Raw genomic sequence first — 288,358 nt, 5'->3', positions numbered from 1 at the left:
TGTCACTCCACATCCGGGAAAGACCTTTGTCCCTCCACGTCTACGAAGGAGACTTCTCCGCTGGTTCCATGTCGCCCGGTTTTCTGGACATACTGCTATTTGCAAAACATCCAAAATCATTTCCAGGGATTACTGGTGGCCAACTCTTCGTTCAGACGTTAAAGATTTTGTGTCCGCTTGTGATACCTGTGTTCGGCGCAAATGCGGTTCTTTGTCCCCAACAGCATAATTCAATTCCGCATCTTCCTGTCAGGCACCTTCGAGCCCCCTGCTGCCTCTTCCTATTCCAGCCAGACCATGGTCACATATTTCCATGGATTTCATCACAGACCTTTCTCCCAGCAAAATGTTCGACACGGTTTGGGTGACAGTTGACCTTTTTTCCCCTGGTTGGCCTACCATTGTCTTCGGTACTGGCTCAGCTCTTTATCAAGGAGATTTTCAGTTTACACGGTTGTCCCCTTGAAATTGTCTCTGACCGCAGGGTCAAGTTTGTTTCCAAATTTTGGCGACCACTTTATAAGCTTCTCAACATTCAATTAAGCTTCTCCTTAGTTTCTCCTCAGTTGAACAGACAAACAGAGAGGGTCAATCAAGAGCTTGAGAATTTTATTAGAATTTACTCCTCCGCTAAACAGGACAACTGATCCAATCTTATGCCATGGGCTGAGTTCACCCATAACAATTTATTCCACAAATCTACCTCAGCTACGCCATTTTCCATTGTTTACGGTCTCCATCTTTCTCTACCCAAATTCTCGGGAGGTACCTGCTGTGGATGCGCTCCACCTTGACTTCAATTCCATCTGGTCCAAGGTACATGGTTGTCTCAAAAAATATCTGATTGCTATAAAGGTTCTGCTGATAACAAGCGCCGAGCAGTTCGTGCATTGAAAGTTCGAGATAAGGTTTGGCTTGCTACAAGAAACATTCCGTTGAAGGTTCCCTGCATGAAATTCGCTCCACGGTTCATCTGTCCTTTTAGGATCCTTCAGTTTATCAACTCTGTTTCTTTTAAATTAAAGTTTCCACCATCTCTCTATATTTCCAACACCTTTCATGTTACGCTATTGAAGCCTCTGGTTATCAATCGTGTCTCCCATTCGTCCTGTCCTCCCACTCCAATTGAGTGTCACCAAAAACAAGAATTTGAAAGCAGCCAAATCCTTGACTCAAAAACTTCTCGGGGGAGGATTAAACTTTTAGTGGATTGGAAGAAGACATCGGTCTGAAGCAAACTCCTGGGTGAATTCCTCAGACATCAACGCTCCCGCTTTACTTAAGAGGTTCCATGCCAAATTCCTTAGGAAGCTCGGTCCTTAGTGTTTAGTGCCGACCTTCAAAGGGGGCGGTACTGTCACACGTCGGACCCGTGGGCCTAACACCCGTGGTCTGGCGCACTTACCTGCCCAGGCTCCCTGAGCCTCCTGCCGGCTTTTATCAGACCTGGCTTTTATCACCTCCTTCTCCCATTCATTGGGACTAATTATCCCACAGGATATTTAAGGCATCTGTTCCACAGGTAAGGTGCCTGTTCTTTGAGTCAGCTCTTCCCAGCACTCAGACGTGGCTCCCTCTGCTCTCCTGCTCCTAAAACCACCGAATATCTCTCTCTGTCTCCAGCAACTCTGCAGTAATCCACAGTGGGCACTATAACTGCTGCAGCCTTTCGATCCGTGTCACCAGCAACTCTACAGCTATCCACAGTGGTCTCTATATCTTTACAGACTGTCGCTCCCATCTCCAGCAACTCTGCAGCAATGCACAGTGGTCTTTATAACTGTCGCAGATTATTGCTCCAGTCTCCAGCAACTGCAGCAATTCACAGTAGTCTCTATATCTGCCGTAGACTATCACTCCTCGTCTCCAACGATTCTATAGCTCTTTTAATCCAACTACTCTGCAGCTGTCCTTGGTGGTTTCCATACATTCTACAGACTATCTTACGAGGCCTTCTCTTCTCTCAGTTGGATAATAACCCAGCCTCTGGGTTCTCTCTACTGGTCTCGTGTGGCACTCACTCAGAGGACTGCGACCTGCGGATCAGAGGCCGCAAAGTCCATACCTAATTGCAGACGTCCCAGACAAAAAGCACCTGCCTCGGTAGACTCTGGAATCTGATCATCAGGGGGGGAGCGCTACAGGTATATTAGCCTAGGACGGCCAGAACTCTTAATAAGGCCCTGCCCGTCCCTCTTCCATCTCTTCCTCTGTTCTGTGGTCTCTGGAATACCAGGTCAGTATGTAACAAATTGGTTTCTCTCCGTGATCTCTTTATCCCTAGCTTCTTCAAGCTGCTTGCTATCACTGAAAACTGGCTATCTCCTGATGACATCACCTCTCCCACTGCTCTCTTTTTCCGTCACCTGTCCTTCTCCCATGCCCTCAGTCCTGGGGGTCCCCGTGCTGCTCTTTCTGGGAAATTCCCCCTGAACTCTCCCTCTATTTCTCCTCCTTTGATGTGTATTCAATCCGCCTCTTCTTCCCAGCCCACCTCCATGTGCCATTATCTACTGTCCTCCTGGGCCCACCTCGCAATTCCTTGATCACTTAGTCACCTGGCTACCTCACATTCGCTCCCTCATCTTGGGGGATTTTAATATCTCCATATACAATCCCTCCAACACAACTGCTTCTTTTCTTAACTCAATATTTCCAAGACTGAAATAACTGTCTACCCCCACTCCAGGGCTCCCTTACATCCTCCTTCTCTCTTCTGTTGCTAATACTTCCATCTTTTCTGTCCCTCAATTCTTCTGCCTCCTCAACTCCTTCCTCTCCTTCAAACCTCACATTCAGACCATCTCTAAATTCTGCCTCCTACACCTGCCACCTACACCTCCTGCCCTTTCACACCATGTAAACCACAAACATTCTTCTACTATTTCATCACACTCTGCACCCTCTGTACCTTTATTTGAACCCAGGCCTAATTCACATAGGACATTACCATCACTCGTAAATAACTTGATCTGCATTACCAAGTTATCTATGTGTAATTTGGTAAATCAGTAAGGTTGGTGTTTGTACTCTCTTGTTTGTAATGTCAAATATATATATATATATATATATATATATATATATATATATATATATATATATATATATTATCACAGAAATGCTGTGCATAGTCCATATATTCAATCTGCATGCCAGAGTACAAAAACACAAAAATAAATAAAGAAATAAAAAAATGCTTTTTTTTTAAATTTTTTTTATTTGATTTCTTTTGAACTTTTTTTGTATTTTCTTATTTCTTTATTAAAATTCCTTTGTATTCTTGTACTCTGTCTTGCTGTTGCTGGTCTATTCATTTTATTTGAACAATTGAGGAAATATATATATGTGTGTGTGTGTGTGTGTGTGTGTGTGTGTGTGTGTGTGTGTGTGTGTGTGTATGTGTGTATCTCTCTCTCTCTCTCTCTCCCTCTCTTTTTTTCTCTCTCTATATACATGTCAACAAAAACAAAACTGGCACTCACAGGTATACTCAGCAGAGACTAATTGTTATGATGCATTATGTGTAGCAACGTTCCAGAGTTTTCATCCAAGCTCCTTTCTCAAGCTTGAAGTTTCAAGTTTTCACAAACTCTTCACTGGGGTCGGCCCTCTCCAAATAGGTACTTGTGTAGCACTCCTATTCATATACCACTTTGCAGACAACCCATTTACTGTGCCTGCTCATTACCTCAATGTCCTATCATTCAGATGAGGCTTCCTTATGATCCTTGCCTTAGCAGTTCAATTTGGTGAATAATTGTCCACTAAACTGCACACATAGAACTCAAGAGCTAATTTCATTTATTAGTATCCTGAACAAAAAATACTGTCATCATTAACAATTAGAAATGATTGGGTTTCAGAAATGAATTTTAGATTACATCTGTTAAAAAGAACGAAAAAAACAAACATATTGACTTGTTCAAATCTGAAAATGCTCAATTTATTGCCAATTGTGTAAAAAAAAACTATACTAAGATGTTGCTATATATTCTCTTAAATATTTGAGGACAATAGAAAAATAAGCAGAAGAAAATGTAGTGGAGTAAAACTATAGTAGATTAAACAATATATGCCAATTGAAAATTTAAATAAAGCTCATTAAAATTAAATACCAACATGTCAGGCTTCTTCCACTAACAACATGTTTACTTCCTTACCACCAAAATATACAGTTTCACTTATTCATTTTTAAAAAAACAATGGCAACTGTTATACTGTAAAACAACCAGTAGGTTGTGCTACTGCTCTCTATTGCTTGAATGTGTCTCATTTTTAGTTCATGTAAACATCACAATAATCATTCAGATTTCCAGGTCTGAAATATTTATATTTTATTAGCCCAATATATCTCTAGAGAAAGTATATAATAAAGTCAGGATATGCACATATTTCTGGAAATTAACGTTGATAGTATTATTATTATTATTATTATTATTATTATTATTTTGTTGAGACTACGAGAATAAGAGAGCAACTGGTACATAATGGATCCTAAATTAGATTAGGATGCAGATTATTAGAAAAAGATTGAAATTGTGTACAAGGAGAGGGTAGAGACTTTATAATAAAGAAGTGATGTAAGTATATGTCTATATGATGTCATCATTATAATGAGACTTCAGTGCACATTAGAAAATTTAGTCTATTCGATGTCACCTGAGAATTAAATTACCTGTATAAAAATTATTTTATAAAATGTATATCTATATAATTTACAGTAGGGACTGCATTATCCCATATATAATAAACAGCATAATATTTGGTCTTGAGGAGGCCATGATAAAAGAAGAATTGTGTATAGTATGTATTAGAATCAGGGCCAATGCTACCACTGGCATAGAAGGGCAGCAGCTTCTTCTTACTTGTGAAGCTGCTGGCTGCTGCTCCTCCATGTTGGTAATGGGCTGCTAGTCTGAGAGGAGCAGAAGATGTCACTCCACCCCCGCTTAAGAAGCGGCTGCCTAGAGTCCCCAGGGCACCTGTGCCGTCCTTGATTACAATGGACGCAGAGAATCATTAAATGAAACTGGTCTGTCAATGATCTCAACTAAACTTGACCCTTTGTAAACAGACAGCCCAGGTAAACAGGTTGCTTTCTTCTCACAAGTAGTTACCTGGGAAACGAAATATTAGTTTAGGATTATTGGCTTTAATTTTATCATCTTCATATCGAACTGCATTTTGTTATGGATATATGGAGTACTTACAGTCTGTGTTTATTTATTGTGTTTAGCCTCGCTGTGAATTTATTATATTTAATTCCTTACACATTAAACAATACAGGTAGCTTGGGGTTGAATAGTTGCTAATTTTGATTTCCTAAATACTTTTTACCCAAGCTCTGCAGCCCAGTAGCCTGGGAGGACCACAGCAGTTTTCAGCACATGTACTGGCTGTTTCTAGAATTTTTTTAGCCTTCTTCTCAGACCCCACTGCTAGAGGCATCCAGCCCTATGCCAACCAGCCAAGGAACTGTCGTTTGCAATAAGAGGGTCCCTACACCAGAGCCAGATTAAGACTTCATAGAGCCATAGGCAAGATATTGGATTGCATCCCTCCTTTCCCTCTGGTCCGTTCATGCCAAAAAGCCTTTCCCATGGCATTCCTCGGGCCAATCTTAACCTTACCACACTACTTATACAGTACTTACCTTATACATGTCCCCAACATTATTTCTCATTTTTCCTCCTTGTAATCCAAGTTATGACACACATATAGCTATATACATATAGTACTCCAGACAGCAAGCCCTATAACACTTATGTCTCCCCATATAAGCCTCAGGATAGCCCACATCCAACACACATTATCATTAACATTTATTTATATATTCATAGTATAACTAACAGAACAGAAATCAATTATTTGCTGACCTCTTTTTCCCACTCAGACCCCATCATCCACTCAAAGAAAACTCCCCTCCCACTCCCAGAATGATAAGTCATTGTCGAACTACAGGCCCCAGCATACCCGACATGCTTGGGCTAGTAGTTGCCCAACGACTGGAGGGCAAGAGTTTGAATAACACTGGCCTGCTTAATCTGACTACAAATGGCTCCCCCATAAAGTGGTAGAGATGGGTTGAAGGCACGCAACTCCATCTTCACGAGCAGAGCTGAGCAGAGCTGTGGACCATACTTCCTATCTACCTGTTCCTGCTGGTGTCTGAAGCTCAGATCCTGAAATGTTCTTTTGAAAATAGTAGGTAATATTCACATCCTGGAAAACCAAGCTATGAGTGAAAACTCTTGGTCATCCTACCCCAACTAGCCCAAACATTAAAACAATCGCACCCACATATTATGATTATTATTTTTTTACCCAAAGTCCCAACATTAAATAAATAGCATTCACAATGACTATATAGGCATCTAAACCAGCCCTGCTATAATACACTTCGGACAGAGGCGGAGCTAGTGAGCTGTGGGCCCTGGTGCAGGAAAGCGGGGAGGAGGGTACCGGGGCCCCTAGCCATGCAGCAGACCCCCATATTATATCTGTGGACCCCGGTGCACAGCACCTGCCGCACCAATGGTAGTTCCGACACTGACTCCGGACAACTCAAGGAATCTGTACCCCGCTCTAAGGCCCTTCATCTTAATGAACAAAAAAAAATCTGTAATTCAGGTAGCTGCGCTTTCTGACTTTTAGTTATATGAAAAATGCTGCAAACATTGGATTAAGGATTGTAATATTGTATTCTGTACAAGAGATCAGTCCTGCAGGGAGTAGGGTCATCTTTTTGCGTCACCATTCGCTACCACCTCTGAGTAACTGGCAACTGAAACAGGCAAGGAAAATGCCCCCATGAAGACTTCTGTAAGTAAAATTATATTTGAAAATAATATATATCTAAGCATATTTCACACCCACCTTCCTCCTGTAACATATCAGTGTGTACCAGGTGATTGATGTCAGTGTGTCCTGTGTATAGTGTTCCGTGTTTAGCAGGTGTGTGATATCGGTGTGACCTGTGTATAGTTTTCCGTGTGCATCAAGTGTGTGTGTTGAAGTGACCGGTGTTAATCAGGTGTGTGATATTGGTGTGTCTTAGTGTTATTGGTCCCAATGTGATCTGTGTATAGTCCTCATTCACATAACGCATATTCTGCAGCGCATTACAGGGAATGTCTTAATAATTCACGTCAGTCTTTGCCCAGGGAAACGTACAAACTAAACTCTTTACCACACAAATAAACACTAGCATTTATTTTGTCGGAAGCCAATTAATCGATAAGTAATTTTTTGGACTGTGCAGAAAACCCATGCAAACACGGGTAGAACATACACAATATTCCACAAAAATAAGGCCTCAGTGCTGGGAGGCAGCCTCTCGGTCCTATGTAGGTTTCAGAAGAGGTTAAATGAGTTTTGAAAGTGTCCTACAGGCCCCAGGGATTGAAAATGTAAAACTAATAATCCCAAAATCCCAGCCATAATTTATCTGTGAGAATCTGCCAGATTATTTTATTTTTTATATATTATTTTTCAAAATGTATAATACCAAGAAACATACACAAACAAAATGTTTGAAACTAATGATACAAAACAAACTTTAACAAAATACTATAAGGTATAAAATTGACTGGTAGGTTAACCATGAATAATGTTAGATTCAAGAATCCCAGATTGGATGAAACCAAGTAGAAAACCTTAATTTAAAGTTAGATGTCATTCAATTAACTGTTCTGCAGGTCATCACTCAGGGCAGATACAGAACACCTTGTGGAACAATATAATTTCATAGCACCAGACTGAAATGTAACAGGTAATATTTACTAGGTGATTATTTACCACTTAAATCCACAATTTAGCAATCACCTCACTCTGTGATATTGTGGCTTGTGATGACCTGATTGTAATCATTTGGATCATTATAAAGAATGCTCATTAACCTGGTCAGAAGATGACCTCTGTTAGCCTGTGTGTCCAAACTGGACAGTAATCATTTTGTTCAGCAATCAGACTGAGGGCCTGATGCTGAGTTGGACATACCTTTGTTTGCATAAGTAAAATCCGCAAGTTTGAACTGCACATGCATACAAATCAAGCCTCATTCATATATGTGTATGTAGAGTTGCATGTACCTTCACTTGCACCAGCTTGTGACTGAAGAGACAGGGAAGGGAAAGAATGGGGCAGTCTAATGTAAGACAAGTACAGTAAGGGCGTATTCGCATAAATGCAAATAAATGCAGACACGAACGGAGAAGCAGATTTGCCTGTTAAAGTCTGAAGGCTAGTGCACATACACGCTGGTGAAGATGACAGCCGCCAACACTAGCTAACTGGTGGGCTGATTGTCAATTAGAAATGGTCACTGACCCCCGTGTTTTGGTTTTGTATTCGGTTTTGGATCTGGATTACCGTCGTGTTTTGGTTTTGGTTTTGGTTTTGTTTGGTTTTGTTTTGCTATTTTGTTGGCAAATCAATGTTTTTGGGCCTAAAATAACCAAATTTAGTGCTCCACCTGTTTCTTGGATAAGTAATGTAATTGTAAAGCTAATAAATTATCAAAAAAAACTGTTTAATTCCTGGTAGGTAGGCCTTCATTAATTCTACACACAAACGAGATTGTCTTCCTCTCCATCTATGCATATTGGCAATGCAGCCATCGTCTTTGGGTGTATATTACACCCTACACTTATAGTTAAATATGTAAATAAATGGACAAAGGCAGTTTGGTTTCTGTCTCTATAGGCCCCTCTACAGTTGTAGAAAACACAAAAAAAATCAGCCGTTATAGACTGTACAATATTATTTGAAATGGACAAAGGCAGTTTGGGGTCAGTGTGTGTATGACACCCTACCCATAATGATAAATTGCCAAAACAGCAAACTTTCAAGATGGTACGTGATATGGAAATGCCCCAAGTCCCTTTCCTCTTTGGGGGTAGATTGAACCCTAGACTTAAATAGAAAGTTTTAAAAAGATGTTATCGTCATCATCTGGATCTTCATCCTCCCCCTTATCAATGTGTACGTCATCATCACAGACTATCAATTCATCGCCGCTTGAATCCGCCATTGAACAGTCAGTGCTTGGATGTCTTTGATGGTGAAGGCCTTCCTCGTGGAAGATGTAGTTCATTTTTATAAACATCATTTTCTCCACATTTTTTGGAAATAACCTTCTACGGTGATCACTGACTAAGTTCCCGGCTGTACTAAATACTCGTTCAGAGTACACACTGGAGGGTGGGCAGCTTAGGTATTGCAAAGCAAGTTTGTACATGGGTTTCCAAATGGCCTGCTTTTCCTCCCAGTAAGGAAAGGGACTGTCTGACATTTCCATATAAATTACCTCTTGAAAATAATCCTCCACTATCCTTTGCATGTTTATACCCGTATTGGATGGAGTTATGGGCAAGGTGACACATTTTTTAGAAAAATCCTTCAAACCAGCCCAGATGTTAAATTGTTCTGGTCTGCCCCCTGCGTCTTCCCTGCTTCTTTTTTGGAAATTTAATTTTTTACGAGCAGCAGCAGCTTGAGAAAGTGAAGGAGGACACGTAGTCAAGCCAAAGCCCAGTTCAGCGGCCAATTTGCTGAGCAATAGCTCCTTGCAACAGTTCACATCTCACTCATTTATAAGTAAAGACTCAATGTAAGTCTTAAACCTTGGATCAAGCACAGTGGCCAAAACGTACTGATCCGAGTTCAAGATCTTATTAACTCGAGGATCATTGTGAAGCGAATTAAGTACTTGATTGACAAGGCCAACATACTTTGCTGAATTGCTTGCTTTCAGCTCCTCCTTCAGTTTCTCAAGCTGATTTTCCAATAGTCTAATTAAAGGAATCACTTGGCTCAAACTAGCAGAGTCTGCACTCACTTCACACGTCACAACTTCAAATGGTTTCAGCACCTTGCACAGCACTGAAAGGATTCCCCACTGTGCAAGACTGAAATACATCCCCCCTCCTTTCCCAATGTCATGGCTTGTGCAATATGCTTGGATGGCTTTGCGCTATTCCTCCATCCTCTGAAGCATGTATAGGGTGGAATTCCACCGAGTTACCACCTCTTGCTTAAGTTGGTGGCAGGGCAAGTTAAACTGCTCTTGGAGCTGCTGTAATCTCCTACATGCTATGGCTGAATGCCTGAAATGGCCTGAAATTTTACAGGCCACCGAAAGCATCTCCTGCACCTCACGGCTATTTCATAGGAAGCTCTGCACCACCAAGTTGATGGTGTGAGCAAATCAGGGAATGTGCGGGAAATCACCCAGCTGTGCTCGCACTATATTGTTGGCGTTATCAGAAATGACATATCCTGGGGGGAGTCCAAGTGGTATAAGCCATGTATCAATCACATCTCTTAGTTTGCGTAACAAATTGTTAGTTGTATGCCTGTTAGTGAAGCCGGTGATACAAAGTGGCCTGCCTGTGACAAATGTTACGTAGTGGTGTACATGCTGCTGCTGTTCCTGCTGGTGAAGGTGAATGACCAACCCAGTGGTCTGTCACAGTCATATAGTCTTTGGTTTGCCCACTTCCACTTGTCCACATATCTGTGGTTAAGTGGACAGTGGGCAGAATGGCATTTTTTAGCGCAATCTCTACATTTTTACACACTTTTTTGTATAATTGTGGAATAGCTTTACAGGAAAAATGGTGTCGCGATGGAATTCTGTAACGCGGACATAAAACCTCAATTAGCTGTGAAAAACCAGATGCGTTTATTGTGGAGATTGGACGCAGATCTAACACTAAAATTGCAGCCATGGAGTCTGTGATTCGCTTGGCGACTGGGTGACTGCTGTCATATTTGCTTCCCCTAGCAAATGATTGTTTCCCAGTTAATTACTGAAATGTAGGACTGCTCATTTTCTTGACCTGCCTCTGGGCTGATGATTCACCCCCAGCAGCAGCAACAGCAGCAGCAGCAGTGGGACTAACGCTTTCTTCAGAGGAATCAATTAGAGTGCAGGAGTCATCCAGCCTTAATAAGTGGGATGCAAGCTAACTCCGAGCGCTACTGAGGATATTGATGAGGATGGTGTGATGGGTGTATTTTATAGCCTTCGGGATGTCGGTGACTGGAGGGTCTTAGCTGATGATGGAGTGCTGGTTTTTTTTTGGGAAGAAGTTTCAGCTTTTCCCAACACTTTGCCATGAACTCTAGTTAAAATGGCGTAACATAGACAAGGTTCCAAGATGGTTAAGGTCCCTCCCTCAACTGACTGTGGCTTGACATACACTACAAATGGCTAGACAATTGTTGTCTGGATTTGGGTAAAAATAATTCCACACATAAGAAGTGGATTTTTTTGTTTTATGCCCAGGTATGACAATGGCCTTTTTCTTGTCACGTGCCAGAACTGCTGCCACTGGTGCAGGACTTACACAAACAACCTCATCCTCATCAACATCCTCATTAGCGCCCTCGTTGCCTACACAAATCTCATCCTCTTCTAATTCCAAAGTGGCATCCTCAATTGGTGTATCACCGGCTACACTCGGGCTGTTCAGGCACACATCAGCAGAACTGCTGAAAGGGCCCTTCTTTATGGGTACACTAACAGAATGCTCACGATTAGACATACCACTGTTGGATGGACTCTCCACAGGGATTGGTGTCATTTCTGATTCAGAGCAAACATTATCCTCTAATGCCTTACTGTTATCTTGCAGCTCGGCTTTGACGCGTAACAGTAGTTGTGCACCACTTGTAGGCTCGGTAACATTTTTGAATCTGCCACTAATAGAGAAAGTTGAAGGCCTCATTCTCTCTTTGCTACTGCGTGTGTAGAATGGCATGTTGGCAAAAAAAAAATTTATCGGCAGTTAACTTTTCCTCAGTTAGACTTTGTTTTCACTTCAACACCGTAAAAAAAAATTTAGTGTGCTTTTTTGGATGATTTCAAAAGACGGTGTAGTTTGACATCGCCTTTCCCAGATGACGTACTGGGAACACTACCATCAGGACTGGTGACAGAACCTGGTTGCTCATTTTGCTCATATGTGGACTGCTTTGAATCCATTCTGAGCCCAAAGCCCTTGTAGTGCTATAAATTGTTTATGACACTGCTGCAATATAGTTCTTTTTTCACAGCCAGATAAATTTCAGCAAAAGAATGGGGGACACCCCAAAAGCAAGTGGAAGTGCTAAATATATACATATATTTATTATTAAAGTGCTGCAATATAGTTCTTTTTTCACAGCCAGATACATTTCAGCAAAAGAATGGGGGACACCCCAAAAGCAAATGGAAGTGCTAAATATATAAATATATTTATTATTAAAGTGCTGCAATATAGTTCTTTTTTCACAGCCAGATAAATTTCTGCAAAATAATGGGGGACACCCCAATAGCACGTGGAGTGCCAGAAACTGAACAAAAAATCCTCCTCTCTTCTCCTCTGTAACAATCTGGTATTAAGCTTTCAATGCTGTTTAATGCAATCACTGTCCCTGCGCTGAGATAGCCAGTGTGACCTATCCCTGCTCTCTCCTTGTCAAATGGCGATGGATTGCTGTGGAGGCTGGTATTTATGCTTTTTGAATCTCGCGAGATCCGAGCTCAAAAAAACAAATACGTCACGATGACGTTTTGCCTCGATTTCGAGACCGAATGGGCAGAAGAGTACCGAGCGTACTCGGCTCGGTACTCGGATACCCTAAATTCGGTTGAATTCGGATCTCAGGGACACCTTTGAAGCGGATACTCTGTTGCATTATTCATTGATCGTGCAAATGTTATAGAATTTTGTTGGTGTATTTTAAAAATATATTTTTTCCTCTTTTGTCAGAATATTATATCGGCTGTATTATTTCTTGTGCTTATAACCTGCTTGTGTGTATGCAGATGCAGAGCTGGATGCATCTTGGATGCCTATGGGCATAAAGACGATATTCTTTCAAGCAGATTTTTTTTTTTTTAACAGAAATAATGTCCATCATGCATCCTACAGAGCATAAGTCTATCTTAGGAAAAACTAATGTCGCACAACACAAAAGAAATAGGTCTGTACTAGGTCAAGACTATCCTCATTTTTATAATATTTAATTTTTATCTCATTAGTCAAAGCGAGGGGGTGCTCTTCCAACAATTTATAGTGGGAAAGAGAGCATCATATAATGTTTCCCAAGCACTCAGATGAAAAATATGAGTACCAGATTCAGAATAATCACCAGCATATCAATAATACATCCTGGATATCTTCTTTAGATTAAAGATGCCTCCCCTTGAATAGTCACTTCCATAGACGGTGGTAGGAAGGAATAATAAAAGGAGAATATAGTGTAATATGAAATGCACAAAAATTTATTGGACAAAAAATGCAAAGATTGCACTCACAATGTTGAAGTATATAAAAAGCTTATCTGTGTAACCAAGGAATTATGTCCATAAGCAGCTCAACGCGTTTCATTTCCGTTCTCAAAGACTTAATCAGGAGCAGATAAGTGAAAGCACTGGCATCCAGCTACTTATAGTCCGCCACGCCATTTTGGCGCATGCGCACTGACCACCACTCAGTGCATATATATATATATATATATATATATATATATATATATATATATATATATATGTGTGTGTATATCCTTCCCATCTTGTATCCTTTGTCTTAATGTTTATTAAAATTTACCAGTTTCCAAATAATAATAGCGTTTCAAAGTTGTACAATTATAAACAGTCTGTTAAACAAGTTGAGGAGTTTCATGAACTAGAGATGGGCGGGCTCGGTTCCCCGAGAACCGAACCTGCCCGAACTTCCGGAATCCGAGCCGACTCGGTACTCTCCCGCCTGTTCGGATTCCAAAACGAGGCAAAACGTCATTGTGACATTGTCGGATCTCGTGATTTCTAGACTGAATAAATAAACGCCTCCACAGTGATGCAGCGCCATTTGAGAGAAGGAGAGAGAAGGGTTAGTTGATGGTCGAAGTAATTAGAGCAGTAATTAGACCAAGAAGAGAGTAGTAGGAGGCATTTGTCCTAATTTACACTACAAGTTTTTGGGATGTCAGATATTCCCCTCTTGTAGAAAAGCTATTTTCTGGTGCTGAAAATTATTATATACCAGCACTATATCTTTCTATATTTGCACTACAAGTGTTTGGGGTGTCAGATATTCCCCTTTTTGAAAAAAGTTATTTTCCGGTGCTGAAATTATTATATACCATCACTATATATTTCTGAATTTGCAATACAAGTGTTTGGGGTGTCAGATATCCCCTCTTTGAAAAAAGCGATTTTGGTTTGCTGAAATTATTAAATACCAGCACTATATCTTTCTGAATTTGCACTACAAGTATTTATGGTACAGTCTTTGCAGACTGCTTCTTTTTCTATTTCAATTTTAATATATGGGAATAATCTAGGCCTAAACAGAAAATCTGCTTTGGGCATTTCTATTGATCGTCCAGTCTTTGCAGGCTGATTTTTTTTTCTATTTAACTATAAGTGTAGGGTGTAAAAACCCAACTGCCTTTTTTGCTATGAATTTCAATAGCTCTTTTTAGTGCATTGTCTGGCACCCTGGATTGGTGTGTGTCTGATAAAAGCACACATCCAGGGGGGAACAGCGCTCTTTGACATTTATTAGCTGTAGAATTAAGGAGGGCCTAGCAGGGATTAAATAGTTTTTTTTTCATAATTTGCACTAATAAGTTTTGGGTGTAATATACACCTAAACACAAAAGCTGCTTTGGGCATTTCGATTGATTGTTCAGACTTTGCAGGCTGATTTTTTTTCTATTTAACTCTAACTCTATTTAACTCTAAGGGCTAGATTTACTAAGCTGCGGGTTTGAAAAAGTGGGGATGTTGCTTATAGCAACCAATCAGATTCTAGCTTTCATTTATTAAGTACCTTCTACAAAATGATAGCTAGAATCTGATTGGTTGCTATAGGCAACATCCCCACTTTTTCAAACCCGCAGCTTAGTAAATCTAGCCCAAAGTGTAGCGTGTAATATACAGATAGACACCCAACTGCCTTTTTTGCTATGGATTTCATTAACTCTTTTTAGTGTGTTGTCTGGCACCCTGGATTGGTGTGTGTCTGATAAAAGCAAACATCCCGGGGGGGTCAGCGCTCGTTGACATTTATTAACTGTAGAATTACCTCACTTATCCAAGAAACAGGTGGAGCACTAAATTATGTTATTTTAGCCCCAAAAAATAGAATTTTGCAAAACAAAACCAACCAAAACCAAAACCAAAACACGCAAGGGCAGTTTTGCCAAAACCAAAACACGAAGGTAATCTAGATCCAAAACCAAAACACGGGGGTCAGTGAGCATCTCTACTATGAACACATTCAGACCTCAATGGACAGCCCCACCTAAGGGAAAGTACTATTGTCTAATCTCTCAACTATTAGCCATAAACTAAACATCTTAGAAAAACAAGATCCAGGGCTGGTTCAAGCTTTCTCAGTGCTCTAGGCAAATCTTCATCCTACCACAACCTCCTCCCTCCCAATCCTCAAGACATATGTAAAATAAAAATAGTAACTTACCTCCTCCTGGCTGACCAGCAAGGCTGCAGTCCAGATGTACTGATGTCTGATACAAAATACTGTCCAGGCTTCATTGCTGCCCAAGAGCAAACGCAGGATTTCTAGTGAAGTGCTGCAAATGTTAGATTTTTGGACAAAGCAAAAACAAAAATTGACATCACTCACCTGTTACATACTGACATTTCCCCTGCTGCCCACAGGTTTTTCTCACACATGTCCCCTGCCCACCAGCTATTCTTACATGACACCCATACCTGTCAGCTTTTGCCATTTCACCAGCTTTTCTCTCATATTCACCCCTGACCTAAGCGCCATAGACAGCTTTTGTCACACATGCCCCCCTCCCCACCAGCTTTTCTCTCAAAAGTCTCCTGTGCCCACCAGCTTTTCTCAAACAGTTTTTTTTCTCACATGCCCTCTTGCCCACAAGATTTTAATAAATAATGTATGTAATTTAGAATGCCTTTGTTTATATGTGAATGTATTTTGCAGGTGTAAAATTAATTATACTAATAGATAGCAACAGACAAGAAATAAATAGTGGGCAAATACTAGAAAAATAAATTGTTGCTCAAACCTGAAGTTTCTTTAAATTAATAGTATGTAATTTGTGGGGATTTCTGAATGTAATCCTCCCCTCCCCTCATTTTCTCCAGCCACCTCTCGTCCCCTCTACTCCATTTTCTCTAGCCCCTTTAACCCATTTCTTCTACCCCCCACTCTCCCCTGTTTTCTCAAGCCACCTGTCCACCCACTTTCTCTAGCCCCCACCCCCTCTGTTTTCTCCAGCCCCCTCTCCCTCCGTTTTCTCCAGCCTCCTCTCCCTCCGTTTTCTCCAGCGATCGCACCACCCACACCACCTTGGCCACCTGCTACTAACAATGTCTCATTCAGAGACATCGTTAGTGTGTGAACCTGGCTACAGTGCCACACCTCCATAGCCTGGCAACCTAGGCAGCTGAGTAATGGTGGTGCTGGCCCTGGCAAGACCACAAGGCATAAAATGACGTTTGAGCTCAGCTACATAACACTTTTTTCAATACTATTATTGGTCATACCTAGTACTGATTTGTGTGTTTGTCAACGTATTGACTTGTATATACCTCAAGTACAGAGAAAAAATGCATATATAATACAGTGCACTAGAAGCAAGTTCGCATGTGAATAGGATCAGGTTGTACACCATTGACATCCTAGCAATAAATGTAGGCTCCTAAATGTAGTCAGGGAGGAAAATAAGTGTCATATTAGCTATACGCCATCTTTTACAAATATAGTGAATGTTTCATTAGATGCCTGTTTGACAGTGATGAATGTGGAAGCTGCTCAGATAAGAATTTTGACTTCCCAACTTAATATAATGTCCAATGACAACCTACAAAAGTAAAGGTCAGGTTTATGTAGCTAGAATACACAATACTGGTGGTATTATCTGCATAAAACCACAGAGAATACTTTTAAATGAACATTATTTGCATCCTAATGTAAAACAAATATGTGAAAGCCAACAAAATGATCTTTGAAGACTGAATCTAAAATCTACAATATATTCTTATGTGTGTGTTTACCAAAAAGCAAGAGATGCCTACTATGCATCTATCAGTGTGTATGTACTTAAAAAAGATTCCAATCATTCACATCACATTTCTGAAAGACCTTTATAATGCAATTCATAACACTGTGTTTGATGTGTCCTTACAATTGGTTAGGTTTTTGGGACATATTTCGTTTTGCAAATGCTTGTATGTTTCAGTAATACAGGTTATAGGTATACAGTTCCTGTCTGTTATATGGTAAGTAAATATTTTGAGCTTGTCGGTGTAACGGTAATCGGTAATGTTTTGTAGTGATGAACTATGTCGACAATTAAAGTGCCGTTTAAATGACTACCACAGAGGTTTACAGGTTTATTGTATAAACCCATGGATATTTTTACATGTCTGTTAACAGATATATTTTACTGTATTGCGGTTCCCACATAAATCCATGCTAGCAAGTGAATGAAATACGGAGGCACACTAGAAGCAAGGTTTATTTTATTTTCTTACTGAAAACAAAAATTCATATACCCATATGGATTCTTTGTGCCAATGCATTGTTGCACACTGAATTGTACCCAACCCCCCTAGTTTCTATAATCTACATATGGTTACAGTGTTTTACAAGTATTTGGTATAGGTCTGATTTTTATTTGACCATGGTCCAACAGTCCACTATATGACGGGACAAAACTTTGAATGCTGAAGACTGATCGACCAAGAAAGTAATGAGAAGAATAAATATATTCATACAAGGGATTAAGGGCACAGGGTCTTCAAGGAATATTATAGAAACGAAAAGGTGGAGAAGTCCGTGCTTCCCAGTAGAATTATTATGTATTGTGCTGCCTATGGGAGGAGAGTGGGTGGAGGAGGGCCCCCTATCCTCAAGGACCATAGTGTGTATAAGTTTGACAGAAATCAATGGAACATTGCAATTTTATATCTTCAACTAGATATTATTAAACATTATTATATATTCCTTGAAGATGCAAAAAGGTATTCTCCCTGGAGCAGTAAATATAGCGGTTGCAGAGGTAAGTGCAAGGTGTAATCATAAGTATGGAAAAAATAATGTTTATTCACAGTATATGATAAAATATTAACAACCCTATTAACAGGTCCAGAAAAAAAATTGTTTCTGAATTTACCATTTTTGTTTTGTTTTGTTTTTTTGCTCCCATTAATCTTCTATAGGTTTTTATGTACACCCATCCACATTGTATATTACTTTTCGCTACATTTTACGTTTTTCCCAGTCCTGGTCTGGTATAAAAAATGTGGTTAGACTGAACAACCTGCTTCCCCCCAGCAGAGTGCAGCATATTCTCTGAGTAGCTGGAGAAGGAGATGGAACCTACAACTTACATGTAGTATTCTTATGCTCAGCAATGGAAACCAGTGACTGATAGTTAAATAATAATACTCAGTGTCCATTATCAGAAAAGTGAGCACTAGTTCTGTACACAAGGGAACCACCTGAGAGCAGTAGCTAATAGCTAGGAGGTGATTGGTAACTAATCAAAGTAAATGTCAGAGATTCTGTATACAGGAGTACCAACAGGGGCAGGCTGGGCTGGGGGGCATCTGGGTCGGTCCCATAGTTAGCTACCTTGAGCTGGGTCACAGGGCCACCTGCATTTCTTCTTCCTTTAAAATGTTCCTAATAGGCTGCTGAATCGAGTCTTGCCCCCCCAGGCTAAAATTTGCCAGCCCTCCTCTGAGTACCAAGGAGTATTCAGCAGTCAGGGTCAAAGTTGATGCCATGAATTCAGCATGCAGCAGAGTCAAGGAGTTATCATATTATATAGATTCCGTGATTAGAGCATATGTACATGCTAGTCTCAGTGTCACAGTATTATTCTCTCTAGGCAACACTGCCCACCCCTGACGGCACAAGAGACCCGTGCAGACAACACCACCTGCTCCTCAACTGGGATGCTAGAGCTATGAAAGTCCATGATAAAGTATTTGCAGGCAAGATTTTTATAAAAACTAGCTCTAATAGCATTGCTACAGTGATTCTGATTGCACACTGCTGGGGATTGTAGTAATATTGCTGTAGTTTCTGACACTTCCCCTTTGCCACTAAGTGTAATTCAATCTTGATTGCTCAGAAACAAATGTCATTCTTTGGCTGATGAGAAGACAGCACACCCCAACCATCATCTTTTGTTGGTTGGGGAGAGCTAACTTCTCATTGCCCAGTGAGTGACATTCAATTCCCAAATTTGAGCTAATTAAAATTGAAAACCATCCATTGGTGAATGAGAACTCAGTGCTCCCCAGTCCATCAGACACCAAAGACCTGGCTTTTCTTGCAAGGCATCATTTTTGGAAGGCCTGCAAGCCTGCTGAGAATACATTTAAACAGAGAAATGTTACTGCAGTCATCAACTTTTTATTTGCCTACTACTGTAATGAACATATATGAAAGTCAATAAAAAAATGCTCTTTGAAGGCTAAAATCTGCAATTTATTTTTATCTTTAGATGTGTTTTACTAAAAAGAACAATCTACTTTACTTGTATTACCCATCTGTCAGTTTGTATGTATGTACATAAAACAGGCCCCGTCCACATATGTCATGTCACATTAATAAAATAAATTCCTGGCGGTATTCATAACAGTCCATGAAATAAAAAAAACAAACATATGAGAATCAAAGTTTATCTACCGTAATTTCCCTATATGTGCATATGTGTAAAATGTGTCCTTAATATATTTAGGTTTTTTGGGACATTTTTAAATTTTAGCCAATATCTGTTTCATTAAGGTTTGAAGTAGGGATTATATAAAAAGGATTATTTTTACATTTCTAAAACCTGTTAGCAGAAATAGTTTACATTTTTACTTTTTGTATACTGTTACGCCATGCTAGAAATTGAATAAAAGATGATGGAGGCAAATTGGAAACAAGGATTAGTTGTTTTTTTTTTATTTTTTTAATGTAGACAAAAATTCTCATCCCCCTATGGACACTTTGTGCTAATGAATGGCTGCACATTCAGTTGTACCCAAAGCCACTGTTTACTACAGTCTACATATGATTAGTGCTTTACCAATATTTGGTATATGTCTGATTTTTATTTAAATGTAGTCCAACGGTCCAATGAACACGACAAAACTTTGAAAGCTGAAGATTTGTGCACTGATCGACCATGAAAATAATGAGAAGAATAAAGATATTCATACCAGGGAATAAGGGCACAGGGTCTTCAATAAATATGTAGTAATGCTTAATAATATCTAGCTGAAGATACAAAATTCAATGTTCCATTGATTTTTGTCAAACTTATATGCACTATGGCCAGAATTGTAGATATTATAATGGTGTGTTTATATTATTGTGAAGGACAATCAATAAACGTCAACCCTTTCAAATGGAAGTGCTCAATATCTCTAGCCACATAAGTAATAAGTCCCCAAAAACAAATGATGAGGAGAATATCATGTTATGTGTTACATGTTTCTCATCCAGAACATGTAATCTCTAAGTCGTTGTTTGTATTCTGTGCACTAAAGTTGTAATACACAGTATGTATGAATGTTACTTCTTATTTTCTATACACTAAACTTATAACATATATGAATGTTAGTTTCTATTTTCTATACAGAAAATGCGTTTGTGGTATGGTGGAAAAGTGGATGCGTAGTGCAAACTATGCTTGACTTCTTGTGCATTGTCAAAGCCTTATTTTGCATGAATGCACCCATTTTTATGATTAAGAGCATGGTTTAGTGTATCAGTATGGAGACAATTAGGATTTATGATGGGGGAGCATCCAAGATGGCTACATTTTAGGTCTGCTCTGGCATCATAGTCCCAAAAATGCAAGCTTTGTAACCAGATTATAGTCCTAATTGCAGACATACCAACATTGTGATAATTTGTGATTGGACTTCTGTCCCTTCTTCTGGGGCCTACATGACTGTTGTCACACCACTGCACAGCATGACACATGGTCAACCTCTGCGGTCCTAATACTGCTTTTGAGACCTTACACATCCTTATTGTACTTAAGTTGCACTTACATACCTCTAACACATCTCTCAAGGCATAGAGGGCCAAAGGTGCAACATACTAAAAAATCTAAATTCTATGTTTACGTGTGTATGTGCAGTAAAACAAAGCAGACTATATGCATCAGAGTCACTAATTTCAGTAAATCAATAGCATTTCTCAGGTTTTATTTAAATAAAGGTTATTTATTGAAAGCAGCAGATAACATTAAGGAAACAATTCAGGCAATGGGCCTGAGTCATTAAGAACAGTAAAACAAAAAAAGGAGTAACTTTGCATCATGTTGCATTGGAGGGGGAGGTAAATTTAAAATGTGGGGACAGATTTTTAGTTGGGATAGGGTCCTAGATCATCTTTAAATTTCAGTGCAAAAATAAAGCTTTCAAGTATTTGTGTGCTACATGAAAAAACAGCCAGTATTTAACTTATGTGCAAAATAATAAACTAATCTGCACCCCTTGTATTGTAACATGGTTTGTCCGAGAGACAATTTACTCCTTTTTTTGCCTTACTTTCCTTAATGACTGGGGCCCAATTTGTTTAAAGTAGTTAAGAAAGAACAAGTTAAACAAGACCAGAAATCTGAAATGAGGGTAAATGGGAACAGGCTGTTGTTCTCAGGGATTATGAGAACAGGGGCAAGACTTAAGGAAAGACGACCATGTGTCCCAGGTGTTGGTAAAAGATTTCAAAGAGTTTTTAATAATGCTGGTCATGTACGCCACCCAATGGGTGTGTCAGGCCCTGTTAATGATGGTATGGTTTGAGGTTTCGTGGCCTTCTTCCAATCAGCTGCTAGCTGGCAGGCAGCAGCTGACACTATATGACAGAGTGTAATGTGATGATGATTTGTGGTAGGGGCACCTAGAGGGCAATTGCTATTTTCCTAAATGCAAAGGGACCGATACAGAGTTGGTTGAAAAATGGGTGTAAATTATTCTTAAAAAAGTTTATTACTGCCCATATGAAGAACCGCTACACATTGCAGCATATGTGTCTGGTCATCATCATCAGCAGCATGATTTTGCACCTACCCTCTAGCTTGTACAAAATATATGCTACCCAACATCAGCCACTTTAATCCTGATGCCTTGCTCAGCTACCTGAGAACTGATCACTTGGCTTGGACATATACGTTCACATCTTTCTACAGAATAATTTTCTTATGGGCACTAACACAGTCTCATTCCTTCACAACACGATGAAGAAATCCCACAACACATTTTAGATAGACCTCTATTCATGTCTACAAGAAATATATACACACAAGGTTATTAAGGAGAGCAAAGCATAAACCATGTTGCATTGGAGGGGAAGGTAAATTTAAAATGTGGGGACAGTTTTATAGTTGGGGTAGGGCATTTCAGTGTAAAAATAAAGCTATCAAGTATTTGTGTGCTGAATGAAAAACAGCCAGTATTTAACTAATGTGCAAAATAATAAACTACTCTGCACCCCTTGCATTGTAACATGGTTTGTCCCGGAGAACATTTACTCTTTTTTTTGCTTTACTTTCCTTAATGACTCAGGCCCACAAACACAAACTTCACTTCTACAAGTCTACTCACATAGCCTTGCTACACAAACCTTCATTTCAGAACAGCATAGCGATCTACTCCTTCATAGCATGGGATAAGGTGGGAATTACTTCTATTAACTGTTATAATTGTTAGATCCCTTAAATATAATGCTCTCTTTATACTACAACTTCGTGATAAAAGTAAATCAGGTGAAGCCCATTAGTATATTCTAGATAATGTATTACATGCTGCATCTTGACATGCAGGGGCGGGGGCAGGGGGGCATCGGTCCCCCAGGCCGCTCCATCTGACCCCGTTCGTGAATGCACTTTTTTTTTTAATACTTACCTGCGGCCGCATCGCAAGACACGCGATGCGGCCGCGTCACATGATAGGCGATGCGGCCGCGTCATTGATGATGCGGCCGCATCGCCTGTCATGTGATGCGGCCGCCTGTGCGCCCCCCCGGGCTGACACTCGCCAGCCCGCCTCTGTTGACATGGCATGAGGTGATCCATTTTGGTGGGCCCCTTGGCATCCCAGTGACCCCAGAAGGTGCTAGGGTAGTAAAAGTCCTAAGTGTACTAATGAGTTTCTGCAAAGTTATGAATAAATGGAGTGTGGTGTGGGTTGGGTCAGTAAGTGTAGTTCTTACCATGTGATATGCTGAAAACATCTCTGTATCTTTCCTTAGTGAATGCAAGAAGGCTAATGCTTTTTTTCCAACAATGTCTCCAGCCAGTCCATTCTAATAATGTGAAAGGGTGGTACCAGATACTGAGATCATGGTCTGTGAAGAAGTATTGTATAATCCTGAACTTGAAACGGTGATTGGGTGATAGTTTATTACACTATCAAAGGGTGGATAGTATTTATATGTTATATCAGAGTTACATGCATATTAGTGAAATACACGGAACCGGTTGAAAGAATAACATCATGAGTGGTATCATAATGAACCTTGTTACATATCCCACTGTTTGGTTCACTCAGCGAGGGAATCGCAGAGTGCATACGCAAGTTATGAATGATAGGGAATTATGATCTACTTAAGACTAAGGAATCTTGGCGGGAAGAGCAGAGCATACCCCCTGGAGAGGTGACCCCCTCCTTTGGATTCCTTAGGATGAACCAGCCAATGATTGACAACCCCTTGGACATTCCTGAGACCTGGACCAATAGATGCAAGCTATACCATCTTCATTGTATTACTGTATTTGATTGTGTATATAAGCAGCAGCTTGTGATCCAGATTGCAGACATCTTGTCCCCAGACTTCAGGATTGAATGACTGCACTGGATCCAGAGCGCCTGCGATAAGTAACGGCTCTATTTACTATTACTTCGCCTAAGCATATATATATTCTATTATTTGCGAATAAATCTCTGTGCTTTGGAAACACAATTCGAGGTTCGACAATCGTTATTGGTTAGCGACAATACGCACATAACAGTTCTATTTACACTCCTGGCCTAACAAGGTATATCATCTGTGCTAAAGTAATATCTTTGGGTTACATTTAAAATGGTATGCAAGTCTATTTGTGGGGCATAAAAATACACATTTCCGTACTGTGCAAGAGTACAAAAATAAGCCAATACGTAGATTTCAATACCTAAGCCTTGTGGCACCTTACATCTGGATCGATGAAAAGGGGGCGGGCAAGAGTGTACATGAAAGGGCAGCACGCTCTCTGAACCTTATTATATTTGAGTGCATGATCAGATAAGCTGTTACTGTTTGCATATTGACCCATCCAGCTGGCATTCCTTAGTGCTGACATTTTGACATTTGATGTCAAGTTGTAGAAATCTATGTTGATTTTATTATTTGTCATTTCCTTTATGGATTTAGAAAGTGGTAAGATTGTGGGGGTGTATTAATTACATTTGCAACTTTCACATTTATTAATACCACTGTCACTATTCACTCTTCTGTATTTGATCTATCAATACACTAGCTGAAGTACCCGCGTTGCTCGTGTTTAAATCTTCAAGTCATTAAGATAACAATGAGTTGGATGTAACTGTCAACATTTTAAAAATAATTAGCAGCTTAGTGTTAGAATATAGGAGCGCTTTCGTTCCGTCTCCCCTGCTGTGGTGCTATGGCAACGCAGTACGACCCCCAGTGGTCTAGTGAGGAAACAGGAAGTGGGGGCACTTCCTGTCTGACCAATAAAAATAATGGATGCAGTACTGTTAGCTGCTCTCTGTATGTATATATATAAGTCCCCCAAATGTACACAGAAGGTGACCGGAGGCTCCCCACTACTTGCATATATAAGGGAGGAGTCTGTATGCCCACAATAACCAGCACGGACATGCAGATAGAGAACCACCTAGTGCATTACCAAACAACTTGCCTGCATCCACATTATATATATCTATATATCTATATATGGGTTTCTTTATATACAGTATTGGACTGTTATTGGGTTTTTTCATCAATATTATTGAATCACACTGCTGAGAACTTACAAAGATTATTTCATAAATCAAACTGAACATTGGTATTATTTATTTTATTTATCACTATAGTCGCTCATTAGTTTGTGAGAGATAGATAGCGCTTAAATATTTCTTCAACTTCATATCACTTTTGTCACTTTTATCACCCTGTGTATAGTTAAGATAAGATTGTTTTGAGCTGCAGTTGATAGTGAAGCACTTTTAGAACCTATATCTTTATTTATTTATTAACATACACTTTACACTATTACAGACTACTGTTCCACACATGGTAGTTTGTCTCCAAGGATGCACTTATGGATGCATGTATACAAGCACAGGAGACACACAGGTATATTTGCACAAAACGTCTGCACTACTTTATTACTGATTGAAATGACCTGATGTATAAAATGTATCTCATATTGTACATCTGTGTGAATGGTGAAGATGCGAACACATAAATAAAAATATTTTTTGTTCTAGTGATTATGTATTCATAACATACACTGTGATTGTTGTAACAGCCCTCCATGGTGGTCTTTAATCTTATTGTTCTTTTATCTGCATTACACTTTCATCTCATTTCACATTAGAATCATTTGATTTGCGAAGCTTTACTCTCAGTCCATCTACTAGATTGTTTGAACAGAATGCATGTATTCTTTATTATTTCACTACATCTTCTATCATTAAACCACTGTCTCACTTGACATGTAATGTACTTACAATAAGAGACTATAAAGCTGTGGTTTGCCATCTTGTAATTTGGTTCAATATATTATCTTTTGTGTAAACACCCTTCAATTATTGGGTTCATAGGAATTCATACATTCAAAATGTTAATCATGGAATTATTGTATTACTTTCATTTTCATAATACATCCTATAGTTTGTAAACAAGACATATGTAAAAAAGAACAAGTCTGCCATCCTATTAATTTAGGACCTGATTCATGTTCAGTCGTACTTCCTTCTGTATAGCGTATCTTGTGTGAAATAGCTCTGTGCATACCCAGAAACTAACCTTATGCCAATGAACGCAATTACATGCAATTCATGTCCGAACGCAAATGCCATTTACAGCTGCCTGTGATTTGAGAGGTGAACAGGGGAGTGATGGGGCATAATAACATAGGCCATGTAAAGTAAGACTGGTCTGCTGCAGATGCGGCTGATTTAAGTCCTGGGTTTCTTGTAAGTGTGCTTGTTTTCAGCCATACAATTTGCACCCACTACAAATGCCGACTGACAGTGATGACTGTCACAGCATAGACTTTGATTTAAAAAATACAGGTATGAGTGGCACTAGCTAGCACAGAACATCTGTATGGAAGTGAAATAGACTAAAAAAACACATTGCAGTGATAGCATCTGTATGTAAATAATGTAAAAAAAAATAAATTCTATTAATGATTATTCTGATAACGGTAGTTATTTTATGTCATGATCAGATATTTTCTGTTGGTTCTGACCTTTTATTGTACATATGCTTGTGAGTATACTGCACTTTGTTATATGTGTCTATGTAACGCCGAGAGCACTTACATACAGATTCAAAAGTATCTTGATATACGCTTAGATTTAAATATGGTCAGAATAACACACAGTTCCGAGCTTTTTTTAAAAATGCAACTTACGTTCAAGTTGCGTTCATACTTGAATTAGGCCCTTAATGCATGTAACTAACAATAGTGTGATTGTCGCTCATATTTCATTGTGGTTGATCTGATACTAGCTCATTTTGGTTTCTTTCAAGAAAGACAAAACAGTTATTGGCACAGGCTTTGGGGGCGCCACTGAAAGCTGGTGCCAGGCATTTGGTGTAGGCCAGAAAGAAGAAGCTCCAGGTTAATCCCTCTGCTTTTCATTTTTCAAGGTAGGGGGCTAAGCAGCCTAATGCGTGGGACCTCTCCCCAGCTCTGGACTACAAGTTTTACTGTGTACAAGTGGAAGTACACAGAGGGGAACTGACATGTGATCAGTCCCCTCTATTACAGGGCTGACAGATCAGTGACAGGTAAGTGGGAATAGATGGAAGAATTAATGTAATTGGTGGGAAGCTAAGGGGTTTAGGCACGATAATTGGAAGTTTAATTTGAAGGTGTTAATGATCTAATGATCTTAATGGGGTACTTTTAATGAGGCTGAGAGAGGTAATTATTAATTGGGTTAATGAATGGGGGTTAATTAATGATATTTAGGGCTAATTAATTAATGTCATTACAGAATTAATTCTTATAAAGGGGTTAGTTATGTTGTAGGGGTTGTTATGATGAGGATAAAGGATTTAATGATTAAGAAGGGGTTAATTAATTATGAAGGGGATGAAGCCTAGGGCACTGAGAGTCCTTGCACCGGCCCTGCATGGGCAGTACAGTGTCTCAGTGGCTAGCATTTTAGCATTGTGGTCTCACAGCACTGGAATCATGGGTTCAGTTCCAACTAGAGCTCTATCCTTGTGGAGTTTGTATGTTCTCCCTGTGTCTGCATTCTTTTTTTTTTACCCTAGCTAATACAGAGTAAAACCTGATGTTTTACATCAGGTTTCACCTGGCCGTTTGCCTAAACCAGCTGTGGTTTGGATTTTCACCCTCCAAACCACACAATGGCGAGGTTTGTGGCGGTTTGAAATGCACCAAAAGTGAGCTTTTTAGTAAAGCTACCCCTTGGTCTTAACAATTTAATTTTCCCTATAAAAATAACTGAGGAAGGGATGTAAGCTTGTGAGAAGGGTCTTCTAACCTCTTTGTCTGTTTTACCCAGTTTGTTTATTAGTTTACTATGTTTGTCCCCAATTGTAAAGCGCTACGGAATATGTTGGCGCTGCATAAATAAATAAGGATGATGATGATGTTTGAATACATGGATATGAGCATGTGGGTACATAGACTAAATGACGCATATTCGCTCACAATGCCTAGGGGGCTATCATTTTAAATAAAGTTCTTGAAATATTTTGCAAATTATAAAATCTTGTACATTGTTATGTTTCAATGCCAACATGCCAAGAGCACAATAAGAGTGAGTGACATTTATCTGCCCTTTGCACAGTGCAAGAAACATGCAGTTCAGAAATGAAAAGTGAGAAGTTTTGCAGGATAGTTAAAATGTTCTAATACAGTTCTATCAGCTGTTAATGTGACAGCTGACAAAATGCATTTTAAATAAGACACAATTTTTCATTATTCATCTAATGTCAATCTGGGACAGGATCCAAATTACTTTGCTTCTGTATAGATTGCATTTTGATGATGTGCCTTAGGTGGAATAAATTGATTGGTTACAAACTTTTTGGCAATGGTTGATAATTCATTCTACAATCCTGACTTGGTACTTGCTCCCAGACATAAACTAAATAAATGATAATGTGTTTACATCCGCCTTACATATGAACATAGGTCATTAGAAATGAGGTAGAGTGTCTTCTACAATTCACCAGTGCTGCAAGCTCAGGGGCCTCGAGGTGTATGGAGATTGCACATTTTAATCAAAGCAGGTTTCTCTTTTATATTACTCATTCTGCAGGATTGCGAACGTAAACTGTAATATAAGAACTTTCAGAATTTATTTGCATCAAGTGGATTTTTCTTATTTGCTAAACATTTCTCATATGAGCATATACAAGATTACATTTATACACTACATGGACAAATGTATGTGGACACCCTTCTAATTAGTATCTATGGCCATTTCAGTCTCACCCATTGCACAGGTACATAAAAGTAAGCATGCAGCAATGCAATGTCCATAGTCACATAATAGCAGCAGAATAGTTCGAACTGAGGAACTCAGTGACCTTCAACCTGGCATAGGATGCCGCTAATACAAGTCAATTTGTCGAATTTCTGCCCTGCTGTATCTGACTCAGTCAACTAAGTGCTGTTATTGTAAAATTGTGAAATGCAAACACAGCTGACACAAGCTCACAGAAGCTGGAAAACGTAGAGCTTAAAAATCATCTGTCCTCGGTTGCAACACTCACTACCAGGAAGGAACGTTAGTTGGGAGTTTCATGGATTGGGATTCCATGGCAGCCAAAGCTCAGATCACTATGCGCAATGCCAAATGTTGACTTGAGTGGTATAAAGCACACCACCAATGGACTCTGGAGCCAGGGCCGCCATCATAAATCATGGGGCCCAGTACAATGAAGCAGGCAGGGCCCCTCCCCGATGACCCACACCTCGCATGACCCCGCCCGATGACCCCCTCCCCAATGAACCAGGGCCATCTTTCCGACTGGGCACGATGGGCAGGTGCCTGGGGGCCCAGGGGGAAAGGGGGCCCAAGGCAATGAAAAAAAAATCCTGTAGAAAAAGCCCCCCCAAAAAAATAATTATCTTTTGTGGTCACGATCCAGCTCCCTCCCTGGTCCTCTCTTCCATTAAGGGGGTCAGGCGATTGAAAGGTAGGTTAAGGGTGGTAAATGTTTGACACCGTACAGATTTCACAGCATTTCTTGGAGACCCTGAACGCTAGCTAGACATAGCTCAACTCTCTCAAGACCAGCCAGCTTCCCCAGCGTTGATCTCAGTGCACAAATGATATAAACAAGCTTTTATACCTGATACTCCTCCCCCAGCCTTAGCTTGATGGACAGGTGACACACCCACCTTCTCTTTAAAAGGAAACACCCATCACTGTCTCTGTAATTCAAACAGACACACCCTGTCTGTTTGCTGAGAGGAAGGATTTGAAGTCATGTAAGTTAAACCAAATTTAAACTATTGCTTTTCATACATAGGTCTTTACATTCAATCTAGGTGCATTACTGCACAAATGTTTTACTCTACTTCCCTGCTTTCTCTGCATATTGCCAGCTAAATGTCTCCTTTTGTTACATATCCCTCCCCCTAGTGTCTCCAAGTAGGGGGACGCGGACTTCGCGAGGAGAGCATATTTTCGTGACAACGCATCTGCATTTTTGTGTAGAATCCCGGGTCTATGTTCTACTGAGAACCTAAAAGGTTGCAGTGCCAATAGCCAGCGGGTTACCTTGGCATTTACCTCCCGGTTGTTCTGCATCCATCTCAATGGTGCATGGTCTGTTAATAAGGTGAACTCTCTGCCTAGAAGATAATAGCGCAGAGCTTCTGTAGCCCATTTTATGGCGAGACATTCTTTCTCCACAGTGGCATATTTTTGTTCCCTTGGAAGCAACTTATGGCTTAAGTACAGGACAGGATTTTCTACTCCATTCTTCTCCTGTGACAGGACTGCACCTAAGCCAACACCAGAAGCATCAGTTTGGAGGAAGAACCTCCGGGTAAAATTTGGTGCTTGTAGAACTGGGGAGGAACAAAGAGCTAACCGAAGATCAGACCAGGCGGTTTCTGCAGAGTCAGACCAGGTTAATCTATCTGGACAACTTTTTTTTTAACATGTCCATTAGTGAAGCAGCTCTAGTGGCGAAGTGGCTTACAAACCGCCTGTAGTAACCTACTAAGCCTAAAAATGTTCTTAACTGTGATTTTTTCTCTGGTCTTGCCCAATTTTTGACTGCCTCCACCTTGTCTAGCTGGGGTTTGACATGCCCTCGACCAACAACGTACCCCAAATATTTGGCTTCTCTCATGGCTATTGCACATTTCTCTAGGTTAGCTGTTAACCCTGCTGACCTTAATGAAGCTAAGGCCGCCTCAACTTTGGCTAAATGTGATCCCCAGTCTGGGGTATAAATCTCTATATCGTCCAGGTAAGCGGCTGCATAAGCTGTGTGAGGTCGTAGCAATTTATTCATGGCCCTTTGGAAGGTGGCAGGTGCCCCATGCAATCCAAAAGGTAGGACTTTATATTGATAGAGACCATCAGGGGTGGAAAATGCAGTCTATGGCTTGGCCGTGGAAGTCAGGGGAACTTGCCAATAACCCTTTGTTAGATCAAGGGTTGTCAAATAATTGCTACCAGCAAGATTTTCCACTAGTTCATCCACATGTGGCATTGGATAGGCATCAAACTGCGACATACTGTTTAGTCGCCTAAAATCATTGCAGAACCTATTTGTCCCATTGGGTTTCGGGAGAAGCACAATGGGACTATTCCACTCACTAGTGGACTCTTCAATCACATCTAACTGGAGCATCTTCTCGACCTCCTTTCTCACGTCCACCCGTCTGACTTCTGGAATACGATAAGGCTTCTGCTTTACAATGACTCCTGGTGCAGTGACAATGTCGTGTTCGATTAAGGTAGTGCGCCCAGGAATGGAAAAGAAGACATTCCTGTTCCAGCGAATCATTTCTTCAGTCTGTTGTCTCTGCTGAATGGACAAAGCTGGCTCTATGGGCACTTCAGACTTTTCAATAGCAGTACTCACTACCTGAGGAGAGGTTTCCTCATCATGCCAAGGTTTAAGGAGGTTAACATGGTATATTTGCTCCTCCCTTCTCCTACCTAACTGGCGGACTCTGTAATTGACAGGACCAACAGCCTCTAGAACTTCATATGGACCCTGCCAATGGGCGAAAAGTTTGCTTACCTGGGTGGGAACCAGGACTAGGACCTTGTCCCCAGGCTTGAAAGACCGGACAACAGCACTTTTATCATAACTTTTCTTCTGTCGTTCCTGAGCCTCTTTTACATGTTGCTGCACAATGGGCCCTATCTTTCCTAGCCTCTCATACATTTGTGACGCAAATTGTACCAGATTTGGCTCCCTGGGACCTTGCTGCTCTCACCCTTCTTTTAACATATCCAAGATACCCCTGGGCTGTCTCCCAAACAATAACTCAAAGGGACTAAAACCTGTTGAAGCTTGAGGTACCTCACGGATGGCAAACATCAAATAGGGAATAAGAGCATCCCAATCTTTTTTCTCTTGAGCCACTGCTTTCCTGAGCATGTGCTTTAATGTGCGGTTAAAGCGTTCCACCAAGCCATCTGTTTGTGGATGGTATACAGAGGTGTAAAGCGCCGTAACCCCTAGCAACTGGCAAATGTCCTTCATCAGATTAGACATGAATGGAGTACCCTGATCTGTGAGAATTTCTTTGGGTATTCCCAAGCGTGTAAACATCAATACAAGTTCCTTAGCTATGGTGCTGGACTTTATGTTTCGTAGGGGGATTGCCTCTGGATACCTGGTTGCATAGTCAAGCACCACTAGTATATATTGGTGCCCATGTGCAGATTTTTCCAGTGGCCCCACAAGGTCCATAGCTATCCGTTCAAAGGGAACTTGTACTATTGGAATTGGAATGATAGGTACCCTGTACATGGGTTTGGGACAGGTTCTCTGACAATTGGGACAGGACCGGCAATACATTTTCACTGCCATGTGTACACCGGGCCAGTAAAACCTAAGCAGAACTCGTTCCCGTGTTTTATCCTCCCCTAGGTGTCCCCCACAGACATGTGTATGTGCTGCTTTTAACACTAGGGTTACATGGACCTGAGGAACCATTAATTGTTCTACTTTATCCCCCTGTACAGTAGCAACTCTATACAGGAAATTATTTTTAACAATAAAATATGGTATACCTTCTGCAGGCTGGGCGGTTTTTGCTACCCCATTTACCTCAGTCACACTTTTGAAGGCATGTTCCAAAGTGTCATCATTAAGTTGGTCTCGAGCAAAGTCCTGCAAAGGAAACAAAATTGGTATTGCGGACCAGTCCGTATCCTCACTGACAGGCGGGGTGGGCTCATCTGCGACATCACCGACCAATGCTAGTTTGGACTGTCCATGTTTCCCCGCAGGTGGATGCTTTTGTGGAACTCCTGCTGTGACTCCCAGGATGGCATTCCGGTTTGGCGGTTCCCAAAGATCGATGCCCAGATGTTGTGGATTCTTAGGCGGTTCCTTTAAGACCGGGCATCCGACCGTTGCATCAATTGCCGGCATGTCCGGCTGGATCCGTTCACCGAGGACATCATTAAATAGTGGGAAGTCTCGCCCCAAAATGAGTGGATATGGGAGTTTAGGTGCTATGGCAGCTACCACCATAACAGTTTTGTCTTTGAGTGTGACTGGTAGTATTGTTCTTTCATACTCTTCTGTCGTGCCATGTACGCAAAGAAACTTCACCTTGGGCAACCGAGAAGTTATGTTTTCGGGTAAGGCAGAGCTGGAAACCAATGAAAGTTTACTCCCCGAGTCAACCAAGGCCAGAACAAGGTTTTGGTTGATTAGCACAGTCACCTGGAACAAACAAGGACTTCCTGATGTGGGACTTATGCTAAAACAGCTTGGAAAAGCAGGCCCAATATATGCCACGGAACAGTCCATGGGTTCCGGTAGTTTAGGACACTCTGCCTTAAAGTGACCTGGCTCACCACAGTTAAAACACTTCAGATTAGACAGCTTTGCACCTGGCCCTCTGTCCATAGCAGTTTTGCCATTGGGCCCTGTAGCAAGGATTGTCAAACCTGGCTTTTGGCGTGGCAGCGGCTTTGGCACAAATTCCGGTTCTTTAGTCATTTGCTTTCTACCACGGTGGCAAGCTCTTCATAAGTTTGTGAGTCTGATTGCAGAACCCACCTTTGCAAATCGCGGTTCAGCCCCCAGATGCAGTGATCTATCGCCAGAACTTCAATAATCAGAGAAGGCAAATTCTCCTCAGGCTGCAGCCATTTCTTTAAAATTTTAGAAAGCTCAGCCACTTGCGGTCTGACCAGTTTTTCTTTATCATAGCACCATTGGTGATAGCGCTGGGCTCGGCCTGGCCCGGAAACTCCAATGTGAGCCAATATCTCAGACTTTAGGCACAGATAGTCAGAGGCCCGTTCCTCATCTAGATCCATATAAGCTCGCTGAGCTTCACCAGTCAGATATGGCGCCAGCCTCTCAGCCCAGTCTCTAGGAGGCCATTTTGCAAGTCTCTCAAAGGACACCAGATATGCTTCTATGTCATCACCTGGCGACATTTTCTGGAGAACAGGACCAAGTGGTTCATTTCTGTCATGCCTCACCTGGCATAACTCTTCTCTTAAGAGCCTTGTGTTTTCCACCTGTGCCTCGGCAACTCGTAGCATCTGAGCTTGCTGTTCTTGCTGCGCAACGGCCACATTCACGAGGGTTCTCAGTACTTCCTCCATGTTGACGTCTGCGCGGGGTTGGGTAGCGGAAACTTGCTTCCCAGAGTATCCCACTCCTGACACCACTTGTGGCAAAGCCCGCTACTGCAGAAGCACACGCAAACAACTTCTTCCTTTTTTACGTAGTTTTATTGTCAGGATGGTAAATGTTTGACACTGTACAGATTTCACAGCATTTCTTGGAGACCCTAAATGCTAGCTAGACATAGCTTAGCTCTCTCAAGACCAGCCAGCTTCCCCAGCGTTGATCTCAGTGCATAAATGATATAAACAAGCTTTTATACCTGATACTCCTCCCCCAGCCTTAGCTTGATGGACAGGTTACACACCCACCTTCTCTTTAAAAGGAAACGCCCATCACTGGCTCTGTAATTCAAACAGACACACCCTGTCTGTTTGCTGAGAGGAAGGATTTGAAGTCATGTAAGTTAAACCAAATTTAAACTATTGCTTTTCATACATAGGTCTTTACATTCAATCTAGGTGCATTACTGCACAAATGTTTTACTCTACTTCCCTGCTTTCTCTGCATATTGCCAGCTAAATGCCTCCTTTTGTTACAATACATATATATATCTACTATATAAAAGCCTAGTGGCGTGTGCCTGTGTGTGGAAAAAAAAAACCAAGCTGCAGCGCCACCTGCTGGGCGAAGTTATACACTGACCTAATAAATTCTTAGTGTGTGTGGAAAAAAAACCTCAGAAACGGCTGAAATTTGCTGCAGCGCCACCTGCTGGGCGGAGTTAAACACTGACCTACTAAATTCTTAGTGTGTGTGGAAAAAAAACTCAGAAAGGGCTGAAATTTGGTATACTAAGATGTTTTTAATTTGCTAATTTAATTTGTTAATTGTTAAAAGTGTTTATAAAGATTTTAAAAATATATATATTTCTTGAAGGAGAAGTGACAGTTGGGAGTGGTTGGTGGTTGCCGGGGGTGACAGTGGGGAGTGGTTGGTGGTTGCCGGGGGTGACAGAGCGAGAGGAGTGTGATACTCAGGACCGCTGAGAGAGATCCCTGTGTCTGGATAGACATCTGGATAGATGTGGCGATAAAGATGAAGGATGAGGTGATGGAGAAAAATGATGAGGTGGTGACATGTGGACAAAACCACGTTAAAAAAGGGCGCTTGCATCGGGAAGTAACGCTCTTCCCCTGAGGAGACCTGGGCAATGGCCCACATGCATGACAAGAACCTTTTTAACACCTTAAGTAGGTTAAGTAGCTTGATTTGACTAGAATGCATGAGTATCATGCACGGGTTAACTTGTATATATATATATATATATATATATATATATATATATATATACATATATACACATATAATCACTTTTTTTTAACATAAAATATATATTATATATAATATATATATAATATATATTTTATGTAAAAGTGATTATATGTATGATGTATGTGTGAGTGTATATATATATATATATATATATATATATATATATTAGTATTGGGGGAGAGGGAGGGAGAGAGATATTTCTGACCTTAACTCCCGCAGCGGAACACATATGTGTTCCACCAACAGGAAGTCCAGCATTTGGAACTTCCTGTTGGTGGAACGCATATGCGTTCCACCAACCGGAAGTACGGCATTTGGAACTTCCTGTTGGTGGATACGTTCCACTGCTGAAGCGTCTTCGCTGCTGTCTTCAGTCTGGCTGTCACAGTGACAGCCAGGCAGAAGATAGCGGGCCCCCTGGTTAGAGTGTGCCGCTGGGCCCCCTGGTGAGCCCGGGCCCGGTACACGGGTACCCCCTGTACCCCCCTGATGGCGGCCCTGTCTGGAGCAGTAGAAATGCGTTCTCTGGAGAGACGAACCACACTTCACCATCTGGCAGTCTGACTAATGAATTTGGGTTTGGCAGATGGCAAGAGAACTCTTCTTACCCGAATGTGTACTGCAAACTATAAAGTTTGGTGGAGGGCGGAATAATGGTCTTGGCTGTTTGCTATGGTTTTGCCTGGGGCTCCTTAGTCGCAGTGAAGGGAATCTTAATGCTACAGCATACAATGACATTCTAGAGAGATGTGTGCTTCCAACTTTGTGGCAACAGTTTGGGGAGGCCCTTTCCTGCTTCAGCATAACATTACCCCTGTGCACAAAGTGAAGTCCATCAAAACATCTTTCCCATGTTTGGTGAGGAACAATTTGACTGGATTGCATACAACCCTGACCTAACCCCATTGAAACCTTACGGATGAATTGGAATGCAGACAGAGAGCTAGGCCTTATTGCCCCAACATTTGTGCCCGACTTCACTAATGCTTTTGTGACTGAATGAATGCCAATCCATGCAGCAATGTTGCAAAGTCTAGTGGAAAGCCATCTCAGAAGAGTAGAGGCTATTATAGCAGCAAATGGGGAACCAAATCCATATCAATGCCCATGGCTTTAGAATGAGATGTTCAACAAACACATATGGGTGTGATCTTCAGGTATCCACATACTTATGGCCAGTGTATGTTTGAGAGCAGACAACGTCTGTCTTTTTTGGTATTATTGAAGAACAATCATACACTCTGATGCTGCCTGGTCACATGAATGACATGCAGAGATGGACATAGAGAGACACTGCATAAGCCAACATTATGTGACCTTTGGACATGATCTGCTATTATTAGAGAACATAGAGCACTACAGTATATATCAACACATTAAGTTTTTCAAAGTAAGAATACATTCTAGGAATAACAGTTGATGAAAAATCATTGAAGTAGTTCCGTGCAGTTAATCAAAATAAGGCTCGGATTATCTTATATGAGATTACCCACCAAATGGCCTCAAATGGCCTTTTGTTTTCTGACAGAAAGAAACAAACCATTCACCAGGCTCTGGTAAAAAAAAATAAGAAAACAAACTCCAAGGGGTCTGTAATGGCACAACCCCATTGCTGGCCAAAGGAACCATTTACCATTGTCCAAAGATCTACCAAGACATGTTGTAGTTGTCTATGAAGGAAAAACAGGAAGTCACGTCAGGGGGTAACCAACTATCCATCACCCCCAATTTGCAGACCAATGCATGAGGCCTAATTTATATTGTAAATTACACAACCTTCACATTGGCAGAAGGCCCAGACATATAACATCCTTAAATTAGTAGTAGACCAAGTATCCACTCCAAATTTTAGAGCTCTATACCAACTAACCCTTAGTAAATTAATCTTTAAATAGTAAGCCTGTCTATACCATAGTAAAACTCCTCCTAGGCTTGATGCAGAAATAATTTTCTTATTTGATGGCATCAATGCTTTGATAGCAGTTGTACCTTGATACGGTAATATAGTAGGACACAAGATACAGGAGATTGACATGGGTTAAATCTTCATATAACTAAGGAAAGTGTAGATGGGCAGAAATTAGTCCTGTAGTAAGGGTCAGGCACAGAAATATTTCCCTAAATTTATAACACTTCAATATAATACCCAAGTTAAATTTGAATACCTATCAATTTGGTCCCTAGTGTAGACCTCAGTGTAATACAATGAAGGGTACCTACTTGCACTGAGAAGAGCTAGGACTAAGCATTCCTTGTTTGTGTATGTAGTGAGATAAGAACATTAGATACAGTGAAGTTCTGGCTGAAGTTATTGACTGCACTAGTGAGTTGCCAGGAATGATAGACAGACCATTAGGATTATATTTGCTAAGCGGCTGCTCAGTAGAACTGCCAATTCCCGGCACTTTGCAGTGTAAGCTTTGCAGTGTAAGCTCCAACTTACTTTGTAAACCTGACCTCTGCACTACTTGTTTGCCAGATTATTGTGCCCCTAGCCTTTGATTTAGCTTTTTTGGAGCTGTATATACAGGGCCGGCGTTCCCATTAGGTGAAACTAGGTGGTTACCTATGGTGCCTAAAACAATGAGTCACATAATGCCACCCATTCAGTGTTTTAATATCTCTGCTGCGCACCCAAACGGAGCTCTGGCTGCTGACACGGAACGGTGGCAGCTTCTTACTTGTTGAGCTTTCAGTTGCAGATCCTTCATGTTTCTGATGCGCTGGGAGTCAGCCCTCCAGTCCCACTCTGAGAAGCAGTGGATGCTTGCCTCACCTCCAGCCTGCTAATGTATGACGTCCAAGACCTGAAGAGGTGTGTCCTCTAGTGCGTTCCCTAAGCTAGTGCTGGTCCAGGTTATATACTTCCATAAATTACTTATATTATATATTAAGAGCAGGGCCGGACTAAGGGAATGGAGGCCCCTGGGCTAAGGGGGCCTCCATTCCCCCGTGAGGCCCCCCTGTGATCCGAGCCGCCCCCAAGGCACTTACCTCCTTCTCCTGGCATTGCAGTCCTTCCCCGGCGCGCTGTACGCTCTTTATTAGTCTCAGTAAGGAGACTACAGCGTGCCGGGGAAGGACCGCAGTGAAAGTGCTCAGCAGCAGTGATCGGGCCGGGGTTGCTCCCGCCCCCGACCGATCAATACTGCTGCTGAGCACTTTCAAGGGCCCCCTGGATGCCCGGGGCCCCTGGGCTGTAGCCCAGTTAGCCCTAGGGTTAATCCGGCCCTGATTAAGAGTGAGAGCTACTCCAGTTTTGTGCCCAACTCTGCATCAGGTCTATGCTGATTTATTAGGTATGCCATTCCTATTTCTATTTACCTGAGATTATAATTTTATTTGTTGTATTAATGTTATGTAACAACCTTCATAACATAATTGATCTCGTCCTTATTCTCAGCTATTGTTCTGCATTCACTGTCCTGCATTCAAAGGCTTGGAATTGTTTTTTTCTTGAGCTACATGAATCGGTAGAGACTGTTCATTGTAATGCCATTTATTTGTTCTGATATAAAGAGACTTTGGCAATCAATTGGCTATTCTAATGTAAATGTGTGGACATTTGATCACCTATTAGGCTAATTGAGTTCACATTTGTACTTGCATATGATCCATAATTCACATTTATTAATATTACATTTGAACCTTAATTTACTATCCCTCTTCAGTTCAATATGCACCAAATATTCAACATTCCTTTTCAATATAACTTTTTAGATTTTGTGGTATACATATTTGAGTCCCATCGGAATATTACTGGCCAGTCTGTTATTTTGTGTCAGTATTATTTTCCAAGAAATATAAAGCTTTCTGTGTTCTGCTAACTGAAGTCAACTCAATTAGGTTCCCTGCTGTGTTGTCCACAAGTATAAAAACATATTTCAGGCTACATAAAAAAACAAACAACTATAGATGTAGAAAGGAACAAGAAAAATATGATTAAAAATGAAGTAATATGTAGATGCCAGATGAGTCCAGACTGAAAAAGTCATATATACGTAGATTAATTAAGAAAGCTAAGCTTAAATAAAAAGTGAAAACAATAATAAACATTACATATGTAGGTTGTATATATTTAACTGTGAGTTATTTACAAGGACTTTATAGAGCTCTACTCAAGAGAATAGCATGAATTGTAATATGCACTGTTAGTAGCGGTGTTGCTTCAGAGAAAATGAACAGGACAATGTGTAATCATAGGAAGACTATTTACCACATCTGGGAGAAGGCTGTATTAAGGGGGAACCGTTTTAAATGTTGACCCAGTTGATAATATCAGTTCTAGTGATGGCGTGATGGGGAGTGTTGGACCTTATGTATCATACCCTTCAGTCCACTCCTGAGTGGGATGTTGCAGATATGCTGTGTTCACATTACTTACTCCCATTATGGTTAGTGCAGTGTCTCCACTCCCTCCACCAAAGTATTTTAGTCTACACACTGTGGGGATGTGGTAGCTTGTCTTACCAGGGGATGTCTGTGGAGACCCCCTTGAATCCACATAGCCCTCTCAGGTATAACAACACAGCATGTATATAAAAAAACACCTTGGTATGTTGATTAAAGGGAATGGGTCATAATAATAAGGATTTAAATTAACAGTGTGCACAGTTGGAACAAGCTAAAACATACAAGATGCAAATAAACCGTTTAATCTCCAATACAACTCTCATTCACGTTTAGAGTGCTCTTGTCTACCTCCACTTCTAGAAGATGCGTTTCTCCAAACACAATGTAAATACCTACAGCTTTGCCACACTGATAGAAAAATAAACACTCAAACTAAACCTGGTTACCTGTCAGAACTGACTCAAATAGGCAAAGAGCAATATTCAAATAAAGCAGAAATGAATTGACAGTATAGAAATAGACTTGAATAGAAATGAATTGACTTAGAACCATGCTTAAGGACGAGTATATATTAAGTTGCTTAAATAACTCAAGGGCTGAGTGGCTATTACAGCTCAGTATCTAAAAGCTGGAATACAAATCCCACCTGCACATGTATAGGCTTAAATAAAGAATCTCAAAAGCACCTCAATCACAGTTGCAACATTTCTCTCATTTTGGCCGGCTAAGCAGATAATACATTTACATTTATAACATTGAGTACTTTTGGTACACTTCTTTCATAACCCGAGTTATGTGAATGCCTCTATTGTATATCTTCCACACGTCTCCATAAATGAGAACACTTATTAAACTTGTCAGTGTCTTTAACTGATGTAGATAGGTAAGGCTGCACTAGCATAGCTCAGTGTTAGGAACCCCTCCAGCCGGCACAACACAACCCGGAATCTACTCTGCCAGTCAGGTGTTCACTGGAGCCCCTGATGGTGGGGACAGACTGGGCAGCAGACTGACAGAGGGTCGTGAAGTGCGTACCAGCTGGGGAGAACCCAGGCAAGAGGAGTCAGGTCCACGCAGAGGTCAAGGGCCGGCAGCAGACAACGGTATCGATGAACAAGCTGAGGTCAGGGGTCACAGGCAAATAGCAGAACGGGTAAACAGGCCAAAGATCAGGGTCACAGGAAACACGAGCAAGGTCCAAATCAAAGCCAAGGGTCATACACGGGGAGTCAAATAGAGATATCAGGATACAGGACAGGAACTAGCAGGTCAGCAGACTGGAACACAGAAGCTATAACCGGCAATGAGGCAGCAGACCTCATTGCCTTAAATACCAGTGGCCACCAATCAGAGCCTAGCTCTGAATTAGACACAGCCCCCAGCATAATTAATAGGCTGCATTAATTAGCTCACAGGCTAGAACATATGTTGAGCGCTGCGCCCGGCTTCCTCTCATTGCCGGGACGCAGCGCCGAAGCGTCTTCTCATTGCCCCGGCAATGGCCGGGTCAGGGCCGGAAGTGACGTCCCGGTCGCCATAGCGACGGCCGGGAAGCAGGTGAGTGAGTCGCGGCGGCTGGGCACCGCCGCGGCTCGTAACAGTACCCCCCCCTTGAGGAGGGGTCGAGGGACCCCGACATCCAGGTTTTCTTGGGAACCTCCTGAAGAATTCCTTCAATTGTTTAGGGGCATGGAGTTGTCTTCGCGGAACCCAAGATCGCTCTTCTAACCCGCGATTCCTCCACTGCACCAGGAAGTGCACCTGTCCTTGCACTTTTTTGGAATCTAAAATCCTTTGAACCACATATCTTAGTGGCTTCCTCGAACTTCCCCCAGGCACAGTTGAGGATTGGCTAGGATACAATACCGGCTTCAACAATGAACAATGAAATGTGTTCGGAATTTTTAGTGAGCTAGGAATCTTCAATCTAAAAGCTACCGGATTGATCTGTTTGGTAATCATGAACGGCGAAATAAATTTAGGCCCTAGTTTTTTACAAGGCTGTCTGAGCCTGAGATTTCTAGTTGATAGCCATACTTTGTGGCCCACTTTGAATGGGCAGGTGGTACGGTGGCGATCCGAAAAATTTTTGGCCGACAATGAGGATTTTTTCAAGGAGGACTGAACTTTCCCCCAAATTACTTTCAGATCAGCAGCTGTGGAATGAATCTCCGGAATACCAGCAGATTTGAGAGAGTACAGAGAATTAGACCTGGGATGGAAACCGAAGTTACAGTAGAACGGGGAAGTTTGAGTAGATGAGTGAGATGAGTTATTGTAGGCAAACTCTGCCCAAGGCAGCAAAGATGACCAGTTGTCATGGAATTCTGAGGAATAACATCGGAGGAACTGTTCAAGTGCTTGGTTAACCCTTTCAGTTTGCCCGTTAGACTGAGGGTGGTATGCAGATGACAGACTGATTCGGATTCCGAGGAGGGTGCAGAAGGATTTCCAGAATTGTGCTATGAATTGTGAACCACGATCAGAAACAATATCGGAAGGAAGGCCATGGAGCCGGAAAACATGTTGTATGAAGAGAATGGCCAGATCTCGAGCTGTAGGAAGCCTGGTTAATGGGATGAAATGTGCCATTTTACTGAAACGGTCCACCACAACCCAAATAGTATTATGTCCTGCAGAAGGTGGCAAATCAACAATAAAATCCATGGACAAATGTGTCCAAGGTTTTGCAGGAATGGGCAATGGAAGCAATTGACCCACCGGGCGAGTCCTGGGGACTTTGTTCCTGGCACAAATTTCACATGAGACGACATGACTTTTGACGTCAGCGGACAAGGATGGCCACCAGACCGTACGGGAAAGGATCTCCAGCGTCTTATAAACTCCAGGGTGTCCAGCAGACCTACTATTATGCGCCTCTGCAAGAACCGCCTTCCTTAGATGGACTGGAACAAAAAGACGTTGTTCCGGAGTAGTATCAGGGGCTAATTTCTGGAATCTCTGAAGTGTGATACTCAGATCTTGGGTTAATCCAACATGGATTATGGAAGGAGGAATAATAGGCTCTGGGTTCGAAACTGGAACATGGTGTGCCAAGAAACTTCTGGACAGAGCATCTGCCCGGACATTTTTGGAACCCGGTCGATAGGTAATCAGGAAATTGAACCGGGTAAAGAACAACGACCAACGGGCCTGTCTGGGATTTAGACGTTTGGCCGATTGTATATATTGCAAGTTCTTGTGGTCGGTAATGACAGAGATCTGATGTGGAGCACCCTCCAGCCAATGTCGCCACTCCTCGAAGGCCCATTTGATTGCCAACAGTTCCCTATTCCCGACATCATAGTTGGCTTCTGCTGAAGAGAACTGACGGGAGAAATAGGCACACGGGTGTAGACGATTAGTATGAGGGTCCTTCTGTGATAGTATAGCCCCAGCACCGACGTCAGAGGCGTCGACCTCAAGAACAAATGGTTTAGCTGGATCCGGGTGTCTAAGGACCTGAGCGGAGACAAAGGCTTTTTTCAGGCTTTCGAATGAGGCTACTGCTTGAGGCGACCAATTAGTTGGATCCATCCCTTTACGGGTTAGGGCGACAATGGGAGCCACGATGTCCGCAAAACCTGGAATGAACCTTCTATAATAATTGGAGAAGCCCAGAAACCTCTGCACCGCCTTAAGGTTGTTTGGTTGCACTCAATCTAGAATAGCCTGAACCTTAGTTGGATCCATGGAGAATCCCTCAGAAGAGATTATGTAACCTAAAAAGGATACTTTCTGCACCTCGAACTCACACTTTTCTAGTTTGGCGTAAAGGTGGTTCTCTCGCAGTCTTCGTAGAACTTGTTTAACGTGATTCTGATGTACAGACAGCAATCTGGAATAGATGAGGATATCATCTAAATAGACGACCACGAAACTACCAAGAAAGTCCCGAAGAACCTCATTGATTAAGTCCTGGAATACTGCAGGTGCATTGCTAAGACCGAACGGCATAACCAAGTATTCATAATGGCCAGAGTGCGTATTGAATGCCGTCTTCCACTCGTCTCCCTCCTTGATACGGATGAGGTTATACGCTCCATGAAGATCGATTTTTGAGAAGACAGTAGCACCTCTCAGCTGATCAAATAATACGGAGATGAGCGGAAGGGGATAGGTATTCTTGATTGTAATAAGATTCAATCCCCGGTAATCAATACAGGGTCTTAGTCCTCCGTCCTTTTTGGATACAAAGAAGCATCCTGCTCCTACGGGAGATTTAGATGGCCTGATGAAGCCCTTCTCCAGATTTTCTTCAATGTATTCCTGCATGGACTTGGTCTCCGGACCAGAGAGAGAGTACAGGCGACCCTTAGGCAACTTGGAACCAGGAATAAGCTTGATGGCACAGTCAAAGTCACGGTGAGGTGGTAAGGTGTCAGCAGCTTTCTTGGAGAACACATCCCAGAACTCATGATATTGTGAGGGAAGCTGCTCCGGAATAGACTGAATCACCCGCAGGGGCAGTGACAAGCAGGACTGTGTACAGTAAGAGCTCCACTGGACAATTTCTCCTTTTACCCAGTCCATGACAGGGTTATGACGGGAAAGCCATGGGTGACCCAAGATCAAGGGAACTGATGAACAATCGATAAGAAGGAAGGTTATTGACTCTGAATGGAGAGCTCCGATTTTTAATTGTAGTGGCGAGGTCTCCCAGGAAATCTTGCCACCAGGCAACGGACCTCCATCTAAGTCACAGACAGTAATAGCGGACTTGAGTTTTACCATCGGAATTTTAGCAGCGCGGGTGAACCCGATGTCCAGGAAGTTGCCTGCAGCTCCACTATCAACGAAGGCAGACAGGTCCATTGAACGAGCACTAAACATGAGCTGTGCAGGGATCAATACGGCGTTTTTCGGGGAGACAATCTGCAGACCAAGGTGAACTTTCCCCTCGTTCCCTAGGCATGCTCTTTTCCCGGCTTATTCGGGCAGGAACTGGAGAAGTGGCCTTTTGTGCCGCAATAGAGACATAGGCCCTGTGATCTTCTCTTGTCTCTTTCCTCAGGGGAGAGACGATACGCCCCCAATTGCATGGGTTCCTCACCATCCGTGGGAACAGGAATGAAGCCGGATAGAGGTGATGATGTCTCCTTTTCGATTTTCCGCTCTTTAAATCTCCTGTCGATTTTAATGGAGAGGTGCATCAGATCCTCCAGAGAGGTAGGAGATGGGTACTGCACCAAAGAGTCTTTGACCTGTTCCGACAGGCCAAGACGGAACTGACTCCGCAAGGCAGGATCATTCCATCCACTATCAGGCGACCATCTACGGAATTCAGCGCAGTATTCCTCTGCCGAGCGCCGGCCTTGTTTCAAGGCCCGTAGATGAGTTTCAGCGGAGGCAGTGCGGTCCGGGTCGTCATATAGTAGACCTAACGCCTCGAAGAAAGCGTCTACTGACTGCATGGCAGGACTGGTCTGCGGCAAGGAAAACGCCCAGGACTGGGGGTCACCCTGTAGAAGGGAAATGATAATCCCGACTCTTTGATGCTCTGACCCGGAGGAGCGGGGTCTCAATCGGAAATAGAGCTTGCAGCTCTCCCTGAAATTCCGAAACAGGGACCTATTTCCAGAGAAGCGATCCGGCAAGTTCATCTTAGGTTCACAGACGGAACTTGGAGTGGGTTGTGACACTTTTGCGGCTTCTTCTTGAACAGACAGACGCTCAGCCAATCCCTGGATCATCTGATATAAGGACTCAACATGAGCTGCTAGGGCTTGTGCCGGAGACGGTGAGGATCCACTTGCATCCATTCCAACCTCGTCTCCGTGAGTGGGCCGGTTATAATGTTAGGAACCCCTCCAGCCGGCACAACACAACCCGGAATCTACTCTGCCAGTCAGGTGTTCACTGGAGCCCCTGATGGTGGGGACAGACTGGGCCGCAGACTGACAGAGGGTCGTGAAGTGCGTACCAGCTGGGGAGAACCCAGGCAAGAGGAGTCAGGTCCACGCAGAGGTCAAGGGCCGGCAGCAGACAACGGTATCGATGAACATGCTGAGGTCAGGGGTCACAGGCAAATAGCAGAACGGGTAAACAGGCCAAAGATCAGGGTCACAGGAAACACAAGCAAGGTCCAAATCAAAGCCAAGGGTCATACACGGGGAGTCAAATAGAGATATCAGGATACAGGACAGGAACTAGCAGGTCAGCAGACTGGAACACAGAAGCTATAACCGGCAATGAGGCAGCAGACCTCATTGCCTTAAATACCAGTGGCCACCAATCAGAGCCTAGCTCTGAATTAGACACAGCCCCCAGCATAATTAATAGGCTGCATTAATTAGCCCACAGGCTAGAACATATGGTGAGCGCTGCGCCCAGCTTCCTCTCTTTGCCGGGACGCAGCGCCGAAGCGTCTTCTCGTTGCCCCGGCAACGGCCGGGTCAGGGCCGGAAGTGACGTCCCGGTTGCCATAGCGACGGCCGGGATGCAGGTGAGTGAGTCGCGGCGGCTGGGCACCGCCGCGGCTCGTAATACTCAGAAGCAGTAAAAAATTACACTATGTCACACTTTGCAGTAAGTTCATATGTGTTTAAATAGTTTGTACACCTATCTATCACCATGGAAAGCAGGACTCTGGGCAGGCAGCAGCAATCCATTGAGACCAAACCTCTCTACTGACCTGCAATTCACCCTGACCAGGAGTCTCCTTCTCTGACCAGGGACTAAATTTGTATGCCCACAATAGCAACTCCTTACAGGGCTCATCTGGAGGTCCCTTGTAAAATGTGTCTCTCATGCTCAGCACTCTCTGCACCTGTGGATGACCTCTGACTCGCCAAATTTCCCCAACCTTCCTCACTGCCTGGACTCAGACTAGCCTGTCTGCTCTGCTCAAAGTCTTTTGTAACACACAGCCTTTCCTGCACCTGCTCCACTTTCTCACAAAATGGCACCTTCTCTTTGTGCCAGCGGACATCCTGGTCTCTCCACACCGTCCTCCTCATTTCCTCCTCCCTCCTAGCAGCCTAGTCTGCAGACATATCATTGATGATTGGCATTTTGTAGAAGCCATTGGCCAGTGCAATTTTATTGTAGCCCCACGGGTGTGGTAGTGACTCCTATGTTTTCCTAGAGTGCATTATGAACAGTGTATCCCTGGAACATGTACAAATATGTGTCCAACACTGCAAATCTTTCCTGTGTAGACATGGGGATAATGACAATATTTGGTAGATGCAGCACATGTACAGCAACATAAAATGATAATTTACCCTATGCATTAATCTAAGTAAGATATTTCAGATGATAAAATACATAGACTTGTATTCAAGCAGAGACTTGTATTTGCAACCATTGTAATATATGTTAGGCTGACTGACTAATGCCATAGTCATCTACAAGAAGACCATATCTTACATAAGTGAACAATCTGACACATCTCACCTGCACGTGCAAGGTCAAAAAAGACAGAGCCAAGAAGGAAGTGTTGGGATGGCTACTTTTGTCTTTGGTGTTTATTGACTCATACAGACCTATAGTAAGATACTCATTTCTGTGTGTAAACCTGCCTTTTGCTTGCAATCATGGACATGCGCAGCACATTTAATTAGGGTGTTCACCTACATAAATCTAGCAAGGGATTATCTGCGCCACGAAGGAGGTGCTCCTAACACCACTTAGGAGGGTGATGAAAATATTGCACATTGCCAAAATGTTCACAATAATAATCAAATAAGCACAGCTCTTAGCTTGCTGCTGTGTCCTGTGGAGGAGGGACTATTAATAGTCAGACTGCTACCGAATCCGCAGTTGCTGACCAACTTTCCCCTTATACCTTTTCACATGCCCCTTACACACCCATCAGACCTCCCCGTGTGGCCATCAGCTCTCCCCACGTGGCCATCAGATCTCTCCACATTCAATCAGTCCTCCTCACGTGACCATCAGCCTTCCCCACATGCCAACAGATCTCCCCACATGCACATCAGCGGGTAAATGTATCAATCTCCGGTATCAATCTTCCCTTTACAAGGCAGTGCCGCTTTAAATTTTAGCTGTCATCTTGCCGAACTCCCGCGAGTTGACAAAACCGGAAATTGATACATTTACCCCCAAATCTCTCCACATTCAATCAGCCCTCCCCACGTGGCCATCAGATCTCTCCACATTCAATCAGCCCTCCCCACATGCCGATCAGATCTCTCCACATTCAACCAGCCCTCCCCACGTGCCCATCAGACTTTCCCATGTGCCACAAAACCTCTCCACATGCTATCAGATCTCCCCACATGCCATCAGACTTCAACTCATGCCCCTTACACCTCTTCATATGCCCACATACTCTTCAGGGCCAGGGAGGGAAAGCACATTACTCTTTCCATCCCTTCCTCCCCTGATTGGATGAGCTGTTACTCTGTGACCTTCCTGCATTGTGCAGAGAAGGTCACATGATCTGAAAGTTGGCTGCTTCTGGTCAGTTTTCATTGAAATTGAGAGCAGCTGACTTGGGTCCCTACCACACTAAAATGTCTCTCAAGGATGGGAGCAGACTAAATCGCAAAGAGCTGCTTGCGGCTTGGCCATCTCTGCATTAGGCATACTGTGAAGATACCGGGTTTATCTGGCCCAATGCTACCCACTTCACGCTGGCTGGCCACCCACGGGTGCCTTCCTATGCCAGGGAAGTCTACCCAGTACCTTCTAGGATTTGTATAGTCACTCAGGCAAATGCAGTTATAAAAATACAACAGTATATTTATTGTCATACAAACAACACTAGAATATTATGTACACACAGTAAATAAATGCCAGGCAGGTTTACCACATCATCTGTCCTTTACCCCACTAGCTTAAGAAGTTATAGTCACCTGGCTGTCCAGACTTCACGACCCATGGATCTCTCTCAGCTGCATATATAGACTCTAGTAGAGAACGACAACTCAAAAACCACTTGCACTCTTCATCAAAGAAATCCCAGAATGATGTGGCTCCTTATATCTCAGGTCTAATTTCCACAGTATTTCCCCTCCCTGGGCAAACCCCTGGGTATATTCTTTTTAATCATTGGTCAGTACTGGAATAGGGGGGGTTGGACAGGGGATGTGAAGATGAGCTGTCCTTCTACAGAACCTCCTCCCCTGTTAGATGGCCTGTGTGGACTAGCCTGGTGAGAACAATGGACACTAATTAGTTCTCCCACTCCAGCATCTTGCAACCAGATCTCTACCCATAACCCCCCTGGCTTCACTTTAAAGACAATTAATAACCTTACTGCAAGCCATCAATATACAATACACAATATACATATTTACACTGAGCTAGAGTGTCCCTGTAGCCACATGTAATTGGACAATGCAGTTGTAGTCTGGTGAGCTGGGGAACAAAACCAAGGGCAATAAAAAGTACTTGCTATAATCCACATTATGTGAGAAACAAGAACCAGAATGGTCACAGGGCTATCATACTCGTTTCGTCACACATAAGTCCCAACAGTTAAAATCATGAAATTGGGACAAAACAAGCCCTGTCCCTATTTCAACCAATTTCTACCCACAAATACCCAAGTTTTGTCAGAACTCCATATACTTTTGGTTTAGCCCCAACCTTTTTGCAGAATGCGAATCAGGATGTAATGCCAAACCAGGAAAGTTGGGAGGTATAGCATTAGCCCGTCCCTGGGCACATCTATGCTTGTAGTCCCAAAGGCTATATACACAATGTCATACCTTATAGCAAATTTAGATTATATATGCATAGTAGCTCATTGCAGATAAAGGGTATATATAATCTCAACATTACAGATAGTGCCGAATGGAAGTAGGCAAGTGTGTGGGAACCTTATAGTATTAGATGTCACTATTGCTTTAAGTGTTGTATTATTCTTTTGTGAGCTGTATGTTTATCAATTTCTCCTAAAGGTTCCTTAAAGATACTACACATGCACTGTACAGTACTCACAATCCATTAAATAATATATTTTGATAAAAAAAAGTTTCCCAATGCCCTATGTTAGTAGTATGAATTCTATGTGGAACCTGATGTGATAATAATATACATATTTATATTGAGTCATAAGGTGATGAGTATGGATTGCAAGTAGTATGCATGACATGACCTATATTTGCTTTGATGATAAATTAATCTGAACTCCTGGTCAGGTGTTAGAATTTCTTTTGTAATTAATGAATATAAATCTCTCTTCTGAAGAATACGGTATGCTTTAGAGAAGAAGTGTAGTGAAGAGTGAAATACATAATTGTTTAGATATTATGCTATGGGTCAGTGTACACTTTGTGATTTTCACCTGGATATCATATTTTTTAAATGCATAAAAATACAACTGGTGTACATTTGTCACATAATGTAATGTGGGTGCGAGTGTGAGCTATTATTTTAATGGTGGGGCGAGAGTAGGGACTAATCACTTAATAGTGAGTGGGAGCTATTAATTTATAGGTGGTAGTGATGGCTATTTAATAGAAATGTCATAACGGGGTGATGAGGCTATTAATTTAATGCTGGGATGGTTTGAGGGCTGTTAATTGAATGTGGGGCTGAATTTGTTTAGAAGAAAGGCTATTTATTAAATATGAACTAATTATTTAATATCGGGCATGTTTGGGGATGGGGAACTATGTTTATTAAATGAACGCTATCAACGCTATTAATTTAATGTCAGGGCTGGTTGCAAGAAGGGAGGCCTAACACCCCGCTCAGGTGCCTTACTATGCCAGGGAAGCCTACCCAGTACCAACTAGAGTTCTTAAAGTCACTCAGGCAAATGCAAATAGTACAACAGTGCATTTATTGTAATTATTATCGTAGATTTGTAAGGCACCACAGGGCATACATGAAACAAGGACATACAGTGCAAAATAAATGCAGACACGAGTAGAGGACCCAGCTCATTAGAGAGCTTACATTCAAAGTGGAAGAGGGCACAGCTGAAACAAGAGGATCGAGTGTGGCTTAGAGTGGAGATTTGGACAACTGTGAGGGTGTATTAGTGTGAATAGTATCATCAGGGACAAGGTAAGCTTTAAAAAAGAAATGGGGTTTTAGAGAATGCCTAAAGATTTGAAGGCTGTGGGAAAGCCTGATTGGGCGTGGTAGGGAATTCCATAAGTGGGGAGCAGCACGGGAGAAGGCTTGTAGGCGCGAGAGGTGGTTACCAGAGATGAGACAAAGTGCAGGTCAGAAATAGATCTAAGAGTGCGAGAGGGAGAGTATTTGATATGAGATTTGAGATATATGAAGGGGTGGTGTTGTTGAGGTCTTTATAGGTATGGGTAATTTTGAATTGGATTCTGGATTACAAAGGTAACCAGTGTAGGAATTTGCAAAGTGGTGTAGCAGATGTGGAGTGGTAGGAGAGGAAAAGCAGTCTTGCAGCAGCATTTAGGGTGGATTGAAGTGTGGATATATGGATGTCAGGAATGCCAGATAACAGGAGGTTGCAGTAATTAAGATGGGATGTGAGAGAATGAATAAGAGTTTTGGTAGCATGTTGAATAAGAAAAGGGCATATTCTGGCAATGTTTTTAAGGTGGAAGCGAAAATGACTGGGAGTCTGGATGTGAGGAATAAAGCAGAGGGCGGAGTTCTTGTAGGATGCAGCAAAGTCTTTTATTTGAGCTTCGTAAAACCCCCAAGACAACGGAGACTGAGGAAATTGTGGTGTTATTAACAATGAGGGAGATTTGATGGTAGGTAGTGATTCTGGAAGGAGGGAAAATAATAAACTATGTTTTGGATACGTTGAGCTTTAGGTAGCGTTAGGATATCCATATGGAGATAGATGAATGACAATTGGTTACACGAGATAGTACAGAAGAGAACAGGTCAGGGGAAGAAAGATTTCAGCATAAAGGTGATACTGGAGACCGAATAAGCGAATTAAGGAGCAAGGGCAAGATGATTAAATAACACTCTCAGTGTTAACCCCTTACAAGCTTTTGCAGCCAGAACTAGCTTTCAGCTGACCAGGAATTCCTGTAAAAAAAGGCGGGGGAGAATGAACGCAGCTATTGCCCCCTCACCTGTATCTTGGAACCAGATCCCACCCAATCCTTACCCATAACCCACCTGGCTTCAATTTGAGAACAATGCATAACAGCATCACTGCAATAACAACACATTTTTTACAATGAATAACATAGAAAAAGTATCTTATATAGATATGGCTACAATGTCCCCTTATCCACATGTAATTAATTAGACACTGCATTTGCAGTCTGGTGAGCTGGGAACATTAACAGGGCTTTAAAAAGTACATTTTGTTACGATTCACATTTTGTGAGAAACTAGGGACAGGCTGGTTAAGGTGATATCAAATTCATAGTAACAACTTTATTGTAAAAGTAAAAAAATGGTGAGTGGCCATAACGCCCCCTCTTAGTTCAACAGTTGCTTTGTAATGTAGTTTATGGGTATATTATATTTGTGAAGTAACTAACCCAGGTATTAAAGAGTATAAAATAATGAAATCACCAACAACATTAGTCAATACTTGGGATATCCAAGCATCAAAGTGGTTAGTGATATTAAGCTGAGATATGGGCATACCTCCCAACGGACCCAATATGAGGCTACAATAAAAGGTATCCAAATTTACACTCTGCAGTCCTCAAATGCAGCATCGGGTTATCTGAAATCAGTTATTCCATGGAAATATATACATATCTGTCAATTTAGCAAAAAGCCCTTGTAGGACAGGCTGTAGATACCCTGCACAAGGACCAGGCATTAGAACTGGGCAAGACCATGGATATCCTTCATTTTGGCAGGCAGCCCAGATACCAAACCTACCTTTCTGTTAGTGCTTTTCTTTTTCTTCATTAAATACAATGGGACACCGTATTGGGGATATTTTGACTAAATCTTGAATTAAACATGCATTAAATTGAATTGAACATTGAATTAAACTGGCTCAAACCTGAACAAGGTTTTTATAAGCGGTTACTAAAATTAAGTAAAGCAAACTAAGTAAAGCTGGGTGCATACTATTGAAAATCACTTCGGATGCGATTTCTGTAATGATTTTACCAACGACTGAAAGTCCTGATGAGCATGCCAATTTATGTGTATACACCTACACAATTTACCATCAGATCTGTGATCTTCATCTCTCATAACTATCTGCTGAAAACATGACTCTGTACATTCTACAGATATCTGCCTACGATGCTGGTCGTGAGTTCATACACACTTCCACATTTGCCCAACATCGCTCGATCATTAATCGTTATTTTTAGGAAATTTCTAAAATCAAATCAAACAATATGATGTGTTTTGGTATGATAAAACATGATCGTGGGAGTGTACACTCTTACAATATCTGACCAATCGGTCGTTTATCGTGTGATCTGCACAATAATTGAATAAGTGTCTACCCAGCTTTAGACAACCATGGTTGTGAGACAGCCGAGTAGGAAGACAATGCTTCATTGTTTCCAGGCCATTTCCCTTCTAGTGCAGCACCGAGTAAAAACCCAATCTGTCATATAAGCTACTATACATACTGATACCTATACATAGATAAATGCAAATAACCTGATGAGATTTTACATGCTCTAGAATAGTGACTACAGCTGACTAGAAATGAAAGTAGGAATGCAAATTGTCCCTTTCTATACACAAAGGAAGCAGCTGCAGCTTGCGCCTGATTAAAGCTAGGCAATAAATAGGAATCCTTAATTACTTTTATTGAACTAAAAATAGCAGCTCCTGTCTAAATCTCTTTGGGTTTTTCTTCTGTGCTGTCATGGTGAAGTAGAGCACTCTCACATGCTCAATATATTCTGTTTCACAGATCCAGGCTGAAATCAATTTTTTACCATTATGCTGCAATTCCTTTTCTGTCACAAAAAAATATATTATAGCTTAACTTAAAAAAGTGTGTCAGTGATAGGCAGAAAAATGTCATCATCATATCAATTAGCATATTACACTTAGTGAACAGGGGCAGTGATTAACATTAAAGTAATTAAAAGCATCCGATGTGAGGTCAGGATTTCTCATGACACATACTGAATTATTAAATACCCGTCATGATAATTCCAGGCCCCACACTGTTAAATTCTTTGATATTAATCCCTGCCTCAATGTGGAAAGTGTAATGTCATTAGCTTCTAAGTGTGACGCTTAAATTGATAAAGCACTGATACCTAATAATGAATGAAAACACAAAACTTGCATTTACAGAGAATATAAATGTTAATTCCGAGTTTCCATTGGCATTATGTTTTTGACATCTCATCCACCAATCACAGAGAAGCTGCAGGAAAGGTGCTAGATACTGTTAGGAATAGCAGGTAATTGCTGTTTTTTGTTTTGGCACATTCAGTTAGTATGTTAGAATGTGTACGATCACATAATCTCCATTCACCTGGATCTCAACCGGACGGCTGTACTGATTGGTGACTGCTGCTTTTCAAAACCTGCCAGTTTCACTGAACAGTTCCCAATTATAGCTAGGTTCTTCATGCTCCTGCTTTTGTTTGATGCTCGATTTCGAATTGTGCCTTGACAACTCTTGATCTCTGCCTGGATTAACTATTTGCTTATGATCCTGACAGTGTATATTGCTGCCTGGACTGACTTTTTTTTGCAAGGTGCTTGTCTCTGACTTTTTGGTCTGTGATGCCACTACTGAGCCGCAAGATCGTGATGCCTGCCATCCGTTGTGAAACGCATTCCGGAAATATAGTGCAACCTTGCCTCTGCACTGTCAGTTGTTCTCCAGAGCAATGCCCACACAGACCACTAGTTGCATTACATTTAATCCTTTCATCTGATTAGGTGTTACAGCTCTACTCTATAGTGCCAAGCTGTTATACTGGCAGATGTAGGAACTATACCCTATTGCATCTCAGTGTATCTACCTGATCCAGCTGCATCCCTGTTGCCATAGAGATCTCTGCATCTCTTACCAAGTTATTTGTGATGTCTACATACCTCAGTTAGGTTAATCTCAAATAGTGGTAAGTCCTGGGGACAGCCGGTGAACTTATCTAGTTCTATGGGAACAGGTGTTGCTAAAGGTGAAGCTCTCGTCTATAACAGGTTCTGCTAACTTAACTAGTAGAGTGATTCGTAAGTGATATATTCTGCTAGTATCTATTAGGAGTAGTGCATGCTAGCTGATTGTACAGAAAATATTGACACCCTTGCAGTTTTTATAATACACCATTTCTTCCTGAAAACTGTTGAACTAAAATTTTTTTCAAAAAATAGTATTCACATATGTATTTATTGGGTTTGCAGTCGAATAATACGCAAAAAAACAGAAACATTTACTATCGTAGCTTATTCCAAACGCATCAGGCAAAATTGGTGGCCAGCAGTGAGCCCAGGTCTACATCACAGAGATCTGAAAATTGCAGTTGGGAGAAGGCACCATTCAGTTATTTTCCACGCTCCAAGTGCAGTCCATCTGCCGCTAACATCGGAAGTCTGCACCGGACAAGAAGGAGGAAAGACGGTCCAGCAACAACCAGTGTTAGGGTAAAAATAGGGATATTTGCTATACTGCCCAGACTGGATGTTGTTGTTACTCCACTATGACTCACAAACACAAAAGGGCCTAACATTGATTTTTGTTTTTATGCTTTGTCAAAACTTTACAATGTGCCGTTGATTCAGGGTGTTGCAAACAATAATTTGAGAAAGCAACCCAATTAATTATTTATTTTATCCAGGTTACATTCTCAATACTTAACAGTTAATAAGACAGTTCATTAAGCCAGTGTGATCCTTGACATTTGCTGCTGATTCAATTAATTCCAACATATGGTTAGAGGAAATTGTGAGTTATTTGAAAAAAGTGCAAAAGTGATAATATTTCTGGCCACGACTGTATGTCTGCATACTGCACCAACAAGGGTATTGAGGAAACCAGACAGGTACTAATTGACAGCGAGTACTATGGGCCACACAGTTGAATTTTTACTAGGGATGTGCACCGGCGACTTTTGAGGTCTCGTGTTTTGTGTTTTGGATCCGGATTTTCGTTATTTTTGAGGTTCGGATTTGTCTCGCAAAACACTTGACGAAAGGTCTCGGTTCGGATTTAAGGTATTGGATTCGGATTTTTTTTGAAAAAAACATAAAAAGTTTAAAAATCAAGTTTTTGGGCTTATTTTCACTCCTAGGCTATTATTAACCTCAATAACATTCAATAACAAGCATTTCCACTAATTTACAGTGTATTCTGAACACCTCACAATATAGTTATTAGTCCAAAACGTTGCAAAAAGGTATCTTTCTGGACTGCGTAGAGGAGTGGGTCACCACAATATCTTAAAAACCCTGAACTTTTATGATTCGCACCAATAATTGTACCTGGACTGCGTAGAGGAGTGGGTCACCACAATATATTAAAAACCCTGAACTTTTATGAATCGCACCAATAAATGTACCTGGACTGCGTAGAGGAGTGGGTCACCACAATATATATAATAAGAAAACCATCAACTTGTTTGATTCGCACCAATAAATGTACCTGGACTGCGTAGAGGAGTGGGCACTGGGCACCACAATAAAATATATAAAAAACCTTCAACAGGTCTGCATTACACTACACATACGGCTGCTCCTCCATCCTCTCCATCATATACATGTTGGAGTTTTAGCGTGTGACAACCTCTTGTTTTTGATAATGTCAGTGCATTTTGAATATTTTTCAATTTGCCCCACACCACTGAATGTACTTTATCTATGATACGCATCTATCTATCTTGACTGCGTAGTGTGGTGGCCCCGGTACACAATTTGGTACCGGGGCCACAATAAAATAAATACACCCTCCACGTGTCAGAATTCCACCAAACAAGTATCTGGACTGCGTAGTGGGGTGGCCCCGGTACCCAACTTGATACCGGGGCCACAATAAAATAAATACACCCTCCACGTGTCAGAATTCCACCAAACAAGTATCTGGACTGCGTAGTGGGGTGGCCCCGGTACCCAACTTGATACCGGGGCCACAATAAAATAAATACACCCTCCACGTGTCAGAATTCCACCAAACAAGTATCTGGACTGCGTAGTGGGGTGGCCCCGGTACCCAACTTGATACCGGGGCCACAATAAAATAAATACACCCTCCACGTGTCAGAATTCCACCAAACAAGTATCTGGACTGCGTAGTGGGGTGGCCCCGGTACCCAACTTGATACCGGGGCCACAATAAAATAAATACACCCTCCACGTGTCAGAATTCCACCAAACAAGTATCTGGACTGCGTAGTGGGGTGGCCCCGGTACCCAACTTGATACCGGGGCCACAATACCTCCTCCAAACATGCTACAGACAATTCGTTATTGAGATCCCATTAAGTATGTTAAAGACAGACAGGGTCCAAGTGTTATTAGTTGACTTTGTAAAGAAAAAAACTGTCCCTGTTGCACATAGTCGTGCAATGAAGACTTACTTTTTCATTTAAAGGCACGATCTTTCAAGTGTAGTGTTTGTAAGTCTAAGTCATATTATACTTTTGGTAAAATTGGTTTTTTTGGTTCCTCTTTATGTTAATTAATTAGTAATAGAATTAAAGTAGGAAATAGAATTAAATAGAATTAAAGTAGGAAATAGAGTGGTATAGAGTTGTAGTGTGGTATAGATAGAGTGGTCCACACAATATAATAATAAAACCCTCAACTGGTCTGAATTGCACCAAACAAGTATCTGGACTGCATAGTGGGGTGGCCCCGGTACCCAATTTGATACCGGGGCCACAATACCTCCTCAAAACATGCTCCAGACAATTCGTCATTGACAGACCCCAGACAGACAGGGTCGTAGTGTTATTGTTTGACTTTGTAAACCCAAAAAAATGTCCCTGTTGCACTTGCACATAGTCGTGCAATCAAGACTGACTTTTTCATTTAAAGGCACGATCTTTCAAGTGTAGTGTTTGTAAGTCTAAGTCATATTATACTTTTGGTAAAATTGGTTTTTTTGGTTCCTCTTTATGGTAATTAATTAGTAATAGAATTAAAGTAGGAAATAGAATTAAATAGAATTAAAGTAGGAAATAGAGTGGTATAGAGTTGTAGTGTGGTATAGATAGAGTGGTCCACACAATATAATAATAAAACCCTCAACTGGTCTGAATTGCACCAAACAAGTATCTTGACTGCGTAGTGTGGTGGCCCCGGTACACAATTTGGTACCGAGGCCACAATATAATTAAAAAACCCTCCACGTGTCGGAATTCCACCAAACAAGTATCTGGACTGCATAGTGGGGTGGCCCCGGTACCCAATTTGATACCGGGGCCACAATACCTCCTCAAAACATGCTCCGGACAATTCGTCATTGACAGACCCCAGACAGACAGGGTCGTAGTGTTATTGTTTGACTTTGTAAACCCAAAAAAATGTCCCTGTTGCACTTGCACATAGTCGTGCAATCAAGACTGACTTTTTCATTTAAAGGCACGATCTTTCAAGTGTCAGAAAGAGAGAGAAGACACAGGAGAGGAGAGTTGTAGCTGGGGACCTGGGGTGGAAGCTCCCAGGCTCCCCCAGCATTGCCTGGAAGTCTGAGCGTGGTGACTGAGCCAGGGCAAGGAATGTGTGCCCTGGATGAGGGGGAGAACTCCATGCCACTATAGTGAACCCAAGAGAGAGGGGGACACTGCACATGGAAGAGGCCCTGGAGTGAGGGCTGCTACAAGAGGCATGGTAGCTGTAGTGTCAGATCCTGAGGCTGAGAGTACACAGAGTGACGTGTCAGAGCACAGGAGACATTATCCCCGCAGAGGAGGGATGAGCTGCAGTTGAGAGGTCTGCTGTTGAAATAGGACATGCACACTTTAACAAACCAATCATTTCAGCGACAGGGCCTACCAAACAACTTTGACTGAAATGATTGGTTTGTTTGGGCCCCCACACCAAAAAAGCTATTCATCTCTCCCTGTACAGACTAAACAGGCTCTACTGAGGCAAGATGTCGTCCTCATCCTCAACCTCTGATTCCTCTCCCCCTACAGTGTGTACTTCCTCCTCATCACACATTATCAATTCGTCCCCGCTGGACTCCACAACCACAGGTCCCTCTGTAGTATCTGGAGGGCAGTGCTGTACTTCATTGAGGAATTGATTATTCATTTTTATAAACATCATTTTTTCAACGTTGTGAGGAAGCAACCTCCTTCGCCGCTCACTGACCAGGTTCCCCGCTGCACTAAAAACTCTTTCCGAGTACACACTGGAGGGGGGACAACTCAGGTAAAATAGAGCCAGTTTGTACAGGGGCTTCCAAACTGCCTTTTGGAGTTCTACCACGTCACTACCTCTAGTTAATTTAGATTGCAAGGCTTGTAAATATAAATACTTTGAAGATAAAAAAAAAGCAGGCTGCACAGACTGTGGAGCTAGAAAGTGAAATTAAATGGACCACGTTACTTTGGTGGCTATCTATGCCCCCCACCCCGCCCTACACTTGTAGTTGAATATAAATAAAGCAGCCTGCATAGACTGTAGAACTAGCAATTCAAATATACAAAGAAATGGACAAAGGCAGTTTGGTATCTGTCTGCATCAGATCCCCTCTCCACTAGGAGTAAAACAGAAAACTTTTCAGCCGTTATATAATCTAGAATATAAATAGAAATTGAGAAATGCAATTTGGTATCTGTCTGCATCATAATCATCAACATCCTCCTCAGCGCCAGCTACATCAATATCCTCCTCCCAGTGCACAACATTCACACCTTCATTAGCCAAATCTGTAACTGGACTGTGGGTGATCCTTCCAGCATATGCAGAGGGCGTGCTGCAAATGCTGGATGGAGTCACCTCTTCCCGTACAGTGATGGGAAGGTCAGGGTTCACAACCAACAACACCCTTGGACTCGCCTTGGGGATTTGTGATGTCATCTGTTTAGAAGGCAGAGTTCTTTGCTGTTTTGTTGTTGTTGCTGACAGCATAACTCTCTTAAATTTTTTGTAGGGGGGGGGAGGAGGGCTTTGATCCTTGGGTGAAGTTGGACCACTAGTCATGAACACGGGACAGGGCCTAAGCCGTTCCTTGCCACTACTTGTCGTAATTGGCATATTGCCAACTTTACGTTTCTCCTCAGATGATTTTAAGTTTCTTTTTTTGCTGTTTTTTGAGAACTTGGGCTTTTTGGATTTTACATGCCCTGTACTAGGAGATTGGGCATCGTGCTTGCCAGACGACGTTGATGGCATTTCATCGTCTATGTCATGACTAGTGGCAGCAGCTTCAGCATTAGGAGGAAGTGGGTCTTGATCTTTCCCTACTTTATCCTCCAAATTTTTGCTCTCCATTATATGTAGCACAAGATACTGCAGAATGTGTGAACTTGGTAATATTGCAGTACCAATGGACTTATAATGCTGGATTGGTTTTGCAAATTTGGTTATAATTATTATATATTTTTTTTTTTTTTTAATTTTTTATTTTTTTTTACTTTTTTTTTATTTTTTACAAACTTGGGAATAATGGGGAAATAACTATGCCCTTAGAAGCACAGAGCACAGGACACAGCACCACTGGACTGAACAGGACACGGCACAGGACCCAGCAGCACTACGGAACTCAGCAGGACAGAGCACAGGACACAGCACCACTGGACTGATACTGCAGAATGTGTAAACTTTGTAATATTGCAGTACCACTGGACTTTTACTGCTGAATGTGTGAACTTGGTAATATTGCAGTACCAATGGACTTATAATGCTGGATTGGTTTTGCAAATTTGGTTATAATTATTATATTTTTTTTTTTTTTTTTAATTTTTTATTACTTTTTTTTTATTTTTTACAAACTTGGGAATAATGGGGAAATAACTATGCCCTTAGAAGCACAGAGCACAGGACACAGCACCACTGGACTGAACAGGACACGGCACAGGACCCAGCAGCACTACGGAACTCAGCAGGACAGAGCACAGGACACAGCACCACTGGACTGATACTGCAGAATGTGTAAACTTTGTAATATTGCAGTACCACTGGACTTTTACTGCAGAATGTGTGAACTTGGTAATATTGCAGTACCAATGGACTTATAATGCTGGATTGGTTTTGCAAATTTGGTTATAATTATTATATATTTTTTTTTTTTTTAATTTTTTATTTTTTTTTACTTTTTTTTTATTTTTTACAAACTTGGGAATAATGGGGAAATAACTATGCCCTTAGAAGCACAGAGCACAGGACACAGCACCACTGGACTGAACAGGACACGGCACAGGACCCAGCAGCACTACGGAACTCAGCAGGACAGAGCACAGGACACAGCACCACTGGACTGATACTGCAGAATGTGTAAACTTTGTAATATTGCAGTACCACTGGACTTTTACTGCAGAATGTGTGAACTTGGTAATATTGCAGTACCAATGGACTTATAATGCTGGATTGGTTTTGCAAATTTGGTTATAATTATTATATATTTTTTTTTTTTTTTAATTTTTAATTTTTTTTTACTTTTTTTTATTTTTTACAAACTTGGGAATAATGGGGAAATAACTATGCCCTTAGAAGCACAGAGCACAGGACACAGCACCACTGGACTGAACAGGACACGGCACAGGACCCAGCAGCACTACGGAACTCAGCAGGACAGAGCACAGGACACAGCACCACTGGACTGATACTGCAGAATGTGTAAACTTTGTAATATTGCAGTACCACTGGACTTTTACTGCTGAATGTGTGAACTTGGTAATATTGCAGTACCAATGGGCTTATACTGCAGGATTGGTTGTGAAAATTTTGTGGTAATTAAAAAATATTAAAGTAGTTTTTGGTATTTTATAAAAAAAAATTTTTTTTATTTTTTTAAACACAGGGGAATATTGGGGAAATAACTATGCCCTTAGAAGCACAGAGCACAGGACACAGCACCACTGGACTGAACAGGACACAGCACAGGACCCAGCAGCACCACTGACCTCAGAAGGACAGAGCACAGCACACAGCACCACTGGACTGATACTGCAGAACACAGCACAGCACAGCACAGCACAGCACAGCACAGCACAGCACAGCACAGAACTAAACAGCACAGAACTAAACAGCACAGAACTAAACAGCACAGAACTAAACAGCACAGAGGACCACCTAACACACCCTCCCTCTACCCTGATCAATGCCCGAGTGAAGATGGCGGCGACTAGCGGGGAATTTATAGGATCCGAGTATCGCGAGATCCGACAACGGGATTATGAGTCAGAGCCTCAGTTTCACTTTTGAATTTGGCGCCAATACCCGGATCTGTCTCGGATCCGACTCGGATCCGCAACGTTCGGGTGGGCTCGGATTTCAGAAATCCGAGCGCGCTCATCCCTAATTTTTACTATCCCAAATTGTATTGATTTTGACTGAATTAACTAATTTGAGACCTAATACTACCAGCAGTGAACTGGCTCCACAATGGGATTGAAGAAGGTGCCATCTTATAAAAATAGTTATGAAGAGAAATATATAGTTAACTCTCAATTCGTGCTATAGGTGCTGGTGTACTGTAAATAATTGATGACCTAGTTCCTGATTTGGAAATGCAATAAAAACAGATTATATTTGTTTTTAACTATGCTTAATGGGCAAAATAATCCTATTAAAATGAAGGGTAGTTAGTCTTCAATACACTATGCTGATATATTATTGATGAAGGTTAATGATACCATAGGCATAGTAATAACTACCATAAACCTACTGATCATAGCATTCTCCTTACTGCTACCAGTCACCATTTGCCTTCTGTTACAAAGGGCTTACACTTATAACAATTGATTAGCGTCAAAATGATTATTAGAAAAAGTACAATGAGGCAGATATTTCTAAATTCTTTGTTTACTTTGGTTTCACATGCTCTCAATCCACACATCATGTTTTAATTAAGTAAGAGAGAGTCCCCTTTTAGACGAGCGAAATTAAATAGTGACAGTGTTGCACTGGTGTTTACACTTGCCTGAAAGAGTTAAAGTTGGGAGGTGGGTTGGACAAAGATGTTGAGGGGAGGTTCGGATGGCTTTGTAGGTGATGCATTTCCTGGGAGGAGTCACTCGGCTTGCAGAATCCAGGGAGAGAAGACATCGAGCAGATAAGGATTACAGCAATTGTTAATTTCATCTGTTTTCATTCGATTCTTATTTGTTCTGTTCTTGTGTTTTTTCTTTTACTTGCAATAAACGTTGTTTCTTTTTCCCTTTGTGTGTCTTTTTTCCTTTTTTTTTTTTTCCTTCTTTTCTTATATTTTATTCTCTCCCCCATATCCCCCCCCCCTCCTCCTCACTCTTTCTTCTCCCGCTTTCCGCTGTTTTTTCTTTCTGTTTGTTTTGTTTTATTCATTATTTTAGTGTCCCCGTTAGTCTAGATTTAAATTTTAACATGCCACGTCCTAAGAGGGTTTCCGTGCGGCCAGCCCGTCTCCGCTCCCCATCCCCCGGTGATGCTAGTCGCCATTTTGGGGATGGGTCAACTGGTGCTGGCGTCGCTTCAAGCGGCGGCGGGGGCATGGCCAGTGCTCCCCGCCGTCGGGGTGCTGGGTTGGGGGCGGCCACATCCACTCCTGTCCCGGGGACCCGAGGCAGGAGACAGTCACACGGGCGCGGCTCAGCGGTTCACAATGAACCGTCGGGTGCGCGCGCATGCGCAGATCCCGTGCCCCAGTGCGGGAGTCTACTCCCGTTGCTGGAGCCAGGCTGCCAGTGGGGGACAACAGCAGGCTAGCTGCAGCGCGGCAGAATGTCGCTGAAGGTGGGGCACTGAGAGTACAAGAGCAGGGGGCACGGACACCCCCTACTCCAGGGCGCTTAGGGGAAGTGGGTGCAGTTCCTAGCAACAGGCCACCAGGGGGAGCAGGGGAGGTTTTTCGTTTCAGATCAGGGTCAGTATTGCCATTAACCCCTCCCGGGCTGCCCGGCAGTCAAAGAGAGAGAGAGGGTTTTAATCCAGCCCCACACCAACTATATTTTCCCCCCAGCCCCTTTTTATCCACCAGTACAATCGGATCAACATGGGAAGCAAGTTCAGCGCCCGTAAATTCAGCCCGCAGATCTCTGTATCCGGCGGCGTCCAGAGGGGAGGATTTTAGGGCAGAAAGAAAAGTTTTTGTTGCCCAAAACAGGGCTAACACTTTGGGGAGGTGGATCCAAGGCCCGGTGGGAGCACAGGGTGACTGGGGAGCCCGGGAATATGTAGGGGCGAATGAAGGGGAAGATTTTTTGTTCGGAGGTCAGACGGGTCAAGGGGTAAGCCGAGTCCAACAGCACCAATTGACCTCCCTCCCTTATAGCGGCCATGACGGGGAGAGCCAGGTGCGGATGTACCAAAGGCAAAGGATCAGGGGTTTATATTATGAGGGGTATGGCCCCTTAGCTGATCAGGTAAGCGAGCGGGTTTTTGAATATCACCATGGCTCGGAGAGAACAGAGTGTGGGCCCCCTCTGGCAAGTTATGGTGAGTGGAGTGGTCAGAGGGGCAGGGAGGTAGGCACAAGTACGGGTTTCACTCCGTTAGCTGGAAGGGGATGGGACTTAGGGTCCAGGAGTGGTGAGACAGAGTTTCGCGAGGCCCCTCGGGGCGGACCAGTCGTCTCCTCCATTTGTGTTACACGTGGCGGGACCCCGCCAGACTCTAGGGTTTTGGGGAATACCAGTTTGAATTTCACAGTAGCTCACGATGTTCTGTCCTCAGCTTCACAGGGTCACGATTCGGGACAACAAGGCCAGAGGGCTTTACACGACGAACCGGGAGCAGCGGTCGGGAGTGCATCGCCAGGCACGGCAGAATCCACAAGAGGACCAACAACAGCAGGGACGCAAGAACGGCCAGGGGTGGAGCAGGCAGCAGGAGCCGGAACGGAGGTTGAGGCTGCAGGGGACAAAGGTGAGATCAATTCCCCTAATACACACAAAGTACGTGCTGTTAGCCCACCAAAGTCTACGACTAGTGAGGAGTCCTCGGGTTTGGGTCAGAAGCCCCGCAAACTAATTAAGCTCTTCCAGACACATTTAGTGGGGAAGCGACCTGCTAAGCCACGTCTGGCCCTGGGCCCTGATAAAACTGCGCGAGCCGGTGATTCAGGGAGAGTGGAGAACGAGGCATTACTGTATGGCATTAGGCCAAGTGTCAGGGACAAGATTAAAAAGGGGTTTTACGTGGATATGTTTACCCTTACTGACGAAGGCAAGAAAGGTCTCGAGGCGGCATTAGACAGGAATGGGGAGGGGGAGGAGAGTTACAAAACGTTCTCTAGATGGGTGAAAGGTTTTTGTGAGGTGTGGAAGTATCTACATCTTATTACCGACGTGTTTTTAAAAGATGGGCCTGTTATTTGGAGAAATTATGATGAGATGTTCCGTAAAAAGATGACGGGGCGGGAGAAGTTGCCTTTGGGTTTTAAGGACATAGATACGTGGATGGACCTCATGAGGCCAAGCAGTCAGCGGCAAGGGGTGTCTCAAGGGAGGAGGTTTCCTGGGACGGGGAGGGGACAACAGACCCTCCCCGGCAAAGGAAAGTGTTTCGCTTTCAATTCAGGGACGTGCCAGAGGGGAGCGGGGTGCAGATTCCGTCACGCATGTTCCACCTGTGGAGGTTTCCACCCAGCAACAGAATGTATTAGAACCAGAGTTGGGATTGGGAGAGGTCGTGGAGCTCCGGCAGCGGCTGCTGTGCAAGGCCAAATCTCCAATTAGGCTGGACGTACTAGACAAGTGGCTGTCACTTTATAGCGATGCCGAGTCAGCAGCCATAATCAGCGAAGGTTTTCATTGTGGCTTCTGTTTTCCTATCCTTAAAAAATTAGATTTACCATGGCCCCGTAACTTGAAATCAGTTTTCATATTCCCCGAAATTCTGGATGAAAAAATTAGCATGGAAGTTTGTTTAGGCCGGATGTTGGGCCCTTACCGGAAAGTACCCATTCCCAATTTGGTGGTGTCCCCGGTGGGGGTTGTGCCCAAAAAAGCAGATTGGAAGTTTAGACTCATCCAACACCTGTCCTACCCATTAGGCGAATCTGTAAATGACGCCATAGACCCGGCAGTTAGTGCTGTCCAGTATCAGTCATTTGAGGATGCCCTTGCTCTCGTACAGGAGTGTGGGGAGGGGGCCCTTATGGCCAAGATTGACATAGAGTCAGCTTTCCGCCTGTTGCCGCTCCATCCTGAATCGTTCCAGTTTATGGGTTTTAGACTCCGTGGCGAATTTTACGTCGACCGCTGCCTGCCCATGGGATGTTCGATTTCATGTGCCCTTTTCGAGAAATTCAGCAGCTTTCTCCACTGGTGCATTCAGGCTGGAACCAGACACAGTGGGATTGCTCACTACCTAGATGATTTTCTGATTATCGTTCCAGATAAGTCCAGCATTTGTTTAGATGTTTTGCAATCAACACAGGCCCTTTTTACGGTCATGGGAGTGTCACTCACCGGACTGTGAGTGCCATTTCCCGTGTGTTCAGGAACCGTGGCCGTCCGCCATCCTGAGGGTCTGCGCATGTGCAGCCCTTATCAAGCCTTCAGTGCCTGTTGCTTTTAATTGATTGGATGATCAGGCAACCCTCCCTATTTAAACCACCTGTGATCATTACCTGGTTGCCTGATCTTGGAGTCTCATTCCCCATGAGCCTCTGAAGGTGTTCCTGTGTTTCCTCGTGTATTCAGCTCCTGCTGATTCCTGTTTACTGCTATTGTGGTTTCCAGACCACTTCAACTCTCCTGTGTTCATCGTGCCTGCACTCTGCTGATTCCTATCTGCTACTACTACCGGACTCCAGTTCGTTTCAACTTTCCTGTGTTCATCGTGCCTGCACTCAGCTGATTCCTATCTGCTACTACGACCGGACTCCAGTTCGTCTCAACTCTTCTGTGTTCAGCGTGTCTGCTCACCACTGCCCTCGTTACTACTACAGAGTTCCAGATCGTCTCAACTCTCCAGTGTTTATCGTGTCAGCTCTCCGCTGCCTCCACCACTACTACTGGATACCAGACAGTCTCAACTCTCCCGTGTTCATCATGTTTCCAGTTTCACTTACTACTGCTTCCTGAGTATTGCTTCATTGATTCTGGATTACCTGCTGTGCGCTGCACCAACCTGATTACCGCTTCCTCCCTCCAGTGGTCTCACCTCCTGCCGGCCTTCAGCCGTTCAGGTATCCCTGCACGTCTCTCTGACAGCCTGCTCTCCTGAACCGCGGTAGGCATACTTTCCATTGACTTTGCTTTTGTATTGCATATCCATCTGGACTGAGTTGTGTTCTTCTCCGGAGCCTCCTATCCACTGAAGCTATTGTTACCATTGACTTTGTTTCCTATTGCCTGTATAGCCATTGTGACTTTGTATACTTCAAGCAGCGCTTGTCAGTTATTGTTGTATTGTGGATATCATCGTGGGATCAAGTTCTGTGTGCCCTGTGTATATTCTGCTTTACATTCATCTCCTCGTGTCCCTCCTCACATATATATAGCAGTGGTACAACTTGCTGACGCAGACCACTGACTCCTGTTCCCTGTGACACTAGTTTCAAGTATCCTCTCACATAAGCAGTGGTACAACTTGCTATACGCAGACCACTGACTTCCCCGTTACCTACTTTCACCTGGATTCCATTCCTTCACTATAGACAGCGGTACAACTTGCTATACGCAGACCGCTGACTCTCACTACCTCCTCGCTACTCCTGGACATTCCTTCTCACTATAGCAGTGGTACAACTTGCTATACGCAGACCACTGACTTTCCTCACGTTTACTTGTCCATCTGGTTCCTCGTGTATATACATCTACTTATTACCAATTGCTGCTAGTCATAGACTTTCCTTGAGCATTCTCTCACCATCTGCTGAGTCTCCTGTTCCGTTGTCACCCTGCTACCAGAGAACCATAGTACCAGCTATATTACTCTGGTAAGTCCATCATCTGGTGATATCCTGGGCAAAGATTCCTAGTGCCCGTGACAGGGAGTGCCCATTGCCAGCGACAAGACAGAGGGTCCCACCCATTGTTTAGCTTTTTTGGGCATTGAGATTGACTCGGAAGTTGGTTGCTGTAGGCTCCCGGAGGATAAGTTGAGGAAACTAGGTGAGGCGATTAGGCTCACGCTTCTCTCCCCCTACATGTCTTTGAAAAAGGTTCAGTCACTTCTGGGGCTTTTTAACTTTGCGTGCAGAGTGATTCCGATGGGCAGGGTTTTCTGTCGTAAGTTGCAAAGAGCATTAGCGGGAAAGAGTAAACCCCATGCAGCGGTACGGCTGTCACAGGAAATTAGAGATGATCTTCAAGTATGGCAGAGATTTCTACAAGATTTTAACGGTAAAAGAATCTGGCCCACCCCTCCGGTAAACAACGCTTCTCTTGAACTATTTACGGATGCTTCAGGATCTCAAGAATTTGGGGCTTACATGGGCGGGCAGTGGTGTGCTGAGGCGTGGCCAGAGTCATGGCATAGAAGCGGGTGGGTTAAGAACTTGGTTGTTTTGGAGCTATTCCCGATTATTGTGGCCATGGAACTTTGGGCTGTTACCCTACGGGGCAAGCACGTGGTTTTTTGGTGTGATAACTTAGGGGTAGTTCAGTCCGTTAATAACCAGAGCGCATCATCCCCTCAGGCGATAGCTTTGCTGCGTCACCTAATACTCCGCTGCCTAGAGTTTGAAATAACCTTTAATGCATGTCATGTCCCCGAGGTTAACAATGAGATAGCGGATGCTTAATCCCGTTTTCAGTGGAGGAGATTCCGTGAGCTGGCTCCTCAAGCAAATAGCATAGGCATGCCCTATCCCCCTTGTGTTTGGCAGATCATCATGCCGGCATAAGAGGGCTAGCAGAACGCGGTCTAGCACAATCGACTTTACGGGTGTATCGAGCAGCGTGGCGGCAGTGGGTCCAATTCAGCACTACGAAGGACCAGTCGGAGTCAGGCCAGCGGGATGCGGTAATGGAATACATGTGGTTGAAATTTTGTGAGGGAGCGTCTAAGGCTAGTATGTCATCTACACTAGCGGGCATTTCGTTTATGTCTCGGCTGAATGGTGTTGTAGACATAACTAAAGGTTTTTTAATATCCAAGGCGCTAAGAGGTTGGGCAAAAGAGAGACCGACCCCATCTGACACGCGACACCTGATTACCACACAGATTTTAACACAGCTGATGCGGATTTTGGTGGATGTAACTTGGGATGAGTACGAGGTTGCTCTTTTTCGTACCGCTTTTAGCCTAGCATTTTTTGGGGCGTTCAGGGTGTCGGAACTTGTAGGGCAAGCAGCAGGTCACGGCCCGACAGGTTTGCTTACGGAAAACGTTGTCATACGAGAGGATCATCTGAGTTGTAAGATAGCCAGTTCTAAAACTGATCAGAGAGGTAAGGGCTGCTGGTTACAATTGCAGGCCCAAAAAGAGAAAAGTTTATGTCAAGTGGTTTTAACCACGCAATTTAGTTTAATCAGGCCCTCCAATGTAACTTTCTTGATACACAGGGATAAGGCGCATCTAACAAGATACCAGTTCAATGCAGTTTTGAAAAAAAGCAATGAAATTGCTAGGCTATAACCCTTCCTTTTTCAGCTCACACTCCTTTAGGATTGGTGCAGCCACCTCCGCGGCCTTGGCGGGGGCTTCGGTGGAATCTATTAAGGCTCTGGGGAGGTGGAAATCTGAAGCCTATCAAACGTATATTAGGCCTAACGTTAAAATCTGATATGTTATACTTGCAATGTTGTGTTATTGTTTGGTCCTTGTTTTGGTTCTTTTCTCCCTTTGACTTTACTATCATTATTGTGTGTCACTGTCGATTACATCTAGACCTAGTTCTTCAATACCTTTTGTTTGGTCCTCCTTTCCCTTACCTGTTACTCAAGGCTTATCTGTTCGTCGCGTTGAGCGAGGGTGCGAAGGGCTTTCTCCCGTTTTTTTTCTCCGGAGGCCTGATTAGTGGTGCGCCTCTGGGGTTTGATCGGGTTTCACCTTCGTGTGAGTAACTTACCCCTACCCAAATCCATTCCTTCCCGTTTCATTTTCCTTGCCAGCTATACTCCAGGCCCGGACGATGGGCTGCCTGTGTCGAATTTCTGGGTGCACCTCTCGTGCTGTGTGTTATGGTCCAGTATGGATTGCAGTGCTTAACATTTATCTCTTTTTTAGATGCTGTGGTAACTGCGAGAGATATATGGATCATCGGGCACTCTTTCATTTTCTGGGCAGCTAACCAGACGGGGGTTCAGATGAAGTTTAACAGGATAGGAGATAGCCGGGTTTACTGGTTAGGAAAACGGGGCTTGGAATGGAGTAGTTTATTGCCCTGGTTAAGACAGTTGATTGAACGGTGGGGAGCCCCTGACATCTTAGTGATCCACCTTGGGGGGAATGACCTGGGTAAGGGTAAGTCCCTGGAGCTAATTATAAAAATGAGAGAGGATCTGCTTTACATTAATAAGACATGGCCAACAATTGTTCTGGGTTGGTCCGCTATGATCCCGAGGCTGTCATGGCGATCACAGATCCCGTTAAAAAAGATTCTGGTAATGGCGCGGAAACTCAATAGTGCGCTTAGGAAGGTCATTAGGTCCCTTGGCGGTTTTGTGGTAGATCACCCTGAGATTACAGCGGATAGAGTGGATCTTTATAGGAGAGACGGTGTGCACCTCTCGGACGAGGGGTTGCGTATTTTTATGGAGAGCATTGATTCGGAGGTCAGGAGAGTGCTTGGTTTTGTTGGTGGCGGGCTGCTTGGGCGCTAGGGCCAGCAGCGTGGGAGGAAGGCACTGCGATCAGCGGCTGATATAGACGGCCCTATCGTGATTGGTTGCAGGTATCTGTCCCCTTACAAGGCAATTCGGTTACTCTTGTCTCTTCCGTGGGGAGGGGCCTCGCCCGGCTCAGTGAGGGAGGGGGAGTGAGTAGTAAGGTATGGTGCAGTTTACTCTGATGCCAGGTTAGGGCCGGCCAAGCAGTGGGGTTATGAGAGAAGTGGGTGGACTTAAGGCTATATTGCCATGTCCACGCTTGGTTAGGTATTGCTGGAGCTGATCTCCAGTGCCCTTTCTCCGCCACCAGGTTTAATAGGTTATAATAAAACAGTTTTTTAGTGCCACTTTACTCAAGTCTCCGTGTCTTTATTCTATATAAGTTGGTTTATAATTTAAGGTATTTGTGTGGAACGAAGGGCATACACAGTGAACTATTTAACTGGTGCTCTCATTCACTAGATTTTACTTTATATGTATTCAATTGATTTTGGAGTTCATATAACATGCTCAATATGATAACTATGGTATATACCTTCTGGTTTGATCTGAGGTCACACCTAGGGTGAGATCTATCAAAAGGCCAATATTGTTTAAAAGTTAAAATTGCAATAAATACATCACAGATTTATTCTCCAAAATCTCAAATCTATTAAAATAAGTTTATTTTAAACTCAGACTATTCTGGGTGCTTTTACTCTGCTGAGCAAAATCCCAGATGTTTTCTCAATTGAATAGACAATGCACTGCAATGGGAAACCCATTAAAGTGCATTGGCCATAAAAATGAACAGGAAAAGTATAGACAATCACAAGCAATGCTTACATGTTGGCCACTTGTGATTGGCTGAGTAGGTACTGTCTGCAAAGCAAGGCAATACTACTGTGGAATTGTTTCAGCATGCACAGAGACACATCAGAACAGATGCAAACATGTTTAATACTATTGTGAAACTACAAGTCCCTGCAAGCCTTAGCAGTTCCACAAGAGCCAACATATACAAGCAGTCAAAGACTGCCAGGCTTGCTGGCAGCTTCTTTTTCAGTCTGATGACACAAAATAATATCTCCTGTTCTTCTCACACACTCATAACTACTCAACAAATGTTTAAATATTGTCTGCATCTGGCATGTGCATGTGTGTTTTCCCCTAATTTAGAATTCTGAATTCAATGGGAAAATCAGATTATATCTATAACATCACATTTATTAGATACACACAAACAACAAAAGCAGTAATACCTATATTTGAAAAAAAATAAGCGAACATTTCAATTAATCTCTATAAAATTTAAATAGCCTCAGCGTATTTATAAAATACTAATAAACCTACAGAAACACTTAAAGACTGCAGAAACTAAACTTCAGAAACTCATAACAATTCAAATTAGCCACAATGCAATTGTTCATACAAAATTGTTAACGTACATGTATAGGAATATACACAGCACAATTAGCAAATGATAATGATCATCTGCCTTTATTAACATTAAATAAAGAAGTGCGTAAACATAGGTAGCACTTTGAAATCTATCACAGTTAATGGGATCTTATCAGCCAGACAGCGTCCCAAACTTGTGTGAACAATCCAAATTAGCCTGATAAAGTGCATTTGTTCACCCCTAAATATTGTGCAGACATTGTCTCTGTTATTGCCCTTAAACACATTGTGTAGCACAGGTTATACCATGCTGACACATTCTATGTTCTCTGCACTTATTCCCAGCTTCACTACGGTGTTCCAACATCACACACAATCTAATTGTACCATTACTTTGACGTTGATTGATGCTGGGCCTTGCATCAATATGCATTCATCTGCTATGTATTTTCTTTCAACATGTGATCTTATTCTTGTCCTACTTATTGCAACTATCTTCTCACTGGAAAATCAGTGATTGTGAACAGATGAGGTATCTCATGATAAACCTTTTATATAACAAAAGGTCATATAGCTATGACACATTAGTGTTCAGCACATTTTTCCCAGCTTAACATTAAAAGAAGACAATACAATTTTCATTTTTTTTCTTCTTCAAACAACATAAATCCATGTCACCACTTGATCAATGATGCATTATTTTAGAAATGACCTTGCTACCATTTTATTAGGCCTGATATCATTTGTTCAATTCTAATTAAATTTTGGTGTACAATCTATCAATTTCTGCCAAAAATAAGTTGTAATCTATCATAAAAATTAATTTAGATCTCTTCTTTAACATCGGGTTGAGATTGTTTTACATGGTCTTTAACATGGGGAAAAAAGAAGCTTATATTAGAGCTTATTTTCATCTTATTTTTATGTAAGTGTATAATGTATTTTTTTAAGTGTATAGTAGAATAAGTGTTCTGCAGAATATAAGTGAAAGGTGCATTTGATTGATATGCAGAAGTAAGTGTGATACCATACATAATCTCCTTTCTTGCAGTGGCCAATTTGTCATGAACAATTAGTGAAAGTTTCCATGATGGTGAAAACTGCAGTGTCAGGAAGTTTTCTGGTGTCTCAAACCACATCTTGATTAGAGATGCTCACTGACCCCCGTGAAGTGGTTTCGGATCTGGAATAGCTTCGTGTTTTGATTTTGGTTTTGGCAAAACCAACCTCCTCTGTTTTGGTTCTGTATTTTTTTAGAAAAATTGCTAAAATATGCTAAAATCACATAATGTTGCTCTTTTTTTGATTCTACATTATTATTAACCTCAAGTCATTTGCAGTCAATTTCGACCACATCACAAGTCACAATATTATTTTCATACACTTTTGGACAAATACTGCAGCGACCTGGCTGGATGCTAAGCGACAGAGCAATCACTCAAACACACGGCAGTTCCTACTAAATGTAGGTAACATTGGCAGAAAAGAAAAGTGGTACAAGATGGAATTGTCCTTGGGCCCTCCCACGCACCCTTATGTTGGATCTTAAAAAGGACATGCACAATTTAACAAACCAAGCACATCAGCCACAAAAGTGCCACTCCTTGTGGCTGAAGTGCTTGGTTTGTTTGGGCCCCCACAAAACAAGATAACAATGGTCTTAAGCCACCAAAGGTAACAGTAGTGTTAATGAACTCTACTGTGGCAAGATGTTGTTGTTGTCATCATCCTCAGCCTCATCCTCACCCTCATCAGTGTGTACATCATCCTCACACATTATTAATTAATCACCGCTAGAATCCGTTACAGAAGTCTCAGTATTTTGATGTAATTGGCGGGAAAGGCCTTCCTCGTGGAACTTGAAGTTCATTTTTATGAACATCATCTTTTCCACATTTTAAGGAAGTAGCCTCCTACGACGATCGCTGACAAGGTTCCCGGCTGTGCTAAAAACTCTTTCTGAGTACAAACTCTAAGGTGGGCAGCTTAGGCAGTGCAAAGTGAGTTGGTACATGGGTCAAATTCCCTTTTTTTCCTTCAAGTATGTAAAGGGACTGTCTGATGTGTCTATTTCTATGCTGTTGTGAAAAGAATCCTCCACCATCCTTTGGATGCTGATAGTAGGATCAGGTGGAGTTACAGCAGAGGTTTCAAGTTTTTTGGTCAATTCTTTTAAACCAGACATCAAATTTTGGTGCAGAGTCATCTGCATCATCCCTGCGTCTCTTGGGAAAGTTTTTTCCTAGCAGCAGTTGAGTGAGAAACTGAAGGAGGAGGCACCGTCTTGTCACATAACACTTGAGCTGTCATCTTGCTCACTTGAAGCTCCTTGCATCTCTTCAGATCTGGGTCAGTTGGAAACAAAGAGAAGACATAGCTCTTAAACCAAGGATCAAGCACAGTCGCCAAAATGTAGTGAACCGATTTCAATATTTTGATAATTCTTGGATACTGGTGAAGCGAATAAAGTACTTGATCTACAAGTCAGACATACTTAGCGGAATTGCTTTGTTTAATCTCCTCCTTCAGTTTCTCAAGCTGCTTTTCCAAAAGTCTAATTAAGGGAAAAACTTGACTCAAGCTCGCAGTGTCTGAACTCACTTCACAGGTGACTACTTCAAATGGTTTCAGCACCTTGTACAACACGGAAAGTATTCTCCACTGCGCTTGACTAAAATACATCCCCTCCTTTCCCAATGTCATGGCTTGTGGCGTAAGCGTGGATGGCTTTTCGCTGTTCCTCCATACACAGAAGCATATACAGGGTGGAATTCCACCTTGTCACCACCTCTTGCTTCAGTTAGTGGCAGGGCAAATTAAATTGTTTTTGTAACCGCTGCAATCTCCTACACGCTGTTGCCGAATGCCGGAAATGTCTAGATGTTTCACTGGCCACAGACATCCTCTCCAGCAAGTCCTTGTAATTTTTTAAAAAACTCTGCACCACCAAGTTTATTGTGTGAGCAAAACTGGGAATGTGATGGAATTCACCCATCTATAATGTTCTCACAATATTGGTGGCATTATGAGAAATGACATATCCTGAGGAGAGTCCAAGCATGATAAGCCATGTTGCAATGACATCCCTTAGTTTTTGTAACAGTATGCCTCTTACTGAAGCCGGTGATACACAGAGTATCCTGCCTCTGACAAATGTGACGTACTTGGGTACATGCTGCTGCTGTTCTTGCTGGTGAAGGAGAATCACCAACCCAGTGGGCTGTCACAATCAGATAATCTTTAGTTTGCCCAGTTCCGCTTGTCCACATCTCTGTGGTTAAGTGTACAGTGGGTAGAATGGCATTTTGCAGTTCAATAACATTTTTATGAACCTTCTGGTAGAGGTGAGGAATAGCTTTTCTACTGAAATGGTGTCATGATGGAATTTGGTAACAGGGACACAAGACCTTAAGTAACTGTCTAAAACCAGCTGCATTAATAGTGGATATTGGACGCAGATCTAACACGAGCATAGTCGCCATGGCGTCTGTGATCCGCTTTGGGACTGGGTGACAGCTTTCATACTTGCTTCCTCTTGCAAAGGATTGTTTAACAGTCAATTGTTGTAAACTACTAGTCGTCTACTTCTTGGTCTGCTTCTGGGATGAAGATTCACCCCCAGCAGCAGCAGTGGGACTAACGCTCAATAATTCTTCAGAGGAATCAAGGATAATTCAGGAGTCCTCTAGCCTTAGTAACTTAGATGCAGGACTAACTCAGATCGCTACTGTGGATATTGATGAGGACGGTGTTGTGGGTGTAGATTGCAGGCATCGGGATGTAGGTGAGAGAAGGGTCCTAGCTGATGATGGACTGCTTGTTATTTTTTTACCATAACTTTCTGATTTTCCCAACACCGTACCATGAGCTTGCGTCAAATGGCATAACATGGATGAGGTTCCTAGTTGGTTAAGATACCTCCCTCGACTGACTGTGGCTTTACACACACTGCAAATGGCTAGACAACTGTTGGCAGGGTTTGGGTAAAAATAATTCCACACATAAGAAGTGGATTTTTTGGCATGACAATGGCCTTCTTTTTATCATGTACCAGAACTGCTTCCACTGGTGCAGGACTTACACAAACAACATCATCCTCATCAACATCCTCATTAGGGCCCTCTTTGGCTACACAAATATCCCCCTCATCCTCTACCAACGTGGCATCCTCAATTGGTGTATCACCGGCTACACTCAGGCTGTTCACGCACACATCAGCAGAAATGCTGAAAGGGGCCTTCTTTATGGGTTTACTATCAGAATGCTCACGATTACACATAGCACTCGTGGATGGACTCTCCTCGGGGATTGGTGTCATTTCTGAATCTGAGCACACAGTTTCCTCTAATGCCTTAACGGTTTTCTTCCAAATCTGCTTTTATATGTAAAAGTATTTGGGAACCACTTTTGGAGTCCGAATTACTTGGTCTTGCTTGGTCACAAGTGACCTTACAAGAAGATGCCTGAGTAACGGTTTTAGATCTCGCACTCATAGAGAAAGGAGAAGGTCTTATTCTTTCTTTGCCACTGCGTGTGTAGAATGCATGTTGTCAATTTTTTTTTTCCGGCAGATAACTTTGCCTGGATTAAAGTTTTTTTTTTTGTTGTTGACCATGGTAAAAGGTGTTTTTTTTAGATGTTTGTTTCCCTGACTTAAAAAGACTATGTACTTTTACATAGGCTTTATCAGATGACGTACAGGGATTACTATCATCAGGACTGATGGCAGCAGCTGCTTGCTCCTCCTGCTCTTCTGTGTACTGCTGTTAATCCATTTGGATAACACTGTACACTTTTTGGTGCAAATTCAGAAGAAACGCCTGCTTTTTGTGTTACCTATATAACACAGTAGAATTGGACTGCAGAATTACATCAACCCTGTAAGCACTATTATTTGTATTTTTCTGCAATGAGATTTAAAACTGGAGCTATGGAGCTCTCCTGAATGTCACTGAATACTTTGTTTAACACTGCTACCACCCTCCTCTTTCAATTCTCTAGCTTTGCCTGCCCAACTGCTCTACACTCTATGCTACCCCTTCTGTATCCCTCTCTCAAATGGCGCTAGATTGCCATGGAGGGCGGTATTTATAGATTCCAAAACTCGCGAGATCCGACGACGTCAAAATGACGTTTTGCCTTGTTTTCGAATCCGAAAAAGCGCAAAAGTTGGTTCCCCTAAGTTCAGGTGTGTTCGGTTTCCGAGGAACCGAGCTTGAGCATCTCTAATCTTGATATGAGAATTCAATCATCTGAATGAGTCTTCATAGTAGAAACATTTAAACCTTATTTTATATTCCCTGTACTACAAGGGTCTCGCAAGATAAACCAAAATAATCAAGTTGGATATATGATTTTTGTTTCTACTGTAACTAACTCTTAATCTGTGACTTCTGGCTTGCCTTCATTTACCTCCCCCTGTCCTCACTAACAATCCCCATGTGGACAGGTCACTGCCTTATACAAGATCAGTGCCTTAATTGAAAAACAGCTGCTTCTGTAAACATTCTGATACTTCAGGTTGTTTTATCCCTCTCCACTTTGTTTTATCCTTTGCCACTTCAGAATTAAGTGTAATGCCCCCTCCAATGTTGTTATTCAAACCTCCTAGTAACTGAAAGTGTGGCCCTGGCAGGCGGATGCAAAGCAGACACACAAGGAACCGTTGCTTAGCAACAGAAGGCCTTTTTATATGAGATGATCACAACAGAAGTGGTGGGAAAGTGACAGAGGAGGGAAGATCTCTGGATGCCCCGGCAATCTGGGCAGTGGGTCTGTGGTTTACTGACAAGAGTGCCAAACTGCATCATGGCAGAGACAACATGAGTGAAATGTTCTGAGAAAAAAAATAACAGAAAAAAAAGATTAAGACGTGTGAGAAACAGGTAAATGGGAGAAAAAGCAACATTGTTACCTGATATGGAAGAAAAAGATTCTTTAATGTATGTACTCCTACTCCCCTATAGTATTGTTAAAAAAACTAGTTTAGAACTGTACCTTGTGAGAAACAGAGTTCTGATAAACAGGGAACAGATTTAAAATTACAATACAGGTTTGACAGAGAAGAAGGGAAGGAGCTGTCAGAGACAGAGTAGCAGCAGGAGTCAGAGTTAGAGACAGGTAAAAGAGAGACCGACAGAGGGGACAAATGGAGGGAGAAATTACCTCACAATATAACTAACTGTATGATAGAGTGGTGAGGTCAGTCAGGGGGAAAGAGGTTGGTAGAATAATGGCAATATGATAAAGATAAAAAAAGAATAAGGTGATTTTTAAATTTCTGAGGAGAAAAAGAGTCCCCCATACTCACAGATAGAAGCAATGACTGTAGCAGTGTTGAGCACCAGAACCTGTGGGGAAGAGTACCCAGTAACTTAACCCAGGGGAAGAGCCCCTATTCAAGCAGCCCATATACATTGTGTATATTGAAGTGCTAAAAGAGTGTACGAGAGACAAAGGCAGAGCCAAGGGAGTGATACTACCTCCACAAATAAAATGTGACTTGTGGCTGAGAGTACACCAGAGACAGTAACATAGCAACATGAGCGATATTACCCCCTCAGATGAGGTGTGAGTTGCAGCTGAGATAGTGCTTGAGCCAATTAAATGGGATATTACCCCACAGAGGAGGGGTGAGTGAATGCAATCTGAGAGTAACCTGCTATAGAGAGCATGGAAAGATTTCACTGCAGACCGTGTGTGGAACTACTGATCCCAGCCAGAAGAGCTCCGAAGCATCTATTAGGTTAAGTGTGTTAATCCTGCGCAGTAGGAGGCGAGATAGATAAGCATACTTTGTAACCATAATCATGTTGACCACCTAATAACTGTACAAGAGGAGACAGGCTATGTATATACTGTGCTGTAATAGAGAGAAGGTTTGGTGACAAATTTACTGTGACAAGTACTGCACTGCACCACCATGCAACAAAAACTGTGTTCACACACAAGTCATTGCTATAAAACATGCATGTTCGGGCATCCTCTTCTCACTTATGCCCACATCCAAGAGATAGTTAGGGCAGAGTAGAAAGCATGGATGAAGAGGTGTATTTCCCACCTATGCATCCCACGACCAAACACATAGTGACAGGTGATTACACAAGCATATATCCAGACAAGCAGGAGTTGAAGATTGAACACAATAAAGTACTTAAACACTAGTTATATGCACATCAAGAGCTCCTTCATACACATGTTGGGAAAATGAATAAAGGCGAATGAAAACTAATGCGTGTTATGGACGCATTTTAGTTAGCTTTTTTTTTTTTTAACATGTTTTCCCTGCGTTGCATTTTTACTAATACAATATATTGAAATGGAAGTATGCATTAACCCATGAAAAACAGGCATGATGCATTCTAAGCGATTAAACCACCAATGTTAATGCTTGGTAGGAACAGCACTATCGACTCTTACTTCTATTTTGAATGCACTTCAATGCATTAACATATGAAAAGCACACTAAAAGCATATAGGTGGGAACAATCCCTAAAAGTAGCAACCGATGCTTTCAATTTTGTGCAGTAGTAAACATGGACGAGATGCAGATGTGAGAGCTTATTATATGTCTACCTTTTCAAACTCACTTTTCCATTATTGTTTTTTATAGCAATACAGGTTAATTAAATTGGGAAATTAGTGTGAAAAACATGATCAGATTCTGGTTAAATGGATAATGCTAGCAGGTATGCAAGTAGGTAGTTTCAAAACAGATTTAAAGGCTTTTTAATCTAAGCATGAAGAAAAATTGTCTTCTATATAGCACCTAGACTGGCATCCAAAAGTAATAATGTGAATAAATATTATCTACTGTAAATTAAAAAATTGGATATCACCAAGGAAATCTGGTAAAGTATAAAGGCAGAAAGACAATGGCAGAGTGTTTTTATACAAGGGATATAACAGGCATCATTACTCCAATGTGGCAGGCTAGGAATACAATCTGCACAAATAGGGGACATGATGGCATGGTATATACAGTCAGGTCTATAAATATTGGGACATCGACACAATTCTCATATTTTGGGCTCTATACACCACCACAATGAATTTGAAATGAAACTAACAAGATGTGCTTTAACTGCAGACTTTCAGCTTTAATTTGAGGGAAGTTACATCCAAATCAGGTGAACGGTGTAGGAATTACAAGGGTTTCTATATGTGCCTCCCACTTTTTAAGGGACCAAAAGTAATGGGACAATTGACTCAAAAGCTATTTCATGGACATGTGTGGGCTATTCCCTCATTATTTCATTCATAAATTAAGCAGATAAAAGGTCTGGAGTGGATTCTAGGTGTGACATTTGCATTTGGAATCTGTTGCTGGCAATTCTCAATATGAGATCCAAAGAGCTGTCACTATCAGTGAAGCAAGCCATCATTAAGCTGAAAAATCAAAACAAACCCGTCAGAGAGATAGCAAAAACATTAGGTGTGGCCAAATCAGCTGTTTGGAACATTCTTAAAAAGAAAGAACGCACCGGAGAGCCCAGCAACACCAAAAGAGCTGGAAGACCACGGAAAACAACTGTGGTGGATGACAGAAGAATTTCTTCCCTGGTGAAGAAAAACCCATTAACAACAGTCGGCCAAATCAAGAACACTTTCCAGGAGGTAGGTGTGTATATGTGTCAAAGTCAACAATCAAGAGAAGACTTCACAAGAGTGAATATAGAGGGTTCACCACAAGATGTAAACCATTGGTGAGCCACAAAATCAAGAAGACCAGATTAGAATTTGGCAAACAACATCTAAAAAAGCAATTACAGTTCTGGAACAACATCCTATGGACAGATGAGACAAAGATCAACGTGTACCAGAGTGATGGGAAGAGAAAAGTATGGAGAAAGAAAGGAACTGCTCATGATCCAAAACATACCACCTCAACAGTGAAGCATGGTGGTGGCAGTGTCATGGCGTGGGCATGTGTGGCTTCCAATGGGACTGGTTCCCTTGTATTTATTGATGATGTGACTGCTGACAAAAGCAGCAGGATGAATTTAGAAGTGTTTCGGGCAATATTATCAGCTCATATTCAGTCAAATGCTTCAGAACTCATTGGACGGCGCTTCACAGTGCAGATGGACAATGACCGGAAGCATACTGCAAAAGCAACCAAAGAGATTTTTTTAAGGCTAAAAAGTGGAATGATATGCAATGGCCAAGTCAATCACCTGACCTGAATCCGATTGAGCATGCATTTCACTTGATGAAGACAAAACTATAGGGAAAATGCCCCAAGAGCAAGCAGGAACTTTAGATATTTGCAGTAGAGGCCTGGCAGAGCATCACCAGGGATGAAACCCAGCGTCTGGTGATGTCTATGCGTTCCAGACTTCAGGCTGTAATTGACTGCAAAGGATTTGCAACAGAGTATTAAAAAGTGAAAGTTTGATGTAGGATTGTTTAGTTTGTCCCATTACTTTTGGTCCCTTAAAAAGTGGGAGGCACATATAGAAACCGTTGTAATTCCTACACTGGTTACCTAATTTGGATGTAAATTCCCTCAAATTAAAGCTGAAGGTTTGCAGTTAAAGCACATCTTGTTTGTTTCATTTCAAATCCATTGTGGTGGTGTATAGAGCCCAAATGTGTCGATGTCCCAATATTTATGGACCTGACTGTATACTGGGTTAGAGCAGTTTCTATAGGGTCTAACTCAGGTTTGGATGCAACCTGCACGTAACTTGCACTTTAAAATGTAGAGTATGGAATTCAAGTGTAGTTCTGACCGTATTCCAATCCAAGCAGATCTCAAGATACGTTGCCAGTTTAATATGGGTGCAATTACGCTCTGCCTAAACTTTACTTGCCATAGCTAGACAGAGAGAACAAACTACAGTATACGCAAATAGTCATATCAGAACACATAAAAAAAAAAATTAAAAAGGGAATGAACAACTCTTAACAGTAAAATCATTAATAAAAATAGATTTTAGAAAAAATGTTTATAAATGACATTGTATATATAGTATGCATTAAAAGAATCTATGTATATAGTCTATAGACTAGGAATGATATCATCTTCCTCAACAAGCAAGAGTGGACCAGAGACAGTGAGAGCCACCCACTCTTCATTTGATCTCACAAATGAAGATGAAGTATCTACTCTCTTTCAACTCCCATGCCCCTCTAAACTTCTAGAAAGACTCGCCTCACATACTTCCTTTCCGCAAACAACCAATTTGATCCTCTTCAGTCAAACTTTCACTCTCACTCCACAGAGACTGCGTTGCCTAAGGTTGTCAATGATTTGATCACTGCTAAAACAAAAAGTCATTACTCTCTTCTAATTCTCCTGGATGTCTCTGCTGCATTCAACACTGTTGACCACTCTTCTCATACAAATACTACAATCCCTTGGTCTTCAAGACACTGTCCTATCCTGGTTCTCATCCTACCTTTCTAATTGCTCTTTCATTGTTAATTTCTCTGGATCCACCTCTGCTCCGCTTTCTTCATCAGTTAAAGTACCACAAGGCTCAGTACTAGGTCCTCTGCTGTTCTCTATCTATACCACTTCTTGGATTTCAATAGCATCTCTATGCGGATGATACCCAAATTTATCTATCCTCTCCTGATCTCTCGCCTTCTGTGATGTCCTGCGTTACTGACTGCCTTACTGCCATTTCTTCTTGGATGTCCTCTCGCCAATTCAAACTTAATCTTTCAAAAACAGAGTTAATAATATTTCCACCCACCAATAGAACTTACCTATCTGACATTTCTGTTGACAAATCCCAAGCTCGCTGTCTAGGTGTGATCCTTGACTCAGAACTATTCTTTGTTTTCCACATCGACTATATCTATATCATGATTTTTAGATGTATGTAACATTTCCAGAATGCGCACATCTTACACAAGACACTGCAAAAACTCTAATTCATGTACTCCTCATCTCCCGCATTGATTATTGCAATTCTCTCCTTACTTCCCCTAAACAGCCTCTCACCCCTATGATCTATTTTGCACGCAGTGGGTAGTTTGATTTTCCAGGCAAATCGTACTTCCTCTGCTGAGCCACTCTGCCAATCTCTACATTGGTTGCCTATTTTTTACTGAATCCAATTTAAAATTCTTCTACTAACATCTCCTCCCTTGTCTCAAAATATCTCCCAACTCGGGAACTCCGTTCTACACAAGATCTGCATCTCGCATCCACTCTTATTACATTCTCCCATTCCCGCTTCTAGGACTTTTTTCGAGCTGCAACCACTCTATGGAATTCCTTCTCTCGGACAATAACACTTTCCTCTGGTCTACAAACCTTTAAGCGTTCTCTAAAAACCCACCTCTTCGGGCAAGCTTAGAATATTCCTCAACCACCAGGTTAACTTCTTACCACCCTTTACACAATTCACACAAGAGAACAACCATCTGACCCCCTAACCAACATCGCTGTGTAACTGCATCATATAGCATACTAGTCAGTTTTTACCTATGCAATCTGGCTGGACCGAAATGCAATATGTAGATTTATCCTCATGTTTTCACTCTCATTGACCCATAGATTGTAAGCTTGTGAGCAGTACCTCCTCAACTCTTTGTTTGTTTTAAACAGTATTGTTTATTGCTGGTGCTATATAAATAAATGTTGATGATGATGATATATTCAATCTTCCTTGCACACACATTTTCTTTGCTATCTAGTGGCATGCGTACATGTATTCTTCAATACAAAGACTATGCCATTACAGTCATCACTATCAGATGGCACTTACACCTGCCCTGTAGCTGATACAAATGTTACGTCTAAAAAAATAAAGTACTTAAGAGAAATTCCGGACTTGAATCAGCAGAATCTGCACCGGCTCACCATTACTGTATATTGCCTATGTTTATTCGCCTCTTCCCTCCCCTGTTCTGCCCTTCAAGTTGCAAGTTGTCGCAGTTGCAAATGTCATTTCCAGACATGAATTGCGTTCATTAACATAAGGCCCGTATTGGAGCATGCGCAGAGCTATTTCACGCAAGATACGGCACGCAGAAAAACCTGTGTCCAAACATGAATCAAGTCCATAGTGTATACTATTGCCATGTGAATGAACATGAGCTTTGTGTGTGATGTGTATAAATATTAATTAAAAGAGCATCATCTGTACATACTGTAGAAGTTATTACAGACCAACATATATGACATGCATTCTTGAAGTTGTTAGAGAGAACGGCCATGAAAAGAAAAAATTAGGCTTGCTGGGAGAGGTCAGTGTACACCATACTTGCAACTTTTCCTTGTTGGCTTCAGGGAGATCCTGGGCGAGGTGGGCGTGCAGGGGCGGAGCTTGATGAATCACATCATTTTGGCCACACACCCTAAACGATTGTCACAATTTTGGACAATTACTGCAGTGGGCGAGGCTAAAATGATGCAATATTTGCGTCATTAAGCCCCGCCACTTACCTATTGCAGGGTTGAGAACCGGGAGGTTGCCCTGCTCTCCCGGGAGGTCTCCTGGACATTCCGGGAGAGTAGGCAACTATGCGTTAAAGAAAAGCAGCTAATGAATTTCTAAAGACTGAAGTGTCTTTTACATTTCTGTCTCCATTACTGAAGTCATATTGTCTTAGCTGTCAATCTTTCATTAAATCTTGGTCTCCAAGAAAATGGCCACCTCCATAGGCATCAATACATGGACATAGGACACAATATCTGAACTGTGTCATCATGCCACAGATGGCGAAGCCAACTACGTCTTGTACTGGCTCAGCATCAGGGAGAATGCCAGACTCGTCAGGGAGTGAGGGAGATCACCCCTATTTCAGGGAGTCTCCCTGACATTCAGGGAGAGTTGGCAAGTATGGTGTACCCAGAGAACGTAGAGATAATGTAGTCAAGGTTATATAGCATTTTAACCAAATTAGATTATGCAGACAGAATCATACAAACATCACCAACAGAGGAATAAACCTTCTTTCTCATGGATAAGTTAAGACAAACAACTGCAACAGAAAACACAATTTTATTATATTTTTAATTATATCAATTATTGTATGGCAAGTAATATACATATGGTGTCTATTGGAATATTGCAACATTTCAAAAGATGATAAAATTAAATCACCATAGTGCAGTCTATTGATGCGTTTCTCACATGGTTGTGTGGAAGACAGATTCGGTTTACAGTACTATGTCAGCATTCCATGCTATATATAAATGAAAGAAAAAAATACAAAGCAAATCAGAACTTTACAACATTACAAATACTAACAGTGGAACCACTTCTAGATAATGATGAGCGGAAATAAAAAAACAAACAAAAAAACAAAACATTTTTCACAGGATTTAATTGGCAGGTTTAAATGGCTCAAACACGTTTTATTTGTTTACATATTGTAGAAAATAAATTGTTTATTCGTATACTAGGATTACTCCACTTACATTCACTACACTATAACATTAAGAATTGTACAGAATTGCTTTGATATTCTCAAAAGTGGAATAATACAAATTCAAAAAGACTTATCGGTATATGGACGACCGATAAAAAAAACAACAACTCCGTTCCATCATGCAACCTCAGCATTAAAGTAAACAGCCCACAGAGAAGCTGAACTGTACAGTTGTAAAAGTAGTGGGATGAAGTACACATGAATGTGGCTGTAAGAATATAGTTAAACAGCTACAGAATATAAGAAATAGAAAACCAGGTCACTACGTTTCCATTAGAAAGCTGTTACAGGCAAGCATTCTGTGCATAAGGTTTATGCGGGTCGTTTTATTTATACAGCTTTACAAAAAAAATCTGTAGCAGATCATTCACAATGCTTTTTACTGTAAGCAAATATATTATGCATTGTGACAAAACATTGAAACATTAGTAGAAAGGTATAGCCTGTAGAATTAAAAGATATCTTCATCTTCTCACATAGATCATTACTACTTTTTTTTACCCTAACCATTAAAAACCACATTCTTTACGACATACAATACATAACATCTAAGTGTTACAGACTAAAACACAAAAATAGATATTTCGTGAATGGACTAAAATTACCCCGATTGTAAAATTTAACTTTTCATTTTTTGTCAAAAACCATCTATCACCCATTCATAATTTACTATATACTGAATATTAATTAGACAGATATCCTTGGTAAATCTAACACTATAGCGTCTTTTCTTGTTGTTTTTAAAGATAATACAGTAATTAAAGTGACTTCGGTCTTAAATCAGTATTTACTGCATATTGAAATGCAAGTACTTAAGATATTTCTGCATTTGCAAATCAAGTACTTTGAATTGAAATGATCTTGAGCTTATAATTTGTAGCCAGAGTTCAAAGCTACAACATAAGTAGGAACAACTTTTTTTAAAAAAAATCTCTGCACTTAAGTTGTCTACTACTTATAAACCTGACTAAATGAAGAAAACAAAATAGAAATGTTTACATTTAAATTATTATACTTTGAGACCTGGCAAAATTAGACATATCAAAATAGTAGAATTATAAAGAGAGAAATGATATTGTCTTCAGTGTAAATGAAAACCATCCTGTTGGGATCTTGAGCTGTGGCAGAAATAAAAATTTGAAAATACAACGCAAAAAAGCGTTACACATGAAGACATTCTGTGCTCAATAAACGCAAAGGAAGGATGCAGTTTGTGCAAGAGATACCATCCAGTTGTCTTGAGTGTTTAGAGTAAAAGGCTGGCAAGGCTTAGAGTTAGCTACAAAGAAAAGAAAGAATGATCAGGCTAAGTATCAGATAGTCCAATGCTGCAAATTTGACATAAAAGACCATTTAAGAAGAAAAGTTCACTTTAATGAAACAGAGGTAAAGGGTATAGTTGGGTTTACATACCCCTACCCTGACAAATAGAAATCTAGGGCCTGATTCATTAAGGATCTTAACTTGAGAAACTTCTTATTTCAGTCTCCTGGACAAAACCATGTTACAATGCAAGTGGTGCAAATTAGTATTCTGTTTTGCACATAAGTTAAATACTGACTGTTTTTTCATGTAGCACACAAATATCAACTTTAAATTTCAGTGTACAAATAAGCTATCAAGTATTTGTGTGCTACATGAAAAAACAGTCAGTATTTAACTTATGTGCAAAACAGAATACTAATTTGCACCCCTTGCATTGTAGCATGGTTTTGTCCAGGAGACTGAAATAAGAAGTTTCTCAAGTTAAGATCCTTAATAAATCAGGCCCCTAGATCTCAATGCACAATATATTCTTTAGGTATGATGCGGCTTTCACAGCATTCTCCAACCAAACACTGTGTTTGGAGAACCTTATAAAACATGAAGTTCTGTTGGTATACAAAACATTTTTTGGGTTTTACAAATGTTAAGTCCTATAAATATGAAACTATGCCTTACTAGTATTTTATACTGAAGAAGCAATACTTTTCCGTTGATGTCTCTCCATATAGCTATACTGATAGTAGAAAATATAATGAACAGGATATCTCTCTAAAAGAATATCCTGATGTGAACCTTTGAGCTATGGGAAAGTATTGGAAAAGTACTGAACGAACAAAACCATACATGCACTAGCACCATCTGTCATGAAGCAGTTTTAATCTGTAAAAAAAAGGTATTTATAGAGATTTTCACAGGAACAATACTGCATGTAAAAATAATTACCAACCAGTCTTATGTAACACAATGTTTAATGCATAAAACATTCACACCGTTTAGGAACTATGTTCTCCTGGACAGTCTATTTAATTGGCTACCCCTTACTTGGGTATTGTTGGGGACCCAGATCGGTGGAAATGTACATTCTGCCATTTTCCATCACGGCGGTGCCACACACGGGTCTCTTCAGACTGCATAGTCTTTGGCAATCCTGTGCCATCCATGTATTGAGTGAGTCGGATGTAGGCAATGCAGGCGGCATCTTCTCCAATCAAGTGGACATGGGGGTTCAGGATGATGGTATGGATTGGCTTGTTGCCCTTGGACAAAGCTAAGAAAAATACATGTAAGATGAGGACTATAAAAAACAAAAATAGATGACGTACGTTTAATTTTGTTATAGTGAATTTGGATGCTCACTAAGGAATACCTTTAATGCTTAAGCTCTTCTTGCTCAGCCAAAGCTGATGAGCAACATCTGGAGAGTGAGAATTCTCAAGGTCAGCTATTTGTGTACTGAATGATATACAACTGTCTAGCTGGGTGCTATCAGAACAAGTATTTCAATGGCAATGCATCCAGAGCTGACAGGGTTTGGCAGGAATGAAAATTTAGCAGATAGAGAACCCAAGGTTCTTTACACACTACAAGATACTGTGTAACTTATTTTTGGGTTTTTTCAGGAAACATGACTAACAAGTAAATAAATTTAGAAACACCACTGATGAGTCAGTTTCTTTGTGCATTACTTATGTAAATAAAACAGACTTATTCAATAACAATGAAAATTTTTCTTGTATTACATATTGAAATCTAAAGGAATTCTTCATGTAAACCACAGGAAATGTTCTTAACTTGGAATCCAAGAAGAATAATAAAAAACAACAACAAAAAACACAACGGAAAACACAAACTGCTCTTGTTAGATCCCTGCAACAGAATGACAGAAAACTGAATTGACTGGGGGCTCCCCTTAGCCGTTTAAAGCAGGCATATGTGGTGTCCCATGATAGCCACAATGTGACTGGGTAACCATGATGGGACTCCCAAGGACTCCCTGCTTGGATCATAAATCTAAAGAAATTCATTGGAAAAAGACAAATTAACAATGCAGGGAGCACCATTCCTGTAAATTACCCATTAATTTCAATGGAGTTTATACATATAATGAAATTAATGGACCATTCACATGAATGTGAAAAACACAGTACAAAGCTAGTGTAACTGCTCATAGATATGTATTGATATTTTTATGCGCAGTAACATGCCCTGGAATGGATAAAACAGTGTCTATAAATTAAATGCATGCAGACACAGGTATGCATGCAAATGGGTATGGACACATATGACAGAATTTGTTTATTGTTTAAATGCATTTGCATTCTTCACCCTTGGGTTAAGAAGGCAAGACTGGTGCATTTAAATAGCAGTGGGTAAGAGCCCTAAGGTGTTTTAAAGTGCGAACGTGTATCAAATAAATTCCATTCTATTTAATGTTTCAAACCAATTTGCGTCCACACATTTATGCGCAATTGCATTGCAGCATACTTTTTTGCACTATTTTTGTTGACGGGAACGCATTGTATACATAGCCACCAGGGTTTACAGAGGCGGTCTAACCAGCGTTGTGCTGTATGTTTCCATAACCCATTTATTTCAATGGAGTTTCCATATGTTGTATAAACTTAATTGACATAATTGCTTTGGCAATAAATGGGCCATAGACAGGTACCAATTTTAAATTCGTCAACCAACCAGAGCTGGTTGCTCCTAAACAGGGGGACAACGAGCATGACTCCTGGTATAGTGAAACCAGTCACCCACTATAGAAGCTTCAGCACTGAACAGGTGCTAGTTCACACTATTACAGACAAACCTGCCCTAATATAGAGTGACTGGCTTGTTGTCTATTATACAGTGTCTAGTCTGGTTATGCCTTTAGCAGGGACACCCCACGCTTGTTAACCCGTTTAAGTAAACCAGTTCAGTCTTTATGGCGCTGGCTATATATTTTAGTAGGGATAGGGAGGTAAACATGTTTTAATATAAATTGTATTTACTAACACAGCTTCTCCCAGTTATTAGAGACCCCAAAATAACATGTTCCCCAAGCTCTCTTTCACTCCTCTGGAGCGAGCTCTCATGTTGGGGGAAGGGGATTTTCTTTTGGAGTCAATAGAGAGAATTTACAGATTGGCCCTATAGAAAAGTACTGTGTTGCATTGTAGATTCAAACCCAGGGACAGAGATGTTATGACAGCCTTGCATACTTCAGTATCAGCTGTTTGACTTGTGTTAGATCCCATTACGACTTTAGTGGTCTTGTAGTACAACACATTTTGGTTTAGAGATTATACCTGGTGAAACGTAGTGGACATTTAAGGCTATTAAAAATATTCATTAGAAAACACTTTAAAACAAATAAAACCCACCATTTTCAAAGTAAAACCGATGGAAATCCATGCCTTCCACAAGATTTCCTAGAGCTTCAGGTTCAAATGAAGTAAGGCCAGGATCACAAATCTTTCTGTAAACAGACCATCAAACTTGTATTGGAAATATTTAACAAATGCAGCTATAGAAGCACTAATATTATTTATATTTGTACATAAAGTAAAAAAAATAATTATTTTTTTGCACACCAATGTTAATGACTAAACATACCCTTAAGAAGTTATGAACCTAGAATTTAGACCTGTGTCATTTTTTCAACCTTAGAAACTATATAACTATCGTCTAATTCAATTAGTGGAGATGAGCAGCAATATTAGGCAGCAGTTGCTAATTGCTCAGCCAATCAGTACAACTACTCCCATCAGAGCACCTTTCCCCTACACATATAAACAACACTATGCAACTAACTCTCTGGAGAACTTGTCCCAAACGTAACAGTCATACTCAGGTATTACATTAGTTTTCAGCAATCAATGTTGAAAGTCTAAGGGGTATAATTACTAAACTGCATGATTGAAAAGGTAGAGATGTTGCCTAGAGCAACCAATCAGATTCTAGCTGGAATTTTGTAGAATGTACTAAAAAAATGATAACTAGAATCTGAAAGGTTTTTCAAACCCACAGTTTAGTAAATATACCCCCAACTTTCTAACGGTTCCTTCATTCAGAACCCTTCAATCATGGATGCAGTGTTCTTACTGTTCCATGTGGTATTCAAAAAGTTATGCATTTTAGTCTAAAATTCCTTTGGGTGTTCCACTGTAGGCAGAACAAGGGTAGCTCTGGTTCTGATGCTTAGGTACCCTCCCAAGCAGAGACAAAATTGTCGGGGTCCTGATAAAGGAAAACTGCACTATTCTACTGACCTCAACTGTATTCACAAACTCAAAGAAGTCCACAAAGGTACTCATACGTACGTAAGCATATTGCAAGCATTAATGCACAATTATGACACTTACGTATATGCTTCAAAGTCTCCATTATTAATAGCTTCAATTAGCTGTTCTGTAACTTTGATGATTTCCTGCTTTCGGGCTAGAAAATAAAAGGTTTATTTAATTGAATGTTACAGAATATCAAAGCACTGCATAATAACATACTGTCTGATGCTTTGTCTTTGAAATTACAAAATGTTTGTACAATTTTGATATGCATACAGATTGCACAGGAAAATAGCTGCATTGTTATACTGTATTCATTAAGCACATCAAACTTGTTCTCACATTTAACAAGTTGTTTTCTCAACGAAGAACTGATATATCCTGATCATTTGCATCACCTCTTTATACGCAAAAGAGCATGGAGGAGATTATGATTAACACTACTGAACTAAATTCATTAAAGCAGCGATTCCACATAGAAGATTTTTATTCTTTGAATAGGAAGTTGAGTACTTTTAAGCTGTTCTTCTACAAATCATCATCAAAATCTCTCTGGAACTTATAAAATATGGCTGCCAGACACAGTCCTTTACAGACACAGGCTCACAGAATGGCAGAGGAGAGAGCAGTAAGGGGATTTTGCATTACACAAAGCAGACAGAGCTCAGACGGGCGTTGAAAAGAATCTCTGCTTACAACATCATGTGCCATGTGACTGTATGCCATGACGCTGAGCAGAATAACAAAGCAATAGCAGCCTGAAAAATCAAACCACAGGAAAATGGTAAATATCAACATTCTTCATATAGCCTACCACAGTGATGTAGAAAAAACCCTGTAATTTTTCATAGGATTGCTTAATATATTTTAATATTTCATAAAAAAAACTTAATTGATTTATTTTTGTGTATAACAACTAAAAATAAAATGTAAGGTGGAGAATTTTTTACACTGTTACAACACAAATCAACATATTTTTAAGAAGGTAATTAAGGTATAATTTGACTGGTCTTATTAACACAAATTCAGGATTACTAGTATTCTATTTCTTAAATTTCCACACTTATGTACACTGGGGAATATGGTCTTAAGGAGGATAATTGTTTGCATTCATTTGTCACTATTGTGCTCATTAAAGCCTGGACATGGACACACTAGTGGTCTGAGGAACTCACTCATACACATGGAGTAAGGTTCATATACAACAATGGAGGGAGCCATCAGTTGTTACACATCACCCCCAAAATGTGGGATTCATACACTGATCAAAACATTAAAACCACTGACAAGTGAATTTAGTAACACTGATTATCTCATTACAATGTCACCTGTAAAGGGGGGGGGGGGGTTATATTAGACAGCAAGTGAACAGTCAGTTCTTGAAGTTAATGTGTTGGAAGCAGGAAAAATGGTAGCATAAGGATCTGAGTGACTTTTACAAGGGCCAGATTGTGATGGCTAAAATAATGGGTCAGAGCATCTCCAAAATGGCAGGTCTTGTAGGGTATTCCTGGTATGCAGTGATTAGTACCTACCAAAAGTGGTCCAAGCATGGACAACCGGTGAAACGGTGACAGGGTCTTGGACGACAAAGGCTCATTGATGCCTGTGTGGAACGAAGGCCCTGCCACACTGCAAAAATTGTTCAGGAATGGCTTTAAGGATTTGACAAAGAGTTCAAGGCGTAGACTTGGCCTCCAAATTCCCCAGATCTCAATCTTATCGAGCATCTATGGGAAGTGCTGGGAAAAAAAGTCTGAGTCGTAGAGGCCCCACCAAGCAACTTACAGGACTCAAAGGATCTGGTGCCAACGTGCCAGATACGACAGGGCACTTTCAGAGGTCTTGTGGAGTCCATGCCTCAACGGGTCAGAGCTGCTTTGGTGGCATGAGTGGGATATGCACAATATTAGACAGGTGATTTAAAAGTTGTGGCTGAATGTGTGTATACTCTATGTGCAGGAGTGGAGGCAATAAATGGACAAGTCAGTGGGCTGGATTTCACCATTGTCTTCATATAATGTGGCTCCAAATGTATATACACACAAAGATAAAGATTATGTGTGTGCAATATTACAGTACACGATTGTTACTGGCTGTTTCTTAAACAGTTTCTTTCACTTCTGCAAACAATTTTCACCAATAGCAGATAAATCTTGTTCTAGCAGCCATGCAATTACTGCAAATGTCACAGAAATGAACTCAAGACACTGAGATAGAACTGCTATTTCAGAGTACACAGATATATTCTACTGGAAAGTGATTTACGCACAGTGGAAACCATAAAGCATGTCTAAACAAGGGCTAGAATAATTCGAAACCTTTACGTTTTATGACATTGTAACCATTTTTTCCCCATTTAACTACTGGAACTTGTAGTTTATTATTTTCCATCAGAAAACCAAGGATTTTTTGGTTTCATTTTTCATTGGTGGCTACATTTTCCTAATCAAATATTTTTTTGACAAGGTAATAAAACTTATCAAAATGAAGGCATTTTTCTATTGAAAAATTTAGGATAAAGCCGCACAACTGTTAGTTTTAGTAAATATCCCTCTACTGTATATGCCTAGACCAAAGGACAACTCACTAAGCAATATGTGATAAACCCTTGCACATTCCACACAGTGGTGGTTATCAATAAGGTGACCATAATCTACAGTCACTTAAAGACTGCAGAACTCCTTTGTATATAATGATGCAGACCGCTATGCTATCTAATAATACGCCGCAGCAATTAAAATTACACATTTTTGCAATAATGTAGATTTCCTTTCACATTTTTATTGTTAAATAAAAAACAATAATTGTTACCATATGTTCATTAGTTACTAACCTTTGTCATTGGCCTGTACTAAGTTACCCATGACAGATAATGATTTATACACTTTCAAGGCATCGCCTACTTAGAAACAAAAAATAGCACATAATTGGGTTAATTTTTACCCCCTAGTTCAAGATCATCATCTATGTTTCTGCAACCAAATAACTGTACCGAACCTGTTTCTATCTGTTCCTAGATTGTACTATATTTACCTGACAAAATGAAATATTCACTAGTATATCAAATAGGTCCTGCTACACACTGCACAACACTTATGGATTTAAAACCCCCTTCCCCTTAAAACTAAACACAGAGATAAAAAAAAATATATAACTTCATAGCACTCACAATTTTTTGAGCATCAGACCTTTTATAGGAGACAATTAACCACTTCTGTGTCCCCTTATGAAACAAGTACCATGGTGAAAGTGCAAATTACCACGGACTCTTAGGGCAATTTGGTACTGTGGCTTTTTGTTTCTAAGGCTTATACAAACTGTGGCTTTAATTCCAAATCCAATGGATTAAGCACAGCCTGCGTGATATTTACTGTTGGGGAAACAACTACAATGGTTTAGTTGCTCTTTAAACCTTAAGACGAAAACAATGTAGTCTTGCATTTACATAACTAGGACATTAAAGGCGCAATGTAAAGCTAAAATGATGTGCGCTGACCTGAAAACAACGCTTTAATACTAATAAAATGTAGGTTTTTATTTTTACATAGGCTAAAAGATACATAAGCAAAACAAAAAAAAAACAAAAAACAAAACACAAGCACAATTGTAATTCTTAAATTACGCATTAGTTTTTGATGAGTATAATGCCAAGAAAGCTGATACAATGTTATTGTGACGGCTCTCCAGTAGTATACCATACCTTCCAATGGTCGCGACTTTGTAGGGACAACCCAATTCTGAGACCACAATTTGGTGGGGCTTAACAGAAAGTAGGTGGGATTTTGCTTACATCTGTCAATTTGTGGGTACAGTTTGGGTGGAACGAGGGCACGGCTTATTTTGTCATGCTTTCTGGATGTTGGCAGGTATGAAAACCAGAGCTCTGCGGTTGACACTTTCTTTTCAATAATACTGTAAGTCGATTTACAGTTTGTATTTGGTGATATACAAATTTACTCATCTATCCATCTGTTTATATAATCACTAACATACATCAACTAATGTAGTTAATTGTAGTTAAATAAAAGACATTCCATTTATGAAATAAATAGGTGTTGTTGCCCATAGCAACCAATCAGGTTCTAGATGTCATTTTTCTCTCAGTTTAGATAATGAAAGCAAATTTCTTATTGGTTACTATGGGCTACACCACATTTTCATCACTTTCCTCCCCGCATTATTGTGCCTACTTTAAAAAGTGCAGAGGATGAGTTATGTGCAGTAAGTTAGTGCTGGAACAAGTGTTTCTAATGGTTGGCAGCTCATAGGCGGTCTTACCACATATGCCAGTTTTTACCTTGATTTTGTTCTACTGGGTCTCTAATCGTTTACTGCCCTTTTAGTGAACATATTGAGCAGAAAGGCTGGCCTTATAATGAAGGCAACTGAGGTGACTGTTTTAAGAAGCAGGAATTTTGGAGCAGCATACTTTAAGGAAGAGATTTATAAGAATACACCAAAAAAACCCTCATTTTTTCAAACTTTTATTGTCTAAATCAGTGGATCTCAAACTTTCTCAGATCAAAGCATCCCTAGGGTCTCAATAATTTTTTTAAAGCAACCCCTAAGCCAAAATAATTACCAAGTAGTCCCCTGCCTTGATTACCACCGGCCTTTGCCGCGGCACACCTGTGAATCGCCGCGGCACCCCAGGGAACCGTGGCACACAGTTTGGGAACCACTGGTCTAAATTAATGGTTTAAACATTGGTCACATTCTATTTGGTTTGCTGGGAATTACTTTGCACTACCTGAACAAATGTTATACTGGTTTTTTTCAGGACATACAGGGTTTTCTTGTGATACCATAGACAATATGACATTATTTTATTTATGGCCAACATACAGGGAAAAACAAGCACATAGAAAAATAATAATGCATTTCCACGATTTTCCATACTTTCCAGAAATTAGCAAAACCTACAAAATATTAAGATTTTCTATTCAATAGTTTTTAAACTTTTCTAATCTAAGGCCTGTGTTAGCATGCAGCACTAATGGCTTGGATGTCATTGACATATGCTCTAGCACTATGGGATCTCTGGGAGAGATGATATTTCTAGTTGCAGAGTCTTTATATCTGCTGCAGTAAAACTGGAGTCCTTAGTGATGCATGAAGCACAGCATTTGCTGTCCCAATGAGTGGATCGATTGCCTGAACATAAAGCTAGTGGCGTCCTATATTTGGGACAATTAACACTGTATATCTTACAGCCCTTGGCCACCACAGCTAAAATACAATTTGGCTCCTACAACTACTACAAGAATAACAAAAAATCACCCAGAACACTTACAGGAACTTATCAGAATTGAAGATACAGTATTTGATATGAAAGCTTTATCTTGACTACAACTCACATTTTTCAAACAGAAGCTGGAACATTCATGTGACAAAGGTTACTCAGTCCATAAAATTCACCACACTACTGTAGCTTAAACCCCATAAGTTGTCCAACTTTAGAAACATATTGCAATTACACTAATCTATACTAATTTCAAGTTACAAAGGGTATAGTGTGTGCATTAAACTGTAGGGAGCAGTCTGAAGCCATAAATGGATGATAGCAAAGTGCATTAGATTATATACTTTAGGTTTAATGACTTGTAATTTGAGGATTTAGTAAAAAGGAGGTTTATTGTGAATACATAGGATGATCTATACTAAGCAGTATTTTGTATTCTCCCAGTGACTGATACAATGTTCATACAGCATAGGAGATATCATGTACCCCACAGTGCACCTTGGGTTCCTGTCCCCTGAACTTACACTGCACAATTGAAGGATTTGACTGAGAAGGTTCAGATTCATTCGAGTGACTCTTTGAGTTTGTGTTTTCCGTGCACTTTGCTGCTGAATTGATGGAAAGAAACACAACATATGAACAAACAAAAATGAAGATGTATAGCGAGACCAGAATCTTCAGCAGGTACTGGCAGCAGGTGGCACAACTGGGGCACTCTATGGATGGTGACCAGTAAGATGATGAGGAGGAAGGAACAGAAGACAAAGAAGAGGAGGAGCAGCAGCGGGAAGACTGGCGAGATGTACAGAAGCCCCTTGTGCTACCCTCCACTGTGAAGGCTGTACTTTAGGCATGCAAAAATGAAGAAAACAAAAAGAACATATAATATAAAGGGTGACACAAGCATAAATGAAAAACAAAAAACAGTATATACAGATTGAAAGATAAGGTGAACACATAGAATGAATAATGACTAATCTGTTCAGATGCCATTGCTACCTCTATTAAGAATTCCCACATTTGACATATTACAGTCTTAGAGTGGAACCACACAAAAGACAATATTAGATGAAATAAAAAGAAAATGAGAGATGAAACACACGTAGCTTCAATGTGAGAGTGCACCAGTCATCTGCCAGCTGAACTTATAGTTATAAAAATACTGGCTGAAAATTTACTATGAACTGGTGACATCACTCAGGCAGAACTTCACAAATACTATTTGTGAAGGATTTGTGTGTCCCAAATAGCTTCTGATTCAATGCTCATATCATAAAGTACCTACTTTGTGCTGTATATCATGCAATTGATATTCTTTGTTCAGAAATGATCATTTTATTTTGAAACTTACATTTTTTTAATGTACCAATATTCTCCACAGCATTGTATTTTCACCCTTTTTATTTAAATCTTCTAATGACTTTTGCATTCTATGCAAATGAGAGGAATGGGCCACATTCAGCATGTTTCTATATGGGACTATATATTAAAAATATAATTTTAACAATTTAAAAGTGATCTTTAACTTTCTTTCCCAACAAAAACACGCCCATCTGGTGAGAAATTAATACATAGTAAGAATAACAAGCACACAAAGACCCTATACTTTACTGAATGATGGAAGGAATATGATTTCAAGCGTTAATTCAAAAAGGTATTTAACATTCAGATGATCAGAAGAAAGCAAATTAGAAACACTAGAAACACTATATATTATATGTATACATAAATGTGTGAAAATGCCTTTAGCATATAGAATTAGGTAGGGTTCTTAGTAAATAATTCACCATGGCTAAGGTCTAAGTAGTTAATTAGTGCCATCTTTTATCAGATCATTTTATCTAGCTTGGAAACAAAATACAAAAACCCTAGAGCCCCATCCACTGCATGCATCACATATGTCTGAACTTGTGAAATACAGGATCATATCAGACACATGTATTCTTATGTAATAGTACACCATACTTGCCAACTGAATGTCAGGGAGACTCCCTGAAATAGGGGTGATCTCCCTCACTCCCTGAAGAGTCTGACATTCTCCCTGATGCTGAGCCAGTACAAGATGTGGTTGGCTTCACCATCTGCGGCATGATGACACAGTTCAGAAATTGTGTCCTATGTCCATATATTGATGCCTATGGAGGTGGCCATTTTCATGGAGACAAAGATTTAATAAAAGACTGACAGGTAAGACAACATGACTTCAGTAATGGAGACAGATATGTAAGAGACACTTCAGTCTCTAGAGATTCATTAGATGCTTTTCTTTAACGCATAGTTGTCTATTCTCCTGGAATGTCCAGGAGACTCCTGTATTTCAGTGAGATCTCCTGGGCAACCGGGAGAGCAGGCAAACTCCCGATTCTCGCCCCTGCAATAGATTAATGACACAGATATTGTGTCACCTTAGCCCCGCCCCCTGCTGTAATTGGTCAACATGACAAGCATTTAAGGAGCGGTGCCAAAATGATGAGATTCATCAAGCTCCGCCCCCCCACACACACCTCCCTACGGGATCTCCCTGAAGCCAACGAGGAAAAGTTGGCAAGTATGTATTACAACCTAAAATCAAGTTTGGCCAACTTACTTTCTGGTTAATATAACCTACATCTTAGGCAGTGTTTAAAAGAGATGTTACTTAAACTTTATAAAGAAAATGTACACATCATCATCATTTATTTATATAGCGCCAGCAGATTCCGTAGCGCTTTACAATTGGGAACAAACAGTAATAAAACAACACATACATACAGAGAGGTAAGAGGGCCCTGCTCACAAGCTTACAATCTATGGGACAATGGTTTGATACACAAGGGTAAGTGCTACATCATATTGAATATTTGTCAAGCTAGAATGCAAAGGTTACAAAGTTTTTAGTGGCTGTATGCTCAGTCATACAACTATGTTCAGAGGGTACACCTTCAATAATTGTAATCAAGACAGCTGACCTTTCATCATCAGAGTAGATTTAAAGAAAGTGCTACATTTTATTTTACCAACAAAGAAAAACAAAAGAAGTTTTAACTTTTAAAACCCCCAAAAATAATCCCAAGATATAGTAATAACTACAGAGTAAGCTGGCACTATATAAATAAATATTAATAATAATAATAATAATAATAATAATAATAATAAATAATAAACATTATAGCAGCTTCAAGAGAACATGTTAAAAAGGTTAAGGGGTAAATTTATCAAGCTGTGTGCTTGAAAAAGTGAAGATGTTGCCTATAGCAACTAATCAGATTATAGCTGTCATTTTGTGGAATTTACAAAATAAATGACAGCTAGAATCTGATTGGTTACTATAGGCAATATCTCCACTTTTTGAAACCCGCAGCTTGATAAATTTACCCTTAACAGTTTATCTCAGTCTTAGGTGAGATTTCAATTTGCCACGTTACTGCTGAAAGTAATGCGACCTGCGCACTATTATCGTTAGTACAGAAATCTTTAATTCTGGGAGCCGCGAGCAGAAATCCGGTTAAAAATTTAACGTATTAACAATAATAGAGCGCAGGCCATACTACTTTTGGCAGTAACGCGGCCAAATTAATTTACCCCTTAATGTTTTTAGTACAACAGACGTAAATTAAAATTTAGAAACAACTGCATAACTCTGATTACAATACTTTGTAACACTGTCATGCTTATAAGCAGAGCCGTAACCAGGCAGGTGCGGGCGGTGCCATCGCCCAGGGCGCAAGCCCAAGGGGGGGCGCAAGCCCAAGGGGGGGCGCAGCGTCCGCCCTTTACCTTCCTCTGAGAGGGTAACTGACAGATCTTCGAAACAGACTGCCTGCTGCATCCAAAATGGCGCCCGGCATCCAGCTCCTCCTGACTTCTAAACTCTGCCCTCTGTAGCATCTAATGTCATGACACTGACCATGTCAGAGGAGAGGTATAAGGAAGCAGCGAAGAAGAGTGAAGAAAAAAAGAAGACGGTAAATATGTATGAAATAACAGAGGAAGAGGTGGCTGGAGACAACGGGGGAGAGGGGGCTAAAAAGAAGGGGGGTATAAATCACACTGAAGAGGATACTGTGGGAAAAGGGACTAAGAAAGGGGGAGAGGGGCTCTATAAATCACGCTGGAGAGGGGGCTAAGAAGGAAGGGCTGTATAAATCACGCTGGAGAGGGAGCTGGGCAAAGGGGGCTAAGAAGGGGGTGAAGGAGCTGTATAAATCACGCTGAAGAAGGAGCTAAAATGAAAGGGGGAGAGGGGGCTGTATAAATCACGCCAGAGAAGGTGCTGGGGAAAGGGGGCTAAAAAGAAGGGGGGAGAGGGGGCTGTATAAATCACGCTGGAGGCGGCTAGAGAAAATGGGTAGAGGAGGCTGGAGAGAAGGGGGGTGGAGAAAACAGAGGGGAGAGGTGGATGGAGAAAATATGAGGTTAAAGGGGGCTGGAGAGAACAAGGGGGGGATTCAGTGGGCTGCAGGTTGAAGAGATTGGGGATATTTATTTGTTTGCCAAAACTATATGCCACATAAAATACCACAAAACATAAATAATTAAGTGTAAATATAAAAAAAAAATATCAGTAATATTTTCAAAAGAAGATGATGTCTGTATTAGCAATAATAGTCTCTATTAAATGTGGCGGTAATTTGTAGACTATTAATTTGATTTTGGGGCTTGTGGGGAAATAGGCCTTTTTATTAAGTGCCTAGCCCTTTAGAAGCACTGTTATTCATTTAATGCCAGGCATGACATGAGTTGGAAACATGTGTGTTATTAATTTAATGTCAGAACTGTATTGGGGGAAATAGGCATATTTATTAAATGGGAATTTTATCAATTAAATTCTGGGACTGGTTGGGTGGAAGGAGGCCTGTTTATTAAATAACAAAAAGCTACTGATTTAATGTCCGGCTGGTTGAGGGGGGGGGGGGGGGGGGCTAGTTTGTTCACTCACTGCTCAACTTTCCAGGAGGTAAATAACAACTCTCTCTTTTCCAAACAGGAACCCAAAATTCCTGGATCCGGCCAAGCAGCAAGTAAACTTAAGATGCCAGCAGCAGCTCCATGTGGTCAAACTACCAAAACAGGTAAGAGTGAGTTGTACAGGGTTGAAGAACCGTCTAGTACTTGTAAAAGGCTAGGCGTAGGGTGGTTAGTTTTCTTCCAGCAGTGCATGCCTTGGGAGGCAGTATCTGCTACCCACCAAAATTGATGAGGGAGGGGGGCACCAGTAGTCTTTCTCGCCCAGGGCCCTAAAATCTCTAGTTACTGCTCTGCTTATAATAGACTGTGATGATTGCTCAAGAGGTGTATAAAGAACAACAGAAAGTCTTAATTTATCTAATAAAGAGATGAGTCTGTATGGCACCTTGAAGCTTGTCACTTGGTGGCATTTCTTATTTAATGAATGGGACTGTAGGGTAAATTGCACCTGCTGTCAATGGACAGTAGTGATTCAGTGACAATATAAAAGCATGATGTTGTGGGCTTCATGCGTGTAATAATTTAGAGACGCATACTTTATGATATAAATGTTTTCCTAATGAACAGAGAGAGGAGTAATAACATCAGAACTCATACTTTATATAGATTTACAGGAGTTTATCCATCTAATACATATTTTATGTTTATTAAAGCATTGCACTCATCGAATATTATACAGCATAGTTACAATTGCAATCTATGTTCTAGTAATCACACAAAATTCTACATTGCATTATTGCAGGCTCTTTATACCTACAATTTCATTTTGCTGCCTGGGAAACAATGGTCTAATGACAAACATTTTAATGCTGCCAAGAAATAAGATTGTTATCCTATTAATAAAAACACCAGATCAAATGGAGTTGTTACAGCTTTCTGCCTGTCCATAAGAAAAATAAACAAACATTGCTGTGGCCGCTTCCAGACTTTACATATATACTATATTTTAGGGAATGGAAAATTAACAGTCAACATAACTGATTCCATTGTTTTAGTGAATAATCACTTATTTTTCTTGCTAATGTGATACTCTTTATAAAGGGATCAGAAGCATTATATTCACAACTATCAACAAATCATCCTAGCCGTGTGTTACACAAAAAAAAGCCTACTTTTTCTTTTATTTTTATAAATCTTTTTATCCTGCCAAGTGGCATCCTTTGAAAATAACATTGAGGTGAAAAGAAAACAGCTGGCATTTTAGCAGTTTTAAAAAATACAGAGGGCCAGTTCAACTGCAAATTTGGTAAGAGGATTAAAAAAAATTGAGCTACAACAGTTCCCAATTATTTAAAGCAGCGATTCTTGTTTCGAAATTCAAAGTCTTGGGATGCCACATTACTATAGGTTATAAGCACATTAAAGTATTTTTTGAGATCATAGTATGCTCCAATGTACAGCGAGAAAAAACTTTTATAGCCCAAATACAAGTACTTTTATTTGCAGAGTATGAAACACACCAACATAGAATGTTGCAAAGTAACAAATATAAAACTTTATGGGTAGACCTCAAAGCAAGTTTGTGAGAAATGTCAGGACGAGACACAGGCATCTGAACAGATCAGTAGCTCATGAATATAAAAGATGACTGTACATGAAATGTATTTTGTGCATGCACTGATATTAAAATATTTATTATGTTGTATAAAAACTAGATGAAGACGAATCATATGACAAAATAAATATATTATGAAAGAAATCCTTCTATTGACAGAACATAACTATATAAAAATTCTGTTAGCACAGCTACTTTTGTACATTATAATTCCAGTGCATGCAAAAGCACATTGGGCACATCACCTTTAGCAGGTCTAAAGCAAGAACTCATTCAAAAAAAAACAAGGGGATCAATCAAAAGGTAAAGTGGCACTTTCACAATCAAAGACACACCAATTAATTCAAACAGACTAGCCAGTCAATCCTCAGAAATTATTACAAACGAAGAGAGAAAAGACGTAAAAATTCCTGCTTTATGTCAATATTAACATGAACCACAAGCCTCTAAATCAGTGCCCAACACAGTTGTATTCTCTGTTTTATGCCGGTCAGGGCGTCACCTGCTGCCCTGCCTCTTATTAATTAGTAAACTAAATAAAAGCTCTGGCCACAGGGTGAAGCTTGCTGTTTTATAAAGCAGAGAATGAGAATGAATGATAATCAGAGGTGGAGAGATTGCAGTGTAGTCTACACCATGTGGTCTTCATCCATACTCCAAGGGAAGTCACTGATTGAACTTCAATTGCAAGATAAGCAGGAATATTTAGGCATGGTGATATTACCAGTGACCATCCACTATGTGACCACTAATTGGTGACTAAACAATAATTAGTTACTAATTAGTGGTAATCAGATTAGTAGTCAGTGGTCACTGGTACTCCAAGGGAGGGGTGAGAGGGGGCATGTAAGGAGGTCAGAATGGTATGTGGCAAGGCCTGAGTGACATGTGGGGAAGCCTGAAGGACGTTTTGGGGTACATGTGGGATATTTTAAGAGTATGTGGGGGGATTGGGGGTAAATGGGTAGAATTTTGGATGAGTGAGTGGCTGATGTAGTGGTGCAGAAGGTCATTTGGGGGCTGTTTATTAGTACCGAGATAAGGACATTTTGTAGATTAGAGAGATGTACAATCGGCCATTGAAGTGTATCAGGTTGCCCATCACTGCTCTAAAATGGATAGCCCTAAAAACAGTCCTCTAGGCCAGTGGATCCCAAACTTTCTCAGTCCGAGGCACCCCTAGGGTCTCAATAATTTTTTGAAGGTACCCCTAAGCCAAAAAATTACCAAGTATTCCCCCGCCTTGCTTACCACTGGCCCTGGCACCCCTGTGAGATCGCCGTGGCACCCCAGGGAGCCGTGGCACACAGTTTGGGAACTACTGCTCTAGGCTAAGTGATTAGAAATTCAAATGTAAAACGGTAATCCAATGAGAATCCCACACTGATAACGCCCTGTTTAGTGCAACCTTGTGAAAAAGATATTTTCTATCTCGTTACATTTTTAACACTTATTTCCACATTGATAAGCTTACAGGGAAGTGTAAGTTCACTCCTAAAGCATCGAGATTACCTTTAACATCCTCTGCAGTCTACGGCTCTCTACCATTTCCAGTAGCTTTCATATTGTCTATACATGCCCGTTATAGCTTACCTTTTACATCTTCATCTTCAATGGTGGTATTTGAGCTCTCTGTTGATTCCTGTGGAGAAGCAAACAAATAAATGAGGAAGGGACAAGTCATCACTACTTGAACTGGACATTGTTTCCTCTAAGCATAGTGCTCTAGAAAGGAGACGGTTGACAAGAGCCAGTCTCTTAGGAACAGCCCAAATTTCATTGCTAGACTGAATCTACAGGAAACCTTCAGACTTTTCAATTTAGCCATTTCATTTCTAGAGTACAAATCTTAACGGGAGCACTGGCAATCACCAGCAGATTGAAGGGCGCAACATCCAAAACATCTGCTGAAACAGACAATCTAGAACAAAACACTTTCAAAGCAACATTTACCTGCAACATTGCAAGAGGAACGAAGGGAACTTGATAACAAAGACCCAATAACACACACATATTGTTAATAAATACAATAAGTAAGCTATTGACAGATCAGAACAATACACAAAGCCATTTAACACATATTTATATAATACTTAAGATTAATGATTTTATTAATGGTGCACTTTTTCGGACCCTGATAAATGACTGGAGGTCAGTAGTGTAGTATTTATCAGGGATATAACAAAATAATGTTTACCTAACGGAACTGGTTATCTCATAGAAAGGAAATACCAGTTATGCTGTGCAAAATTGAGGTTTCCTATTAGCCATCTCATGGGAAGATGTACAGTACAAAGTCCTTGCTACAATTTCTTGAGAATATTTTTTTTTTTTGGATGAGCTTAGTTATTGCAAACCTATAAGCAATAATTATGTGAACTGTAAAATGATCAGGACACTGCCTACAGTTTCAGGCAGAGACTGTCCTATTTTCTACTCCTAGAAGCACACAGAGCTCTAGGCTGCGCTACAGCGGAGCAAGGTCTCCTATGCTGACATGACTCATCAATAACAGTCTGATGGTGGTAGTCATGGGGTAAGGCAAAATTGATAGCTCAGTGTAAATGCTTTAAGTAAATATCTAGAGAGAATCAGTTTCTATAAGCTATTTCTTAAAATGTAATGTGGTGTTGAATATTTTCGTGTCAATAAAGAGAAAGTATTATTGGCTAACCCCAATTGTTTTTTAATATTTGCTAGCTTTCAGAGCACAGAGGCCCCTTCATCAGGCAAGTTTACAAATAAATGACTGAGAAAATGGCACAACATTTAAGAGATGTTATATCAAGCAATTTGTACGTGGGGGGGGGATACTTCATTAAGATAAGCTAAATTAATAAAATGAAGGTTTTCCTTACTGATGGAAGAGTGAAATTCCTAGGAGTTCAAAGATCTGGAGTCACTCTGCTGTGTGAAGTGTGTCCATGTAGTGGGTCATAAATCCGGGTGTTCGGTTGAGTCCTTGAGTCAATGATTTGAATGTTCTTATCAGCTTGAATTTTCAGATTTTTCTCTCCCTGTCATTTTTTAAAAAACCTTTCAGTATTAAGACTTTTAAATCTGTCGTACTGTGTTCTGGTCCAGAGAAGTGTTTACCCACAGGGGTGTCCAGAGTCTTCTTTATTGTGTGTCTGTGTAGATTCATTGACTCAAGGACTAAACTGAACACCTGGATTTATGACCCACTAAATGGACACACTTCACACCCCACAGCAAAGTGACTCCAGATCTCTGAACTCCTAGGACATTCACTCTTCCATTAGAACGAAAACCTCCATTTTATTACTTTAGCTTATCTTAATGATGTATTCCCCCCCCACCCCTGGTACAAATTTCTTGATGCAACATCTCTTAAATGTTGTGTCCTTTTCTCAGACATTCATTTGTAAACTTGCCTGATGAAGGGGCCTCTGTGCTTTATTTTGGATAGCCAATAAAAGTATCACTCCTATAATACTTTTGTCTATTTTGACACAAAAGTATTCAACATCACATAGAATTTTCTAGCTGACACGGTACTGCGCTAAATTTTTTTTGGGGGTTTGCTACACATTCTTAAAATGTAACAAATGTGCGGACTAAATGATGTTTATATCCATATATGCTAGTATTATGTAGGCAAAACAAAAATACTATTTAAAACTAGATGAATATATGAAACTGCAGCTTATGATGACCATAAACTAGAGAGGCTTATCTTCTTACAGTGATTGCGTTGTGGCTGACACTGCCATTTGGTGGTCACATTTTGGCATATCCAATCGCTTATATTTCTGGATCTGTGTCTTGCAACACACATGTGGGCTGATGCAGAGTTGTTGGTAAAATTGGTGTAAATGACTTTAAAAAAAGGATCATATTTCTACCCATATGCACATATCTAGAGCGCTCCCGCCTCCACATCAGTAGCATGTGAGTATGATTTACAACAATTGGGGTTATATTTACTAAGCTAAGTTTGAAAAAGTGTAGATGTTGCCTATAGCAACCAATCACATTCTAGCTGTCATTGTGTAGAATGTACTAAATAAATAGGTAGAATCTGATTGATTGCTATACGCAACATCTCCCCCTTTTTAAACCCGCAGTTTAGTAAATATACCCCTTAGTGTGTACTTGTACCGGCCTGCTATCAAGCGTAAAAGATATGCTTCCTATCTGGCATATATACGTCTTTCTGAAGGTCTGCATAAGCCACGTTTGTGTAAATACGCCCTTACTGCACTCGGCCTAAGTTAGAATGCTCTTACCCTTTAGGCTCAAACAGGCTTAAGTGCCACAGTCAGGTAAGTCTGTATAGGCCTGTGAGTCCCCTTTCTGGGCATGTGCAAAGCGATTTCACACAAGTTATGCTACACAAACTGTCATACATCCCAGTCTGCATCAGCCCCATGGTGTTCAAAACTACACAGTGCTTATTATTTGTTGATCAGGCCAAATAACTAGATCAAAGTGGAACCAGGCAGCAGGAGTTGGCCAATGCAGTGATTTGTCTACTGAATTTTCCAGCATTTCTAATAAAAATGGGAACTATGATTTTCATCGAGCAAACGGTTTGTTTTGAGAATTTGCAGGACAGTTTGACCAGATTGTTTCTTCGGACAGATGTGTGCGGACATCTTAAGAACCCAAATAGCAGTAGCATAGTTGCCAACAAAGTTGTAGTACTGAGTAATTGGTCCTATATGAAAAATAATAATTGCTTTAGTACTATGTTGTAGTACTATAAAAGTAACAGACTGATGGGTACTCTAATGACCTTTGCATTTTTAGATCAAGTAGGAGACTGTAATAAATCTGTCCCTCAAAACAAAGCCAAATTAAGATTCCGTGAGGCCATGGACAACATACTTGTTTGGGTCCCTTCCCCCTCTGTTTAAAAAACAAAACCAACAAAAACACAAAAATTAGTAAGGGTAACTTTGGCCCCTCAGTGCTCACTGGGCCCTATCCTAGGTTACCTGATGGATAATCTGGCTATGCCTGGAAACATAGAAAAAAATCCTACTCACACAACTTTCTAATTTTTAAAATAAAGAACAAATGTAATCTGTTTAGAAATTGCTGACTTAAGCTAATGCATTAAGAGAAAAAAAACACTACTGCACATTATAAAAGGCATAATTCACGTTTTTTCAGTATAAACGTTTCATAGTAACCATTTTGTGCAGTGTGTGAGAAGGAAAAGGAGTGCACAAATTTATTTTTGCACAGTGCTTCATATTTACATATTGTAGTGTACGGTTTAAAAATGACAACAGGGAACACCAGAGTTCCCTAAAATATTTATTTTTAAATGATTATTTATTCTCAATGAATTTACATATTTCACCTCACAGCTGAATGGGGTTAACACCGAGACACTTTGTGTACTACTACTGTAGAATTACTACACAGAGGCTAGTCATTGTTCCTTTTGCATCGAAAAGTGTATTACAAAACACAGTACTAATGCAGCAGGACCGTATGAGAAACCTTATGCATTACATTCCTTAAGCTGGGTACACACTACAGAATATTTCTCACGATGAGATTTCTTCAACAACGACTGAAGTCCCGATGAGCATACAGATTTATGTGTACACACCTACACCATTTACCTTCTGATCTGTGCTCCTTCATCCCTTCATCTCTCAACCACCTGCTGAAACTATTGTGACTCTGTAAACTCTATGAAGATCTGTCTACACTACTGAATGTAAGTGCATGCGCACTGCAGAACTTGCCCGACGTTGTTTCATCGTTGAAAGTGACTTTTAGTTAGTTTCTAAAATCAAACGATACACTGTGCTTTGATACAATAAAATATGATTGTGGGAGAATACACACTAATGCGATATTGTACCTAACAGTTGTCTATCGTCAGATTGGCATGTTAATTGGGTGAAAAACCTGTAGTGTGTACCCAGCTTTAGACAGAAGTCCTCAAACGCAGGAAGAGAAAAATAAACCGAATCTGCTTATCATTGTATGAGTAGTTGCTGACCACAATTACCAGAAACAAACAAAAAATGGACGGAGAAACACTGAAGATTACACATTCACTTTTAAAGTTTAGACTAATTGAAAAATAAAGGGACAATCTGATATTATCTTTAACAGCAACTAAACATTAGACAGTCCAAAAACATTTCAAATAAAATTGGAGAAGACAGAAAACTTAACAACTCTGTATGGCTTAAAGATGATCAAGTGTTATAGCTTTCTTTGTACTTTAATTATATTTATGTTATGCCCCTCATGTTCTGGTTCTGTTGTAGCAACTACCGACTGCTTTATGGTATTCCTTTTGTTGCAGAGGAGATGTGATTTAGTTCCCTACAGATAGCAATAGTAACAGTGATATCTACATGATATAAACATCCCATCATATTCTCATTTTAGTCAGTAAGGAGAGTCCTCAGATTTAGATGTAGAGGTACATTCATTAAACGTCATTTACAAATATTGCATTCTAGATCATAAAGGAGGGCAAATTGTTTGACAGATTATTTATAAAACTGGAACATATAAATATTAATAGCACAGGGTTAAAGGGGGAAACAGCCATTGTTTGCGCAATCAGGGTAACAGAATAGAGGTGTCAGTAGACTAACATGGCATTTAGGTGACACTTCCAACACTTGTCATCATTGTCCAAATGGCACCGACAAAATAAAAGCTGATTGCTGATTGGTTTGTTGTGTTTTTCTCCTAAATGCAATGTTCGTAAATGAGACCAACTGTACGTAGTATTTATATTTATATAAGAAATATTTAATAAAAAAGAGTGGAGTGAAAATGTGCATGGATGTTATGAACACTGCAAAATATTAATTAACATGATCTGACAAATGTATCAAATTTAGTGTTCCTGAATAGAGCTTTCCTAATACCTATGTTAACAATACAGTAGTCATAACAAACACACAAAACAATATTTCACAATGCTGTGTATGACAATGCTGTACGTGGATATTGACATAATATGGAGTACTTTCCTGCATAGCTAACCTATTGCAAGAGTTTTTCTGCAAATAAAACGAAGGTGTCTGATCATTGTTATACTTTAAAGTGAGTGCAAGTGTTTGTGCATTTTAAGGAACGCCAAGTTAGCAGCCCGTATACAGGCCAGGGGGGTATTCTTGTGGTGAACGAAGCATTTGAACATCCATATACATTCTTGGGGTAATTGGAGTGTTTGGAAGACATTCATGTGCCGAAACCCTTAAAATGTGTTTGAAACTCATAAACGATTCCTTTCTGGTGCTCTTTACAATCTATTGTGCTACATTCATTATGTTTTTAAATGAATAACTTGTTGCTATTAGATACTGTCCTTTAACTCCTCCTAACACTACCTCTCCTCTATATAAATACTTCTCATGCTATATGGCACATATTCCTGTGTAAGAAGTCTAAGAAGATCATTCCAATGTATATGTAACTGAAGTAATGTTGCATTATATATTTAAACTATCTATTTGTATTTAATTTACATTCAGTCTTAAAGGTTTTTATATATACATAAACACACACACACACACACACTTGTACTGAACACTTTTGGTAAAACCTCTCTTCCATTGGATATACTAGAATGAGTCTACTCTGGATCTTCTTGATTCATTAAGAAAACAAACCAGTTGAATATGAAAAACAAACATGTTTTGTTGCTATGACAAGACATATATACATAATATTAGTTCTTGCTAATGACTCCATGGCTCCTAGAAAACATGCTTTAAAAGGTGCATGATATCAAATAAAGTAGCAAGAACTATAGTCAAATTTATAGATTCGGACAAGGCTAGAGTGTGCCATCATTGTATTGTACACACCTTGGACACAAATTGGACACCTTGCCTATATAGCCATAGTTATTTAAATAATAGACAGGAACATTTCTTTATTTATTGACATTTTGCAGGCTGCCTGGTTATTATATAGCATTAAAAAATATCTAGATTAAGATGTATTATTTCTCCTGAACGGGGGATAGACAAAATAATTGTTACTGAAAATGAAAGCAGGAGCCAGCTCCAAGGCTTGTAGCCAGAGCTGAGCAGGTCAAGAGTTGAACTTCTATAGCTGCTCCTCTTTCTGAGAGCTTCAAATTTTGAGATGAAATATAAAATCAAAATAATATTTATATCCAACTAGTATATATGATGTGATTTTCTAGCCAATGCTAAAAATGGACATTAACCAAATGAATAATTTCCATTTATTAATAGAATCAGAGCTGGGGCCTGTGAGAAGTAGCAGGGGTCCTGGAGTAGAATGTAGCTGAGCTGTGTATATGTACTGGCTCTGGAGCCAGGCTAATGGAGTCGATGTGGAGCCAGAGCTGGTAAACACTGCCAACAGTAATTTAAATAGTTAAGATGACAGCATTTGAATAAGTCTTTACATGTCTTGATTTTAGCCATTTCAGCAGTCTGAGTAGTTTTTTTTAATAGGATTTATTTAGTATATTGTAATTCAATATTTGTGCCCTGTGACTAGTTAAGCTAAGTCAAATCACATGGCAAGTTACTCAATTTGGGTGTAAAAAATGTGATTAAGCAGCTCCCTGAGTGAAATAAAAATTGTACCTTATATTTATTGTTTGTGATCAGTTAGATCACGGAGCAGGAAAGACAAGTGGCACGGAACCGTATGCTGTGGAAGTTTACAGCCAATGTTGTGAAGCATTTATCAGTGACACAAAAATCTAATTAAAATCTGCCAAAAGGTAGAAAGCTTCACATCCGAGTAAAGATCTCTGAAACCACAGTTATTACAAAGATATATAAATTTTGAAATGGAGCAAGTTATTCCTTGTTCTAAAATATAGTCGTTTGTGGATTCTGCTTCGGCTGAAAGTAAATCGCTTAAAAGAAGATATCATTACAGCAGAATGATATATGGATTTGTTGATTTTCCTTAAAATGCTCTAGCACATGTTCAGTATAGCCAAGGTTATCAATGACAAAGTGCAGCTCTCCTGTCATCAAGCCAAACCACTCCAGAGATTGTAAAAGATTGTCACTAGAGGGACTTACTTAGGAGTAAATATCTTCAGCCCAGGTTTAACTTTCCAGTCTCATCCAGGGACTATCAGGGCTCGTTCTAAAATATACCCTGGGAAACTGTGTAAAAATGCATAAATACTACATTTTCAATATGCTTTCCATGCATTGTGCTTCTGCCAACACAATCTATTATTGTATTCTAACATTTTATTTATATTTTGGGTATATAACATTTTAGAATGCAATGGTGGGAAGGCGTTGATACAAAACCATTGATTGCAGTTTTTATGAGCTTTTCAGATATTCACGGCTGAAATCGCCATTAGGCAGATATGCAAGAATGAACCCTCAGTGCTATACTGGCAGTCACTCATAGTGAAAGCAGATAGCCATATGAATAGATAAATTGAAACATCATAGGTATAGCTGTAAGAATCGCCACCAATAGGTAGTGGTGGTAATTATTTAAATCACTTGTATACGTATATTAAGGCTGTTCCTTACTCAAATGGAATTCTTAAACTCCGCTCTGTGTCTTTTCTCTTACAACCTAAGGCGGTTTGTCTCAGTATAATGGGAGTTGTCAATTGGTTTGTTTTTGACCAATGTTACCCTACCCTTGCATTGCACCATGGTGGGTCGCATCTTTTTCCGTTATGATTTTAGTCATTCTTGCCTTTCCCTGTATAAGATGGTACAATATCTTATTTACCCATATGTATTTTAAAAAAACATAACAATAATAGTAATTAGCAGAGATCATTGTTAAGTACATAATTTATGAGACTTTTGTGGACAGTATATTTTATTGAATTCATACAATTTTAATCAATCTGATACATAACTGTTATTTTTTTTTTGCAATTGCTACGATACTGATCGCAAAAAAAAAAACCAACTAATCTGATTGACTTTATGGAACATTTTTCTACTTCTTATATTGCGTCTTTCTCGATTCTTATTTGTTGATTCTTGCATTGGAGATTTGCAGAATTAAGCTGTAAGATTTAATTTTACATCAGCTTCCATGTGCCAAATTCAAATAAGCTGTCAGAAATGACTTCTGCTTGCTAACTAGAGCACCTGATGTTTACTCGAGAAGCATTTGAATTTTGTATTGAATCTGCTTAACTTTCCTCCATATATATTTCATCGGGCTACAACAGGAATCCTTTATTGGCAGTTCAAAGACAGCAAAGTAAACTTTGTTGTTTTTTTTACATAGTAGCTTTTGCATTATGTGTAGAAATAAAAACTAAAGTATTGTTTGTGCTCCCTCTTCCCAGTAGAGAAGACTGAACACATGTATGTAAATGCCCTGACTGCTTCAGTGTTGGACTGCATACTTAATACAAATGTCCATTTGACTCCCTCTATATATAGCTGCCACCTGGCTTACATCAAGCTGAATGAAGGAAGCCACCAGGAACAAACCATAGATGAGTATGTACCCCCAACTCTCAAGCAGAGCCGGGAAACTTGCAAACTTCCAATGCTGTCTTTTATACTTCTCTTGTATAACTCTACGGGGTAAGACATAGGTCAGCCTAGTACCATCAGGCGATTTCACCTTAAAGTAGCTCACCAACTTAGTCACTATTTCCCTGCAAGAAATTTGGGCACCGATCCAAAGTGGTCATTGTGCCTGTAAAAATCCCCTACGGTCAGCTACCTATTTAAAAATAATTATTGTACAAAAACAATAATTAACTGATCTATTAACTTGTTTTAAGAATTCTGACTATGTGAATTGTAGTTAGAAAGCTTAATTGATTTGTTTTAATCTACACTACAATTCCACAACTGCCCAAGCTTACAGCAAGGGAATAAGGACGTGCTGGCACTTTAATTTGTTAAAACATCCTAAAAATTATTTTATCATGCAGAAAACATATAACGCATTTACAAAAACAATAGAATACAAGAGTGGAAATGGTATCTAAAAATGACTAAAATGAATAAAGAAATAAAAAGAAACTTTAGAAAACATCTGAAATGTAATGTATTAGTCTTTTCTAGGTCTGGTTAAGAGACACTAGGTGGCTTGGAAAGGATGTCCTAGGAGGACCAAGAAGTACGGGTGTATGTCTGGGAGGTATTCACTAAACGAATATGTATAAGTACCTATATAAAATATTCCAGTTTAGTGAATTTCTCCCTTTGGCAATGGATTGAAAACTTGTCACAAGTGTTTATTGATGAAATATGCAAATTGTAAAGCAAGATGGAGTTGATTCTTTCCGAATACCTTATTTCCATCAGCAGGGTTGTGGATTACGGTAGTTTGGGGCTCCTGAGTAAGAACAGAGAGAAAAACAGTACCTATTGGTAAGTTCAGTTGCACAGGAAGAAAAGGCACCTATGTAGGAATGCTGACAGCACTAGATGAAGGTGGAGTGCTGTCAATGAGCCTGGAGACTGTCCCTGGGTGAAGAAGAAATCTGCAATATTACCTACCAGAGCAGCATGCAAAGACCTTATTCAAGATCAGTGTGTGTAGTGTATAGTTTAGAAAGCGGACACTTAAAAAAAGAAATTAAGATAAAAAAAATAACAGTGTAGCTTTAACTGTTATATTTGTTATTTTGATGCACATAAAGAGGGTTACAAGTCGAGGGAAGTAGTTGAAATGTACTGCACACAGCAGATAAGAAAAACACCTAAATCTCTCATGTGCTCCACACATTTGCTGTATATGGTAAGGCTTATGTGGATTTGTGAAAGCAATTAACTCTATGTTGCCAATATTAAACAGTGCAGAAAAAGAATATGTATGTTTATTTAATAAACTATTCAAAATTTACCACATTATCAGATTGTGTAGAATATGTAATAGTTCTGTGGGTGACTTGTTTTCTTTTATAAAAATTATTCATGTTTCAGCCAATTTTATGTCTGACAGTTCCTTTCATAACAGAAGACTAAAATCTGAATAAGGTCATTTTGTCGTTGCCTAGCGATACTTTTGTTAGCTCCCCTTGATGTCCAAACCAGATATTAATGAAGACAATCTGTAGTATGTTAGAACATCAAGATACACCCATCAAAAGGAGAGCTAGTGGCAACACAAAGCACTCTCTACTCACACTGGGACAACACATGCAAGTGTCAGAGCTGTTGCCAGTACTATATCTAATGCCCGCCAATAGTCGGATACTGGAAAAAACACACTGCTACAGAAGGAACTTCCCCCACGAAACCACAACAAAAATGCAACGGTTTTAGGTCTTCAAGAGCAAAATAAAAGTAAAAGCAAAAGAGCAGAAAAGAAACAAAAATATACTCAGGTGGGAGGAAAAAGCTATTTATACCAGAGGCGGGGTGGGATCTTTTGGGCTTGTTATTACGTTGCTTTTGTTGTTTATCTGTGGATATATGCAGAAAACAGAAACAGAGAAGAGCCTTAGACTGTTAGAGGCCAAAGCACATGTAGGATCATAGAAAAGGTTCAATAGATCAGAATGTTATGAAAGAAATAAGCAGTTACTCACAGAATGCTCAACAGCAAAAGTTTTCAAACAGTGTGCTGGGACTCCAGGAAGGGAAACAGGGAAAAATATAGGGAAGGGTGCAATCAAGGGTGGCCCAGTTTAAAAAGTTTGAAAAATTTTGAGTCTACTGAATTCCACGTATCCTCAATCAAATAAGCTAAAAATACATGGCATAAAAAAGAAAAGTAAACTTGTTATTTTAAAAAGGTGGCTATTCTATACAAACTTCCAATAAGGATGTACATTGATACATTTCTGAAATACAGCTGTTTTACAAGACTGCAGAAACTTTCTGCAGAGAACATAAAGATGACCAAATAGCGTGATATCATTAGATATTTCTACAGGACTGACTTGTGTCCGTGTACACAGCAGCTGGCTGTTCATAATCTGCATACAATACAAAACACATATTTATACACTACTTCTCCTTAAACCGGATTTTTCAGACTGGACAGATATCACAAAATGTAAACAAACACTTTTTCCCCCGGATGACATGGTCTTTTAAACAAAGTAATGCAATTGTATTTTGAGGCATTTTATGTTCTGGTATATTCTGCAGCTTGCAAAATATAACTACAGTGAAAAGGTAAAAAATGCATAAAAATTTAAACTTTATTGAATTTGTAGGAGAATAATAAGTGTAGTCCATAAATTCATTTTTCTTGTGCAGTATTACACAGCCCCCAATGATGTGCTAGTGATTGTGTAAAAAGTTGAGAAATCCCTTTTACGTATATTAAGTAACTAAATTGTTAAAACATATTTATAAAAATATAAATATGCTCAAATATATATTTCTCACACAAAATTGTCACCGAGCCCCTGATGATATGCCACATATCAACAACCCTTATCAATATCAATCATTTACTGATCTGTTATACACAAAGTGGGGCCAGTGCTCTCAGAAGCAGCAAGTTTTGTTTCTACGGCGTCAATGTAACTTTAAAACACTGTGCCCTGCTCTGTTAACTTCAAGGAAGTTGTTACAATGGTCAGGGGCTCGTGACAATTTTGTGTGTGAAATATAGTTGGAATCGATCAATAATTAGTGACAGCAATACTGAACTTAATTATAAACTAATTGTCATAGATCTGATTCAAGCAACGTATAAGCTTATCATTGATCAATCATTTCAATCAAGGTCATCGCATTAATTAATTCACACCACACACATAACAATCATTTTATTAATGAGTGTTACCTCAAGGCATTAAACGAGTTCAATAAGGGAGTGACTTATATCATTATACACTGATAATTTATACATATTGGTACAAAGTAGCAGGGCATAGCAATTTTTGCTATTTTAATTCACATTCATAGTCACTTTTATTTTAATATTTCGCTATTGGATTAGGAGGGATTTATCTTAAAGTATATCAATAAAGGAATAGACATTTTAACAATTACAAGATCGCTGAGTGCCTCCAACTACACATTTCTTCCCTATCCTTCCCTTTTTGCTTCTACAATACTGAACTGGTGCATTGTAGTATATCATATTTTGCCAATGATGACAAAGTAATTACACTAGTTAACAGCAATGATCTATCATTAGTCACTCAATTAAGAATGAAAATGAACTTAAGCATATTTCTAAATATGTACACAGTGAACTGTTCTCCTTTTTGACTGCCAGCAAGAATTGGTTTTAGTGCAGTAAACGTTTTGTTAGACAAGGAAGTCAACAGAAGCTCAGTTAAGTAAAAATAACATTTTAGCACAGTACTGTACTTTCAGTGTCAAGAAAACCGCAACTTCCCTTATCTTAAGCATTGTGTGAGTTAAAAATATATATCTATATCTACAGATTATATATATATATATATTCTCCATACTGTGAAGTGTCCTTATGAACTACTAGTTTTCCAAAATATGGATTTTATATGCATTGTTCACATTTGGAAAACCTGAGACCTGGGGGTAAATGTATCAAGCTGAGAGTTTTCCGGCGGGTTTGAAAAGTGGAGATGTTGCCTATAGCAACCAATCAGATTCTAGCTGTCATTTTGTAGAATGTACTAAATAAATGATAGCTAGAATCTGATTGGTTTTTCAAACCTGCCGGAAAACTCTCAGCTTGATACATTTACCCCCAGGTTGGTGATATATTTTGTAAAAGGACCGCTTACTTTCAATATCTGACTGTACCAAAATATATCTTGCACGTGATATTAATTTCCTAATTTGTTGTTTCTTCACACAGGCCTGATTAAAGAAAGGATGGCCTGATAGTGTGGACTTACTCAGTCACTTTCAAGCTGCTAGTTGTTGACATCACAAAAATGTTATTAGATGTCAGAGAGTATCTTCTTCTGAGCTGCTAGTAGGGCAAATGTCTCATCATGGTGTAAGTATTGCAAATAATATATGTTTATTAAAGGAAATAAACCTTGCGCATATATATATATATATATATATATATATATATATATATATATATATATAAAATAAATCTATTCAATAGCCTGCATAAAATATGCAAACATTAGAAAAGGGAACTACAATGTTATAATGGATTGAACTACCTCTGGCAACCACATCATTTAGCCCCATTGGCCAAGTGAGACTGAAGCAGAACGCGTTCCTTACAGAAGAGGTTGTCATGTGATCACACAATGCTCATTAAATCATATGCTACCTGTTCTAGGAACACCACATACTTGAGTCTTTCCATGTAATTGCCATTAAAATATGCCACCTGAGAGTAGTTCAAGCAACTTTAAGGCAATTTTTATTTTTCTCATTACCTCCCTTCCATAAATATCCATGTGGGAGCCCAACCATTTATAGAAATGTTACCATTTAATAGGATACATAGGGCTCTATGTATTAGTCATAATGTCAAGCTTTTGGTGCAGTGATGCCCTATGCAATATTTAGTTATTACATATAATGCAACTCTGCCCAAAAACTGGGCAGAGGTGACAGAGGATTTTGACACACAAATGAGGGAAAGTGTGTCATTATTCAGCATGCTCAAAGCATTTTTTTCCACCTAAAGTATATTTTTTTATGACAAACGCCTATTTTAACTCCTTCCTTCAATAATAGAACATATTTGTCTATTCACCAAGCAAAACAGATTTTTACAAGACACGACTCAAATGTTAATGCATGCCTCCAAACATTACAATTTGTGGCAGTGCATTGTCACCTTGGGATGGTGGCACGGCGTCTCATAAGGGGTTAGGCTGCCCCAATCCCATAATTTTATTATTAGCCATACTTTATATAAAGTTGTGTAATAATTAAGTATATTTTTAAATAAATAATACAACAGAAATAATTCCTGAAACAATTCATTATGAACTTGTCACCCAAATTTAACCTGGGTTATCCCCCCTCCCCCCCAAAAAAGTCTGCATTAGAGATCAATTTATTTTAGATTTATAAAAAAAAAAAACACAACGGAAAATGTTAATTAAAATGCTGCTAAATACTTAGAAAACTTTTCCTATTAGAGAACTTAACATAGGTTACCCTGTGTAATTGTATTTTGCCACACAATTGTTATCAACACTGCAGGGTTAACATTACAGGTCTGTAAACGAATCAGAAAAAAGCACAAAAGTCTGGCACAAAGAGTATAAGTCCTCCCCATGCACATGTGTATATTACATCTATTCTAGAGACTGTAAATTACATAAATACTGAAGCTTAAGCCTCCCATACTTTGTACTACAAATATTCTAGGTACAGAAGTTCTTATCATAGAAGTAGAAACAAAACACCAAAGTGACATTGGTATAACAAAAAAACATATTATATGTACAAAAGTCAGTGGGCTGTAAGAAGTAGTGATTGATTATAACAGGAGCAGAAGGGGTGAAAGTAGATGTGCAACAGTTCCAGCCCCACCCACACTGGGGGCCTGCTGCCCCCACTTTCTATGATTTCTGTCTTTTTTTTTAAACTTAAATTTTTCCGTTTTAAAAACTTTTTGCTGACATGCCTGGATAGAGGGTCCTGGTCTGACCAGCCTGAGAGGTCCATCCACAGTATCTACCACAGATATCTTGCTGCTCACAGTGGGTATTAATCTCTTCTTCCAGCTGCCTCCGCTCCCTCCCATCCTGTTTCTCACTTTCCCCTCTCTCCTCAACATCGGCCCCTCGTTTCTATTCAACACACGTGGTGCTGGAGCCAGTTCCCAATCTGTGCAGAGAAGGAAATTGAGGAGTCCGCAATTATATACAGATTAGATAAGTGTGGTGGAATATTAATGGTGTGTGTGTGGTTAATGTACTGTGTGTGTTTGTGTGGGTGGGGGGACGGGTTTAAAGTGATGTGTGTGAGGGAGGATATTAATGTGCTGAAGGAGGCTGGTGGGAACTTTTTAATATGCGGCCTTTATTTATTAAATGAGGTTGCTATCCATATAATGTGGAATTGGTGGCGGCTATTAATAAACTGAAGAAGATCGTAATGTGACGTAGGGTCTCTTAAATTTGAGGGCTAATAATTTAATAAACAGGTTTAGTTATGTGGGTGCTATCAATTTAATACTGGAGCTGGGTGTGGGGCATATTATTAAATGTGGGAGCTATTGATTTAATATCTGGGCTGGCTGCAGGGAAGGAGGATTAATTATTAACCGTGGGTTTTTAATGTCAGGGCAGTTGGGGGAGGGAGCCAAACGATCATTGCTTGTCATTCCAGGAGGTGATTATTACTTTTCCAAACAGGACACCAATATTTTAAAATCTGGCCATGAAGCAGTTGTGCTTAAGACACCAGTAGCAGTAGGTAGCTAAAGCTGCAAGGTAAGGTAGGAAAAAGCAACAAGGTATGCCAAGTGTCCCCTGGTCAAATGGCCCACACCTTCCCTCCCATTGCCCCATATCATAGGGGAAAATGGGAGGGAGTGTGGGGGTTATGTGACAAGGGGTAGGAAAGTCGCAGACACTTATGACAAGCGACGCAGGAGTGATGTGCATGCAGGAGGATCACATGAGTCTTAACTACATGTAAAAAGTACACTAGGGGGTACACCATGCTTCTCTAGTGCTCATGTGTAGGGTAGGGGGCCCATGGTGTACAGGGATCCAGATTATTTTAATCCAACACTGGTCAGAAGAAAGGCTAGTATAAATCATTGCTAGGTATAAAATAGGAAAATTGTAACTATATAATAATTACAACTATCTACACAATCCAAAAAAGTAAGCATGGGCTTTTCAATAATTGCAGCTCAAGCACAACCACTCTACCGTAGAGCATTAAGAGCAAGCATTTAGCAAATTTCCTCACCATTATCTGAACACATGAACTTGACTTCCTTTTCTGAATTGAATATTCATGAAAAAAGAGGGACACAAAATGAAATAAAAGGAAAATATATGAGTGGTTGGGATGTGGATTTGTATTTTTTTCATAGCCTAAAAGACAATAGCCAATATATGTACAAAGATTCAAATGGCTAAAAGAACGACTCTCTTGAGCAATACGATTATGGTTTTACCTGTCCCATCAAGCCTTTCTAAAGTGAAAGGAGTTTCTATGCTCACCCAGAGACAAGGCAGGATCAATCAAACTAAAGGGGCAGAACACAGTCATTTGTTCCTGCCTGTCTGAAGGAAGTGATAATATTGAGCACTAGTTATCAGGATCGTTTTTTTTTAATTCTTCCAACACCTGGAACATTCCCTGATACAGACTTCCCAAAATCAGCATGGTGTATTTACTTCCAGCATTCAGCTGCAGAAATGTTCTCTACTTTAGCATTCAGTTGGCACCAGATTACCGTGCCTTGGTACGGGGATCCTGCTTGCACCTGTTCTATGTTTGAACTCCTGTTATGGACCGTGGCTTATTTACAGACCGCACTGAACTCCAGAGTTCAGACTGCTTTGGAACCTGTCTGTCTCTCTGGACAATTGCTCCTGTATTAATGTAGCACTTCAGTTTGTTCTGTAGTCCAGAGACTGTTACATACTATCTATCGCACTCAAAAGACTACAGAAGACTTAGATTTAGTCTCAGAGAAGGTCCAGGCTGATAAAAGATGCAGTCACCATGCTGTATTCTAGGTTAGCCAAAAGTTCTTTTACAAAAATTCTGCTCTCCGACATTCCTTCCCAAAATTTATCTGAATGATTTATTGGGTCATTTGCCATCTCATCCACACAGCTTTTTAATTCATTGAATGCTTGCCCGAGCCTCATTCCAAAAGTGAAATTCCCCCCGACTTTTAATTTCCTTAGTGAAACATGCTCTAAAGCTCATGTTGAAGAGTAGCAGATCATGTGGAAGACATTCTGGACTCTTAACTATTTAATCAAGTGGAAAGTGTACAGTCTTTAGAAGAGCGCCTTGAAACTAGCTACGAATGTATATGTCACCAGGAGTGTCATAACTATCCATACAGCACATTCTTTCAGGCCTAGTCCTTTAGCACATAAGTAGTCATAAGTAGTGTCAGGATCTTAAAAAAAATCTCCAAAAGCCCTGAGCATGCCCAGAACAAAACAAATTCAGAAAGTTAATTAACACATTGGGCATGCTCAGTACAAACATTACTACTACTAAAATCACAAGGGTATATATAGGAACTGCTAGCATTCAGTCAGTGCCAGACTTTTGTGCTTTGGTACTTTTAATCTGCTTGTGCCTGTTCTGTGTGTGAAGATCTGTTGCTGATCACAGAAACATGAATCCTGATCTCTGCTTGTTGATTAACCAAGGCCTGCTACTGCTGTTCTATAAACAGCATCCTGCCTTTGGAGTCCGTCTGTCTGCCTCCCTCTTCTGCAATAACTTAGCGGTCTAGTGTTTTCTGTTGTCCAGAGATTGTTACACTGGTGCTGGCTATTAGAAGCCATATGCACACCAGGAGCCTCAGCTAAATGGAGTAAAAATTCAGTTAAGTAATAATAGGTAGGAAATATGTCCTACCCCTTGTACATACATCGCTTTAAACAACAACAAAAAATGGATATAGTTCTCCTTTAATATTTGCCCCACCAAAGACTGCAAAATTGAAGAATTGGGAGTGCACAAGCAACAGAAAAACTGTCAGAGTGAGTTGTGTAGGTGTCTAGCAATGGTGTCACCCAGCTGAACAGGTGGACTGGCCTTCTATTCAGGTGCTGCCTGCACTACATACCACCCTCTGTCCAATGCAAATTGAGTTGTTACCCACACTACTGGAGGTCCGAGGAATACAGAAGTTGCAGGAACCATTATCAAGGCAAAGGTTTGGGTTCTCTAACAAACCTTTGCCCCAGCTCCCTCACTCTTTTCTCTTCTCCCTTACCTTTGAATCTCCATCTTTGCCCTGATCCTGTTAGTAGCGCCCACACTAGTGGGCACAGGGTGAGACCCATTACTTCACTCCCTCCCTTCTCACTCTATGTGCGCACTGGTAGTCACTTTTACCTCTTGGAATGTGCACCTGCTCTCTGCCGAGTTTGTAATTTTTGCACCTTATTTGTACTTTTTGCACTTTGTCTTTGTACTGCCAGTATGTCATGTAACGTTACCCTGTACTGTTGTCCCATGCTCTACAGCGGCCTCATAAATAAACAATAATAATAATAACTACACAGGAAGTATATTCAGACAATCAGAAAAAGGGACACTTTCACTTCCAGATCCTCAATAGCAATACTGTACTCCTCTGTACTCATACTCTGCCATGTGTATCTAATGGCAAATATCCAGTAATTATATATACACACTTTTCAGTCAACCATTCAAGATTTGTTTATTCAGCTTCAGTGTTTCAAATACAGGCATCTGATCTGTAAATGGCAAGAGGTATCTTAGAGTGCGGAGAGCAAACTTGTATGTGTAGCTAATTTTAGCATGCTGAATTTTCTTGAGCTATAATTTATGCAAGTAAGCTCAGGATTTCTAATTCAGCAAGAGCTGAACAATTGGTTGCTGTCCATGTCTCATACAGATAAAACCTTCAAGTAATGGGAGGAAAGAATATCTGTTAGGAACAAATGGTCATCAAATATCAGCTGATGTAGAAAAAAAATAAAAATTACAATCCTATAAAATTGCTTAATATTTCTATACAGTTCGAGCATCTTCATCTAGTAGAACTAAAACAATTAAGGCAACCACTGACACCTCTCTCTTTTCATTATAATCCTGAGTGTATTATGAACCCAACACATTATTCATCATTTGAACTTTATTGAAGCAACAACACTAAAAAAAACATTCATTACCTGGGCTGCTACAATCCATGAATGCAACACTGGAAAAGTATCCTGTTAATGATTAGAATACAGTTTAATTACCCAAACTTACCTTGACTCCATCAGGTTTCTTCAGTAAACTTCTTGCTGCTGTAAATGGATAAAAGTGGGTTATTGAGCAGAATTTCTACATTGGATCATTTTAGCACATTGAGTTATTACCGTGAACAAGAGGAGAATGCATTCCAAATATTTACTTGTACATCAATTTTCAGTTTTTGATACATCGGAATATCCATTTCTATTAATGATTTAGAGGAGAGTATAATATTGTATTGTATACTGGTGGTGGACAGACATTTGTGTATTACTCTCATGAGTAGCTTGTTAGAAACCAATTTTAGCCGCAATCAAATATCAGCAGCTGCATTGAAAAGCGTTTTAGAAATCGCTTCTCTCCATCCTCCCCTTAGAAAATCAAATCCTTAAGCAGACTTTAAAAAGCCTGTAACTTCTAGCTATCCATATTTCACACAAATGACACATTTATCAATGGCCAGTTCAGTAAAAAATAAAACTGTGCTTATTTGCTCATACCAGCCCAGTTTGAAGGGAGAAAACCTTTATCTCACCCAGTATGACAACTGCATGACTCAAGTCAAGCTTCAGAGTGTGATTTGGACCAGGATGCATTGGATATATCTTTTTCCAAGAATTCCAAGCTAGTATATAGTTTGTAAATTACATACTGTTTTACACAATATTTACATGCTTTGAGCATGATTTGCTATATATATAACAAAGAAAAACACACAGTATGTAATACTACAGATGAACCCAATATACTCAGCACACTATTTTGTAACGTGACTCCAAAATTTTGCATGCCAGTCACACACAAATTCATTTGTGGCTTCATAAACTTTTAAGTACTTTTATTAGCTGCTGTAATATGGTCTGCTAAATGTCATATTGAAAATCACATGAACATATGGCATTTGATAAATATGACCATTTATGCAATATATTCTGTGTCTTGAAAGCAGAGGAGTGCTGGATAATTCAGCAATGCTGCTAAACGGTATATACTGTATAATGAATTCTCTCACAAAGGGTATTTAATCATAACACTGGAGTAGACCATTCACCAGAAAATGGAATTGAGTAATGCTGTGAAATACCTACTTATTTTAAAAACAACAAACGTAGATTTAAAATAGTTTCTCTTTCTATTATTTACACAATTGCAGAGCCAGCAGTTGCAGGGGTTAGAAGCAGTTGAAACAACTCTTGAGAATTCTAGATTAAAAGCAGAATCAGGCTTAGGCTGTCAAGAATATAATTAACTGCAGTTCAAGAAGACTAGGCTTCATTACACTTAAAAATTTGTATTCTAAACCTCTTTTAACAAAATTATAAAGGATGAGCAAAGATCCAAAATTCAATGACGAGGAGTGGCCCCAAATATTTTTTTTGCTTACTCAGAAGACTCTGATCATGTTAGTAACCACAGTTACCCTAGGGAAATCATGGTTATTTTGTAGTGGAGAAATTCTCCCCGAATCTAGCAGGGTGCTTGTTGAAAGTCTCTACAGGCCTCAACCACAGAGTAATTTAGTAGTGGAAGCTCAGTCTTTGCACGTAAAAAAATATTCAGAAGAATTTGGGGATGCAGCATTAAAAAAATATATATATTTACAGTTGGATGTAATAAAACTACTGTAAGAGACAAATGCTCCTCTTTTGGCAATAATTGGCATGTTCCTTTTATCTGCTATTACAATTTAAATAGTAAATTTAGTTCTGTAGGTAAAACATTAAAGAGGCCAATGAGGCTTATGTTTCCACTTTTTTGTTTTACAATAATGTTTATGGGGTACTGTTATATGTACAAACCATATGGGCTACTGATTTGTGTTTTTATTTTAAGAAATATTTTACTAATAAAAATAACAGTCTGGGGCCCCTTTGTCCAGTGATAAGTAATTATATATTTTTTCTTTTTGTTGCTGCTTATCACTGCAATTTATCAAACAAAATATTGTCAGCTACCTCAGCGATACTGGCCTGGAGCAGATAGCTTACAGCTTCACCAGCATGCCTCTGTACATATGTGCATGGGTGAGCTGGTTAGCCTGCTCGAGCATGGGCACTGTTACAAAAATACCAGATTTGGGTTTTTAGTTTTACTTGCTTAAAAAAATAAAATATAAATAAAATACTAATGTTTAAAAACAGATTAAACAAATAAATATAAAAAAAAATTAAATAAAAATGAAAAACTCTGGGCAGTGTAGCATTATCGCTGGTAGTAACTCTTTGTTGTATAGGGCAAACGAAAGAAAAAGGGCTATCTTTCGCCCACAACAATGGTCCTTGGATAAATTGGCCTATGAGTTTGGTGTTATGCATGGGGTTTCCTGGTTCCCTAAAACATGGATACCTGAAGGCACAGATAACATTACTGTCTCTGCATCACTCAGGACATTATCATTTGAAATTACGTACTTTTAAATCACAAAACATTTGGGGGTATATTTAATAAACTATGGGTTTGAAGAAGTGGAGATGTTGCCTAATAGCAACCAATCACATTCTAGCTGTCATTTTGCAGAATGCACTAAATAAATGGAAGCTAGAATCTGATTGGACGCTATAGGCAACATCTCCACTTTTTCAAACCCGCAGTTCAGTGAATATACCCCATGGTATTTTTTTTGCTTTTATCGTTAATAATACAAATCAGAGATGCCAATAACAAGGATGTTGATTTTCATTTCTCAGTTTCAGGTTTATTGCTCAACTTTTATTCATGATAGCATTGCTCTTATTTGACCGGGTTTAGTGATCAACTAAGATTTTGTTTCAGGTTTTGTTATTACAGTTAATTATAAATTATGCTCCAGACAGCGAATATACTAGTCTAAAAGCATATGTGGACAGGAGAACATTACAGAAGAAGTTATAAGTACTGTAGTCATAGTTCAAGGAAAGGTTTTATAAGTTAATAAAACATACTTGTAGGAAAAGTGATTCTAGCAAGCAAAGATTAAAATGGAGAAAGATGACAGAAATCATATACAATTTCTTTGAATCTTACCTCACATGAAACACAATCCACATAAAAGGAAAATTAGAAAAGTAAAATTAAAAAACACAGTTATAACCACAGTAGTATGAGCAGCTAATGTAAATGTCATGCATTGCTAACCCATAAGTCATATTCAATGAAAAAATCAGGTCTCACTCAAAGTGCCCAGATGTACTAAGGGGCCTTATGTGCATATGTAAAGCAGTGTTTAAAGAAAATCTAGGGCCTGATTTATTAAGGATCTTAACTTGTGCAAAACAGAATACGAATTTGCACCCCTTGCATTGTAACATGGTTTTGTCCAGGAGACTGAAATAAGAAGTTTCTCAAGTTAAGATCCTTAATGAATCAGGCCCCTAGTGCTCAATAAAAATGCCCAATCATGTACACTGATTGGAATACACATATGCATTTTTCTCTGTTAGTTTACATTGTAAGCCTAATTTGCCAATACATCTTTAATAAGATTATATTTATATATGTGGAGTTTTGTGCACACTTTCAGCCTCCTTTACTGTAAAGTGCTGTGCATACATTGTCTGACAAATTTTACACATGTACATAATGTTTACACAGACATGCACGTCTGCTCATATTTATGCTTTTTTAAGGGGTGATTCCAGTCCTGTAATGAGTTTGAGAATTACTAATAAATAAATAAAAAAATAATACATGTAACTAAGCGTCGTAACAAGTACACTGCTAGTATTTACATGATTTTTAATATATATAAAAATATAAATCTGTACTACTATTAAAAGAAGTGTGTTGAAAATATTTAATTAAGCTGTATATTTGGATGTTAACACAACAGTTATGTATTAAAAAAACATTATGGAGACGCTAGTAGTATTTACCATTGAATATGCCAAATGTGCACACTTAGTACAACTAAAACTGTACCGTATTTATTGAACAAATATCTAATCAGATGCACTTCCATTGAGAGCTTTACCATAGTAGATTTTTTTGGTGTAATACGGTTTATACTCTGAAGGATTAATAAAAGCATTCACAGTTGCATGGAATCGGATGACACTAATGAGGAGGTAGATTTTCTAACAGGTGATTGACATAGTTGCAGGATTAATTGCCAAATACATATACTAATTGACCTAGTGCATTGTCAGTTACATGTTTTACTTACTTTTATTTAATACAGATAGTAATTCAAAAAGCTTAATATGAAATTTAGGCATGATCATTTTCACCGGTTAATAAATCTAACTCTAACACAGAGCAATGTAAATGCAAGTAGACCCTGGTTCATTACACAATAAGAATATTATAATTAGTTTAAATATTCATCGTGGAGAGTATTAAGGGCCTTTTCTGCTGAAACACATGCAATGCAAAAGATTTTAAAAAAAGAACAAACAAAATTAAATATAAGATAACGTCCAGAGTTCTCCCCATTCTTACATTACATGTGAGCACAGTCTCCTCCTACAGTCCTAAATTTTGTGAGCTCAGTGTTGGCGTATGACCTGGATTGTGCTGGAAGGAGCCAAGTGATCTGGTTTCTACAGTCATTCATAATAAACCTAGTTGAGGCACCGAGTCTCAGAATAGCAAAAAAAGAGTAATGGGAGCACTGTTGCGGAGCGGCAACCAACTTTATAAAAATGGCAATGGCTTTTTTTTCTACTGGAAATTTGTGAAATGAGTTCATAGTTTGTTCGATTAGAAAATTACTGGTTTTGTCAGAAGTATTGCTACATGCATGTTAAAATGAAATATTGGATTCTATTAAAGTTGCATTACCATCTAAAGTGTTGACTATTTTTTGCTCACTGCTGTAAATCTTCTGCGGAAGGGATATATAAGCAGGAGGACAAACCAGAAGCTGCAATGCTACGTCCGATAGTTATTCCCTCACCCCAGAGCACCACAACGGAGCCCTGGGGTAAAACAGCTACATGGGAAGGGGCTAGTTATTGCCAGATGTTAATGCAGCGTTAAAATAATAATGTTATAGATTAGTGGCAGCTGAGGTTGACTTGAAGTATGGAAGCAAATCTTCATGTAGAAGATCAAAATAATATCTACAAGGGTTTCATAGTAATGGTTCAAATACCGATTAAATTATGTAAAAATACAGACCCCTTCACGTCCTGGAATAAAGATGGGTTCTTCTGTTTACTAGAACCACGGCCACTCTGATCTCAGTTGAAGCATAATCAATACTAATGTAGTACCTTGACTGAACTTTATGTTCGTCTCTGAGGCCTACTTCAGTTACTGTTGGAAGTATACAAGTGGTCAACTGGATTTCCCATTACTCTAACCCACCCTTTTACTCCTTTTATTATTTTACTGCGGTCTAATTGATTTGATAGCATTTTATAATATTTATTAATGCTTATTTCACTGTATCTTATTTTGCATCAGTACTGTTTTAAGTTACTATAATCTCTGAGTGGGAGATCATTTAAGAAAGCTTAAAATCAAACACGTGACCTGTCTTTAGCGTACGCCTTTATTTAATGACAATGCAGTATACAGGTAAAGACTGTTGCAAAGTTGTCTGTGTATAAAATGTTTTGGACAAAAGACATTTTGGGGCTCCAAATGTATTCATAAAATTGCCGTGTTAAAAATGGCAGTCGCAATCGCAGAATATCAGCGATTTGACGGATTCACTGCTTAATACATCTACACGCTGGTTTTCCTACCCGATTACCTAATGATCTGAACAGTGGCAAACTTTTAAACATGTGGTGGGTCAAAATGCACAAAATTAGTAATTCGGACAGTAAAAAAATATTACCAGAACAGATAACGTAGTTATCGATGATCTGGATTTTCCAGCATACTTGGTCAACAACAAAATTTGATCAGACAAAAGGTTTCTTTTGAGCCCGCACAGGGGTAATATCAGGCCAAATAAGTAAAAAGCAACACGATTGATGAACTGGATCGGCCAGTGTGCCAACTGTTACAAAATGAGCATTATCTGCTATTATCCCTCATGAAAAATAGTTTCACAAACACAACTTTTTTTTTATATTGTAAACACAAAAAAAATCTACGTATTATTTAGCACACTGATATTCTTAGTCTGATGCCATCTCATCTTAATGTCCTAGTCCTCCTATAAGCAGGTGGTGCAGATGGACCTCCTGATTTGCTTTCATATAAGCAGCTGTCCACTTTAAGATTACCCTTGCTAGTTAGTTCTATCCTGTGTAGCATTTAGGTGGTGGTCCATCTCCTGAGACCATTCATTTATAATAACTGACAGTGACTGCTTGGAGAATACTGGATGACCTCAGACACTGGGAACAATAGTAGTAAATACTGGAACTTGACTGGATGATTACAGCACACGTCTAATTAGGTGTCATACTTGCAATACACCTAAAAAGACGAAGGTTGAAAGCTGCAGTCCGTTTACAGTGCTAGTGTCGAATATGGGATCATCATGTAGGCTTCTCCAGCAGGCATTACCAGCAACTATAAGGCAACAGTGAGTATGCAGGGGACTTTGAGAAAGTCTCATCCAGGAGACGAAATGCATCAGCAGGAACTCAATGATATGGCACTAGTGTCCGGATCTCCATTGATAGTGAAGCTGGGAACACCGAAAGTAGGAACTTTTCTTCTCACACTAAGTTCCAACCCGACGGAGTTAGCAGGTGCACCTGCGTGGTTGTACGGCCAGAGCGGAGTTTCCACGGAGGAGATTAGTGAGTACTGTCTTTTCTACACAGCGGTATTTTCCGTAATACTCACGCCAAGTGGACTTGTTGGTTCTTCCCCTTGAGGGATACCAGGACATTCTACAGACCTGGTAAGGAGCCATATTATTTACTCACTTCTGCCGGAGGAACTTTTCAATATTTTAACCTACCGGGCGGGCAAGCTTCACCCTATATCTGCTATCTGCCTATTGAAAACTGTGTGTACTTAGCCCTTCAGGGGTATTGTCTCTATTCCCCGTGATTGGGATTTGGATTTGTATTTTGCCACCCTGGACAGTCTACATATTTTTACTATCTGGATCCAGATACATTTGATTACATTGTATTCTCTATTTCATAAGCATTGATATTTCTGAGGAATTGTGTCATCATAACTTTTTGATCTGTGTTGATATGTTTTTTATTTTTATTATATGTGATATATTAAATCATTTTATTTTTTATACTTGGTAGCCATCACTCTTCCAGCGCCATTATTATTTTTAATGTAGGGGACAGACCTCCTCCAATTGATACGCAAGGTGTCAATAACTAGCAAGGTTTGTTGTCTTTGATATGGAAAGCCCCTTCAACTGTATATCATGGGAAGTGATAGCCTAATACAATCTAATATAAGCTACTTACAAAATTTTAATGGCTGTATCCCTTACCATTACTGAAGATTTATGGTGAGTTCATCCATACGACTGCTAGAAAGAGCCTATTAAATACTAACACAGCCACATATATTGGTCCTATATAAAGTAAGTGTACACTGGTTTCAAAGACAAAAGGGAACCCTGCTCAATGCCTTATCTGTAAAAGTATGTCACTTGCTAGTGCTTGTTTGAACATTAACCAAAAGAAAGCAAAAAAAAAAGTTGGAAAAGTGGAGTATGATGTAAAATAGTAAACTATACATTTTTAAATGAATCCCTGTGTTTTTATAATCAGAACCTTGCAATGGATCAAATCCAAATGACCACTATTTAAATTACACTATAGAATATTTCAGTTACAATATCCTAATGAGTTTGGCAACTTGCCAGCCGTTTATTTCAGCCCAAAAATAATGGCACATTTTAATGTTCACATTATATTTAGACCAATATTTATTATGCGCTCTATTGACTTTGGTGGATCAGGCTCGTGTGATAATAGTGTAGACAGGGGAAATTAGATTGTCTTACTAGGTTGGAATTTATGATAGGTTGGATGGGGAAAATATTACAGCTGGATTGACTCTTTATATGTACCTTGTTAATCTGCTTTGGCAATAGCACTGGAGGAAAGTGATTAAATAAAGGCGTTTTAATATATATATATATATATATGCAATATTTACACAGAAAATCACAATACAACAATTCAACCACAGCTATTAAATGGACATAAGTAAATAATTATATAATACTTAAACTAAAAATATAAATCAAAACAGTCCCTTTCTCATATAATGATCAAAAAAGCAATAAAACTACAATAAATAACGGTCAGGTGATAACAACCTAATACCAGCCCAACCTATTATAGGTTATGGAAGATCCCACAATATGCCAGTATGATGTGAACGGAAAAAAAGCCATAGGAGGTGAAAATGAAGTGGATTAAGACCAGGGCTCTTAGCCCAATTGAAACTCACGGATCCCTCAGATATAACTAGTCCCTGACATGGAGGAGGGTGGTACAGCCTGTGGGACCTGTCTTGTCGTCCAGTTGAGCGGGTGGATGTAATCTTTACCACCGTGCAGGTGGACGGGTATAAGGATAGCAGTGTGAAGCGGTGATCGGTCCGGCGTGCGGTACACTGTGGAACGCAAGTCTGTGTCCCTTCCTGTATGGCATCAAAAGTGGGGCGTTCCCAACGCCTTTCATCTGTCTCACAGATTTCCTCAGGGGGTTGTGCTGATCTTCATTAAGGATTGACATTTATACATGCTTAATTGCCTATTCAACCAATGGGATTTATTTGATAATTGTCCAATTCCAAATAGAGGTGTTCAATAGTGTTAAATAAAGCTGATGACAAGTAATGCAGTACCAATTCATGTTATATATAATTAGCAGGTAGATCCACATAGGGTAATTGATGATAGAAAATTGAATTTTAAGTGATGCAACAGCGACCAATGGTAATTAATGTATACAAATAGTCTAACCATATAATTATACAGTTGTATACAATTCTTATATATCAAACATTGGACATCAATTATTGATGATCATATGGTCATACATATGCATACATATTCAAGCATGGCCTGTATGTACATATGCATACTTGTATGTAGACATAAAACGACTGAAGGTGAAATTGAAATGTAAATAACAATATCCTGATCTATAACATTTAATCCACGACTATATTATATTACACCAAATAGTCATTTACGGCCAATCTTTACTCAAAGATTTTAGGGTTCATTGAACTGTATGATCGATAGGTATTACCAATCCTTAATGACGATCAGCACAACTCCGAGTTAATCTGCAAGACAGATGAAACTCGTTGGGAACACCCCCTTTTGATGTCATACAGGAAGGAACACAGACTTGCGTTCCACAGTGGAACGCACGCCGGACCGATCACCGCATCTCACTGCCATCCTTATACCTGTGATGACCGTTATTATAGCTTTATTGCATTTTTGATTATTATATGAGAATGGGACTGTTGTTATTTATATTTTTATCTTAATCAAATTATTTCTTACATCATTATTAATGCATGTCCATTTAATAGCTGTGGTCGAATTGTTGTATTGTGATTTTATCTGTGTCAATTTTACTCATATATAGTACAATAAAACACCTTTATTTAATCACTTTCCTCCAGTGCTATTGTCAAGCAGATTAACAAGGTACATATAAAGAGTCAATCCAATGGTAATATTTTTCCCATCCAATCTATCATAAATTCCAACCTAGTGAGGCAATCTAATATCCCCTGTCTACACTATTATCACACGAGCCTGATCCACCGTCAATAGAGCGCATAATAAATATTGGTCTTATTACCTCTCCAGGGAGGGATACCCTGTATTATTGCAGCTCTTGCGCTTTGGAAGAGAGCGCGGTCCTATTATTGTTATTTCACATTATATTTAGGGAAAATTGTAGTCAGGATTTAGAGAAGATGGTAGCATCTGCAATTTGTAATAACAGGACAAGTTAAGATAATAAAGCATCAGGAAATTGCTTTTTAATACAGGTCCATAAGGATTTATCATAGATAAATCAATAGGTTGCAGGAATAAGCATCACAAAGATTTACAGAAAGACCATTAATAATAGCAAATATACACAGTGCAATACATATTCTGTGGCATATGAAACATCCTGATAGACCTTTTTTTTTTAGGCCAATTTGAATAACCTTAAGCTAGATACCATAAAACAACAAGAACAATGAAAATGTGTTCAGGCAATCATTTGTATACACCCTTCAAACAGCCTGAAAACTGCATCAATATTTTGTCACACTCATAAATAATTCAATGTAATGAAGCAAACATTCATATACAGTACAAACACCCCCACAACTGGGTACAATTAGTCAAATATTGTGCTCGGTGTACTGTAAATAGAAATTAATTTTCATTGTGATCTATTGCATGCTCCGTCCTCGCTTCAAATGATTTGAATTTAACCAATGATCTTGAAATTTTAAGAAACAGCAGTAATAGTAGCCTCAGGGGTATCTTAATACACTTAAACTTGACTGTTTAATATATTGTAACCATTTACTGATGTGTACCTATGTGAAATGTAAAGGTGTACACCATCAGTACTTGTTTTCAACACATATTATATTTATTGAATATATATATATATATATATATATATATATATATATATATATATATACATATACATATATATATACACACACACACTTTTTTTTTTTTTTAATCCATTCCATGTACATGTAAACAGACAGTAAAAATATATATGTCCCTTCTAGTTTTACACATAGTAAAGGATGTAGGTTATACCAAAAAAAATTATAATTATACCAGACTTGATGCTACAGGAATAAAAGGTTTTTAAAGATGATCTAAACCTACAACCAACATACCTGAGAAATTTCTAGTAGCCAGCATGGTGGTCAATATAGCTCCCTTAAAAACAGATAATGAAATACATCAAAACAAAGTTGAAAAATTGTAGACAAACAACACATTGCATCTTTACAGGACATTACACATTTAACATTTACAGTACTTAAGTCAGGGTTTTAAAGCTTTCTGATTAAATTTGTCTCCTTTCCCATGTATGCAATATTTTATTTTTTTCCATTGAAGCTGCAAACCAAATCTTGCTCTTGACTATATGGATAAGAGGTGGTAAAGGTTGCTTACAAAATTTCAATATCAAACTTTTAGCTGCCTTGATTATGTGGAAAGCTAATTTATTAGAGTCTCAGCCACACTGTGAAATAGGCAAACTGATGAGTACTGTCCAAGGACATTAGTTTGTAGCATCTTTTTATAGGTCTTGGATGTCCAAACTAAATGGTGAATATCTTTGGACAAGTCCACCAACTATGATAGAGATCACCCCTCTGGTCACAACCTCGCTGACAATAGAAGTCGATGGGACAATTTTATTTAATCTGGTAGAAACCAAATACTGCCTTGTGCAAATCCTCTATGTGGAAATAGAAGATTTGGCAAAACCATGTCTAATTATTGACCATGAATCTTCCTCTTTTGGCAGGCCCAAATACCTTTCTCAATCAGATTAATGTCTCATTGATAATTCTGTATTAAAGGAGCATAGCACACTATACTATAGGGAGAGGATACTTTTTCTCATGGCGGAATAGTAGTAAGTTGCTTCAAAAGGGGTAAGAGGTCTAAGTAGTTCCCTAGGAATAGTTTGCAATAAGAAAATCACTTGGAAATATTCAAATGGCTTTGGTCGAGAGATGTGAAAGTCTAATGAGTGCCATATTGCACCATCTATAAAATCTTAATCTACTCGCAGGCTTTGTGTGCGAGTTCCTGAAGATCTGGAGGAAAGTACACGTTATCCCAAATAGGGGTGAAAAGAAGATGGGGATGTGGGGATGTGAAATAATCAAATGTAGAAAGTCAAAATCGAACAGGAAAATTTAGTAACTGGATTATCAAAAGAGTACCTCAGTCTTGCTGGGACCAGAGTAGTCAGGATGGATACTAGGTATGAAACACATGTCCTATATCTGTCTCAATTCTTATTTAATATTCCTGTTCAAAATGTTTGCTTACCTTCAACTTCCTCCTTGCATTAAACTTCTTCAAACAGTCTACAGTTTCCTGTCTGTGCATCATGGAAGCAACAGTGGAACGTTGCTGTAAGAAAGAGTACATGTCACTGGACTGTATAGGACCAGAGAGATAGTAGCAACGTATCATTCTTTATAAAAACATAGATTGACAAGGCAGCCCGCGCTATAATTGGTGCCGGGAAGCAGCGAAGATGCCAAACGTATTTATCCAGAAGACTGTGTTCATTAGGTACAACTGAAAGGCAGTCATTTACCTGTCCTACACCAAAATCTCTAACTCACAACATATAGTTAGATGAAGCAGAATATTAGAAGCACGAGTAAAACCTCAAAACATTTTTACAGCAATGATAACCATGCAATCCATAATAGTAATACTTGATTAAATGTACATAAAATTTATATTTTTATTCCTAAATGAGTGCGGGTCTCAATAGGTTAATTTGACTATGCTTTGCATGCTATAAACTATATTTTTGCACATTTAATTTCACTCCGATGAACTATGACTGTTGTAATAAATCGCGCCTTGTTTGACTATTGAAGTCAATTCATTTCTTTCCCAACTGAAATATCACTCAAACTACACCCAGAGCTAATAAAAGAAGGCACAGAAGAGACCAGGGGTATATTTACTAAACTGCGGGTTTGATAAAGTGGAGATGTTGCCTTTAGCAACCAATCAGATTCTAGCTGTCATTTTGTAGAATGTACTAAATAAATTATAACTAGCGTCTGATTGTTTGCTATAGGCAACATCTCCACATTTTCAAATCCGCAGTTTTGTAAATATACCACCAGGACTCTTTCCAAGAGGCAACCCCCTATTTGGTCACAGAATTGGAACGGCTGACAGGTAAACATTTTCAGTAGGTTTAACGGATTCTAAGCATGTTATCTTACACAGATCCATGGATGTTTGAGTGCTTCTGATGCAGTGATTCGTTTGGCTGGATTGATCGTAAGCATTTTATTAATCAGGTCTTTGGCTTCAGGAGTCACTGTATCCCATTCCGGCGATGGAAACTAAGATAAAAAGGGTAAACAGCAATATGTCATTTGACATAGAATCACTCTGTTCATTTATCATTAGAATAACCAAATAAATAATTACATCATAAGCACCAGCCTTAATCTGCTGGTAGAGTCTGTGTTGGTCCTCATCCCAGAATGGGGGATAACCCACCAAAAGAATGTAAAGAATCACACCTAAGGGAACACAAAAACATTAATGAAGAGTAACTACAAAGTAATGACATTGTGTGTGCAGGGTTTATAATTCCTGGTTGTTCATAGCTGGGTGCTCTGATGTGCATCCACTTGTGGTGAAGCTTGGTTGCTAACCAAATAGTAACCACAACTGCTTCAAATTCTTAGCACAATTATTTGCCTATGCTTAAAGCCTATGCATTTTAATGATTTAATTTTTCTTGTAATCATTAAAATATTAAAATGAGATCATATCCTTTGATTATGGATATTACAAGCCAATTAGAAGATATCCAACCTAACAAAGACTCAACTCTACAGTGGTTTCTGCCATGTCTATTTATTGACCAGAATGACTGTCTTGGTGAAATCAGGTTTATGTAACTTCACAGTTATTTATATTTTTGCATTAATGTGATCTAAACTGAGATATCATCTTCTTCTCAGACCTCTAAGGTAAAAAGTATGATTAATCTAACAAGAAAATGGTACTTTTGTATGTCAGTATTGAGGACACAGATTGAACATTCATTGTGGGTAATGTTCTCTATTAAACATTCATTCATTAAACATTGTGTTTAATGTTCTCTATGAGCACAATGTGGAGGTCAACACCATAACCAATTGTTTAACAACAGCTTCCAGCCTCACAAGCATCAACAACCGGGCAACTTTAAAACATTAGTGGGTCTAATATGCAAATATGAAATTAGTGAGCCCCCACTACTCTTATCTCAAAACACAAGGGGAATCTGTATGTCATAAACTAGAGTATATCAAGTACAGGTTAGTCTTTCGAAGGGCTTATTTCAATTTTAGAACTTGAGGGGCAAGATCAGGACAAGGGCTAAAGTTAGAGCAATATAAGGATTAACGTTTAGAATATACGGTTATTATTATTATTTATTTATAAGGTGCCACAGATCCCGTAGCGCCACATACAGAAGCAAATAACGAATAGATGAGGTTATACATGTCAGTAGCACAGATGAGTGTGAGTAATGTTATGGGGACTCACACAGAGTATAGCAAAAGACGTGAAAGGACGTACAAGAGACAGGAGACAGATGTGGAACAATAGGTAGAGAGGACCCTTGCCTTGAGGGCTTACATTCTAAAGGGAGGGGTGGTGAGAGACAGTAGGACCAACTGGGAGAAAAAATTTAGATGGCAAACCAGGAAGAGGAGGTGATGGATAGAATGGTTAGGAGGTGATAGGATAGGCGAGCTTAAAAAGGTGAGTTTTGAGTGAGCGTTTGAAGGACTGAAGGCTGGGGAAGCGTCGAGTCAGACGGGGTAGGGAGTTCCAAAGATTAGGGGCAGCAAAGCAGAAGTCTTGGAGAAGAGTATGGGAGGAGGTAATGAGAGGTGACTTGAGGCAGAGGTCAGAGGCAGAGCGGAGTGGCTGGGTAGGTATGTACCTTGAGACAAGAACAGCGATATAAGGGGGAAAAGTGTTGGTAAGGGTTTTGTAAGTGAGGGTAAGGAGCTTGAACTGAATTCTGAAATGGATAGGAAGACAATGAAGGGATTTACGCAGAGGAGAAACGGAAGAGGTGCGATGGGAGAGGAAGATGAGCCTAGCCGCAGCATTCTGTGTGGATTTGAAGGTCAGAAGTGCGAGACCGAAGAAGACCAGTAAGAAGGAGTTTGCAATAGTCGAGACAAGAAATGATGAGTGAATGGACCAGGATTTTGGTTGCTTCCTGAGAGGAAGGGACGGATTTTAATAATGTTACGGAGGCAAAAGTGGCAGGATTTGGAGAGGGAATGGATATGAGGAGTAAAGCTGATGGCTGAGTCATGGGCGACTCCAAGGCAGCGGACTTGGGTGACAGGAGAAAGAGTGATGTTGTCAACCAAGAGGGAGATATTGGGAGGGATAGCAACATTGGCAGGAGGAAAGATGATGAGCTCTGATTTGGAGATGGTGAGTTTTGGGAAGCGTTGTGACATCCAGGTAGTTACAGCAGAAATTAGTATTTTTTTTTCTTTTTTCTGGGAAACAGGAACTGAGATGGGAGTTTTTTTTTAATGCCTGCCCAATCCAGACTCCATTGCTGCTAAGTTCACAGGAGGGCCTCTTTTCTTGATGGGCCCAGGGCAATTTCCCCTTTAGTAAAATGGGCCTGATCAACACATCTCTTTCTAAGCTTTGCCTAAGTCCATTTTGATTGGAGAATGAGTTACTTCCACAATTCTTCTTAACTGTGTATTTAAGGCCTCTCAAACTCACACATGGTTGTCACCTCATTGGAGCAAGACAAAATATTACCTTATAGGGGTTATAATCTGATTTATCAATAAAGTCTGATTATATGCAATTCTAATGAAGGCTACAATAAGGTGTAGCAAAATTTAGCTCCTTTTGATGGGAAAAGTATGGACATGGACACACTCGGGCATTCTTTGAGGAGTATGCTGCAGTAATGTACCCGATTCTATTCAGCAAGGCAAGGTACTTTAATGAATGTTAGTTTCCTATGTTAGTAGGTGTATGTTGAGCTTTTTTAGCCCTGCAAAATGAGCTTATTACTACAGCATATCCGAGCAAGCAGTAAATAGCCTCTTTCACTACTGTCAATGTTGCTATTTGTACCAGCTATGCACCATATGTATGGAGGAATGCTCTAACGTGTGCATGACATTGTCACATTATAAGTAAATGGCAGCCCACTGTCCCCTCACTCTTATGTCTTAAGAAATGAATTAACAAGCACTATTTTACAAGAAGTCACAATTATTTATGGTGTGGTCCAAGTGATATTAGGCAGTAATTGCAGGTGACATGCACATTCTTATGTACTGAAAGCCAACAAAACGTTGTGTAGTGTCAGCATGGACTTCAGCATTACCAGGCAGAATAGTGTGCACAAACACACACACACACACACACACACACAAAATGGTGCCGCTCATCATCATATTTTCACGTTTAAGGATTATACTCTGAGAATTTATCATCACTTCAATAAATACATGCAAAATTAAAGCTGTGTTTTAAAGTGAATCTAATTAAACGAGTACTTATTATTTAGACTAAAAGATCAGATCACTTTTAGATTGCATTAATAGAGATACTTGATGATGACTGATGTGCGATATTATGGAAGACACAGTGACTAAGAAGAAAATTCCTTTTAAACTGATTTTTTATTCACATACTGTAAAACAACTGCAAGGAAATCTTGTAATTCTATTTTTATTCCTGTCCCAAATTACAAAGTTGGTTCTAGTAGGTTTCTAAGCTACTAGACTGTGTTGAATCTGTGTTTTTCCACACGTTCATGTAATGCACACGGGCTTGCTGGGGAAGATTAAGAAGTAGAAAAAAAAAAAAGGTAAGCAAAGGTATATCACAGATTTTTTTTCACACATCTTAGTTTGTTGTGTAAATGTGATATACTCCTTGATATAATAGAAGACACATTCCAGCAATACACAACAATTACTTACCACATGCCCACATATCCACAGGTTTGCCATAGGGATCCTTTCTCAAGACTTCTGGAGAGAGGTACCCCGGGGTTCCTGCAAAACCTATGCATTTAAAGACAAACACATACATCACTGTGCTATAGTGAGGGAAAAATGAAGCATACAATTGTATCCAAATCTGTATTTATTGAAATCTGAGAACAAGATATGGCTTTCTCTAAAAGATTTGAAAAAAAACAAACAATAAAAAACAAAACAAACCAAATCAACAAGCAAAAATGGATATGGAGTATATTTCTCTGCTGTCCTCTTGTATAATATTGTACTGGTCCACAGCTACCAGGGGGAAAAAAGGATGGCTTGTTTGTCATATCTTTTGAAAATAGTATGAAGAGGACTTTGCTTTTGGAAGCAACAACATTATATATATTATATATAGCGTATATTATATGTGCATAATATATATATATATATATATATATATATATATATATATATATATATATATATATACATATATACATACACATACATATATATATATACATATATATATATATATATATATATAATATATTATATATATTTATTTATAGTGTGTGTAATTTGTAAATTTTATGTGTAGCCTCAAATAAATGATAAATAATATCATATATATCAAATAATATATGTTGATCATAGTATTAGTCGGTTCTTTGAGCTACTTGCTATCAAATAGGAGTGTGTTTTGGATATGATGTTCCTGTATACAGAATGTTATTGAATCCCCGTGATGAAACCCCTGGCCTATTCACCGTCCAATAGGCCATAATGTGCAGGAATAAATATATATATATATATTTTCAAAAAAGTGTATAAAAACAGACAAGACAAATACTGTGCTATACTTGAATATCGGCTGTGCTTTCCCAGGCCTGCCTAGTGATTAAGAGAATAATATTCATGCTGGACTGCCAACACATGAACATTTTTTGACAGTTTTCTAAAAATGTGGGATGTCCTTTTTTCTTTACTGACCTTTTTTTTCTTACAAACAGTCAAACAAGTCACTATTTTTATTTAATCAGTTGCTTACAGTAAGCCTGAGGGGTCAAAACATTGCCACTTTATATTAACATGAATGAACGGCGCACTGACGTCCAAGTGAAGTGGCGGACAGCTGCCTCATCGGAATGACTGGCTGTCTGCAGGCGCTGCCGTCAGAGAGCTGGATCTTCAGGTTTAAGGTAAGTCTGCTTATATTGCCTTTTTCTCTTTCAGGAATCGTCATTTTAGTGGAGGTGTAAATCGTGTCGGGGTTCTCGTCCCCGTTAACACGTACCCAACCCGTTTATTGATATGATTTAATCCTACTTAAAGTAATATTGGTGCTAGCGCTACTAATATATAGAGGGCATTGTCACATAAACATCATGTGATCTGACACAGAAACAGCGTTTTGCAGCAACATCAATAGATCTGTTTATTTTCTACATATTATACATTCAGTAGAGTGTGTGCGTCACTTTCCCTGCATGACTAAGAATACTGTGGATTAACGTATTGACCCCATGAGCAAGCATACTTCTAATACTTCTCTATGGGAAACTCAGTGGCCAAAAAAACAAAACAAATACTGACTGAATGCATAGAAAATGGAATGAATAAAGTATGGAAATGAATATATAATCTTCTTACCAAACCATGCTTGTTGGTCTCCTTGAACTTCAATAGCTAGGCCAAAATCTGCAAGCTTTACTGCTGCACCCTTTGATTTGCTAGCTAAGAGCAAATTTTCAGGCTTTTATTTATAGAAAGAGGGGAACAAATACATTTATTAGAGAAGCTGAAACTCATACAAACAGAAAGATCTATAAAACTATATAAAGTTTTTGCTATCATGAAAAATGTGTAATTTATATGAACCCCAGTTGTGTAGAACTATGGCTTATTGAATGCTTATTCCCTTGTTGTGTTTATTACTTTCAATAACCATCTGTGTGTAGTGCAAACCCTGTCAATGAGACTCACATATAATAAACTAATATACCAGACAGTTGATTCCTAGAGACAAAAAACTGTTCTATGTGCTTCTTTGGCTTGGAAAACTATTTTCAAACATCTGAAGAGAAAGTACTAAGTGTAAGTTGAGATTAATTATTTGTAACACACACACATTTGCATCTCAAGACTCTTGAAATACAATTATTAAATAAAGATTAATCAACTGCAGCACAATACTAACATTAAATTATGTTTTTCTTGCTTCAATGTAAAACTTTTATAGCTCGTTTTGACTCCCGATTTAAAGTTCATCTGATGCATACACGTGAGCAGGCGGCCATTTTGTGCAGTGAACCAATGTTCAAGAGAAAGCATCAATTCATAAGAACAAGTTACATATCAGAGAAGGCAACCCATCAATTAATTGGGAATGATTACCATCACTGAGAATACAGTCTATCCGTTCACTTTGTGATCAAGCATGTCCCTAGTTTGTGTGGATAGCCTCTATTCTCATATTGGTTCAGCACCCAACAAGTCTGCTTCTGCTTTATGTAGGCAACAGATGTATTTAAAAATACAATAACAGATCATAAGATTGCCTAAAAGCAAAATGGTAAGGATTGATAAAGGTTTCCTACCACTGATGTGTGGAAAAAAGTATTAATTCCAATGTAAACAGTCAAAATAATCTTATTTATTTATTTAGTGAAGTAAAAATACTATTATTAGCCTTTCTTAACGCTAGGAAAAACAGGTATAGTGATGGAACCTATTTCGTTCCAATGATCCAATACCCACCAGCATTTGGGTTGCAGTGCTATTTGTTGGACGCTGCAAGCTACATTCCCTTGCATTCATTGTAAATTAATGTATTATGGTCACCACCCCCAAAACACAAGGACAAGCGTTCTCCACCACAGCACGCCAAACCTGATTGTGTTTGACATGTGGCAACACTGGCGTATAATGCAGCACTAATGGGTATCCATCTTTACTGCAAAGACTGACTCAGAAATATACTTCTGTATATTCTGTATTTAGAATATAAAGTACGAAATGTAGGAGAAATTTCATAGTTAATTTAATTTATAGAAGATTACAAATGGCTCAACATATATAAATCATTTTAGTTACATAATTAGCTCAACATTACCAAAGGTCATCCTTCTAGCTGAGATTTTTAATTGTGTAAAAACATTTAACAATTATTCTACCAATATTATCATTCCTTTTTATCTGCAGACTACATTAAGTTAGCACTGTCATTTTAAGCCTTCTTAGATAAAATTTCAACTGGATAGAAATTAGCAATTTGAAGTCTTACTAATTGACCAGGGGCCTAAAATTGGTGGATTTGCAGAATAATTAAATGTCAATTTTAAACCAAGGAATGTGACTTTTTACAAATGGAACAGCGAGTCAATCAAATAATCCAATGCCTGAAAAAGCCACATATTACCAAGGGGCATCTAAACTGAATGAGCAGTTTATTTTTCTCTCTAGTGCTATTTAAGTACACTGAGGAATAGTTCCCAGAGGAGAAACAAATATGTATTATTGTGATTTACCTGAAAAACATTAAGCAAATAGAGGGATTAATGTGAAGAGTTAGACCTTAGTTAACTAATCCTAAATATTAGCTGTATTCAATTATTCAAAGTCTACTTTAATCTACTCTGTTTACTGTTAGTAAAAAAGCTTACATATTCCTGCTATAAAACACTGACTGTAAAATTCAAAGTATTTAGTTGGTGAATTTGATATTTAAAATTAGTAGGTTGAGTATAGGATGTTTAAGGACTTCACTGTGAAAGTGGGTGGCAAAAGCTGTACTGGGAAAGAGAATGGGTGGGGAATACTAAAAAACTGGATGATGAAAATACACTCTAAAATGGCTCTAACTGTAAATTGATAAATGGCTGTAATACACACCACATAGCCAAAAGTTCATGGACAACCCTGCTAATAAGTGTGTTTGCCCATTTTGGCCAATCCCATTGCTAACAGGTGCATAAAATCAAGCATATAGCCATGCAATTATCAGCAGAATGAGTCCTACTGGAGAGATAAGTGACTTTAAATGTGGCACTATTATAGGATGCCAGCTTTCCAAGTCAGTTTGTCTAGCGTCTACTCTGCTAGAGCAGTCCAGTCAACTGTAATAATGTAAGGTCAAATACCATCTCATCTTTACCTTTTATTTCATGTCATTTTATGCAATTTGTTTATCTCATGATCCACTCTGTGTACAGTACTAAGTAATAATTTACCACTTTATAAGTAGAAGATAATAAACAATAACTGTAAGCACTGTTATTGTGACGGAAAACATCTAGGAGCAACAACTGCTCAGCCGCTAATTGGTAGGCAACAGAGGCTCACAGAATGGGCAGAGCGATGAAGCACATAAAAATGATCTGTCCTTAGTTGCAACACTCACTACCAAGTTACAAATTGCCTCTGGAAACAAGGAGCTGCTCATTGGATTGGTATCCATGGTCAAGCAGCCCACACAAGCCTCAGAGCACTATGTGCAATGTAAAATTTCAATTGGAGTGATGTAAAGCACACTGTCACTGGACTCTGGAGCAGTGGAAATGCGTTCTCTGGAGTGATTACTCACATGTCACCATCAGACCGGCTAACAAACAAATTTCGGTTGGCCAGGACAGCACTTTCAACTAGAATGTGTACTGCCAACTATAAAGTTTAATGGATAAGGAAAAATGGTCTGTGGCTGTTCTCATGGATTGGCCTGTGCCCCTTAGTACCAATGAAGGGAAATCTTACTACTACAGCATGCAATGACATTCTAGAGAATTGTGTGCTTCCAACTTTGTGGCAACAGTTTGAGGAAGGCCCTCTCTTGTTTCAGCATGACATTGCCCCAGTGCAGAAAGCGATCCATAAAAAAAATGCTTTCCCATGATTGGCGAGGAACAATATGACTGGACTGCATAAAGCCCTAACTGCAACTCCATTGAAAACTTTGGCATGAATTGGAGCGCAGACAGACACTAGCAGTACCCGACCTCACTAATGTTCTTGTGGCTGACTGGATGCAAATCTCTATAGCCGTGTTCCAAGATTTGGTGGAAAGCCTTTCGCAAAATAGAGGCTGTTATATCAGCAAAAGAGAGACCAAATCCATATTAATGCCCAAGGTTTTGGAATGACATATTCAACAAGCACATATGGGTGTGATGTTTGGGTGTCACATATTTTTGGCCATGAAGTGTAGCTTTGACAGCAAACTGGTAAATATGGTATTAAAATGTTCTGTATACTTTTATGTATAAATGTACATGCTAAATCTAGGTCACACGGCTCCACGCCAATTCATTGACTATACATGCTACTAAACCAAACGTGCAAAAGCATTATACTTCTTAAATACATCTGAGAATTATTTGTGAATAATTATTAACTAGCTGGGGAGTTATGTTAATTACATTCTGAAATTATGCAACAAGAATTCTTAAACTTGTAGCAAGTGTACAGAACTGTAACCTGTTAAAAGCATCATTTATTCTTAGTAATTAAATTATATTGTAAGGTCCCTTGAAAGCAGAGGGGATTAACATAAGGCTAGTGCTTCACACATGGATACTTTAATTAATAGAGAATTAGTTGTACTACCATGCATTCTCCTTACATGAATATTTGCTAAAAGGAAATGCTTGCTTAAATTTAGCAAACAGAAAAAGACAACAAAAACACTTTAAGTCCTGCAAGAGTGCCAAGCATTAGCATACCACCATCCACAATTTTTTTTTCTAAAGGTGTCACTTACCTTTAAATCTCGATGGACTACGCCCATCTGATGGCAGTGTAGTACAGCCTCCAGGATCTGCTGAATGCAATGACTGCATGCAAACACCAGGGGGTGTGTGTTAGTTCCAAGCTTACTCCCACTGTCTGTATACCGTCAGGAAAACTGGGTTGCAACGTACAACAAGCAAACAACTGGCAGTATCCATTATATTATTGAATTTTACTGTATTAAATGGAAATCCCTTTGTTTAATAGGATAATATACTGTACGTAACGTACAGTCAGCATAGCCAACTGCAGCCATTCTGTACAAATGTTTGATAGATTTTTTTATTGTTGTAATTAAATCCCACGAAATATAAAATCTATATTTTACAATTACCAATGGTGTAAAATATTTCATGTTTCAAATGTCTCATTTAAAAGAAAAAAACAATTGAAAATTATTTAACCAGTTGTTTAGCAAGTGTAACCCAAGATCTGAGGACAGAGGTGGGGTGAAATCTGCAGACTGCATAAATCATCATGGCAAAACCAAACCTCAATACATCCTGTATGCCAGGAATTTACCACCCCATACAAGTCTAGTACTATTACCTTCTAAGCCATGATGCATATGGAGCCTGCAGGCAACATGCATGTAACTTTCGGCAACATTTCAGGAAAGATAAGAATTGTCCAGAAAAAAAGAAACTTTAGCCATTTCCACCCTTAAAACACCGGTAAGCAACTTGTAAGCACCAGATACTGACCTTTAGGTCTCTGTGAACTATGCCATTAAGATGACAATGATTTACACTTTCTAGAATCTGCTGTATACAATGACTGTGAAGATACAAGGGCAGAATGGAAGGGAGAACATTTTAAAGGCAAATAATAATACAGTACACAATAAACAGACAGAAAAACATACACGTAGACATTTGCATGTATCAACTGGAATTCAACAATGCTATATTTAGACATAACGTGCACACAGACATAAGTGTTCTTACTTCTTATGTAAACAGAAAGGACATGAAAATGTACTCATTATTTGTACATGGAATTAAACATGGGAAGAAACATCATTTGTGTTCATATTCCATGTTAAACAAACGGGGAGTTGAAAATAATATGTACATTTTCAACACAGCACTGATTTTTCCATTTAGAAATACTCTTTATCACAGCACAAGTGTTGAACACAGTAGGGATATGGAAATGTGATTGTGTGTGAAAAGTCAAAAGTAGAAAAAAAAAAAAAGAACACATACTATTTTTAGAATTTGTTACATAAATCAAAAACGAGCTTGGGAGTTTGGCATTGTAAGTAATACAATCCCCAGATAAATGCTATTTGGAGGTGCCTACATTACTTGCTCAACACAATTAACTGTGAATATGTATGTGCACATGGGCAATTTGTCCACACTTGATACGTGGTGGATGGAGAATGTTCTCAGGCACAATAGGATGCAGCACAAACTGTGCATACTGGCTTTTTTACAAATTAATGGAACATGAATTGAAATGAATTGAGTGCATAGTCCGGTTGGTACAGGATTCTTTGCTGGGATCAGTGATATCTATGTGAAAGTAGAGGTCATCCTGCACTCAAGCGGACAGATCACATCCACTTGTGTCCATGGTGCTATACTGTAGATGTGTGAACTTGTGACCATACACTGTTATCTAGATAAAGGAAGAACAAGCAGTACCCCAGTCCAAATGCTGAATATATTATTAATATTTTATAGCCACAGAAGAGGATTTTTACGGCATGGCTTGATGATGGCTCATGTGGAACCGGAGCATCGCCTACTGCCAGTATGGGACACTAAAATGATTTGTCAATTTAATAGACTATTGGAGACTGTCTGTAACATGCCCTGTGGTACTGTTACCTCCTCTGTAGGTGTGCTATTTTTTATTATTGTAGTCTAATAGAAGAGAACATATAGGCTATAACTGTGACCTTTATATCAAGATGTGTTTTATTTTTTGGCATTTGTGTTATAATATTTGCTATTCTAACGCGTAAAACATTTCCAAAAAGGAGATTTATAGTGGAGGCACCCTTTCATTATTACATACAAACAAGGCAGAATAATGAGGTGTTTCTCATCTGTTGCAAAACATCCCATAATAATAGGTGTTAACAAAATCCATCTATAGCACTAGTAAATAAATGAACAAGATAATAGATAAATATTCTCTACAGTAATGCAAAATTATAAATTAACGTGCTCATCTAAAAGGCATTCAAGCCTAAATAATTAAGATAAACATGGTCCCCATTATTCTTGCCATAGCGGAGGAGGACAACACTATTACTGAAAAGTGTACTTAATTAATAGCTCAACTCTACTTGCAGAAGAGAAAAATAAAGCTGTAGCTACAAATCAATTTAGTAAAAAACCATTTCCTTCACAGGTTATCCCAGGATACTGGACCAGCTTCTGGCCTTTAAGTCATATTAAAATTTGTAGTTAAGGAAAACATTTCCATGTAATGGAAGAATTATCTTCCAGCATCTTCTCCTCCATAAAACGTTCCTAACGGAGAAGGATATCACAGAAAACCCAATACATATGAATGATGTTTTCTGTAAAGCCTATTAAACTGCTGTTGGCGTATTGACAGTGTGAAAATAACGCAATATATAGATTTCTGTCTTAATTGTTGTTTAAAACAATAATCTCTTTCATATGAAATTGGTCATTTTAAAAGGAGAATATTATGAGCATTAGGCCTAGATTATTGTATTTATTTAAAACATTGCCAGTTAAGATACAACATGAAACACAGAGAAAAATCCATCTGCCAACTTGTACACAGATACTTACAATACTATATTAAGTTGGGATTGTGTAAACAGATTTTTATCATCATCGCTGATGGTGTTTTTATTTTGTTCTGTCCTTTTTTTTTCTATGCAGCAATGCCATGAAAAATACTTTTTTCTTTTTTTTGGTAACATTCACTGTTTCAATTTACCATTTTCCCTCGTTTTGTTTCTTTCATCTGCTAATACCGGTTTATAATTCTGGACTACCATGACCACCAGAGTTACCTGGCACATGATGTAATGAGCAGAGAGGCTTTGGAACATCCCTCTGAGCTCTGTCACATCCTCCTTCTAATCCCCTGCCATCACATGACACAAAAGCTTGTGTTTGTGAAGCAAACTAACTGTGTTTTGTCTGAGAGCCATTTTTGTTTGGCAACCAGAGAGCTTTCAAAAAGGAGCTAATGATTTGTAGAAGAAAAAAAGTTAAGAAACATGACTGTCAGAGGCATGCTTCAAAAAGGTACTTAACTTGCTCATTATGGACAAAAATATATTTGTGAGATTGCCCTTTTAAATGAAAAATTTAAAACCAGTCTTGGTACTTGAGTCGAGAGAAAGCTTAGAAGGCTCAAACTTAGACCTGGGAAATCTTGGTAACCTATCTGAACTCACAACGACATTTATGTACTAAACTGCCATATATATCTGATCATAAAAATGTATTATATACGTGTCAATATAAATATAGCGGTCAGTATTAAACTCAAGACCTCAAGTCACCCACACGTGGTAGAATTATGAAAATAATACACTGGAGTTCAGTACAGTCAGTGACATGGAACATGGCATGGGGATATGAGAGAAACAAAAATATATATACAATATAATAATATATATTATATATAGTCTTGTATAAGTACCACAAACACATTTTAAAGGATCATTGTCACATCAATGACTTGAAATTCTGATGCACTTTGCAGCCCATAATTAAGGTCACACACTGATAAATCAGGGAAATAAATGGCTGGCAGAACGAATGACCACACACAGCTAATGTCAAAGCAGTGAAGCAGCAGCAAGAAATAATTAATGAGGTGATTAGGAAACTGGCTGTTACTTATTAAAGATTGGGTAAACTGTGTTACTTGTCTGCTGCTTGTCATTCTATAAAGTTATAATAACAATAACCAACATTTCCAAGGTACAAGAAATGCACAATGATAAAAAACACGTAGAGGTCGACCTATTCTGATAGATGCCTCTCGAGTAAAGTTCCTATTATTTATCTTATAAAAGCTGGAAATATTTTGGGTGTAATTTTGATCACAATTTACTACATAATGTTTATGCACTTGGAGTCAATACAGTAGGTGCAATGCTTACATACATTATGTAGTAAATTGTTATCAAAATATTCTCCACAGTAATTCAAAACTACATAATGTGCATTCACTGTACCAGACCCACTATGAACGATTCCAAGTAAACGGCTAAAGTACAGTCCCAGATCTAGGTAAGCATAAATTCATACATATACCTGTAAAAATTCGTTAAAGGACCATGCTGAGTAATTCAATGCTGCCTTCAATAGGCCCAGGTTTAGGAGCTATTACTAAACTCTTTGGACTAGGTATTAACTTACAAATATAAAATCCATGAAGTGATCATTTACAAAGTACAAGCTTTGCAGCCAAGAATGCAGTACTCTGTACAGTCTTAATTGTTTAAAGGTTCATTGTAAATGAAAATGTATTTTCAAATGGATTCTTATGTTACTTATTTTTGCTATTCCCTGTTGCCTCACAAAAATAAAGACTGTTGGGTACTTGAAAGAAGAACACTTAATGTTCATTCATTAAAGGAAAATCATCATCAAAATACATCTCTGTGATATATAAAACTGAAAAAAAGGATACTGGCATCTTTTAATTATATAGCACCAGTGTGTACTTTGTTTTTATCTGCATCTTATTGTACCGTGATAGAGGTACAACTCAGACAATGGGCTGCTGCAAAACACCTAACTACCACTTAATTTGTCTACCTCATTTATTAAAGGGAAACTACTGAAGAATAACAAAATGTTAACTATATATTTCATGATAGGTCTACTTCAATGATAAGCAAATTAGCTAGGACTTTTATTGGCAACTTTTTTTTCCCATGCATTAGAACAACATTTAAATGCAATTACTTACCTGGCATCTGCCTCACTATAGTATTCTCTTGCAACTATATCTTCAAATAGTTCTCCACCAGTAACTCTGAAAATAAAAGAAAAAAAACTACTTTATTAAAAGTAACAAATTTATAACATACTGCAAAAAAAATACCTATAGTACAAAGAAATATAAAGATGTATGCAGATAGATATACAGAAAAGACATAAAAACAACGTTTACATAGAACACTGCATATTGCTTTAGTAGGCAATGAATAAGACACTTAAGAGTTATATAAAATTCAGGAGCCAAGCTATCAAATGTAACTCTCAGCGAATATATCATGTGTGTATGGCAAGGTTTCTTATGAAAATGAAACCTGTTTATTCATTTTGTACAGGCCAGCAGGAACCAGTTCTGGGTCACCAGTGATGCGCCGTTTTTTAGCTTATGTTTTAGCACATTATCCCACATGTAACACAGGCCAGGCAACACTCCCAGCCTGACTCAGAGGAGCAGCAGGTGAGAATCTACCTTATTAACCACACCCCCTATTCACCATTGTTAACCAATGGTGTAGGGGTGTGTGTTTGATTCAAAATGATAACGCGGCCTTTGCTCAGGACGTGCTGGAAAATTAAAGACACTAAGGAGCATATTTATCAATGGATGAGGAGCCAAATTATATCCACCGGCGTTAAGGCTCTTTATTGCATCGCCTAATACATGAAAAGAGTATCTACAAGCAGTAACTATTTAAGTAATTTTAAGTAACACCTGTTTTGTTATCGCCATCTCAGGATTAAAATCATTTAAAAAAATACTTTATCCTTTAACTATTTTTTTTAATGCATAAAATGTTTGTAAGTAAATATTATTAATTTTAAACCTTTTTAGCTGATGGAACTGAAAGCTCAAAACACGTCACACATGTGCACATTTGCACACAATGACCCGGCAAAACAATAAGTTAATCCTTACCACTCCGGACCAGATGATAAAAAATAAAAACAAAAATACAAAAAAAAATTATCGCAGCAATAAGTGGACTACTGATTAAAAAGCTCCTAAATGAAAAACATACACAATGCGATTCTTTTAGTGTTTTAGGCACCCCAGAAAAGCAGGCCAGACAATGAAAGCAAATGTCTGATTGGTTTAGTGCAAATTTGAGAAATCTTAGTAATTATTATATAATCTGATATTGAAATTCACATAAAATGATGCTTATGATGTGTTTTCTTCATCTATTTGTTTGTGCTCATTTTTAAGTCAATAACAGATCCATAACATGCTTTCAAATAAGTTAAAATATGAGAAGCATGGCTGTACAGCACAGCATAATACAACAACAACACATATAGAACGTTATTAAATATAGGGCTCTACTGTATTGTCAGTTAACGGATGTCTTTAAAGTGACAGGAGAATGAATCAGCTCACATTACTAATGACTAGGACAATTCCCTTAAAATGGGTGTACAGAAAAGATTCTGGAGAGCTAAAATCTACTAGTATTGTAATGAGATTGCATAAAACATTGTTGCAGCAATATACCCTTTCAAAGCTGTTAAAGAATGATGGACATGTTCTGTCTATTTAAGTTTTTTAATGCTTATTTTGAAAGGTTATTTTAGGGGGTTTTTTTTGCCTCAGGGTATGGAAGGATTATGTATTAACAGCCTTTTACCATTAATTTAATTGTCACATTATACTTATAAGCTTATAGCAGAATATTTATAAAGGATGGAAGCAGCTGAAAATCAGTCAAAATATTGTGCAGCCTAAGTGAAATATTTATATACTGGAAAAGTAATAAACTTTACTGCGCTGTCATAAACGCCAATACAAACATATGGTATGGAAAAGTTCATCATAGCAAAACTAGACCGGTGTCTTTGAACCATTTCAGTGTGGAAAGAGTTATAAAGCCATGTCTAAACTAATTTGAAGTCCACCATTCTGTAGTAAAATAAGAGATTTATAAATGGAGAACAAAGACCACACTTGTCAAACTTCCCAAGAGTAGTCCAACAGATTCACCCAAAGAATAGAACATAGGATACACCAAGCTACTGCAAAGAACTCAAAAGCTCTCCAAGGATCTATAGGCCTCTGTCTACAGGGAAAATAATATAATTCATTATTCTAGAAAAAGAATGAACATGTATAGCTTTCAAGCAGCATTTGATTGAAAGACATCTTCTGGAACAATGTCCTTTGGATAGATAAGACCAAAATAAAGTTGTTTGGTCTTAATGCACAACGGTGTTCTACAAAATATGAACTGCAAACCAGTCATCAAGCCTGATGAGGTGATGATCTGTGGTTGTTTTGCTTTACAGGACTTGAATGCCTTGCAGTCATTGAGTCCATCATAAACTTATCTTTTTACCAGAGTGTTATGGCGGAAAATGTCATGCCATCTAGCAGAGAACTTAAGCCTGGCCAAAACTGTATCTACAACAAGACAATGACCCCAAGCATACCAGCAAATCTACAATAGAATGTCTGAATAAAAACAAAAGGTTTTGGAATGGCCAAGTCAAGGTCCAGACCTTTAATCCACAAGATACTAAATAGTTGGGTCTACCGCTTTTTCGCACATGGCTTTTTTGTTGAAATTAAGTGTTATTTTGTCAAATGAAATTCAATTAAACTTTAGAACTTGGCGAGGACTAGATAATTGTTAAACATATCCTGAGAAATAAACACACAGATTTAAAAGATTTCATAAAATTGTACACACACTCACAGATGGTAAACTTTCTAGATATATGGAGTGATCTGGCGTCTGATGTGCGGTTGTTAATTGGTTAAATCCTAGCCGGCTACAAATTACATGCATCTTGCTTCACTTGTTATAAGACAAACAATAATATTTTGTCCATGAAACAGAAAGTACTTCTACTATTTATAAAGAGTTTATTAAAGAAAAACAAAAAGCTTTTCTTTTGTTTCATTATTTTAAAACATTAGTTATTACAATATTTACATAATTCACATTACTTTTATGTCATTTTTAAAAGAACTTATGAATCATAGCAATTATTAACACAATAATTGATAAACAAATATCTGTTATTGTAGAACGTTACAAACTAAGCAAGATCTCCAATATAGTTATTTCATTATACTACACTTCACAGGCAGTTCTCCTTAGTTAAATGCAGCATAGTAAAGAAGATATGTGGGTGAGATTTGACAGGCTTGCAATTAGTGCATAGGTTTGGTGTTGTAATTTACTGACTCGTGTGTGTGTGTGTGTGTGTGTGTGTGTGCGTAAGCTTGTGCTGTCATTATTTTGTTTCACAATGCAGGACTTTCCCCAGGATTCCTGATTTCCTGCAGCTTTTACACTACACTAATAAGCGGACTAGTGAGAACATTAGTATGCTGATATTGTTCCTTGCATGGTATTTTAAATGAACACTGCTTCACAGAAACCACACAGCAGTGCTCCTTGACAAATCCTGTCTCACTCTACCAGTCCATTACCAAGCATGTCATTTTGTGATTATGGCTAACACTGGAACAAGCGCCTAATAATGTTATATTTTAGGTTCTATTAAATCCATTATCCACTTTGACAAGACAAAGTTTGTCACTTGCTTAAGCCCTGCTGACCCCAGCAAGACACTTTTACAAGAGATTACATTGTTCACAAAGAATAGTTTTACCTTTGTGTAGCACACAGTAGCAATATTTATGAAAATTTGATAACAGGAGACTTCAGCACCTACACAAGGCACAGAACATTTGACAAAGCGACACGACATGCAAATTTTATACAAATATCCAAAGAACATGTAAAAAGGAACGCAAAACCAACTGTAGCTATGTTTCTTTAAGAATATCCTTGAAATGAGTCCTTCATTCAATAAATTGAAAACGTTTTGCTTTTAAAATTGACGACACAACTAGGTCAGAATTATAACAAGATGGAGATTGATCAACTACACTACAGGCGGTGTTGAAATATACTCAGATCAGCATATCTTGTATAAAAAGCTTATATGCAAATGGTTTTCTTACTGTATCTGCTTATGGTACGCAGCTAACTGATGACAGTGGTAGGACATTCCTTACCTAAACACTCCTGTACACAATTTGTCCCCACCCTAAAAGATTCATCCTTTTTCCACTTGGGCAGAACAACCAGATTACAGACTGCAAACGTGAAATAGAACACTAGATTTTGTATAAAAATATTTTTTTCCTTGTACATGCTTAGACTCTCCAAACCCACTAATTGCCTTCAATTGAATGTCAATGTTTATTCAGAAAACATTTAGGAGAGATTGTTTTTTTTTTTATTGTTTGTTTTATACTGTATTTTGTTTATAGGGCTTCCAATGGTGTAATAACCTATTCATATTTATTCTGCTCAATTGGTTTCATCAGGAGTCAGAATTATTGGAAAATAAAAATAAAGATTTTCTAGTGGGAAAAAGAGGGACACCCTGGGATAACCAGAATATATAAGTGGATAATGGCCGATAGATGCTGCTCGTACAAAAGGAATATTTTCTCAGTTCATGAATGGCGCAAACCTAATTCCGCTATAATTGACTACTACCAGGGGCGGGCTGGGCCAGGGGGCACATGCAGAAAATTACTATTTTGATCCCAACAAGCAGCAACTGATCTAAAGACACCAGCAGCCATGAGTGGTTACAGTGACAAGAACAGGTAGGAGAGAACAGAACAGTCTGCCAACTATCCTGAATCTGGAGGGACAGTCCCAAATTTGTGAGACTGTTTCACTTAGTCAGGATTTGGACAGTTGGTAGATATGTCTTGCTTCACACTGTACTGCTCCTGAAGGCAGAACTGCGTGCACCCAACCGTAGTGCACACAGTATTGCCTGTGTATTGAATAAAATTTGTCTAAAATGATAACCATGTTACATCATTGGAGCCCCTGTCTAAAGTGCCCAGGCCCCCAGAGCCGTAATCCAGCTTTAGGCCAGAGTGTCAGATTGACACCTAGTACTCTTCCCAGTACCACCCCTCATATTATTTGTTAGGGCAAAGCAAAAACAATCCCTTTGCTGCAAAAACATCAGATTTTAAAGCAAACAGGCTTTATGCATTTTGATAAATCCCATTATAAATCAGACAAGTATATACAGAAAAAAAAAAGTGTTATAGGTAGAAGGAACATATAAAATAAAATGCAATATTAAGTGAGGTTTGTTTTTTGATGCATTATTTATTTTTATTATTTCAAATTTATCATTTATAATAATAAAGTATAACTGGGTTAAGCAACACTAAAATAGCCTCTTGATAAATATTTATTGTGCCGAAAACCACCCTTTAAGCATGGGCCGCTACGTATGGGCCAGCGTGGTGTGCTTGCCCCGCGGGCTAAAGTCTGCCAGCCAGTCCCTGACTACTACTGCTTTACATTTGGATGTCTAATGTCCCAGGTTACCCAATTTTTGGTGAAGGAAATTCTTACTATGACTATAGAACAAAATACAGATTCATCAGATAACATTTTCACTGCATTTTAGCACTAAGCAAACAATGCTCAGGCCGTGTCCCAATTTCCTATTTCAGAACTATGGGATCCTGGGTTTAGAGAATGCTGAGTATAGTAATGCTGGGTAAAAATAATACATAGGTCCATCGACCATACATACTAAATGCGTTGATTCAAAACAAAACCCTAATGTGACAGTGGTAAATTTAGCCTCACAAAAGGAAAAAGAAAAGAAAAATCACCATAATGTCCTTTACTTATTATAGCTACAAATTTTTGTAAGAAAGAAGTTCAAGTGAAAGTGTCATCCATAAGCTCATCTGGCAAAGAATTTCACATCTTCTGATGAAACAGTCTCTTCCATTCACAAATAATTATCCCTTGCCCTCTGTATAGGCCTTGGCAGGAAAATGTCTGTAGTAACCAGAAATAGATTTATATATATTAGGCAATTTCTAGGGCACCTTTTTCTAATGTAAATAAACCTAGTATTTCTAACAACTCTCTATCATACAAGTCTTCCGCTTGTTTTAAACTCAACCTAATTAATCACTTCTCCTTACCCCCATTCCAGGAAACCTACTCGTCTTACACCTTGTTATATCTCCTATTTTCTTTGTAACTTATGTTTCTTGCCTTATGTATATAATGTTTAATTTACAATGCCTGTTTCATACTTGTGTTTGACTTTACTGCTAGAAAACCATTTTTAAAATCTATCAACCTGTTGACTTGTGCTGTTTTCTTGTAATTTAATTTCTCCCTGGGTTGCCTCTGAAAATATTACGCCTAATGCACTCACCCAGTAAGCAAAAGCAAAATATTAAATACTTATTGAGTTTGTCAAAAACTGAACCCAATTTTCAAGATATATGTTAAAACTATTGGTAATACTAGGTTTGCATCGCATGCATTTATCCCAGGTTTTATGCATCCCTCTGAGGGCTGATACTCTACGCTATCTGTCAACTAGTAGCCCCAAGTCTTTTGCATCTCAGTTTTCCCCAATTGTATGGCGGCCTACAAGCATAACCTCCATTTATCTACATTAAATTTAATCTGCCATGTGCTGGACCAGTTTGCCATTTTGTTTAAATCGTTATGTAGCAAATGATTATCTTGGTCTGTTTCAAAAACTCTACACATCTCAGCATCATCGACAAATGCACATCTAACTTTCCAAACCATCCACTAAGTCATTACTAAAAAGATTAAGTTTAGGCTCAATACCGACCCCTCTGGTACAGCACTATAATAAGAATAAGATATTATATACCAAATATACAGTCATGGCCAAACGTTTTGAGAATGACACAAATATTTTTCACAAGGTCTGCTGCTTCAGTGTTTATGATGTCAATTTACACATACTCCAGAATGTCATGAAGAGTGATCAGATGAATTGAAATTTGCCATGACAATGAACTTTATCCCAAAAAGAACATCTTCACTGCATTTCAGCCCTGCCACAAAAGAACTAGCTGACATCAGGTCAGTGATTCTCTCGTTAACACAGGTGAGTGTTGACGAGGACAAGGCTGACTGAGTTAGAATATCAGACTGGAAGATTTAAAAGGAGGGCGGTGCTTGAAATCATTGTTCTTCCTCTGTTAACCATGGTTAGCTGCAAAGAAATACGTGCAGTCATCATTGCTTTGCACAAAAAGGGCTTCACAGGGAAGGATATTGCTGCTAGTAAGATTGCACCTAAATCAACCATTTATCGGATCATCAAGAACTTCAAGGAGAGGGGTTCCATAGTTGTGAAAAAGGTTTCAGGGCCCCAAAAATGTACAGCAAGCGCCAGGACAGTCTCCAAAAGTTGATTCAGCTGCAGGATCGGGGCACCACCACAGTGCAGAGTTGCTCAGGAATGGCAGCAGGCAGGTGTTAGTGCATCTGTACTCACAGTGAGGAGAAGACTTATGGAGGATGGCATGTTGTCAAGAAGGCCAGCAAAGAAGCCACTTCTCTCCAGGAAAAACTGTGACAGACTAATTTTCTGCAAAAGGTACAGGGATTGGATTGCTGAGGACTGGGGTAAAGTCAATTTCTCTCATGAATCCCCTTTCAGATTGTTTGGGGCATCTGGAAAAACGCTACCAACAGTCCTGTGTCATGCCAACAAGCATCCTGAGACCATTCGTGTGTGGGGTTGCTTCTCAGACAAGAGAGTGGGCTCACTCACAATTTTACCTAAGAATACAGCCATGAATAAAGAATGGTACCAAAAACATCCTCCAAGAGCAACTTCTCCCAACCATCCAGGAGCAGTTTGGTGACGAACAATGCCTTTTCCAGTATGATGGAGCACCTTGCCATAAAGCAAAAGTGATAACTAAGTGGCACGGGGATCAAAATAATGAAATTTTGGGTCCATGGCCAGGAAACTTCCTAGACCTTAATCCCATTGAGAACTTGTGGTCCATCCTCAAAAGGCAGGTGGACAAACAAAAATTAACAAATTCTGACAAACTTCAAGCATTAGACAAAAATGGGCGGCCGTCAGTATGTGGCCCAGAAGTTGATTGACAGCATGTCAGGGCGAACTGCAGCGGCCTTCAAAAAGAAGAGTCAAAACTAAATATTGACACTTTGCATAAACTTAATGTAATTGTCAATAAAAGCCTTTCACACTTATGAAATGCTTGTAATTTTACTTCAGTATACCATAGCAACATCTGACAAAAGGTCTAAAAACACTGAAGCAGCAAACTTTGTGAAAACCAATGCTTGGCTCATTCTAAAAAAATTTGGCCATGACAGTAGTTGGAACAATAGCAACCAGTTTTCCAAAACACACATTTATCATATCGATGTCACTGCCAATATTCAACCTGAGACTTAGCTCTTCTACAAAAAAAACCTTAATCATATTTATGACTCAAGATCAGTCTTTCATGAAAACATGCTAATACTGTTAGCAAATTATTTTCTAAAATTATTTTTTACAATATATTTCAGAATCCCAACCCTTAGAATCCCCTCAAAAAATGTATCCACAGATCTACAATCTCCTGGTTCTGATTTTGGCCCCATTTTAAAGTATGGTGCCACATCTGCTTTATGCCAGTCTATTGCCACTGACCTGGTTATGAGTGAGTCCATAAATATAAGAAATTGAGGTTTAATAATTACCAAACTTAACTCCTTTAACACACATGGGTGGATGCCATCTGGGCCAGGTGCTTTATCTGTGTCTATCTTGTTTAGGCATGATTGTACCTACTGATGTGTTAGACAAGTAACATTTAATAAAGTGCACATGACCTATATCCTTGTACTTTTTCCTCCTTTATGATTACATACAAAATAACCTAATTAAAAGATCAACTCGCTCTTTAACATCTATAGTTATTTTGCAGATTTAATCATTCAGTGGCCAAATATTATACATTTTTCTATTTATGTACTTGAATGACACTTTGGGATTAGAATTGCAAGCTTTTACAATCCGCTTTTCAGCTTCTGTCTCTGCTAACCTGTTTTCCTCTTTACATATTTTGTTACATTCCCTGTATATCCGAAATGGATTTACAGTTATTTCTATTTAAATGTTTCCTTATTATCTTCAATAATAATAACTACATTGATGGCCTTCTATTCCTAAAAAAAGTATTGCCATATAGTATGTGCTTACAACAGCATTTAGTTAAAATATTCATCCTGTGGATGTCTCAAAGAACAATCCAATATGAGGTTTGCAATTTCTTCAATTATGCACAAGCCAAATAGTCCTGAACTCAATTTACAAGCTTTAATTCTTATCTAAGCTGATCAATCTTTGCCCCTCTAAAATAGTTTAGCTCCCTTACATTTTTCTTTTCTGCGCTTTCATTTTGTAATAACTGTATTTCAGTAGGGTGCTGTTCCTGTATCGCAAACTGCTTCTAACTTCACCCGGCCCCCCCAGATTAATAAAATCACCTCCAGACGTCTGATTGTCTTCTCCCCTACTGCACACCCCCTACTTAGAGCTTCAAAAATGTTGTAATGAAAATGTGTACATTTTAGAGTTTTAGGATGACACAAACACTATTACATTCTTTGCGGTCCAAAAACACAATATGCAGAAAATTAAAGGCAAATTGGACATGAATTGTTATAAACCATACAATCACCATTTAATTAGGGTAAAGTCAAGAATCTATGGGGCAGATTCCATGAGCCGAGAAGTTCCATAGTAACCTTGCGGCTATGTTGCTGTGTGCATTACAGACAATTTTGGTAATGAAAACCTTTATGAAGTGTGAGCAAAAATAAGCAAGGATCATTACCTACAATATCACGTGGAGCCTTGAGCCTAATTAATTTGGCCTCTTTCTACAAGTCGAAACAAGTTCCCATCACTTGCATGTAATTTTTCTATTGAAACTTTTCAAACTGTCCTGCAAGTATAGGGTTTTCCAAGACAGGGAATTACACTGCATAGATTTTTATATTATAATGGTGTTTTTCAAATTGCAATCATGCCATTCTTATACACTGCTTCAAAGGTTTGTCTTTTGTCTGCTTGTCAAAGGTTAAAAGGGGCTCTTAACAAAGCTTTTATCTTCTATTTAGCCATTGATTTTTCTCTTGAAATAGGCACACTCAGTAGGAGTTATTCATCTTACATTGTAAAGCTGGTAAGTGATTTAGGAAATCTATCAAACACGGATTCAGATTATCTTTTTAATAGAATGTGGTTGGCAATTACACATCGTATGAATAAAAACAAAGATATTATGGACAGCTTAAAAAACAAGAAACTGACATTTAGTGGTATATTTCAACTTTTAAAAAGTTCAATTTAGTTTTATTGATCAATTCAAATCATCCATTAGGATTAATACAGAAATAACATTGACAATGAAGTAAGCTTCCCCTGACTAATAAAACAATATGTATTTTGCTGATATTAACTCGTATTTACTCTTTGTTAAAGCTGTACCATTTTTCCCAAAGTCATATTTTTCCATGCCTGCATTAAGTTAGAAATCTTGTAGAGTGGTATAAGTATTCATGAGTATTAATAAGAGGGAGAACATCTCATTGACTAGTCGGAGCATGCTCACTGAGCCCCTGAGAAATCTTTTGTAATGACAAACTATAGAAAGGCTACCAACCCAGCAGCTCACAACAACAGCTAATTGAAATAATCATCAGGCAGTAAACAGGGAAGGGCACAGTTTTCTAACTAATTTTCTACGGAATGATATGAGTTACCAACCGTACATTGCAATTAAGCTTTTTCTTTAACAATAAAAATAAGTTATAAATTGCATGATAAGTGCACTTTAATCCCATAACGCAAATTGACATTTACAAACACCACATCTTGCAGCGCCATAAAACATACTGATGTTAAGAACCAACAAGTAGATTGTGAAAAAGTAGTGAAAAAAATAAATATTAATAAGGGTTCTAAGTATCAGTTTTCGCCGGTGATGGGGATATTTTTTTGCTTTGTCTGGCGATAACATGCCTTTGCATGGGGAAGCCTCTGCATCAACTATTGCAGTGGTACTTGTACTGGGAAAGAGAATTTGAAAAATAAAATGATTACACTGCAATATTGTTCACTCTTCTCTATAACTAACATAAAACAAAGTTGCTTATTTACCAGTAATAGAGTAGTTTTGCTTAAAATTGAAAGTTGGTGGCAACATGAGGCAAAGGAAGGGTGCAATTTAGCCATATTTTCCTACCTGGTTGAAGGGGCAAGTGCAGGGGGCATGATGATGTAATCTGCATTAGCATGTTCACGCCCCCGCTGTGACTCTCTTCCTCGTACAGCAGGGGCAGGGCAATGAGGAAGTGATTCACAGAGATTTGCATAATCAGGGCCTCTCACCCCTTCGCAACTATTAAATCCAAAACACCTTACCACACTATGGGGCTCAGAGTTATAACATAGCAGAGTAATAATTATGAAAGGAACCAGAGTTCATTTATACTTTGTATTCTGCCTATACAATATCAGCTCAATGCTGAAATGTTCCAAGTAGCATCATTACAGCTTTTTACTATTACAAGAGTGATGCAACTTTGCATTTGCTCATCAGTACACATAATTTAGATCCCATGCCAAGTATATTGTGCCAACTTGATTCATACAAATGGCATGCTGATGCTGTAATTGCTGACTGACAATAGAGCCGACTTGCTCCTGCCAAATTATGTTTTCCATTGTTAGTAACAGGGTGTACCATATCAGCTATCAGCTACATGGGAGAGTAAGGATTTTTGCAGAACAATTGTTAAATGTTTTTAATGGAATTGAAAACGTTCTTTCTTCCTGAGCAAGTACAAGAACAACCTTTAAGCTTAAAATTATATTGAGTGTGACATGATTCAAAGTCAAATCAGAAGATAAGATAAGAATGTTTTGTTCATTAATAGCAAGAGTCATGGAGATAAAGAGACCTAAACACTGCAAGCATTAAAAGTTGCTATGAACAGCACAACGCTTGTATGGGCATGGAGTGCACAGTTAAGGCTCTGCCCAACGGGCGTGGTGTCATAAGCCCTTCTACAAAGTCCCCCTCTCACCTCTCCCCACCAGTTCTGTGTTAATGTTGGCTGGCTAGTTTATGTTCCATTTGTTGCCTTGATCTATGCTTCACACTAAGCACAAACTTAAAATAAAATAAAAGCATGTCTCAGATCTGGTAAGCTGTGTACACATTTATGCAATCTAAAGTTGAGTACACGCTACAGGTTTTTCAACCAATTGTGCCAATCACACGATAAACGACTGTTAGGTCAGATATCACATTAATGTGTACACTCTCACAATCATGTTTTATTGTATCAAAGCATATCGTATCATTTGATTTTACAAACTTACTAAAAATCAAGATCAACGATATCAGGAAAAAGCATGCACTCCAGAACAGTGGTGTAGGCAGATCTCTATAGTGTGCTCAGAGTCACAATCTTTTGAACAAATGGTTAGTTTTCTGTAATGTACACCCAGCTTTACTTTAGAAGCAATTTCCGTAATGATTTCGCCACTGATTGAAAGTCCCGTTGAGCATACAGATTCATGCACAACTATACTATTTACCTTCAGATCTGTGCTCTTCATCTCTCATAACCATCTGCTGAAAAAAATTGTGACTCTGTACACTCTACAGATATCGGTCTATACGGCTAGTCAGATGTGAGTACACACTTCCAGATTTGCCCAACATCATTAATCATGGATCATGATTTTTAGGCACTTTAGGAAACCAAATCAACAGGGCCGTAACTAGGGCTGTGCGATAAGGGCGACCGCCCAGGGTGCAACTCTGAAGGGCGTTGCAGTTTAGGAATATTTTAAGTTCATTTGGTTAAAATTGAGGGCGAGGGGTGGCGGCATTTGTCTCTCACCCCAGGCACTAGAATATTAAGTTACAGCTCTGAACAGATGCAATGTGTTTTAGTATTATAAAACATGATCGTGGGAGTGTACATACTCTTGCAATATCTGAATAATTTACCGTGAATCATGTGATTTGCACGATACTTGCATATATGTGTTCCCAGCCTTAAGAGGTGTATCTGTTTCGGGAACACTCATCATCATCATCATTTATATAGCGCCACTGATTCCGCAGCGCTGTACAGAGAACTCATTCACATCAGTCCCTGCCCCATTGGAGCTTACAGTCTAAATTCCCTAACATACACACAGACAGACAGAGAGAGAGACTAGGGTCAATTTTTTTTGATAGCAGCCAATTAACCTACCAGTATGTTTTTGGAGTGTGGGAGTAATGTGGGAATTTATGGTGTAAGGCGAGGTACACACTGGAGGTTCTTCAGCTCAATATTGGGCCAATCACACAATAAACGGCCGCTCGGCCACATACCACATTAGTGTGTATACTTGAACGACAGTTGTTCCAAAGTGCCGATTGTCGTTTCATTTGGTTGGTCGTACTGTTTAATAATCTCCTTCCAATCACCTTCTGATCACGTAGTGAGTATCCACTCACTATCACGATCTCCATAGATTTTACTGAGTCATGGTCTTTTCAGCCGATGCCAGCAATGAATAAATTAATAAATGTAGAGTGCTGTAGTTGGAATAGTTTGTTTGTTCATTCTGAGACTGAAAATTTTGTTTCAGAGTCACAGAAGTCTAACTAAACACTTTCTAAAGCTGAGTACACACTACAGAATTTTCCACCAAATTTTTATGCCGATCGATTTTACATGCGATCGATGGTCCGATCGTTCGGTCCATGGACTGTATACACACTAGCCTTGTTTAGGACGATAAAGGGAAGAGCGGACGTCCCAGACTTTTTACAGCCATGTTGTCGTGAGCAATGACTGTAATTTCGTACTCACTGTTGTGGATCGGTTGGAAACTTATATACACTACACAATGAAAACGAGATTGGAACGAAAATATTTAACGGTACGACCAACCAAATGAGGCGACAATCGTCCACTTGGGCAGAGTTTCGACCATAGTGTCACAACACACGACCCGACTTTTGAACGAGCGGTCGTATATCAGCTGATTGAGCCGATTATTGGACGAAAACCGTGTAGCGTGTACCTAGCTTTAGAATGTCAGGTCCTCAGCTACATCTTAGTGGTTGCAGGACTGTGTGTTTAATACTGGGTGGGGTATACTTTTTTTCTTGGGGGGGGGGTTTAGTAGTTTTTGGATAGACCTGTGGCAAAATGTATTAGGCTGCTATTGGTCCAAATAGCTGATTTGAAAAATATATATTTTCCAACCCAACTCACTGCATTTTTTTTTGTCTTTAATAAACCTGGCATTACGTTCCTGCAGGAAAAAAAATAAATAAATTGCAGTTTGATTAATTTTGCCCCATGTGGTTTTATTTTGATTACCCACCCAGATGTCATGCATGCCTAGTTGGGTCTTGACGTGACATAATCTCTGAGTTCTGTGGCTAGACACAGATCTTTCTATTAGTACCTAAATATAATTACAAATTTGCTTTGAAAATGAAAATATCCTAACCTACAGTACTGGATACATTATTCCCAATATTATCTTTTATACAGGAACTAGTAGAGAACCACATAATAAGCTTTATTTGCCCTTATAGGCTTATTTAACTATTGTTTAATGTTCACAAGATATTTACAAATAAATATCACATTGATACAGGATTTCTTTCAGAACTCATCTCACAAATATTGTTCCCCGCTATCCAGCGCTGTCCGCAATATCAACAGGATAGAATTTTGGCTCTCTTCTACTTAACCATTTAACAGTTTTTGAGATTAATAAGTGGACCTCAGAGATAGCATATTGCAGTCTCGAGCTAGGGTTTGTAGTGCAGTCATGCCATTTACATAATGGGTGCACTAAACTGGCGGCACTGTCTTGTTAAAACCTGGTAGTGGAGAGACAGAATTTTAATTTTATTTAGTGCAAAAGGCAATAATAAGTAACACAAATTGACACACAGATTCCCGCCCCTCAACTCCCATTTGGGTGATAAAATCAACCTTAAATAAGCTCCTATATGTTTTATAGGGTATATTATGCAATTGTTTAAGTTGCTTTAAGTAAAAATTTATTTGGGGGGGGGGGGGGGGGTTGATTTTAGCTCTGGCTGCCATCTCATACAGCAGACATATCGTGCAGAGCTCTGTATCATAAGACAAATATTTTAGGCAGCAATGTAACCTTTTTTTATTGATATAGGTTCCACAGCTATCTCTTATATTTAAATAACATTTTAACAGCGTGGGTCTGTTTTAGTCATGGTATAGAATAAATCAGTGCTGTTCAACTGGCTCATGGGAAGATGGGACACCACCAGTAATTTCTTGTGGTCCTGATTATGGCTCTAGTATAAGACATTTCATTTACAATTATTTGGCCTGAGAATGCATAGTTGCTACATATATGGGTTATCTTGATGGACATCATTTAACACCACTGAAATAAAAGGAGACTGTTCATTAACGGTAACTGTATGCAATAACTTTTTGCTAAATCATGGATGTCTATTTATTTAGCGCCATCGGAAGGTACTAAAGTGATTTTATGCTTCTCTGCTATTGTGGAGAATTATCTTGTGCAGATTTAGACAGATATACCAACCTAGGAGGAATCCGTTCTCAACTGTAATTATATGCAGACCTGTACATACTCGTGTATGCATACTTGTATAAACTTAGACTGATATACCAATAAGGAGGATACCGTTCTTAACAATATTTTTATGCATTATCAGCTTGCCAATATCCTGGACATTTTATTGCAAGATATTAAGGACATATACTACCATTTGCCGACTGATTATCGGAGATTACCATTCTGGAATTGTGTGATATTTATCTGCAAGCTTTTTTAGTGTGGCCACACTGTATCAGTTTTTTACCATACACTTTCATATCATCAGGAATACGTGTAGCATTTTCCAAATAGTGCTTATATTGCTTTCATTTACTTCATACTAAATGGATATACAATGGATCACATGATGGTTTTATAGTCTTAACAGACATCATTTTTATATATATATATATATATATATATATATATATATATATATATATATATATATATATAAAACTTTGTTGCTTTTTGTATTTTATTGTTTAGATAATCAATATTTGTACATCATCTGATATCCAACATTGCTTTTGGCTATCTATGTTGGAATCTTATTGTTGTATATCCATTTGAACATCGTCTATGTTATATGGTTTATTGAATAAACACTTTTTATGATTTATCTCATAGAATTTTTATTGGGTGGTCAGTTGGTTTTGTTTTCCAGCGCTGTTATTTGTATTTTTGTCCTTTGTCCAGTGAGACCCCACAGGTCTATACAGCTGCAGGCACAAAACCACTATCACTCTTTTTGAAATCTCATATTCCATTGCGCCAGGTGTTTGGTTTATATGGTAGGGATCAGGTTGCAAGATACTGGAGGGGGAAAACTGATTAGTGTCCATTGTGCTCACAAGACTAGTCCAGACAGGCCATCTAGCAGGGAAGGTTCTGTGAAAGGACAGCTCATCTTTGCTCCCCTCTCCAAACCCCCCTAGTCCAGCACTGACCATTGTTTAACAAGGAGAAGCCCACTGTTGTGCTTAGAGAGAGGAAAGCTCTGTGGAAATTAGACTGTAGATATAAGAAGCCACTCCAGGGAGGGGGGAGCTTTGTACATTCTGTGATTTTATTGCTGGAAGCTGCAATGTCTGGTTTTGAGTTGTCGTTCTCTACCAGAGTCTACACATGCAGCTGAGAGAGATCTATGGGTCATCTAGTCTGGACAGCCAGGTGACTAACTCCTTAAGCTAGTGGGGGTAAGGGACAGATGATGTGGTTTATTTATTTATGGTGTGTACATAATATTTTAGTATTATTTTTATTACAAGAAATGTACAGTTGTACTTTTCTAACTGCATTTGCCTGAGTGACTAATAAGAACCTTAGAAGTTACTGGATAGGCTTCCCTGGCTTAAGAAGGCACCCGTGGGTGGCCAGGCAGAGTGAAGTGGGTAGAATTGGGCCAGAAAGCCTGGTATCTTAACAGAGGGGAGAGCTAAATTTGAAATGTGATGGCAGATTTATAGTTATAGTATTTATAGTATATGCATCAGAGTCACCAATTTCAATAAATCAATGGTATTTCACAGGTTTTATTTAAATAAAGTTTATTTATTGAAAGCAGCAAATAACATAAAGGAAACAATTTAGGCAATGGGCCTGAGTCATTAAGAAGAGTAAAGCATAAAAAAAGAGTAACTTTGCACCTGGACAAAACCATGTTGCATTGGAGGTGGAGGTAAATTTAAAATGTAGGCACAGATTTATAGCATGGGATAGGGCATGTCCTAGATCAACTTTAAATTTCATTGTAAAAATAAAGCTATCAAGTATTTGTGTACTACATGAAAAAAAAAGCCAGTATTTTCCTTATGTGCAAAATAATAAACTAATTTGCACTCCCTGCATTGTAACATGGTTTGTCCAGGAGAAAATGTTACTCCTTTTTTTTGTTTACTCTCCTTAATAACTATAAATAAGCCCTTTCTGTATTATCAGACATTAGCTTCTTTTAACAGCCCTACTATGCGACTACATTACACAATTAAAACCCATTCTTCTGTTTACTTATATTTTGTATGTTTTGTTCTTATAGGCAGACATAATATATTCAGTATATAAACATTAAAAAATAATGTTCACAATCCTTTCTACTGAGTTAGGAATGTTAAATGGAAGACTTATATTATTCAGATTTTCCCAAGTGACAACACAAGAGAAACAGTTTGTTAAAATGACTGTTAAACTGGATGCACAACGTTATAATAAATGGTTAAGTTATAAATAATCATGGCTGTGTAAATGTGAAGCAGCAGCATTTGGGTAGCACACAAATGAGGCAAATGTCTTCACTTGCAGCAAAAAACAATTATCGCTGACACTAATTCCATAGCAGTCAGTGGCTATTGGTAGAGCTTATTTATTCATAATTAAAGGTCCCCTTATCTCAGTGTAGGATGCCATCAGAAAATACCTCACTATGACGCGGTTAATTCCCACCACTACTAAAAGCAACGATTAAGTCAGGAACAGTTGTCTGTGGGGGTGGAATGGCAGCAACGCCACTGTCATGCATTATCATTAAAATAAGCACTGCAAGTGGCTTTGTTCATAAGCAGTGAATTAATGAGATGAACAATGCTTAGAAAGTATGATGGGGTTCTTATCAGATAAAGTCCTCACTTGCACATTGTTGTAAATGACTTGGATCAAGCACAGAAGCATTAGAGCGGAAGCCTCAAACACATTTTGTAATTACTGTGACATTGCAACTGCACATTATGATGCTTGCTACACACAAAGCCCTATATATGAAGTGACAATTTTTTTTGTTAATTGAAGAAAGTATTTATAATGCAATTTTCCAACTCAAAGGGCAGAAGTTAATTCTGATTTATTTACTGGTGAAAAGCAAACTAGCTTTAATTATTTTTTTAGCAGAAGGTCAAATCTAGAAAATCCATATTTATAGGGTAAGCCCATATGATATAGTGTTTGACATTCCATAACTTTCTTGCTTATTTTTGTACTGTCAATGCTCCCTTGTGGGAGCAGAGGAAATCCACAAAGGAAATGCTCTGGTAGGTGTCTAGAAATGAGCCAACACTACTGCATGCTTTAGGCAGCATGTTGCTAAAGATTACACCTCTAAAAGTGCAATTCAGTAACAGGCTAGAAAGAGAGGGAAAGAAGGATGGTTCCTAAACGTATTTTTTGAGGAGTAACGCTGCCAAAAGAGGAGGCGCATTGACCACCCCACATCTAGTTTTTTAATAAACTAACAGTTGTCTATGAAAAAAAACAGCCACTATGCCTATGTAGGCTTAAATGTGCATAGGGAAAAATACTGAAATGGGTGAATGGTGCAGTTTATAATAAAAAGAAGAAGCAGCGGGTAAAGATTCTTAGTACATATTTATTGTGACGTTTTGTATGCTGGGTAGCAATATCCTTTAAAAGGGGACTGCACACATACAGATCATTATTAACTATTAATTGGGCAGCACGGTGGCCAAGTTGTTAGCACTTCTGCCTCACAGTACTGGGGTCATGAGTTCAATTCCCGACCATGGCCTTATCTGTGTGGAGTTTGTATGTTCTCCCCGTGTTCGTGTGGGTTTCCTCCGGTTTCCTCCCATACTCCAAAAACATACTGGTAGGTTAATTGGCTGCTACCAAATTGACCCTAGTCTGTGTGTGTCTCTGTCTGTCTGTGTCTGTGTGCGTATGTTAAGGAATGTAGACTGTAAGCCCCAATGGGTCAGGGACTGACGTGAGTGAGTTCTCTGTACAGCGCTGCAGAATTAGTGGCGCTATATAAATAAATGATAATAACATGTATGAGTGTTGTTTCTAACCTAATATTTGCTGCTGGAGACTTCCGTCAATATGTATCAAATTTTACCAAATGATTATGAAAAGATGTCCGGGCTCTCACATCCCCAATCTTTCCCTACTTCCTATAATAGAATACTAGAACAGACAACACAGCAATTTTTAAATTTTCTGCACCTTCAAGTTAAGAGTAAACTCTTTGTGCAGCACATATGCTGATAACAATTAAATTGTTAAAAATTTAATAAATAAAACAATAAGAAAATGTGATACAGTAATATACTTTATGTTGTAAATTTAGATTAAAATGAAATTAATTTTTTTATCTGCGCTCCCTTTGAGTGGTATTTGGGGTAAGCTGCCAATACGAGATGTGGAGGGGAGACTGCTATTCTTCTTGGAGGTACGAACAAAGTATAGAGTAACTCCGAGGTGCTAAGGGGAATAATCATATGGGGTAGGGACTGTGTAACATGTATCTGGTCTGTGTACACAGCAGGGTGTGGAACATAAGCAATATGGATAATGTGATAAATGACTTTTAGGGGCGTATTCAATTGTTAGCGTTAATGCTAACAAACGAGCGCTCGAAAAATCTTACCGTTAATACGTAATTACCCGCGGAATTCCAGCTCGCCGCTGAAATTCCGCGAGTAAACTACCATATTAACGCTTTTCGCGCGCAATATTACCGTATAAACGGTAATATTTTCCGAGCGCTCGTTTTTCAGCGTTAACGCTGACAATTGAATACGCACCTTAATATCAAAATCTCTGTATTTGTTACAAACAAATGTTCTTGCCAGAACAATAATAAATACAAGAACGTTTATATACAGTTTAGGGGGGAAAAAAGAAACACACTTTAACAAATGAAGGGTGTATAAGTGGTTACGGTGAGAACCGTTCAAAAAATAAATAAATACAGGAAATAAAGTTTAAACAAGCCAGTTTATGTCAAAATGATGCAGTGAAAATGTTTAATCCAAGTGCATGGTGCATGGAGATGATGTTAAGAAAATCAAACTCACCTTTGTGGTATGTTTTGTGTCTCCAGAGGGTATTTGAGTAATTGGCTGAACTAAAACTTTTTTCAAGAGCCTTGTTTAAACTTTACAATTTATTTTCTATATTTATTTTAATTGTTTGCATACTTTTCACTGTAACCACTTTTACTCCCTTCATTTGTTAAATTGTGTTTGTTATCTTTCCTGAACTGTATATAAACTTCTGCATTATTATTATTATTCTGTTTTGTCAGGAACATTTGTTTGTAACAAATTCAGAGATTTTGATACTAAAAGTCATACCGTTTATCACATTATCCATATTACCTGCAATCTACACCCTGCTGTGTACACAGACCATATACATTACACAATTCCTACACTGTATCATTATTCCCCTTAGTGCTTTGGAGCTACTCTATATATTGTTCCTAAATTTAGATTTGTTTATTTGACCTTTATGTTTCATGTAGAGTGGCATAGTGGTTAGCACTGCTGCCTCACAGCGCTGGGATCGATTCCAACCAGGGCCACATCAGTGTGGTGATTGTATGTTCTCCCCATAATTGCGTGGGTTTTCTTGGTGCTCCGGTTTCCCCCCACAGTCCATAAACATATTGGTATGTTAATTGACTGCTGGCTAAAATGGACCCTTGTGTGTATGTGTTTGTTAGGAAATTTAGACTTTAAGCTTCAATGGGATCGAGACTGATGTGAGTTGTAAATATTCACTGTACAGTACTGTATAATATGGTTGCACTCTGGAAACAATAATAATAATAATATGCACCATTTTGTCACTTGTACAGAGCTGCAGGGTTTCGTGGTGCTATATAAATAAAAGATAATAACACAATGGTTTATGAGTTAGTAAAAGCTAGCCTATATAAAAACCTTATAAAACTAAATATCACAAAAGGACAACATGAAATTTACAGTAGTATGCAATACACAGACAGCAACAATCCATAATACATTTTTAAATTAAACATAATTTTACAAAGACCAGACAACTACTAATTAAAAGATTGTACACAGAAAACTTGGTAATGCAGATCAAGTTATTTATGGGACAGTGAATAAGAGTGATGGTAATGTCCAACATAAAGTAGGGCTCAAGAAAACAGTGCTAGGGGAGCAGGCCTAGAGGTACAGAGGGTGATACAATAGTAGAAGCAGAAAACAAGGAGAGAGGGCCCTGCTCGTGAGAACTTACATCTTAGGATATATGATATGCCTGAGGACATACATAAAACTTAATAATGCATGTAATATGGCAGATAAAATATATTTATATCTTGCATAACTTAGTATCATATATTTGTCAACTGAAATTTGTGTGAGGAAGCTGGATCCAATACTATGTGTAAAAGTCATACATATGATACTTGTGATCTCATTAAAATTCAGGGATTACCACTAGATGATGCCATTTAACTAATAACCTGTGATGTTGAGATTTTTTTACCCATAAAGGTGGGTATTGACACATGTTTTTATTTTATGAAAAGAGCTCCTATCTGGACTAGCAATTTTGTGTCACTATTATTTCACTTTGTTGTCACTCAATATTTCTTTGTTTTTACAGCTGCAGGGGTCACCTTGTGCACCCATGTATGCCAGTCTGTATTTTGGGTGATGGGAGGAATGCATCTTATTTTTGGACCAATATAAAAAGGTTGACAATGTTGTATTACGGAACCAATACATTGATGCTGTCTCCATTCTATGTAAGGAAATCCACCTCAACAAATAGTGTTTTACATGTAGATGGTCGTTATCCCCATTCAATTATTAAAGTAATATTCATAGGTGAATTTATGTGCTTGAGGCATAATTGTTGTGATCTGGGAATTATCAGAGAGCTCAAGATTTAAAGACAGATTTCTTGCCTGAGGATATAGTAAATGCAGCATTAAGAATTATCTACCGCAGCTAAAATATATTTATAACTTGCATAACTTATTGTTATCCTTTACTTATAAAACACTACAAAAACCTGCAGTGCCATACAGAGGGCAAGTAGGCAACATAACAAACATGTAGAGGGCTGTGGCTGGATCACGGAGAAATAAGTTATTGTAGAAATGTGTTTAAAATTAGTGGCGCCAATTTATATCATAGCAAATGTACTGATTTTTGATACTGTGTATTAGAAATGTATTAATATCTGAGGTATTGATGTCTGAGTCAGTAGCCATTTGCTGGAGGAAATCTGTTTTGTAACTTTGAGAGGAAATCCTAAACTAAGTTGATTAATTCTTTGCATGTGAAATGACCAACACTTGTTTCAGCCTGAAGGCACACAGGAGGTTATCTTTTGGTCCTGTATAGGCTTTCTTCCTGTATCTTAGAAGCTTTTGGACAATGTAGACTCGGGATACAAGTAATATAGGATATCACAGATTGCTGTGAATTTTGTACTTTAAATTGCGATAAATACAAGATTAGAGAATATATATTACATCCTGAATGGTAAATATCCATCTATACACATCTGGAAAGATTGCTAGTACCACAAACTGGCGTGTAACTGTCCTTATTAGGACGGCTTGAACGAATAAAACATCACTGCTTCAAGATCCTTCTTTGACGCTTATTTACCTGCTGTAAGTTATCTACAGATTAGACCAATTTAATCCGTTATCAGGCTGTTCTGATTTTGGGACCCAGCATCCAGTACAAATGCTCTGCCCCATACCCCGCAGCTCTGGCTCGTGTGATAGGCCAGTGGGGACCATCCACAGCAACCCTGATCTAAAGGAAGAAGTCAGTTTTACCAGCACAGGTGCCCAGCAAGGGAGTACACTAGCAGCAAGAGTTACCCAGAAGTAAGTGGTTCTATGTAGCCTAGTGGTGGCAGCAGAAGCCTACTGTGTGTGGAGGGGCGCAATTTGGGATAAAGAAAAAGGATGGAGGCAAGGCCAGCCGGTCCCCAGCAACACGGACAGGGTGGCATAGGAGGTCCATCCTGTCACAAGGGCCAACAGGCAATGTACTGGAAATAGAAAAATCATAATACTTTGCTAAAGATGTAATAGGCAAGTTATATAAACAAGTATTACAAAGAACATGCAGGAAGCAAGAATCAAAGACATGGATGAGGTCGGAGTAGACATGCAGATTGGTTTTTCGAGCCAGGTAGTAGTCTCAGACAAGAGTGCACAGGACGCATTGATTACAGTGGAAAGTGGGTCAAAGCCATGCTTGTCTGTGCTACAATAATTAGAAGAACAAAAGTCTCAAAGTAGTAAACAACACCTCATCTGTATTTTACTGTATGAAAAGGGTCCATTTCTATATTTTTCAGGATTTATCTAAAGTGCAACTACCTAATATATTGACTCTCTAGACTGCCTTGTCACACTGCTAGTTTTTATAGTAATTTTTTATACCACTTGCCCAATATTTGGTACCCTAATGGAATATATTTAGTATTGACATGTTATTACCTGACCTAAGTAATAGTTTACTATTTTATTAAACTGTATAGGAGCTAAGAGAGGTGGCCACAATACTCCAATTGCTGGTATTTTTATTCAGTTTTAATAAACATTTAATGTATGCTATTTCCTTACCTAAACATTAAGTTGTAATGTGTGAAAATGATGCATTCATTGAAAGCACAATTAGGCAAAGCTGGTTCCATATCAACAAAGATGTGATGTTGCTATAAACCAAGTCCTAAAGGGAAATCACATCTATATGGTAATCAAATATTGAAATTAGTATGTCCTTATCATCTACTGGAAACTCCACAGCCCCACAGACTCTAAACCGGTGATAGGCAACCCAATATACTTCAAGGCCTGCATGTGCGGTACATTACCCCTACATTTCAAACACTCTTCTCCTGCTCTGGTTGTGCTGCGTGGCCTCTCTGCATTGTGCAGAGGAGGTCATGTGTTGTGGAAGCACGCTGCTCTCATTGAGTCTTATTCTCTTATCACAAACGAGGGAATAAGTCAGATCGAGCACAAAGCTGGTGGCTGCTAACCCCATGTTTCACTACATGTTAGCGAATATGTTAGGGATTATGAAATGGATAATAATAAAAAATAAATAATAACAAAAATGTAATCATTGCAATCTACTCTAGGCTAGATGTGTTCATTTCTGGTGACCTGCTCTGTGGTGGTTAATGTAACAAAGGAAATTTAAAAAAATAAAGTTAATTAACAAATCTGGTAAGACTATCTTCTGATTGTAGGGGGGGTCTAATCTCCTCCACTTAAGTTTAGGTACAATATGCACTGACAGGTAGTACATTCCAGCATTCCTTAAAGTAATGGTGCTTATTCTTTTATTGCTGGGACTCAAGGTAGCATTATGTCATTAATCTGGTGTGGCCGGGTACATCTTGAAATAACTCAGGCGCCGGGAGGGTTAATACCCGGCAGCAAAAGGGGTTAAATCACCGGCGCTAGGTGCAGCGTGAAATGCTGTTAATTAAATGTTGTTTTTTTTTACAATGGTTTAATTAAACTTTTACACTCCCCGGCTAGGCGCCGGAGAGTGTGAAAGTGTAATAAAAATAAAAACAAATGTAAATGTTTTTGTGTCGCTGCTGTAGCGCCGATAGGTGTAAAATAAATGTAAAGAGTACTCACCCTGTGCTGGGGCTGCAGAGGCAGCCCTGGATCCCCTTCATCCCCCGGCAGCCAGCATCAGTGGCTGCCGGAAGGACTTCCACACTAGTCTCCTGCAATCAAATACCTCAGGGAGGTGCAGCGCCTCCTGGGGGTCCCAGGAAGCTAAGTCCCTAGTTGAAGCTCAAAGAGCTTCAACTAGTGACAGGGCAGAGACTGCTGCCCCGGGATCTGGCTGCTCTCCCCTAGTACTATTTTTGGCCAGGGAGCAGAGCCAGACCCCGGAGCAGGGTCCCTGGAAGTAACTTTCGGCTGGAGATTTAAAAGATAAATCTCTCGCCCCAGACAGACAGGCATCAGGGGAGGAGAATGGGCTGAGCCCCTCTCCCTGGCAGCTCGTGGACAGGGGTGGAAGAATATTCCCCCCTGCCACTAGCAGCAATGTTAAAGGTGTTAAACCTCTCTGGGTTGATTCATGTGCAGGCTGCATGAATCAACGCAGATTAGTTAAAGGGACAGGAGGACGGATTACCTCCTCCTAAAAGTAGTCTCCAAATGTGTATAAAAAAGGCTCTGTTTTGTATTAAAAGTTGTTCTTCATGTCTCCTCTGACCTGATCACTGGTACCTTTAACCAGTGAAGAGCAAATAAACATCACTTGCTTCAAAGACTTGCTTGGAAACTTCTCTATGCTAATTCCTGTGGCCAACAGATTAGAACTCTAATCCGTTCCCCGCTGTTCTGAGGTTTGGACCCAGTACCACCGCTCTGCCGCTATTAAGCAGCTCTGGCCAGTGTGATAGGCCAGGGGGGATCCATCCATAGCAACTACTGATTCATAGGAAGAGGTCAGGGGTACCAGCCCAGGTACACCAGTAACTGGGTACACCCGCAGCGCCAGTTACCCAGAAGAAACCCGGTTCTGGATGCCCAGTAAGGAGTCCAGTGGTGGCAGCATTGTAAGTCTCTCCTACTTCGGCAGGAAGGCGCACTTGGGATAACGAAAGCAGCAACAGATAGGGTGGCTTAGGCGGTCTATCCTGTCACATCTGGGATCCCAAAACAAGGCATATCCTAATGAAGTGTCTCATTTAGATTTGGACCTCCAAGGTTCAAGCACTGACAGAGTGTTTTCAATGCATCATGATCATCAGCTATTTATATAGCACCACTAATCCCGCAGCACTGTACAGAGAACCCGCTCACATCAGTCCCTGCCCCATTGGAGCTTACATTCTAAATTCCCTAACATACACAGACAGACAAGTGTCAATTTTGATAGCAGCCAATTAACCTACTAGTATGTTTTTGGAATGTGGGAGGAAACTGGAGCACCCAAAGGAAACACACGCAAGCACAGGGAGAACATACAAACTCCACACAGATAAGGCCATGTACGGGAATCAAACGCATGACCCCAATGCTGTCAGGCAAAACTAAGCCACTGTGCTGTATTTATTTTCAATTTGTTTTATAAACTTTTAAAACACAAGTTGGCTTCATCAAATTGAAATGTAGCCGTAATTTTAATACACTGTGTTGATTTGAATGCAAAATAAGCAAGAGAGCAATTTTGCAGACCACATTTTCATGTACATTTGGGCCGCAAACTGTGATCAACTCTAAATTAGCCCCATAACATATTGCTTAAAGTATACCTGCTAGCATTATCATCACATAATAAAAAGTTCCTAACAGCATTGTGTCAAAATGTATATGCATTAAGTATTCCACTTAACCTTGTTTCTAGTGTTCTTAAAAAGATATCAGCACTGCAGCTCCCAGTCTAAATGCTAAAATCACCAGTAACGTACTGAGAGACAGAGATTCCATCACTGGTGCTGTGCAAAACGTGTAGGTACACTTTAGATATGCATGAAATAGTACATAGTAAAACATTAAAAGGTCTACTTACAAGTCAAAGACTAAGTAATGGAACCCTTCTTCTGATATGCTATCATGAAGTCGAACTGTAAAAAAAAAAAGAAAACATTTGTACAATTAACAACATATTTATAAATGTACTTTAATATCTCAAATTGTTTTAAAAACTATGCAGTGGATGATTCCAGCCAATGTCCCCACCCTGGGGAATGGGTCTGGCCATTACAATGATAACTTTCATGATTTCTGTCTGTTGTTTTTTTAAACTGGTTGAAAAAGTATAACTGTGAACTTTCTTAACCATTGTACAGAACATGTATCTGTGTAATGATAAAAACAAAACAAAGTCTTCAGGACCAATTTGCAGTTAGTTTTAGTGTTTTTCTGTGTTAATGTCAGTTTGCACAAGTATATATTGGCCAATGACCCTTAGGGCTAGATTTACTAAGCTGCGGGTTTGAAAAAGTGGGGATGTTGCCTATAGCAACAAATAAGATTCTAGCTTTCATTTGTTTAGTACTTTCGACAATATAACAGCTAGAATCTGATTGGTTGCTATAGGCAACTTCCCCACTTTTTCAAACCCGCAGCTTAGTAAATCTTGCCCTTAGTCTACTTTCTCTGGGCTGTTGGCCAGTGCTCATTCCGCATGTAATAGAGATAAGGTACTGAAATTTATTAACTAACCAATGAATTAACACAATTATGATTTTAATTTAAAATGTACTCTGTGCCTGGGGAGTGCCCCTCTTAGGGTATAAGACCTTTTGTAACTGCGTCAGAAGTTAGCCTAATCAGTGGATGGACTACTGCTGTGTCATTGGACCTGTTTGTTCTGACTGAAACCTTAATTCCAGTCCCTCGGAAGGGGGAAGGGGATCCTGGAATACCCCTGACTTGGAAAACTGAGACTAATCATCTGAACTAATTAATCTCCATAGCTTCTGCTGACTTGCCCCAGAGACAATTCTGCATTATTCATGGTTTACATAGTTCAAATCCCTAGTACCAATCTCTAATATATTCTCTATGATACTGTGAGCCTTCCCAATGCTGCCCTTGTAGGTGAGGGTAAAGCTGGGTACACACTACAGGATTTTCGTCCAATAATTGCACAAATCAGCCGACATCCTACCGTTTGGTCAGATCTCGTGTGAGTGTGTATAGTGACACGATGATCTAAAGTCGTTTCAAAGTGCTGATCAATGTTTCATTTGGTTGGTCGTACCGTTTAATATTTTCCGATCAATCACCTAACGATCATGTAGTGTGTATGCACTCATGCTGACGATCTCCATAGAGTTTACAGAGGCGGGCTCTTTTCAGCCGATGTTAGCACTGTATGTCAGAGTGAATAAATGTAGAGAGTGCTGTAGAAGGAATAATTCATTTGTTTGTTCTGAGACAGAATATTTTGTTTCAGAGTCACAGATGCTACCGAAATTCGTTAGGACATGTGGATAACTATAACAAGGCGGTTTTAATCAGTGTGACAATATGACAGTAGTGAATGAATGAATATTGTGCTGTCATTCTCCGGACTAGAGGACCAGATAAAAGGACCAGATGAAGAGCACAGGTCTGAAGGTAAATCGTGTCGGTTTGTATGCATGAATCGCCAGACTGATCGGACCTTCAGTCGTAGGTATAATCGTTTGAGATAGTACGTCGGTCGGAAAATTTCTTCAGTGTGTACCCAGCTTAAGGCAGTTTAACATATTAGAAAACAGTTTCATAGGTAAAGAGAGACAGAATCAAACAGTGGCTAAAGGTAGATGCCTTAAAACTTATGTGGAAGTTTGGTTCTATAAGCAATTAGTTGTCACCTTTTCACACCTTATGAGGTGGTGGATTTGTGGGTGCCCTGCCAATGTGAAAGATACCCATGGAAGCCTACATGCATAACTGTATTTGCACATGTATGTTTAAATATGGCCTTTTGGAGCTTACAGTAGGTGCATTATTTGCCACACAGATTCCGAGCATGCTCAAAGCAACCCGACTAATTTCAATTGGATTATTCTTAAGCCGTCTGTTTTGGGAGCAACCACAAAGAGATATTGGAGTAATTTGCCGACCTCTCCAGTGATGTAGCAAGCAAGTGGCCAGCAACAGGAAATGTTTTACACCAGAATTTAACTAAAGAGAGTAGAACAGAGAACAATAACTGTGTTTTTGCAGAATACATACCATAGCAAATCATTTGATTTCATACACACTAATAATGGTTATGAATTTACAGTTGAGAATTGCAGAATTGAAGTTAGCAAAACATAAAATTTTATCTTAAGCTGTTTTTTTCTTTTGGTTCCGACAACATTAACATTGCACCAGAACTCTAAGAGCTTATCTGTTTTGTGCTACAGGTATAACTGATAACATAGCTGGCAAAGGTGAAAACAAGTTCAGTTTACGGAATCTCAAACAAGATAATTCACTTCAAAGCAAATGCCTGTTCCTCTAAGTGCAAAACTACAAATCTTGATTGCTCAACTCTGATGAATGTTCTGTTGTATGACTGTAGACATGCCCAACTATTGTAATAACATTCTGCAGTTCAATCAAGTTACACAATAATTTTACTGTGAATTAATGCCCTGCTTTACAAATGGTCATGGAGTCAATGCTGTAAATAACAAATCAATTTGACTGATGCAGGGAGTTAAACCATCATATAAAGACATTTGGCTGTTGCATACCTTAAACATACCCTGGGGGGTAAAAACTCTGCCTTTTCTCACAAATACATTTACACAATGATGTGTCCACATTCATCAAACGTCTTAACTGCGGAATAAATAAGCACTGAATAAAAAGAGTAAAAAAAAAAAAAAAAAAAAAATTGGAATTGTAAAATGTATTTCTTTTTGGAGTTACTACTCCAGTTTCAGTTACTCCATTGTGACTGCCACTGTTTGTGTAATTTGGGTGTACCAAAACTGGTGGCAGCACAAGGCTCTGAGGGACTGCTAGTCACGAGAGTGGTTTCGCCATAAGGTATTGATGCAAATGGCGGATATCCAACAAATTATCAAAAATGGCAGAAAACACTGCTCTTCTGCAGCAACCCAAAAGACAAATGACTTCCCTAGTCACAGGCTAGGTTTTATTTATAGCAAAGTTGTCCAATTACACTATAAAGAGAAATCACAAAGCTGGGGCATATTACAGGCTGCCTATGCCAGAGTTTTTATAGCTCTCCTGTCCAGAATGAGTAAGTGTCACTTCAAATATTTAGACTATCAATGACTAACTAGGGGATATGCAGCCATGACCTTCTTAATGGTAGCCATTATTATAGTATATACCTGTCTGAATGACCTTTAAAATTTGGGCCTCCTCCTTGTGGAACAATAACAGGCACTTGTCTATGCGTCTCACAAAATATTCACTAAATGGACAAAAGTATTCGGACGCTTGACCATTACACCAACAGGAATTATAATGACATTGTATTCAAATACATATACTTTAATATGGAGTTGATCCCCCTGTTGCAGTGATAACAGCTTCCACTCTTCTTGGAAGGCTTTCCACAAGATGTTTGTCACGTATACTCACCTCTCCTCGTTCCCCCGCCGCTCCGTCGGACCCGGAAGCTGCACTTCCGGGTTCGGCGGTCACGTGATCGCTACCTAGGGCGGTCACGTGATTACTACCCCAGGGCAGGGAATTCAAATGGGACACACTATAAAAACATAGCTCTAACACTTGGTGAGTGTCAGAGCAACTTACCAGTTCCTGGCTCCTGATTCCTGTGTCCTTCCTTTCCTGCTTCATCTGTATTGACTCCCTGTGTACCGACCCGGCTAGCTGACCTCGCTTCTGTTCTTGTGACCCGTGTACCGACCCGGTTTGATTGAGTCCGAGACCGCCTCCTGATTCTGTCTGCATTGCCTGCCTGTGTACCGACCCGGCCTGTCCGACTACTCTCATCTTGCTCCTGCTCCGCTGTACTACACCTTGGGGCAAACCTGAGGACCGCGACCTGCGACTCCTGGCAGCAAAGCCCTTCCCGCCTTGCGGCGGTTCTTGGTGAATACTGGGGAGATCGTTAGACTCCGCACCTCAGGTAAGCCAGCGTTAATCAAGGTTAGTAGTGAATCCAGTAAATCCGTTACAGTTTACTCTGACCATGGATTCAGCGGTCAAAGATCTCCTGGAGCATTTAGTGGGTAGAATGAACAAACAGGAAGCAAACCAAGAGCAACTTTTAAAATTCCTCCAGAGCCTATCTACTCGGCTGGATGTTGTTCAGAACACCTTAGTGGCCACCGGTCCTCCTGTACCTGTGATTGCGGCAGACCCCCCCCTCAGTAGCAGCAGCTTCTTCCTCCCAAGTACGGATGCCTAATCCGCCCAAATTCGACGGAGACCCTAAACTTTGCAGAGGATTCCTGAACCAATGCTCCATTCACTTTGAACTATTGCAGGGGAATTTTCCTTCTGAGAAGGCTAAAGTGGCTTATGTGATATCACTGCTCTCTGGTCAAGCCTTAGCGTGGGCATCCCCGTTATGGGAGCGGAATGATCCTATCCTGCATAATTTCTCCACCTTTTTATCCACCTTTAGGAAGATTTTTGACGAACCCGGAAGGGTTTCCAATGCCGCTGCTGGGTTATTGCGTCTCCGCCAAGGGAACCAGTCTGTGGGGCAGTATGCGGTCCACTTCAGAACTATGGCCTCTGAACTCAGCTGGAACGATGAGGCTCTAGTAGCTACATTCTGGCAGGGTCTTTCGGATTGAATTAAAGACGAGCTGGTGTCTCAGGAACTCCCTGCATCTTTGGACGATCTCATCTCTCTCTGCGTTAAGATTGACTTACGATTCAAGGAGCGTAGTTCTGAGAAGGAACAGTCTCGTCGCAGTATGATCCGTCTAGCTCCCAACTTCCAAACACCTGTTTTTCCACCCGAGGAACCGATGCAATTGGGAAGGACCCGCCTATCGGCTGAAGAGAGAGAGAGAAGATTCCGAAACAAATTATGTTTATATTGTGGAGAGAGCGGACATCTTCTGAACTCTTGTCCCAAACGTCCGGGAAACGACAGGGCCTAACGTGTTCAGGAACTGTGTCGTTAGGCCTCCTTATTTCATCTCGCTCAGTTCCTTATTGTAATGATTGTGTCACCATTCCCATTTCCTTACAGTCTGGACAATATACTTTTTCTCAGTCCGCACTCCTTGACTCTGGAGCAGCTGGGAATTTCATTTCGGCTGCCTTGGTAAAGCAATTCTCTATCTCCACGCAAGCTCTAGAACAACCTATCTCCCTTTTAGCCATTGGTGGGGGAAGAATTCCAGAGGGTTCTATCTTCTTACGCACCACTCCTCTTCGTCTCCAGATTGGAGCCCTACATCAAGAGAGTATCTCCTTTTTCGTCATCCATAAGACTACCAATCCTGTTATCCATGGACTTCCGTGGCTCCGTCTCCATTCTCCTAACGTGGATTGGCAATCCGGCCATATCTTATCTTGGGGACAACATTGCTTTAATCATTGTCTATCGAAGGTAGTTCCCAAGGAGAATCCCAAATGCCACAGGAGGTTACCCTTGGCACTCCTTCCTAAACCCTACCAAACCTTTTCCGATGTCTTTTGTGAACAGGAGGCCACCAAACTCCCTCCACAAAGAATTTGGGACTGTAATATAGATCTCATTCCCGGTAAACCGGTACCCCGAGGCAGAGTGTATCCACTTTCTGTTCCTGAATCCAAGGCCATGGAGGATTATGTCCAAGATAGTCTGGGAAAAGGCTTTATTCGAAAATCATCTTCTCCTGCTGGGGCAGGTTTTTTTCTTCGTTAAGAAGAAAGACGGGGGCCTCCGCCCTTGTATTGATTATCGAGGCCTAAATGCCATCACCGTAAAAAATCGGTACCCTTTACCACTAATCTCAGAATTATTTGATCGTATAAAGGGGGCTACCATTTTTTCTAAATTGGACCTCAGAGGAGCCTATAATCTGGTGCGCACTAAAGAAGGAGACGAGTGGAAGACTGACTTCAACACTCGGGACGGGCACTTTGAATACTTGGTTATGCCTTTTGGATTGTGCAATGCCCCGGCTGTTTTTCAAGGTTTCATGAACGAACTTTTTCAAGACCTATTATATCAATGTGCGGTCATCTACCTGGATGATATCCTCATCTTCTCCCAAGACTTAGTATCACATCACAAACATGTCTTAGAGGTTCTGTCTCGTATTAGAAAGAATCATCTATATTGTAAATTAGAAAAATGTATCTTTGAACAGAGACAAGTTCCTTTCTTAGGTTATATTATCTCCGGCACGGGATTGCAAATGGATCCTACCAAGTTAAGAGCCATACTAGATTTGCCTCAACCATCAGGCCTTAAAGCTACACAATGGTTCCTAGGGTTTTCCAATTACTACCGTCAGTTCATTAAAGGATATTCTACCTTGGTGGCATCCATCACTGCCTTAACCCGTAAATCTGCGAATGCCAATGTATGGACTAAGGAGGCCACCCAAGCCTTTGCTACTTTAAAATCTCTCTCTTCCTCAGCACCCGTCCTCCAACAACCTGACTGTTCTCGCCCGTTCATTCTAGAGGTGGACGCATCCTCTATAGGTACGGGAGCAGTACTCTCTCAACGAGATTATACCAGTAAATTACATCCGTGCGGATTCTTTTCCCGTCGCCTGCTACCTGCTGAAAAGAACTACGGTATCGGTGACAAGGAGCTCCTAGCCATCAAATTGGCTCTTTCTGAATGGAGGCATCTCCTGGAAGGAGCCCAGTTTCCTATCACCATCTATACTGACCACAAAAACTTACTATATTTACGTACAGCACGCTGCCTAAATCCTCGACAAGCAAGATGGTCCTTATTTTTCTCCCGATTTGACTTCAACATTTCCTTCCGTTCTGGATCTAAAAATATCAAGGCAGATGCTCTATCTCGCTCATTCAATCCTGCTGACTCGGAACCCTTGGAGGAAAATAAATTTATTCTGGATCCCAGTCGAATATTGGCAGCAACTCATATCAAAAAGACCTGTCCTCCTGGCAAGACCTTCATTTTTGCACCTCTTCGCATCAAACTCCTACGATGGGCTCATCGTTCTCTCTTCTCAGGTCATGCTGGCATTCGTAAAACTTGGGCCTTGTTATCTCGCAACTACTGGTGGCCTTCCACACGGGAGGATGTAAGAAAGGTTTGTGTCTTCATGTTCCATATGTGCCCAACACAAGACCCCCAGGAGGAGGCCTTATGGTCATTTACTTCCATTACCAGTTCCTGATTACCCATGGTCACAAATTTCCATGGATTTCATTACGGATCTACCTCCCTCCAAATCTTGTACAGTGGTCCTAGTGGTCACGGACCGCTTTTCCAAAACTGCCCACTTCATTCCACTAAGAGGTCTTCCATCTTGCTCCTCGTTGGCTGACATCTTTATCAAGGAGATATTCCGCCTTCATGGTTGTCCTCTTAACATTGTCTCCGATCGAGGATCTCAGTTTATATCCAAGTTTTGGAGATCGTTTTGTCACAAATCTGGAATCAAGCTTGATTTTTCCTCTGCATATCACCCCCAGTCTAATGGCCTCACAGAGAGAACCAACCAGGAATTGGAGAAATTCTTAAGAATATTCATCTCTGCCAATCAACACAACTGGGTAGATCTCCTTCCATGGGCTGAGTTTGCCCATAATAATCATTTCCACGAGGCTCTCTCTAATTCTCCTTTTTTCGTGCTCTATGGCTGTCATCCGAGACTACCCACCTTTTCCCAAATTTCTGCCTCCGAAGTTCCTGCAGTGGACGTATTATTTCGTAACTTCTCTCATATCTGTGAACAAACCAAATCAAGTCTCAGAGAGGCTATCACTCGTTCTAAGGAGGCCTATGATAGAAGGAGAAGAGCCGGGCCTAATTTTTCCATCGGTGATAAAGTCTGGTTATCTACACAGAACATTCGTCTAAAGGTTCCCAGCAAGAAATTTGCTGCCAGGTTTATTGGTCCTTTTTCCATCTCTGAGATCATCAATCCAGTAGCTTTTAGACTAAGCTTACCACGTTCTCTACGTATTCCAGATGTTTTTCATGTGTCGTTGCTAAAACCAGTAGTTACTAACAAGTTTGCCATCCCTCCTAGGGCTCCTCCTCCTGTTATTATTCAGAATCAGGGTGAATATGAAGTAAAACAAATCTTGGACTCCCGTAAAAACAGAGGTGCTGTACAATTCCTAGTAGACTGGAAAGGATATGGTCCCGAGGAACGCTCCTGGGTTAAGAGCAGTCAACCTGCATGCTCCCAGTCTACTCAAACTCTTTCATAAAAAATTTCCCTGTAAACCTGTGTAGGTGTCCGGAGTCCACCTTTAGGTAGGAGGTACTGTCACAAATACTCACCTCTCCTCGTTCCCCCGCCGCTCCGTCGGACCCGGAAGCCGCACTTCCGGGTTCGACGGTCACGGGATCGCTACCTAGGGCGGTCACGTGATTACTACCCCAGGGCGGGGAATTCAAATGGGACACTATAAAAACATAGCTCTGACACTTGGTGAGTGTCAGAGCAACTTACCAGTTCCTGGCTCCTGATTCCTGTGTCCTTCCTTTCCTGCTTCATCTGTATTGACTCCCTGTGTACCGACCCGGCTAGCTGACCTCGCTTCTGTTCTTGTGACCCGTGTACCGACCCGGTTTGATTGACTCCGAGACCGCCTCCTGATTCTGTCTACATTGCCTGCCTGTGTACCGACCCGGCCTGTCCGACTACTCTCATCTTGCTCCTGCTCCGCTGTACTACACCTTGGGGCAAACCTGAGGACCGCGACCTAGACTCCTGGCAGCAAAGCCCTTCCCGCCTTGCGGCGGTTCTTGGTGAATACTGGGGAGATCGTTAGACTCCGCACCTCAGGTAAGCCAGCGTTAATCAAGGTTAGTAGTGAATCCAGTAAATCCGTTACAATGTTGGAGTGTAGCTGTGGGAATTTGTGCCCATTCATTCCATAAAGCATTTATAAGGTCAGGCACTGATGTTGGACGAGAAGGCCTGGCTCGCAATCTCCATTCCACTTCATCCCAAAGATGTTCGATGGGGTTGAGGTCAGGGCTTTGTGCGGGCTAGTCAAGTTCATCCACACCGAACTCATCAAGCCATGTTTTTATATTCCTTGCTTTGTGCACTGGGGCAGTGTCATGTTGGAATAGAAAAGGACTTTCCCCAAACTGTTGCCACAAAGCTGGAAGCATATCATTGTCCAAAATGACTTGGTATGTTGGAGCATTAAGACTGCCCTTCACTGGAGATAACGGGCCTAGCCCAAACCCTGAAAAACCAGCTCCATACCATTATCACTCCTCCTTCACAGTTAGCATAATGCAGTCAGGCAGGTAGCGTTCTCCCGGCATCCGTCAACGCCAGACTCGTCCCATCTGACTACCATACAAAAAAGCATGATTCGTCACTCCACAGAAGAGGTTTCCACTACTCCACAGTTCATTGCTGGTGTGCTTAACACCACTTAATCCGACAGTTGGCATTGGTCTTGGCGATGTGAGGCTTGCCTGCAGCTTCCCAGCCATGGAAACCCATCCTATTAAGTTACTGCCACACAGTTTTTATGCTTACATTAATGCCAGTGGAAGTTCGGAACTCTTCAGCTATGGAATCAGTAGAGTATTGGCGACTTTTACGCACCATGCGCCTTAGCAGTTGTTGATCCCCCTCTGTGATTTTACGCGGCCTTTTGCTCTGTGGCTGAGTTATTGTTGTACCTAAACGCTTCCACTTTCTAATAATATCACTTACAGTTGACCGTGGAATATCCAGCAGGGATGAGATTTCACAAACCATCTTACTTCAAAGATGGCATCCCATGACAGTACCATGCTTGAAGTCACTAAGCTCTTCAGAACGACCCATTTTGGATCACTATTGTTTGCAGATGGAGACTGCATAGCTAGGTACTTGCTTTTATACATCTCTGGCAACGGGTCGGATTGAAACACCTTAATTCAATACTTAACAGGTGTGGCCAAATACTTTTGCTCATATAGCGTTCATCAACCATTTTGCTATTTCATAAATGTAATATATGATTAAAGTCATTGATGGTCTTTCAATTCAGATATTTTAATTTCACATATGCTTACATAAAGTCAGATTGATGCAACAGTAGGTAGTGAGCATAGGATCACTGTCTCCCCAAGCAATGTCCCATGTTTCATTAAGCCAAACATTAATAAAGCACTAGGGATCAGATCATGTGGATTGTGGTTCCCGTAATGGAATGCTTCCCGACACCAATCTTGCATTTGATCCCGGAGTTTTGAAAAATAAACTTCAGTCAATACAGATATTGCCAGCAGCCATTACCAGTATTACCTCTTTCCTAGGACCTAGCTGGGCTACATACAGATATAATATATGCTTTTTACCTCACCCGTGCAAACATTTTCAGTAGTTGCGTTCTTTAAAGACACCCATGTATCATGATATGTAGTCGGATTTCTATTCCAAATGTATCATCATGAATCCTTGTCTCTGTCTCTACAGGTGCCAAAGTGACACATTTACTTAACCACAGCCACCAGTCCTTCTCATGTGTCATGTCAGACACACCTCACCATACACAATGCCAGGCCCACTTGATGGTGTAGTAATGCCAAACTCCTGATACCTACCTACCCTCTAAATATCCATGCATGACAGGTATAATAAGTGTAGCAGTATGTTCTATGGCTGATAAGAGTGGGGAGCTGGTCACAATATACCAGTGTCCTCTAGAGAGCAAACAACAGGATTTCACTGCAACAGCTTATAGTGAAAATAAATATGAGGAAAGGAGGACCCTACATAAAACTCACAGCAGAGGTAATTATGATGACAATTACTACCAAGCTGGAAAAACAGAAATAAAAATGTAAATCTCTGGAACACATTGGGCAACCCTACTTCAATTCATTGTTCTTTCTACTGCGGTCTCCAGATAAAGGCCAACTGTAACTTACAATTCAGCCCTGTCATACACATGCCTAGACATCAAAGACACTGAGTAATGAGCATACCTTCCAACAAGCCTAATTTAGACCAGACAGAACCACCTCAATAACTCTTCTGAGCATCTGAAGATTGGGGCATTTTGAAAAAGAAACCCCTAAATCTGCACATTTTAAATTTTAACTGCTCCCCCCCCCCTCCCGAAGCAAACTTTGCAGCTTAACATGGATTTACAAAGGTATAAAACTGTACCTTCTGAATGTATGCCTAACCCTAATGAATGAGCTCCACTATGATCACATGCTGTATCCAGCATAAGTACGGCTGCCTGGCATTATGAATCTGTCAGTTGTTATTTAAGCAGGCAGATCTGATATGTTGCTAAACTGAATTCATTTCATGATTCTGTCAACTTCGAGCCATGTTATTTAAAGCTTGCAGTTTCATGGAAATGTGTTCATCTAATAGATTACTGGCTCACTTTACTACATTGTCCATCTGCCCTAGCTTACAATGAAATACATGAAAGAAAAAAAACTTGCTCCTTAAAATGACCACGAAACATGTTCTATTATATGTAGAAACAAAAAACATGCTGTACATTTTTTTCACAGGAATAGGCTATACAGATTATTCTTTAAATGCATTTTACATTTAAATTAAAAGGAACCCCACTTGTCACACAGTTTAATAGCTAAACAATACCCTGTTTCTAACCATCATTAATTTCCTTGCATTGTGTGCATATTTTAAAATGCCAATGTAGTAAAAGGTCAGCAACCAGATTAAAATTAGATTTTCTAAAAATACTGTAAGGGAGATAAAATCTGCATATGAAACACGGAGAATGAGGCACACTGCATTCCATTACTAAAGATGAGCGACCAATTTAAAAATGTTCCGCAAAATATTTACCTTGTACCGTTTTTGCACACAACATTTTATTGTTTTCCTAGAGGAAGATAGTGTTCCCAACCCTACTGCAACTACACCACTCAGCACTCACCACTGCTGTCACCCCAACTTTATTGACAGAATATAAATTGTACAATGTACAAATATAGCACAAAATGACAAAGCAAAAAGACGAAATTTGCAGTTTGTATCACCTGAACCTTTGCACATCTGTTGCGCAGCTAAACTGAATTTGCTTAAAATTTTAACTTGGAATATTTGGTTACCAATAGAGATGAGACATTTTCTGCCAATGCAATTAATAATATTTTGGAGTTATATTCAGCAGACTGCATACCTCACATCAGTTGTCCACATAGATCACAATTGGAAGAGGGATTGATCATCTGAAGGCATTTTAAACATCTATCCACTTGTTGGGACTGTACTACTCTATGTGTGTATTATTTTATGTGTTACAGCGATCCATATATGCTGGCATTCTACTGCATGTGATTCCTCTAGCGCCGTGAGTTACACTTTTCTGTTATATACTGTCTATTTAGGGAGTTGGTGGCTCCTTTTGTGTATCTCGGGCAGCTGTTTGGAACTACATTAGCGCTCATTCTTGATAATTTAATCTATAAATTGTACCTCCACCTATATATCAAGTGGGCTGTAAAATGTTTTCACATAGATCAAAAAGACTGGCCATGGCTGAGGATGTATTTACCAAGGGGCCAGTGATTAATAATACCAGTGATGAAGATCTGGAAAATGTCATGTCTAATTTGGAAAAGGTCCTTATGAAAGAAAACCGTGTGTGGTGGGAGATAGTTACATTGGAAAAATATGTAGCAGAACATCTTATCCCCAAGGGTCTTAAAATTATTAAAAAACCATCATTTTTATCTAAATCCCCAACTTTTTGTGAGGAATGGGAACCCATCCTCAAGTCTTGCTCCTTTTCCCTTATAGACTTGATTCTGAGGGAGAGGAGGAAAAATCTTAGTTCATTGGAAGATGAGATCTCCACTTTACAGATGATTGTTGCTCCATTTAGTGATATGGAGGAATATAAAAGTTTGGAACTAAATATTGAAAAGAAAATTGAATTAGATTTGAGAGAAACCATTATGAGAAAATGAAAGAAATTCCATAGAGATAGTAAGGATGTATATGAAGTGGGAAAGGAGGGCGCCAATGAATTTAGAAAGGACAATATATATAGTCCTAAGATGCCCTGGTGGGACACTGTTCAGAAGTCTAAAAAGAAGAAACCTTACAAAGGGCCTACATGGGGTCATACAGAACAATACGTAGAACCAAAACCCCAGAGACAACATCCATTTAAGTATGAGAGGAGAAGAGGAAATAGACCTCTAGACTCTAATGATTCTTGGCAACAAGTCCCATATAAGGGAAGGTTAAATAAGCATGATTTTAACTCCAAGAACCATAGTAATAATGATTCTTTTCAATTACCCATGAGGAATAGATTTGAACCTTTAAATCGGAGGGAACATGATTACTCTTCACCCAAACCATCATCCTCCACTGTCCCTTTTTTAGATCAGTGGGATCAATACAAGAGAAAGGGATAGTGAAGTGTCCTCTATTAAGGGCCAATAAAAATAAAAAGAAGAAGCAGAACCTTAGAGGTACCAAAGGTGGAAAAAATAGGAGATTTAAGAATAAACTCCATTCCATTAATAATTCCCACACCAACCCAGAGTTGGTGGAATCCATCGAGGGAAATGATAATAAAGATAAGGATAAATGTATGATATATAATCTTAGTACTATGGAATTATCTAAGGAAGAAATATCCCTATTGGAGAAAGGATTTAAGTTCGCTCCTACTCATGTACCAAACTCTTTTGATATTTTTGTAGATGTACAGAAATATATTAAAAAATGAACAGTAAAAAATTTTTGGGGTATGAAAGCCTCTGACATTCCAGAGGTCAGTAAAGTTTACATTGAACCTTCTAAGAAATATAAAAAAAAGCTCTACGTTTTTTCCACATCACATTAAAGGGGGGTTTAATGAAACCTTTAATAAGATGGTTCTTGATGATATTGAACTTATGTTTGACAAACACAAGTATAGAAAACAGTGGAACCTCAATTCTAAGGAGAGGCTAGCCTTAAAAAATCTTAAAGATAATAAAACCATTATAATTAAGCCAGCCGATAAGGGGGGTGGGGTGGTCGTTATGGACAGGGAGAAATATGATGCAGAAATTTTGAGACAACTTAATGATGGAGAGACATATAAAAACTTTAAAGTGATCCAACTGGAAACATTACAACAAAATTTTCCATGTTGGTTGACAAGTATCATGGTATGGGAGTACTAGATAAGGATATGTATATCAACATAAAGGATATTACCATTCCGGTCATATATATATTACCTAAGGTCCATAAAGATGTTCTAAACCCCCCTGGACGACCTATCATTGCTGGCACAGGGTCAATCACGTCCAATTTTTCGGAGGTGATAGATGGATTTTTACAACCTTTAGTTCAGACCACTCCATCTTACCTCAAAGACACTAAAGATTTTTTGGACAAATTGTCTCATATTCAATGGAAAGATAGCTACATTTTGGTCACGGCTGATGTCCGTGCCCTATACACTATTATTCCACACAATTTGGGCATCCAATCAGTATCTCAATTTTTGAATACGACAGGGATGGATAAGCTATTGAAGGAGTTTATTAGCTTTATATTGAACCACAATTACTTTCGTTTTGGTGATAATTACTATCTGCAAAGCATTGGTACGGCGATGGGCACCAGGTTCGCCCCGAGCTACGCCAACCTCTTCATGGCCCAATGGGAGGAGGAGTGGGTTGGGGATTCTTGTGGCTTCGGAGCGAATCTGGTGCTATGGACTCGCTTTATAGACGACATTTTCTTCATATAGGATGGACCAGAAGATTGCCTGTTGGAGATCTTTAAATATCTGAATTCCAACACATCCAATGTTGAATTAACCTTTAAATCATAGTAACCAGACTGTTCATTTCCTGGACATTTCAGTTTATGTCAAGGAAGGTGTTATACATACTAAAACCTATATAAATCCCACGGATAGACCTAGCTATGTACATTATGATAGCCATCACCATAAAAATTGGCTCTCAAATATTCCAGTAGGACAAATGAAACGCTTGAAGAGAAATTGTACCGAAGAGGAGGTTCTGAAGGATCAACTTCATGAACTTAAAAAGAGCTTCAGAAATAGAGGTTATAAAGAGGATCTACTCATTAAATCTGAGAAGGTAGTCCAAGAATGGGACAGTAAAGTCACTAATAAGCAAGATAAAGGTGTACCCCAAAAAAGGTTTGAGTGGTCCTTTTTTTCCCAGTACAGTGTAGCTCATAAACAAGTTGAAAATATACTTCATAAGCACTGGCCCATTTTGAAGAAAGACCCTGTTATAGGAGGGAGTCCTCCGGAGGTACCATCCTTTATATATAGAAAGGCACCGAACATCAAGGACAAAATCGTAAGAAGTGTAACTTTTGATAGAAATCAGTCAAATGTAAAAATCATTGGATTTTATAGGTGTGGCATGTGCAGTATGTGTAAGATTACATCTCCTAACTGTTTCTTAAAAACGTATCTAATTTTTTACAATCGTACTTACCGTGTCCAGCAGTTTATAACATGTAACATGGTGAATGTGGTGTACGCCATTGAATGTAGCTGCAATCTTTTATATATTGGTCGGACCACGAGACCTCTAAAGATTTGGTTAAGGGAACATGTGAATAACATTAAGAAAGGGTTGGAAACTCACACCTTGTCCGAACATTTTAGAAATGTGCATCAATGTAATCCCAATCATACAGTTAACTTTTGGGGGATAGAATGTATCCTACCCAATTGGAGATATAAGAATACTCTCCAAAAGGCTAGCAAAGGCAGAAATGCGATGGATCTTTCAGTTAAAGACCCTAATACCTAGGGGGCTCAATGCAGAATTTGAGCTTAAATGGTTCGTTTGAACTATTATGCTGTCAACTTTATTTTGATCCAACCTTGGGATAGATGAATGTAATTCTGGTTCTTAGGTCATCATTACAATAGCTTGTTGAATATGTAATCACTATAATCATGGAAGCATATAGTGAACCATTATGGTTTTAATTACCATTTTATTTAACTTTGGGCCAATATATATATATGCAAGCTTGCGGTTTATGTCCAATTTAAAATAGTTTGTTTTTAAATGTTTGCAGCATGTAAATCTTCACATGTTCTATATTGGCCATCTTTGTCTCTGTTTTTTTATTCATTCATATATATCCGATGTGATGTTTGCACTTTTCAGATACATGTATATGTACCATAATTGACCTCATTTTTCATTTAAATCTATGTAATGGGAGCATGAGAAAGAAACAACTGGCTTCCAATATAAAGATCAATTTGAGGCATGAATAACGGAGACCTTGCTTCTGGACTACCCAAAGAGGCACTTTTTGACAATGTGGAAGCGGATGGACATTGGGTAAACCCACTCCTATTCCATTTTGAAACGCTATTTGAATTCTACATTGGGGTACGCTCCTAGAAGCACATCAGAAGCTGTATATTGTTTTAAATATTTTAAATAAAACGGTATTATGCTATGATTGTTTTTCTGCATATATCTCTCATCGTTGGAGTTTTGTGTGGAAGAAAATTTCGGATGGATCATCAGATGATTGTGTGATGAGCTGTGCCTAAAGAAAGCGTCTTGTAAGCATTCACCCTGCGGGGACCCCTTCACGTGGTTATTCACATCAGTTATCCACATAGATCACAATTGGACGAGGGATTGATTATCAGAAGGCATTTTAAACATATATCCACTTGTTGGGACTGTACTACTCTATGTGTGTATTATTTTATGTGTTACAGCTATCCATATATGCTGGCATTCTACTGCATGTGATTCCTCTAGCGCCGTGAGTTACACTTTTCTCTTATATGCATACCTCTCACATCTGAGGTAATACAGGATGACAACCCATGTGGTGAATTTTGAGGTCAAAATGGGCCCCAAAAACTAACAGGAAGCAGCGGGAAGCACAATTAATCTGGAACAAAGATGTCGGTTGCATTACTGGTAGACCCAAAACGTAATGAATCTAGGAACAAGAAAAGGCGTGTGATTATATTCATTACATATGTGTGTGTATGCATATTATATACAAGTTAACCCGTGCATGATACTCATGCATTCTAGTTTTTCCACACACACACTAAGAATTTAGTAGGTCAGTGTATAACTCCGCCCAGCAGGTGGCGCTGCAGCTTGGTTTTATTTTTTCCACACACACACAGACAGACTAACACACGCCACTAAGCATTTATATTATAGATACACACACATACATAAACACAAAATGGGTGCTTGGCAGGAATTAAACAAAACAAAAACACAAATATAATTCTGCGCAAAATTACCCATGACATTTGCTTATTTTCTTCTTTTCCTGTGTTATCATGGCTGCAGGTAGTCTGTACCAGTTACAATAAGCAGTGATGAACAGAACTCAAAGTCCAGTTATCAAAGAAATATCTCTGGCCTTCCAAGGAATGTAATGGTGACAAACATCATCATCATTGATTTATATAACGCCAGCAGATTTGTAGCGCTTTAGGAACAAACCGTAATAAAACAAGACTGTGTAATACATTCATAAGTATAGGTAAGAGGGCCCTGCTCGCAAGTTTACAATCTATGGGAAACATTCCTCACTTAGGTTTGTTACAGGCTCTTGCAGGTCAAACATTTGAGGTGGGTAGGTAAAAATGTAACATCTCGCTACATAATGCTATGGAAAAACTGAGTGGAAAAAAAAAAAGTCTGCTAAACATAGATAATAAAAGCTTCTAAACTCAATCAAAAATGATATCCCAGGAGCAGTAAGTTTCTATAATGCAATAAAACAATGCTGGAGAATTGTGCTGTGCTGGCACATCTCCAGATAGCTTCTATTATAACATGCTGCTCTGACATGCAATTATTACACAGCCTTTCCTTTTATTTTATTTTTAGCTTGTTAGGCCAACAACATAGACGTCAACCACTTACACAGCGCTGTGTAGTATGTCAGCGCTTTATAAATAAGAGTAACAACAACAACCACAAATTTTATTATCTTGGGTGCAGTTAATTTATATAAACAAGACATTAGCCCTAATCCAGGTTAAGAAAGAAAGTAAAGGTGCTATTTATCATAGTCCCAATTATCTAGTCGTTAAGGTTTTTTTTCTATTGTTGCGAGAACAATAAATTTATCTGCAATTTACCATCATTTTATTGGCTTGGAAACTGGACAAATAAAATTCACCTTCCACAGCAAAAGAATACAGAACAGTAAAAGTTACCTATTCTTGATGCCTCCGTTCAGCTCTACCGAGCATGCGTTAAACACGAAGCTCATTTTTTAACAAAAAAAAAAAAAATGTATATAAAAATGTACATCGTGAAATAGTTTATTACAGCAATGAATAGTCTTTTCAGCTTCTTCATTCATAAACGGCATTCTCTTAACGCTTAAGAGGGTATTTTTCGCCAATAATAGGTCTTTTTCTTGCTTCAAGATGTAACAACTGATTACTGCCGAGAATAGTTTCCCCATATCATTGTTTGTGGAAGCCTACTTAAGTATCGCAGTAGTACTTCTACCACTGCAACAACTCAGGCTAATAGATAATCATTTAAAAACATACTTTATTTTTTGAGTATATCTGATCATCACTGAACTGCCCCAGCAATATTTTTGTGTAAATTATAAGGGATGCTTTTATCGCTATGATAAGCAGTGATAAAAGACAGCTACATTTGCTCCGATGAGAACCAAAAACCATTCTTTCCTTTGTATATTTAAAATTCGAATCATATTGCACTCACATTTCCCATTTTAAAGAACATACAAAACACAAGTAAAAACACAACACAAATTCGCAACATGTACACTGTAATACTGTTTTTATTTTGGACCATATCACATTTTCTACAATGCCACTTCAGTTGAGTAATATTCTAAAATTTCACAAAAGCCTATGAGGTTTTTTTTTTTTAAAACACATGACTGATAGAGGACACACCAGGGAAAGCATTTGTCTGTTACACAAAGGACCAATATTGCAGTGAATCTGTACCATGCTAACAAATTATTAACTGGAGCAGACAGGTGCTAAAGTCCAATGAAGCCATTAGCAGACTGGAGACAGACATTAAGAACATTACCTACTGCTGTACTGCCATATTTTCTTCAAAGATACAGAACTAATAATGAACTAATTACAGTCACCTGAGGGTTGCTTATTGGGAATGAAATTGTTTTGTAATTAAACAGAACAGTTATCAGCTCACTGCAGGATCTGTTGGTGTGCAGAAGGTTCTATAAGCTACTTAAATTTATTGGAGATCACTTGTCTACAGAGATATAAATAGAACACACAACTCGATTGTCAGCCCAAACAATATTTTACAATTATGGAACACACTACATACATTTTATGTGGAGTCTGTTATTCACAGACTCAACGTGAAAAAAAAACAAACAACATTCTATCGCACCCATTGCAGATTCCCTCCTCTGAATCATCGCTACTAGTTCATCAGAAGTACTGACAAAGAAGTGGGGAGACTTCTCTGGTCCACAACGTCCCCATTCCAGAAATCTTCAAATAATAACTAAATATTTACCTGGTAACTCAAGCACTGCATTAATACCCCGTTATTTTTTAAATGCTTCTGTACTCTGTTAATCTTTTAAATGTTTATTTTGTATCATGGAAGAAAAGTGCTATATAATAAAAATTGGTATTACTATTATTGTTTATTCATATAAAGACAATCATATTATGCAGAGCTGTAGAGATAATATGTAATCATTCATATGAATCCATGCACCAATGGAGCTTACAGTCTAAAACCCCTATAGCACACACACAGACTATGGTCCACTTTGTAGTAAGCCAGTTAACCTAACAGTATGTTTGTGGAATGTGGGAGGAAACCGCACAAACATGGGGAGAACATACAAACTCTATACAGATAGGGTCTTAGCCAGAATCTGAATCTAACTCATGACCCCAGCACTGTGCTATAGCAACGCTATCCACAGTGCCATTTTACTGCCCACATAATAACTTTTTAACATACTGGATGCAATGTAGTGCCAAGCCTCTGTGGCATAAAACTTGGGAGGAGGAATTTGTTTTGCACATAATCTATAAAAAACTGGTATATAAGTTTAAAGACCCTGGTCATCCAAGGTGCACTTCAAAGAATTACCATGTAAGTCAGGGGTGTCCAACCTTTTAGCTTCCCTGGGCCACATTGGAAGACGACGAGTTGGCTTGGGCCGCACATAAAATACACTAACACTAATGATAGCTGATCATCCAAAAAAACATAGAAAACATAGTTAACATATTAAACTTACTTGGAAATGAAGTTAGTAAGAGTTAGGAAACCTGTTGCAGAATCATGATTAAAGCAGTAGTCCCATTACCAGCTACAATTTAACTTACCTGCATCTGCCCCTTAGTGGGGTTCGGAGAATTAAATGCCAAAAACTTTTTTTCCCTCTTTCTGCACCCATGAATCATTTTTTTATTGACCAGTTTGAAATGGTCCCCGATATAGGTAGCATCAGGAGGACTAATAGAAATCTACAGATATTTAAAGATAGGCTGGCGGGAAAAATGGCTCATGGAGCAGCCTCCGATGAGGGTAACAGTGGGTGATAATTTCACCCTACTTAGCACTGCACATTTAAAATGGTTTAAAATATTAAAAATACAATCATCTCTTAATATTTATATTAGATACATACAGAGAACACAGCTAGTTCATAATTGCATGGTGCAGAAAGTCCAAATTCAGAGTAACAACAATAAGATACTGGATAATCTTTCACTGCTGCTGATAGTTCGCGCGGGTGACTCCTCTGTGCTGCGCTACGCAATGGATGTCGGGTGTGATGACGTCACCCACGACATTCACTGCGAGCACCGCATGGAGGAGGAGACCAGGGAGGGAGCCGGAGCGCTAGCTGACGTGACCACAAGGTAAGTATTTTCTTTTTTTGCAGGATTTTTTTTCATTAACAGCGCTGCCCCCTTGCCACAACCACTGGGCCACATTTGCAGGCGGGTTGGGCCGCATGTGGCCCATGGGCCGCGGGTTGGACAACCCTGATGTAAGTGGAGCTGTGAACCCTGTCTCAGAACAAAGAGAGGAATATGTTTTTACAGAAACTCGCTTTCCATTCAACTAGCCAAACCACAGGAGTTCTAAATCACAGTACTGGAAACAATATCCCCAGCTTATTATCAAAGGTTGATTCTCTAGACACAGCATGGGACGGATCTAGACTTTTATTTACAGTGGTTTAACAATAATATTAAAAATACATCTGTTAAAAAAGAAAGTGTACCAATGAATATCTATCACTGTATTTTTTATCTGTCATTTAGGTTTTTCTCCCTCGCTCCAACTCATTTCCTCCACCGGTCTCATTTCTTCTCCGTGCAGGAAGATTTGACTCGCCCTTCCTGCTGCAGTGCATGTAGGGAATACAATCACCATCCAGTGAAAATTCAGAGATTCATAGCACATGACAGCCTGGAGAGGTCAGTGATGAGTTAAATGACCAAATTAACTTGCTCCCTGAATTCACCTTTTAGCCCTAACAGAGCTGCCAGCTGTTTACTAAACAGCAAAGATAATGGTGCAGCACTAGGTGGGTAGTTCTCACCAAATGCCCTCCCTTCTCCATGAATCCATCACTAGTAATAGCACAAAGCAACAATCAACACACTAGGGCCAGCTGTGGTAGGAATCAAAATGTTTTTCAGTGACCCACAAGAACTGACAAGACATCGCAGGTAAGAATCTATACAATGGTATGGAGGCCTTGCCATCTGACAATTTTGCTGCTTGTGGGGTTCCTCTAAAAAGTTACCCCTGCATGGAGTCCATCCATAAGTAAAAGCACATTTAATTATTTTAGGCATGTTACTTATAAAAGCCTGTGGAATATGGAGCAAAGCATTATTGTCCAAAATGGCTTTAGTATATGCAAATATAAACAATATGGACAAAAGTAATTGGCCACAACCGTTAATTATTGAATTGAGGTACTTCAAAACAGACCCATGGCCAGAGGTGTATAAAATCAAGCACATAGCCATGCAGTCTCCGTATGGCTGCCGGAAGAGTGTGCTTCTACCTAGCCACATAAGTTCAACTTATATTGACTGCAACCCGTAAATCTCGGCACATGATTATTAACCAGTCTGCCTGCAGCATGCTGCATTTTTTGCATGTTTTCCTATGCAATAATGGCTGCAGGTAGTCTGTACCAGTTACAACAAGTAGTGAGCAGATCTTAGAAAGTCCAGTTATCACAGAAACACCTCTGGTCTTCTATGGAATGTAATGGTGACAAACATTCCTCGCTTAAGTATTTTACAGGCTCTTGCAGGTCAAACATTAGAGTTGGGTAGGTAAAAATGTAACATCTCTCTACATAATGCTATTCAAAAACAGAGCTAAAAATTCTGCTAAACATAGATAATAATAGCTTCTAAAATCAATCAAAATGATATCCCAGGAGCAGTAGGTTTCTATAATGCAATAAAACAATGCTGGAGAACTCCGCTGTGCTGGCACATCTCTAGATAGTTTCTATTATTACAAACTGCTCTGACATGCAATTATTACACAGCCTTTCCGTTGCTTTTGGGGGTTTTATTTTGTTTGTTTTTTAAGAGCTTTTCAAACGAACATAGATGTCAACCACTAACTTTCTGACTGTATTATCTTGGCTGCAGTTAATTTATATAAACAAGCCTTTAACCTAAGTGCAGGTTAATAAAAGTTAGAATGTAAGGGTTGTGTTTATCATAGTGCCAATTAGTTCCATTCACTTTCAGCATCAAAAACAAATAAAAAAAACATGTTGAGGTTTTCCCTTATAACTGTGAAATGTTTGCTGGGAGGGGCTGCAGAAGCTGTAGTGACCTTGTAATATTTTCCAGATGCCTTTCAGCTTCCCAGCTACCTTATGGGTCAGCTGGAATGATCCTGTAAGATGTACACTCTAAATCAGGGTTTCCCAAACCCAGTCCTCAGATCTCCCCAACAGTGCAGGTTTTCCGGATCACATGTGCCATAATTAGGACCACCTGTGGATCTGTTACAATGTATCAGTCAGTAATGAATACACCTGTGCTCCAGCAAGGAGATATGGAAAACCTGCACTGTTAGGGAGCCCTGAGGACTGGGTTTGGGAAACCCTGCTCTAAATAAAAGATAAGGCCAGTTACTCACTGGTGTAAAGATGCTCAGACCCTCTTGCGTTCACGAGTGAAACAGGCATCGTCCAAAAGAAACAGCTGCAATGCCACGCCAGACTCCAGGGGGTAAATTTATCAAGCTGCAGGTTTGATAAAGTGGAGATGCTGCCTAAAGCAACCAATCAGCTTGTAGTTATCATTTATTTAGTACATTCTACAAAATAATAGCTAGAACCTGACTGATTGCTTTTAGGCAACATCTCCACTTTTTCACACCTGCAGCTTGATAAATATACTCCCAAGAGCAAGTGGCACAGGGTCAGTGGAACTAATGTCCATACCCATTTGCAGGCTTTTATTAGTTCTAAAAACACCAGTGGGTAACTGGCCTAATTTAAACTATGTGTTAAATCTAAACTAGAGATGACTGAAGTTGTGTCAAAAGTTTCCGAGACCGACAGCCCATTTTGCAGAGGTGTAAATTTTGGCTATACAATCTTTAAGTTCTGCATTTGTTTCACCATTCCACGGAATGGACATTTAGTACTGTACTTTTAATTTCACAGAATTTAACTTATGAATAGAGTTGGGATACTGACAAACACTTAAGACCAAATTGTACTGAGGAAAGGTGCTAAATTTTATTGCCAGAACATTTTCATGACCTACCGTTCGTTTTCTGAAACATTTTACTTTCAAAACATATTACTCATGAAAGCATGTGATGTTTCTTGTTTGTAAAACAAAACATTTGTACGGTTCCATCATCAAAATAAAATACTGACCGTACATTTTGAAAAGTTTAATATAGATGAAATGCCAATTTATTTTATTAGTGTGAGAGGATTGGCCTACTTTGGCACCTTCTCAGGGGAGCGGATTTATACAGATTTCTTTTTGGGTTCCTATTGCAGTCAGTAACCTGCCATTACTGACCAGTCCTACTGGTGCTGCTTGTGCTTATTGCTCAATAATAGCACTTAAAAGAGCGGTTAATGCCCCTAGAATGATAGTGATGACACATACGCAGACAGAAGAAACAATAAGTACTCTTTATAGAGAGCCAAAATCAGTTACTACACTTACCATAAGTTTAAATAAGCACTTATAATATGGAACCAATCATAGTGGGTAATGTGAACAGGGTGATCTGCCTTGGAGAGGGGACAGACTGCACTGAACCAACTAATCAGGGTTAGCTTCCAATGGGCCAATAGAAAGACTTTGTTCATTTCTCCTCTAGTTAGCTAAGAGGACAGATATCTATTCTTGCAAACAGGAAAGATTTCAACATAGTGTTACATACTAATGGATGACATCAGATGTAGCCCTGGGCAAAGGGAACAATGCGGTGCCCAAAATTGGGATTTAAATACAGTTCAGGATTCCCAAACAACTTCATATCCCTACACTTGTTGGGTTTATCATTGGTAATCGTTTCCACTACTAGTCTCCCCCTACAGAAAGAGTCCATGGAGTTTAGTGCCCAGTCCTTGCAGCAAAAAAATGTGGTTGTCAAAGTGATGGAGTAACTTCTATTTGCCCAGAAAGGGTAAACCGTCACATTTTTGTGTGGCAGAAAATGGAACCAGTCACAATTAGCAAAAGTACATATTTGCCACTTTTTTTGTATTCTGCATTAATCTGTTTTTCTGCTGCTTTGTATGAAGAACTTCATTTACAGTTCTCAGTGTGAAAAAGTCTGTACTACATGCTAATTACTGCCAACACATTGCTATTGCACAGAGGCTGCAATAGCAATACAGTCTGCTCATCTAGCTACTGGGACAGTAGTCTTCAGGCAATAGACTCCTCTTAAGGTGCTATTATTTTTGGTTTTTTTTGCTCCTCCATCTGGATCAACAAGAGTTTTAAAACATCTTCAAAAATCAATATTTGCATATGTAGGTGTGTTTGGGCTATGTTTTACATGTGTATCTGTGAGATTCATAAAATATTTTTAAATCCTTCCATGCTCAGGCTGAAAAAGGTTGAAAAAGCACACATTAAGTAAAAGAAAAAAAAAAGTAGATCACTAAAAAAAGGAAAAAAGGGATGTCCCGATTTGGACACATTCTATCTTTATGTACTTGGGTGCAAGAAATGTTCACTAAAAGTCATTGCCTACGGTGAAATAGTGCATGTTAGTAGACATTTTGACCCCTCTTCTAAACTAACAAGATATATATATATAAAACTAACATATAACATATAACATATATATATATATATGTTAGAATTCAGGACAATGTCCTGAGGCAATATCAAGCCCTTAAAAGTGAGGTTTCCCAGTAACACAATATGTGGATCTTGTTGTTGTCAATTAATTAAGTCAGACATCTGTAAAAAAAATATATATACAAGCCTAGTCCTGTCCCATTTTACAAGTGTAGCATTACAATTTCTAGAATGCTTATATTTCATTTTCCTTGCTAGTCAATCACATTCTTTATATTCTCTTAGCTGCTAGATCAGCCACTGATACCAGACAGCAGTTACCATGTAGCCTGCCCCTGAGTAGACCTAACAGTTCCAGGAACTTGGTATCTGGCTAGGTTGTCATATGAATTATCCATGTTTGCATCAGTCACACAAATGTTAAAAACAGTGCAATTTATGAATTAAGACACTATAGCAGCATTCTTAACAATATTATTTCTGGGAGGTAGAAATAAGGCTGCCAAATCAGTTTTGAAAACATATTTCCTTCTGCTTAGTAGCCTATAAAACATATATTACCGTTAACAGAATATAACTGTTAGAGAATTAGAAAGATATTTGTATACAATAGTAAATACTAAAATCAATGAAAATAATTTTTTGATGGTTGTATACAATCATTTTACAAAACCGCTGCATCCAATCTTGGGGTCCCAGTCCACAGATTTAGAAGATCTGGGGGTAAATGTATTAACATGCGGGTTCTTCAACACCCGCGAGTTCAGCGTCTCCTGCGATTAAATTTAAAGCGGCGCTGCCTTGTAAAGGGAAACTTCCCTTTACAATGCAGCGCCGCTTTAAATTTAATCGCCGAAGACGCTGAACTCGGGTGTTGAAGAACCCGGATGTTAATACATTTACCCCCTGGAATATGAAAACCTTAACAGTTAAAAATACACAAGGGCGACGTTATCTTTCGGTGATCCAATTCATATCACCATCAAATATCGAGAGTTGTGTTAGTGTAATTGGGCAGTGTGCTTTCAGTAGGAAAATGGACACAAGATGAGACAAATAAAATGTAGCTTTTAGATCTCATTATTCATGTTTGCTGGCACCAGCGTTAATTACAACAAATGTATTAGCCAAGTTCTCAGTTATTGTAAAGGGGAAAAAACCAAAACAGAAAAAGATCACAAAACTGAGCAACAGCTCAGACAAAAAGGTATAACTGGAGGGCAAGTTAATGTATTTGGCCGTGAAGTTTTATACTTTTGTTACATAAAAATATTTAATAACATGACTCATCCATCCCTTGGTTGCTACAAATTCCAATGAAAGATGTTGCAGTCCGTATCATCAGGACAGGGAAATGATTGCAGCACAAATCCTTAGCGGATCAGAGCTGTTACAAGTGCAGTAAAATAAAGGGCACGCAGACGCAGCCAATTTGAGGAATCTTATTTTGGGTTGCAAATATCTTTCATTACCCATCACAAATTTTGCAACTACTCCAGACAGGCGCAGTTTTCTAGTTGAGGCGACGACTGTAGTACATTTGCTGCAGATGCTGTTTTACATTAAATTTAAGGTTGCATGTATCTTAAACCAAAAGATGAAGATAACAGTGTGATTTTTATTTTATTTTTTTGTATCACTGCCTAAAATATGTTTTATAGATTTTAAATGTTATGGCCTAGAAAGCATAACACCCCACCCCCATCCCACTATGATATCTGATCTTCCCCAGCTTGACAGAGACACAATGCCTAACCAAGGCATTTGCAATGTTGAAAGAGGAAACTGACAGCTTCAGTTATTGTGCTGCAAAGAAATGCAGGTTCAATTTTAAAGCCAAAGCATTCTATGCAGTTAAACTTGTGTAGCCATCATTATATCCAGTGTGTGGGAGGCTGTTGCAAACTACCACACATTATTATATTCAAGAAAAAAAAAAAGCTGTAGAGCGAGCGTATTACTCCTGAGAAGTCTTATATAAACTGAAGTTAATTTTACACACACTTCTAAAAACCATAAAAATGTGATTTGATACATAGTCTAAACTATAATGTAAGCAAATGGACCTGTACACACACACACTTTCTGACAAGTGTTTTTGGTTTGCGTCAAATTTGATGTCGTCTGCAGCTTTCACAACCATTAACATGCAGTAAAATACAATTGAGATATATGGGAGTGCTCTTTAAGTACCTATTACACTATGCTGTAGGGAGGCTCTGAGACTATACTTCTAATGGTCTGTTAAGACAAAACAAAGTACAACAATTAGTCTATGTATTTAATTAGTGTTGTCCATAAATCTTCCTTAAGTCCTTTGGACAGGTGAGACACTGCCTTTGCAAAAAGGAATGCTGTGCATGTAAGAAAGATAACCAATGCCGATGCCAGCACTGATGCCACCGATCCACCCATTCAGAAATGGCACCCCCACCAATGCTGCTTCCTACCTTAGCAGGGTGATGGGGGCAGCATCTTCAGACTGGGAGTGTGGTAATGGCCAAGCGCAACCCATTTAGCTGAACAGGGACACTGAGTAGCAGCAGCAGCAATCAGCTTCACGTTGAAGCTGCTGGCTGCTTCACTTTAATCTCAGCAGCTGGCACTCTGTGAAGGGGCATAAAAAACACTGGATGAGTGACATTATTTCAGGTACCCCAAACAACTGCCTAAGTTTGCCTAATGATAGCGCTAAATATCACTGTATGTAAAGTACTGCTATGGGTATACCACACAGGAAGGGTGGGTGAGTGGGCATGTCGCCATGATCTCCTACAATAGTGCAATCCAACTGATTGCCGTCCAATGTTTGTTTTGTAGCCCCCACCTTTCACTCTGTATAGACCTTATACATTAGATCATTTTTTAATATTACACCCCCCACCACAGTCAGGAATACACCATTACTGAAATTTAGCTATAGGTTCTACATCACTGACAGCTGGAAAGACAGAGCTGTCAGTGGTGCAGGGCCTAGCCCATCCCAGAAATTCAAGTAACTATGATATGGGTGCAAAGAAAAGCTAAGTACTGAATGGACCACCAAAAGTTTTGATTTGTGTATACTCCCTGTGTCTGAGTGGGAAATTCCATATCTTTGTGAAAATGCACTCCTCTCCCTGTGGGAGTACCAGCATTAAGATGTTGCAATTTTGTAGCAATGGAAGTGAGGTTACTCACCAAAAGGGTACATGGTGGGTGGTACCCAGTGAGCAGGAGTAGTGCATCTGTGTACAGCCCTTTTAAAAAATGTGTGACTATCGTAAATGTAAATACTTCAACAAAACCACCCTATAAAAAGAACGACATGAGTCAAATAAAGAGCACATATGAGCTTAATCTGCATAGAAATAATAGTTAGATTATGGAAATTGCATAAAGCTTAAATATAATTGAAAAGGCATATGACTTATGCATTCACCAGAGGCTTGCCTTAAAGACATGCAATGATTGTGCTATTTATACTATAAATAAAAAAAAACTAAAAGAAATAAATAGGCCACATTCTTCACCCAATGCAGGCAAAAGGAAAAAATTGTTTTATAGGTTACCTTGTCTAAAACATTTACTGATCTAAGTTAAGGAAAAAAATATTGAAATCTGTTCAATGGAAGAGTTAAGTAATCTTGACATACTCTATCAATAATATCAACTACTCTTATTCTTGTTCAGCTACATATAAAAACTTAAATATTCTACTAATAAAACCCCCTACAAAAAACAAATATGAGCTACACGCTAAAATAGTGAAAACTTAATAAACACCAATCTATTTCAAGCCTCAGCACTTCATCCAGAATTATTAAAAGATAAAAAATATGTGCTAGAAACAACAAGCTTCTAAAAGTGGACATGCATTACAGGCATTTCCCATATGGACCAAATGGTGCCGCCTTAACTCCAAGGGGTACCTTTTAAATCCCAGGCTCTCTACAGGCAGATCTACTCTTGATCAAGGCTATAAATCAGAGATACTATTAGATAACCGCAAATGGAAAACACAGAAACTTTTTCTATCAAAACAGTTTTGTGGTCTTTCAATATTTTGAGGCCTAGGCATTTCATAGTGTAAACCCCATGGTGACATATATCACGTGTTTCTTCCTTCCCAGTTAGAAGAGAGTTTGACTGTACAGGCTGTTTTTCAAACTCACGGAAAAAGTTTAACAAGCATTCCAGATGGCATTCCCAGATATGCTTTTGCAAAATCAATTCATCACAGTATAATTTTGTGATGCAATCTGTTCAAGTGCTAGAAATTTTTTATTGAACGGTTGCTGTGTTATAGCTACAAGTATGGAACGACATCTGAAATGATTCCAAGGGAAGCGCTTGTACAATACTGTTTTATATACACAATTAGACTCGGTTACTAAGATGCCAAGCACTAATTCCTATAACCACCCATTCACTAGAAACTGCCCCCTAGTAAACTTTAGTGAATACCAAGTCTACTTCAGAATATACAATTCCCAAATAATTAGACACAAAAAGTCAAATACACTTTTATAAGAATGGATGTGCGCGCTCTGAGAATTGTGATTACCAAAGCTGGTTGGCAAATTATTTAGGGTTGTTAATCATTAAATCTCAAGGTGACCCAGTATGAATAAAACGGAGTGTGTCAGAAATTGCATAATGTCCCTTATCCAGGAAACTTTGGACAAACGCATTAACTAACATACTGAGGACAATTAAAATGTGTGTCAGCTCAGGATACCTGCAGTGCAGTAGGGACAAGCATTATGGACTCAGGCTACCTTTTAGCCTTCTGTGGATTTCACCAATAGAAGAAATGTTTTGTTTAGGTTTTCAAGTCCTTTAAGTGTTTGAGTGACTGTAAAATTGAAACAAAGGAATACGACACAAATGACAGATACTGTAAGTGCAGTTACCTGTCTCCACAGAGAACACCAGTCTACAGATTACATTTGCTGTCATGAATATTTCCTCATAAAAATAAGAAAAATATTATATCTATCTATCTCCCCCTTCATTTAGTGCATGTATCCTACTCCTCAATTACCGAAGATCTGAGCACCCCCTCAGGTCCATCCACTTTTCTTTTTCCTGCCAGGCTTCTCACCTAGTCATTTTACTTTTGAACCAGTTAGTCCCTTACATCTAGTCAATACCTACCAATATCCACCTCTTCTCGTCATTGCCACCACTATCGTATTCTTAATGTCTCCCTCATTATATCCAGTTACCTGTAATACCAGCATTAAACTTGGTTTAATCACACAGTTATATACGAAGTTGCCTCTCAGAACCCCCCCCCCCCCCACCCCAAAAAAGAAAAAAAAAAAGAAAAAAATTCTAGAGAGCAACAGCTTAATTTCGGCAGCACTGTGCTATACAGCAGCCGCGGCGCTGTCAAAGAAGCGTCCGCTGCGGTGCTGTATACAATACAGCACCGCCGCGGACACTTCTTTGACAGCGCCGCGGCTGCTGTATAGTATAGTGCAGTATGTAGGGACACTTCGTTAGCGGAGGGGAGGGGTTTCTGGAGACCCAGAAACCCCCCTGCGTGCGCCCCTGCCTCTCCATCAAACTGATCCCAAACAGATATAATCACATCAGCATGATGTGCAAAACAAATACACTTCCAATCATCCCCAGTCACACTGGGGGTGACTGCCACATCCTTTGTTTCCTAGCATTATCTGCAAACACCAGCTAAGAACAGAAGTCTTGAATCCATCTGTCACTTCCTGATGGTAGCTGTGGATGCTGTCCTTGCAATGAGGAGGTAAGCTAAGTGTGACATCAAATTTGACAAAGAGAAAGCAGGAGTGGGGCAGCCAGAGGTACAATTGGGCACTTAAATTGTTAATAAACAAATAATGTAAGATATTTTGTTCTATATATATATATATATATATATATATATATATATATATATATATATATTTATTTATTTATTTATTTTTTTCATTTATACAAAGCAAAAGAAACCATGCAATCTTTAGCTTGGTGATATCAATATTTGGTGAATGTTATTTGCACAAGCCCTTAAGTCTAACTTTAACTATATGAGTAAAAGACATTTTCTAATTGGCTGCCAAGTGACACAACACATTTGTGGCATCTGCACCAGGTTAATAAAACAAAACATACAGGAAGTAAATACTCAGGTATTTTACAAAACATAAGGTCTTTCAGATGGTTTAGTGCCTGTTTCCTGTAGCCGCCAGTCATCCTATGTGGTCTGAATTGTTGGTGAGCATTTAATGACATCATATTTAAATACTGCATGGACTCAAACTTAATAATTTATGAGAGCATTACATTCCAAAAGCACCCTCATTTGACCTCCTGCAGTTCTGGCCTACAGTTCAAAGAAAAGCAGCTTTCTATGATTAGATCAAAGTAAATCAACTACATTACTGTTGTTACACAAAAGCATTTTCGCATATATGTACCTTTGTGTTTCCATAAAATAGACAAAACAAACTTAAAGCACATACCGTATTTATCGGCGTATAACACGCACTTTTTTCCCCCTGAAAATAGGGGGCAAATGATGTATGCGTGTTATACGCCGATATAATGTTAAGAAGCCATGTTTTTATAGCGTGTGGAGTGTGAGGCAATCAGTAGGCAACGGCAAGCCGCGCCTTCCTCACGTCTAATTCTCGCGGCCATCGGAGCGTAACCACGGCAACGCTCTGCACTGCGAGAGTTCGCTGTCTGAGGTAGGAGAACTTGTACCCGTCAGGTACAAGTAAAGTAGTGAAGTAAAGTGGGGTTTTGTGTACGGCGCAACAACGAACTAACAATTAAACAGATAAAATACGGTATATAGTCATTTTAAAATAATTATATAAAGTGCTAACATGCTAATTCCCATATGTGAAAAACTGGTGATACAATAGTGCCAGCATGCTGGATCCAATATGTGCAAGTAATAAATATTACTGTATGTGCTGAAAATATTCTAAAATTATTTCTATAATATATATATATTTAACAAAGTGCTAGTGTATTACATAGATGTTGTGCAGCAGTGTGCACAGATTTAAAGGAGACCAGAATGGCAAAATAAATCTTCCTGAAATTTCCCTCTTAAAATGAAGATGCGTGTTATACGCCTGTGCGTGTTATACGCCGATAAATACGGTAATTGAAAAGGAATAATTGTTTCCTCTTAAGATTTAATCAATTAAGTTAGAGTGGGAGTTCAAGCTTTTTTTAAAAAATTTACGCAAAAATGGAATATATGTTGAAGATGCTATATAAAAAGAAGATCAACATTGGTAAAAAGCCACAGCAAGATTTGAACCAAATGGTTTGTTCACTGCTCAAGCAATGGGTCCTCATTTCCCCTGGCCCCTACCTCCTTAAGGCTATATTCTATACAGCCAGCAATTACTGGCATACTCATTGACCCAAACCGACTGATGTGTACCCATCAGACAATTAAAACACAAACAGAGGACATGCTCTGCCACCATTCTGTTCCATGCTCCCGTCAAACACTTGCCACAGCCCAGTTCAAAAGAAGCAAGTTATACTTATAGATGGCTGTATTATGCACTGCATGCACAAACTTTGAGCAACTGTTGTCTTTTATTGGATGTACCTGTACAACGGTTTTCCGTAAGCAGATCGTGTGAGTCATCTTGAAAAAAAAAAAAAAGTTTCAAATTATGTTTAATTTCTATTTCAGTAACTGCACAGCTCTTTTCCCCGTTTGCTTTTGTCTTTTCCAATCCACATGGACTGCTGTTGGCTGTTACCTCAAAATGGGAGATTCTTATAACATTTTATATTTTTTTTACTGGTTTTCTTCTTCTCTCACTTTATTTGTCACTGTACATGTACTCCGCTTTATTGAATATGGGCCTGCCAAAGTCAAATAATTGGATTGTCATTCTAAATTAATAAATACCAATTGTAATGTTTTACTATGTGATGGCGTACTGTGGCCAATTACGCAAGCACATAGGAAAACACAGTGTGTATGTATGTATATATATATATATATATATATATATATATATATATATATATATATATATATATATATATATATATATATACACATATATACACACATACCTCACCTAAATATCTTGTCTTATCTCACTCTTCCACCTGTCCTCTTCTGGCTCGCCCTTCACTGGCTCCCCCTCCGCTTCAGATTCATTTTCAAACTCCTCACACTCTCTTTTAAAGCCCTCTCTAATTCCACTGCTCCATATCTCTCCAACCTCATCTCCACTCATACTCCTTCTCGCCCACTGCGGTCATCCAACGACCGTCGCCTCACCTCCCATCTGATCACCACTTCTCATTCCCATATTCAAGACTTCTACTGTGCTGCCCACTTCTCTGGAACGATCTCCCCGTTCTATCAGGCTTTCACCTAGCCTGTCAGACTTCAAACGCTCCCTTAAAACCCACCTGTTCAGGTTAGCCTACCCTTCCTCCACCTAACCCAGTCCTCCTACATGCCTCTTCTCTCTCACTCTAACTAACCTTTATTTACTACACCTCTTCTTCCTTACTCCCTGCTCCTCTCCCGTCAGTGTTCTCGTCCTTCATCCCCTCTTGCCACTCTGTCTCCTGTCAGTCTTCCCCCTCACCTTTAGCTTGTAAGCTCCCTAGAGCAGGGCGTTCTTTCCTTGTGTCCTCCTCGTCTTGTTTTCCTTTGTCCTTAACCCACCGCCTTTTCTCTCCGTTTTATCATTTGACTTCTGTCTCAACCTTCCCTCTTCTCCATCTCTGCATTGATCCTGCAAGTGTTGCCCACTCTACTGAGCACAGGCGCGTCCCTTTATATCCTACCCCTCTCCTTCCCTTCCTATCTGTACATTGGAATTCATTTTTACTTCTTTGTCCTATGTACTTCTCTCTGCTAAATTGGTACTTGTATATACATATTGTTCTTTGTCTATATGTATTCCCCTTTGCTTACTGCACTTTGTTTTGCACTACCTTGTATGCCATGTATTGTGTCTCATGTATTGTCACCATGTACTGTTACGCCAAGCTCTATGTACAGCACTGCGGACCCTCTGTGGCACCTAATAAATTAAAGATAATAATAATAATAAAAATACATATACATTCGCATCTACACTTGTAAATAGTTCACTTTTAATAAAGACTCCAACTCCCATTCTTTTAATAAAGACTCCAACTCCCATTCTTTTATTATTAAGATTTATTACATAAAAGGTAAACCTACATTAAAGATATTTATGGTTCAGGTCATAAAAAAGTATTGTGTTTGGTCTTATATTAATCCACAATTTACCAACAAGAATCTGGCACCATTTGAGAAGCGATCGCATATTGCGATTGAAAGTTATAATTAGTATAAGATTAAGTCTCAAAGATATTTTGTTAATGGGTGAGTTTTTGGCGGTTCCCTGAGGCAAGATACGTACACAGCTGTTGGAGTAAGTTGCCCCCCACCTTTGGAGAAGTATTGTTTGAACTGGCCTATGGCCTGCATTGTACTGGACCATCATAAAACCTGAACCAATGAAGAACTATCTTACTGTTATCTTTGTGTATATTATGACGTCACGGGTTTTTTTTTGTCAACTCCAACCGCATAAAAAGCCACTGGACAGTTGCTCATTCTTTGACAACACAAACTTCAGGATTGATGAGCTGTTACTGGATCCAGTTGGCAAGCATAATGTATTGGTTATACTTTCTTGTATTTTGTTATACTTTGATATATTTTGCTATTAAATTTCTTTGTGCGGTGGAACCACATTAATCGTATCGGACAATCTTTAATGGTGACGATAGAAACGGACATTACAGCCCTTACAAACTTAATACAAAACATAGCTCAACAGCTCTAGAAATACACAATGCTATTTTTACTGTAAGCTTCCCAGAAGATGCAGGCAATAAAAGTATGATTTCTTTCACTGCATGAAAAACAATTTAAAACTCTGGATAACATCAACCTTGTAAAGAATATTGGGTCTAGCTTCCATCTACCCTATGCTGTAGGCAGGGCCGCCGAGAGGGGGGGGGGGCGCGGGTACTAATTACCCGGGCACGTCAGGGGGCCCGGCCCGGGCCCTTGCGCTGCTAATTTTTTTTTTTTTTTTTTTTTTTTTCCAAAACGTTTTTTTCTTTCCTTTTTTTTATTTTTTTTTGCGGTGGGGGGAGAAGGGGAGGGGGGGAGAAGGGGAGGGGGGGCGGGGGCTCGGTTGTTGGTGGGGGGAGCAGGCTAGTTTAAAAAAAACAAAACATACTCACCTGATCGCGGAGCTGGCATCCCTCCTCTCTGCTGCTCTGTGCTCCATTCAGACTGTCTGAATGCCGGGTGTGATGTCATCATGTCACAACCAGCATTCAGTCAGTCAGTCTGGAGCAATGGAGCACAGAGCAGCAGAGAAGACCAAGAAAGGAGATAAGGTAAGTGAAGGGAGGAAAACGAGGGGGGGGGGGGGTCAAAGAGGGGTTAAAAAATGGGGAGGCAGCATGACAGAGGCGTTAAAAATCGAGGGGGGCAGAGAGGGGTTAAAAAATGGGGGGGCGGGCAGCATGACAGAGGGGTTAAAAAATGAGGGGGGCAGAGGGGTTAAAAAATGAGGGGGGCAAAGGGGTTAAAAAATGAGGGGGGCACAAGGGGGTTAAAAAATGGGAGGGCAGCATGACAGAGGGGTTAAAAAATGAGGGGGCACAGAGGGGTTAAAAGCGGGGGGGGGGGCATCATGACAGAGGGGTTAAAAAATGAGGGTGGCACAGAGGGGTTAAAAAACGGGGCAGCATGGCACAGTGGGGTTAAAAAAAACAGGGGTCAGCATGGCACAGTGCGGTTAAAAAATGGTGGGCAGCATAGCACAGTGGGGTTAAAAAGGGGGGAGGCATGGCACAGTGGGATTGAAAAAAGGGGGGGGGGAGCAGCATAGTATAATGTGATGAAGGGGAGCCAGATGAAGGGGGCAAAAGCAATATGGAGGGCACAGTGTGATCATAAGGCATGGCGATGATGAAGGGGCACATTATTGTAATATTGGAGCTGGAGGAAGGCCTAATTATTAATCGTGGATGGTATTGATTTAACGCCAGGGTTGTTTGGAATTATCTAAATGTATCTATTTTTTTCCAAATAGGGCCCCCAGCATTCCAGGATCCAGACAAGCCGCAACTAAAAGAAATATGCAGCAACAGGTGGTGAAAGTGAGAACAACAGGTAGGAGAGAGCAGGACAGTATGTGAAATGTTGTGATTCTAGTAGGGACAATGTCAATTTTTGGTGAGTGTTGTGCCCAATGTAAGGTGGAGGCCAAGACTGAACTCTTTGTGTACACACTGCATTTTTTCTATACTACACTTTGGTGCTAGATGTCCTGAAAGTCAGGAGTGCTTGGACAGATGTGACGCTCGGGCGAATTGAGAGCCTAGTGATTTTGATGTTTAAGCCACGCCCCAACGGCACATTTTCCACGCCCCCAAATGCATGACCACACCCCTGCTGCTCTGTGCTCAACTATGAGGGGGCCCCATGAATTTGTTGTACCGGGGTCCTGAATTCCTCTTGGCAGCCCTGGCTGTAAGCTAGTGTACATTGGCAGTAGTTGCGGAGTTGTGGCTTTATAGCCATAATTTTCTATTTTTCTAGCCAAATATACTCATTGTCTGATAGAAGCAGACAGAAATGTATCTGGCCAACTTAAAATGGAAAAGGAAGAGTGTTCTGGAGTGAGTAATTTGCGGTAGAATGAATTGAATAAGCAAGAGTGTGAGTATTCACATATAAAGATGGCACGTTTCCATATTACGCTATGCAGAATTATATCCAAACTCAGTGCATTATTTCACTTTTTATCTGCAACAGTCCATGGCAGAGAAAGGGGACTCCTGAGAAAATTAGGTAATCTGTAAGTCTATGTGGTTAGCTATGGATATATTTCTCTCAGTGCGTCCAATAAATATGGACTACAGAAAGGATCGGCTGGGTGCAATGTGATATCAGGCTGGCCAAGTCAAAATCTTCAGACCTGCCAACTTTAATTTTTTTTTTTACTCTGATATGGTCACACAACAATTTGCTTTATCTATTGCCAAATTAGACAAATAAAGAAAATGGCTGCTGATGTTTAATGCAAATTTTGCACCTAAATGCAATGTTAATATATGAGCCCGGATGTATTAAATTAGTGAAAAAAGAGTTCTATATTTAGAGCACACTGTGTGGCAAAATACACATAATGGAGACTGGGTATTGTGCACACCTCTGGACTACAAATTCTACCACATTAATTTGCCTTGGTGCTGCTAGTGAGGAACTGAACCACCTTATGGGTTCAACCATAACATTGATCACAAGGATTACAAATTACACAGTTTTTAAAAGTGTTCCTGTGTCCTAAGAGTATGTGTTTAATGCATATTCATTCAGGAAATGGAGGCACTGTTTTGGGGGCTGCCCCTGTGCATAATTTGTGAACCTTCTTGCTGTCAGAATACCATATATATAAGAACCAACTGCCGCTCCGATGTAGCTCTATATATTCCCACATGCCACTAGATGGCCAATAAGCCACAACACAGCCAAAATACCTCCATATGGCCAGTTTACAGCCAAGGTTCATTCAGACAATATTGTCTATATAACCTCATAGGACAGTATGTCCACAAACCATTAGACATGGGTAGCCTATATGCCCATATGGTCTATACTGTATGATATAGCTTCCTGCCCATTAAAATGCAGATACTGTGGGGGTGGCATGTGTAGACTCTTCAAACTAAGCAAAAATAAAAAAATAATATTATAAACACACACATACATATACATATATATATACATATACACACACACACACACACACACACACACACACACATATATACACACACACATATATCTATACATACACACCTGTGGTGAAAGGAAGACTTTAAGGGGGTAATTTAGGGGTAATTCAACTGGCCCGAAACTTGTGAAAATAACGCGGTCCGTGCACTATTACCATTAGTACGGTAATTTCAACATGTCCAGGTCATTTCTTTCTCCTTCCACTGCTAATAAAGGGGCCATTGCCTCCTGTATATACACAGATTTTTGGTTCACTGTAAAGAAAGGGTATCCTTATGTTGTGGGTGCATCCCTCATCAGTAAACAGGGGAAACAGCCCCGTTTAACAGCACTGACACAGGTGACAGTATCAGGGTCTACACTCTCAGGAGGCATAATGTACATACATGAATGCAACTGTACATATTTAAAAAAAAAAAAGCAAAAAAAAACATGTGCATATGCAAAAGATCGGAATCAACTTATGCATAAATAGAATATATCATGTACAAAGACAATGGCATTAGCAAAAATATTTTTTGATCAGAAATGAGCTCTAAATCTGATGTCATTACTCTGAGCTATTCAGTGTGATGTTTGACAGGCAGTTCATGCCAGATTATTAACTCCCAGCACCTCTGATCCAGAACACCTGTGTTACCCACTGATTGATCATGGCTTTGGCTATTTATATGGATCTTAGTCCCTGGCGAGCAAGTGTGAACATTCTACAGTCAATGGGCCTGAGTCATTAAGGAGAGTAAGGCAAAAAAAAAAAAAGAAATAAATCTGATCCTGCACAAGCCAGGTTACAATACAAGGGGTGCAAATTAGTTTATTATTTTGCACATAAGCTAAATACTGGCTATTTTTTCATGTAGCACACAAATACTTGATAGTTTTATTTTTAAACTGAAATTTAAAGTTGATCTAGGACATGCCCTTCCCCAAATATAAATCTGTCCCCACGCTTTAAATTGACCTTCCACCCCAACGGTTAACTTCATGGTTTTGCCAAGGTGCAAAGTTACTCATTTTGTTTTGCTTTGCTCATCTTAAAATGACTCAGGCCCAACATCTCTGGCCCTCAGCCACTGGGACCCATCAAAGAACAATTGCACGATGGTAATCAAAACTGTTTCTTAGTTAAGTTGCTCAGTTCCCTACTCAAGTCAAATACATCAAACTTGTGAACAAGACCTGGGGATAACATTGTGCCAGTAAGCACATTTAGCTTTAAGTGTAATGTTCACTGTAAAACTATGTTCATATAATGAAGGGACATCCACCAACAAAAGTGCTGGGACAGTCCTCTCATCCTAGGTACTATCATCCCACCATACACGAAAACAAAAAACAACCTGCATGACAGGGTCCCAAACAATGTGTCCCACTACTTGTTTTGTGTACCTGCTACTATGCTCTCATTTTACATGGACATTAAATTTCAATGCCTTCTATTAAAAATGTTCTAACTGCCTCACCCAGTTCCATATGGGTCACATCCTGAATTCAGTTTTACCTGCATTCGGCTACTTGACCAGCAGAGCTGGCTGCTAGCAGAGGACAGTGTGTCATGATGAATGTTTAAAGTATGGACTATATGTGGCAACTTACTTGAGAGGAGCTACAGACAGAATCTAATTAGCTGTCACATGCAATGTACACCTCATTCATCTAGAATATATAAATAGAAGGAGCTCAGTCCTTCATATTTAACAGTGGTTTACCATGCATGGCATAAGAGGTAGACTAGCTGCATGCAAGTAATTTTAGAGTTCTGATGGTGGATGCAAACTTTATATCTAAATTTTACAAGACACCCTTTCACAATAAATACCTTTTATATTTAGTCACACTGTAAATACAATCTAATGCTTATTAGATTGCTAGAATATGCCATTCTTCCTTATATTACACTTTAATAAGTTCTTCAAATAAAAAAATACTAATTTCTAAACAACTGCCGAGATGTAAGACAACTGCTAAGTGCATATCATTGATACACTAAATGGGTAAAAATAAAAATTAAATTGGCTTACCAATATTAGGATGCTTCAGAAGGCGGCAGATTCTTGCTTCACGTTCCAATTTCTGGTGATCTGTTCCGAGAAGATAAAAAAAAAGAAGGTACATTGATAAACATTCTACCTTTACATTTAGTGCACACTACAAACTGGAGGCACAAAAATACATTCAAATATATTAAGTACAAAAGTAAATATACAAGTAATATATTGTAAATGGTTGGTGATCATCATGTGGACGATTTTCTTAATATGTCAGGGAAGGGTGTTATATTAGTTCATTAGTAGAGCAGAGTATGGAGGATTAGTCTAGGAGTTCATGAGACACAATTTAGAGGTCAGCCTTGTCAATTCCAACATATTCTAACAGTGGATTGAAGCCGAGCTATACACAATCAAAGGAATTCTTATTTCAGGCATTAATTGATAGATCAATTAGAGAACAGAGAGAACACAACACCATATTGTGTGTATAGAAACTGTTCTATTTATTACAATCAAGATTACACATTCTTATAGCACTCATATCTTTTTACATGTTAGAAAAAAATTCTAACACCAGGCATCATATGTCTAAAATAATTGTGGCAATAAATCTGTCCTGATTTTAGCCTTGGTAAGTAAATTTCAAAACACTACTTACAATGTTATCTACAATAAACTATTTCTTACCAGTGCTTGTCTTATCTACTATTTTGATATGTTTCACACATCTCCTGGAACATTGCCACATACTCGTTGTTTTTAAGACTTATACATTATATTTTAAGCAATATTAAAAGGCACAATACACATTATTAAATGACTTCTATATTATGTTTGAAGCAAAAATAAGGCACAATACACATTTGTAAAATAACAGGCATGGTGTATGATGTTACAACCCCTTAATCTACTCCATATGTGAATTGCACTTTTCAGCCATGTTGTTATCAGGAAGTATCAGTGAGGTAGCTATAACATATCCTTGGAAAAGTACTTCAGGGGTTAAATTCCACCTCCATAGGGAGGGGGGGCTGGATAGTGTAAGCAGCCCACCAATCAAGACCTTTTGCAACTTCACTGGGCAGGTAGATCCCAAAGGGGGATTAGGAGGTGATAAAAGAGGTTAACCGGGGAGCTGGACATGTGTGTGATTAACTTTTGGCCAAGAGGTGATGCTCTACCAGAGAGTTGCTGTGGTCATATCGCACTGGATTTATCTGAACCTGACTTGTTGGACCTGCTATCGTTACAGGGCCGTGCTGTATTTAACCCTGTTCTGCAGAATAAATCATCCACTATTTTTCCTCTAATACTGTGTCTGAGTGATTTGGGAACCACGTATCTTCACAACATTATTAAATGATTTTTACATTCTAATTTATTAGCCTAAAGTGTCTATTTGGCTATATGGATGATGTCCATTATGGAGAAATAAACCTTGATTTCAGTTTTTATTTATGGTTTGAAAGTCAATTGTAGTAAGAAATTCTTTTTTTACTTGTACTCAATGGACTGCATCTGTAAATGATGTACTGTACCTTGAACAATTCATATACTCCCATTATGGACACCACCCAGAAGTACCTTAAATGCAATATGCCCAAATATTGTCTACCACCAAAGTAGATACAGTTGATTAGCATAATCTATTCCCTTACTGTAAAATAGAGGGCTATTAAAAAAAACAAAAAACCAATGAAGACACAGTAGTGAGTGAATTTATATTTTACAGTAGGGGGTAAATTATCCCTTCTAATAACCAAGTTTTAATTTGAAATATCACAAATTGCTCCTCATGTACTGGAGTGTTTTGCCTTCACTGACAGCTATGAAATTTAACTCTGAACACTTTCAAAATGAGTCATGCAACACAAGTGACAGCACTCATCAAATTATATTTAATGGAGTATTCCATAAGCCACACACATCCATATATGTAAATATATTATTTAAACAGCCACCGCTACTCATGCCGAATAACTGAAAGGCACTTCCATATTCCAGATATGAAAACGTTATTACACTATAATCAAAAACTAGGGCTATCATCATTTTACATTACCACCAGCGAGTGAAATCACAGCAAAATGCTGCCCAAATAGAGCTTTGAAGTGGAACAGGCCATTTTATAGACACGTGAATTTTCAGTAACGCAGTCCACTTTTGCTGCCCCATTCCGTAGAATGACATTTTGTAAATTTGTCTATGAACAGAGCTAGAAAGATGATATTCCATTCTTACTGCTGGGTGGTGTCTTGAGGTAGGACTGAACACTCAAGGCCAAATTCTGCAAACAAAATGTGCAAATGTTCACCGACTAAACACAAAATGAGGTAAATATTTTGGGAAACAATTCTGAAAATGTCCCTCATTTCCAAACACCATTTATTGAAACCATCACCAAGGCAGCCTTGGGATTTATGTTGAATACTTTACCCACTTCAAAAATTGTTCCCTCCAAAAAAGTCCGATAAAAGACCTTACTTTTTGGTCCCTTTCTTGATGGGTGTAAGGAAATAATTTTTGCATTTCATTTTCAGAAGCTTTTTACTTAAAAATGACTCCCGGGTGACATAATTTTAGTTAACGCAAATGTATTTTTTTTTTCCCATGAAGATCATAAAAGTGGCTTCATTGTTCATAGGCAAGAAAATATAAGCAACAAAATAGAAAAGCAATAATCACATTTCACCCAACTGTTCTGAATCAGCCAAGGAACACAGACAACTAAGTAAACAATCAAACACTATATTATGCAGTCATTATTTCTAAACAGGAACAAAATAATCACATTCTGTACAGGACTAAGTAGAACTCAGATGTCAAATAAGGGTCTTTCTTTTCACAGGGAAACAAAGCATTACAATGCAAGCTTGACATGAGTCTGGAAGTAACTAGCCTTTGCTTGTTACACACACTGCACTTCCCCTGGTAGACAACTTGAAGCTGTAATCTTAAAATTGGTACTTGTTCAGAAACATGCAGCAACAATGGAATAGTGCAATAGGACACACATTAAACATCCCAAGTTAAAATAGAATCTTAAGAAGGCAAATCAAAAACTATTGATTTTTTTTCATCACGGTGTTGCATGAAAAACACATAAGAAAGAAAAGAAGAAAATAATTGAAAAAAGAAAAGAAAAATGTACACATACCACGCTACATTTGATATTGGGGCAAAATAGGCACTCCCTTTTCCCCCACTAGGTACCAAATGGTCAATGTACCCAACTTTTGTTTTTATTATCTTCAATATGTTGTTATGTGGATATGACATGTCACCATATTTAGATGTGCCACACACACACAATAAAGTTAATATGTTACTCTACCACAATCCTACACTGATAATCTTGTTCTCTATTTTTCAAGGAGGAGCGGTAGTACTAGGTGGTTTAAATGGTTGGTGAAATAGATCAAAGGTTGTGATTGGAACCACGTGGAGACTTGACATTGCTATTACTGTCCAGCTGGTCTAAGAGTGAACTTTTTTTCTACTATCAACGGCAATGGGTGTGTGTTACACCACGGAGGTACATCAAGGTATCTGTGGTGAGCCCATCTAAATTTTAGATATACTGTGGCCCATTATGTGCCGGAGTCTAGTGTCATCAAAATAACTTTTGTCATTGTACCCATGCTCCCTTTCAGCTGCAAATGCAAAGACCTACCCAAAAGCAGTGGAAACAAGCAGTAAAATTACTCTATGCTGTGTAGGTTATGCCCGAAGATAGTGAGAGTTATTTAGTATGTTAAATGTTTCTCATGCATCTCTAAATGGTACAATAGTAAGCTCTTATTTACGCAATTAATTTTAGGGACAGTCTTCTCTCCCCTGGGTACTGTTACACATACGTTAATTTTTTTTCAAATATTCCATATTATATACATTTAGTGCCAATTTAAATAAAGTATTATTCAAAAACTAGTAGTAAATTGTCCACTCTTCAAAATTACGCACACACCTATATTCTCCCTTTCAATCATCTTACCACTTTAATTAATCCCTTCGTCTTTTATTCGTGAAGAGGTCACATGGTCATTACAGATTTTTGCTTCTTTTTTGTAAGTGCAAAAAAAACATCACTCATTGAACACCTCATTCAGGACTACAGAGCAAATGTACTTCTAGAATAATTATCATATAAATAAATGCATTATAATAAAATGCATTATAATAAAAACAATAATTATGTAGAGCACAATAATAAACTGACTACATAATAGAATAAAAAATAATAATAATCTGGGAAAGACATTCTTCATTACACAAGTACTTAGTAGTTAAGCTACGTATGCCAATATTAGTTCCGAAAGATTTATTTAGGTCAGCGTGGAAAAATGTTCCAGTTTTAGGTAATAAAAAAAAAAGAAGTGTAAGGATTTTCAAGCAAGCATTCGAAAAGCCAATAATCTCTTTTGTGAATGAAATGTTATGAATGAATTGTTCCAGTCGCCATCTGCTGTATGACGTGATAAAAATAAAATTATGACAGATTGCCACAGATCAAACTCTTCCACACAACTGCACTGAACTTCTGACCATAGGACAATATGAGTCACCTCAGAATCCCTCTACACTTTGACGCATGTCCATCTGTCAACTCATTTTTTTGCATGTTCAATCCTTGATGAGAGGCAGATATTCAAGCAGACTAGATATAGCAAATATATGCAGAGCTTTCTAATTGGTGTCCCTGGGGCTGAATTCAGCTTTCCAGTTCCAGTACCGTTAACTGGCTGTATTATGTGCCATTTATTGGAATATGTTAGGAGACAAATGAAAATACAAACACTAATTAAATGTATTAAGTATTTCATTATTTAGAAGCTCTACATAGGCTTATCATACAGTTTCCCATATACATTATATCAGGGCTCGGCAACTCCCGGCACGCAGACGTGGCACGCAGACCACTTTTGTCTGGCACGCCACGCTCCACAGCAGTCTCACAAATGCAGCTGGAGATGGCTTGAAATGCACACTAAGGATTGGTTGGTACAATTATAGAGATATATCTATGTGGCATTATGTTACAACTCTTCCTGTGTTTTGTATCTAGCAGCAGTACCTTATACCAACAGAGGTGATGCTGTTCTGTTCCTAAACTCTTCAGCATGCCTGAAGGAGTTAATCTTCTTGCCTGAGGCCTAATTAGAACTGCACCTGTCACACTGCTTTAAATACCTGCCTCAAGCTGTGCTCTGTGCAGTTCATCCCGTTTGTTCCTGGCTGCTGCTAACCGTGTTATTTGATATATACCTGCTGGACTGAACTTCTGTGTATGACCCCTGCCTGTACCTTGGATCTTGCCTGAGACCCCGAATCATTTGCCTGTACCTTGGACCACGCTGTTTTGCCTGTTGCCCTGACCTTTTGGCCTGACTTCTGGACCTTGATTATTTGCTTGTGTCAGTTACTTTGCCTTGACTCTGTTTGCTTCCTGGACAGACTTTTGCACCCTGGAATTGGGTAACTCACCATTCTTATCCCTGCATTCAAACTACATTAGCATTCTGTGGAACCTGTTATTTCTGTGTACCTTCCTGCCACACCTGTTCATGTTTATGTTGGGAGTTATACCTGTTTATGAAAATCTGCATGTTCATTGAACTGAACCCTTGCTTATATATTTTGCTGGAATAAAGACATTTGTATTATACTTCCGTGGCTGCTTGCTGAGTTTACTAGGAATCGTAACACATTATCTGAATTGGGGGCAATACTGTGTGGCTTAATATGAACTGTTGGTCCCATTACCACAATCATAATAAACTAAGAAATATTATATATACACACACATACAGTGGTCAAACTTTAGCATATTTAGTAGATGAGGTATGGAAAACGTAAGTGAGTGGAATTTGATAAGTCTTCCAAGCCAAGCAGTAGAAGAATTGGCGGTATGGCTTACCACCGTATAGAAAACACTTTGACCAATATGTATATATATATATATATGTGTGCGCGTGTGTTATATATATATATATATATATATATATATATAATCCAGGTGCTTGTCACTCATAAACATGTGTACATTTGCATGTTTATTTGGGTTGCTATGGTGACGTTTGTTTGCCATGGCCCTTATGAAGATGTTGCTCTGCATTGTTTATTCGTTGACAGTTTTGATCTAGTGGGAGTGCTATTCCATTGCAATGCATGCTGGGATGGCAGACCTAACATAGGCAGCTCATGTCACATTGCAGCAGGTGTAAGGTATGTTAATTATGCTGTGCACTATGGGCCTCATATAAAGTCAGACGCAAAGTCCATTTCAGCCGCATCCTGCACATTTCCATTGATGGGGCATGCGCAGTAAGCAACAGTTCCCTGCAGATCCATCTGCTTTTCAGACGCAAGAGTACACTGCGACAGCTTGCGTCACAGTACGAGGGAATGGGTGGAACCCGGAGTTATGTAGGCGTGATCGTGAATAATTCAGATACTATGGGCACCTACCTGCAAAAACTACCCTAGTCAAATCAAGGCGGAACGCATGTCAAAAAAGACTGAAAAAGTGCGGCAGGAATTAGGTGGTGCAAGTAGTTAGCTAGCTGCAGGAACTGGTCGCAGCTTGGTAGGGTATTACGAGTGGGACGCAACTGGGGCTGCATGCCACTCGTAATACCCTACCAAGCTGCGGCACACTCCCACTCCTACACTTTCATGTAAGTCTTAGACGCACATTGCGTCCGACCCTAAATGAAGTCCTATATGTATTAAGTACGTTTGTCAGACTCACATGATGTCCCTGAGGAAAGTACTATACTGAAACGTTGGAATGGATTAAATACACCTTTTTGATACAAAACTACAATTTGTCTTAAATCCTTGAGTGCCGCCTCACCTGGAATCTATTTATTGTACTATCCATACAAGTGAAGTATTGAGGAAGGCAACAGGGTAATGTACACATGTTTATGATTGCCAAGCACCTGGATACTAATATATATTCTATATGTATACACATACATGCACAAGCACATATATACACATACCAGGCACATCTGGGCTTGAAGAGAAAAATAGAAAAAGGTTACCGGCTTAACTTCGAGGTCTCCTGGCTGGGTCGTATAGCTGTTTTTAAAATGATGATGTTGTTACCGAAACTGATGTATATTTTTCGCACTATTCCCTATATTGTACCTAAACAATTGATGGCCCGCTTCCATACGCTAATGATGTCATATGTGTGGGGGCAGAAACGTCCCCTTCTTTCCCATAAACGTATGGCCCTATCTAAACAACACTGGGGACTGATGCTCCCTAACTTATCTTGCTACCAGGAGTCTTGCATATTGAGCCACCTGCTCCCTCTTACCTCTAAGCCATGGGTGGATTTGGAGAGAGACCCGTGTGCCCTAGTTACATGTTGTTGGATCTTCTCTGGACACCCAGGCCGGCTCGACCATCTGTTGTATATAGGTTACGGTCCATCTCGGATGCCATGCATGTGAGATAGAATCGGATGCCATGCATGTGGGATAGAATCATTGGGCTGCATGCCAACTTTGTACTCCCATCTCGTAACCTCTCTCTCCAGGCAGTGGGTCAACTCATTTCAGATTTGAATCTGGCTGTTTGGAAAGTTAGAGGCATTTCCTCAGTGTCAGACTTGTTTGCCTTTTTCTTTCCTTTTCTCAGCTCCAAGATCGTTATAGCTTGCCATCCTCAGAGACATATAGGTACTTGCGAATCAGTCACTGGTTCAGAACTGTCTCTAGGACCCCCTACTCTCTCACTTCGCTCTCATCGTCTGTCATAAAAAGACTGACAAAGGGTAGTGGTAGAGGCGGAATAACATTTTGGTACCATTACATTTATTCCCTGATCCCCCCCAACTAAAACTCCGGCACAAACCCAGTTAGAAACGGATTTGAATTTAATGCTCACTGAGCAACAATAGGAAAGAATTTTTGTAACTTCCCACCGTATGTCTAAGTGCATCAACCATATAGAGATGCAAGTCAAACTTCTCAACCGGCTATACCTTACCCCGGAGAGGTTACACAGGTTCTGGCCAAGTCAATCAAAATTCTGTTGGCGCCAATGTGCCCAAATAGCCGATTTTTTGCATGTCTTCTGGTCATGTCCGATGATTCAGCCACTCTGGGGTGAGGTATTTGCTTTGATCTCAGCTGTCCTAAAGACTCCTGTTGCTCCAGACCCAGCCCTAGCTCTTCTCCATGTCTACCCGACTTCCATTCCGAAGCACGATCGCTACCTCTTGGGCCACATATTAATAGCTGCTAGAGCAGCAATAGCACAAAACTGGAAGTCTCAAGCCCACCCTACCACTACCCCAATCATTTCTAAGCTACAGTACAGCTTTGAGATGGAAACAATAGATACACCCTATTCCTCATCTGCATCAGCTCCTATCATAAAATGGTTCAGGTGGCATGAATATATCACAGATGGCCCCGGGGCTCCCCAAGACATCTCCGGATGATCAAAATGAAGGCTGATATGTCTTGCTGTATCTCTCTGGGGTTATTTGTTTGTTTGTTTTTGATTGGATTGTTTTGTTTTCTCCTATTATTTTTAAATGTGCATTGTTGATATTGTGTGCCTTATTTTAGTTTCAATTTTAATTGAGTGATTCCTTTCCCCCTGCGAGGGGATTCCCTATGTGCTTCCCTTTGTTTGTAATTTCTTTTCCCCCTTCTTTTTTTCTGTACCCCATATACCTTTGAAAAAAGTTGAATAAAAATATTGATGCAAAAAGAAAAAGGTTACCAACCTCTGCACTATATGATAATGGCACTATACAAGTCAATGATTGTTCTATACCTCTTAGCCAAAGTGATTTGATAGCTGCTTGACTTGTTCCTTAGTACAAATGGCATACCTACAGGGACAGAGGAATTTTCCCGGTACATAGCATCCTCAATAACATCAAGGGGACACCTTCACTGTCTTTTACACTTTACTTTATTTTGCTTTAATTGAGAACAGAGTGGTTGGAACTGGCTGCTGGGTGTCCTGCCCTAATAGGAGCCGGTCACCTTATTGTATGTGGCTACAGATCAGCCTGATCCATTCAGAAACAGCTTGGATGCTATCTGGTGACTCATCCCTCCCCAGGGAAAAGCCACCTTATTGTATGTGGCCACAGATCAGCTGATCCACTCCTCCTTCCTACACTCTGCTAGTGCAGGCTCTCACTTATCTCCCTTCCCACCCCCACTGGCAGCAAGTAACACATGGGGTGGGCTCAAAAATACATTTCACCAGGGATGTCTAAACTTGTTTACCAAATGTTATTGGAATTTTTAAGATCTTCAGTGCCAATATGTATAATGTAATATAAATATGTAATACACCTGCTTTTGATTAAAAATTAATGCAATGAAGACATACAGAAAATACATGTATCTAGACAAGGAAATAGTCCATCAGGCTGGGTCACATTAATGGGCATTTCATGCAAGGCACTGATACTTAAGCACGTGAAATAAGCAAACAGTATTCTAGAAATGGTTTAATATTTTATTTTTATAGCTCCTCATCTTCCAATATTGATATGTTGCAGGATTTTCATAAATACTATTGGTGGTATAGTGACTTTGGCTTTTGCGGAGGAATGCTAGTAAACACTTTGAAAGGAAATCTTATATGAAATTACTTCTGGAGAATAAGTCATAGAGTTAATGAAAGGGATAATGGATTTCTTAGAGTAGATAACAAGAGGTATAGAAATGAAAGTCAGATTGCATTACACGTCAGATGTATTGATCTCTGGATGAGAGAGTGTGGTATTTCTGATCATAATACATATTTCAAATGTCTGCATTCACTACATAGAGCTGGCTACTTTACAAATAAATGGAAACTTACACTACTATTTAAATTGTTTTTGTTAGCCATAAAGTGTTCTAGATGTATTTTAAATGGAGATATTAAGCGTAATAAACGATTTTTCTGACTACGCCAAAGGAATTCACAAATGCATATTTTAATAGTCATTTTCTAAGGTCACATTTACAAACTAAAAGAGGGAAAATTAAAATATCTGGTATTAGTACATAGCAATCTCGCAAGCCCATTATATTTAAGGCTTTCAGCTGCACAGGAATTTAAATACATTATTATGAATGCAAAATAAAGAAAGAAAATAGTAAGTGGATTTGTAAATCTGCTTTTTTCTAGTATAAAAACATGTGGTATTAACATTTGGCTAAATCCTGTAAGTGGGATTGGTTAGTGACAATTTACTAATATATCCACCTTAAAGCTGCAAACCCATACAAATTTTTTTTCCTTTAAAACAGCCAGTTTTGCTCCTCAGCAAATCATTTTTCCTATAATGCAGTCATCATTTTGCAAAATTGCTCTGTTGGAGACCGTAAGATATTGTCTGTCTACCTTGTACAACCCCAATATTAGGTCATAAGCCGAATCTTCTGCTGAATTGTATTCATCTATGTGATGTCAGGCGCTACGCGATCTGTGGCACCCTAAAACGTAACAATGATGACAACTCACTTGATACATAGCTAAACTCACCAGCACAAAAGTAGAACAATTAGAAGCAATGATGATTTATTGCTCTTCTTCCACTAGCAAGCAACAAAACAGTCCATAACTACCTTCAAATTTTCATATTATCTAAATAATAATCAAGAATATGAACACCAACCTAAGCTAAATAAATGCAACAGATTACGAATAGCAATTTAGGCAACTGAATGCAGTGGCTTCTTAGAAATATCTGATATTGCTATAATTGTCATATCTATGATGGAAGTAACATACTCCCTAACAGATGATTGATTTGTCATTAACGAAGTTTAATGCGATTGGCCACATATATGTATGGCCCAAATATATGGGGCTCTCACTGTTTAGAGTTAGGGCCACCCTATTAGCAAAAGCGCCGTGGAGTAGCGGGTGGCTTAATATACATTTGCAAGAGTGTGCAAGACTTTTGCATTTTTATCTATAGCAGGTCTTTTGCTGGCTATATCAGTGTGCTGGGGGATCTCTCTGTGTGTTTGTTCCTTTTAGGATAACCCCACCCTTTCAAGCATCTGCTCTGAGCATATAAATTGATTGAGCAACTTCCACTTCTGTATTTATTTATTTTTATCAATTTTGTAAACCAGTGTCAGATTGTTGACAACGTACTCCCTAAATATCACACCTACTTGATACATGTATTTATGACTTGTTTACGACATGCACTGCTTCACATTTCTGGCTTCCTGCTTTGGTTTACAGTCATGGGCTTGATCGTTTTTGTTTGCCCTGGATTACTATAAAATAAAAAAATAAATATCGCCCAAGATGAAAACCCCTTTAAAAGGAGAAGTTCACTTTGGTGGCTTTTATTTGTTAGGTTAAATGTGCAAAACAGACACCAAGGGGCATAGTCAATTAGCCTCGTAGTGCCTTTGCAGGGCCGTAACTAGGGCTGTGCGACAGGGGCAACCGCCCAAGGCATACCGCTGAAGGGGGCACAATTTAGGTATATTTAGGTTCATTTGGTTAAAATTGAGGACTAGGGGGCGGCATTTGTCTTTCTCACCCCAGGCGCTAGAATTCTAAGTTATGGCTCTGTGCCTTTGTGACAGTTCTGGAGACACTCAAAGGGGTGTGTGGAGAAATCTGCAATGATGTGGTATCATAGTACTGGAAAAAGTATGCAGCCACAATATTCAGAGGAACAACGCAGCTAATTGAATATGCCTATAAGGGGTAGATTTACCACACATTCTTAAAAGGAAAAAAAAATTAAGTGTTGCCCATAGCAACCAGATTCTAGTCATCATTTATCTAGTACAAAATAGAAACTTTTTCCTTTTACGAGGTTTGCTAAATTACCACAAGGGTCTAAAATGCACATTCCCCCCTTATCCCGCCCAAAAAGTACTTCTCCTTTACTACACTGCTGTAAAAGGTCATATACTATGGTCAATTTAACTGAGTGTACCACTGACCTGACGTTTGCTCAGGCCATAAAACACAAGAACATAAAATTATGTGAACAATAGTCAGAGCATAGTATTGCTTGAATTACTGATTTATTAAATCATAACTAAATATTAAAGAGATATGGAAGTCTACTTCTTAAAAGCACAAAGTAATCAAATTATGCAAAGTAACTAGCAAGACATCATGAACGCATTTCTTCATGATGTAATTTAGAATTACACTATCATATTTAGAAAATGCCTCAAACAGCTTACAAGTGTAACACAGTAGCCAGGTTTGCACCTTAAAAAAGTAAAAATGAAAACAGATTTATTACTTACAATCCAATAATCCCATCCATGCTTGTGCATTATTTCAGAAATGTTTATATAGCAAATAGATGTGAATGCAAAATTGGGCACAAAGACAGACTGACAAATAAAAAAATATATAAATTGCTATTTATTAACATAATGTGTCAAAAGAGACATCACAGAGCTACAGAAATCCTGCTACCAGTATTCATAATTAATCAATTTCACTACTTGTATATTCTGCTTTTTTATTTTGGTTCTGAGAAGAAAAAAAAAAAATTATCTTGGAAGCCTGAATTACTAGTTGGCAAAATTCTGTAAATCTAAGTGTTAAGTAAATAGTCACTTAATGCCAAATCTGAAAACCAAAGAAAGTGATGATTTGGCCTAGAGATGAACAGCCTAGCAGATGTTCATCCTCCTGTTTGACCACAGATGTATGGTCTATGCTTTGGCACCCAATATACATCTCGGTGAGATGGTCGCTTTGCTTTCTTCCACATGCAAGGTTACACTTATGGTTTTGTCTTACCATCACTGTAGTGACTTTGGGTCTGTCTTCCAGCGCTAAGTAAATATTTCTTATTTACTTTTTTTAGAAACATCCTGGAAACCCAATACAATGATCTAACCAACTCCGACATCTGTTTACTATCTATGCACCTGTTTAATAAGGTAGCTGGCTGCTATTCCCCTCCATACATGGCAGAATGCCTGGATGAATATTCTCATTTCACCAGACTTCAAGCTGGCTTCTCTTCCAACACACTGTCCATGCAGCACCTGCTACCAAATAGCCTCATCTATCTGAAGAATACTTGTTGAAACAATAACATTTACAGTACAAATTAGAATTATATTTTTTTCATCTCAATACTCTGTACAGTAGGGTTCGGTGATGGAACAGCATTCCGTGTATACTAAATGAATAACGTTAAACCACAGTGTAGAATAAATATTAAGGCATCTTTAGATACAGGATTTATTTTATTCTTATATACTTATCAATCTTTGCTGTCAGCAGTGTTCACAGTGCTCTCATGTGACTAGAACATATCACGTGTTCTGGTTGTTATGTGCAAAAAAAATAACAAAAAAACAATAACAAAAGTGTAAAAGTGCAGCGTTTCCTTGATAAAAAATAAAATCCCCCTCATGGCTGCTAATGTTTCTCTTATATGCATAAAGTAACCCTGCAGGTATGAAAATGGAGACTGAAAAATTGATTGGATTCCCCCCCCCCCCCCCACCCCAATTAACCCAAATTATGATTGAGTTTAACCCTCCACAAAATATGGATTAAAATGCATTTGTAGAAAGATTGTGGATGATAATTGTGATTGGTTGAAAACAACCTTAATTTCAATACTTTTTCTTTTGCTCTACATATGAAAATTATGAATAAAAAGAATTGCATGTCAGGATTAGAGAGCATTTACATGTTATGTACTTATATTTCACTGAACAGTTTTGAAAAATTCGCTCATCTATATTTCTGCATTTGCCGTAAAATTTTTACCCTTCTGCAAAATTGTCTGTTAAGGCATCAAACTATATTTGCCCAATATTTAGCATTCATCTCTACTCCTCCATCACAGAGTGATATTATGATCCAAGTCAGTGCCCAACTACTGCCATGGTGTTGCTCGAGAATGCTCTATTTCTGGTGTGGTATGGGCACTGTCAATGTTCTGTCAAATGATTGTAATGTTTATGTACAGCAAAGTTCCTGTGCCGCATTATTCTATTTCTCCTAGTTCAGTTGAGGTATTACCTATATGCAGCTCTAGTTTTTGTTGCAACTGATGTGTTAATGCATAGTTTTTCCTTTATGTAAATATTTTTCTTGGCTACAAACAAGGGTTCTGCATGTGTATAAGAAATGCTTTATCCTTCAGTTATTGCTTGATAATGGCAAGAATCTGGGTACATATTTTATGATATGTTAGCCAATAGATGGTACAGATCTAAAATATAGGACAAGTGATATGTAAGTTCTTACTCATATTTAATTACGTGCCTGAACTTAATTTTACAAACTATGAGATGCCAGTTACAACAAGACAGATGTAAGAACTTTGTTACATATAGAAGCGTGATTCCATACCTGTGTGTATAAATAAGAGTGTGTAAAGTTCCCTGGACAATGCAGTGTTCTCCCGGTGACTCCAATCAGCTGCTATCACTGATGAGACAGGTTGGAACCCCCACCCCAGAGAAACGTGGAAAGGGATACCAAACATGGCTAGAGTAGAGAGGAAGTGTCGTAGGGGTGTTTTGGGCTCTTAGCACGTCAGTGTTATATATACCTCTAGCCATCAATTCATGACTGAAGCTCATAGGATGATGCACACGCAACCTACAGACAGGGGTAGGTACAGGTACTGATACTTGAGATTAATACCTCCTTATACACTTGCTGAGTCTGACGTGTCCCGTACTAGCAAATTCCCAAGAAGTTTACAGAGACTCCAGCAGCTCCTCTGCCCCACCACAAAGACACCAAAACAAGTCTTCCAGTGAATGCCACTGCACTCTCTGAATATAGAAGAATAACCGTGGGCAATGCAAAATAAATAAGCGCTACAATCAAAAAACAGCCACAATATTAAATACAATATACACAATTTTTCCAATAGCTTTAAACTCAAATAATAGGGAAATATCAGTCAAACATCTGGCTAGATTTATGTCCTAATTAAATATTTTATAACACTTATGCCATTATAACACAAGATATTATATCAGAATATAGTCAACACATAAACCACTCTCATAAAAAGTACATTAATTAATAACCCTTAAAACATACAATACTATAAGTTTCACCTAATTGCCAGTGCTTGCTGTGATAAAAGTTCATAAAGTCCATTGAATATATACTTTGTCAATAGAAATGGACTCCCAATATGTATACTTCCAAGTTATAAATGTCCCAAATTGATAAACACCACAGTCACCCTATCTTGTAGGTTTTATTGCATGCCGGTATGTATGTGTTGCAGTGTATTTTATTGAAAAATTCTACTTCCTTCTTTCTATGCGGCGTTCACATGTTGGGTAGAATGCACATGGCACGCAAACTTTTTATTGCTTTGCCAGGACGGGTGCCAAAGTAAGCCAAAAAGGTACACACACACTGGCCTAAATTAATTTAGGCCAATGTATGTAAAAGAATATATACCTTTGCAATAAGCCACACTGTGGAAATAAAATATAGGAACACCTTTTACTGTAATTTACTGGATAGATCTTAGCTTAACTTTAGCTCTTCTGTCCTAATTACATAGCTGTTGGCATTTAAATATAATTTCCCTGGATAATTTACACACAACTGCAGTTTTTACAGACTTTGAAACACTAGAACATCCATTGTGACAGTGAGAATTGTGTCTGATATTAACGGGGGGGGGGGGGGGGGGAAGTTACATCAGAGTTAGAAAAACATGAAAAATTAGGGACATATCTTTGATATGCAAGATGGAAATTAGGGACAATTAGGTGCTATATAATTATTTCTATGGGTAAAATGGAACTAATTGATTTAAAAACAGATGACTTCCTGTGTGATTACAGGATATGTGTAATCAGCACGAATATTATCAAGTACTAAATTACCTACCAGAGTATGAGAAGCCAATTATTGTACAGTAATATGACAGGTGTTAGTTGTGCCATTAAAACATTGATTAGAGCCTAGAGACATTGTCCTTAGTGTATGTAGTACAGACAAACAATTCCGTCTCCTCACTAAGCTTTTACAATAATGAGCTTACCCATCATTATTCTCATTTACCTCTGTAATTAGAGGACAGGATAAGAGTCTACTGATATAACACTGGTGTCTGTAAAGTCATGCATGTATTTCTGAATAACCATGGTCATTTTATTAAATCTATTATACGGCATTACTTTTTATATTGCTGGTGTTTTGGTATAGGAAATGTATTAATTTCTAATATATTATGCCAGGTTAGAGGAAGTCTGTTTTGCTGAGAGCAGGAAATGCCAAGCAAGTCTTTCCATCTCATAGGTGACAAAAACCTGCTTTAGCCTGAAGGCCCAGCAGGAAGTCATTACCTGTTATCATCTCTTGTCAGAGAGACAGGATACATCCTAACAAAGTAGACAGCAAATTTGAGGAAGTCGCAAGTTGATGTGAAACTTAAATTGTGTTAAATGCAAGATAGACAAAATACATAAATAATGCAACCAGCAATAAAATTAGGAAATTTATGTAAATTTTGTTCAAATTGCATTAACTCAATGTCTAGAGAAATATCACTTCCTGGTGTTAAACTATATAATGTGATATCAGACTTTTTTGGTGCCGGGTAGGATCGGCTGGGCTACCCCCTGACAACATGTTTATAAAAGAAGCTCCGTTTTACCATGTAATATATCATTTTCCATCTGAACTTCTGGATGTTCACCAGTACCACAATCTGGTGTGTAAAAGTCATTGTCAGGACTCTAGAGCAATAAACCATCACTGCTTGAAGATAAGAGCTTACACACTAATCCGTTCCCCGGCTGTCCAGTGTTGAACCCAGCGTCTCTGTGTCAATGCTCTGCCATCTACCCAGCAGACCTGATCCATAGTAAGTGGTCAGGAGGTACCAGCCAGCTCACAACAAAGATGCATTACAGCAGCTGTACCAGAAGCGGTTCTGGACGCCATAAAGGAGTCCAGTGGTGGCAGCCAAATTCTAGTACAACTAGTGCGCAATTGGCGAGTGTCTGGTGGCAAGACGACACCAGTAGGAGTGGTCAGAAACGTTCGGTTACTGACCGAGAACGAAGCCAAAAAACTGCAGGAAGGACATTCCTCCGTTCCTCGTTCCCCCTACAGACCTGGTGGTGAAGTAAGCCCATCCGGTCACTATCTTTTATGGCTTCTTATTGCTTTTCCTCAGGCCCATTTTCATCTCCAGATTGGATCTGTTTTCAAGCATTGATTGGAGTGGGATAAGCAGGCAATTTTTCACAGATAAGCTCAATTTAACTTACTAATTGTACACAGTTTATATTTGAGACTTACTAGCATCATCACAGTTTGAGTGCCCTCAGACTCTATTTTAGTTATTTCTTTAACTCTAGATCACCTCCTTGCTGGTTGTAGTGACCAATCTGGAGCAGCTGCTATATAATTTGTGCAGTCAATATTTTGGAGGTCTCATTATAGAACTTTTGTTTCATAATATATATATATATATATATATATATATCACACACACACACACTTGGGTGTGTGTGTGTCTTTGGGGGGGGGGGGGGGTGTTGGTCCGCACATTCTAATTTCCAACTATATTGAATGGTGCTACACGGCTGTGACTAAAAGTGTATGTACAATATATTACATACACAACTACCTCTCTGTTCATTTAAAAAAAAAAACTTACAAGCCCAAAAAAAATTTCAGCAACCAACTATTCTCTAGCTGTAGTGAGGGCCATCGATAACAACACAGATACTACGATGGTGCAAGTACCGCCAAAATACTTGATAAAAGGGATTCCCCATGAAAAAGCATGGGGAAAAACTTTGCAGGAGAAAGCCAGCAAAACTTTCCGCCAGTTATTGCCAGCAATAAACTAGGATACCACCGATCCCGTCACCAGTCAAAACTCCCAGTTTTGCAGGCAATAGTGCTTTGATAAATAGATCCCTTGTCTATTAAAACACACAGGTCTGAGCTGTAGTACACTGGATGAGTTAAAGTTTTCCAAATATAAGATCAAGTATGGAGTGTTCCTGATAGCTAAGGTATACTTATATTTCTATACTAACAATGCTGCAAATTTTGGTATCATGTTAAAAAGATCAATTAATTTTGGAATAGTGCATGAGGAAACTCAAGAATACTACTATGAAACAGCAATATATCATCTTTGAAATAAAATAATTTTTACAATTTCATTTTTCTGTGCTCATAAATCTCCACAATGGATTGAGTAGCAGCTGACAAATTGAACTCGTGAGTGTGTGAATTTGAGGCTGGAGGACAATTTTTTTTTACTCTCCTCCATCTATGAACCAAAAACTGAAGACAACAAGGTTAATGCTCTAGAACATATAGAATGTACACCATAATTTGAATTAACCCATGGTATACCTTCTAATGTATACTGGTCTCTAGGACAGTTGTACGTTTCTGGCAGCTACAATATTATGAAATATGACATCACAAGCAAAGCTTTATTACCGCTCCTGGCTAAACAGAGTTTGACATTATTTAAAGTCCAGGTAGCTTCCTGCGAATTAGCTCCAGGAAAAATATTGTATGGAATGTTGAGATACTAACTGAAGAAGTGACCTCAGGCAGCAAACATTTTTCTACACTGCTGCTGCTGCAATTACATTCCCTTAATAACTAAAAATACTGGCCAAGTTGGACACCTTTGGTAAATATTCATAACTCATACCCCACATTTAGCAAATACAGATATGAAAATCACTTCAAAAGGCAAAACATAGGTAGTTGTATAACTGCAGTACTCTTACTCAATCCACAAGGGATGGAGAACTTTGATCTATACTTCTAATCCTAAAATACTATTTACCGACAAGTAACTCCTCATAAGTTTTTTTTTATTTCATGAAACCAAATTATTTCACAAATGTTAATAGTGTTTAACTTCTTGTTTTCTTTAGACAAATTATTGAAGTTTGTAATTCATAATAATTTTGTAGGTCTAATTAGAATTTGTAAATCATAAAAATATACCATATCAGTTTGAGTATATTTAGTTACTCTGGGAAGAGCGAGCAGGAGGAGAGTAGGAAAGTAAATATGAGATTATCATGCTGGTAATAATTCAAATGAATGTATTTATTTCCTTGCATTTTAGAGCAATCTCTCTATAGGTTGGACAAAGTGCCATCCTAGTCTTGTGGGGACCAGATACAATCTGGAATAAACATTCAACTGATTTTCTTTAACCAAAATGCATAATGTGATTTCAGTACTATAAATCTGACTGAGGCCCATTCTTCTAGGTCTAGGATCTCCTCCATTTCCAGCTCACAGCCCAGGTAATGGAGATCTTAAATGGAGTTTTCATAGGACCTTAAGAGATTATTTTGCAGACATGAACTGCTTACAGTTTATACTTCACAGGCCCAAGCAGATATCAGAAATATCTTTAATCATAATTGGTCAGATCATAAGGGGGAGTAACAATGTCTAATACCGTTTCAAATAGAAAACCCGGAAGAAACACCATTGGCCACTCCATTGACAAAGCTACTTTTTGGTCCCCCACAAGCCAGTAGTGTTTTAATCAATGGTCACTCTACTCCACTGAATCCCTACATGGCATCCAACGCCAGAAGTGTACTTTAGTTCACTATAGGGACAAGATCTATAGTGCATCTGATATTTCCAAAGCTTGTCATCCAGGTATGAATTATTCTTGATCTTGGAGGAGTATGGATGGGATAACTTTCCCTAAGGTGTTTGTAAGATTTTTAGCTTGAAATCCATCTTTGAGAGGAATACAGATTTATAACTACGACAAGCTTGGGGACAAGTTTGGGGTTGACTACTGTCTCCACCTTGGTTACAGGAACAAAATGAAATCTTCAGCGACTTGAGTTAAATAATTTTCTCAATTGTGGAAGGGGGGGGTACAGCACTTCTGAAAATGTTTCTTCTTTTCTTTTCTTTTTTAATAGTATGGAGCAGTAAATCTGCTGACCTGAGTCCCTTCATAATTTGTTTCACCACTTCCTTAAAGATATTCCTGTTGAGGATGGTTGTATGGGATCTGGTGATTGTTTGGAGTGAGCAAGAATGTAGATAATGTGTACTGTATGTTTGCAAAATATGTATATTGTAAGTTATATAGTGCCATCATGTATTCACATAATCTGCTATTTTTGGGGGATCATGTTTATCACTATATTTAGAGTCATATTTAGTCTGTTACAGGTTTGTTTTGCCTCAGATTTGCTGTCAAATAGGGAAACTAATCCTCCTTATCGTATCGGTCAAGAGTATTTGGTTGACTTCACCATAAAGAACGAGCAGTGAGTAAGTAGAATGTTTTTGGGTGAGTTGGAGCTGTGGATATGAGGTCTACTATTTGGAATTTCACCGCTTTATGTTGGGCTCAGGCTGTGCACATAAAATCACCCCTCAAGGTACGCTTAAGGGATTCCCAACTGATTGACAGAGAACTAAGGGGAATTATTAAGAGAGATGTAATCAGCGATCTGCTGTTAGGAACTCCCAAGCCAGTACAGTGAAACTCGGGGACTACTCTGAAGGCCTGGTGTTCGCTGGAGCCCCTAGTGGTGGGGACAAACTTGGCTGCGGGCCGACCGAGGGTCGAGTAACGTATACTGACTTAAAGGAGTACCCAGAAGTGGAGTGATTGGCGGGCTGTAGTGCAGAGGTATCCTAGGTCAAAGGTCACAAGCACAGATGCAAAATCCAGGGACAAGCGAAGGGTCAGACACACAGGCAAAAAAGCAAAATCCGGAATCCAGGCAAAAAGGTCAAGGTCAGAAGAGAAGGTTCTCAGGTCCAGGAACAAGCAGGGGTCAAAACACGGGTAGTCAATCCAAGGTAGCAATAACCAAACAGATAGAACAAGCAGGCAGCAGGACTGAGGGCAGAACGCTATAACCGGCAATGAGGCTCAGTCCTCATTGCTTTAAATAGTACAGATGGCCAATCAGCACACAGTACAGAACATGTCCTCAGCTGTAGAATAATAGCAGAGCCTGCAGCCAATCGTATCTGCAAAGTACCAGCAGAGACTAAAGCTTTAATCAGCCTAGATTGGCTGATTCCAACAGGTGTGCAGGGCTGGCCTCAACGTGTGCGCACGCGCCTGGCTGTTTAACAGCTGGCCGAGCTCGGAGTTTAGAGATACTAAAGCGTCCCGGTTGTTGCCCAGGCAACCGGGACACAGAAACCGGAAGTGACGCCCCCGGTTGCCGTAGCAACGGCCGGAACGTCACCAGCAGACCCCGGAGAGTCGCGGCGGTACCCGCGGACGCCGCGAGCACTAACATTTGCCAGTTAATTCTGCTAAATACATCTGTTTTCAACAAATAATGCATCATTCAAAAGCCAGTTGGGATGGGTGAGTGCTGAGGCTTAGCCATGCAGTCGTGTTGTCAGAGCAGGAGAGATCTGGGCCTCCAACTTTGGGGGACATCGGTGGCCAAGGATCATCATATCGATATGCGAATAGACAATGCATGGGTGAGGCATCTGATTGCTTTACAACTCCAGATGCTCAATCACATTTTGGGTTTGCTCCACAACACCTATCACAGTGAAATGTGGGGTTTAAAAAAATAAAAAAATAAAAAGGGGAGGTCACAATTGAAAGCAGGCTACAATTGAACGCAGTCCACACATGCACTCAGTGAGGCTCAAATGATAAATTTGTTACCAAGCAACAAGACATATAAGCACCACATGAAACATTGATTTTCTTTAAAGGAGAACACTACCAAGCTGTGTAGATGTATTGCAAGTATAAATAAGATGGTTAATGCACTTACATTTTTAATCACTATGGTCCCGAGTCATTAAGGAAAGCAATGCAAAAAAAGTAGTACCTTTGCACCTTGGCAAAACCATGTTGCATTGGAGGGGGAGGTATGTGGGGACAGATTTCTAGTTGGGGTAAGGCATGTCCTAGATCAACTTTAAATTTCAATGTAAAAATAACGCTATTAAGTATTTGCGTGCTACATAAAAAGGCAGCCAGTGATTATCTTGTATGCAAAATAAACTAATTTGCACCCATTACATTGTAACATGGTTTGTCCAGGATCAAATTTACTCCTTTTTTTTGCCTTGCTCTCCTTAATGACTCAGGCCCTATAAGAATAAACTGCAACTGCATTTATAATTACTGTAAGATAAAACTGCATCCCACTCTTTCCTTCTGTAGCGTTTCTTTAGGTCTGTTATATTGCTTTGTATGGATAGATCACTTAATTGTCTAGCAAACCCAAACATATAACAAGTGTACTATACTTTTGTGACATTAAGTTGTTAAGATGATTTAAATAGTAAATTGTTTAATCTTCTGGATCCAGGAAAACATTTATATTATAACTAATTGTATTCCCAATTGTATAGCGCTACAGAATTTGCTGATACTATATAAATAAATGTTAATGACAACTATTTTAGGGCTATTATATTAAAATATGACTTGCAACAAAGAAAAGGTATTACAGTTTTTTGATAGACTCTTTACTTTCTGTTTAGGATTTTACAAATGTTAACAACCTGACAGGTGACAATGTTCCTTTGGAGTCTTTGGATGATGCTGCTCAATTGGAGTATATGTCAGACCCAAAAAAAATATATTCAATTAAAGGGTCCCTATTCATATCCACATTAACCTTTATAAGTGCCACCTTTACTCATCACCAAATATATTTTCTATTGATTCCATTTATATATGTCTAAATTTATATAACACTACTCTCAGTAACATGCTGATTTTGGTTTGTGTTTTTAGGAGAACTGTAATTTAAAACTACTCCAGACTTGTGTAAATCCTCCATAAAGAGACCTAAAAAGATAGATACCAACAAGTGATATCAAATAATAAAAACAGTACTTAGACCCCTGATGCAACTGTAAATAGCCTGCAAATCACAAGTATATTACTGAATGCACTCATTCAGAAAACTACAATTCCCCAGAGTGCCTCTGGGAAGTTCAATGCAAATGGCGTCAGCTATTTTGAGGTGAGCAAACTGCAAACTACAGCCCCAGGCTGCAGTAGTAGCATGTAGGGGCAGTTTGACACTGCAACAAGTTGTAAAAGCCTGCAAAAAAAAGGCCATTTGGGTGCCAGAATGTACTAAAAGGCTTCAAGAGGAGAAGCCAAAAAACAGAATGGCTGTGAGTTGTGATGTCCGACTGCTGGCTTGAATAATGAAGGATCTTCCCACAAAGAGCCACTGAATGCTATTGCTGAACTACTGTCTGAGGGATGTTTGCAGGAAAAGGATGCAAATACCAGCCCAGAAGGAAGCATCTTTAGAGTACAGCAAAATATCTAGGATGTCACCACCCATGAGATGACAGCAGTACTCATATGAAGATAGAGAAGTTAAAATTTGCTTTCCTATGTTCAAGTTATTTAAGTGAGACATCAAACGGTGTTATTAAAACATCTGACCGGGGCTGTATTATTGCTATTAAGAGGTTATGCTGCTGTTTCAATACAGAAGATTTAGACATAATAAACTCTTCCTTCAAAGTTATATGCAAGCTGACACACTGTGCAAGTGATTTAGAGAGAAATAATTTGTCACAAGAGTCTGTCTATATTGCATCAGACATTTGATCCTATTGTGAAATTACCTAAAATGGTTGCCAAGGAAAGAATTGCAAGTTGTTTAACCCTACAGTTGCTGGGGTGATCTGCTTATTCCATTAGACAAATTAATAAGTGGATATTGAGTTCTTTACACTGGAAATTGTTTGTTGTGCAAAACTGTTTACATTGAGTTCAGGAGTCACATTCAAATTGATTACCGATTTCATCTTGTACAAGTAAATAAACCATGCATCAGCTGAAACTTGGCTTAAACATGTGGATTACAACCCCTTGGGTTCTGTCTATCATAAAGTGACCCTAGTCTACAGTCATTCCTTCTAAATCATCTAACCGGAACAAGCTGGATTAATCCTTGTTGCGTCTCTACTGGTTTTTGTGTGATAAGTATAAAATGGGTATCATTGCGCTAAAAGTATCGGGATTGATTTGTCTAGATAATCTGCTGCCAAAGAATTTAGTGTAATTGTCTAATTAACCCGTTCGCAACCGTTTATCCCTGAAAAGTATTTATCCAGTGAAATGAATTTCACTGGATAAATCACATTGCCTAAATTCAAAGCGAGATGTATTTAGGCAGTGACCTATGTGTTGTGTCGATTTATGTTTGCATATTGCTGATATTGTTGAACACAATTTTCTAAAATTTTATTTTGATTTACTTTGTGACATGTTGAACAACATTGCATTTTGATGGTATAGTGGCAGTGCTTCCCTACATTACTGCTACTTATCTGCTACTGTGGTAAAGCCTTATACCTAAAGCGAAAAGAATAAACCCACGAGTTTATGTCGTTTTAGCCCTGTGTTCATAGTTTTATTCCAACACTACTGGGGGGACCTTTGCCTCACTACCATACCAAAAGGTCTGTAGAATTCTTCCTTACATTACTTCTGGGGTGTCAGCTATCTGCTCCGTTACAACAGCTGGTTAATAAGCATGCTTATTAGGGTATTATTCAGACTCCATGATTAGTTGAAATGCTGTAGAATCATATAACTCATTTTATTTGACACTGAACAAATTTAACGTCCCATTTATCTGTTACAATATAAGGCCACAGCCACAAAAGAAGCAGGCCGTAAAAACGGTTGCATCTGCTTCACTTACCCAACTTCACAGCCAACTGATTCATGGGACAAACAGACCGAAAAATATCAGACTAATACTGCCCACACATACACATGGGTCGATTCTGCTATTTTACATTAAGCTACAGGATCAGTGCCTGGTTTAGAAAGTCACATGTGTTGGACAAGATCTGGGACTTCAGCACTCATACTGGGGCATTGCAATGCAGCGGGTAAGGGCTCATTAAAAGATCTGACGATAAGGCCAACAACATTAATGCAGCATAGTTGCCAATTACAGTTAACACTGACAAATGCCCTGTAAAACAAAACAAATGCCTACATAAAGATACAATTGCATAGAAGAGGAATAAACACTTCCATATTTACACATCCAATTCACACAAAACACTTCAAAACATATAACCCTCCCACGAACAATTAAACACTGGGCAACAACAGGGTCACATTTGGTACAATATGTGCGCATCTGTATTTTACAGTTTAGATTTACTGTTTCCATTTAGTTATAAATAGGAAGTGAGAGTAGCCACATATGCTTTCTATAATTAGCAGAATTGTTCTGTTAATAGAAACACAAATAAATATGTTTATGGCCATTTAATCCTTAAATAGGTCACTTGTGTGGATAAAAACAACATGATTTGACAAGTTCAAAAACAACAAATACAAAGCGCATTTAAATACACTGCTTGTGCATACTAGTGCAACTACAAGAGGAAGTAGCTACAAGAAGCTATTGTGGAATAGCTATATAAAAAAAAATATAATTTATTTTTTTTAAACAAAATAGGGACGCAAGAGGGAATAAAAAAACGTATTGAAATAAAAAGACCCCAAAAGCTCTTTTACACATGTATTAAACTCCAAAATCTTCTTTCCTGAAGTAGTACAATAGACATTAGTGCAAATAAAATAAAAACATTAAAGTTGAACGCCAATGTGAAAGGACATTCTTTTCAATTGACCAAGAGTTCATGTTCACTCTTTCGACCAGGAGAGTCAATAAGCGCTCAGCCAATTGCAAACTATTTTCTTACATTGCCCCCTTTAGTGATTGGATGAGTGATAGTGACCCTCAAGATCAACAGACTCCATTTTCATTCCACGCTGCAACTCAGCAAGAAGTCTTTTTTCAAAGTATATTATTGCTTTTATTTCTTCCCATCTGAACTAAATCAGGAAAGTAGTAGTCCAAATGGTATAGAATCTCATTCCATTGAGCAGGGTCATGTTATCACTATAACCCCATGTCCAGCCTGATTTAGAGCAGCACATTAGCAGGGGGACCCTATGCTGGCTGTCCCCATGTTTTAGTTGGAACCATCCCAGGATCATTATTACTGGTCTGGATGAGAATTTGGGTAGGGAAGAAAAAAGAAATATTGTTTAATTAAAAAGAATAGGGAAAGCAACATTTTTAAGAAAAACTAGTTATATCCCCAGTTACAAATCATTCCCAATTACCACAAAATTCACTTGATATAGAAATAAAAATCACCATTTACTTGATTAGAGAGATTGGCCAATTAATTCACTATTTTATAATGGCGACTTAATGAGATTTGAAACTGCTGGAAAAAAAAAATCCATAAATTTGAGCTTTATACGAAGAATTCTAGATCTGTAATGCTTAAGAATGTACAGGTCTATTTACATGCTACTCACTGGAGATTCACAAATAACAGGAGGCATGGAATGCCTCATAAAATTCACAGGCTGCTCTAGACACTATACATTTTCTGAACCAATGGTGTTGTAAACCCATTTATAAAGCTAGTCACTCTAAACTCGCAGTATAGTTGAATTTTATAGTCAGAGTGCTCCACAATTCTGAATTTTGATTAACACATGTTTATGTAATATGTGATGCAGTATAATATATAGGTGTGCAAGAACTGCTGTAACAAGTTAGCATGACTATAAATCAATGCAGTTATCTGCCTATGAACTAGACAGCTGATGTTAGCAACACAGCAACTGGCCTGATATCTCTCTACCTTAAGGTGTTTATTGTCTTCCAAAACATTTATCAGCCTTTTTAGTGAGTACAGCTCTGACCTTGCAATTGATTTGAGCTGGAACACAAAACTTCTACATGACAGATTCTAAATATATCCAGCACTGCTGCTAGCAATCAGCTTGCTCAAATGAGGTAAATCTTACTTCAGTTTCCTGAGGCAATCGCCACACACAACATACATTTCAATTGGATGCTTCACAAAGTAGGTCAAGAATTGAAGCTGTATGGAATTGTAGTTGCCCCTGAAAGAGAGCGTAATAAAGACACAGTAGGGGCTTTCTCTAACGTAATCATTTAATAATACAACAAGCAAATACATGTCAATACCAACAATGAGCATCTTTAAAACCATTTATTAAAGCAGTTTTAAAAGTAATTTTGTGGTGCTTAAAGACACATTGCAAATGCTAGTGAGATTGTAGAAATGACTTTGTAGAAATTACGCTAAAAAAAACTGTAGCTTTCAAGTACAGGTTTTAATTCACGATGATGGAATAGAATAGAACCGACTGAACAGCACAGAAAAGATTTAAAAGGGCTTAAATAGTGCCCTACACCAAATATTGCTCTTTGTCAAAAATACATCCAGTCATCAAACTATAATCTCTAGGGGAGGAGTAGGTGTGGCTCAAATTAAAATGCTACAAGTTTTCATTAACTAACATTAAAATTCATTTCTTCTAAATATACAGTGGTTTAGAAATGTGTTATTACAAGGTTGTAGACTCATCTTACAAGTACTGTACAGTGGGGTTATATGTATAATGCACACTCTGGTTTTGTTATTATGCAACATATCTGCAGTGCTACTAGATCTGCTATTCATTCACTCTGGAAGCAACTGCCCTCTTTCTAAACAACATGCTTCTTTAGGTATAATATTACATATATATTTAAGACATATCTGTATATATTTTGTGGCACAAGCACACTTCTCTTGATGCAGACACAAACAACTTCTGTTTTTTTTACTTTGCTTTATTGAATGGCAAAGTAGTATACAACATATAAAAGTTTCACACACCTTTTGGTGACCCCAACGCTAAATTAACAGAGACAAGCTCTCTATACTCCGGCCAACTTATTCAGCATCGGTCACACTGAACAATGAAATAGGCAGGTTTTTATACTCCTCCCATAGCCCTAGCTTGATGGGCAGGTGACACTTCCACCTTCCCTTTAAGGAGGAGTTCTCATCAGCTGCTCTGCTTTGATTGCTCTTACTGCAGAAATACCCTATCAGCCTGCTGCCTCTGTGGGAAAAAAAAGACACTTTCTAACCATTTAAGATATATCAGACTTTATACTATTATTTTGTCACAATTGTCCTCCACCTGTTTATGTTTAAGCTAGGTGCACTGCTGCACAAATGTGTAACTCTGCTAGCATCCTTTCTTTGCAGATTGCCAGATAAATACCTCCAATTTGAACTTGACAGGCTACTCATGACATTTAAGTAACATCAGACAAGATAGGTTCTAGTTGACTTTAATTTTGTAATTTATTGTTTATATTGCTACTTATCTGCCCCTCTCCCTCTCTTGACTTTCAGTGATTGGGAACAGTGTTTGAGAATTGGGGATTCTCTGGACTCACGGAGGATTGAGGAACTCAAGCTGTGGAGGAATTGTGTATGACTGTCTCCGTTTCCGGACAGCCGAATCAGTAGGTGTACCTACACGTTTCAATAGAGTCCTGCTTTGACGAGTGACGCGGCAAAGAGTCAGTGAGTAATACTGGATGACTTTGGTCAACAACGGGCTCCCGTGTAAATCTTACTGTACCGCATCTATCCTTTGGACCCCCACAGAAGAATTCTCTGAGCATAGATGTGGGTAAGAACGATGTCCTACGAGTAATACAACTGTCTTCGCAGTCCAGCGCTGTCCGGACGGAGGTTTGTTTATTAACACATATGAACAGTCCTCCCTGCATGTTTTGTGTTTGGATGTATTTGGACCTTAGTCTGATCAACTAATTGGAGACTCTATACATCTTCTCGGTTGGGCTTAATGATTTTTTAGCCATATACAAATTAATCTCTGTGGTCATACATAGATCTAGTATGGTTTAGATTGAACTTTTATTCATATTCCTCTATTGATACCTCCGAGGAGCCTATTCTCATACATTTGTATACCAGCTTTTTATGCATTCCTATAATATATATATATATATATATATATATTTTTGGTGTATTGATTGTAAAATATTAAAAACTGTTTTTATATGCCTTTGTCAGCCCATCTCATGTTTGTTGATTTCTGGCTGATTCCCCCCTTTTCCCAGGGCCATTATTTTTGTTTCTACTTTCTGCTTTTCAGGGTTTTATAGGCCCTTTATGAGCTGCAGGGGAAAGTGGATCATCATCTAGATTTGATTAAGTATTTTATTATATGTTGATATTGGATATATATTTTTTATATTATTTATACTTTCCCTAACAAGCGCCAAACCTAGCCCCTTTGGGGAGGTGTTGGTTGTTGTTGTCTATCTTTTACTGTCTGACCTGTTTTTCATACCGGCATGGCCCAAATAAAAAATGTTAGCAAAAAAATAAAATATATATTATCTACATATCTCTAGTCCAGCTTCACAACATACAAAAACTACAGCATAAATAAAAGCTAAATTGGTATTGAATGCTTTCCTAATCTAACAATAAGTAGGAGTATAAAAAATACATTTGTCACCTTAAATTGTCCTGCATTACATTGCATCATGACCAACGATATACATGTACGGTCTGATTAATCAAGGCACGCATACTGATGTGTTTGTTTTCAAACACACGTAAATTGGCTCTATGCACTTCCAAAATCATCAAGGCACGGTTCTTAAGATACGTGCCCTGTCAAATTCGGGTGCACATCAGCTGTACTCTACTATACAAGACACTGCACAATACTTCCAACGCCTATGTGGATTATACATTTGCAAAGAATGCACAGAAAAATAAATAATTAATGTCAACAGTTTAAAATAATGGCATTAATGAGCAAACCGAAATAAAAAGTATTTTCTTTTTTATTTTATTTTTCCCCCACATTTAATACAATTATTAGGATGCTGTTAAAAAGGTCTACTGCACATAAAGTCCATTTTTACAGTTGCTCCTGATTGCACACGCGTGTTATAGCATGCATACAAGGCTGGCATGACCAGGGCCGTAACTAGGGCTTTGCGACAGGGGCGATCGCCCAGGGCACAATGCTGAAGGGTGCCACAATTTAGGAATATTTTAGGTTCATTTGGTTAAAATTGAGTGCTAGGGGGGCGGCATTTGTCTTTCTCGCCCCAGGCGCTAGAATTCTAAGCTACGGCTCTGGGCATGACTAGTGATCAGGACTAGACTAAAAAAAAAAAAAAAAAAACTAGTAACTTTAAAATGCTCAGAGCTTGATCCGGTCGTGACTGCATATGCTTGAGTTTGGCACGCCCTTACTGTATATTGACTATGTGATACTCCAACCAAACCCTGAATATCCCCAGGGTGTATATATATGGAAACATATAGAAATATGTGTGCACTTAGTTATATTTATCTCACTGCATAATTTGCGGGTGTCCCTTGAAAAAAAACAAAAAAACCAAACCCTTAACTTACCTTTTAATCGGCTTATTCTCCGATGCGATCCTCTTCACTTTTCTTCCGAGTCACTGCTGCTGCCTGCTGATTATAGTTGTTTTCGCGCGGGGGACTCCTCTGTGCTGCGCTCCGCAATGGATGTCGGGCGTGACGCACTGCGAGCGCCGCACGGAGGAGACCAGGGAGGGAGCCAGATCACCAGCTGACCAAGTAAGTATTTTCTTCTTTTTTTTTTTTTTTGCCAGGATTTTTTTTTTCAGTGCTGCTTCGGACGGGCCCCCTGGCCCGCAGGGCCCTCGGGCACCTGCCCATTGTGCCCAATGGAAGAGACGGCCCTGGCTGTCATATTTACTTTTGTGAATATTCCTCCTTACTTCTGTTATGAGAACCTAAAGAAGTGAATCCGTGAAGAGAATCGCCTAGGACTGGTAAAGAGTAAATACACCTCCTTACACTGTACTCTATTTCACGGGGCATTACAACTACAGCAAAAGCACCCCCCATACCCGCCCCATTCACTAACCAATTTCGTAGACTGTAGTATGTGTCTTTGCTTTGGAAGACAAAGCAGATGGGGTTGCGTTTACTGGCGTTTGTCCTGGTTCTGGGCATGCGCAGAGTGATTTTGCATACAATACGCTCAAAATCTGCAGATACGTGACTTGATGAATCAGGCCCGCAATGTTTATTACGGTTTATGGCAATATGGACAAATCCAATTTATTAACCATGATAGGCATACTAAGGGGCCCGTTTACATATTGGCTTTTTGAGTTCTTTAGGTCTGTAAAACCAGAAGAAATTTAAACCGCAACCTCATGTGATCATCCAAGGACAATCGGAAGTTACTAAAAATATTGCATAAACAGCTGTTTGTCAGTACAGGAATTTGGTTGCAAGCACTGATGCAGTATTTACACTGTACAAAAAATAAACCTCAATATATTTGGGGGATGGGGGGGGGGGGGGGGTTAAACTACTGCCCATATCCCGGACACCTAGCTGGCTATCATATTATTCAAGTAATAAGTAATGCATGGGAATGGAAAATAAATAAATCAGTATATACTTTAAGCAACAGGAAACGAGCCACCAACACTGAATTATTCTGTGTGTGTGACATACTGTACAATACAATGAGCAAATACATTTTTAAGTTTGAAACCAGGTTTCCTAGATCACCCTGCATGTGTTATAGTTGTCTTGATCTATCCAGACCATAATAAAGATACATGAAGCCAGGCTGTACCTGACCATGAGGTTCACCAAGCATGAAACGGTTTCAACAAAAATACATTTCTGCAAGGTCATACCATTGTACTACATTGGGGAACTTTATCCTACCACACACTATTTCACCATATATCACATCAATAATACATAACGTTTACTTCCACTAGTGCCTAATGAGCACAAAGTGTGTACATCAATAGGAAGACCTGCAGAAACATAAAATTAAGGGGAATATACATTCTGAATTACTTATTTGATCTGTTCTAGGAAAAGCAATATAATAGAGAGTATTGGGGATTGTATATTTTGAAGTACATTATTATATGTCTATGCCTTTATTAAAATTAAGCACATGCACACCTATGGTGGAATTAATAAAAGTGCAGCAGTCTGTTGCTATAGTCAGCAAAATACAAAACAAAAGAAACACTTACCCCATTGCCAAAATAATAATAAATACTAACCTACTATCAAATTGCTTGCACATCCAGTATGAATACTTATCTACATTCTACCCGCCTCTCAGCCCTCCTTTTCTTTTGTAAATGATTTAATGGTTCAGGACTCATGTCTCCCCATCCCCCTCTGTATTACTAACATACTAGAGAAACCCAGTGGTAACCGCCTTACATTAAACTGAAATGTAATAACAAAATTACTTTATTAACAGAATTCAATAATGGAGTATAATGAGTAAATAACTATATTATCAATCACTATATGAAAGGAACTTAAAAATTTCTTTATACACTACAATTTATGTATAACTTTCATCAAAGTTACATTGCTGGCCATGGTCACCGCAAGATGCGCTGATATATGTGGCTGCAAATAATGGTCACAGTTCCCAGACCACCCAGCAGGTCACATGTTCCAGGTCACCCAGCAGGTGCAAAAGGGGAGTTCACAAACTATCACAATTTCATGTGCACAGGTGTATTGCCAACTGTGACATTTTCCAGAGGACAATGATAATGCCTAGCTATAAATGGCGGACGGACGTTTTGTGACATAACTCCCTGTTCAAACAAAGGCATCATAGAAATAAGTCACTCATAAAAGTTGTACTTCTGCTATTAATATATAGGTTGTGCCATACCTATAACATAGTATAGCAGATTATAGGCCTGACAACTCAGAATAGACCAAAGCTGTCAAACAATTAGAGGTCAAGGAAGGGGCTGGGGAGAGACATGGGAGGGCTACAGACATCAGAGTTAGATGTCTCTAGCATATGTCAGTAAATGGCCATTTTAATAATAAGATCACACAACAGTATATTTTGCATAGAGGGGGTTGCACTTTATTCTTTGTTTGGACATTAAAATATTTTACCCTTATAAAACATGACCGTACAATACAGATCTCCTACAGTATGTTAAAATACAGAAACAATAAAAGTTTGTTTTCTAACAGTATCTAGCATGAGAAGATTTTAATAATTATTTAAAATGTACCTATTACTTTTTTGCGCTGTTCAATCAAGAAATCAATGGCTTTATTCCTCTGTACACTAAATTTAGCTAAAAACTAAGGTAATATTGTAACAGTCAAATCATATTACTGAGGAACCTATATTTAAAATTGTCCATTGTCTTTTATATCACTTGGAAAACACCATTTGTTAAACAATGTCAATTTTCTATCTTGCATTACTTTGGTACAATGGAAAGCTAGGTTTTATATAACTGGTTTGCAGTTGCCTAGATAACACATGTCCTACACAAACAGCAGACTCTAGAAAAATTCAAACAAGGACACACTTCAAGTATTGTTATTGCAAATATAAACAGACATGCTTTACCATTTCAGCCTTTTTTATAGATCAAAATTTGGCGACATATAGTTTTCTTGGTCAGTTTGACCAATTTAACCAAATCACTCTACCAAGTAAGAACTCTCAAACAACCCCCATACTTGTCCAAAATCTACTTTGGCATAAAAGTGCCCATTTCAATCATCAGGAAGCACTAGCGCCTATTCAATCTGGTCCTTCAAACTGCCACTGAAAAAGTGGATAAGTGCTATCTGGCTACAAGTACTTACGCTTGTGGACCAATTGGTCACTGACCTGACTGACAATCCAGCAGCCTTACAGAATAATCAAACTGCGATTTGTATGGCCATAAGAGCAGTAAAGGTAAGATATGGCTATTTATAATTGAGGAAGAAGCATATACATAAATAAGCTCATTATCCAGGTTAAATCATACAATATGTGACCAAAAGTATGTTGACACCTGAACATCACATTCATGTGTGCTCATTGAACAACTCCTACCAAAAGCATGGGTAGCAAAAAGGAGTCGGCCCCCTCTTTGTTGATGTGCCTGCCACCACTCTTCTGGGAATGACCTTCCACAAGATTTAGGAACAAGGCTGCAGGAATTCACATTCATTAAGACACATTAGTGAGTTTGGGCACGGATGTTGGGTGATAATGCCTGGATCACAGTCAGCATTCTTTTTCATCCCAACGGTGTTCCATGGGGTTGAGGTCAGGGCTCTGTGCAGATCAGTCAACTTTTACCACACCGAACCATTTTTTGATGAACCTTGTTATGTGCATGGGGTCATTGTCATGCTTAAACAGGAAAGGGCCTTTCCCAAACTTGCCAAAGTTGAAAACACACAATTCTCTAGAATGTCATTGTATGTTATAGCATTATAAACCCCTTCACTGGAACGAAGGGGCACAGGCCAAAGCATGAAAAACAGCCCCAGACCATTATTCCTCCACAATAAACTTTATAGTTGGCAATACAGATTCAGGTGGGAAGCGTTCTCCTGGCATCCGTCAAACCTAAATTCATCAGTCAGACTGACTGATGTTGAAGAGCGATTCATCACTCCAGAAAATGTCTTTCTACTACCTTTCTACTGATTTAAAGCTCACATGCATTGGACTAATGAATGTGAGCTTTAAAATCCCTCCTGTAGCCATTTGGCATTGGACATGATGTTCTGAGGCTTGTGTGCGGCTGCTTCTCGGCCATGGAAACACAATTCATGAAGATCCCAACAGACAGCTCTTGTGCGGATGTTGCTTCCACGGGCAATTTGGAACTTTGCAGCGAGTGTTGCAATCAAGAGTGGTGACTGTTATTCACTTTTAGCACTGTACTGTGAATCTGTGTGGCCTACCGCTTCACGGATGAGCTGCTGTAGCTCCTAGGTACTCCACTTCACAAAAACAGCACTAACAAGTAGACTGTGGCAGCCCTGGCAGGGAAGAAATCGGACAAGCTGACTTGGAAAGGTGGCATCCTATGACACTGCCACGTTGAATGTCGCTGAACTCTACGGTACTGCTAATAAGGGACTACAGGGATTGCATGGCTGTATGCTTAATTTTTTGCACCCGTTAGCAATGGATGTAGCTGAAACAGCCAAACACACTAAATTAGAGTGTCCATATACTTTTGGCCATGTAGGGTACTAATTATATATATATATGCGCTGTTCAATCAAGAAATCAATGGCTTTATTCCTCTGTACACTAAATATATATATATATATATATATATATATATATATATATATATATATATATATATATATATATATATATATACACATACACACACACACACATATACATATATTGATTTTAGATAAACAGAGTATACATTATATTGCCCCTGCAGACACCACATTTACAGCATGGAAGTGTAGTGAAGTTCAAAGTGAATAGGACAATCAGCATGCTGAGTGACAGGCACTTCGTTTAGTGTCTTTTGCTCGATGAATTGTGTTATTTCCTTCTAACAGCGATTAATAAATAAATCTGTGATTGCATATTGGCAATAATACATACTTGCCAACTCTCCCGGAATGTCCGGGAATCTCCCAGACTCCCGGGAGAGTATGGCAATCTCCCCGATCTGCCTAGTGAAGTGGGCATAATTCGGTTCAAACACCGCGATTCACCGGGAATCGCGCCCCCGCTGTAAAATGACGCTATTTGCATCATCACGTCACGGGGGTGGGGCTAAAATGACGTGAATTGCGAAACCCCCGCTCCCTACACGCCCACCTCCCCCTTGCATCTCCCGGACGTAAATTATAAAATGTTGGCAAGTATGCAATAATACAGTTTTGAATATGAAATTAGAAGCATGCTAACTGTATCTTTCTTATGTCTGGTGGGGTTGTGTAGAAAATTAAGAATAATCATTTCATTACTCTCCAGGAGAAACAAAGCATGAGAAAAAGGGGGGAAACATCATAAAAAAAAAAATAAAAAAAATACAAGCTCAGCAGGCGGGTGCATGCTCAATCTGCACAGATTCTAAATATAACTTCACAGACCAGCAGCAGCAGTAAGAGAAATAGGCAAAACACAGTCAGAGTAAGGAGCTTATCAATCAGAGATAATCCCTTACGACATGCAGAGGTGAATACAGACTATGAGAATATTTACCTTGCATAGCTTTGTAAGGCACAAATATTACAGTGCATGGACTGATGGAGAATCACTCATTAGTTACCACCTCAGTGACACGAATAGCATGACATGAGTCTGACAACACTGCATGTCATTTCAGTGTTCAGAGCAGTATCCTCCGCACTAATGGATTTTATGAACCAAGAACCGCATTCAGTGCCATATATAGCAAGTCATTTGAAACTACACAACATGCTGTTCTATCTATCCTCTCAAATAGGATGCAAGTAGCTTGTTTAAGGTCTCTTCAATATATACAGACTTCCATACATTCACTTTCATATACCAAACTAGTAATATTTTTCAAATCAATGCTGCCTTGGAGCCCTTTCCATTTTTTCATGGATTCTACATGCTCATCAACACATGGAATGTGCATTAAAAATGGAACCTACTATGTTACTGTAAAATATCAATTCTGCATTGGAAATTTCACAACAAAACATGTTGTATTTATATGCATCCATCATGTTAGTTCTACAACACACAGTACAGAAAATACATGTATAGCATATGAAAATAAAAATCCTGTGAATTGAATAATACAGTGCATGGCAGTTAGTACACATGAAAGGCACACTTCAGCACTCAAATTGCTTAAGCAAATACCTGATTTATGAGGCAGGCAAATTAGAGTCTGTACCATAAGTTTCACTCACAACACCTTAAATTGCACACACACCTGTGGTGGAAGGAAGACATTAAGGGGGAAATAATGGGATAATTCAACTGACCCGAAACTAGTGACAATAACTATTACCATTAGTACGGTAATTTCAACATGTCCAGGTCATTTCTATCTCCTTCTATTGCTAATAAATGGGCTATTGCCTCCTGTATATACACAGATTTTTGGTTCACTGTAAAGAAAGGGTATTCTTAAATTTAGACATTAACGGCCAGGGGGCAGCCTAGGCCCCCCGAAGGTTTAGGGATTTTCATAGAGTGAAATTATAGATTCATTTTAACATATTAAATGATGCAGCGCTATCCAGCCTGTGTCCCCCACCTCTCCTATGTCCAATTACCTTTCCTCTGTGTCCCTCAACCGCTCCCTCATGTCTCCTTTGTGTACTTACAATTTCCTTCATATCTCCAAATTATTATAAAACTTTCCAAAATTTCTCTCTTATATCTTCCATGTTACCTGTTATCTTTCACTTACCTATTTTCTTTCTCTGTTCCTATGTGCCCCTATCTTCATTGCAGGTATCTCCCTCTCTCCCTCCCTACTTGCTCTCCCCACGTGCCTCACATCCTGCTTCTCTCACTCACTCCTTCATCTTGTCTACCTATCCCTGTTCCTGCTGCTATTATTCCCTTTTACTAGTTAATTTGCACTTTGGCCCCTCCAAAAACACACTGCAGCCACCTTCATCGCACTGTGTCCCCCTCCATGTCACACTGTGTGCCCCCTCCATATTATTATTTTTATTATTATCTTTGACTTATAAGGCGCCACAAAGGGTCCGCAGCGCCGTACATTACATATACAGAAAACAGAACCAAGACACAACATGATACAAAAATATATACAAACACAGGTGACAGGGTAAAGCAAATCAGATTATATCTGGGACAGATAGTGAAAGGGATAGTAGAAATCAGCGAGAAGAAGGCCGAAGCTTAAGAAAATAGGGAAAACATGGCTAGCGAAGCAGGCCAAGAGGTACAGAGGGTGAAGGAACAGTAGAAGGAGCACACAAGGAAAGAGGGCCCTGCTCATGAAAGCTTACATCCTAAAGGGGAGGGGGAGACACAAAAAGGGTGGTACTAACTGGGGGAGAGAGCCAGGACAAGGAAGTTAGGAGGACTGATATCTGTCCATGTATCCCCTCCCCCCTGTTCTATACGTACCTCTAGGACCTTCTTTCTTCTGTTGTCTTCTCCTCCTCCTCTTCTTCCTGGCCTTCTGTGTTCTTTTCTTCTGTGCTGCATCTGGCGGCTCTTCTTGCTTCTCTCTGCTCCTGTCTCAATGACTTTCGGACGTGACATCATCATATTCCAACAGTCAGAGCCCAGAGAGCAGCCAGGAGCCAGAAGAGCTGCTGGATGCAGCACAAGCGGGGATGGCAGGCGGAGCAGAGCGCCTCTCAGGCATGGCGCTCCACCTCCTTGTCTGTCCCGCTTACCGCAGGCTGAAGAAGTTGGGCGCAGAAGTTCCAGTATGTCATACCAGCACACACTTTGAGCCCTGCATACATACACACACATATACACTGCTGTGAAAGTGGAACTTTAAAAGGGGCGGTATGGAACATGTAATGTCACAGCACCAGGAAAGTGGCGAGATAGAGAGATAGAGAGATGCATCCTGGTGCCATCTCTTCCCCAGGTAAATGACACACATGCATCCGGCAGTCCATATGATATAAAATAAAATGTGATTCGTCAGAGCAGGTCATCTGCTTCCATTGCTCCATGGTCCAGTTGTAGTGTTACTATACCCATTGTAGGCGAATATGGTGGTGGACAGGAGTCAGCAGGAACTCTTGGACTGGTCTGCAGCTATGCAGAAAGCTGCGATGCACTGTGTGTAAAAACATCTTTTTATCATAGCCAGTATTAAATATGAGCTACTTCTGTGGGATCGGACCAAACGGGCTAGTCTTCGATTCCCTAAGCCTTGTGTGCCCGTGAGCAGGTCGCCGGTTCACCTTGCTTAGACCACCATTGGCAGGTACTTACCACTGCATACCGGGAACACCCAGCAAGACCTGCCGTTTTAGAGATGCTCTGACGCAGTCACAATTTGGCCCTTGTGATAGTTTCTCAGATCCTTACACTTGCCCATATTACCCACACATCAACTTCAAGAACTGACTTCACTTGGTGCTTAATATATCCCACCCATTGACAACTGCCACTGTAATGAGATAATCAATGTTATTCACTTCACTTGACAGTGGTACATACACAGTAGACTTTGTAAATCTGTGAATGCACTACTTTTGTGGAACTACAAATGCCTTTGGATGGCAAGACATACTAGGAGTTTTAGTTCCATAACAGCTGGAGGGACGGAGCCAATGTACAATAATAAGGCACTGACACTAAAACAGACGAGTTTTTGAGTATTTGGATTAAAACTAGCCAGGACTTGCAGGATACGCTATTATAACAATTACAAAACAATGTATATTATGCGAAAAGTAAAATAGCCTAGTGAAACAGGTTATAAGTGTAGTAAGCGTTCAGCAAATAATACAGCTATCATGTTCGTTTAGGTCTAATTTTAAACAAAAACGGATTGACGCTGACAATAACAAAGAAATGAACAACAACTGAATGACTAAGTCAAGTGTCCGTGTCCATAATCAATCCTAAAACTGTTGTGAGCCCGATGAATGGTCATCACATTTGATCAGAGAATTTTCCCCACTTGCTGACTAATGTCCCTGTTATATATGTTCTGTGGTTTAACCTGTGCGCAAAGCCGTGGGGGCACCATAGTCGTCCACCATTTGTCCCATGGTTAGCATACATGTGGTGCCGTAGGGCAGCACCTGCCCAGCTCCAGGACAAAGAAACGCAACCCTAGAGAGGTGATGTCACAATGATGTCAGTGGGGAGGAGCCACCAAGGACAGGAAGCAGAGAGAAGGAGAGTAGCTGAGAGGAGTATTAGGAAAGTTATGAACTGGGGGGTGTGGTCTGGAGAGAAATGGGATGGGGGGGGGTTCTTTGTGAAACAAATATGTTACATAATATGCTACAAATAATAAAAGAAAACAAATATAACCATTTTTAATTGTCAACCTGATATAAATCAGCATATAAATTTCTCCCACATTTAATAGACTTTTTGAATATTACTATTAACTTGATATTGGAGCTTGTTGTGGACAATGACCCTTTTATTAAATGAGAATGCTATCAATTAAATTCCAGGGCTGGCGAGGGAGAAATTGGCTTATTAAACTTAAACACTTAATTTTATGTTGGGCTGGTAAGGGGGGAAGCAGGCATAATTATTAATGGGTGCTATTAATTTAATGTTGGGATCGGTTGGTGGGAAGGCGGTTTAGTTATTAAATGTAGATACTATTAATCTAAAGTTGGGCTGGTTGGGAAGAAGGAGACCTAATTATTAAACATGGGTGCTATTAATTTAATGTTTGGGCTGGCTGGAGAAAATAGGCATATTTAATAAATGTGAATGCTATTAATATAATTTTAGGACTGGTTGGAATAAGGATGCCTATTTTTTTTTTTTTTTAAAACATAAAACTATTAAAGTCGAGCTAATAGAGTGGCTTACAATGTTGAATCATTGTGCAACTTTCAATGATGTGAATAATACCTCTCTTTTCCAAATAGGACCCCAACATTCCAGGATCCGGCCAACCATCAACTGACACCAGCAGCAGCGCCAGGTAGTCAAAGCTACAAGAACAGATAGGAGAGAGCACCACAGATTTGGAGAATGCTGTCAATGTTCTTAGTAATATGTGAGAGTTATATAACTAAAAGATAATAAAAATAAATTGTACTTCTTACTCAGCTGATAGGCTGTGTCTCTCCTATTCACAACTGAGCTTCAGATTCTAGCTATCATTTTGTAGAAGGTACTAAATAAATGAAAGCTAGAATCTGATTGGTTGCTATAGACAACATCCCCACTTTTTCAAACCCGCAGCTTAGTAAATCTAGCCCCTAGTCTTGAAAAATATGTATAAGAGGAAATGTGTGTGTTATACCAGTAATTATATTTCTCATTGATTATGTTAAGATAAGTTAAAAAATAAATAAATAACTTGTTGCTCTAGGCTCGGCCGTGAGGTTTTTCCACTTCATTGGAAATTATATTTAACTCTCAATCTCAGATATTTTTTCTCATTGGACGCTGTCGTTTAAAGCAGCAATCTCACAAAAAAATGAGATGTGTTTAACATATATCACTGTGGTAGGATATAAAAGCAGCTTCGTAAGTACCTGTTTTCCTCTGTTTGTTTCTTTAGACTGCTAACAATGATTGCTAATTCTGCCGACTTTCCACAGTGTTGTGTGACTACTAAGGCAACAAGGCACAGGATGTAGCGAGGCTTCGGAATGCACCTCTGAGCGCTGTTTTCACACCCCCACCCCTCTGCTATCACATGACATGCTGAGAGTTTGAGAGCCTGTGTCTGGTAGCAATACTTGTTTTCCCTCCATAGTGATTTCAAAAAGGAGATAATGATTTGCAGGAGAATGTAGGAGAAAAATGTATGCTTAACGTGTACTTAAATTGCTATTTAAAGAAAACAAACAAACCTATGTGGGATTGCATATTACAATAAGCCAATAGCATACAGCCCCACTGGAGATCGAGCTGTGAAGTCTGTGCTAGGGAGGAATATAATGACTGCATAAGGTTTCTAAAAATAGTGTTCTGCTAAACTGCTGCACAGCTTTAAAGGGAGCCATGTTTTCAACATGAAGATTTTTTACATGTACATTATGAATACATCTGAAGGCATCACAGTAAGCATATCAATATTGGAAACAAAACGGACTCAAAATTCTAATTTCTCAGCAAAATATAACATTCCTACAACACATTATGAAAACATACATAAACATGGAGCTTCTGAATCACATCTCTAATACAAATAACTAAGAGCCCCGAAGCTAGTTGAATCTCATCATATCCTGAAGAGGTTAAAATGCAGAGTGAACCTACACTGGGTAAATCCCTTCAGATTTCAATATGTATATCATGAAAAGCCCCATCTGTTCCTGCAGATACATGATGCATATAAAATATGACTCTCGCAGTCACACCTGCATTTACACAAGAGAAACAGCACACCATCAATATTTTATTTTATAAACAAATTAAGAAAACAAAAAACCATTAAAAAGCAGAACAAATATGACAACACAATGTTGTTTATGTTTTCATATACATTGCAACAATATATTTACTTCCTGCACTAAATAGTAATACAGCATGGGCCTTTGCACACAGGCTGATCTGACCTTGCATAGACTGTGCACATAGGGTTTTCAACGTCACTATGGAACATACTTTAATTTGTTTTGCCATTCATTAATTTTAACAAACTGAAAATAGGAACATTTGTTTCATATTGACACCACAATTTCCCTACTTGTTTTTATTAAATAAAACTATAAAATGTGCATGTAGCAGAAAAGGTTAAAAGTCAGGTATATTACAGCAACACAGGCTATACCAGGCAAATGCCAGCCCTGAACAAGTCAAGAAAAGCAGACTTCCATCCATACCAAAACTTAGCTCCAAGCCACATACCACCAACATGTATCATAGGACTTCATTAGGAGGCGAGGCTTGGTGTATTCTGCAGCAGTTTTATATTGAAGGCTAATTATACATGAATGTGTGGGATAAGTACAAGATCATATGCATTGCACATTGCAAATGCAAGCTTCCTATAGGAGGCACTGGAAATGGCAGCGAACACCCTGGTTGTGGGATACACCAAGCTGGTTATAGCAGTTAAACGCAGATATTTCAGAGTTGCATGCCTTAGGTTAGAATAGAAAACACTTGGGTGAATGCTTTGCAACTGTATTCTTTCAATTTCTTTAAAGGCTCCACAATTTTATTACAATAGTAGTATTACAACTGTGCATCACCACAGACTCACCACAACTGCACTGTGGTATATACATAACAAAACATCTGACATTTACATGCTTTATGTATATGGGTTTTAATGATTTGCATTTTAACTGTAAATATAGCTTAACATCTGTTTGTGTTACATATATCAATGTATGGATTTCCATTACAGATCTTACATATAACGCTGAGAAAAATAATGTTTTTATGTTCAGATAGAATAGGATAGCTATAAAAAGGACCAAGCCATTTCTAGAAGATAAAAAAAAAAACTATGCCTAAAGTAAAGTAGTGATGCTCACAGAAAAACACAAAGAAATCGAGCAGTTGAAACCCAATTTCAAACTGTCTCCTAGAAAAGGAGATTGCTAATAGGACATGGCAGCAACAAACCAATTTTTTAAGCTTATCAAAAAAGCCACTGTTAGCTGTTTACTGGGAAGGATCCAGTCACCATCCAGGACTGACTGATAATATTCAGCCATGGAATCTGTGCATCTGTCGAGCAGGGGTGTAAATACACCATTAAAACAACAACAATGAAAAACCCACATGCCTATTATACTCATGCCAGTTTGGACAAGATTATCTAGCCCATGTCATACTTACGAAAATTCAGCATGACACTAGCCAATCAAAACAAAAAGAAAAATAAGGGAAACCATTGTTGCTGCCACTTAAGCATCTCTGCCCTAGATATGTACATAATACAACCCTGTGTTCACTATGAATTCCCACTTCTGATTCAGTGGGACATCAGAATATAATATTTAGTCGTTCACAGTTTCTATGGCTTGCCTTATCTTGCAAAATAGAAATTATACAAATGGTTTGTCCACAATAAATATAAGGTGTCACCACACCAAGCAGTTTTTTACTTGTCTATATTTAATGATTCTCAACAATGAAATAAATTTGGTGACTGGGTGACCCTGGTTATTGATAACAACACACTTTACCTTGACAGAGTAATAAACCTGCTTACAACAAATAAGCCATTAATAAATGCACATGTGGATATTCTTTATGCAATAATACATGCATATAAAGCATTGATCACATACAGAATAAAGCACGTTATTACTTTTCTTTTTTGAAAAGGCTCTCGTCAAAGTGCTGCAACAAGCAATGTTCAACGATCATATCAGTGCAATTGTAACAGAAAGTCAGCGCTTACACTACTATGTGCAGGCAAATAGAGCAAGTGCTAGGTTCCTACTGCCAAATACATGGATACACAAAGTGTTTGTGTTCAACTACTGCACCTGTTGCCCGAACACAGTGGAGGCGGCCATTTTGTATTCATGAAAATATAAGCTGTCACCAAAAACCAATGCCTCAGTCCATGACAAGTTTCAGTGTTGTCACCGATTCTTTAGGGAATTTATAGCCTGCATCTTGAAAATGTTGGTTCAATCCACAAAATAATGTGCCACTGTAGTTAGTTGACAGATGCACTTTAGGCTCTATTCCTATAAAAAACTATGCAAGTCCTCTTATTACTTTATATAGTATGATATAAGGTTCTTGGTCACCTCCCTGACTAGGGCCCTTGTCCCCGATTGCTCAGTTTAGATGGCCGACCAGCTCTAGGAAGAGTCCTGGTGGTTCTGAACTTCTCACATTTATGGATGATGGAGGCCACTGTGCTCATTGGGACCTTCAAAGAAGCAGCTATTTTTCTGTACCCTTCCCCAGATTTGTGCCTCGAGACAATCCTGTCTCGGAGGTCTACAGACAATTCCTTTGACTTCATGCCTGGTTTGTGCTCTAACATGCATGGTCAAGTGTAGGCCCTTATATAGACAGGTGTGTGCCTTTGCAAATCATGTTCAATCAACTAAATTTACCACAGGTGGACTCCAATTAAGCTGTAGGAACATCTCAAGGATGATCAGTGGAAACAGGGTGCACCTGAGCTCAATTTTGAGCTTCATGGCAAAGGCTGTGAAGACTTATGTACATGTGATTTCTTTTTTTTTTTTTTTAATAAGTTTGCAAAAATCTCAATAAATAAAAAAAAAAATTCATGTTGTCATTATGGGGTATTGTGTGAGAATTTTGAGGGAAAAAGGGATTTATTCCATTTTGGAATAAGGCAGTAACATAACAAAATGTGGAAAAAGTGAAGTGCTGTGAATACTTTTACTTTCTGGATGCACTGTATGTTAATACTCATGTAGCATAAGGATATTCATTTTCTCCAAGCAGGTCTTTATATGATCCAAGGTACAAAGTTGAAAATCAAATCCTTTTCTGCAGAACATGTAAAACAAGACGAATGCTGATATTGTAAAGCGTGTTCCAGGTTACTTTAATATGGCTCTTAAGCAACTTATTAATACCTTGATTATATTTCCTTCTCCTTTCAACAATATCTTCACCTCCCAAGATGCCTATTTTGTTTATTTATATTGCCCATGGATACAACACAAAGCTGCTCTCTGGATACAACTGTAACAAATGCAGACTGCACAGCATAACTGTGTCACATCCAAGGGCAACAGGAATAAAAATAATAATTTTAAGAAAACCCAATAACAGATGCCTGAAAGTACAGAAGAAAGCCAGAATACAGCAATGAATTTAGTGTAAGTTGCAGGAGGGCATGTACAAGTCAATGAAATAGTCATCTTAAGATATCCCTTTAAATGCCACATACAAGAAAACACACAATAATACTTATGCAGCATTTGAATTATTTATAAATGGTAATAGGGGGGGTTTTAAATGATTACATTTAATCTGAAACTAAGCGGGGGAAAAAAAAGTATAATTCATAGATCACAAAGCGAAATCATACTCGAGCACTGTGTATCCTACAGATCTCAGAACATACAATGGGATAACATTTTATAGTTCAGATGCCCCATAGTCTGTTTTACCTGATCATTTTCTCAAGTACTTTTATGCAGAACAACCTTCGGGGGTGGAAAAAATTGCACATTTTATTTTAGGTTGCTAAATCTGGCTTGTAGTATATATAGAACTACTCATTACAATGCTGTGAAGACACATACAAATCTATTACTGACAGAGCAAGGAAATGTTGTGTGTGCCCCATTTTATTTTTATTTTATTTTTTTGAAAATCCAAGCTTCTGCAGGTTACGGTAAGTGTTTAATAGATAATATTTAAGTGTATCCTTTGGGGAAAAAAAATGACATTGTTTGTGTATTGTATCTACAGAGGTGAGCCTCCATAAATATTTGTTTTATAAAGAAATAAATACACTGACCGGGTTTCAAGTGCAAAAGAATTATGTGAAACTCTACTGTTAAATACAGCATGCCTTAATGGAGCAAGCTCATTTGTAAATAATGAAGAGGAATGTGAATTATCTAAGCTCTGACCTATTTTTTCACAACATACTGCAGAAGCATCATTCTCCCATGTTACAAGATGCCTTTCAGTCATACTACTGCTCACTAACTAAGCTCTAAGCTACAAGATTCCTGGCTCTTCCTGACCCAGCAATGTCACCCTCATTTTAAGCAAATAAAATGGCATCTATGCATTATGAGATAATTGCCAATAATGGGCACTGTGATAAAAGATCTTTTAATTGACTATGAAAAATTAAAACATAACGGTTATTGCAAAATTAAAATATAATGTGTTTCTTCATTACTTGCTTCCGTATTATGAAACGTTATTTGACAACTTATCTACTTACTGTATATCTCACACAGATCTACTCATCATTATTTTCTGAAGAGGTGGGTTTTCAGAGAACGCTTGAAGGTCTGAAGACAAGGGGAAAGGGAGGGAATTCCACAAAGTGGACGGAGGGCTCGAGTTGGGAGATATTTTGAGACAAGTGAGGAGATGATGTGTAGGTACAGTTTTGTTGATGGCCTTGTATGTTAGTAGAAGTATTTTATATTGTGTTCAGTACAAAACAGCCAACCAATGTAGAGACTGACAGAGTGGCTCAGCAGAGAAGGAGCGATTTGCAAGGAAAATCAATCTAGCTGCTGCTGCTACCTAAAGGGACATTAATATGTGTATAAAATTCCGTTACCTCAGGTCCATCTTTATTGTTTAGATATCTGATCCATTCAGTATAAATTGAGGACCAATGCCTTCCAACTATCCCAATTGAGGCAGGACAGTCCCCCACCCCTTGCTAGACTGCTCCCACCAGTGTTGGGAGCAGTCTAGCACTTTAGAAGCTGCTGGGCACTCAATGTGGTTTAATCACATCCCTCTTTGTGTTCCCTCAACTGGTCCTAATCTCCTCAATATTAGGAAGTATTAGTACCTACATAATAATGAGCAATCTAAGTTTACTGTAGATTATATTATACTGTATTATTAGATTATAGTGTAGGTCAGTGGTTCCCAAACTGTGCACCTTGGCTCCCTAGGGAGCCGCTGCAATCTCACAGGGGTGCCTCAGCCAGCGCTACCAACATCCACTAAGTGACACGTTCTCGTGTATGTAAGGAAAGCTTATGGTCTTGCTGTTTAAACAATACTGTAGTAACTACAAAGTTCATCCAAAAATCCAATTATTTAAAATACAAAAAACAAATCAGATAATCAATTTTGTGATAAATACCTCTTGCGGAAAGCTTTTTGGTGTTGATAATTTTTGCTGCATACTCCTGTCCTGAGGTAATCTTCATGCATCTTCTCACCACAGAGAATGCTCCCCTGTAAAGCAATGACATATTAATGGAACTTAAATGCTTTCTTTAGTGTATAGCATTTATTGTTTGATAACACAGAAGAGATCCCCATACTGAATATCATTTCAGAGTTTTTAATGAGGCACTTAGGATACATAAGCACATGTGTACTTGGATGTTACCCGTCATCTCTGTCATCTCCTAGTGTACCAATGAGTAATGTGTTAGAGATAACAGTTTCACATTTTAACAGAAGTTTAAAGACAGAAAATATGGAGTATAAGTACAATTCGAACTGCATTTGCTATTTTGGTCACCTTCTTGTTTTGAGTTACAATGAAATGTACACCAATCACTCAACACTCACTCTAATCTCACCTACAAATGTCTTCTGATCAATTACCTGACTGCATTACAACCACAAGATATTTCACACATTTAAGCAATTAAACAGGCACTTAAAAGATACGGGTTTTACCATGTAATATGGTACTTGATGCTATCCACATGCTCAGGTTTCATTGTATTGTAATATAGAAAGGATCATTTGGATAGACATTAAAGTTCATTCATTGCATGACATACAGTACACTTTGTTCTACATAATGTTTGGGCAACCGCAAAACCAAAATCTATAGAATTATTTCTATAGGAGAAAAGACACAAACCTGGCGTTAATAATACTTCCCCTATATTTTAAGTGCCAGGCTAAAGTTTTTAGCCTAGCATACAACAAGCCAATGCAGGCGATTTGTAAATGAAACAAATCAAAGTGTTCTACATATGACCTGCCCAATATAATACACAATAATGTAATAGTAGCTGGAGAAAAGTAACCTTTAAAACAGTTATCAGAGGAAGTTGCACCAGTTAAGTTGGGTGCACACTACAGGTTTTTCATCCAATTATCGGGCCGATCACATGATAAACGACCGTTTGATAAGATATCGCATTATTGTGTGCGCTCCGACAAGCATGTTTTATCGCACCAGAGCAGATCGTATCGTTTTAATTTGATTTTATAAACTTCCTAAAAATCATGATCAACGACGGACCGAAGCCGGGCAAACGTGGAAGTGTGTACACACTCACGACCAGCAGTGTAGATAGATCTCTATAGAGTGTGCAGTGTCAAACTCATTTCAGCAGATGGTTATCAGAGATGAGGAGCACAGATCTGAAGTATATCGTGTAGATGTGTACACATAAATATGTATGCTCATCTGGACTTCAGTTGTTTGTAAAATTGTTACAGAGATCGCATCTGAAATACTTTTTTGTAGTGTGTACCCAGCTTGAACAAGCTACTAGTACTGCCATTCAATTCGTACTTTGAGAGCTTGTTGTAGCTTAACTGTCCTATATAAAACTGCAGATAAAGAGCAATGGGAAGAGTTCATACTTAAGAGACCCAAACTGGGAAATATAATATATGAGAAAAACATAAAGCTTGATTAAATTATTTGGGATTGAGAGCCAACTCTGTTAGATATACCAGCTCCTATCATTGATGATATATTCCTGCTGGAGAGATCAGAAGTGATTCCTCTGGGACTTCCACTGCAGGTGTGGGTGCACTTTGCAATCAGTGGAATTGCATAATAGGAACATAGAATTACTATTGCATGGGAATAAATGGACACATTTAAGGAGCAAAAGTTTGAGACATATAGAAAGAGGTTTCTCCCATGGTTTGTATTTTGATTCTACAAGACCTTTAATTATACATTAAACAATTCTGTGCTTCCTGTAAACTCATCATTTCACTGTTTCTTTAACACTATATGGTTCATATGTGTCTAATATAAGATTTTAGTCCACAGACTTTAGTATATATTTATCCACACGCAGATATATTAGATATGTATGGTAGAAAAATTTCATATTTTTTTAAAAAAAACATCCCAGAAAAGTTTGTAATTATCAAATTTAAAGGCCAAATTCAAAGTTACGGGGAATATTTATTAATAGTTTCCTAATGTCAGAGGTAAGAAGGATGCTTTTAATTGCCAGAAAAAAGTTGCTGAGTACTACTTAGCTGTCGCAGCAATACTGACCAAGATCAGTAAGAGTTGACGTACAACTTCACCAGGTCAGTTTTCTTAGTTGTCACAAGTGTGACCTGGCTTTCAAGCTTGCCCATGGGAAGTGGAACTGAAAATCCCCCCAAAAATAAGCAAAATTAGTTTGCATCTCAGCAATCTTATTGGTAGTACAAACTGTATTATACTATGGGGTAAATCTGTTTGCTGAAATAAGGGGAAGGTAGGTGTTCTCTACTGTATTTGACAACTAGGTCCAAACAGATAAAAGGACATGTAAAAAACAAAACGGCTTTAAAGAATGGTTTGCATGTTAATTGGTTTTGTTCTGATTTGGTCCATATTATGTTTTAGGATGGGTAGAGTCGAGGAAGAATTAGGGTACAATGACTGCAGTCAAACCCACTGGATTTAACATTGTCCATTAGTTGATGTCATGATGGATTCAACAGTGAAAAATAATTTTAATTTAAACAGGATAATATAAATCCCATGGTGAGATAGCAGAATGAATGACAAAAAGATTACCCTGACTAACCTGGGCATATGTGGCCTAACTAGATATGATAAACATGGTCTCCTTTACAGTTTTGTACCAAGGTTGGGTTCAGTACTGTCATAGGGAAATTTCATATGTCACTAGCACAGTACTGAACATGCAGGTATGCCAAGACAGCATTGATGCTTACAGCCAAATGTGGAAGTATCAGAGTAGCAGGAGGTACAACCTCTATGAGGCCCATTGCTCTCAAAGCCCTGTGTGTAGTTGTATTTGTTCACCATCGGGCAGTACATAGGGACCCCAAATGTCTACTTACATTCCTGCCTATGGCCACAGTTGCAAGACGGAAAAATTGACTAAGAAATTAGAACATTTGGTATGCAATGAAATTGGATAGGCTGACCGGGTGAAGAATTAGGCAGTGCCATCATGATTGGCATGCTTTCCAAGCCAACTCCTAAATGCACGTGGCTTCTGTGCTTAAAAATAAGTCCAACTTCAATGGAGTATGCATGTATGTTAGTTTGGCGGATATCCAGTTTCACTCTACAACTCATGCAGGTAAATATAATGCTCAGCCTAGTACACTAAACAATCTTCTAAAAATTCCACAATACAAATGAACATATTTAACATACACTTTTTAAAGGCTGAATAAATAATATTGCATTATTTTCACCAACTACAAGTAATAAGTTCAAAGGTTGTTTATGATTACATGAGTAATCATTATAATCATGTTCCATCAGCTGTCATAGTGGGGAGCTGCAAATTAAATATATATAATTTAAAATGAATATCTGCTCCAGAAAATGATTTCCTAACTGACCCACATTCCTTTTGCATGAATCAGCAGCAAACATTACACATTATTTGTTTGATTTCCAGTAATAAACTGAGGAATGACTGAGCCATAGCTTACATTTTTGTACTGTGAGCCAGGAGAGACCTCTCATTCTTGTTATCTAACATTGAACTCGCTCATATAATTGATTGTAAAAAAAAAAAAAACTCTCTGTGTCAATGACATTTGCTTGTGCCTCTTCACTGCTTATATAGCAACAAGATCTTATGGGTAGGGATTCCCTTTGCAGGAGACAATCACTTCTGTGCTTTCAGCTGAAAACCATGAAATGACTTGGCATCCATCTGTTAGCTATTCATATTACATGCACACACTGTCAATGCTGATAACAGTGTGCATATCAGGAAATATTTCCTGGTCTTACGCTACCCTTAAGCCATATTACAATACACACACAGATAAATATACAGGCATATCTTTCAATTGCTAGAACACATATATAACTGTCAGTGTGGCAGCACAACTAAAAATCTCCATTTATTTACTCTACAACATTTAAGAAACGTTTGTGAATTTTAATAAGTATTGATAGGCTTAAATTCTAGAATGCAAAATATTAAAGCAATGTATAGATATATATTTCTGTACAGCTGTATAATACAGATTAATCACCCTGACAGGATAACGTTTGTGCTCCCAAAAGTGGGAATAGATTGGCTCCTTTTAAACCACAAAGGTACAGTATGCAATACACAAACTCAATGATAATCAACACATACAATTGCATAATGCCATCTACCATTCGTGCAGCTAAATGATATGAATACTTAGAGAAAGTTCAGGAATGCACATCTAGCACAATGCTATGGTGGCACAATTAGTAGTGAATGAAAGCATTAGTAGAAGTGCTTACTTTCCAAGCTCCTCGAATAGCTGGTACTCATCTGTGAACCTGGTGCAGGTAGTAGTAGAAGCCATGCCGCCGCCGCCTCCTCCCTTTGGTTTCCTCCTTGGGTGGTGCAGGGTCGGGGAGCTAGGGGAAGCGCAGCAGCGCAGAAACAGACAAGAGAAACGACAACGGCGGGAGCCCAAGGTACGAGGGCGCAGGACAGCTCCTAACCTGAGCCTGTTACTGCCGGGGAGGATGCCTTGGCTGCCCTCCTCCTTCAACCCCTCTCCACCCCCTCCTCCTCTCCACCTCCCCGCACGCAGCAGGGTCGACTCCCACGGTGGATGGCCTCTCTTCCTTATCACTTTTAGAATTTTGCTGTAATTATTCTCTTCTTTCTTCAGTTTCACTTCACAGGCTCTACTGTTACTCCAGGAGGAACATAAATGATGCCAGAGAAAACCAAATGGCATACAAGCAACTGTTGGCTCTGGTTACAAAGTGGACAAGGCGACAAACTTATCAAATATAACGCAAGAAAAAGAAAAATAAGACACCTAACCCAGAGACTAGAAATTCCGTTGCTTGTTCTCCCACCCTCCTAGGTCATAGACCACGCAGGGCTATTCAAGATCTAGATAATGTGCCAATGAAACCTGTACCTCTCGTTCTACTGTCATTAATGACAGCAGCGCCCAGGGTTATATTATGTAGGTTAGATGTGCTCAGTGAGCAAGTGAGTGTGTTATGAGCCCGTTTCTCTCCCTCCCATTCCTGTTTGCTTTGCGGATCACACCTCCCTCTAGCGACTCAGCAGAAGCAACACGTCCACGGAGGAGACGGGAAGAATAACAATAATCCTGCTCTCTTGTATGTCTTCCCACTACTAATGCCCTCAGCTTGCACATGGAGTTGTGTGTAGACTACACTAGGACAGCCGTCTTGTTACAGTTACTGATTACAGGAAGAATTGCTGATACTCACTAGTTTCACTACCGTTCTGATCATATTTTACAGTTAGCAATTGGTAAACTACAGGCGCTAATACAGTTATTTTATTTCTCATTATTGCTAAATAGCTACTTGGTGTATTGTAATTTTACCCTTTCTGTAATAGCAGCTTCTTGGTGAGAGAGTGCATGTAATTGCCAGTCGATTTTGTTTGCCAGCCAGGGCAGCATACAGATTAAGTCTTTGTTTTTAAAATAAATTGATTGTACGGATGTAGAAGAACATGAAGGAAGATACACCTATAGTAAAGCAGCTTGATAAAGAAAGTGATATTGTGGTACAAGTCTATAACTAGCTATTAATGTAATTGAAATTGAGTTATGTTCTCATTCAGGGGATCTATGTAACAGGGTTAAACTCCTCAAAAGGTTCTTTCACCACTTTTGCTTATTTAACAAAGGGTTAATGCTGGAGAAATCTGAGATATATACATCATTAACCTAATTACTGGCACTTACCACTGTCCCAAGAGACCTCAGTCTATGGGGACAGCAGCATTAAGAAATTTATGTTCGCTGCAAAGTAAAGCTTTTCGCAGCAAGAGGTGGTGAACAGATGCAGCCTAGTGCTACAGACTTAGGGGTCTATGCGTCACTAAGATTCAGTACAGCTAAATATGTGTCGCTGCACATCGCAGGGATGCATATTTAGATACTGCTAAGATGCTCCATGCCGGGGCTACCCTGGGAGACCCGGCAAAGTGACCCCTCTCCTGCCGGTGACAGGAGGAAGTGCTGTACTGGATTCTACAAAGCCAGAGAGGCTCCTGCAGAATCCAATAGGAAATGACAGGTAACGCCATCCTGAGATGGCGTTACCTATCCTTGCAATGCAAACTTTATCAAAGCTTCCCGCATTGCAGAACACCGCAGTCCCCATAGTAATCTATGGGGACTACGATGCTGCACAGTGTCAGCCTAATAGGAGGAGATTTCTACGAAATCTCCTCCGTTAGCCAGTTAACACATAGCAAACTTACTTAAACAGCCATTTCCGCATATTTTAAATAAGTTTTTGCTTGATGCTTAGACCCCTTAGCATCATGATTGACATCTAGCGATAACATTTGTTCCCAGTGAAAATGCTATCACTGGTGGTAACCCTTTTTATAATACTGAGGGAGGTGTTAACGAGCTCTATGGCCTCCTTAAAACAACTGTTATAATTCTCTCTATTACCAGCTGCCAGTATGGATCTCTCAATACCAACTACCAGTGCGGGACTCTAGGTACCTGCAGGGGCTGATTATCCAGTAGACTGACTAGGCTGCAACCTAGGGTGAAAGGCGTTTGGGGGGGGGTCAAAATTGTGACAGGGAGAAGTCAAGTGGAAAGAAAACATAGTAAGGTTATAATCATGATGTATTCACATAGCAAAGACTGAAGACAATGAGTCATCTTTGGGTGGGCACTTGAGGATAAGCGAGCAGGAGAGACAAGCGTGGCGACAGGTGCTGGTATAACAGTCCGTCCACATCTTACCCTCAGTAGCGCTTGTTTACACCTCGGTTATGTTCAGGGCCGGATTAAGGGAATGGAGGCCCCTGGGCTAAGAGGGCCTCTGTTCCCCCGTGAAGGCCCCCCCCCCCCCAGCACTTACCTCCTTCACCTCCTTCCCCGGCGTGCTGTACACTCTTTACTGAAGAGATCTCGTGAGAGTGAGATTCACGAGATCTCAGTAAGGAGACTACAGCGTGCCGGGGAAGTACTGCAGCAAAAGTGCTCAGCAGCACTGATCGGGCTGGGGGCGCCCCCGCCCCCGACCGATCAATACTGCTGCTGAGCACTTCAAGGGCCCCCTGGATGCCATAGGCCCCTGGGCTGTAGCCCAGTTAGCCCTATGGTTAACCCGGCCCTGGTTATGTTATACAATTCTGATTTCAATAAAAACATAATGAATGACAAAGATTGCTGTGACCCTTTTAAAAGCCAAGTGGGGCTGAATTTCAAAAACACAAGAACATAAACATTGTTGATGGGTGAAGGAAGATTGATTTTATATTAAGAACAAGCTCCTACCGCGTATTAGCCTAGGGCAGCCTGAACCCTAATCAGACCCTGGGTATCTGACACCCAGGCCCGGCGCTCCCAATAGGCAAGGTTAGGCACTTGCCTAGGGCGCCGGGCTCTGGAGGGCTCCACAGAATGGTAAATGACTTTAAAACTGTGCGGCGACCGCTGACCATACCTGTCACGGGCGCCGCACAGCATTCAGATGCACAGGGAGGGGGGAAGAGGCTATTGCTCACCACCGCCGCCTCTCTGCTCCGTCTCCTCCCCTCTAGTGTCAGTGAGTGGAGGGGAGGCGCCGATTTTGTAAAAATGCCTGGGGCGCCATGGACCCTAGCACCGGCCCTGCTGACACCACCAGTATGATTCTCCCTCTATTGACCACCAACAGAACGAGCCTTTCTGAACTAGATAACAGTATGGGTATATCTGTATCACTTACCATTATTGATCTTTCTTATTACTGTATCCTGAGTCACCATTACTGAGTCACCAATATGGTTATATTTCTGTGTAATAGCCACAGAATTTGGTCTAACTTTGTATATCCTCCACCAGTATGGATATCAAATTATCTTACCAGTCACAAGTATGTTTATATACTAGCCAGTAATATGGGCTTTTATGTGTAAACTATTCATTTCTATGAGTGTCTATGTATATACCTTTAAGGTAGAGATGAGCGGGCTCAGATATCTGAAATCCGAGCCCATCCGAACGTTGCCGATCCGAGACAGATCCGGGTATTCCCGCCAATTGCAAAACTGAAACCGAGGCTCTGAGTCATAATCCCGCTGTCGGATCTCGGATCCTATAAATTCCCCGCTAGCCGCCGCCATCTTCACTCGGGCATTGATCAGGGTAGAGGGAGGTTGTGTTAGGTGGTCCTCTGTCCTGCTATATCTTGTGCTGTGCTGTGCTGTGCTGGGGAAATAACAATGCCCTTAGAAGGACACAGCACAGCACAGCACGAAAATTTTTAAAAAAAGTTATAAAAAAAAGAAATTAAAAAAAAAAAATCCAAAAACAATCCTGCAGTATAAGTCCATTGGTACTGCAATATTACAAAGTTCACTGATTATGCAGAATAGACTGGGAATTAGTGGAAATTATTGTTATTGAATGTTATTGAGGTTAATAATAGCGTAGGAGTGAAAATAAACCAAAAAAAACTTGATTTTAACACTTTTTATGTTTTTTTCAAAATAAATCTGAATCCAAAACCTTAAATCCGAACCAAAACCTTTCGTCAGGTGTTTTGCGAAACATATCCGACCCCAAAACCTCAAGCAAATCCGAATCCAAAACACAAAACACGAGACACCAAAAGTGGCCGGTGCACATCCCTACTTTAAGGGGAATGGATGGGGGGAGTGTTACCAGCATAGTGGTAACTGAGCTGTCAGTGATCGCGTACTATCCTGTACTTTCCTTGAGGTGCATCTTGTGCTTAACTATTGATTCCTTTATGCCATAAATGAGGCTAATCTGAGCATCATATTAAGAGATAAACATCATGTGAAAGGGATGGTTTTGACGTTGATGGAGGTTGGACTTTTGACGTGATGTTTATAGTTTTGCACTGTGTTCCTCTCCAGATGTTTCTGCTTCAACGCACTTCTAGTTATACTGTTAGTTAGGGAATGCATCTACCCAAAGGCAAAATTAGACATGCCTCTTGATGTTCACTGAGACTCATGAATGCAAAGCAAAGGAATTTGTGCCATGTGCATTGTAAATCACTTCCTCTCTTCCACACGAGTGCACTGCCGGCTGAAGTCACATAGAACCTTTGCACCTAGCAAGCAGACTTCCAGGCAATTGTTAATGTACATTGTAGACACTTTGGGTGTCATTTAGACATAAGTGTAGCACGCCCCCTAGATATGCGATATAATGAGACTTGGACACATCTCCAGGTACATATCTTTTGCGAGTACTGGATCCCTTTTGTAAACATACATGATGATGAGGATGACACCAGCAGCACTATTTAGGCGCTTCTGATTGGCTGCTTGAGTATTGACTCCTGGTTGATAGTACTTCATTCACAAGTGTTGTGCCTGTATTATATGCAGCTGTCTATTTGGATATCCTATTTGTCCCTTCCATTTGAACTACAGCAGGAAAAATGATTCCCATTGGATTTAAAAAGCGATAAAATACAAATATGTTTGTAGTTCGTTACATGTTATATTGAAAATGTGAAGTTTGCATATGTTAATATCACTGTCAATACATTATTGAGTCTTTTGTATATGACATTTCATTAAATTATATTGTGTAAAAATAGGGTTTTGCAACTGAACACATTTCTAACTATGTCATGCTACATCTCTATGCTATCGTTGGGCATAAGTATATGCTTTTTAATGCCTGATATTGAAATAGCGGTCTGCTTTTAAGTTAGACTTATCTTGACACGTAAGAACACAATTCTTGAAACCAAATTTTTATGCCTACATTTGAGGCACAAAATGTGTCAATCTCTAAGTCATTCTTATAATGTAGCATGCATTACAGCAACATAACTCCTGGTAACGGCAGCCGAGGTACCCAGGGGTTCATTAGAGAAGACATAACGCGGACCTCTTGAGAGTGTAGAGAGCCAGTAGCGTGGGCAGCTGCATCACTAGGTGGACGGAGCTTAGCCACATGGCACTAAAGCGCTGCCTATAGCAGGCTCACATGGGGGACCAGAATCTATAAAGACTCTGGACTCCCTGCAAATAGCAAAGAGTGGCCATCATGGAGGGGCCTTACTGGACCCAGGAACATAGGAGAGTGGTTCAACTCCCTGGCAAAATAAATTGGGGTGAGAGGCAAATGCATTGGGGACACATTAATGACCCCATTAGGGAGTTTCAAGACACCCAATAGTCAGGAGGCGTAAACCCCATAGTTTGGCGTGCCTCCAGTATGATGAGAGCAGGTACGTGGCGGGTGCTATAATTGCCAGTTTTTGGAAATAGAGGTGGAGAGCCCCATAAACTGAGGGCACCCAAACAGAGAGACCAGCAATGACCATCCCCACCTTCAGTTGTACCCCAATAATAACAGCAGATAGTTACTGGTACCACTTCGAAAAGGCAGTGGAAAGGATGGAAAGCCCTTGTATCAGGTACACCCATGGAGAAAGCTCCCCTTGTAAGGTGCCATACTGAGATGGGGGTCTCTGCATGGCGCAGTTTGGTTATTTGGGAGAGCGAATGGAATAGTGGATGGAGATTGCATGGCAGAAGAGTAGCTGGTTGAGGGGGATGGTTGTACCTCACAAAAGGTAAGTCCCTAGATATTGGGATAGATGTCTTGGAGAAGCTGTGAGATGATCTGCAGTATGCATGCAGATCTGGTGAGCTGAGCAATGCTGCAAACCTGTGAGTGACTGTAGTACTACTGCTCCCAGCAGTATCTGGTGTGTTACTATACATTGAAACTAAAGTGAAAAGGTAATGTGCAGCTGGAGTGTTGAGACGGTTATCTAGTATATCGTTTACATCCACTAAAGGCTGTGCTGGAGGAGGATGGTGTTTATGTACTTCTACATTTTATTGCAACCATTATGCTTGTGTGTTTTATCTTCCTTGTTTGAACTGAGATGACCTGGTGCCCAATATTATTTGCAGTGCACCCGCTACTACAAATCCATTCATTTATGAGGGGAAGACGACTCTGGTCTCACTTGTCCATACCCACTAACAAGCCTGGGCAAAGGGCCGCATATGGCTGCAGATCGGGCCACCAGGGAACCTTCACATTGATGTTTTTGATAGCATTAGAGTGACAGTATGTACATGGATGCCAGATCAATCTGTGTTAATTAAGGTTCCTAATTTTTTTTAGGGAAAAATTCTAGGCTATCAAATTATGTAAATTAATAATTTTCCATAAATGTGGTTTTTATTCAGTAATTTATTTTGTGCCATTTACATGGCTGTTTTTAGCAATTTGAGCTAACTTAATATTAAATTGTATGTGTATAGTGCCAACATATTATCCAGGAATAATAATTTCAGTTCCTACCCCATTGGAGTTTACAGTCTAAAGTCTCTACCACACAAACACTAGGGACAATTTAATCAGAAGCCAATTAATGTACTAATATGTTTTTGAATTATGAGAGGAAGCCAAAGCACCCAAAGGAACCCCACGCAAACGCAGGGAGAACCAACAAAAGCCACACAGACACTGCCCTGTTCAGAATAGAACCCTTGTCCCCAGTGCTGTGAACCAGCAATGCAGATAACTTTGGCATTGTGCCAAGCTTACATTAATTTGAGTGAGACAATGATCTGAGGTGGTTCAGAAGAGATTCTATTAATATGGGGGTCATAGTACAATGAGGTGGTTTTATGAACCTGTTACCTGGTTCTCCATTGCCTCCTTATTCCTTTAGTGCCTTGTGCACTATGTAAGTAGCAAGATTAAATCAGTCTCCCCATGCCCATATTTACCCAGAAAGGAATGTAATATGTATAGAGATGAGCGGGCTCGGATATCTGAAATCCGAGCCCACCCGAACGTTGCCGATCCGAGCCGGATCCGAGACAGATCCGGGTATTCCCGCCAATTGCAAAACTGAAACCGAGGCTCTGAGTCATAATCCCGCTGTCGGATCTCGCGATACTCGGATCCTATAAATTCCCCGCTAGTCGCCGCCATCTTCACTCGGGCATTGATCAGGGTAGAGGGAGGTAATGTTAGGTGGTCCTCTGTCCTGCTATATCTCGTGCTGTGCTGTGCTGTTCAGTTCTGTGCTGTGCTGTGCTGTGTTCTGCTCAGTCCAGTGGTGCTGTGTCCTGTGCTCTGTCCTTCTGTGTTCAGTGGTGCTGCTGGGTCCTGTACTGTGTCCTGTTCAGTCCAGTGGTGCTGTGTCCTGTGCTCTGTTCTTCTAAGGGCATTGTTATTTCCCCATTATTCCCAAATTATAAAAAATTAAAAAATATCCCAAAACAATCCTGCAGTATAAGTCCATTGGTATACTGCTATATTACAAAGTTCACTGATTCTGCAGTATAAGTCCAGTGGTACTGCTATATTACAAAGTTCACTGATTCAGCAGAATAAGTCCAGTGGTACTGATATATTACAAAGTTCACTGATTCAGCAGTATAAGTCCAGTGGTACTGCTATATTACAAAGTTCACTGATTCAGCAGAATAAGTCCAGTGGTACTGATATATTACAAAGTTCACTGATTTAGCAGTATAAGTCCAGTGGTACTGATATATTACAAAGTTCACTGATTCAGCAGTATAAGTCCAGTGGTACTGCTATATTACAAAGTTCACTGATTCAGCAGTATAAGTCCAGTGGTACTGATATATTACAAAGTTCACTGATTCAGCAGTATAAGTCTAGTGGTACTGCTATTACAAAGTTCACTGATTCAGCAGTATAAGTCCAGTGGTACTGCTATATTACAAAGTTCACTGATTCAGCAATATAAGTCCAGTGGTACTGATATATTACAAAGTTCACTGATTCAGTAGTATAAGTCCAGTGGTACTGCTATTACAAAGTTCACTGATTCAGCAGTATAAGTCCAGTGGTACTGATATATTACAAAGTTCACTGATTCAGCAGTATAAGTCCAGTGGTTCTGATATATTACAAAGTTCACTGATTCAGCAGTATAAGTCCAGTGGAACTGATATATTACAAAGTTCACTGATTCAGCAGTATAAGTCCAGTAGTACTGATATATTACAAAGTTCACTGATTCAGCAGTATAAGTCCAGTGGTACTGCTATTACAAAGTTCACTGATTCAGCAGTATAAGTCCAGTAGTACTCTTCTGTGCCGCATATAATTTTTAAAGGCTTTGCCGAGTATGTGTGGCTTAGGGGTACGCACTCTTGTGCTACATATAATGGAAAACAAAAATTTGGAGGATAAAGTAGGGAAAGATCAAGACCCACTTCCTCCTAATGCTGAAGCTGCTGCCACTAGTCATGACATAGACGATGAAATGCCATCAACGTCGTCTGGCAAGCCCGATGCCCAATCTCCTAGTACAGGGCATGTAAAATCCAAAAAGCCCAAGTTCTCAAAAAGTAGCAAAAAGAGAAACTTAAAATCATCTGAGGAGAAACGTAAAGTTGGCAATATGCCATTTACGACACGTAGTGGCAAGGAACGGCTTAGGCCCTGGCCTGTGTTCATGACTAGTGGTCCAGCTTCACCCAAGGATCTAAGGCCTCCTCCTCCCCCCTCTACAAAAAATTTAAGAGAGTTATGCTGTCAGCAACAACAACAAAACAGCAAAGAACTCTGCCTTCTAAACAGATGACATCACAAATCCCCAAGGCGAGTCCAAGGGTGTTGGTGGTTGTGAAGCCTGACCTTCCCATCACTGTACGGGAAGAGGTGAGTCCATCCAGCATTTGCAGCACGCCCTCTGCATATGCTGGAAGGATCACCCACAGTCCAGTTACAGATTTGGCTAATGAAGGTGTGAATGTTGTACACCCGGAGGAGGATATTGATGTAGCTGGCGCTGAGGAGGATGTTGATGATTATGATGCAGACAGATACCAAATTGCCTTTCTCAATTTCTATTTATATTCTAGATTATATAACGGCTGAATAGTTTTCTATTTTACTCCTAGTGGAGAGGGGATCTGATGCAGACAGATACCAAACTGCCTTTGTCCATTTCTTTTTATTTTTGAATTTCTAGTTCTACAGTCTATGCAGGCTGCTTTTTTTATATTCAACTACAAGTGTAGGGCGGAGGGGGGGCATAGATAGCCACCAATGTAACGTGGCCCATTTAATTTCACTTTCTAGCTCCATAGTCTGTGCAGCCTGCTTTTTTTATCTTCAAAGTATTTACAAGCCTTGCAATCTAAATTAACTAGAGGTAGTGACGTGCTAGAACTCCACCCTCTATATGCTGCAGAGGATGGAGGGGCATCAAAAGGCCATTCAAGCCTACACAGCCACCTACGACATAGGAAAAGGAGTGGGGATGCGCCTGAGTCAAGCGCACTGGAGAATGATTTCCGTGTTGTGCAAGGTTCTGCAGCCATTTGAACTTGCCACACGAGAAGTCAGTTCCGTCACTGCCAGCTTGAGTCAGGTGATTCCCCTGATCAGGCTTTTGTAGAAGCAGCTGGAGAAAGTGAGGGAGGAGCTGGTACACCATTGCGATTCCACCAAGCATGTAGCTCTTGTGGATGAAGCCCTTCGTACGCTTTGCCAGGATCCGAGGGTGGTCACTCTTTTAAAGTCAGAGGAATACATTCTGGCCACCGTGCTCGATCCTCGGTTTAAAGCGTATGTTGTGTCTCTGTTTCCGGCGGACACAAGTCTACAGCGGTGCAAAGACCTGCTGGTCAGGAGATTGTCCTCTGAAGAGGACCGTGACATGCCACCAGCTCCACCTTCATTTTCATCACTGTTTGTGCAGTTCCAAAAAAGAGGAACTACCATTTCTATTGCTACCTTCTTTCTTTCTGTATTTCCTGTGTCCTGTGGTCTGTTCTGCTAAGGGCATTGTTATTTCCAAGTTATCCAAAAGTTAAAAAAAAATAAAAATATTTTTATAAAAAAATTATAAAAAATTTATTTAAAAAAAATAAATAAAAAATGTTCCAAAATTAATTGTAAAAATTTTTAAAAAATCTAGCTTGTACTGCTATTTAAAAGTCTAACTACGATCATTCACTGTTGCTGTACCCAAAAATTATAGGTACTGCTATTAAAGTACAGTCCAGTGGTACTCTCCTGTGCCGCAGATAATTTGTAAAAGCTTTGCCGAGTGTGTGTAGTTATGTATCACAGGTTTTAAGAAGAGGCACAACACTGACAACCTGTTAGAAAAACTGAGGGAAATAATCTCTCTGTGGCTCCCCCCACTTAGACTCTCCTGGGGATTCGAATAACTGCCATTTCTATTACTACCTTCTTTCTTTCTCTATTTAAAAGAAACTAAATAACTGCCATTTCGACTACTACCTTCTTTCTTTCTCTATTTAAAAGAAAGTAAATAACTGCCATTTCTAGTACTACCTTCTTTCTTTCTCTATTTAAAAGAAACTAAATAACTGCCATTTCTAGTACTACCTTCTTTCTTTCTCTATTTAAAACAAAAAAAAACCTGTCATTTCTATTACTACATTAATTGTTTGTGCAGTCACAAAAAAGAGGAACTGCGCCCTTAACTGCTATGTTGGTTTTAGACGTCCATCCGGTGTCCGCCATCTGTTCCCTGGAATTCAGACCAGTTGAGGTTTTTTTTTATTATATTGTGGCCCCGGTATCAAATTGGGTACCGGGGCCACTCCACTACGCAGTCCAGATACTTGTTTGGTGGAATTGAGACCAGTTGAGGTTTTTTTTTATTATATTGTAGCCCCGGTATCAAATTGGGTACCGGGGCCACTCCACTACGCAGTCCAGATACTTTTTTGGTGGAATTCAGACCAGTTGAGTTTTTTTTTATTATATTGTGGGGACCACTCCATCCACTACGCAGTCCAGATACTTTTTTGGTGGAATTCAGACCAGTTGAGGTTTTTTTTTATTATATTGTGGGGACCACTCCACTATGCAGTCCAGATACTTGTTTGGTGGAATTGAGACCAGTTGAGGTTTTTTTTTATTATATTGTGGCCCCAGTATCAAATTGGGTACCGGGAGGACCACTCCACTACGCAGTCCAGATACTTTTTTGGTGGAATTGAGACCAGTTGAGGGTGATATATTGTGGCCCCGATACCAAATTGTGTACCGGGACCACTGCACTATGCAGTCCAGAAAGCTACCTCGGTGAAACGTTTTGGACTAAAAACAATATTGTGAGGTGTGAGGTGTTCAGAATAGACTGGGAATTAGTGGAAATGATTGCTAATGAATGTTATTGAGGTTAATAATAGCGTAGGAGTGAAAATAAACCAAAAAACTTGATTTTAACACTTTTTATGTTTTTTTCAAAATAAATCCGAATCCAAAACCTTAAATCCGAACCAAAACCTTTCGTCAGGTGTTTTGCGAAACAAATCCGAACCCAAAACCTCAAGCAAATCTGAATCCAAAACACAAAACACGAGACACCAAAAGTGGCCGGTGCACATCCCTAAATATGTATAGCTCTACTTCTGATAGCTTGACTAAACTATACATTCCAACATTTGGGCATCTGGCATCGGGACAGGGGGAGCATAGCCACACCCAGGGAGTGTAGATAGTATTTTTGAAGTGCTTGGCTGCTCCGTACTCTCCTTCACTCCCCTCCAAGTACCTCTATTGCCGTGAGACACCAATTTACTGCTATTTAGCCATGCAGACCAAAGCAGCAGTGCATGAGACATACCTCCCAAATTTCCCACCTATGGGACAAAGCTGTCCTGATTGGGATTGTGGGACAGAGCCATCAAGATGCGTCTGTCCCACCTAAATCTGGACAGTTGGGAGGTATGCTAAACTTCTGTTACAAGCTTCAGTCTGCTGTGATCTCTACTAGGACTGCTATGAGGTATGGAGAAGGCCAGGCGCGGGCTGGCAGGTTGCAGCCCGGGGGGCGCACAGGCCGCATCGCGTGACAAGTGATGCGGCCGACGGTAGTATTCGGCCAGTATTGCATCTACAGGGGGGGCCCGAACAGCTGTTAGACAGCGTGGCCCGCTGCCCGCCGGTCCAGCCCGCCCCTGGAGAAGGCTGACCCAGGAGAATACATAGTGCAGAAAATGCGTACAATATTGATGTGACAGTCTCTCTTTAATGTGGGTGTTATAACATAGCATTCTGGCATTTCTAATGAATTTTGATGTGATTTATTGAGCTTTTTTTTTTCCACAACAGTACAATAAATTCCTCTATGCTTATAGCACCATGTGGTACGCATATTTTCACAAGGGCCCTCTGCTGTCTATGATTACCACTGTTATGTATCTTTGTTATTTAAATGGAATCACAATCTCTGTCCACTTTTATAGCTCATATAAATTACTCTTAATGAAAAGATATTTTAGATTTGTACATTTTTACTGCAAATTCTGGTAACTCTGGCAGCGTCTATAATAAAATCTATCATGCTATGTATCAAGTCATGTACATGCATAATTGAGAGTAAAGATTGACACTAACTGCAGATTCTGCTCAAAAGATGAATTGTATCTGGAAATGATCAGCTCTCTACATATAAATGTAAGTAATGGCTGGCAAAGCATGCAGCAAATGAAGTGGCTTATGTAGTGCCTGTAAGTAGGAGGGGTGGTACATTAGAGAGTTGGTACCTGCTGTGATTGTATAATTAAATGAAACTTTAAGGAGTATTTTAAATGTACATAATAATCAGCTTTAAGGGGGTGTCATGGATGACAACATTTCAGTTTCTTTCCTCTTAAATCACATGACACTGAGAAATCTTAATTGTTTATTATTAAATGCAGAAGCCACCACTTGGTAACCAGCCTTCTGGATCTGTGCTGTTTTATAACATTTTTCCCAAATTAAAACTGGCAATCCTTAAGAGTGGCAGCATCATATGCAATCATTAAATAGCTTTGTACCCCTCCTCATGCCTTCTTCTGTGCAGTATTTTGCTGCCTCATTATGCTGACTTATTTGCATGTTTAGTGTCACAAAAATCACAAAGCATGATGCTCTAAAATAAGAAAGTCATGAATAGAAAGAGACCACCTGTGAAGCAGAGCTGGCATTTGGAGAGAGCATGTAACAACAGAATGTTATATTGTAGGATGATTAAGGAGCCCCCTCCACCTGTCGGAAGCAGCACCCCACACCCTCTTGCGCTGCTAACAGGAGGTGGGGGTACAGCACAAGAGGGTGTGGGGTGCTGGGGTGGCAGCCTCCTCTCCTGGGACTGAGAGTGTGGTGCTTGGCTGTAACATCATAGCCAAGTGCCACACTACCAGTGTAACACTGACACGGAGGAGCTTCTTCACATGTAAGAAGCTGCTGGCTACTTCTCCTTCATGTCAGCAGCCGGCACCCGTTTGGGGGTGATGCAGGGGGCAATAAAATCACTTGATGAGTGACATTATATCACTCATTCAGTGGTTTAGAAAACTCTTAACCATTGGTACCCCATTCAACCATCTAGGTCCACCTAATGGTAGTTCTAGTCCTGGGGATGAGATTAATAAAATGAGATTCAAGAAGAAGGAGCTGTTTAGCTGGGGGCTGTATAGCATTTTTCTCACATTCATGGAGGTGATGGAAAGTAGAGCAATATAACACATATTGTCACAAATAGGAATGTAAAGCAGATTTTGAGGTTCATAAAACTACCTTTTCAGCACTGCTTGAAGTTTTAAATACATGTAGGGGTGTGGAGTCAATCAGGTGCTGGCTGATATTTCTAGCGATGTCCTATACCTTCCTCATTCAGTGCTTAGTGACCATTACTGTGGCTGAACAAGAGAGGTTTTCACTGATCCACTAAATTGATCAAATGACTGGTTCTGTTAAAAATGTATTAATACATATAAATACATAAATAATAAATGAGAATAACGTAAAATATGTATTATATAGTCTTGTTCTAGAAATGCGCTTGAGCTTCATACCAGATTTGCTTGACTATAAGAAAATATACACACTTACCATAACTTGATCACCTATTTATGAGTTATCTGAATGGTAAATAATTAACTTTAATGAAATTACACTATGAAGAGATATGATGGTGTCAGCATTGGACCAAGCTATGACTCATCCTCATCTAACCTCCACTGTGTGTTTTATCCTACATTACAGGTATTGTATTAATTAAGCATGTCTACAATTTCCTTGCCACCAGTATGGTACAGTGGCTCTGAAAAGTATTCACTTTGGCATTTTTTCATTCTGTATTTTCTTAAATCGTAGAATTAAAATATATTTAGTTAGGAATTATAATTGATAAACATAAAATTCTCTGTAAAGTAAATAAGCGAACAAAAACCTAATGTGGTTTATTGTAGTTAAAAACAGACAATAATTTGTTGTATTAGTGTTCACCCCTTATTTTAATACTACATAGGAACACTTTTACCTGTAAATAAGCTGTAAGTCTAATTGGGCAAGTTTTGCACATCTGAATATTGCAATCTTAGCATATTTCTATATTGCTCAAGTTGCATCAGGTTATATGGGTACTGTAACTGAGCAGCAATGTTTAAATCGGTCCACTGATCCTCAATGGGATTGAGACCTCTGACTGTGCCACGGTAGAACATTATCTTTTTTTTGTTTGTTTTGTTTTGTTTTTGTACTTAAGCGAGTCCAATGAGACGTCTGCTGTATGCTTTGGGTCACTGTCCTGCTGGGACTGGTGTTTTGCAGACTGCTGTATATTTTTCTCTAAGATTTGTCTATGTCTTGTTACATCCATTTTGCCTTCTATTTTGACAAGTTTGACTGTCTCTGAATGAACTTTATGCTTTCGCAGCCATGCTTCAGATTAGTCATAGTGGTGACCTTGCACCAAACTAAATGCCAAGCACTGAGGCCAAACATGTATTTGTCTCATCACACCATAGCATCTACTTCCCCTTTGTATTATGGTCTCCCACATGCTTTCTAACAAATTCTAGGTGAGAATGCATGTTTGTCAACAATGTTTTTTGGCCGTTCTCCCATAAGGGACTAATTTGTGACATGTCTGAGTATAGCAGAGTATTTTACCCTAAACGGGTTTGTGCTGTTATTTGAGCCTTATGTAGCAGAAAGAATCCTGCTGCACTGGCTCTTTGATCCAGTTCAGTTTTTGTCCATACCCTAGTGGGCATCTGAATTCCTGTCATTTCCTCTCAGGACTTGAAGCTGCCTCTGTGTGCTGGAAGGAGACTTCTCTTTGTTAAGTCCTTAGATATGGTGGTTGGCTGAAATATGAGGGTATTTCTTTTTATCCCAGATGCCAGCTATAAAATTAGGGAGACTTTAGACATAATAGAACCATGTGTGTGGTAAGCTGGAATGTTTAACATCTTTGTTGCTGAAGATGAAGCTATATTTATGTTCACCCTTAAAAAGCTGAAGAGAAAAATGTATTTATATTATATTGCAGACTTGAAGGGGTTTTTCCATTGTATGCTGACAAAAAGCAAATAAGCTTACATTTATTTCAAAAGACCATCAGACTCTCAGAGCCTTCCTATTACACTGGGCTACTGTTTAATCCATAGACAGTTAGTTTCTCCTACCTGTGCCACGAAATATTGTATTTCAAAGTTAGCATGGGCCTGTTGGTGTCCTATCTAACCACACCGTTCTCGCTTGAACGCTCAGTGCTAGAGAATGGCGTGTTGTGGGCTTATTAAAATTCTATTCAATAACTTTTTCTCACATTCGTTTTGGTGTCCTGTGATCTTCATGATGCAGCTGTTTTTTTGGACTAACCACCTGTGGGACATCTTACTGACAGGTGTATTTGTTTTGAAATCAAATTAAACACTTTGATTCTCCACAGGTGAATTGCAAACAATTAATTATATGATCTCTGAAGATAATTCATTGCACCAGGATTTAGTTAGTTGAATCTTCGCAAAACAAACAAATACTTATGCAAACAATTATTATCTGGAATTTGAGCAATATTGCAAAGAAGTATGGATGAAAATTGTGAGGTCCAGTTGTGCAGAGCTGGTAAACTCACATCTGTAATTGCAGCTAAAGATGTTTTTAGTAAGTATGAAAACAAGGAGGGGGTGAATAGTTATGCAATCATTTCCCACTTTTTTTTTATGAATGAAACAAAACTACCAGTGCTAACATGGATCATCCCAAATAATAGATAATATAAAAAAAAATCAAATATATGTATATACTATATAAATTCTTCTAACGTGATATTAAGATATACTATCAAAAACTGCACTCTAAATACATAAAACCTTCTGTTTATGTAATTCAAAATATTATAAACACTTAGGACAGCCCACAAAAGTTTCATCCAATATGTAAAAGATTAATGCAATGTCCGTTAATTTGAAATTTAGTCACAAAAAGTGTAAATGTAGATATGTCACACCGCCACTTGTACTGCCTTCATTGTAAAATAATCAAATTCCATTTGCATACATTGCCATTACATTTTTCATAATGCCACTTCTAAATTTCCACTTCGTCCATTGTATTATTGCATATTGCAGCTATCTTATATCAAATCACGTTCATCTATTTGCATTACTTATTTGTAATTTCTATTTGGACTACCACTGGAAAGAAGATTCTCTTTTGATTTTTAAATGGATAAATTATTGCTGCATTTATTATTATCTGTCGAGATAATATGATCTTGTGTATATGACACTTTATTACATTATAATTATATTGTGTACAAATAGGTGTTAGCATTTACTACTAAAACTGCCAAACCACATAGAAGCATACAATTTGGCGGCAGATAAGAACCACTCGGACCATCTAGTCTGCCCATTTTTTAACCGATGGTAACCTCAACCCTATTTGATCATTAGTTCTTTGTAAGGATATCCTTATGTCTATCCCAAGCATGTTTAAATTGCTCTTCTATATTAGCCTCAACCACCTCTGATGGGAGGGTATTCCACTTATCCACTACCCTTACTGTAAGTAATTATCCGTTAAGTTTCCTCGGAACCTACTTCCCTCCAGTTTTCATTAGGTTGCTAAACCTATCGCTGTTCATCCACCGAGATGCGGCCACATCCACATTGTGATTTAGTCATGCCACGTGTCCCGATTCATCATTATCATCATCATCATCATCTATTTATATGGTGCCACTAATTCCGCAGTGCTGTACAGAGAACTCATTCACATCAGTCCCTGCCCCATTGGAGCTAACAATCTAAATCCCCTAACATACACACAAACAGACTGAGAGAGACTAAGGGCGATTTAATAACAGCCAATTAACCTACCAGTGTGTTTTTGGAGTGTGGGAGGTAACCGGAGCACCCTGAGGAAACCCACGCAAACAATTGGGAGAACATACAAACTCCACACAGATAAGGCCATGGTCGGGAATCGAACTCATGACCCCAGTGTTCTGAGGCAGAAGTGCTAACCACTAAGCCACTGTGCGTTCCGGGATTCCGGGATCTCACATGTTCGGAGGTATGTATTAACATAAATAGTTTACAGAAGAGGGAAACAACCTGTGGTCTACAGCTGCTGTATAACTACAAGGCCCAGCAAGCCAAGACTGTCTTTTGTAGTTCCCCTAATAGCTGATGTACCATAGGGGGAACTTAGTCTGTTTTTTCCGAAACCTATAATTATTCTCTATTTGATCTTCCTTGTTACAATACTGGACAAGCATGACATTTTTACAGAACAGCTATATTTACAGTTGTTGTCAAAGTATAAAGATTGGGGGAGTCATTAGTGCGGGGTATTGAATCACTATAATAATCTCTTCTTAAACAGTTTACAATCCAGCTGCACCATGGTGAGTCAGGGTTTTCCTTGTAAGAGAATGAGGAAGTAGTTAAGCAGCTTTGATGCATTAGTCAGATAGATGGCAACACACAGTACTACCTAATTGTTAAAAGTAGAGGTACCTAATGTTATCATTGTCAAAACATTGCCATGGAAACATCTAGGTGCCACAAACAAACATAAATGCTGACATGTACACGTCCTTTCATTATGCTAAAGAGACATATATTAAAAAGTATAAAGGACGAAAAATGCGCAAAATTATGTTGTGCAGTATAAGAGTAATAATCTCCCACATGTTATGTAATATAATAGAAACAATATATAGGCTTCATGTTCCTGCCTTGCTTTATTGCAACAGGGCCGGCGCTGGCACCTGCAGTGCTCCCTTGCCTGAGTTTTAGTATTCTCATTGAAGCCTCTTTGGTGCTTCACTGCACGTGTGCCACTTCCTTGCACCTAAAAAAATTTCAACATGGGCTGGCCAGGCACCCAGGTAAATGACGGGGCCCTTCTGCCGTACTTACTGTGTTATGTCAGCCATTATTGCAAGCCAGCAGTTTTGTAGCCTAAATCAATGTATTGATGAAAATACACTAGTAAGCATAGTCTCATAAATATTGTTATGATGCCCCTCAAGTATACTGTTTCCTAAAGAATTAATATACTGAATTGTCATGTTCTAGCCCACAAATTTCCTGCATCCACTGTGTGGGTGTAGACAGCGGGTGCTCTTTAATCTAACTTCTGCTAGCCACAGTACAGTTTACATCAGGCTGAAGACTTTATGCCTTTAAACTGACGTATATTTATTACAGGCCACACACCACCATTGTTGGACCTTGGTGGTCAGTGAAAGGACCTGTAAAATGCCAGCACACAGCATTCTATGTGAGTGCAGTGTCCTGAATGCGAAAGTATGCAGCTGTAAAATGCTGGGCAACCATGTCACTAAGATTTCCCAGTAGCAGTGTAGGAGAGGTCCAGATCAGACAACTCTTGTGAAATTTGTGTATATCACCCAGAATGATGGCCACCTTAAACCCACCAAATTATGCAAGTTCCATTATTTT

General features: G+C 39.3%; 1 protein-coding gene across 18 annotated transcripts; it reads right to left on the bottom strand.

Moving 5' to 3' along the window:
• Positions 1 to 84,701: 84,701 nt before the first annotated feature.
• CAMK2D (calcium/calmodulin dependent protein kinase II delta) lies at positions 84,702 to 269,651 on the bottom strand. Of its 18 annotated transcripts, none has more exons than XM_075200348.1 (21): positions 268,915 to 269,646; positions 264,583 to 264,677; positions 217,514 to 217,573; positions 177,339 to 177,393; positions 150,512 to 150,577; positions 146,290 to 146,362; positions 141,455 to 141,557; positions 139,796 to 139,879; positions 136,245 to 136,339; positions 136,034 to 136,156; positions 135,111 to 135,194; positions 133,937 to 133,979; positions 123,197 to 123,234; positions 114,742 to 114,795; positions 113,679 to 113,723; positions 104,028 to 104,076; positions 96,457 to 96,540; positions 90,766 to 90,841; positions 89,785 to 89,879; positions 87,458 to 87,683; positions 84,702 to 86,429 (listed from the first exon to the last, which is right to left on the bottom strand). In XM_075200348.1, the coding sequence occupies exons 1-21, from the start codon at positions 269,361 to 269,363 to the stop codon at positions 86,426 to 86,428; spliced, it is 2,001 nt and encodes a 666-aa protein (XP_075056449.1). In that variant the 5' UTR covers positions 269,364 to 269,646; the 3' UTR covers positions 84,702 to 86,425. The 18 variants fall into 18 exon arrangements, with proteins under 18 accessions (XP_075056449.1, XP_075056450.1, XP_075056451.1 ...); XM_075200349.1 differs by having other exon boundaries at positions 96,457 to 96,537; XM_075200350.1 differs by having other exon boundaries at positions 123,197 to 123,231.
• Positions 269,652 to 288,358: the final 18,707 nt, after the last annotated feature.

The sequence above is a fragment of the Mixophyes fleayi genome, chromosome 1, assembly GCF_038048845.1.
Source record: "Mixophyes fleayi isolate aMixFle1 chromosome 1, aMixFle1.hap1, whole genome shotgun sequence".
Lineage (NCBI taxonomy): Eukaryota > Metazoa > Chordata > Amphibia > Anura > Limnodynastidae > Mixophyes > Mixophyes fleayi.
This window is presented reverse-complemented; position numbering and strand designations above follow the sequence as displayed.

Bases quoted from the DNA above. Each gene is read 5' to 3' on its own strand.
- CAMK2D (XM_075200348.1), bottom strand. From the start codon at position 269,363: ATGCCATTTGGTTTTCTCTGGCATCATTTATGTTCCTCCTGGAGTAAC. The intron at 139,880-141,454 runs GTAAGAAGATTA...TTAAATGCATAG, and splicing joins AGACCAACAAGCATGGTTTG to GTTTTGCAGGAACCCCGGGG. The intron at 87,684-89,784 runs GTGGGTTTTATT...TATTTTTCTTAG, and splicing joins TCGGTTTTACTTTGAAAATG to CTTTGTCCAAGGGCAACAAG.